Source organism: Drosophila rhopaloa, unplaced genomic scaffold (assembly GCF_018152115.1).
Source record: "Drosophila rhopaloa isolate 14029-0021.01 unplaced genomic scaffold, ASM1815211v1 contig_115, whole genome shotgun sequence".
Taxonomy (NCBI): domain Eukaryota; kingdom Metazoa; phylum Arthropoda; class Insecta; order Diptera; family Drosophilidae; genus Drosophila; species Drosophila rhopaloa.
Genome location: NW_025334990.1, coordinates 3792622 through 4080979, shown reverse-complemented (window position 1 = coordinate 4080979; position 288358 = coordinate 3792622). Strand labels below are relative to the sequence as shown.

Below are 288358 nucleotides of genomic sequence, written 5' to 3'. Positions count from 1 at the left end.
AAATAAATTTTTTTCTTTCTAAGCATTGACGAAATATTAATGTGGTAGCCTTTAAATGATTTCTTGTTGAAAAATAGGCATTGATTATGAAAATATATTTTTATTTATTGGAAGTATGATTTGTGTTATTATATTTTAAGACATTTTTTTTCGGTACAACCGCGGTGGTTCAAGGAAGGGCAGAGCGGCGAGTGCAGGGAAATAGCAAATAAATGTCAAATAACATAGCTCTAACCGCCTGAGTTGCCCCTCTCATATGGCTTGTGTGTTTGCTGTGTTGCTGGTAAATACTCGTAGGCAGGACAAAAGGCGCACCACGTTGCGTATACGTTACGTTGCCATGGCAGCCGAGCCGCGTTTGTTGCTGCCATTGTTGCTCTAGCTGAGCACTAGTCCTGATGCCGAGGCCGGGGCTGGTGGCAGTATTTTATTAACATTACATTGCTTTCAACTCGGCCTGACATAATAGAAAATTGAATTGCCACGGCGGGAGTGGGAGGACGAAGTTGGTAGAATGAAAGGGGGAGGACATTTGAACCCGGAGCCATCACAACTCAAAGGAACCCAAGGCTAACCACTGCCTTCAACCCCCGGCCGGTCTGCAAGTGATGCAATTAAGTGAACAGCTCTGAAGGATGCAAAACATAATTGAAGCCAGAGTGCCATGAGGTCCTGGCATGCGATAATGATGAGAGATGATGGGTCATCGGAATGTTGAGTAGCTACTGGAGGAGAAATCGAAATGGGAAAAAAGGAAGGGGACTTTTCATACTCTTCTCTATGCAGATGGTTAAGTTTTTATTGCATTTTGACTTAATAATCTGTACTTATTAGTGTACCTTCTTTAAATGTGGCACGCTTTTCTTATAGATTAAATAGACCAATCACTTTAAGCATTAATATTCTAGCCGACTTACTTAATTTAATGAAAGATAATATTTCAAGTTGAAAAATTATTAAACTTTTAATGTAGTCCTCATCAAAATGGAATCCACAAGAAGGGAAACCGTAGAATGTAAATTCGAAACAAGATTCTTGGAAAATATCCATCAGGGAGCTTGATTTCCTCTCGACCAGCCAGCTTTTCCCTAGCCCCCATTGCTTTTCCTGTTTTGTCTTGTGAACTTTATTTGCGCGCTGCTCCATTGGCTGCCAGGATACTTGGACCACATTGCCCTCGCCTGTGGCGCCCATCCCATCCCGCTCCCTGAACTTTTGCTTTCATTTGACGCTGGGGAACAATATTGTACCAAGTCGGGTGTCCTTTATTCATTCTTCTTGCGCTGCCAGATGCCGCGTCTCGAGAGCTCCTACAACATGCTTCATTTTATTATGCAACAGCCAACGAAAAAAATACGGAAAACTTGCTACTTTATAGGGCAATACATATACCCATGGCACGAGCATAGAAAAATAAAAACCGAAGCGGGAAAAAAACTTGACGCGACATTGTCGTAAATAAGAGGCAAAAACTTTGGCTTTGTTTTGCCAAGGAGCGGAGAAAGCGGCGGGAGAAAGTTGTGAATGAATATGATAAGTTTCCGCCACGACTGGTGTATTGGTCATGTGTGGACAGCCGTCATAAATTTCCAGTGCTAATCCAATGTGGGCCACACTTTATATAGGTGAAGTGAACTTTATGGATACTTGAACCAGCCCCCCGAACGTGGAGAAGTTTTATGGTTTGTGAAGCGTGAAATATGCAACAAATTGAGGGGAAAGAAAAGCCACAAGGAAAAGCCCAGCAGGAAAGGATAGTTCCTTTTCTTAAACTAAAGGCCCTAATTGTGCTGTTTCAACTAAGATCCAATGAAAAAGACATTAACCAATCAAGACTACTATATTCGTTTGACACCCAGTCATTTTGTTATATATTTCAATTATATTTGAAAGTCAAATTTGTTAATGATTTTGATTTGGTAAATAATCATCAACATCACATTAAACCAATTTATTGTTTTATTAAAAAACTGTACAAGAGGTTCTTTCAAAAAAGAGACTGAATTAAAGTTTTAAGAAATGTACTTTTTGGTAAAACATTTATTAAGTTGATCAGTCTGAAAAAGAAACTTTAGGAGGTGCAGGTTAAACCACTCGCTTGACCTCGAAGAAATGCTTTAAATAGTACACCTCCAAGATGGCCATAATGAGCAGCATCATGGGTCCAAATACAGACCACGCGGTGACCCGAAAGTGAACCATATCGCTGACATCCAGGTGACCGCGATAGCGGAAGTGCATGTATTCCTGCTCCATTTTTACGGATCCCAGTTTGGCGGACAATGCGTTGATCATGGCCTGAACCCTGGCCTGCTCCACGACATCGTCCCTTCGTTTGGAGGGATCCGAGTAGTATTCGAGGGTCCTGACAACATGAAACTGGAACATCAGGACCTTGGGAGTCAGCGTGGAGATTCTGTTGTCGAAGCACATGTTGTACTGGCCATCTTTCATAGCCGAGAAGGTGAAACTGCCCTTGGTGTCCTGCTCCGAGTGCAGCAATGGGTCGTCTCCTGGTCCCGAGATATCCACACCCACATCCTTGAAGCCACCCTCCATGACCTCAAAGGATATGGTGACCTTATCGCCGACACTGGCGTGATCGAAGAAGCACATAGTCTCGTGGGCATCGACTGTGATGATGGAGCCCCAAGCGGATTTCAAAAGCACCACAATTATCCCAATGACTAACAGCATTTTTGATATTTGATTTGATTTTGTTCGGGTTTCGTTGTGTTTATACTGGGACAGGAAAAGTAAAGAGCAGAAGTTATTCCCCCGGCCACTCCCATCGGAGATGAATAATTGAATGCCCAGCTAATTTAACCAGCTTCGCTTCATTATCGAACTGCCTTTGCACCACCGCCCCATTTTGCTCCCTCTGCAAACACCCTTCAAATCAAATTAAGATGATAAAAGCAAATTGCAAATTGTCAGTCGCCGGTGCCAAAGCCGCCCCCTTGGCAATGCATATTTGATGTTATCGATTCCTTGGCCCATCAATTGTCAAAATGTCATGCATTTTTAATGCCATCTGGGCCGGCGGACACACATTTGGATTTTCCGCAAATCATTCCTCGTGCTCTTCCATTCCCCCATCAAATTGCGATTTATAACTTTTTGGGCAATAAATTTTAATGCAAACTGCTGGAAATATTTCAATTGTTAGTTTCGCTTTAAAAACGATCCAATTTATCTAGTAATAATTATTTTCGGTTGTATTTTCAGAACTTTGTCTGTGTGCATAATGCTGAAGTGCACAAATCGTGTAATAATTTTATGAAAATTGTTTGCATCAGTAAAATCAAAACTTTTGTTAATATAATTCCGCTAATTGCTGCGTAATTTTCCTGCAAATATATTGCTCTAGTCGCTGTAATAACTGTTATTAAAAGTTATTTTTGAAGCGTTTGTTTAAATTTTTGCAGTTTCATGATGTGGCATTAAATTGCCTGGAAATTCATTCTATTTTCAGCTGTGTTTGGTCATGTGAAACCAAAAAAAAAATTAACCGCCGCTTCAGCAAGAGGCCAACAAATTGAATCAATTGCGATAAAAATGAACTTCCCCCATCAATTTGTTTATCGCCTGGAAACGCCATCCCTTCGACCGTCACCCAAAGTTCATGTCGCACCTTAAAACAATTTTACGAGTCGTCAATTTAACAGCAACGAAACTCCTTCAACTCCAAACGGACCCTCAACTATTCGCAAAATGTTCGCACATCCTCCAAAACTCTCCCCCTCTCTTTCCCGCTCCTTATTCCTATCTCTCTCTATAGAAACATTTTACAACTATTTGCTGTTTGCTCTACTTAAACAATTTTTTTCGCTCTGCTTCGCTTGTTCTTCAGTTGACTTTTTTTCCTTTTCTGAGTTCGTTTGTAGCCCGCACTTTGCATATCCTTTATGATATTCAATTTCAAATTCTAATGCTTTAAGCGATTAAGTACACGCTTTACGCCACTTAACTCCATGTCGCTCGTTCTAGACGGTGTCAGCTGCCCTGCCCTCCATCCCTCCATCCCTCCTCCCATCCAGATCCTATCCAGTTTCGTCCCTTCCCATCCGATTCGCGGTATTTGCCGACTTCAGTTACTTTAGGCGCCTTGAACACTTGATGCCCGCCTATCCTGCACTGAGAAAAAAGTCAAGTTTCTTACAGAGACTGAACCACAATAATTACAAATATTCGATATTAAGAGGTTTCTACCAACTTACGATGAATAAAAAGCAAGTAAATTTACTAACGCATTAAATACTATAGCTCTAATATGCCCAAAACTCATTGTCTGCCTCAAGTAAATTGACAAATGCTTAAAGCACTATAGTTCTATTATGCCCAAAACTCAGAAGAAAAGTCTTATTCGGATTTAAAATGCATACATGAAAGCTTTCATTTTGCTTTAATAAGTGAGATTCTAAAGTCACAAAACCAAAAAAAAACATTTCTCCTCTTTGTTTTTTTTTAAGATTTATAAAACACTATAAAATTAAACCTTCTTTGTGAAATTTAAACTCTATGTTAAAGAGCTCGAATTTCTTTACGATTCGTTTGAGAACAGACTCTGTAAAGATTTGTCGTTTAAAAAATTGACATAGGAAAGTAAAATTTATTTGTCAATTTATAAACAAGAAATGCAGCTATGACCGATAAATAGATTTATTTTGAATTCTTGTAGACATTTTCATCCATTTTTCTTCCCAGTGTGTTTCTGCTTCTCTCACAATTTTTTTTTCCCATCCCACCCGCCGTGTCGACATGACATCGACGCTCCTAAGTGCCAGTTCGAGTTGGCCTCGCCACTGAATTTCCCTTTCTTTTATTTTTTGTGAGCCGTGCTCAAGGACTTTTTGCTGGATGTTTCATGTGCGTGCAGCAGCTTAGGAGCAGATGTGCGTGTAGGTGTGGCTCTGGGTGGAGTTTTGACCCAATCCCCGCTAGGAATAGATGAGGGGACAGATTTCGCTACGGGTTTCCGTTTCCAACGATTGGGCCTGACTTAAAGCGGCTTAAATTACGTATACGCCCAGTCGGTCAGTCAGTCGACAGCCTGTGGATAATAGCCATTCCATTCCTTCTGTTCTCTCAGTGATGCTTTCTTTGTCATGCTCTGTCCCCTTATTTTGCATTTTCTGCAACTATTTTTTGTATACCTTGCCGGACTAGTTTTGGCATCTACTCAATTATTATGCCGCTTTGGGGGAAAAGTTGCCATAGACTCACGTGCCTCCGGCTTTGATCTCCTTGGCTATTTTTTTCTGTTGTTTCCCACCCCCTTTCCTTATTTTCCTTCATCAAATCGCTTTTGTGGCCGGGCCATTCGTGCGTGTTCTAATTTGTTTGCAACTCTACGTGTGTGTCTCTTGTTGATTGCCACTCATGACCGCTCCTTTCCCAGCCCCCTAAGTCGCATACCCGCCCTTGCCTGTAGTCCACTTTTAATGCCCTTTTAAAGGTGCAAATGATTTCATTTCTGTGCTTTACTTTTTTATATCTCTCCCACATTAGCCCAATTTTGTACATCGTTAAACGTGACGAAATTGCCTCAATTTGGGACATGCCATTCAGTAAATAAAGCAATTAAAAAGGAGTCAAAGCAAGCCAATAATAAAACAAGAAAGGAAAGCTAACTTCGGGCGGAGCCGAAGTTGATATACCCTTGCAGAATACTCTGTAAATTATATTCTCCAAAATTATTCATATAATGCATTCTTAATACTCATAAAAAATCCCAACTTCCTAACTTTACAAACACGAAAGTTATGGCATTTCCGATCAATCAGTTATATGGCAGCTATAGGATATAGTCGGCCGATCCTTATGAAATTTGGTAGGTCGGATTGATTGGCCAAATATAAAACCCATAGAAAATCCCAACTTCCTAATTTTACAAACACGAAAGTTATGGCATTTCCGATCAATCAGTTATATGGCAGCTATAGGATATAGTCGGCCGATCCTTATGAAATTTGGTGAGTCGGATTGATTGGCCAAATATAAAACCCATAGAAAATCTCAACTTCCTAACTTTACAAACACGAAAGTTATGGCATTTCCGATCAATCAGTTATATGGCAGCTATAGGATATAGTCGGCCGATTCCGGCCGTTCCGACTTATATACTGCGTGCAAAGGAAAGAAGGGTGTGTGCAAAGTTTGAACTCGATAGCTTTAAAACTGAGAGACTAGTTTGCGTAGAAACAGACAGACGGACAGACGGACAGACAGACGGACAGACGGACAGACGGACATGGCTATATCAACTCAGGAGGTGATCCTGATCAAGAATATATATACTTTATAGGGTCGGAGACGTCTCCTTCACTGCGTTGCACACTTTTGACCAAAATTATAATACCCTCTGCAAGGGTATAATGATAAGTACGAGAATTGCCACTTGTATATATTAAATTAAATGTTTAACTTATATAAATTATAGTTTGTTAACATAAACATCATTAACATGCTACAAAAACTAGAATAGTTAAAATAAAGGCAAAAATAAAAATTAAATTTTGTTGAAGTTTGTTAAAAGCTTTAATGGGAATCACTTGATTTTCATGTTTATCAAAGGAAGGTATTTTACAAATGATCCCAGCAAAAACACTTCAATGTAAATAGCTTTTCCAAAAGAATAAATTTACCACTTTAATTAATATTACTTATAGTTGGTGGGAAAATGCTCATACCAACAACTTTTGAAATTGGACAAATTATTCCTAAGAACTTGATTTATTTATTATTTCTCACTGCTACCTCTTAATCTAATAATGCTTTTAAAGATGCTGCTCTGTTGTAATGACAATGTTGCGACTAGATTAAAAAGGTATTGCTTGCACAATTTGTCTAAAAGATAATAGCAAGTATTCTATATTTTAATTTAATTGTGATGTTAGATCCGTCTCGAGTTTATTTGTATTATGCTTGTATGATAAATTAGTTTGGCATTAAATCATTTATCTTTATTCATTTTATTTTTTATTTATTTTGGTGACCCACTTCTTCTAAATATAATATGGGAAATACCATTTCCTGCCTTATTGTGAACGGATCAAATCTTTATTTGGCAAACAACTCAAAGAAATCGAGGCAAAAGGAAAACAGTTGAACAAGCAAACCAATCGAACTGATAAAAGGGGGCCGCATCCTTGCCATAAGCTGCACAGGAATCGTGCTAATCTCCACTTGAAAAACACTTGTCAGGGGGGAGGGGGGAATTTTCCTTTCCGAGGGAAATGGAAAAGCCATGAGAAATGAGCCGAAGGCAGCCTGTGAATGAGCTGTAAAAAGGCTCAAGTATTGACAATGCCTTTGGTCTTCCATGAGATATCTTCCGCCCACTTTGCTGGCCCCTCACCCAGTATGTGGGCATAATGGGCTAATGGGCGTGGCAAAAGTGGGACATGACAACAAATTGGCAAATTTCGTATTTTTTCAGCTCCTTTTCTTGATGTGTGTGTGTGTGTGCGTGAGTTTGTGAGGATTTATTTCAATTGAAAGTGCCGCCATGAGCTGTCAACATGAATCCCTTAGCCAGACTCTAGCAATAAGTCAGCTAACGAGCTTCAATGAGCCATGCCAAGTATTTCCGGTACACACGCACACACATACGGCGTAAGAGAGAGAGAGAGAGGGGGGTAGAGAGCGAATGAGATGGAAAGATCAAATAGCTTGGATGCTGCATTTTCGTGTCTCCAAAATTTTTGCTATGTGTTGGCATGAAATTTACATTAGAATTTCTTCTGCTTTCTGGCTACAATTTTCATGCACAAACAAGGATGGTGAAGAGGGAGAGGGATGGCTGCTCTAAGGACATTTTGCATAATTTTGTACAATTTTCTGAGCCGTAATTTCAACAATGTTTCGCAGTCAAATTAAATTGCCTGCCAAACGTTTCTGTTAATGTCTGCATTGCTATTTGCATTTGACATTTGTGAGTTAATTTAATGTTTGTTTTTACTGCATGAAACATATATTCATGTTTACCCCCTGTTCAAATTAACTTCCTTTGCTAATTAGCATTGGGTTTCTCCGGTTAAGCCCACTCAATTAGTGCAAGTTTTTGGGGCAAAGAAGTTTCTGATGCTTGTGGCTTTTTCAGGGAAGCCAAAACGCTTTACCCCCCGCTCCAATCATGCGAAAGCAAGATAGCACCGAAAGAAATTACATGGCATTAAGTCATTCTGATAATTTATATTAAAAAAGCCATACAAAATAGGTTTTACTTAAGTTTATTTAAGAAAAAGTATTTCAAGCTCTACACATAAAATATTAATACCATCAAATATATATTGTGAAGATTTTAGTTGATCCTTATAGTGTTGTTAAAAGTTTAGAACGCTAAATAGAGTGTTATATATTAAAAAGGTCATAAATAAAATAATAAAAACCTTTGAGTGATGATCGATAATATTTTGAGACATTAAAGTTTAAGCCAGAAATTTTTTCCGGTGCACCCACATTCTGGCGTCTAACCGTATCCTTGCGAAGCATTTGACATTTGCAATTTTGCGTCACGCTCGGCGGACAGGCAAAAAGGTTTCTGTGGCTTTTGTGGCTGTCACTTGGCGACCGATTCGATGGCATTTGGACACTGGACGTTGGCGTTGATATTGAACGGCTTTTGGCTTTGATTGAACTTAAATGAAGCTTGATGCGGTTAATGGGGGAGAAATGCCATGGTGAGTGTGCGTGTATCAATTATGTAAAGTGCGGAGACAAAGAAATAGTGGAATCAAAAGGAGATTGGTTCCGCCCCAGCATAATCCCCTATAAATCTTAAATTTCTTATCATTATACTTCATTTGAATTGCTCCACACGCGCTTAACTTGAGGCATCTCGTCGTTTGGTGTAGCAATTTTATGCCCTACAGTCGTCACATAAATCAAACGACAAACTCAATGATAATCACATTTGCAACGGCGCATTCAATTAACAAATGTCGCCTGGCAACAATAACAATAACCAGGCAAAATTTAATTAAATATTCCTTAAACAGCAAACAGCAGCAGCATGACGAGGAGTGAAGGGAGGATATGCAGATTGAATTAAGTTTTATTCTTCACGCCCTTTTTGGGGTGTCGAATGGGGGTGGGGTTTTGGAAATGTTTAGCACAATATTGCAAACGTGTGCGTAATTCGTACAAACAGACATACACACACACACACAACCAGGGAGCGCACACATACGCAGCCAGGCCGACACTTTTGTGGGAGCCACGAAAAATTTAATTTTCTCACATTACTTGTGCATACTTGGAAAAGCCGGAGGCGAAAAACCGAAACCAAAAACCGAACAGAGAGCACCGACAAACCGAAACGAGCACCTACCCCATAAACCCCATAAACCCCACCGCCCCCCATCACCCGCTCACCCACACTTGAACGTATGCGTGATATTGAAACAATGTGAAAATTGCGCATACGCACAGTTGTACCACTTCGCACGCAATGTTCCCTGGCTGGGCAAACCCTTAACCCCGGTAAGCAGCAGGACCCTTGGCGGACCCCAAAAAATACTTTATTTGATAAGCAAGTCATTTGCATACGGCAAGTTGACAACCCCTCTTTGCGGGGGAGATTCGGGAGAAAGGATGCCAAGCTGTCAGGAGGGCGTGAAATTAGAAACTTTGGATGAAATCAGCGTCGTGTCAAATATGTTACCCCCTTGCTGAGTCAAAATAAGGTAAATTCACTGGCTCCCAGCATGTACTCTTAAAAGTTTTCTCAGCTAACATTAATTTAGACAGGATTAGCTCCCGAAGTATTTTAAAAATATTAAAACACGGAAAAATTGCTTATATTTAATACAAAGTAATGGCTTTAAGTAATTAGAGAAAGATCTTAAAGATCCATCTAAATATCTTTAATATCTACTTTAGTTGTTTAATATCTAAACAAAAATGAATATGCACAAATAAAATAAAATTCCTATATATAAATATAATTTGAATTTATTGCTAAGTCCTTGACCTTAACCGTATTTTCAAAAAGCCCTATCATCAATTGAGAATTTATCTCTACGCAAGAAATTATTTATTGAGGATATTCTATAAAGCGTTTGCGTATTTATCAATATTTTATCGATTACGGCAACTTTGCCATACACACATCTAAAATGCCATTAATCTACTTCTTTCGAGAACGTACTGTATGGATGCAGCAAACGCATTTTTTACGAGCATTGTTCGATAAAACAAAGCTTCAATAAACTGATTTTCATCATGAAACAACCATCCTAGCTATTTCCTTTGCCAAAAAAACACATTCATATTTTTCCAAACAATTTCTCTAAAGATTCACTGTCAACACTGGGTCTAAAACCAACAAGGACGTACATCATCGGCCATTATATAGTTCCCAGTTAGCCAGGCCAAGCAGGCAGCTTAACCAGATAGCCTCCCCCACCACCTGAAATCCTCCACTGGCAGTCCAAAATTTTCGGTAGAGAGGCGACAATATTTTTGCACAATTTCCATTTTATTATTGCACATAACCCAAAATGCCATTTATTTTTACAAGTGCTTGTTGAAGTTTTCTCCATTTCTCTACACTTGCTGGCAGTTACAGCAAGTGGGAAAGAGAAACAAAGCGAGGGAGCGAGCGAGACGGGGGAAGGGCTGAAAGGGTAACAACAACAATTGCGATGCCAAACACAGAAATTTATGGTCATTTGGGGAATTTTACGCTTTTTCAGCTTTGGAGCGCCGCATTAAATGCTTACATGTTGATTTAACATCCTGAAGCATGCACAGTTCCCTGGCCCAGCTCCATGGATTTCTTGGGAAGGCCCCCTCTTTTTCCGCCCTTTTCCGCCTTTTTCGCTTTTCCGGGCAACTTAAAATGCTACTTTGCATGCACTCGTACTGGCCTCGTTCCTCCTTCTACAGCCTTAAACCTTCCGATTCCTTCTGTTTTGTTTTAGCGCGCTCAGACTTCGTTTTCGGCGCTGCAAATCTTTGTTTATTTGCAGCTAAAATGCAAGGATTTATTGTAATTTTATACACAAGCCAGGCCATGGCAAGCCCTCGGGCCGAGCTCAACAAATTGTTGGAAATTATGGCTCAAAAGCCAAGCGCTTTCATAAACATATGGTGGCTACGACCAGATTTGTTTAAAGTTTGCCCGTAAAGTACGGCAGCTTATTCGAAACGAAGAATGCGGAGACGGGTTAAAGTTTCCCTCGTTCACTTCATTTATAAATGCTTAACCTAAAGCGGTGGTGCAGGTTGCTTACTTTTTAATTAAAAACATAATTTGAGTTACATTTTAGGGTTTTTAATTTATTTTGTTAATATCGAAAGGTAAGCTTTAGTTACAAGGTTTCAATAGAAAGTTATCAGAAAAGCATTTTTATTTGTTTAATATTTGGCAAATAATGATTACCTTTTCAATTTTTTTCTAAAAAAATATATTAAAAAACTTTATTTCCCTCCACACTTGAACTAACCATCCATAAGTCTTTACTTAATTGTCCGTAGTCCGAACATAAAACCACTTTCGATATGGTTTCCATTAAGCATTTTCCACAAAAACACTCTCTGCCGAAGGCTTCACTAAGTCCTTTGTTCTGTTTTCCACTCCTGGCAATCCATCTTCATTGGAGGGCCACAAATCAGAGTTCTCCCAGAAATGGCTTACACTGTATGGCTAACACAGAGTTAGGGAAAACGAGAGGTATTGAATGGGGAGGGGGGATGGAGGGGCGGCGGAGATTTCAAGAGGAAATTGCGCTTTTACCACTCGCACTTTTACTTGGCTGCGTATTTGAATGTTGATTTTTTGAAAGGAATTGCTGCTCTCAAAAGAAATGCCAATGCAGCTGGCAAGTGTGAGAGTGAGTGGATGCACTGAAAAAAAATATTCGGGACTCTTTTATTTTTTAATTTGTAAATTGTTAAAATATTATAACTTTTTAAAAGCAAGGAAAGGATATTATTATTATAAAAATGGTAAACCATAATTATGGAAAATTAGATTACTAAAACACTATAATGATAATTAAAATATGCTGTTTATATATGAGGTGTCAAAAAAACTCCTTTAATTTTGACTTGTTACCAATCAGTAGGTTTTAAAAAAATTGTTTTTAACATCTAAGCAAGTTTATTCCTATACTTTCAGAAACTTTATAGATTTTGTTAAACTGACAGATTTTTGGTTGAATCTAAGAGTAAAAGTTAAGAAAACTGTCTGTGACGCATCAAAAAACTACTAATGTGTTTCTAAGAAACTGTATATTGTAGAATCAAGATATAAATTGGTGATAAAAAATACCACTTAAGTCATAACCTTTTTTTCAAATGGCTTAGTGTATTACTTTTAATATATACAAATACATTGACCTTTAGAGTATCCCTGTTTTCCGAGTGCACCCGCTGCAAAGGCAAAGTGAGCGTGCAATGAGAACCGCGTCTCTTCCATGTGTGTGAGCAAAAGTTTGTTGTGTGTTTAGTTGCGCGTACTGCAGCCATTTTTTGTGGTTAAAAAGCGAACACACCCCGGAGAGAGACAAATATAAATGGAAAACTGTATTGGGGGAGGAACGGGGAAAATGGGGTTATACAAAAGCAGGCGGGCCCATATGCATTTCGAGTGCCCGACGGCGGTCAAAGTAAAAAGCATCAGGATTTCGCTTTGCTTTTGTGTTTCGTTTTGAATACTCACATGGGTGTGTGCGAGTTTGTGATATGTCAAAGAAAAAGTTCGCCTCGATCCTTCGGGCGCTAGACTGTAATCTCTGTCCGCTGCTTGCCGTTTTCCATTTTCACGGCGCTCGCGTCCGTTTTGGTGGCTCCAAGCCATAATGTTGGCCTGCCCAAAAGTCACCGCCCCCGCCCACACACATATCCACATGAATATATAAATATTTGCATACATTACTCGTATATTTGTCCCAAAAGTGCGCTGTTTTTTTGGTTAACAAAAAATTAAAAGCGGGTTGGCGAGGCAATCTCGTATATTTTTGATGAGTCTCGCGGGGACGAGTAAGTCCATGCGATATGCAATATGCTTTGTGTTTTTCATCCCCACTATTAAGTTAGCGTTTTTTTAGCCATTTGTGGCTTTTAAATTGGGGAAATATTCTTCTTAGTTAAGAACATTTACGTTCTCTTAGTATTCCAATTTATCAAATGTCAAACTCCATTTTAATAAAACACAATATAACCTTACCTAAGTCCGCAATTATTTTAAAATTAACAAATAAGTAAGTAATTATTTGTAAAACTTAAAAAAAAAATTGTTTTAAAAATATATAATTGTAACAATTGTTTGGTGTGCAAGGAATTAAATGTATTAAAAATAGAAATCATTTTAATGGACATAAACATGTTGAATGTTTATAACATAAGTCTACAAGATAATTTACAAGCTTTTTTATAATGTTTTAAGAACCGAATAAAGCTGGACTCATCTTCACACAAGATTTCCATTAATAATCCACAAAATTTCCACCTGCTAAAATGGAGCTAAAAACTATCAAGATAATTTGCTAAATTTTGCGGCAGCCACAGGCACATGAAAAACCTAAAAACTCATGCACGAACGGAACGAACTTGCTGTATTTTGGCAGCACCTGGTTATGGGAAAACTTTAAGCAAATTATGACGTTTATTAAAAAGCTTTAAAGCGGCTGCCAAGCTGCAAGCTGGCGAAGGCACGTTTCAGCTGGAATTTTTGGCCACTGAAATGCAAAACTTTAATGGCACACGCATGCAAACAGACAAAAGTTTTTCGGGTAGAAGAACTTGAAGTAATTTGCACAGTAATTGGGTATTAACCTAGCCCAGGACGATGGCGAGGGGCAGGGGACAGGGGGCTGAATAAATGGATGTAGTTTAAGGCACGTTCTGCAGCTCGGTTCGTTTAAGTGCCGGGCACTCACATTGCTCATACGCCATGTGAGACGGTCTGCGGTCAGTTTGATGGATTTCCTCGCCCTCTGGGGCGTTTCACGTTTCGCAGTCAGTCCCTTATTCAAAACATGGTTATCCATTTTCAGTTCAGTTTCAATTCCACCGCTGGCGGCAGTTTTTGCACCATTCTGGGGCCTTTATTTGATATTAAATATTAACAAAATGGCCTCAATGTACAGCACAATGTGCAGCAGGGGCGCGCTGAAAAGGGGGAATCGGACAATGAATTGGGTAGTCCTCTAACGTGTTCCTTTTAATTTTGACTACCTACGCCCCTGTCTGCATGTATGTCTGTAAACTTTGCGCTTTATCCTTAAACACATACCCACGTTACTGCATGTGTTTCGTTTATAAATTTATATAGACTTTGGCTGCTGTTTGCTCGGCAAATTTTGCTATCCATTTTTCCCCGCACCTTTGGCCCTCTTCCAGCCCAGTTGGCGTTGTTTATTTGCTCAACTGACGCATTGCTGTTGTTGGCCGAGTTGGTGTTGCATTTGCAGCACGCGAGGTTGTGAATCTTCTGCCGGCTACTTTGCATGTGTGGAGGCAATTTCCAGGCACCTGTAAAAGGGTTTTCACGTATTTTCTGCCGCGAGTTGTTTAACTTGATTTCGCTTTTGAGCGAGTGATAAAAGCAGCAGGAACTACATCTATAAGTCTGTTTGCGCAAAACGGATAGTCATTGACTTTAAAAGCAATAGTTATTTTATAGTTATGAGCAATAGGAATGTATTAAGATTTTCTAAAAGCTTAAAAAAGGTCTTTTAGAGACTTCATAAAAAAAGAATTAAGACCTTAAGTTTTAAACATTAGAGGATTGGCTTGTTTTATAAACGTGTCAAAAAAAAACTCGCTTAACAAAAAGATTCAAGTTTCTTGGGTATAACTTATTAAAATTATACCTATTTGTAAACCTGGAGCTTACTATTTTCTACTATTTTTTAACCATTTTATTTTATTTTGAATAAACTAATTTTATGTGTTGATAAAGGAATACTAGTCTTACGGTATGTATTATTTAGTACATGCTCGTCGGCATTACCGAATGTTAAAAACAGCCTTTAATCCTATCCCGATTCTTACAATGGCATAACCCTTTACGATGATGACTTCATCTTCACCAAATCAAAGATGAACCGGTCCTTAATTATCGGATAATGGACACTTATACTATGCATTTCTATAAAACCGACCTCTAAGCTTTGATCTCCCAACATTTAAGGCATCGAAAACTTCAAGATTCCTATACTCCGTCGACTAAGCTAACATTGCTACCAAACGAGTCCTAACTCGCGCAGTATTAATTTTAATGATTAATAAAGCTTTCGGATATACATTCCGTTAAAAAGAGTCACTTCTAAAGCTCTAATAATAATTCTCGTTTATATAAAATAAAACGGATGGCATTATATAATTTTATGAACTCGTTGGCTCACTCTGTGCGGCTGTTATTGCACTGCTTTGGCTATGTTTTATGTATATTTCGAGTACACACATGGCAAGCCATTGTCCTATAATAACTCCGGCATTTTCAACCGCCCCCGAAACTCCACCCGCATTGTATATAGTCGGCTGTATTAAGCAGCTGTTGGCAGCTGTTGGCCCAGCACTGATAATCACATTTCGCGAAAGCTTTTTGTTTCGGCCCCAACTCTTCACTACCCCTCTCTTTCTGGCCCCGTACACATGGAAATTAAGTTAATGTTTGCTTATGAATAAGCAAATAAGCGTCTGCAGTTGACTGGCTTTGGGGACGGGGGGGAAATGGGGGAGCAGCCTGCCCGTGATGGACTCGCTGACGTTTACATTTTTGAAATGGCCAACACGTGTTCCTCCCTCTAGCCACTTTGCACAGTCCACCAACACACCAACACACCCACCCACTCCACAAAACACCCACTTCCACCCCTTTTGGGGTCCTTGAGGGCCCCGCTCATTTCAATTTGCTTGCATTTCAATGCAAAACTTTTTCCATTTTGGCCTCGGCTTTCATTTCTCCGAGCACTCGCTCACGTTTCATACGATTGTGTGCAAAATACTTTGTGTTTTGCTTTCTCCTTTCCCCCAGCGAGAGAGTGTGTGTGTGTGTATCTGTGTGCCGGCATAATCAGCATTCTCCATGCATTAATATTAATTAGTTAGTTATGCTGCGGCGCCTGGATCCGGATCAGTACCGGTTCTGTGGATGGTCAAACAATGTTGGATATACGAATATATGTATGTGCATATATGCTAATAAGGGTGGAACAATACCTGAGTATGAGGTGTATTCCTCCTGATTTTTTACAAATATTATGGAAGAATAATTTAAAGCTAAACTTAAAGCCAATATAATGCTTATCCTTAAAATCAAAATCAATATAACAGAATAATTACAGGCTCTTTATTTTAATCTGCTTATTAAATGCAGGGAGAACTTTTGAAAAAGAATCAATTGGTTTGAAAGCTAATGCACAAATTAAGGGTAAACAATCATATTTTACTATGTTGGCTAGTAATCTTAAAACATTAATGTTTATTCCGAGGTGTCGGTACTTACATTGAAGATATAAAAAGGTCATAAACTCCTCATACAGCAAATTCACGATCAATCAAATCCCTTTAAGGTAACGAGTACGAACAAAAATGTTAAACTTATTATTTGTGCAACTGTAAATTGGATTCACAGGATTCACTTTAAATAAATTCTGGTATTTTATGCACTGGCAAATTTGAACAAAGAAATTTATTCAACAATTTAACATGACTTATAAGTTTCAAAACTTAATTGCTAAGCCACTACTTATCGACCCTATATATCAGTGTGAATAAATAAGACTTTGCTGTTTAAGCTGGTGGCAACTAAAGGTTTCGCTTTAAAGACATCCCTCGATACACCTTCCAAACTGTTCAACTGCCTCAAACTCGCTCGCACAAACCAAGCTAATTTAGTGCCCATGTGCAAATCCTGTAGTCTAAAGATACCGAACTGCAGTCGGCAAAGTGCAGCAGGTCATTAGGCACCGGCCCCCCTTTCGGCCCGAAAAGTCTGGCAAGGCGAAACTTGGACCGGCCAGAAGACAAAACTTAAAGCAACCAAAGCCGCTTAGGCATGTCCACAGCTTCCGGTGCCTGGAAAAGTTCGGAGCTCGTTCCTTTTGCTCTAAAGTCCCGTTGATGCCCAGGATACAATGGCAAACAAATAGAAATGTGAATGTAAATTTTATGGCTTCGCAAATAAAATCATTTGCTGCGACAATTTTCACAAATGAGAGGAAGGGAAAGCATTTAAATAAATAACAAGAAAAAGTATAAATAATAATGGCAAAGTGGCAAGCAAACAGAATGGACCGGCGGACGGAAAGGACAGTCAGGGCAAACAGGATACACAAATAAATGGACAAACAAACCAAACCAACAAGGTGCCATGCCAAATGGTCTCCGGCTCACGCTGCGTATGAGTGATATGCCTTGTGGGCGCAAAGCTTTGGGCTTGGGCCTGGTTTTTGGGATCGGAATCGGAGCTGGGCATGCTTTTAATTTATGCCATTGTTGGCTGAATTGAATCCAGGCCAATCAAGTGCAATTTATATAGACATTTGCCAATGAAACGGCTTCACTGTTACAGTTTGCAGTTCTCAATTTATTATTTACACGCATATGGAATGGGAAATGTATGATGTTGGTAATCCGAGGGTCGCTTATGAACAGACGGATAAGTTTTTTCCCATAACAATAAGTAAGTCACTACACAGAGAAAATTGAGCTACATAACTTTTTAGGTGAAAACAGGGTAAAAACATTTTAATAAGTAAAATAACAAAATTTTAAAATAAATAGCTACAAACTATTGTATTTTCCACCTTGTTTTTGCACCTAAAACTTTTGCTAGTTTTCTCCGAGTTGATTTAAAAGCAAAAAATATTTGTGGTCAAGTTTTGGAATTTTGTAGTTCACAATTTTTATATGTGTATACCACAACTATTTGATCAACTCTCTCTGATAAACCACTTCATAAAGTGAAAATTTTCAACTTAATTCCATTATAAGAATGTTGCTTAATTGCTTTCTGTACACATGTCAATTTGCCATGTTATTAAGTGGAAACTGAAAAATTTCTTATCGAGGGAGCAGTGATAGCAACCACAGTTCTTCCTTTGCTCACACTTTTCTCATCTCTCTGCTGTGCTGTCCTTCTATTTGTCTGCCTTTAATGCATTCCGACATGAAGCTGCCAAACAAATATGCAAATTCCGGCAAACATCTGCAGTGCCTTTGAATGTTTTTGGAGCTGCTGCTATAGCTGCTGTCAATGAACATTCAATGGCATATTGTACCGACAGGCAGGCTAATGGCAACTTTGTCCGTTTTTGGTTCAGGATCTTTAAAAAGGAATTGATGCACTGTGATAAAAATTCTACAAAACATTTTACACAATGTTGCCATTTAATTAAATATTTAACTATAAAGTAATACCTCGAATATGAAACTATTTTTTGTAAAGCCTTAACATTTAAATATTGAATTATATTAAATTTTCAATATTTATTTTAATCTTGCCAAGATAAGGATTACCTTTTCAAAATAATTTCAATGCTTTAAAAATTCATTATTTTAAATTTATTTAGTATAAAGCTATGGGTCCACACATCGAAAGCATTTAGGATTTTGAACAATTCCTATACAGTCGTTTAAATACAGTTTACTTTTATTGTTTTGAAATTGTGTTTTAATGGCTTTAAAAATAATACATTAGGCCTTGACAAGACAAATTTGCTGAAAAGTATACTTTAGACTTTTTTTCTTGTGTACCAATCACATATGAGAAGCCAACAATCCAAGCACCACACAGCAGCTAGAGCAACAATATCTAATCAAGTTGCCAAGTTTGAATGGGCAGCGTGGCAGATACGCTTCCTCCCCAGTTTTTCGAGGGAAACTAGTTGTGTTTGCATTGACATTTGGTCGTCGGAGGCCATTGGCACGTTGCCTTTGCATTCGAATTAACAGATATTTTTGGCACCCTGGTGGAGTCTGTGTTTCCCCTCACCTGATTTTATCCAGCTCTCCTGTGTGCCCGACAAAAGGTGAGTCAGGTGATTTCTACTTTGCTGCTTTTGGCTCGAACTAATCTCGGCACATTGCAATTTGGCGAGGAATGCTCAATGCTGATTGCAATTGCCCAGGATTTGAGAGAAAAGAAAAACGGAAAAGATAACGCCTTAAACAAAAATTGATGAACATTTTTTTTGCCGAACATCGATTTCATAGCCACAAAAACAATATCCAATGTTCAAATAAAACAAGGCAAATCACTCTTCAAAAATTCCTATTTGGAAATAAACTACACAGAAAGCAAAGCACTGCAATAGATAGTTAAAAATAATTGGTAAAAGTATTATTCTTTATTATTATTTGGTTATATATGTAAATCCCAACGCACAAATAAAGCAAATAATCCTTAAATGCACAAATGCAAATCAATACCTAAACGACCAAAATCATTTCCTTTTCTTTACTTGTTAAATGAGATGTAAATGAGAAAGCCTCGCATTATAGTTAATTCTTTTCAGTGTAAGATCTATTTCACACGTAAAATAATACTCTAAAAAATCAGAGAAGAGCTCAGGGATAACATACAAATCGAGTACTAAAATCAAATTCAGACGACGAGGGTCTAGGACAAAGAAACGATTTCTACAAAATTTTAATTAACAAACCAATTAGTTTTGTGTTATTTGAAATAAAAAGATGGGATAAGAGAAAGGCAAAATCAACTCGTTGCCAAAGTTATAAAAACAAGACAGCAAAGGAAAACAATGGCAAACAAACAGCATTGACCCAAATCAACTTGAAAGGGAAGCATGTAAAAAGCAAATACGTAACGAAGGCGTAGATACCGATTCAGATACGGATACGTATATGGATAGAAGATGAGGGAACTCGAGAGAAGTTCAAGCTTAACCGCAGGCCACAAGCTTTGGATCCGTTTTCCACATTGCAGCAGTCTATACGGCAATTTAGATAAACTTGTTCTTGCCGTTTTTGTTGGCCATGTTTGTGTTGTTTTTGTTGTTGTTGTTATCCTGGCATTGACCAGGCCAAAAGCAGCAGCAGATGCTCACCGCAAAAAGGCAAAAGTCAAGCCCTGAATGCAGGTCCTTGCGAGTTCATAAAACGACAATCTACTCGCATGGCAAAATAAAAGAAAAAACTCGGCAAATTTGAGCAGTAATCGACAGAGGTTGAAAAGAAAGGGGGGTTGTAGCCAAAGGGATCGGGATTGCAGGTTAGACCACAGGACTTTGATTAGACCTTTGACCTGTGCTCGGTTTTTTTTCTTGCTTCTGGCAAAAATTGAAAGTGAAAAGGTTACTTCGCTGACTTTTCTCAAGTATGGGGGAGAAGTATTTTGGATTTAAAATAAAATCGATTTTGTGTAATTTGGAAGGTTATTGAATCAGATTTAAATTGGTTTCGCAAAAAATATACAACAAAAATCTCATTCAAAAGCACAATTCTAAATTTATGTAGACAGCTTATAAATAAAGATATATTTCTTATATATGTATATCTTATATATTTTAACATTTTCTCTATTAATAAATACTCAATGAAATCATATGGTTAATCAAAAAACATATTCTTTGTCTTTTTCAGGTAACTATATTTCTGGAAAATTAATCAAGCCCGATGAAATTATGTAAAGCTGGCGAAACTGCCTCATCACGAGCTAATGAGACTCCCAGCTCCTCGGACCGCCGTTCACATCATCAACGGCCTGAAATCACCGTCCTTTCCCTTATTTTCCCTTGCACCTCAAAAACCGCCGCAGATTGCACGTGAAATTCGCAAATTATGCAATTAACCCATTTCCAGCGAGATGGCCACATAAAAGGTAACTGCAAGGCAGTTCCAAGCCAAATGAAGTGTGCTCGTGTGTGTGGGCACGGATATTGCGCGCCTTTTTACTTTAAATAGCCGCAGGCAGGCAAATCTTTTTCATAAATTCTCACGGCAACTTTTTGGCCAAGGCCCAGGAAAAATCCACCGCAGAAACAATGGAGGCGAAGGCAGCCAGCCAAAGGAGAGGGAATCTCGGTTAAATTCAAACTGACGCTGCAATTAAGCATAATGTCCTTGCAGGGATAACGTTAAGTGGCGCGTGAAATTACATTAATCATTGAAGGGATATTTACATGCAACGACGAAGGAGCCAACCGCAAAGGCTGTTGCACTTGAAGGTCCTTCCCACCATCTCCTTTTCGTCCTTTTTTATCCTTTCTGTTTGAGCGGTGGGCGGTTTGGGTGGCTGTGAGTCCTGGTCAAACAGAAGCTTATTTTGTGGGCATTTCTCCGACCTTTTTTTCGTGTTTGTTTTTGGCAACCAGCGAAGGGAATGAGTTGGCAACGGAAAAAAGGTAATTTTTAAGGACTACAAAGGTCGGAGGTGGTGTGTAAAGCTGACCAAAACGAATGTGTTCGAAATGTTACTTAAACTAATGAAATTAAAACTTCTCAACCAGACGGGGATAAAGAATGAAAATATTGGCAATCGCTCGGTTAATTTTTTTTACTCTAAACATATTTACAAATTATCAACAAAGGTGAATTTAAAGAACTTAACAATCACAAATTTAACCCATGCCTCACTGTTAAAGAATAAATGTATTCCTCTGTATTAAAGTTTGTCTATATTAAAGTACGAAAACAGGCGCAATCCCATGTAGTTAACGAGAATCATCTGGTTCTGAATTTAAACAAAATTGAATTGTTTGCATTACATGCGGATATGGAGTTATTGATGTTTGCAATTTAGATTTCGTACATTCAGAAACACATTTCCACAGTTGAGATTCCATTTGTAAACATTTTTGCAATCATTCATTCTTCAATTTCACAAATTGGCCCTCAAAATGTAGGCAGAATATGGCTATCCCCATTCCCATTTTCCACAGACATGCTGCACACACTACTCTAGCGGCATAATCAAATTTTGCAGGCAGGCAACAATTTCATTTTTTGGGCCACGCCTTTTCACGGCCCTCCATTTCGTTCAGCTGTCCTTACTTCATATTTTTTGCGAGCCCTTTTCAGGCCACGAATTCGGGTAATAGAGAGTGGGCGGCACTCCGGCTCCCAAAACTCAGTTAGGAACGAAGCCCTTGAACTATGCAAATTTCTGAAATGAAACTGGGGAAAAAGGGGTGGCAACGGAACACAACGCATGATGCAAACTTTAATTGCCGCGAATTCTGCTGCGGGAATGGATTTTTTGGCGGCTGTAACTTGATAATTGATTGCTCAAAGTAAGCGAAGACACGAGGGGTGTGCACACCCCAAAGGGGGTTAACAAGAAGGGCTTTTGATCAAAGCAACTCGTTCTGCCCGTCAAGCAGAATTTCATTTTGCACTTCCCCCAAAGGAAAGGCAAACACATTTCAATTAGCGCTTCCCCTTCCTAATGAAAGTGCAGCCCCAAAACAAATGCGCAGGGGTTATTTCTATATCGCCATCAGATTTGCTGCCACTTGCAGTTTTTAAGCTGTGGAAATCTGCATTTTTTGGAATTACATGAAGGGATACAACTGACATGCCAAAATATAAAACAAAATGAAATAAAATAAAACCTACATGTATTCCAGACTATTTACCATTCTAAAGGGAGAAGATAAATCCATGTTAAATAAATATTAATGTTTATGCAACCAGAATTATTATTGATATCTCTGACAGTCAACACATGAAATAGTTTGATAAATAAACTTTGAATAAAAGGGGAACGAACATTTGGGATTAGTTAACAAAATAAACTTTGAATTGGAGTAAATATGGAGTATTTAAAGATTAAAAAAAGTTACCATTTGATGCGAAAATTTAAAGGATTCAAAAATGGAAGAAAAAAAATTTGTTTAAATGTATTAGAAAACTATTTAAATTCAATTAAAATAAAATATTATCAATTATTAATATCAATAAAACGGTTAAAAATGTATAGTAATTTAAAAATACATTTTTCCAAGATGGGATAAAATAACTGCTTTAATTTGATAATTGGCTTTCTAGTCAATACAATTTTAATTAATTTTCGTTAAAGTGTTTTTGCGGAAACCACATTTAGAAAGAGTTTAAACCCTATTTAATCATTTTGGAACTTTTTCTTGAAGCGAATTGAAATGCAAATGCGCCCACCACTGGCTGAAGTTCCACACATAAACAGAAGGGGCTTTTAAATGCAGTTTACCTCTCCTATTTTCCCCTTTTCACTGCTTTTGAGAGGCCTCTGGCAAAAATGTACTTGTGCCCATATGCGAACTTCATTTGTAGTTGCTGCTGACTTTGGCTTAGGAAAGAAAACATTTGCGGGTCTCCGCTTGATGATGACGTTGATGTCGTTGCTGTTGTTGTTGACAAAGCATAAAGTGCAGCGTGTTATAGGGAGGACCACCTGGTCCACACACATAAAACAGCATGGAAAAAGAGAGTTTTTATTATGTCACACAAGTGCTTCCTATGACACACAACTTCCTGGTTAAGATGCAGGACGAAATCACAAAAAAGAGTGCAGTAAAAGCAAAGGTGAAACAAGGACAGCTTCTTGTTTGTTGGTGAAAGTGCACTTAGGAAAAAATTCTACATCTTGGGAAAAGTTTTTATTCACATAAGCAACCATAAAACTTTAAAAATATTTTAAATTTAACTATTTAACATTGCCGTAAGTAAACACAAAAGTTTAGAAAGCGATGGAAGGGGTTCCAAAACCGGTTCATTTAACCTAAACACCACTGACCCATTATGGTATAGACACGCAACAGAGTTGAAAAGAACGAATCCATCTCCTCTATCACAAACAATGTTCTTTATTTATGCCATATCTTTTTTAGTTGAGCAGAGCTACTTGCTTACGGAACAGAATGTAAATAAACATGGCGAATGCAAATGGTAAATGCAAATGTCTGGAAAAATCGAATATGCTTTTATACTTAAATAAGATGATAAGGATCCGTACATAGAGGCTGCCTTCAAACCAGTTTAATCGGTGGCATCGGCCTTGGCCTCCGGGACGGGGATGCTGCCGCTGTTGGCGATGACCACATCCTTGATGGGAAGACCGGAGGCATAGGTGGGCAAGTTCTCGATCTGGCGCACCACATTCATGCCCGACAGGATCTTGCCGAAGAAGACTGGGCGTTCGCCTACCAAGCTGATCTCCTTGGTGTTGATGAAGAACTTACCATCGTTGTCCATGAACAGCCAGCCGGCGTCGTATTCCCTCAGCTTGGTGTTCTCATTTTCATCATCGTAGTCATCATCGTACACGTTGAGTGGGGGTCTTTCAGTGCCGTATCCACCACCCTTAATCATTAAGCCCTTTCTAATGAAGTGGAACATGCTGCCCTTGTAGCTGCATGGAAAACAAAAATATTTGATTGTCAGTAAGATGATTTAAGACTATGTAGATACCGGCATTTAACAAATTATTATTTTAATTTGTTGTTGAAATATCATAAATATATAAATAAGATAAATTTATTGCAAAGCGGTGTGATTTGAGCCCGGAATTTAGTAACCAGAGGCCATCAGATATGAACAATTTGTATATGTATATGTATGTATTTTTAAGCAAGGTTTTCTGATGTTTGGGGGATTACGATGAGTCTAGAGAGTGGACTTTGTTAACCCATTAGTCTTAACTATTCCCGAGATTCGCTCTGTCAGCGGATGATTGGTCGCTTTAACGCCATGTAATTCCTTCAATCTAAGAGCCCCGCTATAACCTATGTATGTATAAACGGTAAAGCTGTGCTGGTGTGCGAGTGCCGCTAATCGGCGGCAAACTTTTGGGAGCGTAGCGGTACAAGGTACCCTCCAACCCCCCGGTACTCACCCTTCGCCCGCGGGCTTCAGCGCCTGCTCCCGGAAGATCTTCACCGTTTTCGGAACGGTCTTGCCGAACAAGCCGATTTCGATGCGACCTGTGGGCTTGCCGTCAATGGTGATGTCAAAGAAAACCTATGCAAACAAAATTAATGTATTATTAACAATCATCTTACTTGATTTATTGCCAAGCGGGTGTGTGTGTGAGTGCGAGGGAGATGGTGTTTAAGTATACAAAATACTGGAAAGTACGAAAACAAAGGAGCACCTACCTTCTCAGTCACTTTGGGCCCTTTGCTGTCATCGGCAACGGCAATTCCGGCCACCAGGGCCACCACGCACACGGATAAAAACAACTTCATTGTTCCAGAAATTCCCGGCGATTGAATTAATTTCTGTTGTAGAACTGCCGAGCCAGAAAATGTGACCAGGTGGAGGCGTGGGTGCCACAAAAGCCTGCCTTTTTGATATTTCTGACTAATTCCGTTTTGGTCACACTTTCCTGGCGAAAAATCTGAAATTTAGCGATGGTTCAAACCAATTAATTTGTATAACAACAAACAGATAACTAAGTTAGTTAAGGTTAATAAGCTTTTGTAGTTATACAAATAATCTATTACCACTAACCATACAACATATAGACTGGTCATTTCATACAACGAAATAATTCTGTAGCCCCCCGGACACTTCGTGTGCGTTCGGGTTCTTGCGCTCTCATTCTTAATCTTTTGATGCTCGATGCACTCATTGCACGAGTTCAGTCGTTTAGTCGCAAAGACGCGCATTTTGAAGAAGGTTGCGCCTGCGCTTGAATTGGTCTTTATATGTATGCGTGTTCATGCATTCTCATACAGGGGTGCACGCATACATATAAAGACCAATTCAAGCGCAGGCGCAACCTTCTTCAAAATGCGCGTTTCTGCGACTGAACTCGTGCAATGAGTTGCTTAGAGCCCGGAGGATTGTCGCTACAGAATTTTTTTGTCCATTTTAATTGTATGAAATGACCAGTCTATATGTTGTATGGTTAGTTGTGGTATTTATTTTCGGAATGTTAATGAACAAGAAAGGAAAGCTAACTTCGGGCGGAGCCGAAGTTGAAATACCCTTGCAGAATATTCTGCAAATTATATTCTCCAGAATTATTCATGATGCATTCTTAGTACTCATAAAAAATCCCAACTTCCTAACTTTAATAACACCAAAGTTATGGCATTTCCAATCGTTCAGTTATATGACAACTATAGAATATAGTCGGCCGATCCTTATGAAATTTGATATGTCGTATTGATTGGGCAAAAATAAAACCCATAGAAAGTCCCAACTTCCTAACTTAACAAACACCAAAGTTATGGCATTCCCGATCAATCAGTTATATGGCAGCTATAAGATATAGTCGGCCAATCCTTATGAAATTTGGTAGGTCGGATTAATTGGCCAAATATAAAACCCATAGAAAATCCCAACTTTCTAACTTTACAAACACTAAAGTTATGGCATTTCCGATCAATCAGTTATATAGCAGCTATAGGATATAGTCGGCCGATCCTTATGAAATTTGGTACGTCGTATTGATTGGCCAAATATAAAACCCATAGAAAGTCCCAACTTCCTAACTTAACAAACAGCAGAGTTATGGCATTTCCGATTAATCAGTTATATGGCAGCTATAGGATATAGTCGGCCGATCCCGGCCGTTCCGACTTATATACTGCGTGCAAAGGAAAGAAGGGTGTGTGCAAAGTTTGAATTCGATATCTTTAAAACTGAGAGACTAGTTCGCGTAGAAACAGACAGACGGACAGACAGACGGACAGACGGACAGACGGACAGACGGACAGACGGACAGACGGACATGGCTATATCAACTCAGGAGGTGATCCTGATCAAGAATATATATACTTTATAGGGTCGGAGATGTCTCCTTCACTGCGTTGCACACTTTTGACCAAAATTATAATACCCTCTGCAAGGGTATAAAAAGAGTCTCGCAAGCTCTTGGTAAGTATTTACCATTAAGGGATTTATATTTATTGATAAATGATTTCAGAATGTGAATGTGGACCCACCTCTTCCTAATGACTTTGGAGTTCAGAAAATAAAATTATTCAATGGAATGGAGGCAGTGTAGAAAACTCAGAAAACGAGGACAATTTGTTCGAGTTGATCACTTTTAACCGTCAAATTCCTAAGAATGAGGAAGGAGATTCTGATACTTTCTTAAATGATGTCATCTTTTTAGATTCTGACTATGATATCTCAGAAATCGAGACTGATGATTCCGCTTATTTTTACATTTTTTTTATCAAATAGCAACAAATATTTAAAGACTTTCTTTGTCAGATTTACTCTAGATCTGATAAAAGAGTCTATTATGCACGATGCTGAATAACAAACAAATTGAATTCTTGGAGCAAAAGCAAATACTTTATATCGTGAGAAGGAATCGGGATTTAATCATATTGTTTTGAAAAAAAAAAGAAAACAATGAAAACCCATCACTAAAAGTTTAAAAAAAATCCATTATAAAAAGTATTTAACTCAAAAAACCAAACTGATAAATTAATGACAATGTATTAAAAGTTTAAAAAATTTATTGGTGAAGCTTATTTTAAACATGTCAATTCGGTAAAGAGGGGCTTAACAAGTATTTTTAGTAAAGAATCACTTATGAAAAAATTTGGGGATACTACAAATTTTCTTTCATTTTCGCTAATCAGAAATAAGATAACATAAAAGCTAGTTTCATCAGTTCGGTGCAAAATCGGTCATTTTTAAAGAATTTTTATGGGCGATACGGATAGTCTCAGCTCCGGCGCCGCCTCGACGAAAACACTTTTTACGGTGAACACGATAATTGTGACAGAATCATCTCAAATGAAAAAAATCAAATTGCATTAGTTAGAGGACAAGATTCCTCAGGTAACGCTGTCAATTTTTTATTTTTTTCGATTTTTTAAGGCACTAAAAACACCGATTTTCGCCCAAAACGTCGAGATATTTGTTGCTCCAAAAATACAAAATTAAAAAAAAAAAAACTCGACAGCGTTACCTGAGGAATTTAGTAGAGAAATACTGTGCAAAATCTCAAAACGATCCGTCCGCTAGATTTTGAAGGATCGTGTACACCGACTTTGAAATGGAAACTTTTCAGAAGAGCGTTTTAAAGTTTCAGCATCACCAGGAGAGTTTATATAGCCATGTCCGTCTGTCCGTCCGTCCGTCCGTCTAGATCGACTCTCCTGGTGATGCTGATCAAGAATATCTATACTTTAAAGGGTCGGAAATGTCTCCTCCACTGCGTTGCAAACTTTGACTGAAATTACAATACACTATGCAATACACTATATTAATCGGACAACGATATTATATAGCTACCATAGAAACGATGGCCAAATGCAGCGCAAAATCGACATAGCTTCATTGTTATACCCTTGCAGAGGGTATTATAATTTTGGTCAAAAGTGTGCAACGCAGTGAAGGAGACATCTCCGACCCTATAAAGTATATATATTCTTGATCAGGATCACCTCCTGAGTTGATATAGCCATGTCCGTCTGTCCGTCTGTCCGTCTGTCCGTCTGTCCGTCTGTCCGTCTGTCTGTCCGTCTGTCTGTTTCTACGCGAACTAGTCTCTCAGTTTTAAAGATATCGAATTCAAACTTTGCACACACCCTTCTTTCCTTTGCACGCAGTATATAAGTCGGAACGGCCGGGATCGGCCGACTATATCCTATAGCTGCCATATAACTGATTAATCGGAAATGCCATAACTCTGCTGTTTGTTAAGTTAGGAAGTTGGGACTTTCTATGGGTTTTATATTTGGCCAATCAATACGACGTACCAAATTTCATAAGGATCGGCCGACTATATCCTATAGCTGCTATATAACTGATTGATCGGAAATGCCATAACTTTAGTGTTTGTAAAGTTAGAAAGTTGGGATTTTCTATGGGTTTTATATTTGGCCAATTAATCCGACCTACCAAATTTCATAAGGATTGGCCGACTATATCTTATAGCTGCCATATAACTGATTGATCGGGAATGCCATAACTTTGGTGTTTGTTAAGTTAGGAAGTTGGGACTTTCTATGGGTTTTATTTTTGCCCAATCAATACGACATATCAAATTTCATAAGGATCGGCCGACTATATTCTATAGTTGTCATATAACTGAACGATTGGAAATGCCATAACTTTGGTGTTATTAAAGTTAGGAAGTTGGGATTTTTTATGAGTACTAAGAATGCATCATGAATAATTCTGGAGAATATAATTTGCAGAATATTCTGCAAGGGTATTTCAACTTCGGCTCCGCCCGAAGTTAGCTTTCCTTTCTTGTTTTTAGTAATGTAATAATATAAATCGAAATGTAGTCATTTTGTAATAACTGCAAGGGTATAAAAACTTCGGCTTGCCGAAGTTTACTTCCTTTCTTGTTTTGCAACTAAAAATAAAGAAACATTTGAAACTTTTAAATTAGGATCATCAGAAAAGTTAATTAAGGTATTATTTAATTGATTTAAATTGTACATTATTTATAACCAACCATTAAAACAGAGTGTAAAAAATATACCTTAACTTTTTTTTATTTTAACTACTTTTTAATTTTGATTTTAAAATTTTTAATTTTACTTATTATTTGTATTCCCTTCGGTTTTAGTAAACTTTAATGTATAATTGCAAGCCTGAGCAACGGCTTAGAAAAATAAAAGAGTCAATTATGAGACGTACGCCTTCTGGGCTGTAAAGTTTTTGGCTCCCTTTGCCTCTTAAGAACTTGTAGCTGATATGAATTTTGAGGCTGATTCCGGGGAAAAGTTGGAAGGAAACTTTAAATTTCTTGCCAGCGAGTTATCAATTGCCAGCACACGAGCTCTTGAGGCGAGCTCGAGTCGTTCCGCATGGCGTATACTTAATCCCGACTCGGGCGACTACAAGAAGCTTTTCCACACTCACTTAACCCATTCCCTAGCGTCACCCCCTCCCCCTCCCCCACCAATCAGCGACCACACGAAATTCGAAACATTCTCAACTGCTACTTACATAATTGCCAACGCTCCGAAATCCTTTCGTCCTTCTTCGACCTAAACTGTTGCCAAATTCCCGCCGAACTTCATCAAAATTCCAATTAGCGCTTACACTCAATTACAAGGCGCAAGGCAGCTGCCACGCCCACTCGGCAGGGCGGGCAAAAGCAAATACAAAATACAAATACACAACACAGAACCACAAAACACAGCGCGAGTACATTAAAAACTTTTCCACGAAAATTGCCAAAGATTTTCGGGGTGGAAAGAGTTTTGGCAAATAGAAATAGGAAATGGAAAGTTTTCGGAGTGGGGGAATCCAAAATGGGAAAGCTCCTTTGTTGCGCCTTGTTAAAATCGTTTGGCAACATTTTAAAGTCAAGCCAAATATAGCAAATGTCATTAAGTTGGGGAAGTAGAGCCGGGCAAATATTGACAGCGAGCGAAAGGATGTGGCAAAGGGCTTTTCGAGAGGAAAGCCAACGGAGCCGCAGGATATTGAAATTCATGTGTAATTATGAACACACACAAACCCACGCACTCCAACAAGGACTCTTCCCTATCCTTTTGTAATTGTTGAGCCTGCCGCACAATATTAAACAATTCTAGCAGCAAATGTGACTTACACACAACCCGCCCACCGAAGTCTGCGCACATATAGATTCATCAGCCAATGGGGAAATTAAGCGAAACGGCAACGGAGGCTGCTGCCTTCTGAAAGACATTCCCCACAACCTCTTCATGTGATTTCATCAACGTAATACGATAAATTTCATAATGAAACGATGTGTAATTGCCCCAGAGCAGTGGCCTGGTTATATGTGAATGTGCATCTTTAAGACAGGGGTTTCTGGCATTGGGGAGTGTTTCGGAAAGTTTAATTGGGTTTGGAGTTCCGTGGAAATAATAAATTTAAACAAAACATTTGAAAGACTCTAGGGATTTCCTTATATCCACATCAGTTTGGCCTTTTAGTAATTTACTGTAACATCTGTGCGTGAAACCGTCCAAAAGTCAGTTGGTTTTTCGAAACTAAGTTTAAAACCAAATGTTTCGCGACTTTTAAGAATTATTTAAATATCTGATACTGGATACTTGTAATTCAAAATACTTTTCCTATTTTAATGTCACGGTTTTGATTAGACAATAATAATTGTACTACAATAAATATTTTATTTAACTTATCTTATATTTGATTGTGTCGGCTTTAATAAATTCTTCAATCTTGCAGATTAAAAGGGTATAATGTATTCGTTGAAAAGTATGTAAATAGTAAGGGTTACGACAGTCTAGTATTTAGATATGTCCGTATGTGTGTGCATTTGTCTATATGAGAATTTTTTTCATATTCCACATTTTCTTGCTACGACAATATAACTGTCTAACAAAACAATAGGTAATTGATAGTCAATGCACTCGACTAAAGCGGTTCTTTTTGCTTTCTTTGTGACCATGATGCACTAAAATTAAGTAAAATTATGAACTTCTGCTAAAAAAAAGGTGATGTTTTTTGAAATAGTATATAAATGTTCATATCATATTCAAACAAGATCGCTCTTTAAAGATAAACTAGATAAATATACCTACGAACACGTTCATAATAAACTCTTAGAGCACTGTTTAATGTGTGGTCTTATTGTCAGTTTTTAAAATACCATTTACATCGTTGGTGTAGATGTTTGATTTTATTTATTTTTAATCGGTTTAATCATGATTTAAATAGCCATTTAGTAATGATTGATTGCTTAAGTTATTCGCATTGAAATCCTGCAAGTAAAAAATGATTTTAAAAAGTCCGACACATCTGTTCTCACCATTTAAAAATAATTCCAAGTTTGGTCTACGAATATGAAGATTTATTTTCATTTTATACATTTACTCTCCATTAAAATCAATTCAATTTCACTTCCTACCGTTTTTTGCCCGCCACTTTTTTCAATTCCTTGCACAAACTTGCAAATAATTCAAATAAACCGATGAAAAATATATGAAACACCTTAAGCACATTGAATACATTTGCATGCACGGAACGCAGAATGAATTTATAATATTTTTAACATTTTCCAGGTGAAAAAATGTCCGCCGGCTTTTTGTGAAACAAACTTCGGAAACCATATTTGGTTTTTTATTTTGCTTTTCGGCGTGTTACATTTTTTATGCCTACGCGTAAAATTTGTTTTCGTTTCATTTACAATAAAAATATTGTGTTGTCCCCATTTTGTTGGTGCCTCTGTAATTGTTTTATGTCCGCTTCACAAGGGCGGGGAGACAAATTCAAATGCAATACATTTTTATTAATTTCTTTGTGTGTTTTCGTGTGTGCGGTGAGTTTGTTTGCTCTGTGATTTTGAGCAATTTGTTAAAGCAAATATTGAAATAAATTTGTATCCGTGTCAGCTTTGTGCAGCGCGCACAATGTTTATTTGCTCTTGCGATTATGCAGCCTTTGATTTGATTTATTTATATGCACGAATAGCTTTGATTTATGGAAATTTCTGTCACTCGTATTTTGCCGTGACGTGGATTGTATGGCAAATAATTTTGTTAGTTTGTTATACTTTCAATTACCAAAAGTTTTCTCTTGTTTCAAAGGTAGCAGCAGCTAAAGAAAACCCAGCAATTCAATTGCAGAACATACAATGTGAATTATATACTTTTGTTTTGGACAACCCAAAGACTTAACAAAGATTTTAACGCTGCTTTTTGGCATGGGTTTGTACAGTATTTGTGGTTAAGAATCTAGTATCTCATATTAACCGGGTCGCTATGGTGGGCGATTTTCGAGAGTTGAAAAAGCTTTACAAAAACACTCACAACTTTGCCATACAGTAATTTCCTGTCAAACTTTCTGCATTGTAATTGAGTGTAAAAGCAAAACTTTGCCTACTGCGGGGAAAAGCGAAAAATGGAGGAAAACCATCTTGTCTTGGCTCTTGTATCTTAACTATGTTGCCAAAGCCAAAAGCCGCAATTGAGGAAGCTACTCAAAAAAAATAAACAAAAATAGAGGAAAAACTTCCATAAACTGTAGCCGACGCCAGAATGGTTTTCAAAAAGGGAAGGGGCACATGTATGCTGCGGCTTGAATTTATGAAGCTTTGTTTTCTTGTTTACTGGCAGCCAGGGAAAAAAATAAACCAAATTATGGTTAGAGTTTTAACTTGTTTATTACGCGTGGCTCCCTTCTCCCTTTGTTTCACCACCACATGAAAATAAGTTTTTTAATTTAATTTTCATGGAAATTCATGAATATTTCTTTCGCACGTATCAGAAATCTTTTATTAGTCTCAAAAGTTTTCTTTCGGCAACCAAGTCTGAGTTAAGCTCTTCAGTCAACACATCTGCGGAGAGTCTGTGGAAAATTTGCAATTAAAATGCAGGAAAAGAAGTGGAAACTCAAAGTTGAACGGGGGAGGTGAAACTGGCTGGGTTTGTTAAGCTCTTAATTTTCGGTTTGGTTTCTGGAATATGAATACGAAATATTTATCGTATTTAATTAATGACTTGCAATTCGTAAAATTTGATGAGATGTTTGATGGAATTATGAGATTAATTAGTAAATTGTACCTTGCTTTTCTAATATTCATCAGGATTATGTAAGTGGAAACTTTTAACATTTAAGAGCTGAAATTTTATTGAGCAGAATGTGCAAATAAACTAAATTTGTTCGTTATACAATAGTAAAATGATTCTAATTTGTATTCAGCAATTTAAGATCAAATTTCATGTATTCAATTTTTTACACATGAATCGGATCTGATTGCAGAGAGATTACTCAATTCCCAACAAAGCGGTGTGTTAAATCAGAAACTCAAACAGGTGCTTACACCTTGTACGGAGAAATGGAAAGAAAATCATAAGAAAAATGGGACTTTGTAAAGAGGGCTTTATACATTTTGGTTTGAATTTTTGAACAAAAACTAAATAAAATATTGCTTTAATAACAGTCATTAAAAAATTGAGCCAACGAGTTTATAAAGATATGGAAACCTTTAGCTGTTACTTTACATTTTTTTTTAATGTTCCTAAAAGTAAATTGTATAGTTTAGAAAAGAGGGTGTGATTTTGAATGTTTGCCCTTAAATCAAGACACACAAAATAACCTAAGCCGCCCGCAAGCTAAAGCAGAACTGTACCCAACTGAAACCATTATCCTTTTGGCAGGCAATTTAGCTCGCAGCACGATAGATGGCAAGCCAAATCAACATCAACATTGCTCATACGCCCCATTGTTCCGTCCGCAAATTAAACGCCTCGCACTAATCGGCTGCGGCTGCTTTAGCTGTCTGCTTTCGGAGAGCCGTATAAATATTAATAACCTTTCGCATGGTAAACCCTGGCCTCAGCCTCCCCGGAGAGCTTGTCAAACACATCAAAGATGGCAGACTGCTCCGCCGCCCGAAGGCTTTTTGGATTTCGAGGGGTAGTACGCCATACAATTGCTACAAATTGCATTCGCTTGGCTTTGCTTTGTCCGCGGAAAGTGGAATACATGTAGCGTGGGGCGCAATGGTGAGCAGTCTATGCCAAAACATCAGCCTAAACAACATTACAACATGCATCATCAACATAATCAGCAACAAGCGCGCCTACAACAACGAACGCAAGAGGATGAGCCGCTTGTTCGGGGGGCGGTGGGAAATTGGAGCTAAGCATCGCTACATGTCGTGTCATTCAACCGATATCACTCGATCTGCGGGGCGGTGGAGATGTGGGGCTACCTAGTTCGTGGATAAATTTAGACATGTGCGTGCCGTGCTCGACTTCATCATGTGCCTTAGTTCTTTTAGCTTCCTCTACTAAAACACTGACAGAAATGGCTATCAAACTAAAATAATTCGGCGTGCCACATCTCCAGAGATTTGAATCCCTAAAATTGTGACTTAAAGTAAGCTTCAATCCTAAGAATAAATATTAAAAGAGCACGATTGCATTTTTAAATTTTATTTAAACCTTTGGTAATTCATTTGGCAAGTCCAAAAAACACAAAATAAATATTAATAAAAATAACACATTTTAACATTGTCAGAAAAAAACAATTTTTTAGTTTTTCATTCCATCAGTGATTTTTCCCGGTGAATATTTCCCACTCCGCCACTTGACTGTTTTCTTTGTGTGTGTTTATCTGCGTATTAAATTGCAAGCTCGTGCCTTTCCTTGTATTTGTTCTTCGCATCCATTGTTGTTGTTCCTTGCTTTCTCCTCTCAACTTTCCACTTTCCATCTCCCTCCATTTCCCCACGTGGCTTCTCATGCTGCCTTTGTCATTTTCCTGCCGTTATTTTTATCTGCACGTGAGTCTTGCGAGTCCATTTCAGTTTACTTAGCCTCCGCTTTTGCCGTTGCTCCCATTTTTTTTTCGCTTGTGCCTTAAATTGTCTGCTATAAGTTTTATTATCTCAGCATGTCCTGATGTTCAGAATGGAAGGAAGATAGCACAAATACCCGTAAAAATAGTCTATCTATGCCCGGGCGATTGATGGGCAGGAATAAAGTAGATTTATAAATGATATCAACTTGAAAACAGCGTCCATGTGCGTGCGAATTAGGTGCATCCATCTTTATAAATCATTCTTATCGACGTCAATTAATCGGGAGTTAAACATTAGGATTAAAGCATATGAACAAACAAATAGCATTTGATTTATGTATGCTCATCAAGGTATTTAAGAAATATTAAATATGTTAAAATCCAGCTAAAATATAGTAATTTATAATTGTAATCCCACCAAATTATAATGTTTTCAATATATATATATAATATTCTTAAGGGTCCCTGAGTGAAGTATTAAGAGCCTTAAAGTACTGCATTGTACTGCAATAGTTTATTAAATTATTATTAAATTTATTTCTGACAGCATATTCAACATTGAATCAGTATATTTGCCTGAAGTTGTAATTTAAGTTAAACTTGACTGAGCAACACATGCAGGTGTGAATAAATCAAGGTTTTTGTTATTTATTTTGTAATTCCTTACCTGTTTAAAAATGTCCAACGCATTCACATCTATATTAAACAAAATATTTCATATAAATACTTAAGACTCTTATTGAATTCTGTGAAACCTTTTTCCGGCTGGAAATCCACTCCGTTTCAACAAGGAGACAACTCAATCTCGCCGCCTGGCAACATCTTCACCCAAGTGATCTGAGCCCAGTGTTTTGCTGCTTGAGTTCGTGTGTCAGGAATAGGGCCAACAACAGGATGTGGCCAGGACACCAACGCACACATGTACTCTAAAAGGAGCAAATGCCACGAACAGAGGGACAAGTGTGTGTGCGTGTGTGTCGCCTGTGACTGACTTGATTGTCTTTTGCCATTCGGACTTGAGGCCTAGAAATTTGTTGCTCCTCCAGTTGCTATTTTACTGGGGGAGTCGAGTCGAGTCGAGTCGAGTTCAGTCGAGCTGTTCATGCCATGCATGACAATTTTCCGGGGGTTTTCCAGGGGACTTCCAACACATACAGATATACACACAGACCCACTCGCTCACACGTAAATTTCATGCAATTTGTTATGTTTTATGTGAGGGGCTGTGATGTTACGCCTGGGAATCTCAAAATGACAGACTTCAATTTATACAATTTATTTTATTAAGTCAAACGTTTGTCTCTGCCTCTGTCCCACATTTATCTGTCTCTTTTACTCTTTCCCTCTTTGGTCGCTTGTATGTGCGTTTTATTAACAAATTGATGAAACAATTTCCGCAGCGTTTAATATACGGAGCCAATTTTTATCTCTCTTTTTGTGCTTTATCCATCAACTTTTTGGATTTCCGTTCTGAAAAGTCCACAAAAAAAATGAGTAGGCATGGCAAAATGGGTAGCCATTTTCATTGTGCAAGCGAATGGACTTTAACGTTAAAATCGTATATATTATATATTTCAAAATAAAAAAACATAAAGGCACAAATTCATCAATTGTCAAGTAATTTATTTAGACAATTGAAACAGTATTTAAAAAATTCTAGCAATATGTATCATCTCTTTTTAAAAGAATTAAAAATTAAATCATTTTGATAATCAAGAACCAATAAAAAACAAAGTTTTTCATATTAAAATATATTAATTTATGGCAAGGATGTATCTATGCAACAACCTACTTATTGTTGAACATATCGATTGTTTTCCGAATGAGCGAAATCCCCCGAAATAGTATACCCTCATCAAAGATAATTACAGAGCACACCAAATAGGCATCACATTTCGTCCCTTTATAGGCACGTTAAATTTTCACTTTTAGTGCATGCACATAAAAATCTACGAAATTGGCAAATTTCAATTGCTCCAGGACCAGGAGCAATATCAGGATGAGGGCCAAGAACGGCGAGAAGGACCAAGGACCAGGACTATGATGGCCACCTAAGCGCCCATATAAATCTCAATTTATGTTGGCTATTTAGAAATTTTGGGCACGCAGCAGCCATTCCGACTTAGGGCTCTTCGGATAGCCGGTCTGTGTGGCATTTCTATGCTTTAGGCCTCAAAATTATTGAATCTAATTAACTTAAATGAAATGAATGAAGAGCGGTAGGAGCCAGGACTCGTTTAATTTATGGATGTGTATATAAATTCATTTGAAGCTCTTTAATTGCTGCCAAATGGGAAAACGTTTTCATGCCTGACTAAGTTCGGTATATATATATGTGGCGGGGTTTTTGTGTATGTGTAAGCCATTTTGGGTTGAAGGTCAACAGATTGATTGGGGGGATTAGGCTACGACTTTGGCTCGAAGCAAGATGCGGTTTTTGCTCTCCGTTGCTGCTGCTTATTGAAAATTGTTCGTTACTTTCTGGAAAAGAGGGAACTTCGGAGGGGGGGGGGGTTTGTTGCCAAAGTTGCCTCAAATTGATGGGATAACAAAATTGTACTGATACCTTGTAATTAATCATGGCAAATGGGTCTGGCACGAACGAAAAGGGGGAGGAGAATGTTTTTAATATTTATAATGCGATTTAGGGCAGATTAGGGAATTGTGTACAGAAGGGAGTTTGCCATCGAAGGAGGATTCGCACCCTTTGCTTACAGATTTTTGTAGATAGCTGAGGAAAGCGGCTTACAGCATGTTTTAAAGGCTGTAAATATTTCAAGAGGAAAGTTTAAAAGACTTTTGTTAAAATCAATAGGGGAATTTGCACTTGATAAACTGTCTTAAGGCTTACAACATTATTATTTTACAATCTGCCCCTCATATTTAAAAGGTAAGGTTTATATGTCGACTTCATTTGCTTTGTTATCCCTGTCTTAAACATCAGAGACATTTTTTCTACCCTGAATTTCATTTCATTTGGAATTACTTCCTGCATTAGCAACCAATTCTGACGAACTTGTCAAGGGGAACTTCAAGTTCCGTCCGCACCTTTCACCCCTTATCCCAATCCCTTATCCCAACCTGAATTGTGAAGTTTCCTGCTTTTGACTCTTCTCCGAAAGATTGACGTTCGGGTTTTTCTGCTCTTGACATATTCGATACAATGAATGAATTCCTGAAAATTCGCCTCAGGTTGAATTTTTTGTGTGCTTATTCTGATGAGAGTTTACCCAACCTTTTCTTTATTTAAATCAGTGCTGAAAATGCCAACTGAACACTTTAGTTGCCCAGGAAGTTGAATAAATAGCCCCTGGCAGTCTGTTGGACTAGACCATGGCTATTTAACTAATGAAGGAAAACCTCAAGTCTCAATCTCAGATTTCTTTTGCAGTTGTCACCCACCAAAAAAACGTACAAAAATCATGAAATGTCAAAAAATTGTTTCCCCGCCCAAGGAAAAAAACACAAAATTCTGCGAAAATCAGCATAAAAAGTGTAAAAGGTCGCCGCACAAATATGGCCCTCGGGTCTGGCCAAATAAAATCTATATAAAAAAAACAGGAGAGAAACTTTTACGCATCGCAGCACAAAATGACCCCGGCAAGGAAGTCTTTGCGCAAAGGACACCCAAAAAAAAAAGAACGGAAGAAAAATGATGGAAAGAGGATCTGAAGAGCAAAGTAAGCCGATACACAGACTTTGCCTGTGAAAATATTTCAACTAAAAACTGCCTGAAAACTGAAATGCGAACGAGAAAACTTTTTAATGGATTTTCATGTTGATAAAATTATCACAAAACAGAGGAAAGCGTGATGGAAAAAAGTGAGCACTGACCAAGGCAACTTAAATACTCTTAAAAATGTATAACAAATTTTTATGGTAAAATTGCAGTGAAAAAATGTTTTAAAAAAATATTTATATGCTAAAAAGGTATTCAAACACAGATTGATTTCGAAGGCTGTGGGAGTATGACCAAATTTTATATGGCAATTATTCAATAAAAATATACAAAATGAATAAAAAAAGTTTAAGGGTCAATCAGAAGATTTCGCAATTATTTTGGATTTCATTATTATTCACCTTAGCGATATATTTTATAGCGATTTATCAAATGATTATAACTTTCATGCTATGACACATTTTCTCGAGCTCATAGAAAGTATTTTCCTCAATATTTTATTTTTGTTTTCGCTCGAATTCAAGTTTTGTTTTTGCTGTTTTCTGACAGATTTTCTCGGCTTAGAATGTGAATTTACCTCAAAGTGTTCCCTTTTTCCTCCTCCAAATTCCCTGCCCCATAAACCCATCATTGGGCATTCAATCAGCCTGTCAGCGAGTCAGTGAATCATTCACCGACTGGTGTAGGGAGCAACTTTACTCTCCATTTGGGTGTGAAATTTGAGTAGGCAATTTTAATAATTTAAGTAAATGATCCATCACCGTTACAGTTAATCTATCAACGACAGTCGGAGCATCCGCAGGGGATCTGAGGAGTGCTTTTTTTCCTTAGCTTTCCTTTTTAACAAATTGTCTTGTTCAAAAGTTTTTTCTTTTGCCCACAAAAGAATTCAAAAAAAAAGAAGAACATCGAGTGAGATAAAAAGTGACGGGAAAAATGTTGAGAAATGTTTTTGCTCTGATAAGAGAGAATTTGCTGGCTATTAGTATTTAAAGCGTCAGGTCATTTATATTCATTTCACTGCAAACATTTAATGGGAGGGGGAATGAGGCATTGAGACCAAGTGTTGATGGATAATCGTAATATCCCTGAAGTGGACAAGCCAACAAAAAGCACCAAAGAACAGATAAATGCCTTAAAGAAGAATGTATTTAACTTGCCTGGAAAGAAAACTCGTGTATGTGCAATAAAATAAAATGGGAATTATTAATTAAAAGAAATGTGTTTTGTGTGTGGCATAAAGTCGCTTCATAGATAGACTTTAAATATAACCCGACATTTGACTTACTTGATCTATGGAACGAAAGACAAGGAATTGAAATGAGTCTTTGCTTATCTTAATTAAGTCAATAATTCCAGGGAATTACAAATTATTTTACACGCTTTACTTAACTTATCTCTAGACATCAACAAATCCCTGCCAATTTTAGTTCATTGATAAATAGGTATATCAAACTTGAAAATCAGTAAGCTATGTTGAGATCTAAGGAAACTAAATACGTATTGTAAACTTCATCCTTTGAATGTGGAAGGTAAATTGGTTATTATTCAAATAGATTTCCATTTAACCCTTGACCTAACACTCGTCTTGAATCCGTATTAATTTAATACGTCAATAGATAGATTTCCCCAAACATTTCGTTCAATCAAACCTTGGCATTTATTTCGTTAAGAAGACCCACTTCAATTTTTGATGGCCAAACGTAAGTTTCCGAACCATTTTTGAGTGCTGTTGTTTGGCAGTTCCTTTTCCAATTTTATGCAAATTCCTTGTTGTTGCCGTATTTTACGAGTTTTGGGTTCTTCGTTGTCGTCAAGTGGTAAATCACTTATTTGAATAAGTCAATTTCATTTCATTCCTTTCGTCCCTTTTCCAGGGCCCCACATTAAACATCAATCTTTACGAGACGAGGGATGGGATGAATGGGAGCGGTCTCAGCTGAAAAATAGTGAAAGCCGCTTTAGGGACGAAAATTCTATTAAAATATTTATGCAAATGCAAAAAAGCGAAATCTACGAGGCAGCGACAACTGAAAAGCTCTCGATCTGTTCCCCGCACTTTCACCATTTTTCCGTCTCCTTTTCCACTGCCGCTGCGTAGCTGCGTGAAAAATGTTGAACAAACGATTTTCATAATCGATTTTCATGTCTGCCGCGTCACGGCCTCAATGGCGGTTGACAAGGACGATGGAAAGGAGGGGGGTGGAGAGGAGTGGCTGGGGCGGAACGCTTGTCAACCTTTATCAAAAAAGGGACATACAGGAGTCAAGGGGGCGGGGCTGCCCCAGCCCACACGAAAAGCCAATGGAAAGCGGAGACAAATGCGATGTGCGTCTGTTGACAATATATCAACATGTGGCCAAGGACAGGGACAATCAGGCAAGGAAGTGGCGGGAATATGCAAAGGACCAGCGACTCTCAGCATTTTCCCCAGCTTTTCCTTAAGCTGCACCAATAGCTGGCGGAGAGAAACAGAAAAGGAGATTGAGTCCACTAGTATTTCCTTCTTTGCAGGTCGCCCGAGCGCATCTAATCGATAAGCCAGAATCCGCCTGAAGGCTAAAAAGCGTTAGAGGGAGCTAAGAGGAAAAGCTAAACTCTAGTTTACACTTGGAGTAAAAGTCATAGAAAGAGGCTAATTTTTCCACATCAAGTTTTCATTAAAACGTTGAAACGTTTATTCTTGCCTTATTGAAGCACATGCCTCATATTTAATAAGATAAAAGTTCTAATATGAAATATTTTATCATGTATTAAAATAAGTATTTGTGTGTTCTATATTGGGCATTTAATACTTTTTTTCAAAAATAGTTTAATAAATTAAAACCGGTTCTTAAAATGCCATTGATTATTAATAAATTGAAATATTCCAATTATTTTAATAAAAGAAAATAGTCTTTTATTTTTTCTGTGTGTATTGACTACTAGATATTGTTTTCTAGTCGCTGTTGCCTTTCTCTCCCCAACTTCAACTTCTCAATGGGCTTGTAACCCATTGAGTGGGTGTATCGCATGTGACAATAGTTGTGTGAACTTTACAGGACGAAGATTAAGGACCAAAGAACGAGGGATCCAAGAACCAGGGGACCACGAGGGCAAGGGTGAAGTCAAGTGAGGGGCAGCAGGAACAGGGGCTGGATGGGGAGCAGAGACTGTGAGCCGACTTAAGGCTTAACAAGTGAGTGAGTGCCACCAGTTGGACTTTGCCGTCTGGCACTTGGCGAGTGTTTAAATCATGGCTCTCAGTCTGCTTTCTTCTTGAACTGCAACTGCTGACGGGGCCAAAGGCCTCGGCTGAGTGATGGTTTGTTTTTTCTTTGCCAGGACCGTAAAAACTTTAAAAGATCTTTCATCAACGTTTTCATCGGACATTTGGGAATGCGGTGCACGGCCATGAAACTGGAGTTATTTATGGGATGCTTTGAAACATAAGCCCCAGAAATTAAACGAGAAATTTATCAGGTTTTACTCTTCGGTAGAATAGTAAACATTTCAATTGAACAATCCGTTGCTTTTATTACTTATATTATAATTTTGATTAGGACACAAAATGTTTCCGTAACAAAGCAACTATATATAAATATATGTAAAAGACATATTTGCTAAAGCACACATTGAAATTAATTATAAATATTCTTGAATTTCACTCGCAAATAATTAATAAGAAAACGTTCAAAGTATTTCCATCTTTATATACCCTAAACTTTCCCTGTCCACCGCTAATTACCACAGTCTGAATTTAAAGCAAAAATTTTCCTGTTTATCCTGACAAGGGAGCGAGGCACAACAAGGAAAAACTGCGGCCACACAGTAGGAGGCATTTTCATAGAATGTGTATTGCATAATGAAACGCTGATAAATTAAACAGATTTGTTAGACGCCATCTCGCCTGTCGCCTTCGGCGATTTCCATCAGCCAGCCAGCCAGCCAGCCTTCATTTGGAGACCACCCACCAAAGTGTTGCCTCCCAGCCGACCCCTAATCCTTCTTGATTTCAGCTTAAGAAACCCACAGGACAGGATGGGGATCCTTGTTAAGCTCCGACCACATGCCGCGCGGGTGATGGCGATATTGGCTGGCGGTTTCAGTGGTTCCGGATGGGTGGTTCCGTGGGTTTGCCTGCAGCTAAGCTGATTGCGTTTCGTCAAAATTGTGATGTACGTTCGCGTGTATCGATTTGCACAAAGGCGACCCTTTGAAGCGATATCCTTGCCCTAACTCCTCCTGTGGTTTCCCCACCTTAAAGCCAAATGAAAGTGTATGATATTTCATTTAATTAAATCCCTTTTGATGTTGGTTGCGAGAGGCCGTGGCATGAAAAGCAAAGCTTTGCTCATATTAATTAAGTCTCCGATTCAATTAGTGGGACCTGTTAAGGATATGCGTGAAGTGGATATTCCTTCGGTTGACTGTAATTACTCTAAGCACTTAATGAAAGTGAGGCGGTTAAATGTTAAAGTAAATCGCATTTGCCAACACTTTTTGTGCCCTACTGTACCCAATACGTATTTCTTTATTCATCTCACATTTGTCATTCATAATTTAACTACGGAACGGCGGCAGAAAGTTAGGCAAATAATAAAAACAGCAAAACAATCAGAGAAATGCAAACTGAAGGAAAAATGGAGAAACAAAAAATGTTGGTCACGTAACCTCCTTGTTTGCCAACTCCCACGAAACCCAGCAAGTTCGCTTCTCTGATTAAAAAGTTGAGCACAAGAATATTTTTGCATTATAGGCGAAAAGATCCTCGGCAAGGAGTTGCACTCGCCTTTTGGGGTAATTTATAAAGCAGACCACACAAACACTCGACGCGAAAACTCGACTCTCGACACGAATCTCCCCATCCACCCCCCTCCCCCTCTCCTCACAATCTTTTCAGTTTTCAGTGCTCTCCTCTTTTCTCAGTGTTCTCCTTAAAATTTTACGCGCCTTGACTGCTAAAGTGGGCGCTGGGGCGGAGGGGGCGTGGCAGGACCTTCTCTCTTTTTTGGTCTTTGTCACAGTCAGGGACAACGACGTCTGCGTCTTTTGCATGTGGGGTAGTACCCCTGCCCCACAGAAGAAGGCTAGAATTGAAGACCGTGAGGGGATGGCATTGTTAACAGCCAGACTTGAATTACAAATTCAGCACAATGTCCTTTTGTCATTTATGCATTTCGCTGTATAAATTAAGCACAATGAATAGAAACGGCCGCAGGAGCTCTGAGCTTGTTTTTTTGTTCCACCAGATAAAAGTAGAGGTAAAAGCGGTGGCTGGAGATTAATAAGCCTCGACTTGTGGTTTAGCATGCCCACATGAAAGTAACTTAAGATCCGCTGGCGAGATTGGCAAAAAGCACAACACATGGTATCTAAGCTTAAATCGGTAGCACGACTTTAGGTTGCCATGAACCTAAAATAGGAGGCAAAAGTTTAAAAGGGTGCCCCATTGTTAGCTAATATGGGAGTTCATAAACTTGATTCATATCGAAAGATTACAGTTTGAATGTGGGTTACTCTGTTTTAAAAATGTTGTTTCCATTGTCTAAGCGAATGTAATTGCAGAAGGTTTGCAACATTTTTAGAATTTCCTAAATGGTCCCAAAAAAAATGTTCTTAAGTTAAGATTTCGTTTTGCAAAGATCTTAATTAAACAGCATCATTTATTTAAATTTCTGGAAAAATTATTTGCCACCAAATAAGTTCGAGTTTAAATAATTTAAGTTATGAGAATAAATGTTATACTTTCAAATGACCCTGAAACTAGATCGCCTTATAAAATCTTTGACAGTAAAGTTTAAGTAATGGAAGTGTGGGCGTATTTAATTTAAAATCATATCGCTTTAGAATTTTTATAAATAAATAGTTAAATAATGGATTACTATTATTTGGAGAATAGTAATTTAAAAAGGTTTGTCAAACAATTTTTACTTTCTTTACCCATTCTGCCAACAAAATTATTATAATATATAATATAATACCTTATAATTCCTTAACAAAATTATTATTATACTTTCTTCTTTTGTTTAAAAACCTTTTAGTAATGAATTGCAATTCTGTATTTTCCAGGTGGCAGTGGCAGCGGCGGAGGTGGTGGCGGCGGAGGAGGCGGCGGCGGCGGCGGTGGGAGTGGCAGCTCGTCGGACGTATCGAGGGACCACTGCAACAAGACGGTGGACATTTTCGAGGACATCAGCTCGCCGGAGGTCAGCAACCAGAACGTGGGCCGCCCGCTGACCTGCTGGTACCGCTTCAGGACGCTGAAGGGGGCGCCGCGCGACTTTGTGCTGCGCCTGCGGTTCAAGAAGTTCAAAGTGGGTCAGCTGCTCAATGCCACCCACTGCGAGGGCGGCTATTTGCAGGTGGGTGTGGCCAGTGGCCAGCTGTTGATTTATCTCCCTCCCCCCACTTCATGTTGAAGCTAATTTATATCGCCGAATAAGCGATGACATATGCGACACACACACGAATTGAGTTTTGCCTGCTCCCATTGTTGCAGATTGTTGATGGCAACGCCAAGACGGATGTCTCGAATCGCAGGGAGCCCGGAATGTTTTGCGGAGAGGCGGAACAGCCGCAGACATTCATCAGCGAGACCAGCTACGTGAAGGTCCTCTTCCACACGGACAACTTTACGGATCAGGTGAGGCTTCCCGGACACTTTCTTTCCTTTTAACTTGTCATCTCAGGCGGGATCTCGGTGGGACTTTTCATTTTTGTGCCCCAGCTAGGAGAGAATTCCAATTACTGCCGGAGCAACAAAGCCAGGCATCCTTGAAGTCCTGCCGTCTGTTGTCTTCTGTCGCCAGAGTCTTGCCACTTACACTAATAAACAAAAGTCCCCTTGTCCTGGTTCCTTGCATATTTCTAGGGCCCTAGATATATATCTGCACGGAGAAAAAACCCCTTCACATTTATTATACATATGTAATTAGGAAAAGAAAATAATACTTTCTGTTATAAAATATTTTTTTTGTAGAAATTTAGTGAGTTAGACTGGTTATCTAGAATAGGAAATAAAATATCTATAAAAGGAAACAAAAAATGGGTCAAGAAAAAAGAAATCTAGTGAGTTGATTACAAACCTTTCTTAAATTAACTACCTTGCTTTCTTGAAATGAAATGTAATTTTTGTTTTAAAAAGTTAAGGGGCTTACACAATATTTTGTAGAAGCTTAAATTGGTATATATAGAATAAATTCAGCTTGCTAGTTGCAATGTTTCAAGTACCTGCCATGATATCGCCCAGTGTGCGTATATAAATGTCTGTATATTTATATTTATCACATAATTTAAGGAAAATATTACAGCACAGCAGTCTTGGCAGCCTGTCTTCGCTCTTTTCACTCCTGCGTGCCCCAAACACCGCCCCCTTCCCCCCCCTGCCTGCCCGCTTTCCCCGGGGCAGCCCTATTTTGCTCCCTGTTGGCTTGGATGCTGCCATGTCCTGACCCATGTTGCTCTATCTGCTCGGCTGCATCTATGCAACTCACTTTCGCACTTAGCGAGAGTTATACACACAGATACTCCGGCTGGTGGGGCAGTGTGTGTGTGCTTTATTTTTTCTATTTTCCCCATATTTATTTTCCCCTTTTTTGTATTTTTGCATGCATTATTCAGGAGTGGGTCGAGCGTCTATGGCGTGGGTGGACTGCACCGTCGTCTGGCCTCCGTCTGTCGGCGTGTCCTGTCTCCTGCATCCTTTTTGGCTGGCTGGCGCCGTCAGTCTCCTTCTGATGATATATATACACACAGCAGATTATATATATAGACGCATATCTATGTGAATTTTCAGTTCACAACTTGAATTCTATTTAGCTTTGCCCCCGTTCGCTTTTCGTTGCTATTTTCCCTCTGATTTTTCTCACTAATTTTTGTTTTTCTTTCTTGTCAACTGCTTGGCTGCTGTGTTTTTGATGCGGTATTTGCATTTATAAAATGAAAGATAACTTCTTTATGTCACATAAAGAATTTCAATATTTATAATGAAGATTTTTTTGCGACAGCGGAAGGAAGACGCTTGAAAAATGCATGCCTTGCAAATGGTAACAGATGGATGGAAATTATCCCCAAAAGAAATAAGACAATAAAGCGTGTTGTAAAATGGGAATGTAGCAGAGAAGAAAATTGATGAACTTTATTTAAGGATAATAGATTTAAAGTATTTGAAGTAACTCTAATGTAGAGTACAACCCAGATTTTTCGTGTGATCTATTCTTTGGCCATATTTACCTTAAGATCGGTTCAGCTTTAAAAATATCTAGAGAGCAATCCAGATGGGATTTGCACATGCCAATCGCCAATCCATTTTCCAATATCCTCCGCACAATCATAATGATATAACCTTCAAAATCACGTCCTCTGTGTGTCCATAACTCTATTCAAGCCTTCCTGTTTCATTCAATCCCAAAGCCAAATAGTTATCCCCGATCCCTCTTTCCGCAGTGCGTAGTCAATGCAGGCGATTGGCTTTATGGCCCGGCTTACAACAAGTTGCAGGGATGTGCAAACACAAACAACCGACTAAAGCCATGAATGAGTGCTCCGAGCTCCGGAGCAGACAAGCTTGAGGGGGCGGCCGGGGGGAGGAGGTCCTCCGGCAGGACACCCTCCAGAGTGTGTCTTATGCACACCTTAATGGAGTCATAAATATTTATGAAAACTCTCCAAGCTCGCTGGAAGTTGCAAGTTGAAAGTTGGCGGATGCTGCGCTTTGTATTCTTTTTTCTTTTTTTTTTTTTTGGTTTTTGTTTTTCGCCAAGCAGACGGGAACTTTTTGCCACTTATTCGGCGCGAGTGCGTCGGATCGGCGGGTCAGGGGTCAGGGGGCTTCCCTTTCAGTAATAAATAAAAATAAGCGACAGCTCTGGCAATGTAATAACACGATTTAATGAGGGACAGCATCGCCCAGCGGCGGCAGAGGAAACGAAATAATTTCGCATTCGCATTAACATAAATTCCATGCGAAATAAATCAAAAATAATTTCACAAAAACGGGACGCCAAAGAGCAGGCGGCAACAAATCAGTTTGAAATTTTAATTTATTCGAGCGCAAATTTGTCAGGACATTAACGGTAGGACGACCGGGGACTTCAACTCCAATGTCATAATTATTATCGTCATCATCATACGAACCGGGGTCAACGGAGCCTCACTTTGCAAAAAATTATGTACGTTCCAAATCTACACAGAGAGAAGTTCAAATTTTATGAATAGCATTAGTTATTTATCAGTTCTTGTTTTTCATTTTTAATAATATTAGCGACAATAAGGAATAACGTTTAATTTTAAAAGCCGAAAAGTGGGTTTATAAAGCTAAAATCAATAAAGTTTATTTTTTCATGTTCCACTTTCGAAAATATTAAAAGCACTGTAATTTTGCACAGAGAGAGCTTAACATTATAAATTAGCATTTGTTTTTAATCATTACAAATTTGTAATACAATTGTATTGATATATAGATCTTAAAAATATTTAGAGGATGAATTTGAATATTTTAATAAACGTTTTCTCCTTCTTATGATAATTTTAAGAGTGTGATTTAATCTTAGACAACGTACAAAAATAACTTAACTATTAAATAGCTATAAAATGTATAGCTATTTACTGTATAGCTATTTAAATGTATAGCTATTTAATAGTTAAGCGAAACAAAAGATTAAAACTTTAAATTTTTTATTACCATATCGACAAGAATACTGTCCTAAATAATTATGTAAATGTTTATGTAGGATAATTCGAGTAAAAGTCTTAACCATTTCATATTAGACACTCTTCAATAACAACTCCGTTAATATTTTCTCTCCGTGTAAGCCCCAATATATCCGTATCTATAGATTCGAGCAGAGAGCTGCAGCTATGGGAGATATTTTTGGGGTGGCAGAGCGGATAGGTATCCACGTGAGCAGCATCTGGATAAATCGAAACGAGCCTGCGTCTGCCATTGTTCACATCGTTAAGTGGCGCTAACGTCATTGACGCCGGTAACGCATTTAATATTGACATGTGCATTACGTCCCTCCTGTGCTTCCACCCCCTTCCCCTGCCCCTTCCCCTCCCCAGGCCTCTACCCACCAAACCAATTCCGTTCCCCTGGCTCAATGCCCCGGAAATACACCCGATGGAAAATGGCCAACGAGGTTTATGTGGCCATCAAGGCCGGTGGAGCGATTTGGGAACGGGGTGAATTGATAACCATGACGTTGACTTTGCGGCAGGTGGAAATCGGGGGGCGAATAAGGAAAGCGCTTTTGCGGCTGTCTGTCGATAATTTCGACTTCGATATCCGTAATTGAAATGAATGTTTTTTTTGGCCATGGCGCAGCATGAATTCGATAAGCAGGCAAATCGAATCAAAGCTCACAAATTGGCAATAATCATTGCTTTTGTTAGGCCTATTCGATTGGTAAATAATGCAGAACAAATTGCATTTGACAGTTTGAAATGTTATTGAGTGAAATAAACACTAGTTGGAAATCGTGAAATTTTGACGTTGTTAATACATTGCTCATTTCATTTTGTCATCAATTTCAGTCCAAAATTGGTAATTAAGAAAAATAAATTTTAAGAATTGTTAGCAAAAGTCTTACACTATTATATAAATGTAGAAGATAATTAACAATAATAAAATGTAGTAGATAATAACAAGAATTTAAGTTAATTAATTAAAGTAAAGCCCTTCATAAAATAGCCACCTTGAATTATTTTAAAGCATTACTATATTGAAATGTATACTTTTCAGGCATCTTGGTTCGTTAGCCTTTTGTAACCCCTATATTTTTTTCCCGTTCTACCTTCATTTCTTTTTGCCATTTGCAGCTGGGCGTACGGATGCGGTCTGAGGTGAAGGGGGCGTGGCTGCTGCCTACGTCACTGCAGCACGTCATTAGCGCTGATGAGGCAACCGTTGCAAGGGAACAACAGGCAAACAGGATGGCAGAGGCTCAGGGAAAACTCACAGTCTTGTGTGGGCGTTTGTGGCTGGTAGGGCAAATGACATTGCACATTTCCATGTGGCAGGCCATGGAATGAAAGGCGGATGGAAAAGGGGGCGGGGCAGGGGCAGGGGCAGGGGCCAGAACGAAACACGCAATTGTCTGACGTCGAGCCGAGCAGGGGGGAAATTGACAAAATTCATCAGCAACAATGGCGGGCGGTACGAGGCAAAGGGGTTCACACTGCGTATACGTGATTTTCTGCCATTGTCCACTCATCCCGCACTTTTCTCTATCTACCCGTTGCAGACCTACTTCACATTCGATTCACGCGCCGAACAACAAACCGAAGTCTATCTGCGATATGGCCAACATCCGGAATTATATCCAAATCGTCGCGGCGAAGTTGTCCAAGGGTGAGTAAATGGCTTACCGAAAACGGGTAATCGAATGGGTTTCCAAAGAGGTTTTTTTTTTTGTTGCTTTTGGGGGCTTTTGGGATTTCGTTCTTTTATAACCCGAGCGTTAATTCAATTTTATTACAGAAATATTGAGCTAAGGGGGCATATTTTTGACGGGCCACTTCAGACGCGGTCCTTGTCTTCGATTCGCTGGCACATTTCATAATCATATACGAGTCAGAAAACAGCGGAGAAAATCCGGCAACAGAAGGTCGCATTAAATTGAATTACTTGTGCTTTCTGCACTGCGGCAAACATAAAATTCGCGAGAGGGGAAGCGAGGGGAATGTACGCCTGAAGGATGGCTGAAAAAGTCGGCAATTGAAACCGAAGAGAAGAATTCATTTCGTTGGGCACCTCCCACCAGAAACCCTGACAAAAATAAAACTTTGCAGACATTAAATTTTATTTGATTCTCTTTTTGGAGTTTGCGTTTTTTCTTTGGCTCTGTCAGTCTAACTTTTATCTTAATAAAATAAGTTGCAAGTTTTAAGCAAAGATTTGGCTGCAAGTAACGAAGCGGGGCGGAATATGCTAGATTTACTCGGATGATATTTGTGGATATGCATACAGATGGTTGGGAAAGAAAAAGTCTGCGAATATAAAGTTTCCAAGTAGGCTTTTTGCTCAAATAAATTGCAGCGGCAGATAATACTTGAGAAGTGAACGAAACTCAGCGAGCAATAAAATAGTTAAAACTGTTTTTGAATTATTTTATAATTATTTCTTTTCTAAAAGGTTATATGAGGTTACACATTTTCTTTACAGAATGTAGCTATATTCAAAAAAATAAAGTCTTTATTTAAATCTGTTAAATTGCTGATTGCACTCAAAAAATGAAACTTGAAAATAATTTAATGGAATGACAAGCAACCAACTCTTGAAAATTAACAAAATATTTATCGAGGGTTGAATGGTAGTTGTTAAAATCTTTTTAAATGCGTCTCAAAAATGTAAATTACCACTAGAGTTTATTGAATTGCCTTATTTTTGTAGGGCTCTTACTCGCATTTAAACCAATTCAATCGCCAATGTTTTTCTACTTTTAATGGCATCAGGAGCCAGCTCTTTAAGATCCTATCAAATACGACCACTGGGACCTCCCACTTTGGGTTTGGTGGAATTCCCGCTTCCTATCACCCACATGGCCAATATGATTTTTATGCTAATTTTGCGGTCACGCGCGCATCGACACCAAAGCCAAAACGCAAACGCAATTGAGGAACCAAACCAAACCAAAGCAAATTGCCAAAGACAAAGAGTCGAGGGATAGGGAAAAAAAGGACGGGATTGGGAGGAAAAAGGAATAAAAATGGTAATCATATTTATGCTAGCCTCGCCTTTGAATGATTTTCCGTTTGTTTTACTTAAACAAATTGAAAATTATACGCACCAAGCCCAGAAGGAATGAACATTTTACACAATCTTTTGTTGTAATTTAACAACAATTTTACAAGCTCGAAAAAAAACGCACACTTGAAGGAGAGAAATGGGAAGCGTGGAGTGGAGCGGGAATTTCCAAATCAGTGAACACAATTTTCTGGCTTCCTTGACGCAGTTAAAGGACTCTGGGCAGACGAACCCGAAAAGTTCTATGGATCATTTAGGATGCCTGCTGGGGTAAACATTTGTCGGGGTCTGAGTGTTATAACCAATTTGAAACAAATTAAATTAAATATTTCCATGCCTGTAATTCAATGATTTCATCAATATATATATCTTTCGCCATCAGATCCTATTGCGAACGGGAGTATCGGGATTGTCGCCTGCAGACCTGCTATGTTCAATCCCCGGCGTATCCTGGCCTTTATCCTCGGGCCCTGAATTGTCGCTATAAGTTGCACACCCGCCAGCCGTACATTAAATTGTATCTGCAGAATGAACAGTTTGCTGTGGATGGACAAAGGTAATTTGGTTACTAAATACACTCAATGTAACACATATAAGCGCCAATGCTAATTCAATAATCGTTTTTTATCGCTTATAATTATGATATGATTTTGTGTTTATGCTAATTTAGTTTAAAGCCTAAAATGTTACAATCAGTTTAGCATTAGATTGATTGAAATAGAATCATGAAAAAACAACCTGAATGACAAAGGTATAATTTAAATTGTGTCCAAGCTTTTTGCCTTTCCATCAAAACACGGCTATTACTGAAAATTATAAAGCAATCAGCTAAAGTTTAAAAAGTCTATTTTATTTATGCAAATTTATTTCACCTCAATTTATTCTCGCTGTTTTTTTGTGCAAGAAATTAGTGTTAAATGCAACACCCTGTAATTTGTCATTTTGGCACGGCGATTGCACAATCCACACAATTCAACGACATTTGGCCCAAAAACTTTGTTGTTGCCACCGGTCGTATTGTTGTAATGCATTTGGCATGCTGACAATGACAATTTGACAGAGCGTTCGTCGCAAAAATTGGCACCAATTTGCTGGAAAACGTTGGCGACATGTCCTCGGCTTCCATTCGCCGTATCTGTATGCGTCACTCTCTGAATCCGATTCAGAATCAGAACCTGCTCTGCGAAAATTGGCTAAAGGATTACGTTTTGAGTGAGGTTGCCCTCGATTGTGATGAAAAAGGGAGGAGAAAATGCTTGCAGTCATGGCTGTCTTGTATTATTAATGCCAAAATGATGAAATTGTATGGCAGGAGGAGCGATTTCAACTCGAGTGCATCTATCTCACGACTGCTTAAATTTTTAGATTCTTTGTTGGACTCTAGAGTGGTATTTGGTGAAAAGGAAAAAAAAGAATATTAGGAATATACCTTAAAGGCAAAAACAGTACTTATATCTAATAAAAGTGATGAATTTAATCAATACTACTATATATTGGCAAAATTGAACATCAAAAGTTACATCCAAGAATAACAAAATCACTTTAAAACCCTTATGATTGAAAACTCCCCAAAAAAATAAAAATAAAAACTTATCTCGAATTAATAATATTTTTTTAAATTGATTTCTTTAACTTCCTGTCGTTTCTGAAGGTTTAATTTTGTTTCAGGATTTATGCTTTCGTAAATTATAAAAATAGATTAACGTTTATCTTGTTTTTTTTTTAAATAAAACTCTTACCGGATGTTGAGAAATGGTTTGTCTTTAGTAGTTTTCCTACAGAACTGTTCTTTGAAAACTTATATACTGCAGAAACATCCAACTTCGAACGCAATGTAACGACTCGAGAATTCTCCTTTGGCCATTTAAGCAAACTCATTTGCAGGCCCACCTGCAAACCTTTTTGGCTTAAATCAGAACTTTAATATATAATGACCACCCAGGCCTTTTTCCAAGTGGGCATAAATACCCACTGCTGCCTTGCCGCGACAAATACAATTTACATTTGCTTAACCGAAATGACCTTTCACAAAATATTTGCTTTATCATGAGCTCGGGGTAATGAGGGAGGGTCAAAGCTCCTTACTCGACCTCGTCCCGATGGGGATTTTATGGTTGGGTGGGAAAAACCTTCAGCTTTTAACACTTTGCACATTCCCAGCACCAAATGGCCGGCAGAAGTGGTCGAGTATCTTTAAGCTTGTTTGATGTGCAAATTCTGGAGTCAGCACATTTCCCCTGGACCGTCGATTCCGAGTCTCCAGCCCAGCACGTGCACATCAGGCAACAGCAAGTCGGAATTAGATAAGCAACATTCAATTTATTTTTATAGATTCAATTTGAATATTTACCTTTTGAAAAGTCCAATGGCAGGGACACTAGAAGGCGAAGACGACAGCCGCATGTCAAAGTTGCCAACTTTGAGTTAGGTTCGCAACTGAGTAAAGAGAAGGGGGTGAAAAGTGGAGAAAACCCGGGGTACAATCCCCCTAAAGTGTGTATTAATTTGCAAGTCTAAGTTACTTTTGGGCTGCAGGAAGGGATTAGACAAACATACCTTTGCCAAGGACCTAATCATGGAGGCAAGTTTGCACTCCAAATACTTTTCCTTAAAAGAGTAAGTGTATTTTCTGCTGATGCATATTTTTTTTAAATGGTGTTTACTTGGGACTAAATAGACAAAAACCTAATTTCTTAAGAAACTTTATAAGCTAAGAAAATATATCACATTGTTTCATGTTTTTCATCAATTTTAGTATCAAATATAGATGATAATAAATATCTTACCCAGATCTAGAAGTTAAAAATATACAGTTTCAATATCCATTATCAAATATTGGAATTCAGCAGGCATACACCTCACTACATCTAAACAATCAACATAATCCGCCTAAGCCTGGTATAAACCTGCCATAAATCCAGTTCATAAAACACGACCTGTTCGGCAGTTCCATTTACAGATCCAAATTGGATGCCAAGTCAGCAGAAAGTTCCCTCTCGTGCTGCCGCTATTTTATAAATCACTTCAGTTTATTGCACAGCTCCTTTGGCTGTCAAAAAATACAACCCACAACAACATTCCTAATTTCTTTGCGCTATACCAAAAATATTTCTGCCATCACAGCAGAAAAATTCAGTCGGCAAAACTTCGACGGCCGGATGCCAAACAAATGCAAAAGTCATCGAGTAAAAAAGTTTTTTAATATGCCAAAATTATTACCAGTCAGTTGATGTTTTTTTCGCTCCGCCTTTCTTTCCTCTTTTTTGATATGTGTGCTGTGTTTGCGGAGGGGGAAAAAAAAAGTTTTACCACCCAGACTAAACAGTCATTTTCTCTGTCCCCTTCTTTGTAATCAACTTTCTGGCCAACAACGCATTTATTATCAATAAGTTGGATTAGCTCTTTGCAGACTCGAAGAAAAACTTGCTGACAAAGTGATTAAATTGACTGAAACGAACCGACTAGCTAATAGAAATCTATCTATCTGCTCCGTATAGATGGATATAGATACAGAAGTTGGTCAAAAGTTTGTTTCCCAACTTTCTAGCGAATGGTCAAAAAAAACAAAAAGGGAAAGGAATGCAGGGGAAAGCAGAAAGGCTCGATCTCGATGGAACTGTCAATTAAATTGCTATTTTTGTTTCACTTGCCAAATCACATTCAACTGCCTTTGGCTTTGACTCACTGGCTCGGTCTCTATTTGATTAAAGTTCAGCTGGTAATTGCCAAAGTTGGCTTTCAATTAGAAAGTTCACACACACACACACACATAGCGAGCCAGGTGAGAGGCATTTCATTTGCCTTTTGAACTGGCCACCAATCAGTCTGCTCCGCCAGAGGGAAGTAAAATTTTGAATCGAATGGGACGACCAGCGCCTCGATGGAATCCCACGGACATCCCCGTCATCGTGGCCATCATCAATGGCCGGGCACAAAGGTCACTTTGTCTGGGCCCGGTGCCCCAAACCCCGGAGTCGAGGTTATGGACCATTCGGCCAGACGGCCAGCAAAAAATTAAAAGCATCCTCGACTCGCCGTCTGACGCAAGAAATTAGAAAAGGCTTCAAAACAGACGCTTTAGATTTTCCGTTGCCTTTTTTCTACATTTTCTGTGTGAACTTTGTTTTTTTTTGCCCAGTTTCCTCGGGCTGGCAAAGTGCAAATGAATGTCAAGACCATGGGCGTCGGGGGCTCAAGTTTATTCAAGTCCATTTAAAAGGCATTTAGACAGAATGGGAAGTCAACTAATCCCTCTAAGTAAGCTACGAAATGCTTACCTTTTGTTTAAGTTTCAAGCAGAGTTTTGAAAAGGAAAAAAATAAAACGCACATTCAGTAGACAATTGAATAACAGATTGATGACACGTAAAATAATATTTGAATATTTAAATGATATATTTAATTAAAAAAAGTGCCGTGATTTATATATCTTTTTTAATTAATTAATATCAATCATTTTGAGACATTTATTCAGCAGATAATGTTATAAACATGTTTTTAAACTATAAAAATAAAACGTTTGGATATATTCGCCCATAAAAATCAGTTAACGCCACAGATTTTTTCACTGATATCCCCCTTTTTTTACCCCGCCCCTGTTTCACCAACATTTTTTCACGGATTTCCGCCAGGCACTAAAAGCATCAGCACTCAGTCAGTTATTCAATTGCCAGCCTTACTCTTTATTCCTGTTGGTTTTTGCCTTTTATTTTCTTCGTATTTGTGGAACGTGAGTTTTTTAATTGTTCAGTTTTTCACCATGTTTTTTTATTGAACCGTCGGCGACGGATAAATTAAATTTCCCCTTTCAACGCTTCCATAAATGTAACAAAGAAGGCAGTAATCAAAGTGACTGGCGCCATTAATGTTGTTCGCATTGCAGATGTGAGAACGTGATGACCTGCCCGATCAGGCCGATTGGATCTGGTAATGAGCACTGCCCCTTCGATTGGCTGGCGGTCTACGATGGCCGCGATGAGCACTCCCCGCTGATAGGGAAGTTCTGCGGCCTGGGCAAGTTTCCATTTAGCATTATTGGTGAGTACTGCAGTCCATAGACCATAGAGGCCCACCCAGTCCATCTTAACCATTTGCATATCCGCCAGGCACCTCGCAATACATGTATGTGGAGTTTGTGACGTCGCCGGCGGGTCCGCTGCTCAATACGGGCTTCCATTTCAACGTTGGCAACTGGCCAGGACATGTGGAGACGGCTGGGATCAAGCACGGCGTCTGCGACTGGCTACTGAGCTCCGACTCGCTGAAGGACAGTAGCGCCAGCGAGGGCATCTTCCTCAGCATCGCCCACTGGTATCCGCCGAATACGTCCTGCAGCTACCACATCAAAGGACATGTCGGCGAAATTGTGCGCCTTTATTTCCCCAGGTAGGCATTACGAATTCCATGCATTTCATTGACGTCGAATGTGTGCCGTACTAGCAGTGGCAGAAAATCCCTGTCTTCGCTGCGATGGGCTCTAATTCTGAAGTGAAACCAAGATCTATGAAAAAATTATGGTTTCGTTAAAAAAATTAGTAAAAAAAACTCAATATAACGTTTGTGGAAAGTGGCTTATAGCCAGTGTAAAAGTATATTTTTAATTCCAATTTGAAATCTATCTCTTTAATTTGATTTCACTTTTAGCAAAACAGGAAACTAAACATTTTGTTTTTATTCTTAAGACAGACTTAAGTCTTAAAAAAAAAGTTATAATTGTTGTTGTTAATCTATATTTTTAAATACAATTTAAGATCTAACTTCTTACCATGATCCTGATACTTTTATTATGGACTCACGCAAACACTTTTAGTAAAATAGAAAGATAAAATTGGTAAAAAAAAGTATAGGATGTAATCAATAATAATAATATAATATAAAATAATAATAGTATTTTTGAGTGAAATAGTATCGCTCATAAAATAATTATAATAAAAATCAAAAAGAATCATTTGAAATCGTGATTATTGCGTACTTGTAAAGATTATTCAAGATATTTTGCGTCCATTACAAATGCATGATTTTTATACCCTTGCAGAGGGTATTATAATTTTGGTCAAAAGTGTGCAACGCAGTGAAGGAGACATCTCCGACCCTATAAAGTATATATATTCTTGATCAGGATCACCTCCTGAGTTGATATAGCCATGTCCGTCTGTCCGTCTGTCTGTCCGTCTGTCTGTCCGTCTGTCTGTCCGTCTGTCTGTCCGTCTGTCTGTTTCTACGCAAACTAGTCTCTCAGTTTTAAAGCTATCGAACTGAAACTTTGCACACACCCTTATTTCCTTTGCACGCAGTATATAAGTCGGAACGGACGGGATCGGCCGACTATATCCTATAGCTGCCATATAACTGATTGATAGGAAATGCCATAACTTTGGTGTTTGTAAAGTTAGGAAGCTGGGACTTCCTATGGGTTTTATATTTGGCCAATCAATCCGACCTACCAAATTTCATAAGGATCGGCCGACTATATCCTATAGCTGCCATATAACTGAACGATTGGAAATGCCATAACTTTGGTGTTTTTAAAGTAAGAAAGTTGTGATTTTTTATGAGTATTAAGAATGCATCATATGAATAATTTTGGAGAATATAATTTACAGAGTATTCTGCAAGGGTATATCAACTTCGGCTTCGCCCGAAGTTAGCTTTCCTTTCTTGTTTAAAGTTTATTTTGATTTCAACTCTTGAAACTTACTCGTATACACGATTTCCCATAATCTATGTAATGTAATATGTTTCCGTAGCTTTCTTAACTAGCCTTTGTGCTGGTACCAAACAACATATTTGATTTATACATTTAAAACTTTCATTTTCTCGTAGACAGACATTTTTGATTCTAAGTGTCCAGATCGTGGTCACCACTGCAAAATAAAGTTTTAAATAAAGTTTTACTTTTAATCAAAAATCAAATAAGTTTCAAGTTCCTTTTTAAATTATCCTGTCTGCGAAAACATTCCCCACCTCGACTCAAGATCGGGGTCACCACTTGCCATTTTGCATTTGCAAGTTTTTCCATTAAAATTTCCATTTTTGAACCAGTTATCCCGACAAGGACTATCCAAGTTGATCCCTCTCCACAGTCCAAAATCCGATGGACGGCCTTTTCACTACAAGTGCAAAGTTTTGCGGCTATGTGGGCGGTTTGCACTTGCTCCTTTGGACTTCATCCCTTCTTTTCCTGGGACAATCCTCGGGCTTTCCTCATTGCGTTCTATGCTGTAAGCGTATTTTAATGAAATTTTCCGCAAAGATTTATGTGACATTTTAATTTAACGTGTCGAGTTGGAGTTGTTCTTTGTGTGCATACCCCTTACATAAATCCAAATATACATATATATTTTTACTTTGTCGCTGTTGTCGGCATTGTTTGTGTCTGGAATGCTGGAGAAGTGTCTGAACTTTTTGGCCAAGTGTCGCATTGATTGTGCATTTCATTTTGAGTATTTTCCGCAGCATTTCCCCCATGCGCTGTGAAATATTTTATTGTGCTGCGGTTTTTGGCTTTGCATGTCGCAACGAGTGGTAAAGACTATGGCGAAGTTTTCCAGCTCACCGACACTTTTAAAACCCATCAATGGTTGCGAGCAAAACAGGATAAAGTTGAAGGTTTTAAAACTGAATTTGTAAAATGGATGATGCAGACATAATTAAGGGACTTAAGTTCCTGGTAAATGATTTAATGTAATCTTTTAAAATGCTTTAAAAGCTACTTGAATTAGAATTTAGAATTTAGGGAAAATAAATTATGTTCTTTTTTAAGAATACTCCTTTAAAATATTTGCAAGAAAAAAAATTTTAATTAAAACTGTCTTCTTCTTTAAAAACTATTTAGAAGAAATGTTAAACACAGGGAGTTCCACGTTCGTCTGTTCTTTATTTTAAAGAAACATTCATTTAAAAGATGCTATATTGTCTAACATCCCATAAACTGATCTTCGTTTGCTTGTGAGGATTAACATTTAACTGTCTTTTTTATCGCAATGCCGTGTAATTCTCTTTTTCAAATCACATCCTGTTATGCCCTTTTCTTTCTGTAATCTCAAGTCTGCCATTTGCACAAGTTCGCTTCGAATAATCCAGCTGCAATTGCAATGATTCTGGAGCATCTCCTCCGCCTGAAGAACCCAAACAACCGCTTGATGTTGCAGCTCTGTAATTTATGCAGAAATTGTTACAGAACATTGCCAAGTTTTTGCTGGGAACGGCCAAAGAAAACTATGTGTACAGGGCAAACATCACAACAGCACATGGGGAAGATGAAAAGATCGGGCGTGAGGTGCGGAGAACGGGGGTTTAAAATATCAAGCAAGTTTTTGCCAAAAGATAAATATTTATGTCCACCTACAGAACCTACAGAACGAGCAGGACCCGGAGAAGTTCTAGTAAGCATCGCAAACCCATTGTTGGTGGATAACAGGGCAGAAGGAAAAGTGGGTGGGATGGGTGCTGGAAAAGTTGTGCGCACGTTTACACCGATTGCCATTAAGAGTTCAGAAGTGGGCAACATGATTGCGTGATTACAGTGCACAAAATGCAACCGAACAGGGTAAGCAATCGAAAGAGAGACGATAAGCTGGGCGAAAGAGATGGCCAGAGGTACGTGGGTTTTGTTTCTTTTTTTGGGGAAAAGTTCAAAGTACACGAAAAATGCAATGGGAAACTGCGTTCGGCACACGCCCACAACATTTTTCCTGCTTTTCTGGCCAAGTTTTAGTCCTTGTGGTTGTTGTTATTGCTATTGCCATTGTTGTTGTGGTTATTTTGGGTTGTTCCTGCGTTTGTTGTTTCTGCCAACTTCACTCAAGTTGCAGCCTGCAAAGCAACAAATACAGAGGCAAAACGAAAGCAGGACTATAAAGAACTATAAAGATCGAAGCTGAGAATACCCTTTCAGAAACCTTGAATCTATGATACCCATCATACTTGAATAATATGTTATATTAAATTATAATGCTTATGAAACGTGTTCCTTATAAAGCTAACTTAAAGATATCAGCTTGTCAATCTTATATAACCTAAATTTGGAAAATTATTATTTTTAGGGGTACTTTTAAAATGAAGGCATTGCATCTTAATTAATAAAAGAAAATATATCAAAATTAATTTATAAAAGGAAAATAGTGAATCGTCAATATATATTTTTCCGCATATTGCCCATTTCCTGATATTCTTTTACCCATTTCCTGATATCCTTTTGTTCTTAGACAGCCACTCCGCTGAAGTTCATCAATAATGTATATACTTTCGAACAAATTATAATATCCCCTGCCAGGGTACGCCCGAAAAGACAGCCCATTAGGTGGGTTTTTCTCGCAGTCTTCTGCGTAGCTGTCAGTTTACATTTACCTCGTACACCTTCCCATTTCGCCACCCCCTCCCCCTTCCCCACCGGAGTGGGCAGGAGCTGTTGTCCTGCTGCCTGTCGCAGGAGTCGAGTCGAGTCGAGTCCCGAGTCTAGACGCTGTCGACATTGTTTCCAACAAAGTTGCTCATTTAAGTAACATGTCATGGCTTTGCTTTCGGCTCCTCCGGCCCTCGTCGTTTTTTGTTTGCTCCCTCTTTGTCTACTACCTATCTACTACGATTTTTTCCAAGTGAGCTGACCAGATGTTGAACTACTCCTTGAGTATATTGCACTTAAGTTTTCCTCTTCAGAGGGGGGCGGTGGTGGATAAGCAATCCATTTGCTTGTGCAGAGCACACACTTTTCCCAATAATGTTGTGAATGGTCGAGGGGAGTTGCCCGTGTTTCACTAGTTTTACTAGCTACTAACAACTCATCAGCGTCTGCTTTAGTTGTGCCATTATCCGATAGATTGTGTTACTATTGTGTATTAATGTCCACTATCATTTGAGATTTCCTGCAACATTTCGTTGTACTTTTACGACTAAAAGAAGCAAGTTTTCAACCATTTTTATACCCGTTACTCGTAGAGTAAAAGGGTATATTGTATTCGTGCAAAAGTATGTAACAGCTAGAAGGAAGCGTTTCCGACCCTATAAAGTATATATATTCTTGATCAGGATCACTAGCCGAGTCGATCTAGCCATGTCCGTCTGTCCGTCTGTCTGTCCGTCTGTCTGTCTGTCTGTCTGTCTGTCTGTCTGTCTGTCTGTCTGTCTGTCTGTCTGTCCGTATGAACGCTGAGATCTCGGAAACTATAAAAGCTAGAAGATTGGCATTTTGCATGTAGATTTTAGAAGTTCCTACGCAGCGCAAGTTTGTTTCAAAATGGTGCCACGCCCCCTTTAACGCCCACAATCGCTTATATACGATTTTAAAAATTTAATAATTTCGGAAAAGTAAAAATGCAGTTTTATTGTGTTTATCAATACCTATCGAAATGTAGAAAACAATTTTCAAATCGGACCATTCGTTAAAAAGTTATGCGTGATCAAAGTTTCTATCTCCATCTCCCTCGCACTCCCTTTAGCTGAGTAACGGGTATCTGATAGTCGGGGCACCCGACTATAGCGTTCTCTCTTGTTTATCTTTAAGAAATATATCCGAGATATTTTTAGTAACCAGCTTTCTACTGAAAACATACAACGTCATTACCTATTTACTCCTTACTATTATTTCTCTGTATTCCACTTTTTTTGACTACTTTGCCCTTTTACTACCCACAAATGACTAATAAAATCGACTTCACTGCTATAGTTTTTTCCACCCATCGGGCAATCTCCCAAATATCCAGAATAAAATCAATTGCAGCTATCTAGTACCTTTTTTTATCCTACTACCATTTAGATGTTTCACAGGTCTATTGGCCCACAAAAAAAACTTAACAAAAATCCGCTTGAAATGCACAAGACATGTCGCATACTTGGGCTATTTATAAGCCTTATGGCCACATAAACTGACGCTCTGGGCTTATGGCCACGGCACCAATCGACTCCCATATGCACATAACCAGGCTAACCAGTTCACAACAATCCCCCGCGACCCCCGCTACCACCGCCACCCCCCGGATAAGCCACCCTCTGAGTCAGCATAACGGGAAACTCGGACTAGGAGCTCGGAATTCGAAGTTACACTATCAAAAAATAACACTTAATATTTTGGGATCATTGCAAGAAACATTTTAAGTAATATTATATTACTAACTAACTTATATTTATCAAATCGAATATTATTGTGCTTTTAAGTTTTCATGATTGTTTATAGATTAAATTTAAAGCAAAAACTTTTGCTTATTAGGACCTATTTATATTTAAGAATTTTTTTTCTAATTTCGTTTTAACGCTAATTTGTAATCACTAGACATTTATATACGGCCTCTGATACTTATTAATTTAGAAACGGACTTTAGATTTAGATGTGGAGCTTTATTAGATTTAACTTTTCACTGATGATGTGGCAAGTGTTTGTGTCCAGGTACGGGATCTGCGCACCGAAACCTTTTCGATCACTTTCTATTCTATTTAACAGTATGGGTTCAATTTTATAACTCAGTGTGATTTACGCCACGTTAAAATAAAAGATTTTCTCACAGTGTACAAACTGGAATTGGGCTAGGCTGCAAACGGATTACGAGGACATGCCGCAGGGTGTCGGGGCTTACTTTTCGACGACGCGTACGTGAATAACAGTATGGGCACGTCGAAAAGTGTGGAGAGGGGTATATAGTTGGGCAAAAAATAGTAACTCTGCTCCATTATGAATAGCGAGGGGCAGACTCACGGGCATAAAAAACAAGAGCGAAACCAAATGAAATTTGTGCCACACTGCTGCCTGCCAGCAACGTAGATTAGGGGGCGTGGCTGTCGCGCCCTTCACCCCCCCTCGCCCTCCTCGCCCCCCTCGCCCCCCTCGCCCCCTTCAAACTGCTGATGATGGTGATTTTTCTCGGCCCACCGCAACACCGCGCCCTTTTCCCTTTTTGGCCAACTTTGTGTGAGTTAATAAAATGTTGTATTATGTCATATTTTCGGATAGAGCCAAATGTAATTGCATAGAATGTATTCACCGCACTCTGAATGGCAGTTATATAAAGGGGATATGCATGAAAACCTGAACAGGAGTCGAGTTACATAACCATTTGCGGATTTTGTGGGCTAAGTAACTGAGAACGGTGAATGTCATTTTGTGATGTGTGCTCAAATTTTTTAACATGGAAAAATAAACATTTTCAAGGTTAAATTAGGGCTATTTTGTTGGTTTTATAATAACTGAAGACTTCAATATAGTAACTTTTTCATTTAAAACTTATTGTTTAGAATGGTCTTTACCTTTTTGTTGTCTTGATCATTTAATTTCCGTTGACCCCACTTGAATTTCGACCCAGAAGACTGTGCAGTCACATCAACTACCAACGTAATGCAGGAAAACTGCAGAAAATTGGCCTTCCACATCAACTCCTTTCAAATATCCTTGGCGCTCGCCCATCGTTTTCGCCAGCCTGCCACAAATAGTTTTGGAATGCAATTTGGTGGGGGCAAAATGCAACTCACATCGCGACCCCAAAAACCCGTAACGGGACTACGTGTGTGCGATAGAGAGGGAAAGGGCAGTGAGAAAGAGAGGGAGAGGGCTAGATTTACCTGTTGGCAGGTGGAATTTATATTAAATTGTGGGACGTAACGAAGAGGCCAGAATTGCGGACTGGCAAAGAGCCAGCAGCCGAGTGAGGTGTTTACCAGACGCGGCTTATGATTATGGTTGACACTGTAACGCAAAAAGGTATATAGAAAAACTGTGTCCCATTTTATTTGAAAACAAAGCGCAGGTTTCAATTGTTTTCATAATTTGATTTTAATGGGTAATATATATTTGCTTAAAATGCAGAACCTGTTTCTTTTAAATCAACCACTAATAAAAAATTTAGTTTACAATATAAAAACAAGAGAGAACGCTATAGTCGAGTGCCTCGACTATTAGATACCCGTTACTCAGCTAAACAACTTAATATAAATATGCAATTGCAACTGGGTACAATGTAAATACATACATATGTATATGCTTACATACATACACACATACGCCATTGTTTGACTCAGAACTCCAATTTGGCTAACTTGATTTGATTTGCTAGTTCTTGGGATATAGTTCGGTATTGACAAATGAAAACCATCGCAATTTCCTTTAATAGAAATCATTATCGAGAATTAACGTTGACTCTGTTGAGCACCTTGGCCAGCTGTTCCAAAGTCATCCGTCAGATGGCGCTATTGTATTGCGCCATCTACCCCAAGACATTGGTACCACGGGCCATGAAAGGCGGAAATGTAGGCGCTAGCCAGGCTTAAGCGTTTATTGAGTTTTTGGGCGTTAGAGTGGGCGTGCCAAACTTTTATTTGACCAATTGATAGGTATTGACGAAAGAAATACATATAAATTAAAACTTTCATAATAGCATCAAAACTGTAGCCACAGCGTGGCACCATTTTGAAACAAACTTGCGCTGCGTAGGAACTCCTAAAATCTACATGCAAAATGCCAATCTTCTAGCTTTTATAGTTTCCGAGATCTCAGCGTTCATACGGACAGACAGACAGACAGACAGACGGACAGAGGGACAGACGGCCATGGCTTGATCGACTCGGCTAGTGATCCTGAACAAGAATATATATACTTTATAGGGTCGGAAACGCTTCCTTCTACCTGTTACATACTTTTGCACGAATACAATATACCCTTTTACTCTACGAGTAACGGGTATAATAATATACTGAAGATCAAGATTTATATGTGTGTATAAATTTCCAACTACACATCAACAATAAGTGTTATACCTAATCCACAGTAATCGCAAGGCTTTTGAATTAATTATATAAGTTTCTTAAAGTATGCAGCAAAAATTCCGAAAGACCATCTATTTTTCACTGTATACTTTTAGACTTTTACTTTAAAAGTTATTTCGAAATTTGTAATTAGCTATAAATATAGTTTAATTAATAAAACATGATTTTTCATTTAATTTATTTCCAGTTTCCGCATCAATCGCATTGAATCTCCGATTTTAAAGTACGAAGGCGACTGCGGGGAATCCCTGACGATCTACGATTCAGATCACGCCGATCCCGCGCGGATCATCAAGACCTTCTGCGATACCTTCTCTCGACCAATGGAGAAAGTGGACTTTGTGAGCACCAGCCCCTCACTGTACGTTCAGTTTGACTCGAAGACAGGCAGTTATAGTGGCAGCTCACTGTACTACTGGGCGCACTACGATTTTTTCAACAACACCCGCTTCGGGGATCCAGTTCCAAATACCTTATGTGACGAGGTGATGTATGCTTGGAAACATCCGGGTGGTCGTCTTCGATCGCCCTTGAATTCCCTGATTTTCAAGCGAACCGGAGGCAGTGATGTCCGCTGCCAGTATAAATTTGTGACCGATCGAAGGTTGTATGCCAGGGCCATAATCGAGGTGAATTCGGTGTCCTTTAAGGAACTGCCCTACAACAGTAATGCCTGCACTCGCTGTCACGAGGAGCGAGTGGATAAGTTGGTGATCTGGGAGGAGCGGGACAAGTACCAGAACAACCTGGCCTGTTTCTGCGACAATATCCCGAGGGCGGTGAGGGTTATCTCGTCGGCGGACCAGATGAATCTGGAGATGATTGTGCAGGGCCAGCATGCCATTACCTCGTACTTCAAGAACCCGAATCCCCTGTTCGAGGCTACGTATGAGTTTGCCCACGGTCCGTTGTGTGGACCCATTACCCTGGGACCTTCGCCGGATGGCGAACTGGTATTCCCGTACAAGAAAGCTTTGGCCATGGTATCGGGACCCATGGCTCCGCCAGAGCATCATTACCGCCGGGAGAAGTGCATCTGGGAGCTGAAAGTGGCGGCCCAGCGGGATTTGTGGCTTAATCTGGAGAAAGCTCGCTTTGCGGATCGCAGCTGCGAAAGTGCCAAGATCGAGGTCTATTTAGCAGGACGACTGGAGCCCCGTTTCGTGGTCTGCCCGGAGAATATATCCCTAGCCAGGGACTTGCCCATACTGACCACAGCGGAACTGGGGGCCACGGGAGCCGATCAGGAACCTCTGCCGGTGCTCATCCAATATACGGGAGATGGCCAACCGGGACGAAACCTCTTCCGACTGGTCTGGACGGAACTCTTCCACCTGCCCCGCAATCCCGACGGCAGTCTGGCTGCCTCCCTCCTCCAGGATGGTGGCTGCGATTTCCGATGTCCTGGAAACACTGATGTCTGCATTCCAAAGCACTTGATCTGCAACGGAATAGCCAATTGTCCAAATGTGACGCACACTTCGACGTTGTCGCAACTTACGCGACATATCGAGTGGAATCTGGAGCAACTGGGACTACTCCATCATGCTGGGGAGTACCAGCAGTTGGTGCTGCACGACGAGTCACCCGAGATCTGCCTGAGACACGATCTCAGCGAGCTGCCATATGGGAAGTTGGCCTTGATTACCCTGGGACTGTGCCTCATGTTCGCCCTGCTATTCGCGATTCTAAGGCGGATGTGCAGGAGTTCCTCCAAGCAGCAGGGAAGGCATCACCTGCAGGAGGATTACTAAGAATCACTAAGGGACCATTCCAGAATGGTTTCTTTTTGCAACATTTTTTACTCCAAGGAGAGTTTTGTCTAACTCTTTTATATTTCATTTGAAACAATATTGATATATTCATTGTTATCCGTGTTCTGATTAAAACAATAACGTTATCCTCCTTAATGCATTTTAAGTATCAATTTGTTACTATTTTATTGTACTGATCTACTTATTGAAAATTAAGAATCCCAGCCCTATGTTATAAATCCTTATATTGGAGACAAAAATATGGCAATTTTCTTTTGAAATTTAGCATCAACACGGTTAGATTTTTAATTCGTATTAATTTATAACTCATTTTAAGTAGCCTCCAGAGGTTTTTAACTTTAAAGAACTTTAAAATACATGTGGGTGCACTGCCAAAAGCTTATGTTTGTCCCAACTTTCACTCTTTACTGCATTGAGAAATGAATAGGACCCCCAATAACTATGTAATTAGCTCTGCCCAGTCGAGTCTATAACTTTCGCTCTACGTGACATCTAATGAATATTAATTGAAAATAATTGTACGATAAAAACTATAAAGAAACCCTCAAACATATAAATGTTTAAAAAACACACTCACACAAAGGAAAGAAATTTAAACTGCCCTGAATAAATTAATTAAAACATTAAAAATTGTCACGTGATAATTGTTGAAATGAAAAAAAAACGGAATACTTTAAAAGGCATAAAGAAACTAGATTTTAATTAAGGTAGACAGGTAAAATGACAAAACCAAAATAAAGCCAAAATGAAAATAAAGATTTAATTCAAATTAATAGGAATAATAATAATAAACAATTGTTGGTGGTTTTTATTAGTTATTATATCGATAAAATACAATACGAATACATTGTACTATTGTTGGCAAATTGTCAACCAAAACCAAGCGTATATACATACATATATACATGCATATGTATATAATGTACGATATACAATATATAGGGTATATTTTTTGCACATAGATTTACCTAGACCATAATTGAATAATGAACTTCCCCCGTAAATTCCACAAATTGTGGCAGGAATTTTAAAATGAGGAAACCCAAAACGATAATCCCCTGAGAAATTGTAAATTGAAGCCAACAAATGGTTCTAGTTTTTAAGTCTATATAGAAATGGATGCATAAGATTTAGTGCGGCATTGTGGGCAAACAAAGTGGATCCACTATTACATACTCCCCTGCAAATATTGTTGACAGCAAACTCCTCACTTAAACTAAAAAGCTCCTTGAATTTCTGCACCTTAAAGGTACAGTTGACCCCTAACCACAATAAGTATGTAAAAACCCCAAAGAAAGGTATACACAGGAATGCCACAAAGATAAATGGAAGTTCATAGCCACAAAGAAATTAAAAACTTGAAAATTAGGACACATATTTTAGTGTACGTCAGAATTAAATGTATAAATAAAAGTACGGAAATAAATAAAATGAGAAAACGAATAACGGTTCATTGTGATTGATTGACGGTTGACTTAACGCCACTCGCGCAAGTTGGCAGCCCCAAAGAACGACGAAATGCAGCTCTGTGCGAAAGGCATTCACTCGCAGAAGAAAGAGAAAGGGGGGAAGAAAAGAAAGAGCAAATGTCATCCTCATCGCCGATTTAAATGTCAGCTGACCCAAACGCAAAAGTCCCGGACCTCTCAAATCCTGTCAAAATAATCGTGTCGAGCTGAGCAGAACATCTGGAATAGGGCAACGCGAGTGAAATTGTGTAAATCTCTAGACCCGAAAACCAGTCGAAAGTTCTTCACTGCCTTTCTTCTCGCCTCTTCGCGTGATTAGGACTCGCGATTTTTGACTTCTGCGAGCATGGAAAGATTTGGTGTGCCACGTGGCAAGCGCCCCCGGGTGCAAGTTTCAATGGACGACAAGGAGCGGGCCATCGCTCGTATTCGCAGTGGGGAGACCAAGGCCGGCATATCCCGTGAACTGGGTGTTCCGGAGTCCACGGTTCGCGGTTGGGTGAAACGAGCCGAACAGCGGATGGCCCGCGAGGCGGCTGGTCAGCAGAGTGAGTATCGGATGGGGGTCTCACAAACTATCTCCCCCTATATCATTACTCCCGAACAGGTTCCGCCAGCTATCCCTCTATCCTGACCATGGCCTTGGCCAAGCCGCAGCTTGCTATCACCACAAAGTCATCGGCTTCTTCTGTCAATTCGAAATCATCCTCTCCATCGCCTCCGCTGGAATTGAAGTGCCTGAAGCTGCCACAAAAGCGGAACTTCAATGGCCATCCGGTGGCACGCCCCCTGGATTCCCTCCAGCATCCAGCAGCTGCCAGCATTTCCATTCCCACGCCAGTGCCCCTTCCCATGCCTTTTCCGGTGCCCCCAATTGTTTCGACTGACAGCCAGCAGCAGATTAATGCATGGCTGCATATTTTTAATGCCGGACTCCTGAACTTCACACTGATTGCCACCGCTGCAGTGCATCAGGCTCGTGCCCGTGGCCTGGCGGATCGCCTGTCGCTGTGGCAAATCATCACCGACTTCGTGGACGACGCCGGACGCAATGTGGCCGTCAATGGGGGCCAGTACGTGGAACCAGTGCCTTTCGCACCCCTCCCGGTCACCACGCACTTGCATGGACGGACGAGTCCCACGCAACGAATGCCTATGCAGGTGCATCCGTACCGCGGGAACTTAAAGGCTCCCCCAATCCACATCACCGCGGAGGATGATGAAGAATGCTCCACGGACGCCGACATGGAAGACTGATCACACGGGGAAAATGATTCTATTTTTCTTTATCAACAAAGCCAATTAGACGTGGAATAAGGAAATACCTGATTGAAGAATCTTTAATATTGAATGAAGATTGGGTAATATTAAATGTAAAAGACAACCAAAAATGGACTTATACAGGAATTAAAATAAAGACAAATGTTTACAGAAAATAATTAATCCAACAATAGGATATTTTCATTTTAGTATTTCTACAATCATAATGATAGATGCTTATAAGTAAAGTTTTACGGGTATTAATTAACTAAAAGGGGGCCATCAAAAATAAAAGGTTATATATATGTGACAATATATATTCTAAACGAATAACTTCAATTTAAATTTACAAATGTTGACTGATATTGACTTCAAAGAAGCAGAAACGAACAATACAATTTGTTAATATAGTACTAGCTTATAGTTTAAACTTAAATCTTATATACGCGGTCTGCTAGACCTGTCTTTAGATCGCCAAATGTAATTATATTTAGTTGGAATAATTTTATATTAATAGTGTAACCTAATAGCTTAAAATATTTTTTTTCCTATTTGTTTTCTTTTTATGTATATTGAATTATTTTTTATATTTTACTATATAACTTTAAGTTATATACTCATACGATAAGTCACCGTCTGCCACAGTAGTTTTTTGCATGGAAATACTGTAACAAAAGTATAGATATCTCTTGATTGTAAAGCTAGGTAACATACATCCATCAGGAATTAATCGGACTAATGATTATATCCCCCAAGCGTTTTTTAACATTGCAAGTCCGTATTCATTATAGAAATGTACAACCCAAATAGTTACCTCAATGTCCCTACCGATATGCAAATAAAACGAAACGCCTGTCCCTGTCAATGGGATTATGTTGTTTAAAGCAAATAATTGCATTTTAATTAGCAGCGAAATAAGTGCGATAATTGGCGTCGAGCCGGAGTCCGGATTCGGAATTCTGGCCGGGATTCGGTAAGAGGGGTGGTGAGGGGGGGTGAAGCGATGTGGGTGCGCAACTGGGACTGGATGTGGCGGCGCAGTGAATGAATCAGATGCGGCTGGCTTTATTAACCATATTATTATTTCATTTCGATGCGTGTCATGCAAATTTCTGCAGCCGCGTTTGCCTTTGTTGGTGTCTGGTTCGCCTGCCTTTTGGCCGTGTCACGTAATTAAGCGGTTTTATTTGCGGCTTTGCCGCACATTAATTGGTCATGTTAAATGTAAAATATCATTTTCGCAAAAAACGAAACGTTTCCATAAATGAAATATATTTAATTTTTTTGCTACCCCCCATATTTCTTCCCATATTTCACCATTTATGAAATGATTTTGTAGTGGATTATAGATGAACTCGCCTGTGAACTGTTAGTTGTGTTTTGTCAGTTTGGCTGTCCGTTTGCGGGGCTTGTATATGTATATGCATTTGATGTTATGTCCTCTTTGTCCATTTATCCTTGAGCGTACCAATTAGCTTGTTGTGACAAAAGCAATTGGCATAGTTGTCCACGCATAGAATATGTATTCAGTTAGGCAGGCCATTTTTTCTTTTCAGCACTTGGCACTGATTGCACTTTATTAAATGGGTTGAAGCCACTACTTTGTAGCTCTGAATTATCGTACAAAAGAGCATGGTGGTAAGTACACATTAAAAAAACGACTAAAAGTAGATAAATGCATGGCTAATTAAATTCTAATTAAATGCTAAATGTATGCTCGTATTTCAAGAGTATACACTTTCAGGCCTAAACTTAATTTAAAATATCTCTGGGGTGGTATATATTTATTCGGTCAATATCTGGCGAAACAAAGAAAACTTTTTAACAAATATAACATGGTCAATAATGTCAGAGTTAGCAGATAAATATGAATTCCTGTATGTTTTACACATAAAGCAGCAGATTGCGTATTTATTTAAAAGTTAGTTAGTTGGTATAAAAGAATTTGATTTATTTTTATGAAAATTCTTAGCAAAACGAACATGTTGGGATGCCCCTATTTTCATTGTTTGAAAGCGTGTATTTTACAATTTTAAAGAGAATTTTGAAATTTAACCACCAGTTGTCCCTTTTATTTCATTCAACACAAGAAAGATGTCTTGTTTACTTAGTATTCAATAAAATACGAGTTCTAATTGCACCCCATTCACAGGGCTAGCATTTCCATTTCCATTTACCTTTCACCCAGCTCCTGGGACCGTATTAACTTGGCCAACATCTTGGCAGCACCAAACACCACCCACAAACACAACCGCAGCAAACAGGCCACACTAAGCCAGTGGAAATGGGCAGGAACAGGCCTCGCGATTATCCACACAGTTCATCGACGAGGGCGAGAGTGGCTTTAGCATAAACTTTTCCCATTTTCCTCCCTGGCCATAAAAAATATGGATAAGGGACAGCGGGACTTTCGCCTTGGCCTCGATGCTAGGCGGAGATTTGTGCGCCTGCCTTTTCCGGATTTCTTTTGCGATTTTCCCAATCATTTTCGGCATTTTAATGCATGGCAGGGCGGAAAAGCCTACAAGGCAAAAGCGAAGGCCGTGCCACTGGGCTCCTGGAAACGTGTATCAAAGTTGATTATCGTGGAATATTTTTCAGCATGGATTGAGCCAGAGATTTGTGCTTGTGGCCTGACCCGATTTGCGGCCCCAAAATCCTGAGCCAAGGGATTTGCGCCTAGATTGCCCTTCGTCTCGCACCTGCTGTTTGTGCTATAACTTTGATGATGAACTTGTTGAGGAAAACTTGGTGGTTCTCTTGCCAAAATGCAACTTTAATGGCCACGAAAACAATAAACGCTTAATGGAACACGGGCCAAAGATGCGGCGTTTGCAAGGTGCTAGGAATTGTGTGTTGAAACGGAACCGGAAACGGAAATCATATGGCACACGGCACTCTAACGCCCGCACACAGCTGCAGATGCCATAAAGGTGCTTGGCTTTTATGTCCAGCGTGGGAAAGAGTGGAAAAGCGTGGAAAAGCGGAGAACTTTCGCCCCTGCACGCCGGACCCAAAATAAACGCATTAGGTTGTCGGAATTGGAATTGCGGTTGCAGCTGCCGGCAGAAGTCGAATGCCCAACAAGTCATAAATCAAACACGTTTAATTAAACTTTACGCACACTCGTTCCCCTCAATCTCTTCGCGTTTCCCCCCAAGAAGCAGAAACTTTTTGACTCTGGACTAAGTAAAAATGCAATTAGAATTGCCAGACCATAGGACTCGACTGAAAAGCACCGATCTGTGGAAATGGCCACGCCCCCCTCACCGCCCCTCGACTTCTGGTCACGCGGCGGTACGTGCATAACGGTTACTTGCATCGGCGGAATTGTAAACTTGCCTCAAGTACCCTTAAAGTTGAAGTGCATTCGAAGGTGGTGCCATTACCGAAATGCATGCAATTGCAACCAGCTGGTTTTCGGTTTGTTTGGGGCTAAGAAAAATCACCAAAAAATTGGCAATTCAGTTTGGTATCATTATGGTATTGGTTTAGATTGAAGATTTTAAATAATAGTGTACTTCGTATTACCATTTGTACTAACTAAAATACATATTTATCTTGCTAGTCAAAATGTATTATGATTTACAAATAGAAAAGTGATTCGGATTTGGTGGAGACTTCAAGCTAAGAATGTCCATTACTTTTATTTATTATTTGGTGATCTCTTTATTGCCTTTTATATTGTTACTTTCATATATTATTCTTTCTCAGCTCATTTAAAATATTCTATGTTTTCTATTCGATGTTTTCTGGTTCCTTCAAACTTCTTACAACAAGAACTTCAAAAGTCATTGCCAAACACTAAATAAAATTCAAATATTATCCCTTTCCAATTATTCCCTTTCAACACAATCAAGGTTTTTATTTAATTTTTAGAAATCCGCTTATATAATGAGTGTTCCTTAGTTTTCTCCCGTTTTCTGCTTCCATTTCATTTGGTATTTCCCAAAAGAAAGCCACAACTTGTTAAAAGCCGCACAAATGCACTGGCAGAAACTGTGAATTATGTGGCAAAATGTTTTCTCGCCACCTTCGCCTTGCAGTTATCACTCGGCACTCAGACCGCACCACCCGGCATCCAAAACCACCCGAAACCACCCAATCACCCAACCACCCACCCAACCAACCAGCCACCCACCGCCTGTCATTGCGAAGGAAATCACGCAATAAACTAGCGGCGAAAACAAAACTTTAACTACTTTTTCCGCTGGCCGCAGAAACTCAGTGGGAAAACTTTTTTGAAACAATACAATTTATATTTATGCGCAGAGGCGACGGCGATGACAAAGAGGGTTTGGGGTGGAAAATGGTTTGTAAAATGGGGCGGGCGACTGACCCAGAAAATGGGCGGCAAAAGAAAAGGCTGCCCAGCATTTTGGCAAAGAGCAAGGAGCCAAGGCAGGAGAGTATATTTTAAGTGTTGAAAATAACTTGACCCACATTTGTGTGGTTCCCCGTTCTTGAATCCGCTCCCCCCCTCGTTTTTCCTGGTGTTGATAACTGTTTTTCCGGCCCCCAAATCCCCGGCAACCCTTCGAAAAACTTGTCCATGTCCATTGCGAGGGCTCAATGTTGAACGAAGCTTAGTCCGAAACTATTGCCAAAACTTTATAACAAATTAATTGCATTTTAAGGGCATGCAAAAACCAGGGATGCACGAAATATTCAAATTTTCACTCGGCTCACTGGACTGTGATGGAGTTTTCAAAATTCAAATGGGGGTCCCGTCTGCCCTTGACTAATTTTCGTTGTAAAAGGACTTAAATGACATCGGAAAAATCAAATTACAGTTGAAGTACAGTCGAAATAGCTCAAAATCAAAGGAAACACATACATATTTAATCGCTTTCAAAAAACCTTTAATAATAAGTAATAATAATAAGAATGTTTAGGTACAAATTTAAGTGTAGAAAAGCAAGTGTCTTGTTAATAAAATACAAATATTTATGAAGAAAATGTTTACTGGAAAATGAGAGCAAAGTTCTACTGTATGACTTTCCATGTTCAAAAATAATTTATCGAGCGAAAGTTGCAAGTAAAGTGCAATTATAGCGACCATATTTCGGGTCATTTTCATAATTTTCATTTCTTTTTATTGCTGTCAAAGGGTTAATTAAAGAGGCCCAAAGGAGGAGGAAAACTGGAGTGTTTGCAAAATAAACTTACCGAGCTTGCTAATTAGTTACCAAAAGAAATCTTGTTTGCTTTCGTTTTGTGGTTTCGGCCATGTCACAATCGCAATCCCAGCATAGTTTGCTATCGATACACAAAACCTTGGCCAATTAACCCCATCCCGACCCATTTTCCCGGGGGGCGGACTTTAACTAGTTCAGACCCAAGAACAATACAATCGGAGGATGAAGAAGTGGCAGAAGTAAAGGAAAATGATGAAGTAGGAGGCCATAATGACCCAAAATCCTTTCAGCCCAAATGAAAATTCCCCAGTCGTGCGTATAATTGGAATTAATACAAAAAGCAACTAAGGAATATCGAACTGCACGAGGGGGTTAAAGGCAAACTAAGGCGGCGAGAGTGGGTTAAGCGTTGGGATAGTTTGCACCCCGCAGGCCAGATTTAATGGCCAAATCCTGCTCGGGGGGGCTGATTAAATTTGATTTGTTAGCCGACAAAGAGGTTTCACTACATAGAGTCACTGCACGGAATGAAAAAGGCCTAACAATATTAAATTGTTTTCTGATATACAGTATAACTACCCACTATTTTTTTTTAGTTTATTACTAAAGCTTAAATAATAACTAATAATAAATATAATTATTTTTATTGAAATTTTAATTTTTTGTCAGAGATGTGAAGTATACATTTACAATGGCTTAACAAGTTATTAATAAATAATGGTAAAATATTGTTTTTTGTTATTCCACAGTTTTCACATGTCTTCATACCTAAGTCAGCACCAAAAATGTTTTGAACTAAACTAAATCTATAAAAATATTCAATTTACATTTAATTTTTTATTGGGTACATTTAATTATTCGTAAGTGTAAATATGTATATCCTTTTTAAAGTAAATTAATTGGGAATGCTTCCAAATTCATAATAAAGAAAGACCAATTATTTTTGTGATACATAACGGATGAAATATTCACACAAATACGGCATTGCTGACCAAAGCTACTCCCATTTTCTCCCAGTGCGCACGTGTGCTGTGACTTTGTGTATACTTGTATGGAGTTGATGGTCTTATTGAAATTATCTTGGTTGTATAATTTGTTCCTGCTTGAGGGCGGGTAAATATATTATGATTTTTGGCAACCCAAAAGCACCTAAGGATGCACATATGTATTTATGCATATACAAATGTATGTATGTATGTTTAATCAATGAGCCACCTTGGCTTCCATTATAATAATTTTCCATGAAGTCTCGGTCTGCTTACTCCATTCCCGCTTCCTGCACAACGCCTTTGGTGTCTTTGTTGTTGCTCCGCAGCGGTCGAAAACAAATTTGATTAATGGATTTTAATATTTAATAACTAATATGGTAAGCAACGAGCAATTAAACAAGCAAAAGTTAAACATTCCCGAGCTTAAAAGAAAAACTGGCCTACATATTAATCTCGATTGAATTGTATCACATTAGTTAGTAAGTGACGACTTTCTTTTAAATGCTCCAGATGTGAGTTATAAATCTTGTTTTGAGTTGTAAATATAATCGTTTAAATATTTTTTTTTGTTAACATATTTTTTTAAAATCAAAATATTAAATTAAATTATTGCGATTTATTTTTTTTGTAAATAAGTCCTGAAATAATTAAGGTAACGATTATAATATTGTAAATTTGTTTCGCTTTGTATTAATTAAATAAATATTATTATATTATATATACACTTTTTCATAGATTTTCAGCGTTGACAACCGTTCAACTTTTAAATCCGAATTCACTGCTATCGCCTTTAATGTCTGTCTTCACATTTATTCTTCAAATCAAATTGGACAAGCACCAAAACTTGAACCAGGACATAAAAAAAATAAACTAAGCTCGTTTGTCTATTAATAATGAAAAGTCCGCATACTTTATAAGCTACCGGATGACAACGCAGATAATCGGAGAAGATTTCCAGCTAAAATCAAATAAAAGTAATACGTAATATATAAAAATGGAAAAAAATAGTACCTCAAGTTGAAATCCTCTTTTGACAAGTTCCAGATGACTAAATTGCCGCAAGAGGATTCCCATTTTAAGGCCACTTCCTCGGGTCACATCATCTACTACATTCATTAGTAGAATTGCATTCCAGTAATGGGAAATTATAACCCATTGTCCCAGGATTTTCGTGTAATTAGAGGTTTCTATAGATGCACTGCCAAATTGCACACCATGGTAAACTAAATTTACATTTGTTACAAACATTTTTAGCAGTAGAAGGGCAATGGGAATGTCCAAAGTTCCAAAAACTCTACGGATCAGTCGCTGGTTCTCCGCATAAAGCTGGAAAAGATTTCGCAGGATTTTCAGAGACTTTCTCGCTTTATTTTCCGATAAAACCAAAGAGTTGCGCTCTTCGTGGTTAAGGAGCAAGCAGAGATCCTTGAGAGCAATATGCACACGCTCACTCTGCCAGTGAAGGATTACAAGGATAACACACAGACCCGCCATCATAATCACCACATATATAAACTGGGTGATATGCACCACAATCATTGCAGTATTGTTGAAACATTGATCTGTACCGATTTTCATTAAAATTAAAAGCGACACTATTAGTGTGAGATGTACTACAAAAAACATTTGTGCAAGTAGTCCTCGAATCCTCTTCCACAAGGTAATATACTTCGTAGTATGATCCTCAAGCTTTCTGCACTTCAAGCAGTGGCTTAATAAGTTTTCACTTAATCCGAGAAGCTTCTTTCTTTTGAACCACATCATTAGACCTCCCGAAATCATGGCCAGTATACGGGTGATATTGGTTAAATTGAAGGCCCATTGAAGCACCAGATTGCTGCTCATGTAGCTTTCACTGTACATGTACTCCGGAAATGTGCACGGCAGCAGGATCAGGAGCACTCCATGCAGGCAGGCCGTGTAAAGGAGGTAGCACTTTTGGGATCGTCCTTGAAGGAACTTTCCGTGTTTTAGAGGCGCCGGCACTAGGCCACAAACTAATCCGTATGCGTAAAAGGATTTCAGCAACATGACTGACAGCAACTGGTACCGGCAAAGGACGACTGTCAACTGTTTGGTAATCGATGGAAGCTCCGCTATCCAGCGGAAATCGGATAGCCTGCCAACTCATCGCTTTTCCGCTTAACTTTCTCCTAATTACTGTTTTTCCGAGTTCAGAACTTGGCCAGTTACCTAGTGACCTTAGGTCCAACATGTTGCATCCGAAACTGGGTCGCGTGATGAACTTGGTCTATTACAACTGCTTGTTCTTTGCCCTAATGGGAACTACTTTAAGGCTGCGCTCCTACGGGAAAATCATTCGCTTGGAGAAAGTTGCGTGGAGTTACCTGATTTACAGTGCATTTATTGGCGTCGGACTGTTCGTGAGCATTTACCTTATATTGCCTGAGGCTTTGGTAGACGGCTATATAAAATACAACATTGTACTGCAGTGGAACTTTTTTGCGATGGTTACTCTGCGAGTTTTGGGTGTCCTCAGCTGCTATGGAACCATGTGGCTAAAGCGGCACGAAATCATTCAGCTCTACAAGGATTCGCTGATTTATTGGAAGAGGTTCAGAAACATTATGAAGTCCACAGTGAATAGGAAAGAGCTCAAAGAGTTACAACTTTCGCTGGCCAGGATAATGTGGCGACAGGTAATGGTCCTCTATGTCGGATTTATGTTCTCCTCCGTGGTGCAGTTCCAATTGCTAAGTGTGATCAGCCAACACACTTTACTAGCTCTTAGTGCAAGACTCACGCACTTTCTGCAATTCATAGCGATTAAAATGGGTTTCTATGCCTTGCTCGTACTTCTGGATCATCAGTTCAAGGTAATCCATCTGGCTTTAAACGCTCTTCATGAGGACAAAAGCGGAAAGAATTGGAAAACCCTTCGCTCCATAGCTAATATGCACATGGAAACCATTCAGTTGGCCAGGAGAATTTTTAGCCTTTTTGATATTGCCAATGCCACCGTGTTTATTAACATGTTCATGACCACACTGAATATCTTCTATCATGCTGTTCAATTCAGCAATAAAACCATCAAATCAGATGGTTGGGGCCTTATATTTGGCAATGGGTTGATTGTTTGTAACATCTGTGGATCCATGATGCTGATAAATATGCTGGATGACGTGATTAGCTCCTGCAATAACACTGGTCAGCAGCTGAAGCAGTTTAGCGATCTTCCAAAAGTGAGCAAAAAGTTGCAAAGGGAGGTAAGTCCTTGAATTTAATCAGATTTGATCTAAATAATTAAAAATATTTCTCTGCAGTTGGATGCTTTTAGCGTGCAAATAAAAGGCAATTATTTGACCTACAAAATCTGCGGACTTGTGGAGCTAGACAAACCAGCTGGCCTTCGTTTTTTTGAGTCCGTTCTGAGTCACGTCATTATCCTTATGCAGTTTGATTTAAGGCGGCAACAACAGCCGAACAAAATCCAGGTGTAAATGGATAAGCTTTTATAGATATTTTTAGTATTTAATCATTTCAAGGGATTATATTACAAATAAACATTTCTGCATGGTGTAATATCACAATAAACTTTATATATTCATTTTTCACCGTCGGTTATTAAGCTTTTAGGACTTTTCCGATGCCCTTTATAGTGTATGGTATCTGAAAGCTTTCAGGACGTTTATAACAAGTAAAATTCGAGTTTGAACTTTTTTTGGTCATGCAGGTGATTTTCTAGCGGATAATTTTATAAACTCTCCAAAACAAAGCTTTTGCGTTGAACCATTTAAAAGCATTTTAACATGCTATGGGAAATTTGAGTTTTATAAAATACGATTTAGTCATGTAATACTTTAATAAATGTAAAAATTTTAACTTTAGCTATAAATTCTGGTTTAGTAAGTAAAGTACAAAAAAAAATAGACATTGTTTTGTAATATGAGAACATTCAATAAAAACTGACATAACTAAAGTAATTTCTCAGCCATAGATCTTATAGGCAATCTGACAGAGGACCAGCACATTGGTTATTGTAGATCTGGACATCTTATGAACAGATGAATTACTCAAGTCAAAAAATTTAACGATGTGAAGACGTCTTACTCGTTTGGGATTAGGCTGAAGTTTCCGGTTGAGATACAAGAGGGAAATCTCCAGCTAAAACAAAAATATGTACTTAATTAAAAAAATAAATTAAGAATACTTACCTGTCTGGACAGGATCATTTCATGGCTGTTTTTGTATTTGCTTTCCGAGGAATTGACGTCCCAAAGATTTCCTACACGTTCGAGAAGCTCCAACCATTTCGATCGACTAATCTCAAAAATGGAAAACTGCATTACAATCTCGGCGTGATGAGTAAGAAATAGAAAAGCATAAAATATTCCTTTCCATATAATGAAATTGTTGTCAAATTGCAGGTAAATCCACAATCGAAACAAGGTGGCTATGTTGAAAATATAAGTGGTGAGCAAATTAAAGAGTAGCTGCCATTGGAAGATTTTCACGATCTGCTTGAGAACCTCATCCAAATGGAGACAGCGTTTCCAAAGTTTTCGCCATACGGGCACAATTTGCCTTAAACCCATCTCTCGAGGTATACCGCTTCGTTTGGGCAGGGCATTCACATCCTGAATCATTTCCTGAACCTCCTGGGAAATGTTTACCAACAGCCAATTCCCTGCAACCTGCATTATGAAGACCGTCAAATCCACATAGATAACCAGTAGGACCATGATTAAAGCGTAAAGTATGGCAGCCAAGTGGTATGGAACCAAGCCTCTCCTGAAACTGGAGTCCACATCACATCGAACCACGGAGTCGCGGGACACGAGCTGCTGTGTGAGGAGCAAAAACCGGGAGCTGGTCAGCAAAACCTTCCACAGACATCTTTTCTTGCAATCGTTTCCAAGGGCAAAGCGAAATTTATGCAGCATTTCCATCAGATTATTTCCCAATTTCTGCAACCGACGCCTCTGTATCCAAACATTGCCGATTAGGAGCAGCATGGTCAGGAGCTTGGTCAGAGCCACCACATTGTAGACCACTCCGAACATGCCCACATTCGGGCACTTGTAAATATTGCCCGTTAACAGGGTCAGGGCAAACGGCAGGATCAAAAGGTAGACCACATTCAGGATGAGGCAGTAAGTCACAGTGGGCACATGGTTAAGGATGAATCGCTGGTTTCGGGAATCGTAGTGCAGGTTGCAAAGGCCTATCAAGCGACTCACTTCAAAATAAATCCGGAGGAGGGATATTTGAACCATGTCGATTGAGGATTAAACTAGAACTTACGCGAGCAAAATACATCAAATGCATACATTTGGGTAAACGGAAACCTAAGAAGTCTATAGGGATTTAAAGTGGTGGGAATTATGATAGGACATGCAATAGGACCTTCAGTTATTTAAGTAGTTACCCTTGACCAAGTTAAATCCATACAGCAAATGACGTCAATATAAGTTAAAAGATAATATAAAATCGTAAACGTTTTAAGAAATCTTAAATCTGCAAACAAATGTTGAAACATATGCAAAAATTTGTAAAAAAAGTATAATTTTCTTTTGGAAAAAAACTACAAAATATTTGATCACAATAAAAATAAACAATACATTTTTATTAAAGGGGACAAAAAAAATTGTTATTATTTTTCAAAATTTGTTCCGTTTTTACAATTTTATAGTAACAAAATAAGTATGCGGCACATTTATTTTTAGTAAATTCGAAAATAAAACTAATTTTATATTGTGGATAACAACCAAAGTACAAAATTAATAATTGTAATTTTTTTAAAGAGTATTTAGGGCTTTACTTCAAACGGGGAAATGTGCTACAACAAAAAACACAAATCAAAGGCGCCTTCTTTAGTACTTATCTAAATATTCATTTATTTCACTATCTTTCGTTTTGCAATTTCAATTTTTGTCTAGACGTTGGCTTATGTTTTGGTTTGTTCTTATCAAAATACCGCTGGTTGGTTGGGAGTCTATGCTTATCTTTATAGGTAGTCGGTAGTTCGTTAAAATGTAAGCTTATGCAATAACTACCGCAACGAAATGATGATGCTGAAGCTTATTGTACCGAATCGAATCGTTCTCCTATGCGTTAACTAGAAACTAATTATAAATTCAAGCATATTACATAAAATCACACAACAATCTCTGATGCATTTTTTGCACTCGCTCTGACTTCGTTGTAAATGGGTACACACTATATGGAATATACACGCAGATAAGTTTATAACTAGGTTATTGTGGGTCGATTTTTTCAACAACAAATTTAGTGTGGCGGAATGCAGAAAGTAATTCGGTAACGATGATTTAGATTTAATGAAATTTACGTGACAAATATTACAAATATGGAAAACTAATTAATATCTTTAATTGGATGGTCTTATGTAATTATTGAAAAGTATATTATTTGATTCTTATTTACGCTTATTCATATTTCAGTTTGTCCCAAGATAATTAACAAGAAAGGGGTAACCACTAATGATTAATTAAAATGACACAAAAATTCATTTTTCAAAGCAATCCAAAAACCACTTTTTTTCAACTGAAAAATTGTTTAACTTTTTTGTTAGAAAAAACCAACCCACTTTAATCTAGCTATATCTATGGATAATTGCTAGGATGATTAACATTCCGTGTTTCATTTAGCACAATTGACTTCTACAGCTACCAAATAACCCGTTGCATCTACGCCACAATATGGCTGTTTTTGTTAAGATCGGTGAGGAGCTCGGCGTCGAGATCCTCCGCCTCCAGAAGATCGTTGCAGGCATCGCCGTTTAGCGAATGTGGAATGCTTGTAGACAGGACCATCCCTCGACCACCGCCACTCCCCATGCCGATGGAAATATCATCAGGCGGGGAATTGCGACGCCTCTCACGTTCTCTGACGATGTGCGGCGCTTCGTTGAACTCATCCAACTCATCCATGCCTGCATAGTACGTAAAATTATAAATCATTGAAATTTCCCATTAGATCAACCATTCTCACCCGCATATTTGGTACCCGCTAAGAGCAGATATTGACCCGCTCGATGTGGCCACAACAGACCTGTCATCACACAGTAGGCCATGCAGTCAGCCGAGTTGGTGATGCCCTGCAGCAACTTGTAGCGCCACATGGGGCTGACCTGCAGCGCCACAATAGCCACGATGGGCAGGTAGATAAACCACACCAAACTGGAGGCGCCCAGGTGAAGCAGGAAGTCCAGTTTCTTAGTGGAGTGCTCGTACTTCATTGTGTTGCGCAGCTCGTACAAGAACCACATCATAAAGGAGGTGCTTTAAATTAAATAAAAGTGAATAAGCAGGATTTGGATTTGGGCTGATCTCTAAGGACCTACCGTAGTATCAAAACGATCCAGCCGGGCCAGGTCTGGTATTCGTCAATGTCGGAAACCACATCCACTTCCGTCTGTTAGCAAATAAATTAGAAATTTAAATTGGTATATAAATATTGATTTGAATTCTATTGAAACTCACCCGATCCCAGATATAGAGGAACACGTGAAACGCGCAGTATGGCACCCAGATGGACATAAGGATAATCCATCCTGTCCTGCTTATTTGTTGTCTGGTCACAGCCCATCCTTTTGCCAGCAACAGCAGGATCAGCATGAAGGTCGTGCGGCTTAAGATGTCCAAGACATCGCCCGCCGCCTGCAATCTCGGCTCGCCCACTCCATTGGCCGCATAATGAATCAGGTGAGCGGTGATCAGAGCCAAACTAACGAACTCGCTAAGCAGACTCAGGGTAAACAACTTGGTCACTGGATGCTTCTGCCTCCGCACCGCGTAAATTTGCATTGGCAGCAGCACTATATAGACGAGCAGGAATACCAGATACATCTCCAGCAGATTCTGCTGATCGTACGAGTACTCGTAGGTCAGTGGATGTGCGGCGGAGTTGTTTGGGTGCAAGTTAACCAGGTGGATGTCGTAATGCAGGGTGTTGAGTAGGTTGCTCTTAAGCTTACTCAGCTTGGGCAGGCTCTGGTGGGCGTGCCACTGGCAGGTGCTCTGATTTTGATAGCAGGCCACCAAGGAGAGGTACCAGAATCTGTCGGAGAAGTGTTTTAGATTAGTTATAGAAGGTTGAACATATATATACTAGAAATTTTTTTTGTTTACATTACAGTTTTTATTTTTAATAATCAAAACATACCAATTAATTATATTTATATACATATTTGAGTCTATAAAGCTAAATGTTTAGTACGATCGGTAAAATCTTAAACAACCTGTAATTGTAAATATTCAAAGTCATGAAAAGCACAGTGATTACATCCATTGTTTTGCTTGCAAGTACCTTTTAAAAAGCAAATATTCTGAACCTTTTGTTCAGTTAAGTCTCTGAAGATAGTGTGCTTTATAAATAAACAAAGATAACTTGAATATTGCGGATTCATTTATCTGGTTTCCTATGTCACTGTACATATCATTGACAAAACTAATTAACTTATTTACAAACACGAATTTCAGAAGATAGTGCTGTAGAGTAAGGCATTAAAATGATTCATTGTTGGAAATGATTTATCAAGCCCATTTCAGATTTCACTAATAAATATGTACCTATATATAAATTAAATTTGAACAAATTTATATATAAGTGAGTATTACAAAACTCTTCTAACCAAATTCCAAACGACTTTCTATTTAATTTCGGTGTGTGGGATTTCAGAAATACATTTACTTTGTGGGGTGGGAAATGTCCCCCTCAATGTATTGCAAAATTTTAATAAAATTAGCCTTTTAGATATACTTTACACTTTTGCAGTTTGTGTCTGTGAATAAGCATAACTATATTTAAATTGGGAGTTACAAAATGCGGGGATATATAAACGTCGCCTCAACTACGTTTGAGTTAAGTTTACTGACAAAAACGCGGTATATGTCTGGGCTCACCTTGGTTCCGCTTCCAGGTTGATTACATAGGTGAACTGTGATCCCGGGACAACGTTTTCGGGGGCATCCTCATCGCTGCAGAGCTGATTCTTCGGGCACGGGACGTGTCGCAGGAAATCCCGCTTGGCTCGAGGATTGCACGTGGAATCGTAGGCGATCCGTTTCAGGCGCGAGAACATCCCCGTGCAGGCGGCTTCCCGGCTCCAATGCGTCCGATTGCCGTAGAACTCGAGGAAGGTGCTCCTGTCCAGAACGACGAGGGTCAAAGGAACCGCATACTCGTCCGGCGACGTGAGATTGCCGTAGATATATCCATAGGCGTTCCGTCGCGTTGGATCCGCCTTGTTGAAGCCGAATTTGATCAGGAACTGGAAGAAGTCTTCCGTCTGGAATTGTCCACTGATGTGGGTGGCATTGCTCGAGGGCAGGAGAAGCGGGATTAGGGCCAGGATGAGTCCCAAAAGGAGCATCCTGCGATCGAAAGTCCCTCTGCTTCTTATCAGTTGTTGTTTGGGGGCGGTCACTGATACTTCAGCGTCGGGAATGCTCCGGTCCCTGGCCACCTGCTCATCCAGTTCGGATGCCTCGTTGGCATCACCCACTTGCCAAGGTGGCGCCCCTTTGTGCATCGCTCTGCAGGTTGGCAATGTCTATTTTTATTTTGTTTTTTGCGGAAATTTCCACAAATCCGCAGTTGTTGTTTTTGTTGCCGTTTCACTCCACCTTCAGTGTGACCGCGCTGAGGCAGCTCAAATATACCAAACGTACTTTCTAATTTAACGAAAATACCAAAATTATAGCCAAATTAGACCGTGTCTAAAGATAGCCAACAAGGTCGTTACTTTTCAAATTCAATTGTAGAAACAAAAGAATGTATTTACTAATTAATCCAACCAATTTAAATTATATTGCTTATTTTCCGTTTTTATGCAATATACTCGTTATTAGCCTTACATTTTAAACCACATAATAAGCTGAGATGTTGGCTTTACATTTAGGTAACCTTTGCAGTTCAATAAAAATAAACGAAACATAAAAAGTCCTAGGCCAGTCAATAATGGGCTTCTTTTAACTTTTTATTTTAGCTTGTTTGGAAACACTTGAAAAAAGACGTTTGGTGCAGAGAACTAAAGCAGTAACAAATTCCATAGCATGGACACCAACCGAATCAAAGGACTAAAAGCAGGGACTCTCACCGACAACTACTGTGATTTTTATCTATGAACGTCAAAAACATCTAAGATATCAAAAATATTTTTTTCATCTATAAATATTAAAAAAAAGAGCAACATTAAAAGTAAATTGTATTAAAAGTAGTATATCTGTAAATCCACGTATCATGCATAAATTTTAAATATTAAAATAGCTAATGTTATTTTAACATAGACTTTCTAAAGTTTTATCGGCATTTCAGATTTTTATTTGTATGTATTCAAATCCGAAATAATAATTGTATTATCTTTATTAATATTACAAATTCACTCACAGTTTTAAAAAAAGGAGTCAAATACTGGCGAGCCATCTTATGTTTAAAATGCTAAATAATGTATGGTAATAAATGTAAAACAAAAAAAATAAAATCAATAATGTTTTCGTAATGACTTATTACCTGTTAATAAAAAGAATTTTGTTACGAATTATTTGTTATCTGCTTTAAAAAAGTGGGTTCCTTTTATATTTTCCTTGGGTTTAGTTTTTAGGCAAAGAAAATTCGAATCCCTTATAAAAAACTTGTTTTAAAAACTTATTCTAAACAACTTTTTTATTAGGGACTAAATTATTCTCAAACGTAAATTAATTTAGTCTAAGAGTTCTTTTTTAAATTTGTATAAACATTTTAGCTAGGTAATTTATCAAAACCTTTGAGAAATCTAAAAAATAAAAGCCGGTTTAGAGGATTACCGAACAATGGAACTCTTTAGCCGTAACTTAAATGGGCTTATAAGCTCATTTCTTATATTTTAAGATCTCCCACTCACTAACCTTATTTGTGCCATTGGCAATTTTCAACAATAAATTTCAATAATTCCCAAATTTATGCGGCAAAAAGTGGTGCTACCCTTTTGCCCAAAACTTCAAAGTGCAAGGTTGGGGAATACGTATTACGTAGCTCCCACAGTCCACACCCTAAATTCAGTGCCCAGCCCTTTCGCTTCTTCATTTAAAATGCAGCCGGCGGTGGCGAGAAAATTCTCGTGTGGATTGTGGTTTCCACGCCCCCTTTTTCCATTTCCACCAGCTAAGGTGCAAAAAAAATTCATACACTTTGACAATTCCTTTGAGATTTGATTGCGGGAGGGAGACAGCTAGAAAGTGTGCGAAAGGGAGAGTGCGGTTTTGCATAGAAAATATGAAGCCATTGAAATGTAGATTTCGCCATTGTGATTTTCAGAGATGAATACTTTGATTCTTGGAGCAGATCAACCGAAGCTAACAGAAAGTAATAATTCCCCCCTTTTTCCAATGACCCAGTTTTTCGACCATTTCTCACTCATTTATTGATGACGCCGCAAAAACGAAAAGGGAATTGCAAAAGGACAGCATAAATTCATGACTTTCTTAACTATAGTTTTTGGCGTTTGTTGACAGTCACAGTTCACTCAGTTGTGCGAAAGTCAAGACAAATATCAGAAATGAGACTGCTAGGGGAGTACTATTTGTCTATTTAAGAATACAGTCAAACACTCCTAACTTTGACCAGGATTCACCAAAAAAAAGAATGTGGAAGTAATATTTAATTTCCTTTGCTTATTTACTGATTGCCCGTTTGTGTTCCTTTTACTTTAATTACTTTTTGTCTACTCTAAAAATTTATCTCTTATAAAATATATCAATTTACATACGTTTAGGAAAAAAAAATATGAAATTATTTTTATTTAGATTTGGACACCAATCTTCAGCAAATGGTATCTTATGTGTAGTCAATTTTACATACTTATTGAAGTTTGACTGTACATATCTCCAAACAAACAATGGCTGGAAAAAATAACTTGCCACTACAAATTATTTGACAAATATTAAGCACACATAACATGTGAACAAGACGGAAAGTTAATTTCAATGTCTGCCGACGACCCCAATAATAAAATCCGACAAGGTTGGCAAAAATACAAAAGGAGCGCAATTTGTCGTCCCTTTCTGACAGGCGTCCACCCTCTCTTTCCCACTCCCCCGTCTCTTTCTCTTCGATTGAAGCAAACAGTTCATTGAAATGCCAACGACGAAACATGGACAATGAAGGTTCAATGATGATGAGGTGGAAAAATTGGGGAGTCTGGGTATAATTTTCGCCAACTTTGCACAAAGTGTATTTTATTTTTGATTAGGCCGGCGCGACTGTTTATGTTTGGCCAATAAAAAGATGTTGCAGCAATTGGCGTGATAGGGCAGATACAAATACGAGAATATCTCCTCCAGATCGGTCAGATTAGCCATTCACAATTATGATTGATAGCTAAAGCTTGAAAACCATGTACTTGAGAAAAATAAAGGTTTACTACAATCAACAAACAAGAGAGTAGGTAGTCGTCGGTGTATTCGGGTTCTATTGACGTATATATTTGTTTTATTTTTAAAACAAAAATTATTTTTTGGCATTTTTCCCACTCAAAAATGTATATGTTATATCGTTTATAAATTTATTTGTAAATTTCTAATATAACTTTTAAAACGAAGACTGTATTCTTTTTTTGTCATTATTATTGGCAATTTTACTTTTATCTAGAAGGCATTGGCTTTGATTTTTCCCAAGTGAGTTGTCAATATTTTTAAACGACATTGAATGAGAAACTGTTTTCTCTGGGTCTGTTTTCTTTTCTTTAATCTATCGATTTTTGTGTTCATAACTCACGTGCTTCTTAGGTATGGATTTGCTCGACAATAAGCTGTACATGTGCACCCAGTGCTTTCAAAGATGCCTATGGACGGATCTTTCGGAGAAGGAACACCGGTGTTCTAATTGCCGTCTGCAGCCCAAGGAATGTGCCATTTGCGGTAAGAAGTTTGAGCCACGAAACAAGTCGCATAGCTACTGCAAACGCTGCGATTTCTACATTCAAAAGCACGCTGTCGTCAAGCCGCCTCCAATACAGAAAAGCCCCGAAGGACAACCTTATGGGGAGCAGACTAGGGAAGGATCCTCGATCACAGAACGGTGGAGGGAGATTAGGGCCGCCTCTGGGATTGACGACGATTTGAGCATGAGTGACTAAAGTAGAAAACTGCACAACGTTGTTAAATAAATGATCGACCTCGATTAAATATCTCAATATATATCTTGATAGAATTTTATTCGAAAATTATTCTTATGACTTATTTTTTTAATTGTATTTATATTCCGAACGAATAAAACAATAAATAAAGAATTATAACGAAAAAAAATTCAAATTTATTAACATTGTATTCGAAACTTCTCATAGAAAGATTTAAGAATAAACACGCTAAAAGTTTGGATCTCGAAATGAAGACTTAAATCGTTTTAAATAAAATATAGGAGGTGTCTCCTATTGCTATAAATCAAATAAACGTGTCACATTTTATTTGAATCTTCTTTTTGATTTCAGTGAAAGTATTAAATAAAACATCTAGTATTGACTATCAATTGAAAAACATGCGTCGCACAAATCGAGCTGTGAAGTAATAGATAATTTCCGTAAAGCTTAAGGCGCTGCAGCCCAAGAAAAAACCGACAAGGCCGCCGATGTAAACTGAAAATAAGAAAGGGAGGTGAAAAGTGAAAAGCGAGCGGTTCAAGTGAGTCTTAAAAGTTTGCCCCGCGAGAAAACTCACCCAAAACATCTGCGAAGGAGAAGAGGACGTCCCGCCGGAGTTGCATTTTGGGATAACCCCCTCCGCCAATGCCCCATTGCAGATTAGCGCCCAGGAACCAGACACGCGAGCGCTGGAAAAGCCGGAAAATAGAGAAATCGGGGAAAATATATACAGATAAGCAGATAACAAATACAAAAGCAAAATGGGAACAACATCATCATCATCAGTACTCTGGTAACAAGGCAAGTAAGCAAAAATTATTATTAAATGTAAAAACTTTCGCCGCACACAGCGCGAAAAAAGTTAAACAAAACTTTTGGTTTTGCCGCCCCTTTTCGTACACCTCATCCCTAAAATAATTGCATATTTCAAGGCGCCCAGTTCCTGCAACTTCTGCGCTTATTATTTTTTATAGCTCTGGACTACAATTTTGATGTTTGTTTAAGGCAAATGCCCCCGAATGTTCGCCGCTCCGCCTTGCTCCGTTTCTCCGGCGGATTTTCCCCAGTTTTCCGGGCATTTTTCCACTTGAAATGCGCGACGCAGCGGCGTCTGCAGTTGCCACTTAACGAGCACTAGATGATGGCGCTTCTGTTCTCCATAAACATTTTTACAGTTAAAGTTTACTTTATATTTTTTAATAGCGGATTTGCCATTTTTTTCATTTATTTTTATTATTATGTGCGATGTTGTACTTACGTGGGACTGCACAAAGAAGTTGGAATCATCACAGTTGGCCAAACAATTGCAATTGATTTTGTATTTGTCCGATTTTAAGGAGATTATCTCGCCTGTGTGGAAACGTTATTTTATATATTTAAAATAATTTATACATCTATTATGATTCACTTAAAAAATAAGAGGAAAATTTGTAGGAAAGAAACGTGCGATAAGTAATTATTTTTTACATAATTGGAATTTTCGACTTTGTTATAAAACAAAACGATTGCTATCGTCATGTCTGCCATTAGTTTAAAAACTTATAAAAATTACTTACTTATTTACTTACATAATCGATTATTTTAGAGACTATAAAGTTTAAGTCACTAAAAAATTAGAATAACCACAAACAAATTTTAAAAGGTAGCCCCAAAAAAATAGAGCTTGAACTTAATATTCTATTTTCATCACCTTTCATTCTTTTCTAATGAGCTAAAGCTGGTTCGTTCAAAATATTTATCCCGCTTATCAATGTCAACCTGTCCGATAATCTTCTCTTCCCCAGCAAATTACTTCCACCATTTCAATTACGCAACAGGTTCCCTATTCCAGCCTTGACTTTTGACCACCCCTGAAAAAATTAAATTATGGTCACGTTCTGGGAAATTTCTGCCCATTTTTTTCGACTGAAAAATTTAAATCGAATTTCCGGGGCAGGTTAAATATTTACATGTTCTCGGACGGGGGAAATTACTCACGTTTAATTTTGACCAGGCATCCGATGCCCTCCAGCCCGCAAACTGGCAGCCTTCGACCATTTCGCACTGAAAAACATAAAAGAAAGAGATGGATGGCGCCCATTGGAGCGAGACAGATAATCGTGCCAAAGTTGCCACTTAAACTACGAGTATTTAAACATTTTACGACCGAATTTGTGCCATTAAACTGGGCAGCTTTGATGCATCCCCGTCCGGCGCATAAAAGTTAACTTTAATAGGGGCCAATTAAGTGCAACTCTGTGTCCCGAAAATATGATTATACCCACAGAGGTTCCGGTAGAAATGCGGAACGCAGCCGCAGACCTGCAGAGCGAAGAACATTCGGCATTCGGACAGGCAGAGTCCAAAGCTGTAAATGGGCACCGTCAACATGTCCTCGGCCTCGTAGATGAAGCGACAGCTCCTTTGTTTGGCGCTGAAACTACCGGAAAAGTTCATAAAACATTAAAGAATACAACCAAAGTAAAAGGACTCATATAATAATGATGTGAGAAAGACTAATTTTCACGTTATTATTAAATGAGCTATTTTACTAGCTATAAACCAAGTTTTTACTTGGGAAATATGTAATAACATTAATGTGGGATATATTTTTAAGAGATTATTTAACACCGGAAAGTGTGTGTGTTTATTTTTTAAATTTTTATGGTAAAATATTTTAGCTTGTTTTTAAATTTGTAATATGTTTTCTGACAAATATTTGAAATATTATTTTAAGCAATAAAAATATTAATGATCTATAATATTATATGCCACATATGGAATATTAACATTTTTTTCATATGTATTTATTCTATTTTAGTAATAAATTGATCAATTTCATACAATATGCTAAATCGGACTTGAATTTAAAACAAAATTAGTTATACTGAATAACAAATATTTTCCACTTTCAATTTTATGTAAATTAATAATTTATTTTTTTGAATGAATTAAAGGATATAACTATTTTGTTGACTCACGCTCTTGCCTCCTCATTTGTGTAGATCTCCAGTGCCATGATTTCAACTGTGGTGTAGTCGCTCTCTGGAAAGGTATACCTCTGCTTCGATATGCTCGGAACATCCCCGGCCCCGTGGAAATAAACATCGTAGGCCGTCGAGAGGTTTATAATCTGCGCGTAGATCTCGCCATCCAACGGATGCACCGTGACCCGATCTCCGTGGTCCAAAAGGTTCCACTCGCCGGAGCGCCAGTAGCTGCCAAGAAGTCATAAAAATCATAAAATCAGAGCCACTTCCTGGCCAAAAATTACACACTTTAAGGTATTGTAGCGGGCCACCAGTGAGTTCACTGAATGGCAAATGCCAAACTCCGTTTGCGTCTCGTAGATGTACATTTTGACGGCGGTGCCGCTGCTGATATCCGGTTCGAAGGGCCATTTCAGCTCGTAGAGCAAGTCCAAGTACTGCACTCCCGGAATCCCATACGATTTGTTCAGCGGAAGCGTCTCCAAGTTGTCATAAGTGAGGCTGGCAAGTTTTACAATAAAATCGCGGAAATCCTCTTGATCCTCCTCGGACAAAAACTGGTCGGGATGGGAACTATGAGTTGGCATCAAAAGAAATAAATTTAAATTTTCAATATATTCTTCTAAAGTTCGTTAGAAGTAGTAAAGTTAAAAAAATTTATTTTAAATATTTTTAAGTTTTCAGGAAATGCTTTTATTGCCTCTGACATTTTTATTTTTTATTTATCTCTTTTTCTCATTTGAAGCGATTAAAATTGGAAGTAAATATGAATATGGAGTGCATTGAAAAATATTAATATATTGTGTCTTCTCTCGCTTGTGTTCAAAAAATGTATTAGCAAATTAGCTCTAAGCATTTAGCGACGACTGCACAGCTTAAAATTAAATTATAAAAAAGTTTGGAAAAATATACAAAAATGAAAAAAAATCAAAAATACTATGTAAAATAAAATGATCTGCAAAAAACTTATATGTGTAGTACTTACAGTATATACTCCTCCACTTTCAACTCGTCGATCCGCTTGTGAGGACACACTGTCAATGATGGAAAGCTCGTGTTCCAGACCAGCTTATTCCGATCCATGGATATGACCATCGGCGAGGTCTGAAAGCGATGCCAGGTCCGCTTGCTCAGCGAGATGATGCTGAATAAAGCCACGCAGATGAATGCAAACCAGAGCATGCTAAAAAAAGGATAGGAAAGCCGGAAAAATACTCAAAAATGCGGCAGAGTCAGAAATGATATATGGAATCGGGGGAATAATTCGCACTGCTGTTGAGTGTGCATTGTGGCGGAGGACATAAAAATCTATTGCGTGTAAATTTTTTTTCTGTAAGCATTATGCGAAATATTCGCGACGAAAGAATTATGGCCAACTCGAAGGAGGAGTCAATGAACGCATCAACGCTTTTGCAACCCTTTACTGGCTTTTCCTCAGTTTTGTTCCTTTTTGTTTGAACGGCCACAAACAAACTGGCAAAGACACAGACAGAAGTCGCCAAAAATCCTTTGCTGAATTCCCCATTTCAGGCGAATGTCGTCGACAATGACATTTTAATGCCAGCAATGGCTCATAAAGCTTTCAACGCTTGCACACAAGCAAACACTCTGCTACTTGGCTTTTAATTTTCCCAAACATTTTCCAACTCTTTATTATTTTTGTGCGAAGCTTTCCGCCCCGCACTTTGCTTTTCTGGAATTTTCTTCTCCGACAGCTGAGTGCTGTACTTTGTCTAACACCACAAAATTCCTTTTGGACATCGCATATGACAGACTCATTGTCATTTCCATTGCCATTTTCCATTCCCACACCCATTTCCACATTTCCCATCTCGTGTCAGTCTGGCCTGCAATTTATGTATTTGCTTTGTTTCATCAACTCGGCACTCATATGCATAAAATTTGTGCGTGAATGAGGCTCAGTGATGCATGTTTGATTCCACAAATTTCTCGTTTAAAAACTCAGCACCAAGGGGTTGTTGTTTGAATTTATTTTTGGGTATTGCTGAATTCTTTAATTCCCACATAGTTTCTATTTGAGTTATGCGATTGAAAAATGTGTGATATAGGATTAAAATTCTCAGAAAGCGGTAATCGAAATTCCGCAAGTTTTTGCTTGCTAGCTAAGAAGGTTTTAAAAGTATACAACTTTTGAAATAAAATCATTAAATTGAAATTAAATAACTTATTTAACATATTAAGAAAAATTAGTGCAAGAGAAAGACTTGAGTATTGATGATTATCAAAACAAAAATATGACAGCCAAGTGATAACTTTAGTGATTCCAACAAATAAAACATAAATTAAAAACAAATTTAAAAACAAATATAAAATGTATGTAAATGAGGATGATAAGTCTCCTCAAGTAAAGGTAAATCTCCATCCTTATTTAAATGTTAGTTGTTAAATTGTTAGAAAATTATCACATATTAATTTAAGCAATGGTTTTATGTATATTTGCTGTACAAAATCATTTTAAAAGTTTTGATGTTTTATTTTTGCAATATATATTTCAATGGGTTCAATGGTTGAATGGGTGTTTCCTCCAATTATGGAATATCGAATCGACCCAATAAAAGGGTTTAAATTGTGACGGAGTTCAGGGCACTCGAAAGCGCGATGCCCTGCTATAGATTTCAGATTCCCCCTTTAAAACACCGTCCTAATCCAGTGCGTCCTACGGCACTGCGTGTTTTGCATTTGCATTTGCAGTTTTCGGTTGTGGATTATGCAATCGTGCACCTGTCGCTGCCACCCAAAAAGAGGGGGTTGGAAAAGCCCTCATAGTTACCATATCAACGCTAGTGAAATTGAGGTTATCACATGTCAGCGACACAGACTCTTTCTCTCAGGTTTATGCATTTTCACTACCCTTTTTCCCCAGCTTGTTTTGTATGCGAGGTGGTTCTTTCATATATTTTTTTGTGGAATTGCTTTAGTTTTGAGGGGGGAGGTGGGAGGAAGAGCTTAAGTCGGGTTTTGGTTGGAGTTGTGCATAATCCAGAAATTTGTGCGTCACAAGCTGATTTTTCGCCATGGCAAAGCATATTTTCCCCTTCTATTTTTGGCTTGCCGGGCGAAATAAATCTGAATTGTGCCAAGTGGAATTGGTCAAAGAAATAAATTTTCCGAGAAAAATGTTCTACAAACGCCCAACAAATCATTTTCATGAAAGCATCGGGGGAAGTGTATTAATTAAAGCTAAGCTTTGCGTGACCTCCTTCCTTTCATCCCGAGCTCCCTTCTGCCCCACTCTGATCCTTTCCTGGGGCAACACCTGTCAGTTGGGCCTTAGTCGTGGTGGAAAACTAACAATAATTGTAATTGAGCTTCATGATTTTGGGGGGAAATTCATTGGCGGCACTTAGAGAAAATTTACTTCAAAATCGAATTTTTTTTTAAAAAAAAGGACATAAATTGCAATCACGAAATAAATTTATTTGGCAAAAAACGAAAGCGGATTTTGTTTTGCAGCTTTCAATAACGATTCTAATATTAATATTATGAAGCTAACAGTCACTTTTCTAAATCAATTTCTCATAAGTTTTAAGCTAATTTCTGATGCTTTAAAATACAAATAAACTTTAAATACTATACTAAACTATATTAATTGTCAAAATTTTATAATGAAAATATGAATTGCTTTGTATTAAAAAACCTTTTTTTTGTATTGTAAGTGTTAAAAAGTGTGTACTACCTAATAATATTACTTCATAAAAAAGATTTAAAGTCAAAAAGTTTTTTTTTTATAATACATTTTTTGTGAGATGTAAATGTGCTTTAGATTTATTTGATCCATAATCATTAGGCATTGCCGAGCACTTAATAAATTTATTTCACGCAATACAATTGTCTTATCAAGTTTTTATATAAAAGCCATCGAGACAGTTTTGAGTCTTTTTCTCAGTGTCTACTTGGCCCTGTCCTTGTCCTGGCTGTTATCCACTAATTAACCCTCAGCCGGCAGCCCTGACAGATTTCCCACCAACCGCCGCATCCGCATCCGCAACCCCTGCCCCATTCTCCCGGCCACTTTGGTGGAGTGTTGCCAATTTAAGCTTTGCCATGGCCAACACGGAACGAGAAAGGTAGCGAATGAGTCGGAGAATTCCCCTCTTCACCCCTCTCTGCGTGTGTGTAATCCTGTTTGTCATGTCATGTCAGTTTTAAGGATTTATTGCACCGCAAAAAAATACAAATTCCAGCAACAAAATATTACTTCAGCTCACAAGATCCACCTTCCTCCACCGACCACATAAAACGGAAGATATGTAGAAAAATGTATTTCGCTTGGAGAAGTTTTTCGATGGGAGGGAAGGGGAGGGGGGCTGGGGGGGTTTGGTTCAGCACGCACTTCCCCTTCGGGACTTTTCCGCTATGAATCCGAATCAGAATCTCTGCACGTGGCCGCGGTCGCAGGATAGTCCTTTTTTAACTACCCGACTTATAGTTTTGTATCGTTTTAGTTTTCACTTTATGGTTTCCAAGGGGCGAACTGTAGTAATCCTTTATAAAAGTTAAGCCAGCGATTTCTGGCCGTAATGAGGCTTAGCATTAATTTCCCTTGTAAATTAATTGGGCGGAAATGTTGACTGAGTTTTTGCAGCCGCTTAACCATATATTGGCCTAATAAGATCCAGGTTAAGAGGCCACAGAATTTCGGTTATTTAAAGAGGGATGAAAAGACATTTGGGGGTTTTATTTTTCTACACATATTTTAAATAACAAGAAAAAAATCTTGTGCTAACAAATATATGTTTAATTCCGAGTCTATTTTTTGATAAATTAATTTAAACGATCTATGATGGCAAGAACTCTTGAACATTGAATTAATATTCATCTTATAAAGAAATATTTGCATAAAAATTGCAAGACAATTAAATAGCTAATTTAAAGAGCCTTTTATTTTTTTTCAGTTTCTTTCCATGGGAGATTTTTTCCCACTCAAGTCTTGGCAATAACAAAAGTTGCCTTATGAATTGTTGATTGCCCTTGTTGTCCTTTGTTTTTGGACATTTCCCTCAATCCTGTGATTCCCTTCTCCTGCCCAATTCCATTACCGATTATCCAATTGTGCGCCCGTGTCCACGCCATTGAAAGTAGCATACAAATCACAACTCACCGTTCGACAAAATTCAGGCCGAGCTTGGCCAAATAAATGAAGCCGTGTATGGAGGAGCCCTGCAGGAACTCGATTATGAAAGCCTGCGCTTTGACCAGGCAGGCACTGTAGCTTTCCCTTGGATTTTCCCGATCCAGGACCTGCTTTTCCTGCCCTTCCCCAGGATCCATTGGCGGACGTTGCCATAGCGGTGGTCGTCGAAAGGAGCGAATGCTCCTGGCTGGTCCCTGCTGATTAATGGACACGTTCTCGTCATTAGCTTTCGCAACTGTTTTGCTGCCCGTGCTGCCATTTGGATTATGCTGATGTCCTTGCGCGGTTCCTGGAAAAATCAACAGTCCAGGTCCCGACCTCCGGAATCTATCCTGCGGCGGTTGCAGCGAAGCTGTCGACGAAGTCAGCACCGAGTCGCGGCCGGATGCGGATCCTTCGTTTTCATCCCAGCTGCTCCTTCTTGACGTCGACGTTGTAGTCCTTGCCGCCGCTGACGGCATGCTGTTACCAATTTTCGGTTGCATGTCCTTGGGCGTTGCTGCAAGACAGGATTTATTGGAGCATTTTTAGCAGGTGAATGGGTAAAATCAATGAGATGGTGAAAAAAAGGAATAAATGTGTATCTCAGATTATATATTTTATGAATTCTTATTTAAGAGTTTTTTAATTTTTTAAATTAAATCATTTTCTATGCCATTGTTGACAGGAGAAATTTTTAACACATTCTTGATGTTGGTGGATCCAATATACTAATTTAATTGAACATAAAATTGTATTTTTTTTTTAAAACTCTTTCACAATTAGAAGATTAAAAAAATTTAATTTATATTTAACCAATGTTGGCATTATATTGCTAATTTCATTCAATTACATAAAACAAAACAGGACTATCTAGTACAAACTTTTAAAAAATAAATTAAAGTGGTTATCATAAATATTTCGTAACTAAATTGTTTTAACACCTTTTTAAAACATTTAACTTGAAATAAAACATTTAATTAACTAATGCAATAATTCAAAAAACAGAGCAGAAGAATGTTAAATTTGTTCGCTAATATATTAATAAAGATGTCTACAATTTTAATGTATAATTGTTAAGATGTTTTTTAATTTTAAATTAAACAATTATAAGCCATTGTTCGTCTTCCATTAGTATAATCCTTTGGTATTCGAGTTGCACTTGTCCACATGTTACCACCGAAATCCCACTTCAGGGGCAACACTACAGTAATCGCCTGTCGATGGCACTTGCTGAACACTGCACTGCATCACGGTATTACACATAATATACATGTGGCACCAACTCGCCCGCACACTGATTGCAGGACAAACTTCATAATTTGTTCGGCCCACGTGCATTGTAACATGGTTAAGCTCTGATTTTTTATCACCGCTCCCATGTTCATTAAAATATAAATACGTAGCTTTAAATATGTTTTTGCGGTGCGGCAGCAGGTCGCAGGACATGGCCAACAAGGACAACAATAAATCATCATCGGAGGTTTTAATGCGCTGTAAATTATGCCTGATGGTGGACGCAGCTCCGCGCGAGTAAATGTAAATCCATTGGATGACACGAAATGCAATCAATGCGCGAGAGTGTAGCCAAGTTGAATGGGGATCGGCTATATCCCTCGGCTGCAGCGCCATCATCATTATCACGGAATTGTGGCTGGGCATTAACTTAGTTAAGGATTTTCATTCATGAGTGGCCGCCGCTGAAGAGATTGCGATTAAATGGTAATTGGATGGTCCAGATATTAAGCAGATTTTTGATCCGATCAGGACGGCTTTCGTTTCGATTATTTTTGAAGTGAGTGGGTAATATACTGGGAAATACTTAAAAGATAGAATTACTTTGTAATATTATTTAAGATGCTTACTGTTTTATGAGAGTAGTTTCTTAGAATACCCAAAAGTCAGGGAACCTTTTTGAGCTTCTTTCGATCATTGCAGCCTGTAATAGAGTTCCAGAATCGAACTGGCAACCAATAAGGTCCCCTGAGGTAATCAGCAAGATGAGCTGGAACATCAAAGGCTCCCCCAGAGTGTCCAACTGCGCCCTTAAAACTGGATTAAAATTTCATTTAAATTTGCATTTAAATGAGCGTCGAACACTCAAAGTAAATGACCCCATTCAGGCCCAGTCCGCTCGGCTCGCAACTGGAATCCACTCCACAATTCTGCCGGGGACAAAGGTCCAGACGCGAACTTGTGTTTTCCAGACCCAGACATGGGCGGTGTCCCCCTCTTTCTGTGCCAGCCCCCCTCCCCGTGCACATGGGCCACATTAAAAGGATTCTTTTTTTTCACTTTTCAACATTTCATTGCGAATGCGACGTTTCCCAGCAGTTGATTACCTTTGGCAGTTGATATCGGGGGGTTGGAGTGCCGGGGTTTTTATTTATATGCACTGCAGCTTAAGCAGCCAAGTCTGCCACTGCCACATTTAATGGATATTGTTTAAAAATGTAATATTTTGCAATTAAATAAAGGCGTTTGCTTGACCCTTCGCATCACCCGTGGCGACCTCGATTCGAGTCGATTGCCAAACATTGCACATGCCATTTTGTTTTTTTCTGGTTAAGGAATACATGTGCGTTGTATTTGCTGCCTTTTCCATGTTAATTAATATTGCAGAAACGCTTAAAGGACATTTTAATTGGCCTTTACTTTGAGGGCCAGCCGAATTGTTATTGAGAAAAAGTGAAAAAGAGAAAAGAGAGCATTGTGGGGAAAACAAGATCTGCAGGCTATTGAAATGGTTTTGACTTTCTCTGGATACGAAGGACATTGACAGGTAAAGAAAAATAAAGAGAAATATATTAAAAGAAGAATGAAGCGAACCATATAGTTCATTTTCAATAACAAGTCAAAGTAATAACAATAAAATTAAATTAGAGACGTTAAAATAAATCGATATTCTATTCATAAAGCGATAAGTAACCGCTCGTATTTCTCCTTAACTCTCAATTCCGGTCAATTTATTCAAAAACAAACCGATTCCTTTTAGCACGGTCCCAACACAAGTTAGCTGAACTAACATTTGCCTCGAAACTATTGCTGTTCACTCGTTGAAATAACAAATTTTCCAATTTATTTCTTGATTTATTTTCACGCCAATTTCTTGGCTTTCGAGTCCGCCCTCAGCAACATGGCTTGACATTTGTTTATTTATTTGGCTTCATGTTTTGTCTTGTGCCATTCCTCTTCATTGTTTTCCGCAGCTTCTTCGCATTGCCCCTTTTGCGTGAAATCACGAATGAATGAATGACTGCCCCGGCAAACGCAATGAATATTCATGGGCCATGCCACCAGACACAACACGAATAACAACAGGACCTCAACAGCAACAACAACAACATCAGCAGGAGCCTCGGCAAGGACAACAACTACAACATAAAGCTAACTCAGCTTGCATTTCCGCTGAATGCGGCAACAATTCGCAGAACCATTTTGCTGTCCACGAACAGCAGTTTCTCTTAATACCCTAACCAATCGACAGGAGTTTTAGGGGATATGAACTTGATTGGGAGTTTTTTATTCCAAGCATCTTTCAATTTATTTAAAATAGGCTGCATATTGGTAATATAACTTCCCTCTTCAAAATCACCACACAAATGAGAAACTTTTGTGGGATCAAAAATAATATATATTGGCTGCATTAAGTACAACAGAAAACATAGATAGCAATAAAATAATTATTTAAGCAAATAATTTTCTAGCCTATCAAAAAAATAATGTTTTGTATTTAAAAAAATTTGTGGTTCATCTTAGGAAACCTGAAACTCAAACTTTTTTTAAGCAGAACTCTCCTGATAGAGTTATTCTTTAGGCTACTGAATTTCTTATGTCCGCTGAACAGAATTATGATTTTGTAAGAACCTCAGTATTTCGTGAATATAAAAATACAAAATTATTTTAGCAAAGAAATGTCTAGCCTATCAAATAAATAATGTTTTGTTTTTAAATACGTTTGTGGTTCATCTTTTAGGAAACCTGAAACTCAAACTTTTTTTAAACAGAACTCTCCTGATAGAGATATTCTTTAGGCTACTGAATTTCTAAAGTCCACTAATCTTAATTATAATTTTTTAAGAACCTCAGCACTTCTTGAATATTCGTTCGGAATCGCTTAGAGTCTCTCCAGTTCGTTTGGATTTCGGTAATAATTTCTTACTCGTTTGTAGACGCTGCTGCTCGGCTGCAATGTGTTTGTGTGCTCGCAGATGTTTCTTGGCAAGATGCTGCAAATTGTTTGGGTTTAGTTGCTGCTCTGGCTGGAGCCCGTGTTATTGTTATTTGCGCTATTTGTGCAGCAGTGGCTCCGAGTGGCTCGGTGGTGCTCGGTTGGTGGTTGAGGGCTATTGGTTGGTGGTGTCATGAGCAGCCAACATTTTGCGGCCGCATGTGCAACAGTTTCTTGCCCCGCCCGCAGAAGTAGGCAATGCTTTTTGCACACGCGCCGAACAACAGGAAATTTAATTAAATGCACTTTCTCGCTGGCAATGCGAAAATGTTGCGGAAACTTTTCGGAAAAACCGCAGATTTACCTTTACCGCTGCTGCTCACGGTTCACTGTTCACTGTTCGCTGGTCACTGCTCCCAACTAACTGTTCACTGTTGGCCAACGAGGCGTTTTGGCTTAAATGCAATCAGTCGACCACCTGCACTTGACTTTTGTTAATAAGCCCTTAAGACAGAGAGAAAGACAATTATTAATTTCTAATTGTATCGTTTTAAATATCACATTTCAATACAATTAAAACAAAATTTAACAAATTGCTATAAAAATACAACCTGATTTAAAATTAAATTGAATACATCGGACCTTTATCAATAAAAGTATAATTATCTGGAAAGTTAAAGAGAAATCTGTTAAAAAATCCTTTAATTTATCTAGTTATTAGACATTGCATTGGTAAGTTTTTTGATTTATTAATATATGGATTTCTAAATAATTCAACATTGCTACGATGCCAATTTTGGAAAGCCAAAGTAAATTTTAAATACTAAATAACAATATATTTCTTTCAGTGCACTTCTCGTGAGAAACTTGGCAGCTGCTCGGCGATTTCGGAGTTGGTCACTCGTTCTCGCTTTGATTACCCTTTGGACAATTTGGCATTTGTGGCCCGAAACACGTAACTCCAGTTCCGATTTAGATTCGGTACTGCCGGCGATTGCTGATTGTGTTGTTACCGCTCAGATTGTATTGATTTCCCTCAAAAGCTAATTACTCGCCCCGAATGAAAAGGGGAAAAGTCGAAAAAGTCGCTTGTAGGTGGCAGTTTGTTGGGTAATTGTGGCCAGATAACATTTCAAGCTGAAAATAAAACTGATTTTTAGGGTGCAACGGTGGAGTATTCAAGCTGTTAATGGTTTTTATAATATTTTAATCTATCATTATCTTGCCTTTTAGTTTGTTTAGAGTTTTATAAGATTTAATTTTTAGTATAGTAATCTTAAAAATATTTAATTATATATTTTTATTTATTTTTGAAATTAGAGTATTAGAATAGATAAACAAATTTTTTGGCATCGATATTTAAAATGAGAAGAGATGTATATAATGGTGTTGCGTTACTATTATAATTCAGTCTTAATAAAAATAATATTCTGTAAAACTTACATTATATAAATAAATAAGCACTTTTAAAGTTTAAAATGCAATTTCTTTATCTCGTCAACTGAGAAAAAATACAAACTACAATGACTTCTTCTACCATTTAAAGGCACCAAAATAAAAACCATTTATATGTTATTTATGACACTCTCATGAATCACAGCACAAGTTCTTATTCTCCCAGCAATAATCCAATCAATTTGATAACGCTAAATTAATCATATCCCTGCAGTCGATGGAAGTTGCTCCCCCACACAAAATTTAGAGCCGAAAAGCACAGCCACCCACTTCATTCGGCGATGTTTGAACATTTGGGTTCGATAATGGGGCAAACACACAGAGCTAGACCATTAGGGTGATCCCGCCCCTTTTACATCCCCTGTTCTTTGATTTTGCATTCAAGTTGCCTTTCCATGGGATGAATCAGAGCTTCTCTGGGCACTGCAGCTGTATAAATTTTACATTTGTTTCCTTTCAATTTAACAATGTGTACTTTTGGTATTGTTTTGCTTTTTAGCGTGTAAAAAACTGGAGTGGTTCGGGTTTTCTCGGGTTAGCCATTTCACTTTTCGTTTGGTTTTTTCGCCTGATTTCGCAATATTTATGATTAGCAATTTATTATTCATCATTTTCGAATGTGCAAACAGATGAAGGGGGCGGTGAGGGGAGTGTAGCAATGATGGCCTGTAATAACTCTTGTGAAAAAATATTGGGAGGCAGCGTTTGCCCCGCCATTAACTTGCACTTAATTTGATTAACAAAAGCCGATGTTTACATGCGCCGAATGCGATGGAAATCTATAATAGCTGAACTCAGTAAGTATTTCAAGGATTTCGTGGGTAAGTATATATTCATGCAAGCTGTGCTTGGGCATTTCGTAGACGAGCTTAGTTTCCTTGATTTGTGTGCTTTTTTGGGGATTGAGAAAAAGTGGGTTGATTATTTAATGTTTTAAGGAAACATATGATTTTGTTCATATACTTAAAAATGTAATACAATTTTATTGGTATTATTTATTGCTTCAGGAATAAAATAATTAGTTTGTAGAACTTAGGAATTGCCGCACGTATTAACGGTCATTAATTTGTGTCTCAATAGAAGGGAGTATTTACTCTTAATCACATTTAAAATCAATGGATTAAATTTTCTGATATTTTTATTGTCTTGAAGCATTAAAACTGTGTACTTTGTACTAGCCAATTTTCATAAATAAATTTAAGAACTTTATCCTTGATATTTAATAGTTTAAGTAGGTGATACCATACTTAAACAGCCTTTCAGTTTCGATAAAAAATAAAACAATTTTCCTTTGGTTTCCTTTTATAACCATATAAAGAATACCTTCCTAACCAATTTTAATCAAAAGATCGCACATTTTCAGCCCCAAAAGAACCTGCGAACTACAAGATGCAAATGTCTCAGTAGTAAGGAAATGAGTAATACAAAAACAGAGTACCAGAATTTCCAAGAAGGAAAACTGAATGACGGGAGTGGGAGTGGAACAAATCGTAGCACATGTTGGCATTAGCTTCAAATTACGCACAAGTGCAGCAGCGGGACACCAGGATATCAGGACATTTAGACACCAGGACATCCAGGACACCCAGGAAAAGAAGTCCAGCCAGGGGCGGACTCTGGCAAACAGAGGCAACATTTTATTGATGTTAATTTAATGCAGAAGAAATAAAAAAGCCAACGGCGGCGGCGGCCATGCAACGGAAATAAGAAATGAAACGGAGGCAACAGCGAAATAAAAGATTTGCATATAAACAGTTACTCACACATACGAGTGCAGAGATATACACGCAAAAAATATTAGTTATTTAGGAAGGCATACAAAAATGTCTTCAAACATCATGTTTTTTCTTAACACCATTTTTTAGTTTCAAATATTTTTTACTTCTTTCCCGGCCAAGAAATATTTCAATAATTTCTTTACCATAAACAAAGAACATTTAGACGTGTTCAAATAAAATAAAAAAAAAAATAAATAAAAAAAATAAATAAATAAAATTAGTATAAAATACAAAAAATTTATATATGCAGAAATAATCAATATGAAATATGATGTTTCTATAATTCCCCTTAAAAAACATGTTTTTATCAAAAGTTTAATTATTAAAATCAATAATATAGTATATATAATAATTTTGAAAAGTTAGCGCACTATGATGGTAAACAAAACACGTTACACTGTTATTAGATTTTTGACTAGTTTAAAGGATTCGAGTATTTTTTTTCTCAGTGCCCACATATTTATATATAAGAATATTTGCATAACAGACGTAGACCGGATCGGAGCCCAAAAACTGTCATTGCCAAGGTTTTTACATCCGCTTGCCGCAATCATCGTCTGTAGCTGTTGTTGTACCAAAGGGGCGGACACTCGAGCGGTGAAAAGTGGGAAATACTGAGGGGCTGGAACAATTCAATAATATTTATAGCGTCGTCTCATTCTCGAAATGTCCGCGGCAACATATGCAAGTGGATATTGCTCTATTTTCAAGTGGGATTCCATTATAATATTGTTGTAAGTAGCGGAAAGAAAGGGCCTGCAATACTTATATGGAGAAAAGGGGATATTCGAATGTATGCAAATCGGAGGGCTCGGCCGCGTTGACACTTTGTGCCTCGAAATTTATTGGCATAAGCGAACAGACAGAGCCCGAATGTAAGGATACTTTCGCAGACACCTCCCACTCAGTCGCTTGATCCGAAATCGAAATCCACACATGGCCAAACATTTAAATGTAATTGCAAATATTTAAATTCAATGGGACTCGCTCCCAAATATTGGACCATTCAATTTATTACCGCCTTCGGCCGATTGGCAACGAAAAGGGAAATGGGCGATTGATGGGCTTTTATGAGAGTTGTTTGGAATCCATTAAATAGCTCCTAAAGGGCGCTAATTATTTAACCACATAAATCAGTGCTAATTTATTGGCATAGGGAGAAAAAATCCAATAATTCCGAGTTGGCAGAAATAAAAATATATAAAATTATAATTATGTTCAACTAACACGTATTTTGAAACAAGTACAAAAATATACATTTTAAATTAATTCATTTATATCAGGTCTTACGATGAATTTCACTCACATTTTTATTCAACTAAGACAGGAAGATTCGAATTGATTTCAGCGTATAAAGTATTTTCATATAAAGTGAATCCAAAAGAGAATAATATCAGCTTATAATCACAGCTTCTTATCGATTCAGGCTAAAGAAAGTCCGAGACCCTGTCTGGCCGGCAAACAAATAAAAATGGTCATGCAATATTAATATTTATGCACAAATATTGGGGCTATTTATGGCAATCGAGGGCAAGGCAAACGCTGCGTATACGCAATATTTATATTTATGTATTATGAATCAATGCGAAAAGGGCCAGCCAAGGCAGGGCAATAAGAACAGGAGAAAAATGAAACGAGTATAAAAGATGCGCACTAAAACAAAAGGATAACAATAACTTTTCGCAGCATGCGTGACGTGGTAAGCAGGGAAAAAAGTAAGGAAAAGCCAAGATTCTCGCTGGGAAAAGTAAATGTTTTGCAGCCTTTGCAGGGAAAAAGTCCATTGGGGCGGATTATGAGTGAGATTCGCTTGTCTCGCCCCCAAAAAAGTAAAGAACAGCACATAGAGCCAAGTCATAAAAATTGCATGGAAATGGGGGCAGGAAATTCGGCCGCCTCTTACACTTTCTCATATAAGTGGGGATTATCTGCCGAGGTCCCTAGTCCATAGTCCGTAGTCCTTGTCTTGTTTATTTGTTTGGCTTTTACGCCAAAAATTATACTATTACAATCAAGTTTACGATTGCAATTCGCTGCCTCCGTTGAGTGCCAATGAAAGCGATGATGGCCAAATACGAACATGATCATTGCCACTGCGTTTATTCCTGATGATGATGATGATTGGTTGGGAGAATACATAAATTCGACAGCGAATGATTGTCTTTGGGGATGAAGAGATCTGACCGTTTGAAACTCGCTATTTATGGGGGAAATTGAAAGAAAAAGGAACAGCAATGCTGTTTTTCACTACTGTCATGTCCTTTTCTAACTAAAGGGCTTACAACTCATGTCAAGATTTATCAAATTTACATTATTGCTTGTGCAGACTTTCACAAATTATTAATTACTTATAAAACAAATGCATATCAAATGCAAGAAGAGGACCATATATGACCCCATTTGAAAGGCTTATTTTCATTATTTTTTTGACGAGGTAAGAAAAATATTAGTTTGGTTACTGATAAGTTATTAAGTACTATTTTACTATTATAATTTATTAATATAAAAAAATAGCTTGCCACTATGTAATCTACAAAAGGATAGGCCTAGATCTTCTTCCTTCAAAGTTGAGGTGTTCGTTCCGCCTTTCTGCCGGATTCTAATGTTCAAGTTGACTTTGTGCATTCGCGCATTGCCTGCCACGCATTAACCCTTCGTCCTCCGCCCTCAGCCCTTAACCCTCTAAGGCCCCTCAGCCATCTGAGGGATGCGGCAACTACAGCCACCGCAACAACAACAACGACGGCATCGGCAACGACAGGATATGGCAAGTGGGCAACTTTGGAGGAGGCGAGTTTAAATTGCCAGAGCTAAAAGGGTTGCCAACAACAACGTAACGCCGGGAAAAACGTAACTTTTTTCTTGATTTTTCCCCCAACGGTTTTATTTTTTCTGAAAACATCGACAAGCGGCGCTTTTGACTGCCATTACCCACATTGCCACCCCCTGCAACTTGTTTTTTTGTGGCACAAAACTTTGCACTTTGACATGCAGCCACGTGTGCCATGATGCTGTGTGTGTGTTTGTGAGTGTGTGTGTGTGTGCTTGAATGCCTGAGTGTGGATCGCGACTGTGTGGGTGAAAGTGTGATTGTGGGCGTGCGAGGTAGTGAATTGAATGAGCTTTCAATGCTACCTGCCAATTGGCTGACAAACGTGTCTAATAGTTCCCAATTGTAATCAATGATTTCTGATTCAAGACAGAAATGCACAGCATTTAATAAAACCTTATGGAACTTCTTTTTGGGTGAAGCTATAACAATGCAATTCAGCAATCGACATTCTTATGTACTTTTGTTCGGGGATATGGTATAAGAGACAGAATAATGTACGAATTTACAATGAGTGCTGGTTTTTAAAAGGACTCACAGAACTAAAATTTAATCTTATTTCCAATAAGATAATATAATTTAATGATATTATTTAAATTTCTACCAGGGCTTAACTTGAGGTTCAATTGATCGATTAGCATTTACAGCTAATAAATTTCTTTTTTGCAAATTTTCGCAAAAATCATGATTTAGTTTTTAGTAGAAAATACAAAAAAATACTAAACATATATTTTCATGACAAGTACCTATTTTTTTTAGGATTTGTGCCCTTTTGGAAGTTTTTGATTTTAAATATGATTTGGCTTGATATCGAAAATAGAAATAAAAATAAAACTAAGTTTATATTAAAATCATTAAGTAATATGGAAGTGCAAAAGAATTCTTACTAAGCCCTGCAAAACATTTAAATTACATGCATTTATATTATAGCTTGCCTTTGTTTATCGCATTTAGTTGTTGACTCATTGTCTTAATTTTCTCTGCGGAGTAATCAGCACACAAAATACAGTCATTATAATCAACGACCACCCCTTGGTGCGAAATGCTCTTGATACAGTAAACACCCCCATATAACGAACCCCACGCGCACACGTGCGCTCACTTGAAAAAAATCTTTCTACTCGCATGAATATTTTAAAGCTCGCATCACATACAAATTATGATAATGATGACGGGTGGCGAGGGTGTATTTTTTGCATATGTGTTTGAGTGGTGGGGGAGGGGGAGGTGGAGGGGGTCAGAGTGGGTGTATGGAGCGCTAACGAGCACAGGTACACTCAGAAGCTCAGGGACAGGTCCCCAGATCCCCGCTCAAGGGCTACCCCTCTCCCTCTCTCAGATTCCATCCCATTTCCACTTTTCCATTTCCCATCCCCCCAGAAACGCTTTCGTTAATGCATTTCATTAATTTTTATACAATTCGAATGAGCATTGTATGGCCGAGGGTGTGTGCGTGGGTTTAATGAGCACTTTTGTGCGGAGGATTTTGAATTGAGAAGATCGTTAGAACTCACTTGATGTGGCAAACCCCAGAGGAGTGACGAATGCACTTCTGGCCTTGAGCTTCTTAACTTTCAATACTTAAGGTGAAGGTCTCACAATAAAGGAAATCGAAACTTATTTAACCAATTCTTAACATACAAATTTTTAACTTAAAAATGATTTCGATAGCCCATGTCAGTTAATTCAAGAATTACTCTTGTTCATGAATCATGTTACCACCGTACTTATTGAACAACTAATACAACAAACTCTATCATTTATATTCAGCGTTGATGTACAAAGGATTAGAAGTCTATCATCTGCTGCTATTTCTGATGTTCATGAACATCACCAACAAAATATTTATTAGTTAAAAATAGTGCATTGTCATATAAAAAGTTTACGGACAAAAATTGATGCAAGAAAGAAAAAAACAATTCTAAAAGCATCGATTAAAAATGAAAGAAAAAATTATAGAGCAATGAGTATTTCAGTCTTAAATAATACTTTTAATTCTGCAGTAAATAAATTGAATAGATAATGACTTTCTTGCTCATCAGCCACGTTTGGAGATGAAAGCTGAAGTTTAAGTAGGTTTTAAATTAATATTATATCGATAGCTCCACGTTTTTGACTCCTCTCGCTTATAATCTATAATATATTTGTATAATCTAATCTAGAAGTGATGGGTAGATGGCTTTAGTCCGTTTTGATTAACACCCACCATTTGTCTAGTATAAACGCTTCCTTCAATGCTAACCGGCATAGTTGTAATATCTTATCACAATTATTAGATCCTAATACTTCGAGAAATTAAAGCTGGTCCTTACATTGAGATTTCTTACGCTGATGATATCTAAAATATATAAATACAGGTTCCCTTTCGTCTTATTATTTGCTGTAGTAGGCTTTGAATCCATGTTCAATTTGTCAGCTGCTTTTCTCAAGCTTTTGTTAAATAATAAAGTTCAAACAATATTTGTAAGTGAGCTATAATGGCGGATGAAATAGCGACAGAAGATCCGACGACGCAAACCAACCTTGTCTATTGGATAACTGACTACATGACCACCACGATCGCCACCCCCACCACCACACAGGCGTATTCGGGGAACTTGGGTGTCGGGATCATCGTGCTGATCGTGTTCGCCGTGCTCCTGTGCTGCCTGGTCATCATCTGCCTGCCGCTCCTCTGTTTGTGTGGCTGCTGCGGACTGGCCTGCTCCGCTTGTATGTCCTGCGGCGATGGTTGTTGCGGCGAGGAGGGGGGAGGGCTGCTGCGGGGGCGGCGGGGAGGGAGATGACTGTTGCGAAGGCTGTGGAGACTGCAATTTCGACGACGATTAGTGGGTCAGAAAGTCCACTTCCATATGTACGTAGTGCCACGATCTCATATCTAAAACGCAATAAATTTCATGTGAATAACAAAGTTATTATTTTAGGGGATGGTGGGATGAAATAAATTGGTGGAACGAAATAAATGGTGCGACAAAATAGATGGTGGGGTGAAACCGACCGGTGGGGCAAAATCGACCGGTGGGGTGAAACCGACCGGTGGGGTGAAACCGACCGGTGTGGTAAAGCAGAACCCCGCTCTGTATTCCATATTTACCATAGCTAACAGCAAGTGTAAGCTTGTACTATAAGTTTTTCAAACATCGTTCTATTTTTTGGTTATCATACTTATAGTTACCGATGTTCGTAATATTTTTGCTCAAAAATTTAATTTCGAACATGCCAAAATTGATATCAGCAAGCTGCGACTATCCTTTTACAAATTTAGTACATTTTTAAAATATCTGCTAGTGACACAAAATCTTTTTTAACAACGGTCTGCTCAAAATTTCTGGGACTAGATTGCAGTAAGCTGTGACTCTTTGCTGTGATGTGATTTCTTTCTAAGCATTTCATTCTTTTTTAGAGGTGTCATTTTGAAATCAGAATCATCAATATTTGCCTTAAGTTGCCATGGACGACGTCACAGACATCACTGACGAAGACGTTTTTGAAATATTTTACAATGTAACAACTGTGGTCCACAGAACAACCACGCATGCACCGGAAACTCACATGGGCCTATGGGGGCTTTTGTTCATATTCCTCGTAATCATTCTCATCGTGGTTCTGTGTTGCACCTGCATGGCGTTGCTCGTCCTCTTTGGTTGTATAAAGTCCTTTATGTGTTTTCGCTGTCGAAATCGTGAAGAGTTTGTGGGAAGCGACCCTTGACCAAGGCTGAAGTTTCTCTGGACGATCATCAAAACCCTTGTGTCCTAATAAAATCTTTTCTGTACCCAAAATCTAAAAGTATGGAAGTTTTTTTATAACAAAATGAAAGGCGGTGGCTTTTCCTGCACAAAAAAAAAGAAGAAGCAACTTCTATTAAAATCTTTTGAATGAAGACGGTCAAATAGAATTAATTAATTGCAAACGCTTATTTCTTTCTGTTGCTTAACAATAACCACTATATTTATTTATGTGAGATAGAAAAATGAAAGCAAAATCAAAACCATTACAGTTGTTATGTTCTATTGTTATTTTTCTTCAAATTAGACAAGAACTAAATCTAACCTTAAGAATTTCCTTACAATTCAGATTAAAATTTCTATTCATTTTTTGAAATACAAATTAAATATCTTGTTTAAGGAAAGGTTAGGCAAACTTATTAAAATGGTAATGTTACTCTAATAATGTCTTTTTAAGAATTTTTTTTATATACAAAAATAACGTAAGCTCAACTTTAAAAAAACATATTTATTTTATATTTAGGACCTCTGTGATTTAATGATATATATTTGCAACGAACGTCAAAATTCATATTATTGAAAAACATGTTATTTATACTTATCTTGTCTCAGAAGAATGTTTTTTTAAATCCATTTAGTCAAATAAAATGGCACTACTGTTTAACTGTAAATTAAATTACGAGATACTGATTCGATTTCAAATCCTTGAACACTAGTTTGCCAAAAAAACATAAGCGACTCACTAAATTTTTGGGAAACTGGCATCTTTCTGTAAGGGATTTCAAGGAGCAACTGGGCTTTATTCCGAGAATCTGTGAGCAGAGTGCCAGTGTGACAAATGTAAACCGATTAGCCACAGCTGGGGCCGATTATCAGATGGGACAAAGAAAATACCCCAGGCCACAGAGAAAATGCCCCAGGCCAGGAATGCCTCTGTGGACTGAGTGCATAAATTCCGGGCATCTCCTGCAGCTGCAGGAAAGACACAAAACACTCGTCCAAGTCCAAGTCGTAAATGCACTCAGCACTTTGTCAGCTTTTAGACAGGAAATGCAGTTGCCATTTTTCTTTTATCCCTCTGCAAATCCCGCTCACCTCCCCGGAAAGTCGTTCTCCAACTGTCTACATTTTTCACTTGCCATCCATAAAAAGTATCAGTTTTAGTTTCAGTTTTAGTTCTCACATGGCTACAAGTCTCGTGTGTCTTTTGCCTGTCTGTTGGGTCTGTTGTTTTGCTGTCTCAATTTCGCCAACGCTTCCATATTCAGTTTCATAATTTTTATCCAAGTTTATCATCCTTTTTGCCAGGCATGACAAAGTTTTCATTGCCGTCGACACAGGGGCTGGAAAAAAGTTTCCTCCAGCTGTGAAGTGCATTAAACAATGCTCTCATACATGATCTGAGTGATGAGGAAGGGAACGTGTTGTGGAAAATTGCATTTATCAGAGGGAGGTAAGGAGTGGATATAAGTTAGCTGCGATGCGCTTATTTTTTTAAAGTCGGCTGTATATTTGAAATTTAAAAATTCCTTAGGATACAAATTTATTATCGAACACCAAACAAATCTTTATTTTTCTTAAGAAACAAACTATATTGTGAAATATTGGGTAGACATTGTTTTAGATATAATCAAATGTAATACAAAATCAGTATATATAAACATTTTATAAAAAAACAACGCTTTTTTAGGAATTTCACCGTATTACGAAATTTACAAAACAGTGTTATTTATTTGTTATGGAAGTTATAGTCGGTTCTTTGATGTATTGTAATAACACGCCTGGTTTTAAATAAAATAAATTTGATTAAAACCGTTATATAAATCACTTCTTTTGGTGAAGTTAAAAGAATAAATGCGATTTAAACAGTGAAATACATCCATTATTTTTTTATACATTTTTTTATTTAAATTAAACTCAAAGTCATGGTCGGTTATAATTAGCAACGAAAAGTTTTATGTTCACACCCACACGGCATATAAAGTTTACAACTCTTCTTATCACTTGGTGGCATATCTTACAGTCTTAAAGATCGTTGGCCTGGGCTCTAATCTCTGAACTCGCCCAACCATTTGACGAACTCCCTCAGCTTCTCCAATCTCCGGGGTCCGCCACGAGTTAGAATTCTCTTCCACCGGCGTTCCACCGCCAATCGATCCTCTCTGTCCACAGATTGCAGGTGTTTTCTGAGCTTTCTGTATATTAGTCTTTGGAGCTGGGTTGTTCTGGTCTGAACTGTTCGCTTCCATCGATCGAATCCATTGCGCTGCAGGCAAAGGGCAATCAACTGGGTCTCAATACTGGAAGCTCTGAGGGGATCCCCTGTAGTGTCGGAATCGAGATAATCCTCAACTACGCCGTAGAATGAATTGAGCTTCTCCTCAGTGTGATTTGCATTTACGGCTACAAAGGCATCGAAGCGATCTAAATAGCCCAGTAAAACGGAGTTCTGGGAATCCAAAACCAGGAGATCTTCTACGACATCGTCCACCAGTTCAATGGCCAGCGAAACAAGCTGATTGGTAATGGTTTGTAAAGCTTGATCTGATTGCAAGAACAATCGATGGCGACACTGATCCCCAGAGGAGTTTATTAATGAGGGAGCAAGCTGGAATTATTAAAAAAATATTTGTTAATCTTAAATCAATTCGAATGTTTAATGGCATAATTTAAGAGGGAGCTATTTTCTTTTTGAGTGAAATATAAAACTGTATTTTAAATTAAACATATACATTTTTTTTTACTTTATATTTTCAGATATTCATTATGTTTATTACTCATTTGTAGTAAAATGCTGCTAGTGTTTAAGTTAATTTAGAATATTGACCAATTCAAAAAATATGCTTTGTACCAACTTACCAATGCCAAGAGCAAAAAAACTAGGCAATTCTGATAGCTCATGGTGATCTTGCTCGCTCAAATGTCGCTCGTCTACTGAAAGCACTCTACTCAAGTTAAAGAACTCGGAAGCAGAGCAAATCGTAGATAGTCTTATCTCTCTGAAATTTCCATGTCAAGACGGCGCTTGTCCAAATGATACAGTTTATTAATATATTTTAAACGATGACACATGACGCCATCAAGTCAATGACGTTTTTGTGTGAAGAACCCGCAGATATGCGATAGGCAAAGGTTTATTGGATTTAAATTTATGAATGGACGCAACTAGGGGGCAGACAGTGGCTATCAGTACAGAACAGCGATTGTGATTCAGGAAAAGTGTGTGGAGAAGATTCGGACGTTAGCTCTCAAACTTTTAAAGAGTACAATAAAAACCATCAAAAGCTGTGAGAAATGTGTCTGAATCTAAACCGCTTAGCAACTGAAGATGGCTGGCAGATGCGGCAGAAAAAGCCAAAAGCTCGACGGCGAAACTATTCATTGCGTATACGCAGCATGGGCCGTAATAATAGTGAAATAAAAGTCCACTTAGTCAGCAGTCGGTCGGGAAAAGGAAGGGATATGCGGAGGTCATTCATTGTGCTGGGGTTAGACCCTCAGGACAATCGCCTCTATCTGTGTGTGCCGTTGTGATAAATGCCTGAACTGGGTCAGTGGCGTACGATGATGAAACTCGGCGGGAAAAAAGGGCAAATAAAATGCCGATTGCTCGTATCAGAGTTTCAAATGAAATCCCTTATCCCGGCCCCACTATAAATGCCTCGCATTCGGAGTTTTTGAGTGGCCAACAAATCCCCAATGCGCGCCACAGCGACGAACTGCAATTTCAACTTTGATAAGCGAAGTTTAGTGGCAAAAGAGCCAGCAAAAAATCATCATCCCCCGCCATATGACAATGTTATTAGCGTAGTTTTTGCGATTTGCAGGGATTTGACCAGTTTTTTATGCTTTTTTTTTTGTGCGGTTAGCGTTGCGATGGTAACTTTTGAGTGCGCATCCGAATCCTGATGGATGTGGAAGCGTTGAACCAGGCTAAAGCTTAATTGGGTATATATGCATTCCAGTGCAGATTTGTTAGGAATGGCAACTGGTAAAAAAAATAAAGGGAACATAATCAAACCCAAAGACTGCGAAACAATTACGTCCTTGGGGGCTGAGAAATCCCTGCCCTTTAATATGGCGAAACAATAACCGAGAAGTCTGCCTTCGGCAGAACACCCCTTCTGTTCGCCAAACGCCCTAACACAAGTGCCATAAATTGCCTCAACAACGCCTGCTGTTTCTCCTGCCTTTCCCCTTTATCGCCTCCCCCCCGCCACCACCCGTTGCATGCAAATTTCAATAACTTGTATTCGGTAACCCTTTCGAGCAACTGACACTGAATATCAAATATGAGTTGGAGCCAAAAATTATTTGCATACTTTCGGGGATGCTTTCCACCGCACCAAAAAACACGCAGAGCGAAACAAAAAAGGAGTGAAAAAATGAAAAAAGTATTTGGAGTGTATCCTGCTGGAGCTAAAAATACACTAACTGTTAACTTTTTAGTTATTTGAAATGAAGAATTTTTGTATTCCATATAACCATTAAAAAAGTGATGAAAAATTATTAGTTAAATTCCGATTCATCCAAATTTGTTATTTGTATAGTCTTTTTTGCTTAAACTTAAGTGGTGTTTTTATTTATTCTTATGATGGCAAACATATATAAAATACTTTTTTAATAGTTGGACTAGACGAATATACTTTTTAATAAATTAAAAGTATTAAAATGTACATTTTTGTACAAAAGAAATAATATAAGCCTTCAACTATTTAATTTGTACGACATAAAGTTTAATTTAAATGCGAATCTTCAGCTATCACATTTAATAATGTTTAAAGGCCCTTTCCTTCCTGATGTAAATTTTGTAGTAGTGGTTAAATAAGCAAAAGAATGTCATAATTACCAAAAGAATCGTAAGATTTTGCGGTTTTACAAATGATTGACCAGGGGCAATAAAGACACAGGTATTTTTTAGTCTTAACAATATTAATTACTTAAACAAAAAACTATAAAAATGTTGTTGCATTTTTGTCTTATATTATATAGTAAAAATTGTTGCATTGTAATGTACAAATGTATTATGACATAGCGATGTAAGTCCATTAGACTCCTTAATTTTGTTATGTAGTGTGTATCAAAAACTCACCGTAACTTCCATTATCCCTTTTATAGAGTATCCTAGCCAGAAAGCAAGAACCCACAGGAACTACAAGCAGACTCGCACATGTGGCGCGCTTTTGGTTTTAGCGGGGGGATGAAAAAACCCTAAACAGGAGCTAAAAAGGAATACGGAAATGCAAAAAAAGAGGAAGCGCTACATGCCTCTGAAAGGGGGTGTAAACAGCAAAAGCAAACTCTTTTCTTTTATTTTTTACTCCGAAACGAGTTATTTATTGCATTTGCAAATTTTACACAACATTTTGCAGTTACCTCAGTGCCGTAAAATCCTCTGCTCCTCCCATTTCACAACCCCCCACAAAAGGTGTAGCCGAAGTTTATCGCGGTAAAAATTGATTCAGTTTATACATATTTGCATGTGTACCGGGGTGGCAGACGACTCCTCCTCGGGCTTTGTGTAATACGAAGCTGCAAGTTCAATGAAGCCAAAAGGTGTTGGCCCCCCCATCCTTCAAGCAGTAAAATTGATGTGTAAATATTTTCATAAATTTGTATGCCAAAGTTTCAGGTGTCATGTTTGAAAATATACCTGAGAAAACCGAATTTTCCATAAAAAGAAGAAAAATGTTCCACAAGCTCCACCTCGCACTTTGTGAGTTCTGGAAATTTGATTTTTGCGGTGGCAATGATATTTTGATTTTTGCCATTTTCGTGTTGCTTGAAATATTGCAGCGATAATTTTTGATAGAGCTGTAAATTTTTTGTGAGCTTGGGGATGCAGATTATTAAATAGCAGATGTAATTTATTGAGTCGTATAAATAACTTTGAATTATTTGTGACACTTGAATAAGTGGAAACGGAACTGAAATGGTAAGTCAGCTGTTGGCAAAATATGTTGTTATATATCTTAAAGGAACAACAGCAAACTCGTAGATAGAAACGCATTTAAATATGGTTTTAATATTTAGTGCCTTGAAACTGCACTCCTTTCTTTGGATTCCTTTCCCTTTCGTTGCTTGGCAACTCTTACTTTCTGAACTCTTTCATGAACATTTTTCCCCAGAACCATAACTAATTCGCATGTCCTTCCGCTTGCCACTTATCTCTGCTGCTGTTATTTGGTGAAATATGGGGGATGTCATGCCAAATAAAGGGGACCAATAAAAAGTGTGGCCAAGATAAGCAAAGTGGCGCAGACAAAGCCCGCAAAACGAACCGGGGAAAAAAGGCAACAGAAACCAGGTTGGATAGCCGAACAAAAGCTGGCTATGATTTAAGTTTTTTTCTTTCTTTTCGCTGGCCAAATTGATCAAGATATATAGGTGTATTTTGCGGGTAACCTGGTTAAGTGCACAGTCCAGCTGTCAAGATAAGTTCCTTGTTTTAGGTTTCTGGCTACTCTTTAAGCCCCTTAATATGTATGTCCAACTTTTGTTTAACTTTATTCGGATTTCTTTGACTATAGCGGTTAGCATTTCGCCCTTTTCCTTCGTTTTTCCCTAAGATGAATGCGTTTGCTTATCTAGTGGTCACTTTTCCTCTGTCTCGGTTTCAATGTTGGAGGCTTCCGTTCCCGGACTTGTGGATCCCGGCTCTCGTTGCCTGTCAAACGGTGTTTTAGTGCCGGCTACAAGATACTCCTGTCCGCCCGATTATCTCCCACACTCGCCTCATTTTATCCCCGTGTTAAAAGCGATATGTCTGCACTGTGGGCTGTCCCTTGCCCTCAAGACGGGGATATCTATCGGCCTGACAGCATCTTAACTAATATAATGCCCAATTTTCTGTGGTTTATGGCTTACAACTGTCAATGCCTGGTCCGAACATCCATCTAAGCATTTCCCTGGGTTTGCTTGAGCTTTTTACGGGATTTTTCCATCCATTGTTAGGTCGTTATTTAAATTGATATAAATGATATGTCCTTGGGTTTTCTCCTTCTCTTTTTTTTAGACCTTTGTTTGGTCAGTACTTTGACAATCTGCGGGTCCGTAAGTGAATTTCAAATCGACATAAACGCTAAGTGACTTTGATTTATCATAGTGCAGGAGTTGTTTACTCACACGTTTGTGTCTCGACCATTATTTGAGCATTTCGCCTTGTCCAAAATGCAAACAAAGTGACCTGTGGACACAGCTGTTGGACCCGCATTCTCGAAATGCACGCAAACAATTAGCTGAAGTGGGGCTTCAGATTTTGGCCACACAGTCTTTTCAATCACATTAAAGCCATCGTCTCAGCTTTATTTTATTGGGCAGTTTGCGCATCTTTTAACAAATTGCAGGACATTAAGCTTTTATGTTCGCAACCACTTGGTCCTGTTTGAGTGTTTATCTGGCATCTTGGGCTGGATCTCTGGATCTCTCCTTAATGGCATTACTATAACGAAATTTCATTTGGCTCGGGCAATTAAAATGCCACTGAAATCGTTATTCAGATGGCTAGCTGCATTTAATGGAACACACTCATCCATCCTTCGATTTCCTGCACTTTATGACTTATGCGCAAGTTTTTCCGAAACATTTTCCGAGCTAATTAAACGAGCGCACAATGTTGCCGTTTCCTTCAGCGTTGCGAAGAATAATGTCGAAACATTAATTACTTGCCATTATTCACACGCCTACACCCATGAGGCTCTCGAGACGCAGACTCAGGTGTTTCCCCGATTCCCGGGGATTTTCAGCGGGTGGGTGTTGTGGGTGGTTGGGTGGATGGGTGGTCTGGCCAATGGGTGGTTATATTTCATGCCACAACAAATGCCCCACAATCATTCAAACGCAGACACGGGGGATTTGTCGCCGTCTAAGCCGCGCGTTGAGTTGAACAACTCAATGAGTGGCGGGGACCCAGTTTAAATGAAAGCGAGCTCCAGGCATGTTAATTATTTAGAAAGCATTCAGATTTATTTGCTTAATTCTTCTGTCTTTTTGTTGTTTGCGTTTTGTTGTTCCACATTTAATATTTGTGCTGCAAGTAAGTTTGTAATTGTGTACTTTATGTTCAAACTATACTGCGGCACAAGGAAAAGAATTAAATTTCTGTGCTGAGTTTAAATTTTACGGATAGCTACGCAGAAAATAAAATAACCCTAACATATATTATTCACAGTCGTATTTTGTATTTAGTTCAGCCACTCTTTCTCACTCTGATACAACAAAGGGAATAAGATAGTAGAATAAAAAATATAGTAATTTTGATTTAACGCAAGGATTGTCTCAAAATTAAATATATTTGAAATTAAATATCTTAAAAAGCGTTGAATGGATGTGCCATTCACAGTTCTTTAAAATCTGATCTGTAGTTAAATTGTTTACAAAAATATATAATATTGTTATGTAGTTTGGCAGTACACAACCAACCTTGTTGTTTTCCAAAAGATTTTGAGGAAGAATACTTTCTGAGTTGCAGCTTAAATTGTATCCCTTCAACAGGATTTAGCAGCCTAAGTGGAAACCAACAATTCAGCTCAATTGACTGGGCAGTAAATATTTTTCTTACTTCGGTTTACTGAGCTACATTTTTGCCCCACCCAACCTTTGTTATTATACCCTTGCAGAGGGTATTATAATTTTGGTCAAAAGTGTGCAACGCAGTGAAGGAGACATCTCCGACCCTATAAAGTATATATATTCTTGATCAGGATCACCTCCTGAGTTGATATAGCCATGTCCGTCTGTCCGTCTGTCCGTCTGTCCGTCTGTCCGTCTGTCCGTCTGTCCGTCTGTCCGTCTGTCCGTCTGTCTGTCCGTCTGTCTGTTTCTACGCGAACTAGTCTCTCAGTTTTAAAGATATCGAATTGAAACTTTGCACACACCCTTCTTTCCTTTGCACGCAGTATATAAGTCGGAACGGCCGGGATCGGCCGACTATATCCTATAGCTGCCATATAACTGATTGATCGGAAATGCCATAACTCTGCTGTTTGTTAAGTTAGGAAGTTGGGACTTTCTATGGGTTTTATATTTGGCCAATCAATCCGACGTACCAAATTTCATAAGGATCGGCCGACTATATCTTATAGCTGCCATATAACTGATTGATCGGAAATGCCATAACTTTGGTGTTTGTAAAGTTAGGAAGTTGGGATTTTCTATGGGTTTTATATTTGGCCAATTAATCCGACCTACCAAATTTCATAAGGATCGGCCGACTATATCTTATAGCTGCCATATAACTGATTGATCGGAAATGCCATAACTTTGGTGTTTGTTAAGTTAGGAAGTTGGGATTTTCTATGGGTTTTATTTTTGCCTAATCAATCCGACATATCAAATTTCATAAGGATCGGCCGACTATATTCTATAGCTGCCATATAACTGAACGATTGGAAATGATATAACTTTGGTGCTTTTAAAGTTAGGAAGTTGGGATTTTTTATGAGTATTAAGAATGCATTATGAATGATTTTGGAGAATATAATTTGCAGAATATTCTGCAAGGGTATTTCAACTTCGGCTCCGCCCGAAGTTAGCTTTCCTTTCTTGTTTTTTTTGCCATTGTCCTGCTGTAGGCGTTTTGGGTTACTTACTTATGTGGGCGTGGGTGTGTTTGTCGAGCACTTGTTTCGACACTAGATTTATGCCGTTTCTCCTGCAGTTTCGGTCTCAGTTCACTGGGGCCACTCCCTGTGCAAGGATATACAAGTATTTTATTTGTTTTACATGGATTTCTGCCCGGCTTTGTTTGCTGCCTGGCCGATTTGTCGTATTTCATGCCAGCTGCTGGGGAAAAAAAAGGAAAGGCGAAAGGACGAGTTCATCTAGGCAAATCCTTAATTTATTACAACCTGCACACAAATTTTCCGGCTGCCACTTTGTTTCCTTTATTTACCCTTGATTAGAGTTAAAAGTCGGTTTATAATTTCTTGTTTCTTTTTATTTTGCTTCATCATTTTCTTCAGTCTTCGTATAAGAAATAACATTTTGTTGTTGTTGTTGCTGTGGGTGTGTCTATCATTTAATTAAATATTCTTGCGTATATCATATTATTAGATTTAAACTTACGGTTGCATGGCTTCTATTTGCCTTTTCCCTTGCTCTCTTTGCCCCTTCTGTACACAAACTGGTTTTTATTTATACTCAGATTTTATTTTTTGCCTGTTTCTCTAAATGCATTTCGTGCATTGCTCGTCGGTTTTTTGATTTTGCTTATTTAGTATACACGCATATACTCGTACTTTTTAGTTAGAACATTTTTTTTTTACACTGGCTTTTTGTGTGCTCTGTGTTGATATTTTATGCAAATACCGGTTAGTTTTGTTCGCTATTTGCCATGCTGTTGTCGCATTTAATTAAATTATTATTCGCAAATCAAACTCAACCGAAAAATAACAACGAACGAGCTTTGATTCTGAGCTATTGCTTTTTGGAAATCATTTATGCTTAAATCAATAATTTATGCACTTGACTAATGTTTTTAAATGCATTCCATAAATTATTTACAGTAAACGTACGAACACTTTTCTGAGTGCTTCAATATTAAGGGATATTTACAAATTATATTTATTATTATTTCAACTTTGAGTTCTGGCTCACTAAGATACGTTAATATAGGTGTTATAATTTAATTTTTTAGTTTTCCGCTTAATGTTTTGTATATTGTCATTCGAGATGTTTGCTAAAGTTAGGAAACTTGAGAACACGTTTCAGCGGGTCTTGAATGGACTTGAAAAGGACCCCTTTGGCAGTTGGATTCATTCAGTTAGTTCTAGGCTGGACTGGACTGGACTATTTGGTCCCCATTAGGTTATTTGCCTGCCAAAGTCGTTGTCTTTTTCCCCATCTAACCCAATCGCTGAAGACATGCCCAGTAATTTCGTTAATCGAATTAAGAAAATCAAATAAACTCCTTTAGCTTGCACCCTCCCTCATCGTTATACCTAATATATATTCATATATATATATTTAAATTCACTTGTAAGTTGCTTACTTACTAAACGCTATCTAGAGTATTCGAATGCTAAATGCCATTTTAACTATGAGTGGGAGAGAAAAGTGAGTGAGATTTGAATGCAGCTTAGCTTAGTTTGGGGCCAGCAAAAAGGTTTCTTTGAAATCGTATTCTTCTCTTAGTTTAGCGGTTAGTATACATATCTAATATATCTGTTATCCGTAGGTCATTAAGAGTATTTGTATGTTTGCTTTACACGTAGACATATCCCTTGTTTCATTTGACGCTTGTTAAACTTTGTTGTTTTTACTCGAAAAAAAAATAATCCAACTTTGAACACAAAGAGAGTTTTTAGCAGATAATTTCGATGATTTGGGGTTTATGATTTAAGAGCTATTTAGTTAAATGAAATCTTTATTTTTTGGTATTCATTTGTTACTTAGCTTTTCAATAGTTTGCCAATCCCCCATCGAAATTTCCTGCTAAAGATCCCAAGATTTGTGCCTTCATCCTCCCTTAATTTCGCCTTAAGCCTAACCTCTCACTTTCCCTGTTTTTGGATGAGTAACCCCCTCGAATTATCCAACTCAGAACTGACCACTGGCCTTGGCGCTCTGTACACAGCCCCGATAGTTGTTGTTATTATTGTGGTGGTGGTGGTGGTTCATCGTGACCATTTCCATGTCCGCATTCAACTGGGATCCCCGCTCGCCCTTGCCACGCCCACGTCATACGTAGACCACGTGCGGCTTTCCCGACGAGGGGGAACGGGGGAGGGGCCGGCCGAGGGGGTGGAGTTGTGGTTCAAGGCCGCCGCCTGTTTCAGCTTGCTCATGGTGTGGGTGTCCGGATACTCGTAGTGATCGAACCGCTCATACAGATGCTCCGGCTCGTCATCCGCCTCCTTAACAGGCAGTTCCCATGGCTTCAAAGCCCGGTACTCATTGGCTATGCTCTGTGCCGCCAGATACCGCTCCAACTCCAGTTTGTCCAGTTGGGGCAAGGTCGTCTGCTGGTAGTCGTGGCCTCCATTTCCTCCATGGGACTGCAGTGGCATGGTGGCCTGATGGTAGTGGTGGTGGGCCTGCAGCGTCTGGGCATGATGCGGATAGTTGAGGGACATGCCCAGGCCGTTCACATGGTTGCCGCCGCCCAGGGTCATGCTCATGCCCATGCCCATGCCCAGGCCCATTCCTCCGGGATTGTGACCCTGCAGGATGCGGTCGTGCACATTGATGATGCTCTTGCTGGTCCTCAAAGGACCACGCTCGTGGAGCAGCTTCCTCCGCCGCTTGACAAACCTCAGGTAGTAGAGCACACTCACGCCGATCATGGCCACCAGGAGGCAGGTGATCACGGCACAAACCACGGTGACAATGTGGGCGGGGCAGGTGATCTCGCCCTCGCTCATCGCCAGCAACTGCCGCCTCGTGCGCACCTTGTCCCGCCAGATGTCGCAGCCGATCTGCTGGCGGTCCATCCGCAGGATGCCCGAGTTCCTGTTCGAGGACGAGGTGGCCAGCTCGTAGGCACTGGGTTCGGTGGTGTGCAGGGCATTGACTATGTGCTGCTCGGCAATGTAGGCGGCCAATGCCGACACTCCGTCATCGGTGGAGGCCACGGCGGTGGCCTCGTCCGCCTGCTCCTCCCGCTCATCCGCCTCCTTGGCCAAAGCGGCCACTGCTCCGCCGGCCGCGGGCTCCACTCCCGGATCCACGCCCTCGAAGTTCCCGGTCACCAGGCGCCAGAGCCACAGCAGCGAGCAGTTGCACTGCAGCGGATTGTCCCCCAGGTACAGCTTCTGCAACTGGTCCACTGGGAACTGGGCCGAGTACAGCGTCTGCAGGCTGTTGCTCTGCATGTAGACCTCCAGGATGTTGGGGTTCCCCTGGAACAGGCGCATCGGGATGTCGCTCAGCTGCGGGTTGTTGTTCAGGTGCAGCGTCTGCAGGTGCGTGTTGTCCACGAAGGCTCTGGAAAGAAGAGAAGGAAGGGTATTTCCATTAGTAAGGAGATTTTCATATGTTATTCAGGTGGAAAACCTAAGAAACTCACGAAAAAACTTCGTTGTAAAGGTTTTTTTTGTCCCAATATGGTCAATAAATTATCTGTAAAATATTTTATATTCTGTGCAGCGATGGAAGATGTTTTTTTTAAAGGTTGAATGGACAGAGATATAATTAGAGTTAATCAAATTCTTTCTAATTGAACCAATGCTTAAATATATAGCAGAATTAAATTTCCTAACTGAATAGGTTAAATTTTAATTTGAGTATTTTAGGAGAAAAGAAAAAACTGTTTGGAATTTTGCCAAAGTGACTGCTTTAATTAGCCGACTGACTATTCTTCTCCGCCATTTGCTCTGTGTTTTTTGATTATTTTTGCAGTCTCCAGTAGACTGTTCGTTTTAATTATGCACACTGCACGATGCATCAGCGTTCAACTTAAATGCCAGGCAATGAAATACATGAATAACATACATACGCTCAGCAGCTTTCCCAACATTTTCCAGCGCCCCACACACTCGCACACACATGACAACGTCAGCCTCGACTTAAGCGACATGGATTTATTTAGCCTGCGTCTATTTCAACTTAATAAAAGAGGAGGTGGATGAATGGGGGGGAATAAAAAAAGGGAAGGAATTACAGGAGCAGGGAGGTGGGGGCGCAGGACGAAGGACGAAGCAGCAAGCTGACAAGGCTCCATGTTATTCGAGCTCCGTGGAGCGTTGTCGTAAATCCCTGCCAAGTTAAGTCAACGCGCTAAGTCGCTGACTTGGAGCAAAGGATGCAGGGATGCAGGGCTGCAAGGATGCAGTGTGTGTGTGCTGAGTGGTGCAGTGCATTACCCGATACCTAAGACCCGAGCCCCAAGACCAGATCCTGCCAGACATTCTCAGATGTGGCTGCAGCTGAATGAAATAAGTGCAACGTGGCGTATGAGCAACATTGGGCAAGGAGCTGACTTGACTTACTCCGCTGACACAAAGCGAATTTGTCGCTTTTAAGCGTTCTGAAGCAGGCCACATTTCATTTCAATACTTGCAGCTTGCGACTTGCATTTCATGTTAAATGAACGCATTTATTGCACAAGCTGCAGTTCCAGCTCCCCAGGACTCAAGGAACCAAGGACCAAAGGACCCATTGATTTGATAAGTGGCCGCATTTTGTTAAATCCTTCGAGGCCATAAGCTTGCAGCGAATTCATTCGACTGCGACTGGTGATGAATTCGAATCGCAGTGGCAATGAGAACGAAAATTGTTTGCCAACCCTAAAGGATGAAATTCATTAGGTTGACTGATGACTTGAGGGATTGGCAGCAGAGCTTTGGAACTCTGTCCATCTGAGCGAGGATCTTGGATACCAAATTATTAATGATATTTATTTAAGCATAACAAGAAATTTATTTAATATTATTCAAAGAAAGTACATTTTTGCCTGAAAATTGATTGAATAACAATATTGATTTTAATAAAACAGCCTTGTATATTTTTTGAGAGATTATAAAAGAATAGCTGTGAATATAACGTACTATATTTTTTTAGATTATCTCAAAATTTAACAGACTTTATAATCATTAAAACACATTGCCCTAACCTACTTTAATCATTAAAATCTCTAGACACTTTCAGCCAGACGTAGTTATCAAGACCATACAATTTCCCACACACACGGTCCCCATTTACCTGTACTCCACTAGCATCTTTCCACCTTCTGAACATTCAATTTCATGGCAAGTTTAACATTTAACTTAACTACGATAAAAAACTTCGAAAAAACCTCAATTGCAGGCGGTGAACCTAAAAAAAATGGGTCTTTGCATTACCAAAACAAACTCTGTCTGCATACGACATAAGCCGAAATTTACCCAAAACAATTTAGCGGGTAGCGCACAAGCCGCACGAGCAAAAAATAAATTCAATTATTTGTGCAAATATTATGCAAATATCCGAGGAAGGCAAAACCAACACGAAAACGTGACATCTAAGGAACTTTTTGGGCGAGAGGCTCCACAGGTTGATGATTTACCTCATCGACCTGTTGTTGGCCTTAAAATGCAACTGCCTAAAAAACCAAGTGACAGGGCAAACAAAATGGCAGGAAAAGTGTGGTGGGAAAATGGGGGCGGGGTCCTTAGACCCACCTTTTTGCTGTTTGAATTTGGTTTTCGGTCTGTTCCCCGCGATTCAAACTTCATTTTGCATGTTTCATGTTTTCGACTGGGCAGAGAAACCCCCCTGATTTTGGGTTTACTTTTTTCCCGACTATTTTGTCTGCGTTTGCCAACGTCAAACGTGCGGAAACGGAAATGGCTGCCATGGGTGGAAAGCGTGTGTGTCTCTGGCTGCGTGTGTGAGGCATAAATGTTTGCCTTGTTCCGTTCCTTCTTTTTCCCTTTTATGCAAATTGTTTGTATGTGTGTGCGAATCTGAATTGGAATTGCTCGAAATCCGATTGAAATGTTTGCCGTCCATGTTCGCTGGGTTCAGTCACGACTGCCAGGACTTTACAGCGTCAGAGTTCAGTCACTTCGGCATTCGGCATTTGCCAACTCGATGGCAGGATGAATGTTCGGCTGTCTGGACAGTCAATCAGGCAGTCTGTCAAACAGTTTGTCAGTCGCTTTTTGATATAGTTTTGAATGGCAGTCAATCCTTTCGGTCGCCCAACTGCCGCAAATCGCCTGCTTCCACTCTCTCTATACATTTGATTGACGTTTTAACTACATCATATAAGCTGAGGATCTCCACTCCTGGGTTCATTGAGCTCTCTGACTTTGCCCCACCTTTCGAAATGTTTTTCCCCCAGAAACGATAATCAACCCACATGCACGCAATCTCAAAAGCTTGGAGACACATTATCAAATGATATGGCCGCGCAATTTGTTAATGACATTTTAAACGTTTTTAAATTACATATACGCCCCACAAGTTCCTTTAATTTCCAGCGCATAATGCTAGTCAAGTGGGCGTTGTAACAAGGAATGGCTGTAAAGAAAAATGCAGGACGGGTTCCCTTTCGCCCACTTAATTTTACATAATTGTAGTTTATTTACAAACAATAGTAAGGAACTATCTTGGTGGATGTAGAATAATGTTTGCAAACAAGTTCTTAGAAAATTAAAATTGTTCAATAAAGAATTTAATATGGAAGTTTGTCATTGAATAATATTTTTGTTCCTATAAGAAGAATATGTAAAATTAATATACCATATACCAGAATTCATTGTTTTTATTTATTTAATAACTATTGATAATATTCTTTTGTATCAGGATGTTTTTATTATATATTATTTATTGCGTCTTTAGTTTATTTAGTTTAAGTTTAAATTACATTCGTTTAGGTTTAGTTCACTAATCTCTGCTTGTCTTTTACTGATCTTCTTTTGTTGCGCTCTCATAACCAAGTGAAGTCACTGCTCGCAGGCAGCTTGCTTTCAACCCCCGTTTTCACAGAGAGGCGCTCTCTTGAGAGAGTAACATGCTCTCTCGAGAGAGCGTAACTCAAGGGATAGTGGTACCAGAGCATACTTATATTAACTGGCCTGCTACACTTTGGTAATGCATTAAATGTTTACATATCTGTAATAATATTAAAAAGCACTAAGCCTTAAATCATATTTCTTGCAAATGATGGCCATTTGTCAAGCTTTTTTCTCTTTATGAATTTGTTATCTAATTATGTCACAGCGCAAGTACAAACACATAGAAAATGTGTGGAGAGCTAATTAAGCTCGTACATCACATGACAACATTAATGGCACACATACTGGGCAATTTTCCTGACTGGTTTTTTATTGCTGGCGACATTTGCAATGTTTCCCATTGAACGACAAGAGGACGTCGAGTGAGTGCTTAGAGTGGCTATTAAAACGGACTTTTAATACGATTATCAACCGTAAAGTCAATGACTGCCACTTGCAGGATTTTCCTTTTTTCCCCTGCTCTGATTAAACAAAACGTTGCGAGGAAATATGTCAGCTTAATGAGCCAACAACAGAGGCAGAATCTTAATAAACAAGAGCAGTGTAAACATAAACAAAGGGTCGAGTCAAAATGTTAAGACCTTCGCTCAGTTTTCCGACTTTCATTTGCTGCTCACAAAAGTATGCAATGCATGTTTTTTCACAACTCGGTGTGCTAACAGAAAAGTGCAAACAACAGAAAGACGAAGAAAAGACGAAATGAAAGCAGGAAGAAATTACGGAAACAGGAAAACATAAACATGTTGCGACCCCAGCCATATTTCTCCATAAATTATGAGCTGGGAAATATTTCAAGGCGGCAGCAGTGGCAACTCAAGACCCGACTAGCTATTATGCGTATTTACCGGCAAAAGCAGGACGACCAAAGTCTAAGTCTGTCTATTTATGCATATGCATGTTCCACCCCCCCAACCCTCTTGCTGCACTTGAATTCGCCGAGAGTTGAATTTAAATAAAGCTAAACTTTGGCATAATGAGGCACCAGCATTCGCTACAGGTGAGACTGATGAAAGCTAAAAGGTGGTGCCAGAGTAACCAACTTAATTAGCAGTGTTTTTCAAGTGATTCTGTTTAAATGAATAACAAGACAAGTGGCAATTACCAAGAAATTGGACAGAATAAATTATGAGATGGGGCAAAGCAGCTAAGAAGAAGGTAATTGGTGCTGCTTGTATAAGTAACTAATTGATATTTTTGTTTATCTCACATTTTATCTGTTGCTGAAAATGTATTTTTATGCGAATAAATTGTATGAAATAATTTTATTTAAAGGCAAGTCATTTCAGTTTATTTTGTTACTGATACATGGGGAACATTTTGTTGATAAATCCATATATTTAAATCTAACATTCAAGCTAAGGCAATCAGGTTAATAGTTTATTGTCATTTGAAAATGTTTTGATCATTTCGTTATTCTACAAATTAAGAAGTATACTTTATCCCTTTATTGATGCGCCTTCGTTAAACAAAGTCAGTCTTCGGAGTGAGAAATAATGACTAAAGGGAAAGCCATAATGTTAGATTGTATGTCCTGCACCTTTTACCCTTCAATGAGTTTATTTCTAACCCATTATAGTCAGCACAGTCCATTACACTCGAATTTAATTCCCAATTGTCGCATTCAACTCCGGCATACATCCTCATCAAAATTCAGAGCGCAGTCAAGGCAGTTAGTCAGAGACCCAAAAATTGGGGAACAGCTACCCCAAAGTTGCCACAAAACAAATGTCACACATGCCCCCCCAAAACAAGCTCCGCATAAATTTTAAAACAATTAGTTTCAATTTTGAAATCCACAGCCAAATAAACCGGGCAACACCTACCGTCCTTTTTCCGGAATGACTTTCTGCTATTAAGTCATGTTCACTTTCGCATTCCCTTTGATATGGGCTACCTCTCGAAAATCCTGTAACTCCTGTTTCGAAGGGTTGTTTGATTTTCGCAGGGGTGAAAGTGGGTGAAAGTGGGTGGACAACGTGCTGCTGCCTAATGAATTTTGCAAGGACTCGCGCTGATTGTTTAGGTGTAAGGATTTCATAATGAGCAGCGATCCGAGGGAAAGGGAAAGGGAAAGCACACACGGTGTTTTGGGGAAATGTATCCTGTCGCCCCATAAACTCGACTATCAACGTGTCGCCATCGCAGTTTGTCCTCTTTCCCAGCCATCCTATCCACATTTCAGATTTCCATTAACGCATTTGCATAAATATTTACATACATATATGTCTTTCTCTGTCTTCGGGGGTTCCTGTGTCTATCTCGCTTGACTTTAAAATGTTTCGCTATTTCGTGAAAGGAAAATATGGAAAGGGCTTGTAAGCGTGGCAAGGTAACAATTTGTCTGGCAACCCCTTTAATATTTTGCATTCGTCCCTTTTGGCTAATGAATTTTACATCAACTTCCCCATCACTCTCTAAAAAAATGTCTGCATATTATTTTCAGTTTTAAAAAAATAACAAGCGAAAAGAATAAAAAGCAGAATAAAATAAGTAGAGGGGAAGGTTTGTTTAAAACCGGACGAATTTAAAATTATAAAAGAATTACAGCTTAGGCATGAAAAGACTGTATTTATGAGAGTTCTGAAAAATATATTTTATTTTGGAAATCTGTTCTAAATTGTGGTAAAGCTAACTTTTGTTCATTTTGTTTAATTAGAAATTATATGATAATGTTAACCTATTTTATTTATAAGAGACCAGAATTATTTTTAAAAGCTCGAAAGGTATTTCTCAAAGGTATTTAAATAATTTTCAAAGTATTCCGCTTAGGCATTTCAACTCCAATTCTAGAAAATTAACATAAGGGTGAAAAATCCAGCGAATTTGAGATCAGTCAGTCGGTCGGTTTGTCAGTCAGTCAAGGCAAACACGAATTTAGTTTGCAAATCACTCTACACACTATATATGTGCAGAGACATATACTCGTATGTAAATGTGTTTGGGCAGATTGAGCAACAATTTCAACAGTCTGCGAACAATGTGAAGGGAAAAGTTTACACAAGACTGAGACAGAGCCCAAACAAAAGCCAAACAAAAAGCAAAAGCAATTACAAAGGCCAACAGGAGGGAGGGGGTGGTGGTTAGAAGGTGGGCGGAAAATGGGCGGAAAATGGGGGTGCAGGGCGGAATAGCCTTAACCAAACTTGTGCCAAGAAAATCAAACGAAAATTCCAAATTAAACTCATTTAAATGGCATACGATGCCGTCTGCTTTCCCTTTCCTTCGTCCTGCGTCCTTCGTCCTTCGTCCCTCTCATCGCTTGTCATGTAAGTCATGTTAATGTCATTGTAAAGCGGCATGTCGCCCAGGGGGCGTGGCATGTGGCTGATGCTGCTGCGGAGCTATATCTGCCACATAGCTACCTCTTCTGCTGTCGGTGGTTGATTGACATCGCCAACTCAAAGGGCGGCAGTCTCGGCTCGTTCATCGATTTGATATGAAAATTGCCTGGAATTATTGAATTAGCATATGCTCGAGTTGAGCTCAAGCATTTGCCCCTGCCACGCCCCCGCCTCTTGCGTTGAGTGTGGTGGCATCTTATTACCAAAAGCGTATTAGGCATGATTGATTGCATTGAGCAATAATGATTTGTCTGCTGCTTAGTTCTGCATCTGAGGGAAATTCCCCTGATTTTGTGAGTAACGGAAGAATTTATTTACCAAAATACAGAACATTTTAAATTATTTGCAAAAAAGATTATAATTTTAGTCGGACTATATACAGCCATATTCATGGTCAAAAAGATAAGCATTAAAAGTTCAAAAATATGTTCTAAATGCGAATTTTACTCAATTAATTAAAATTTATATTAATTTTTAAGAAATTTATTTTGCTTAAAAAATAATAAAGACACAAAACTTGTGTAATTTTGGAAAGTTATATTGATCTACAGTAATAAAATCATTCTTCGTAAAATACTAGTTTTTGAAATTGTGAAGTTATTGGAAATTCATTTATTTGGAGGTTTTGGCTTCACAGACTTTTATTTAAGGGAATTGAGTGCTAGTTAGTCAGTGGCTTATAATAGCTTGAAGCGAAATGTATGAGGATTGTTCTCGACAGCTCTTATTGTTGCGTTCTGAACAGAAAGTAAAATACTGCGCAACTTCGTTCTACCGAAGTTTTATACCGAGAATGTCAATATTTAAATGCCTTAGGAATTGTGAGACTATTGGGAGTCCCTTTTTCAATTTCCTACACAATATGTAAATGGGAATATATCGTTTAATACACAATTATTTGTCCGTTTATATGTGCTTTTGGATTCCATTATTTTTCTCTGTGCAGTAATGAGAAAACCAGAAATATTTTTATTTGATTCCACAAGCACTCACAATTCACGTATTCAGCAGGGTCTCTAAAATAAAATATGGCTGTGATTAATATACTTAAGGATGTGCTAGGTTAATGTAACTAAATGTAGTTAATAGAAGTATTCTATGGAAAATGAATAACGAATTAATTAAAATAAGGATTAACACTTTTAACCTCTTGAATTATGATGGGGTATCCGGCTTAACAGATCTCTCGCTTAGAGATTAATAAAATATCGCGGTTGCTTATTTTGGATTACAGACCTTATTTAATTTTAAGAATGGCTCTAAATTGAGTTTTGAGAGCTAAATATGCGATGCCAATAAATATGTCTTTTATTTGTACATTATGTGAATTAAAAGAAATCATAATATTCATTGGAAATATTTAATTCGGGTTCAGGAAGGTCACCATTAAAATGAGTGCACACAGTGTTTCTGAGCTTATCGCGCTTATCAGAGACTTTTATTGGAGCGAGTTGAGCACTAGTCAGTCAGTCGCTTATAATCGCTTGAAGAGGAACGATGTGCGGATTGATCGCGATAGCTCTTATCGCGTTGGGGCTCTGCCAAAATGGACTTGCCCAGCTCCTGGACGAAAGTTGTGACGGCCCAGTGCCGGTCAACTTCAGAATTACCCAGGGGCAGCGCGCCTTACCGAGGACCACTAATTGGATGGCAGGCATATACAATGGGACTACGTTTTATTGCGGAGGAACACTAGTTCACAAAGGTGAGGGGCGGAAGAATTAAGCTGGGATCATATTATAATCTCTACCGCTTCTAGGGTACGTTCTCACAGCTGCGCACTGCGTAAAAGAAATGAAATTAGATGAACTGTAAGTACCACACTGGCATTGGCCAACCGAAACTCGGATTGATGTTTATTTAAACTATCTTAGAGTCGTTCACTTGGGTGAGTACGACAGGTCGTGCCCAGAAAGCAAGTGCCCACACGTCGAGCGTCATAATGCTTCCGAGATTATAGTGCACCCCAGCTATAACAAACTTAGTTTGTCAATCGATTTAGCTCTCATAAAACTGCAATTTGAAGTTGTTCTAAAATGTAAGTTATAACAGCCATTAATCAAAAAAGCATCGAAATGTTTGATTCCCATACTTTTTCTGTCTGCAGCCTACATACGCCCAATTTGCATAATCTTGGATGAGGAGATAACTTCAGAGAATGTGCACGAATTCTCTGCTTTTGGATGGGGTAAAACCGATCATGAATTAGATAGCAAAATTCTACACTTCCTCGATGTGCACCGAATAGCAGATGAGTTATGCTTTACTTCTGGTGTGAACAAGATCTGCGCTGCCGGAGATAAAGGCGGCGACACCTGTACAGGTGATTCCGGGGGTCCACTGGCGGCCAATTTCACATACAGGGGAAAGGATAGATATGTGCAGTTTGGAGTGGTGAGCTACGGCGATTCGGATTGCCATGGCTTTGGAGTGTACACTGACGTGAATGCCTTCAAATACTGGATAGCCAACACGGTGCTCGAATCCGAAACCAGACTTCTGACCGAACACTGCAGATCCGATTGGGGTAGTGGAATTCTGGTGCGCCTATGGGAAATGTCCCTTTTCGAGCACAATTTCATTGGCGCCCTAATCACAAGAAGTAGGTAGATTTTTAATCGGCTCGTGATAGTAAAGTAATATTTTATTTTTATTTTTTAGAATTTGTCGTGACTGTTGCGAGTGCATTTCCCGATAATATACACGATATGTAAGTGGTGCTTAATATGGTGATTTAATATCAAAATATGTTTTCGTTTATGTATGCTAATGATCAATTCTTAACCTTTCTATGCAGAAAAGTGGAAACCAGATATCTTGAGAGCTATGAAGTTGCTTGGTACCGCAAGCACCCACAATTCACGTATTCAGCAGAGTCAATAAAGAACAACATAGCTGTGATCAAACTATCTAAAGGCGTGCCAGATTCATGTAACTAAACTAACTACATTTTTATCCACATCCTCATAACGAAATGCCTTTGCTTCTAGTTCTTGTGCAACCTATCTGTATGGGAGTGAACACCGCTTCTCCAAAGACGTGGACTGCCCTGCTCTATAGTTACAATGATCAGGTGATGGGCTCTACAAGTGTAGCCTTGAACAGGATCGATAATGCAGCATGCTCCAGGAAGATTGGAATTCCTGTGGAGGCCAATCAACTCTGCGTGGACAAACCTGACGAATCGATCTATGCACCTTATGAAATGCCTGGGTCTGTAATTGCTTCTGTTGACACGGTCAACGACGTCCAGAAATATTTACTTGTTGGCCTAATAAGCCATGTCAAGGATGGTGCAATCGTCATTACAAAGATTCAAGACCACGAGAAATGGATAGCGGATAGGTTAAAATACTAATAAATGCTTATATTAATATTATAGCTGCCAAAACAATAAAAATTATATTATAGAACATTGAAATCTGCTTTATTTATTTCTTGGAAAAAACAGCGTGGCTTTTCAGATAGTATAATATGCTATTAACTTGAAGAAGTAATTAAACTTTTGCTCGCAGAACCTTATCAATGCTAAAGACAGACGTCTTTATATATTATGTATTGTTTTTACTTATGTGAGTGGATTTAAGAGTATATTTTATATTATCTCTCGGAAGGTTTGAGAACATCACTTCAGCGTTCTTATCTTCTTATTTCGTTTTATATATTTCCTCCATTTAAAAATGACTAACAATAAGGAGTTCGAACTGTATAAATTGGCGTTTTTAAAATATTCCAAAGTAAGTAAGTAATGGGGTCTTTAAAGTTAAATCGATAGAAGGAGAGAGTGAAAATTTAAACGTGAAGTATAACAATCACAAGAAAGATTAATTTTAGGATTATCCTGCTTAAGTGCAACAAATGTGTGGTAAATGACTTCCCTACTCCTTAGCTCCAAACTCCCAAAAGATCTTAAACTTTGAAACAGTTTGACAGCATCTTGCGCTGGTGTCTTGTTTATTGTTAGCTCGTCCTAAATCGAAAATAGTTTCGTTTTCATCTGACCCACTTTCACTTGTACTTGGTATCACTGAGTTGAGCTGTTGTTGGAAAATAGTTTTGGCCGAGAACTTACCTTGAATCGATGCGCTGCAAATAGTCGAGTCGGCTCAAATGCAATTCGCGCAAATGAAACAAGTTGAGAAAGGCGACGGCGGGCAGCTGGGAAAAGCGATTTCCCCCCAGGTTCAAATAGGTGAGGTTCGAAAGTTTCGAGAGCTGCTGGGTGGGCACCATCTGCAATAAAAAGCGGAAAATAGGTGTTTTATTTAGAGAGCATTCAAAACCAAAATGAAAAGTTTGGCCTCCTTGAATCCTATTTAATATTAATGCAAGCTACTCAACTTTAAAAACGGTTTGCGGTTTTTAGAGAGAGCTGTCCCTCAACCCGAAAAGTGAACACTAAACAGTAAAAGAGGAAATCAATAGAAAAGCGTTGCTTAAGCGACTGCAGCGGAAACGGAAACGCGCGTCATGTACTTCCCCTTTTGCCGTTTTTTTTTTGTGTGTTCCATCACTCGCTGCCCAGCAAATTCGTCTGTGTTTTTTCCTTTTTGGGGGGCAATAAAATCAATCTTGCAACGAATTTGTTACAACTACTGAGACAGCTTCGAGGAGAGTGTGGCATGCATAAAAGAAAAGGTTTCCTTTTTTCGGAAGGAGAGGGCCAAAAGCTTTTGGCTGTAATTTTGGCTGCCACTTGTGTTCACCTTCTTCCACACCCTTCGTTCGTCATTCGTCTCCCTATTCCCTTTCTCCGCTTTCTCCCTTTTTTCCCCTTTCTCCGCTTTCCCCGAATTTTCTCTCCCTTAGCGTGTCGGAAGCTACGTGCCAGGCGTCCGGACACGAATACACTCCGCGATAACGTAATGAACTTCTGGGTGGGGGGGAAAAACCCGAGGAAAGCGGCAAAAATAAAGAAAAATTGTGAAAACAGAGAGAGGGGAAGAGAGGGGGTAGAGCCAAGTGTGTGGCAAATGAATTCAAATGCTGGCCAAAAGCTCATAAGGCAGCGAAAATGGTTGAAAATTAAAAGGCATTACGCATACGCAATGTAGGCCATGCCGGGCAATTGTTTAACCAAATGGCAACACTTTTTAGCCTCCCATTATTTATACTGCAACCCCGCTAGCCTTTTTTATTTCTGTATGGGTGTTTTCATGTTGGCACTGCACTCAAAGGAAAACCGGCGACTGCTGGACTAATTAAAAGGCTTTTCCCACTCTCGTTCCCTTTTCCAGCCAATTCTGGACCCAGAGCAGCGTGAAAAAAGGCGTGAGTGGCGAGTGTAGGAAAAGAGAGAGTTGGGAAAGACCCAGAAAAGAAAGTGAAATTTTATTGACTTTGATTTTTCAATTTAATTTCCTATTTCCTCTTGCGAGTGGAAAAACGGAAGGGAAAAGTATTGAAAATAATAGCTAATTACGAAGAAATTTCAAAGGCAATAAGTAAATGTATGTATAAGCGAGTATTGCTTTTTTAACAAAATAATTCACCCTTTTCCACACCCATATTTTAAACATTCACATTTTACATTCCACACCTGCGAAAATTCTCAGACAGAAAAACATAAAATTTCCAGCAAAACAATTTTGCAGTTGTGCAACCGTTTGCAAAATTTATGCAACAAAATACAAACAAGACTTAATGAAATTATAAAAATAAATACATTCGGATATACGCTCTCAACAAAAATAAAAGCGAAATATGGTTTTATTGAAACTTTATGCGAATTTGATGTTGAATATTTTTGCAATTATTTTGTTTTATCTGAGAGTTGAGTGCAATGACGTTTATGTATATGTATACACTTAATGCAAAATCAAAACCCACAACAAAAAGTTTAAATAAACACATCCCACTTCATTCATCAGCAAATGTTGAATTATGAAAATGTAAAATGGTTCGGAAGTTATTTCAAGCTTTGTTATTTAATTTACTTGTATAGAAAGAATGGGAAAATGGAAATGTTTTTTTTGAAACATGCAAAATATGGAATTTTAACCTAATCAGTAAATTGTGCAAAATTTCCACTTTTACAATGGCCTTTTGTAACTTTTTTTGTTAAATTTTTAATTGAACAAAACACTTGTGAACCCAATGAAATGTATTTTTTATATTTACATAAACATAAACTCATGAAGGTATTGGCATGCCTATTTTAATTTTCTAAAACAATTATTTTCTATATTTAAAGCCTAACTTGAGCGGTAAATCGAATCACCTTTGACCAATTATCCGTCCCTGGTTTTAATATCGAGTAAACGAGATTGCCTTGCTAGTCAAAACAGGCAACTCAACGCACTTCATAAATCATATTTACCCTTTGCATTTTACATGCTTCATGAGTTGTTCCAGACTCCAGACATAATGCCCTGGCATTGCCCTCTATATTTTGCACAAAACTATGCAGATGCAGACAACAATTTCATGCACTAGCCGCATGCCAAAATGGGGCAGAATGTCTGACGGGATATATCCTCTGTGCATAATAAAACAACAATCTGTCCAATACGAAAAAGAATGCCATTTGAAAATACCGGAACAGGTTTGCAGCAGGAGGTTTTAGCCAGGGACATCCTGGGCTAACCAGGAATAGCGGATGGGGATGGGGATGGGATGCGAGTGGGTGGCAGACCGACCATATTTCAACTACAAAATGCCAAAAGGTATTTTAAGTAGTTTCGAACTGATTCCGAGCGCCATAAATTCCTCCGCACCGTCAGTTGCCGTTGACTACGCGCGGCTGCTGCTCTTACTGCAGCTGCACCTGCTTAGAAACTCCTTTTTAGCCATCAGACAGGACACACACGCACACGATATCCCCATCTAACGACCCAAAGTATATTCCAGCACCGGTCCCCAGCCACACGGACCAGAAGGAGGCGATCTGGAGACCACCACTCGGTTGCATTGCATCCATCAGTTTGCATAAACAGGTTCCTGCTGTTGCAACTACAGAGAACAAAAATTTAGTTGACGAAATCCAGCTCCGCAAATTAAACATAAAACATTTTGCTGGCTTATTTTATTCATTATAATATTTTGTAATCATGAATTCTTATTTGTATGCTATACTAATTTTAATAACACGTTCATATACCTTTTTTAAATTTAGGCATATGATCTTTTATTAACATCAGAATATAATAGCAATTTTCAAATGTTATTCGAGTGTTCTCAGACTTAGTCGCATGATAATTATAGACATTTCTTTTTATTTTTCTGGCAAAAAATTATCATAAAAACTAGATAATGTTACCAAAAGTTATCCTAATTTTTCTGTGTGTACAGGCTGTGCATGATTACATAAAAACGCATTTCTGGAGACTTCTTCCCCATTTCCATTATCTGAATGTGGGATACTAACCAGGACTTGCAATTTCACCCTTGAGCAGGGGATTTGCACAACTCAACTGAAAGTCCCTCTCCTCAGGCTGCCTGACAAAACAACCTACTTGCTTTAAAAATGTGAACTAGTAAGAAAATCAACTAGTTATACAACTAGTTAAGAGCAACGGCTAGTCTGGTTGACAGGAGAGAACATTGTCTACAAATGATTAACTAGTAATAATGCAATAGACTTAGACTTAGTAAAGGTGAACAAATTCTTGGAAAATCCAAATGCTATAAGTTTCCTCTCTTATCTAATATTAAAGTATAGGGGGTGAATATGTTGGAACAGTTTGTCACTGTGTTTGTCACTGCGGAATCGACCATTTCAATAAATAGGCTTGAAAAATAAAAGTTAATTGTCTCACCCTGGGCCAACCAGAATTTTTACATTGAAAGCAAAGACTGCATGATTGTGTGCGTCCCAAAAATTGTTTCGTTCAATTCAAAGACTAAGTTAAGGACTTGAGTTGACTTCAACTTAAGTTTTAAAGTGATTATTGTTATACTAAATAGAGGAATTTTAAACTTAATGTTAAAGTCTTTTAGCTTGTTATTTTTTTACTATTTGCCTTTATTTTTCTAAATCCGTTTGAACATTATGAAGAATTTACTGTACATATATAGGAATTCCTCTTTCTCAGTTTAATCCTCAACGTTTTATTAGTTTAAGCAGTTGAGTACGATACTACATATATTTTCAGCTCCTTTCTTCGATTTCACATCTTAGTTCCAGCTTTATCTTGACCTCGCTCAATTTAAGTTCTCGTTCTTGCACAATTGTCGGGTCATAAAGTTTTGAGCAGCTTTAAGCCGGCTCAGTTGCTGGGAAACGAGTTCAGCTGTGGGGAAAAGGGAGAAAGGCCGAATAGCAGGCAACATTTAACAAAACCCGTAGAAACGCTGGCCAAACGGCCGAGGGCCTAAGCAAAGAGTGTGCAACAACACCCACAACTGCGAAGGAGGCAGCAAAAATCAGGCAACACGGACATGTTTGCATGCATAAATAGCAGAAAGGACATGGCCGGCAGAAAGGACTCGAGTGCCGAGTGCGTGTATCCTTGCCTCACATGGGTGTGTGCGAACGGACAGCAACAACGAGTTATGGTTATTAATTTTGCGTATGCAAAATGTAGCTAAACTCCGGGAAGGACGAACTTAGAAGGGGTCGGTGTTGGTGTGGGAAATCCGCTTTGGCAAAGTGTTGCTCGCAGGATTTAGTCCTGGCAAAGTGTCTAAATTTATGAGACCAGCAATGCTAGTTCTGCGTATAAGGTTAGAAAATGTTTGTGCAAGTTCACACTTAGTTCTCGTTTAGGAAAGTGATTTTTCTGACTTTGCAACACAGCAATTATTCAATGAAGAATTTTTGGAACCTGTATTATTAGTTAAGGCAAGTGTTCTATTATAAAATGAATATTGATTATTCCATCAACTAATTTATGAAATATCTTTTGAGTTGACTGAAGGTAACTGGACAAATTTCAGACAACACAATTTGATTGTACTTTTAAATCAGAAAGATATTACGAATCGGTATAGGTTAAAAGATTGCAAAGTTCAGTTGTTCATTTTAATATTTTATAAATATTCTTATTTTTATGTTTAATGAAGATTTCTCTATCTTAGAAAGAAGCAACATTTTAAAACCATTATGATAACCAATTGGTAAAACTTAAACTTACCGTTAGGTTATTATCGGCCAGATCGAGATGTTTCAGCGAGATGAGTCCCTCAAAGGCGTTCAAGTCCAGTTCGCTCATGACATTGCCCTGCAAACTGAGGGCCAAAAGCTCCTTTAAGCCCTCGAAACTATCGTTCCGCACAAACTCGACGAGGTTCAAGGACATATCCAGGCTCTTGAGGGCATGCAGATGCCACAGATTGCTGGCCGGAACGTCCAGCAGCCGATTGTTCCGGAATACCAGAACCTCCAGGGTGCTCATGCCCCTGAAGGAGTTGTCCTCCAAGCTGACAATATTATTATTCGTGAGATCCAGTTCCACCAAAGAGGCCAGATCACTGAGGGCCGTGGGATGCACTGTCTCGATGCGATTGAAGCTGAGATCCAGCAGCAGCAGATTGGTCAGTCCCTTGAAGGCGTGTTTGTGCAGGGAGCTGACCAAATTCCTGCTCAGGTTCAAAGTTCTCAGCTCCGATTGGTACTCGAAGTTCTTCGAGCCCAGCGTTTCGATGATGTTCTGCGAGAGATCCAGGATCTCCAGCTTCGCGTAGAAAGGCAGCGAGAATGCCAGGTCACGTATCCGATTCACCGTGAGGTTGATGTACTTCGTCTCCGGGTTCAGTTGGATGGGCATGTCCTCCAGAGCGGCGTCCACGCACAACGCCCGACTGTTGGCCTCGCCACCCAGGCACTGGCACTTCGAGGGGCAGAAGGCTGAGGACTCCGGGGGCAGGATCACCAGGCTCAGGAGCAGGAGCAGCACTGGAATGGCTCCACTTAGCCATGGCCTGCTCCTTGTTGTGGTGGCATGTTTGTGGTCAGACATTTTGTGTTCACTCCTTGTGGGTGCTTCCTCTCGACTCGATAATTATTTGTTGTCCAGTTTGTGGTCCGAAAATGTTACCACCATTTGTTGCTGCACATCTTGGCAACTGAAGAGGCTCTGCAAAAATATCAATAACGGGAAACTGTTATTTATGTTTTAAACAGATTAAATCACAGCTTCCTAGTGCTGCAAGAATTTCGTTAAATAAATAATGACATATGGTTAAAACTCATCGGTTTGATTACGGAAATTAATTTTGTTATTTATGTCCATTAATTAAGTAAATGCATAATTAATATTGCAATGCATTATCAGTGTAGGGAAACAGTGGCATTGGCAGATCCTGGTGGTCAACAAAAACAAAAATCCAGTGCAATTTTATTTAAATTTCAATTAAAGGCATCTCTTCTGCAGCTAAATTTTCGAATAGCTTTACGTGGATAAATGAAACCACAAAAAGATTCCGCAATTCCCCATCCAATGTAATTTGAGAACTTGCAGTCCAAATTAGTGTATATTTTAATGAAGATACTTTGCAATTTGAAATGTGATATTTAAAAGTACTCAACGACTGCTCCATTCTTTTCACACCTTTTTTTTTGGGAGGTCCTCTATTCTTTGTTATTTTTTTCGTGGAATTCACGAAAAACTTTTGCGGCGAAGGAGTCTCTCTACGACACTGCAAGATTTATGTGCATAAGTTGGTAGCTAATATTTCATAAAAGTCGAGACGCAGACAGAGAACCGTATAGCTGCAGAAATTAAGTGGGAGAGAGTTAGGACTCTCGGCGTTAACTTTTTTTGTGCTGACAACTTTGCATTCGAAAGTTGCTGACTTACCAGACAGGACCACCAGGACGAGGGTGGGGAGGTGGAGGGGGAGGGGGGGCAGGTTAGGCCCAGTCGGCTGCATTTTATGGCTTATAAGTTTTGCATAATGCAGTCGGTCGGACCGTCTAATAGTTATGGCCATGATGAGCTCCCGCTTCAGGCATAAAAAAAAAATATGCATATTCATGAAAAGCCGATGGTATTGTAATCTAATATAGCGACCAAAAAGCTGGCTTAAAATCATCAAAAAACAGTCCATTTACAATTTAATTTAATGCTCCAACAGCTCCAAATTTAAGCAAGTTTTGAGGACATCAAATTATTTCGTATTAACTCAGCCCAAATTTTATGAAATAGAATGTAAAATTGTATGTGTGAAATATAATTAAAATTATAAAAATAAAAAAAAATAATATTTTATCCTTTTGATTCAGATAGTTTATGTGAATCATTATCTTTTGCAGTCATTTAAGAATATCAGATAATTTCTCATCGGATAAGAAAGCATACTTTTGGGAACCTGTAACATTATATTGAAGTTCCCCCCACACCAAACTAATCGCATAAACGACTTAAATTATATATTTGCCCAGCGGCAACACTCAATTAAGTAATTAACAAATTACACATGGAAAAGGGGCCAGTGAGCGATTCAATTCCACTTGTGAGTGTCTGTCTTTCCGACTCTGATTTGCATACAAAAGCACAGACAATGGGCCGAGAAGAAGCGCGTTATAGTGCCCCTCCTACTCTTCTTTTGGCCCCCCCTTAAACACACACATACACTGGGAACAATGGCCTTAACTAGCTGTAAAACAAATAATAAAGAGCAAAACGCAAACTTTTGAGGTTTCATAATGTCAACAAAAGTTAAAAGCTCACAGAGAGTTTCGTCCTCCTCCCAACCATTCATTCATTCATTCATTCATTCAGCTTGTGGTTCTGGTTCATATTTTACGCTTCAATAAAATTGGTGAAAAAAGCCCCAACCTCCACGGTGGAAAAAAGTGAAAATTGTGAAAAATTCACTCCCGTGTGAATTATTAAGTTTCACATGGCAGTTGCTCTTGTTGTTTTCTTCCTTTAGCAAAAAGTACGTTTGTGTGTGTGTGTGTGTGTGCGGTAGGGGGAGTGTGTTTGTGTTTGTTTGCAAAAAGCACACAAAGTTTTTAATAAACTTTCGCACGCCAAGCGAACTCAACTTTGAACCCCCTTTGACCCCTCTTGTGCCCAAAAAAAACTGTTTGAGGCATGGGCGGAGGCCTATAAGTGGAGGGGGGCTTCGAAAAGGGGGGTAGGCTCCACACACAAACAGGCATGATTTCATTGTGGCAAATATTTTGAAAGCAAACTTGATTGTTGGAAATGGTTTTGGGGCCTGTCAAAGGCCAACAAGTCGAAAGTTGCAGCCTGCACTTTGAATGCTCGCTTTTCCATCGAAGCTAAAGAGATCGAAGCGGGCTGCTTTTAATGGGTTAATTAAATGAAGGCTAACTAACCCTGTCGGAAGCCCAACGAAAAGTGCAAGCGATGTCAACGCATTTTTAAAGTAAGAACTTAAGGTAAAAATGAGAAAAATGGTTTTATGCTGTTCTTAAATATTTGTTTTCTCAATATAAAAAAAGTAAATTCACACTATATTGTACAAACTTGTGCAATCATTTTGCAGAGCTTTTTTCTTTGAAATACTATAGATTTTATATTCTTATTGTAATAGGTAAATCAAATAGGTAAATCATACTTTTATTTGCTCAATTTTTAAAGCGAGAATTTTAAGAAAAAATGTATTTAAAAAATTTTTTGGAAAATATATAATATTTTATTTATGTAACAGCTGAAAGTGTCTATAAGCTTCGCCTTTCCGAAGTTTTCTTCCATTCTTGTTAAATTTTCTTTAATACACATATTTGTATGAGTTTGTATGTTTGTATTTTTAAAATAAGAAACGGGAGGAAGCTTACAAAATATTTTTTATAATATCATTCTTCATACAATAAGGATTTTCTTTTCAAGGATTACAGCTTTAAGCCACCTATAAGCTGAAACTTGCCTCCATGCACCTTCTCATCTCATTTAGGCTTGTCGTCCTCCTGGATTTTTCTCCTACTTTCCATTTCCACCATATTCATTCAGTTTATGACTGCAGCTAAACCAGAAATCCAATCAACAAAGTTGTATGTGCGACCCAAGACAGTTTCCCACCTTCTGCTAAAATTCGCCTTCCTGTTCAGTTTTATAAGCTTCATTTAATTATATTGACATTGTTGGAGTCTGTTTTTTTTTTTTTTTGTTCAGGTGAGCAAGCTTGTTTCCTGGGAAAATTCTTAAGGTGTGACACCCGAATCGAGGGTGTCGTATCCTTATCCCACGTTCCTCATTTGAGCTTAAATGCCATAAAAATGGGAAAATAATGTCAAAGTGGGAGGAGGGAGCCACAAAAAAAAAGCGACAGAGCAGAGCAACAAATGCTGATAATAGAAATAGCGAGAGTTTCCCAAGAAAAGGAAAAACGAAGGACTCTGTGAGCCACGCATAAAGTTTGCACATAAATTTTCCAGGAAAAGAACCGCTGAGCATGCCATTGACTTTAAAGGCCACAAATGGCAATCGAGGGTCGCGGGTGTGTGGGGTGGATTTGAGGTGAGGTCAGGGTTCAGCAGCAGCCGCATTCAGAAGCAGAACAAGTAGGGAAATATCGCAGGGAAGCCGGGAAGCGAGTCGAGCAATCAAAGGTGAAAAACTTTTGTGAACTATGCGAGGAGCACACAAAGTCAATATTAATATTCACTTAGTCAGGGAAAAGGGCGGCGAGGGGAGCGGCACTCCGACTGACAATGGCCAGGGAAAAGGCAAATGCCAAGCAAATTGAAAATGCGACGAAAAACGTGAGATGCTGTCTTAGCACTCCTCGCACCCCCTTACACAGTGAAAAATATTGCTAGGCAAATATGAGGAGGTGACACAGAAATCTGACACCCTCGATTATGTTAGACAATTATTTGATTATTAGCTTTAGCAAGGCTTTTACAATTTTATGTTTAAAAAATTATATATAAATCTAAAATAAAAAAAGGCCTGTGTAAAAATACTTTCCAAAATAAAAAACAACATTTTTTTTAAGCATGGAAGTTGTACTTGAATCTACCATACTAAAACAAGAGAGAACGCTATAGTCGGGTGCCCCGACTATCAGATACCCGTTACTCAGGTAAAGGGAGTGCGAGGGAGATGGAGATAGAAACTATGATCACGCATAACTTTTTAACGAATGGTCCGATTTGAAAAATTTCTTCTACATTTCGATAGGTATTGATAAACACAATAAAACTGCATTTTTACTTTTCCGAAATATTTAAATTTTTAAAATCGTATATAAGCGATTGTGGGCGTTAAAGGGGGCGTGGCACCTTTTTGAAACAAACTTGCGCTGCGTAGGAACTCCTAGAATCTGCATGCAAAATGCCAATCTTGTAGCTTTTATAGTTTCCGAGATCTCAGCGTTCATACGGACAGACAGACGGACAGACAGACGGACAGACGGACAGACGGACAGACGGACATGGCTATATCGACTCGGCTAGTGACCCTGATCAAGAATATATATACTTTATAGGGTCGGAAACGCTTCGTTCTAGCTGTTACATACTTTTGCACGAATACAATATACCCTTTTACTCTACGAGTAACGGGTATAATAAACTGTTCTAGTCAAAGCTTTTTCACATTCAGCATCCAAATTAAAGAAAACAAATGTAACTATTTAGTTTTACATTTATTATACTGGATTAAGTAATCATTTATGGAGACGAAGCTTTTGATATGTTTAAAAAAAAATTTGTACTTTAAATATTTTCTGTTTTTGAAAAACTTAAATTCCAAATACTCTTGATCTTAAAGATATTTAAATATATATTTATCTTTATCGTTTTTAAAATGTTTCTTCGCGTGTAGCAACGTGCCCGAGTGCGTTTATTTTTATCAAGATTAGCATTTGCTCCTCTTCACGGGACTGGGTCTCTCCTGGTCGTTCCCCCGTTCCCTGGTTCCCTCGTCTTCACCAAAGACTTATTGGATAGGCAAACACTCTGCGAAGGCAAAACAAAGAAATGAATTCCCAGATTTTGCACGCACAAATTGTCTCCGGGGCCTGGGTGTTCATGAGTTTTGCCGGCATTCGCCATCAAAGATGAATTGCTGTTGTCGCCATAGTGCAGTGCTCAAATCATCCCCCCTCTTTGCACCACTTTTCCAACGCTTTCCACCGCTTTTCTGCCAGCATTTTCCCACTCCCAAAAAGATTTCACTGCACGCATAATTAATGCAATTGTTGGTCGCTTGGCAGGCAAATAAGAGTTTTGTTTTGTTTAGTTCTTTCGGCCAGCGGAGGGTAAACTGAGTGGTCTAAGTTTGTTCAATTAGTGGCTGCCAAAAACCCGACAGAAATGTATGCAAAAATGTGTCCTGAAAAAGTAGTGCTTTTCGACGTATATATATAATTTTTCTATAAAACTTCGGCTGAAGAGTTTTTTAGCAACTAAATTCCATAACAAATATAATACAAAATTATTTTTAACGTTAAAATTTAAAACAAAATAATCAATTCCATACAGGCTTTAGCGTTTTTTATCAAACAAAAGTTCATTAAGCCATGTCCTCAAAACAAAGACTTAAAGGATAAAAAGAAAGTGCATCAACTAAGACTTCAAATGCCGGTCTGGGAAAATGAAAAACTTTGCGCACATGTGCAACGGCTCTCCGCTGGCCAAGAATTTTAATTTAATTTAATTTTTTTTAACACTCTGCTTGATTTGCAACAAAAAGTGGGGAATGAAAATGGCTTAATAACCAAGAGACCCGGGGCAGCAGCCAAACAAGCAGCCCGAAACACACACACACACATAACATTTCCCATCCCGAGGAGAAAATCTCCCCCCGCTGTCCCCTATTTGCCCCTATTTTCCCCCTTTTCCACTGAATTTGCAGACGCCGTGGCAGACGCCAGACGAGACGCCATGCGGCAAAATAAAAACCAAAATACAACAAAACCGCCACCAAAAAAAACACTCGAGTGAGGTATTTAAAAATATATATATATATACTTTTATATATATCTGCCTCTGTGTATATATCATTTCGCAGAGTGCTTCGCCAAGTGGCCGGAGAAATAATGCGACAATTGCATTAAGTCTACAAACGTTGAATGCTGGCACAAAAAAAATATAAGAGGTTGGCAAATGAAATATTTTATCTTTATATGCAGCTTTTCTTTTTTTTTGGGCCGCTGCGGTGCACTAAATGTTTAAAATGGTTTAGAGATCCTTAACTCGTTTTTATTGTGCCGTGTTATGGCCAGGATAAAGTTGAGTTAGTGAAAAGTGGGGCAAGAAGCGGAAGTGCAGGAAAAGCAAGTTTATGCTTTAGAGTGTGTGACCATCCGCTTAAGCTTCAGATGATATAGCAGCAGTTGCAGCACTCAAGCTCTAAGATCTTTATGGATCCAGAAATAGTAGGGGAAATAAACCAAGGTCTAAGAAAAATCTAAGACAACGGGAAGTTACTTTTAATCTGCAACTTATGTGAAGTTGAATAAAACTTATTCAAACGTTATTTAAGTAGATTAAAACTTTAATAAAATAACAATAAATTTTTACTTTTAATTAAAATAAAATTTAATAAAGCATACATTTCATTAATGTTTGTTTAACTAGTACACTAAATGTAATGGTATTCCCTTTAAAGTTCAATACTGTTTAGCAATTATTAAGGTATTGCTAGGCATATTCGGCATAAAAAGAGAATTCTTTACCGATTCATACAGTCTTGTTTATTAAAATCAAATAAATACTCTTATAGGTAACTTTAAAGTGGGATCAATAATTGTAAATAATTTAATATAATTAATAAAGCATTCCCTTTCCCCTTACCTTTATATATATATATTTGAATAATTAACCTTTCGCTCCGTAACCACGTATTTCCCATACGCCGTATGGAACATTCCTACAATCGATATTTTTTGGACAGTCAGCTCCCGAAATATATGTGTATGTAGGAAGAGAGTACAACGCACTTTGCGTTTTGGCTGCTGCCCCGAGCTCCACAAAAAGAGCAGGAAATAAATGAGGCAGTTGGAATAAAAAAGGCGGCAAAAAAGGAACTTTAGGCCACTGGCACAATAATTTGGCACGCAAACCTTTTTTCTCCCCTCTAGGATGAGGGGGTAGAAGGGGAGGTGCCACGAACACATATATCCACATAAATAAAAAATGAAGTGAAATACATTTTGGGAGCCGGAGTGCCGAGTACCGAGTCCCGAGCCACTGGCGCACATTAAAAAATGGCCAAAGTCAAGTCGGAAAGGCACTACAGGGATATGGCACATACACATAGCAATAAAGGGTCAAAAAAGTGAATATATCTAGATTTGGGGTAGGTCCTTCGCTCTCTTAATGCGGTCATAGTTTGCTTTTGCGGATAAACATATAACAATTAGAGTCCCGTTTCGCACAGTTCCTTTGTTTTGTTGGATTGCCCACTTGGGGGCTGCTTTTCGTACAGGAAGGCATTAAAGGGTTAAGGGGGCCCCCATATGAGTTTATATGTTCCGTTAAATATTTGAGTAGTTCTTTTATTTAATTCACTTTAAGGGAGTCCCTATTTTTCGAGTCTCACACTCGCTTTTTCAAGAGAAGTGTCATGCAAATGAGCTCAAAATTTGGGTCAAAGTTCAGGGAGTGGGTGTGTCCTGGCCGAATATTTATGGCACCATATGTGGGCCGTGGTACTGAAGTTGGTCTCCAGATAATGTGTGGGTCAGGTCGGAAAAATAAAGCAGAAAATGGAAAATAACAAGTGGAAAATGTCGAGTTTAATGTAGCATAAAATTAAGTTTTAAATGGATAGATTTTGTTCTGAGAAGCTATGTCTTTCCCAACTTTTTACTTGCCCAACAGTTGTCATTAAGTTTTTGTCACAAATATTTAAATTCCGCATTTATCAAAAGGGTTAAGTGAGTTTACTTTCCCACTCCACTCATTGCCTACGCAAAATATGTTGTAAAAATTTCACAGTCAACAAACATAAATTAATTTAACAAATGAACAGAACTTAACAAACACCGAAATACGACAAAAAAGAATCCCAGGAATTTAACCTGAGCACATAAATTTTCTTCACCCCCCAAAATTTTCAGGCAAAGAAAACAAATGTTCATTAATATGCCAGACACATCTAGGGCAGCACAGCAGGGGAAAAAAGAAAATGAGGAAAATAAAGGGACATGGAATTTTCGAAAATTTATTAATTGGCAGCTAAATGAGAGGCAAGAATTAACATGCTCATAATTTTATTAGGCACAAAGAAAAGGGCTTGGGAAATCGAGTTCTACTGAGAAAATGTGGCAATATTTTGGGAATTGTAGAAAAAACAACTTTGATTCATTAAAAATTCACATAAAAACTAATTTAACATTTTGCAGATTCCCAAATGCCATTTAAATCGATAAATTACAAGAAGCAGCCCAAGAAAAAATTAAAACTGACATCGCTTAAAGCCAGCTGTTGGCGCACAATTTCGCTTAAGTGTTCCTCACTTTCCAAGGCAGTCGACAGCTGGCCACGCCCCCTCTCTGGCGCAGAGTGGGCGGAATTGTGGGTGGAAAGGGGGCGGAGTTGAAGGGAGTGAAAGATCTGAATTCATTGCCTTTTAATTGCAGCTGGCAGCGAGAATCGAGAGACTTTTCGAATGTCTGCTCATCGATTTGGGGGACTTTTCTTCCATTCCCGCTGTTACACATATAAATTCAATTGTTAATTGAATGGTGGCCAAGTTGAAAAATGGGGTTGACTCTGGCAACCTGTTGATTCAGCCATGGTGATTTATGATCAAGAACTGGAACTCCGAAACGGAAAAATCAAAGGAAAAGTTAATTTAAGCATGAAAGTCAGCAGTTAAAAAAATACTAGAGACCTCAGAGTTGTTAAATTTACTCTTTAAAAAATGCAAATCGATTTAAGCTCACCTTTCCGGCTCAACACAAAGACGAGTATTTTCATCACGGACTTTTCCCTTATATTCGGTAAAAATAAATCAAAAGCAAAATCAATGAAAATCAATGAACTGACTCCAGCAGGCCCAAAAAATGTTCGAGCAATTTATTTATAACAGAGGGCTGGAACCACAAAGAGGTTCCCTTGAAATGGACAGAAGGGAAAGTCGGGCTGGTAGGAACCCTACACGCACACATGTGTGGTGCCTATAATTGAATTATTTTTACGCATAAAATTTATTTATTCATGATGCTCGTATGCGATTCCCCTTGACTGGCAGAGAATGCCAAAGGAAGCACGTAAATGTAATTTAAATTTATTTAGTCAAAGCAACCATTATTACCAGGGCAACAGGCATGTTTTTTATGGAATAATATTTACCGAATGCGGAATATACTTTCCATTGAAAGGTTTTTCCACACAAATCGGCTTATTTCTGTTAACTTTTAAGTTGCTAGAAAACAGAGTTTGACAAAATATTTAGCGACTTGTTGCTCTTCGTGGTCCTTTTGACATTGAAGCACGCACTTTCTCCCGGTTATTTTTCTCTCCATATCCTGACTTTGACATGGATTTAATTAAATTTTTGTCAAAAGTTTTCCTAAAGAACTAGAAGGAGAGGAAAAGCGAGGTGGTGGCAACAAACTGTTGACTGGAGTTGTTCCCCAAAGCGTTTTAGCAGATCCACATTGTTGGTCTTGGACTTTTACTTTTGCTTTTACTTGGGTCCCTCAGCCATTTCCCTATTTACCTTTGCCACTCCACCCCCACATCCTCTTTCGCTTTTGCATTTTTTGCGGAAATGAAGAGAGCTTTTGGCAAATTTCAGAGCTCCGTTCTGGCATTTCCGTGTTGCATTAAAGTCTCTTCCCTCTTTGCCGAGTTTCTGGTCAGGAAATGTGATGGAAACTTCTTTAAACCTGCTCGCAGCCAATGGCAAAAACTTCAACAGGTGCGAGGGCCACAAAATTGGTTTTATACGGCATTTCCGCAGAGCAGGGGGATTGGTAATTGGAACTCACCTGGCTGCAGATGAAGTGTCCTCCAGTGGGAGTCTGTTTGCCTGGCTGCCTGATGGCAATTATAACATCGTTCTGAAAAGAAAACATGGCGAAATCTAGGTCAGGTAATGTGGAAAACTTGTATGTTGCATGAAATACTCAGACTTGTCTAAGGGAAAATGAAAAGAGTTGGCTAGCCCTCTTCTGCCAAGTTGTGCCTGATAGCCGATAACTTTATCGATTGCCCACTCAGCCGTGGCTTTCCCAACCCGCATCTCTGTGCCCGTTAAGTAACCAATTTTCCTGGCAACTTTCGGCCTGTCAGCAAAGTTTTCATCACTGTCAGCAGGGCTAACAACTTAACTTAAGTCAGATCGGACAAGAAGTTGCTGTTGCACATGCAACACGCTGTTGCACATTACCAACATGTGGGTGTAGGTGTGTCTGTGTGGAGTCTTAAAATGCACGCATGTATGATTTTTCAGGGCTGCAGAGCGTGAACTATTTCTCGAAAACTAAGGGGCTTACATAAACTGAAAAATAATTTAAAATTTAGCTTGTAAAGCTAATAAATAAATATTTAGGAAAAAAGGGCAATTTTCTTATCTTTACCTTGTATTAACAGTTTAAAAAACTTGCATCCCTCATAAAATATGCATACTTCTCCGGAAGTATGTAACCATTAAATTTTAAAGTATAATTTATAACATTTTTCCATCCCTGATTTCCTTCTATTGCACAAACTTTGCCGCTTTAGAAGAACAACCACAGCAAACAGGACACAATCAGGACACGAACTAATCGCCACATCAAAATGTCAGGTGGCATGTTATAGATTTCCTTGTGTTCCCATATACTTGCAGCACTTTTTGCACTAAGCAGCAACATGACGTACTACCTATGACCTCTTGTCAGGGGAAAAACTTGGTTTGCTGTGCTGTCAGTTGGGTTTCCGTTTTGTAAAATGTAGCAAAAACTGTTTGCCAATTCGATGGGGCAGCAGGGCCATGCAACATTAATGAGGAGCGTATTCTCGCTTTGCTGCCAAATCAAAGTTACGACGTCTTCGCTGGCGAGGGCGACGTTGCGTATACTTGATCTTGTTACACGCACAGCTAAATGTCAATTTATTTGCCACACTCCAAAACACTAAGCCGACAACCACAACCACATCACCTCCCTCTTTCCACAGCGAATCCACCCATCTCCTTCCCTGTCTGATGAGATGTAATCGATGAGCTCTGTGGCCCTTGACTGACTTACAGACTGACAGACGATGTCTGCTAAATTCTCTTGGCAATTTGATTAAAACTCATCGCCGGCAATCGAATTATGCCGGAGATTTATGCGCTTGAGCGAAACTTTTTAATGATTTTAATCATCATTTATTCTAATTACATAAATCCATGTAATAAGCGGCAATTGAAAATGTAACCACTTAGGAGCTGTTGGCATTGAGCAGGATGATGCTTAAGGGTTAACTTGCACAAGTCATTGAAGAAAAGTAGTTGGAAAAAATAATATAAAATGAAAACGATTTCGATTTCCTTGAGGTTTAATTATTAATTAGTAAGTAGCATTAACTAATTTTGAAATCAACATTCATTTTAAGAGCAAGAATAAGTATTAGAATTTAAACGAAACTCTCGGCAAAACTTCGATAAGCTAAGGAAATGTATATTGCTTTCAGAAGAATAAGACATAATAACTCAAGTCCCAGCAAGTGTTGATATGAAATGTCAATAAAGGCTTTTCATTAACCACAAAGCTATTTTTCATTTAACCGCGCTTTTTTTATCTTTTTCATGTTCTTTTTTCTATTTTACTTTACCTTTCATCTCTTTTAAAAAAAAGCCCTCTGCCATATAAAGCCCATTGTCTGCAGTTCAGGTGCATTTTACACCCCCTTTATGGGGGGCCATCTGAAAAGGGCAGCAAGAAATCCCCGTAAATTGAAAACGAAAGTTGAAATGCAAACACAAATGGAACGAGACATAAATGGGGAAAAAAGCCAGTAAGCGAGAAATATTATTTTTATGTAACCTTCTATTTTCCCAAGCAAACCGCAGACGATGGAGCTGCCCCTGCTCCATTTCCCGACTCTGTTTCCTTTCCTATTTTTCCTGCTGGTCACAGCTGACGGTGAGAGCCCAAAGTCAATAATGCCGATAGACGGCAAATAAAAATTCCCTTTTTTATTTTGGGGTTGGAGGACTAACAGCACGTTTTTCGATTTCATTGCTTTGTTGTTATTGTTTCGGGCCAGACAAAAGGCGTCTGGGGTTACGAAATGAATGCCAAAAGCAGCCACGCAGCAGAAATTTTGATCCAAGGGCCGCCAGCTATCCCTTGGACTATTAATAAAATACCAATGATGGCTAGGACCCCTGTTAAAATCCCTTTCACCATTTGCCAGTTGCCAATTCACTCCTTTTTGCCAGTCTTCACCCAGCTTTGCCAATTTCTCGCCTGCCTTTGACTTTGACTTTGGCATTGTGGCTTTGTTTCCATTTCAATGCCAGACACCGTATCCCAGTGGCTATAGTTACAGATCCATTTCGAGTGGGAGTTGTAAAGTTAGAGTCGGTGAAAGCGGAAACGGAAATCGCTGGACAACTAACAAGCAGCGCGAACAATTGTCAAATCTCTTTCCCCCTCAAAGTCAAAGTCAGCAGACATTATGGAGTGAAGCTCTTTGATTGTTTGATGTCTCGTCTGCATTGTCTTTTCTGGCCGTTCTTTTTCAGCGACCAATTGGCAATTACTTTAGACAAATAATTGCTTAAGCCAGAAATTGCTTGGGGAACGTGGCTCAACTCCCAAAGCCAGTTAACTTTGTGCCTCCTAGTTTGGACAAACTCCCACAATCCCAGAGTTATTAGCACAGGAAATAGCATAACATTTCCAGTTAACTATTAGACTTTGTAGGTAAAGTAATATTGAATTTAGCATTTGTTGTTTAAAACTAAATAGCAGATAGTCATCATTGTGGTTGAGTCTGATTTGTTTATTCGAATATAATATTTCTGGCTAAAGAATAAAAATCTGATTCTAAGTGGTTTCTTCTCATGACTACAAATCTTAATAGCTCTCTAATATCGACGACTAATTAAACTCCAGCTCCAAGAAATCACAAATATTTTCTTGGGTAATATGAGAAACTGTTTCGCACTCGCCAACGTATTTGGTTACCCCAGAAGGAGTGCAGAAGTGTTTGTTATGACGGAAGCCGCTCAACTTAATGCTAAGTTCAGTTTAATGTGGCAGCTAACTGGTTCGTGTTGGGGGTCTGGTTCAGAGACCGGGATCCCTCGGTCATATGAGACACTTGAGAAAGAATCCCCCGCTGCCGGTCTTTCAACATGTTGGGAAACTTAACACTCGGCGTGGGCGGAATGGGCTTTAAGGGAAGGGGCAACAACGGGGGACTCTAAGTACACAGAGCTCGTATTTTCAGCTTCATTTGTGGGTCATTTGCTGTGATTTCGCTTGGCCAAAGCTGATGCTAAGCGGATTTTAAATGCCTTTCAAGTGGCTGCCTGCGTTGTTTATTTTACATGAGTTATGAATGGCTAATTGCACCGATGAAAGCTGGGAAGTAGGATTGAGAGATGGGTCTTAAATTAAAGGAGATCCAATAAACAATGCCAGGATTACGAAGCCACAAATGCGTTATTAAATCAGTTATACAAAGAGGTTAATTGGCGTAAGTCTCTTGTTGAATGCATTTGTTTATAGTAAGTTATAAAATGGTTCAGTATGTCATATTTAACATTCAAAAACAAAGACACAACAGAATATAAAACCCAATTCCTTTCCAGACATTTTTAAGTGACAATAGCTAAAAGCTTTTCTGGCTACCATTACAGACACCATATATCTGCCAAGGAATATTCAATCTGTGGGCGGGGAGTTCTGGATGCTGACAGTTGATTGAACACTTTCTGAAATGACAAAAACGCCCCACGGGTGACATATCTCAAAACACTTTACTGCGTCTGCACCGGGCTCGCTTTTCCACCTTTTCTACGGTTTCCCCGTCCCCGGGGTTTTCCCTCAGGATGGTTAGGTGTTGCAACCTTGATTTACGAGTCAGTTTGGGGAGGTGGTTGGGAGTTGCGAGTTGGGAGCTGGGACTCGGAGGATGCCATTTGCATAGCGTCGGACCAACGGAACGGAGCCAGCGGCCAATCATTAAAACGTCGGCATGATGAGCTCTCCCTGTCTCCTGCTCCGACTGCCTGGATCCTGAGGCTTCCTCCGCGGTTTTAAATTACCATTTTAATGTTGCCCAGTGCCGTTGATTGATGTGGTATGATGCTGATGCGGATACTGTTTTCAGGGGCAGCAGTCAAAATGTAAATGCTTCCTCGTGAAGTGAAGCGTTTTTCCTCCTAACAAGCTTTTGGCATTTTGTCTACCGTTTTCGCTTTAAAGCCATAAAATAGGGAAAAGATTTTTTTTAATGCCGACCATAAAAGTGAGGATTCTGCAGACATAATTATATATTTTTCTTACTGATGGACAGGCTCACCTATTAACAGATACTTTGGGACACTTCATTGGACCCTGAGTTATGGGGTTCCCATACTCCCCCACTCTACACACACACTCGCCCACACAAAAGTCCCCATTCTCCATATGAATTTTCACCCGCTGATTGAGCACAAGTGCCGTGCTGACTGACAGACTGACACTTTGGGCTTTTAAATGCCTCAAAAACCACTTATTTTCGGAATGGCTTTTAAGCAGCTCCCGAAAGATGCACTTCCCCACCTCGAATTTTATTTTTGTTAATGAGCTGTTCGCAAGACAGAAGTTTCAGTCGGAGCAGATTTTGCAGGTTCTAAAATAATTTCATTTGCGTTTATTCTTTGGAGAGGTCATGGGGCAGCTTCGTAAAAGCAATTTACCGATAAGGCTTGGGGTATATGGGAATTGTTTTTGCTTTGTCTTTTAATAAATTACGTTGTTATGTACATTATTATATTCTTTAAATGAGTATCACTTAAAAAAAGTATATGCATTTATATGGGTTTTATATAAAATCTTTTTTTATTTAAAGGTCCCTTGAAATCCCTTGGCCCTCACATCACATGTGCCACCTTAAGACGGAATTTATTTTCCAGCCAGACATTTCACGCCCTCAGGCAGCCGACAAACAAGCATAAAACTTGTCTCCTCTCATTTCACTCAAAAAAAAGGAGAAAATGTAAGAAAATAAATTTAATGGCGCCAAATACTTGTAAGTACGCAGAAGGAGAGTTGACACCAAAAGTGAAGTCAGGCCAAATGCATTTCCTGCTGGAATAGAAGTCTCACACTTGTGCACTCAACTTCCGTTTCGATTTCATGTTTTGTTGACTGCGTAGGTGTGAAGTGAATTTGTTCCTTGTGGCAAAATTACCACCACTTCCTCCTCGAAAACCCCTTGCATGTACGGAAATCAGCCACACGTCACTCTTCACTTTCCCAAAAGGGCTGAGGGTGATGTGTTTTCATATTTTCATATTTCTCTTGGCGTTGACATGATTGCTTATAAATGCAATTTTATATATCATATCAATTCTGAGTAAGGAAAAAAAGAGGGTTGCTGAAAGGGGTGTCTCCACCAGCTGAGGTTATTGCTTTTGATGAATATTATTACAAACAGATTTTTATTCCGCCAAGTGATTGCACTTTTTGAATGCCATCCGTCGCCCAAGGCTGACAAGGATGCTTTTCTTGGTGCCAGTTAATGAAAAAGGCAAATTTGACTTAAACAAACATCATTACTTATTTTTCCCTATGAGTAATATGTTTATTTTCACATTAGCTTTATCTGCAAACCATCAAATATTTGTGGGTCATTCTGAGTATGTTGACAGATAATAAAAGCTAAAAAGATTGTGTTTTACGCTTAAAACATTGCTTATAATCTCTTTTAATGCTCTATAACCAACTGTATTACAACTGATATTATGATGGTCTTTGCATGCGATCGCTTTATAGATAGTGGGACACTCAAACACAAGCGTTCCACATTGTCTATTTAATGTTTATTACTCTTATTTGATGTATTTATTTCAATTCTTGTTATAAATATATTAATTAATTGTGGGCAGTTCCAAGTCTGCTGATTGCTCTCTTAGGCCGAACAGATAAGAACTTGAATCTGCTATATAAAAGCTGTCGCAATTTGCATCATATTTCACTGTGCTCTGTTTTATTGAGATGATTGGTCAAGACTACGATTAATACGAATAAAAAATCATCAAAATGACGTGGTTTTTACTATGGACTTTTATTTTTCAATATGTATTGATAATTAACGCCAAGGGGTAAGTTGAGCTTTAATCTTTAAGTTATTTTTCTGCCAAAAAAGTTGATCTGGATTGATGGTTACAATTTTGTATATTTTGCAGTAACTTTTTGGTTGTGGCACCCGACACCCTACAATCTTACATCGATTATGAAGTAGCCGTTACCCTGCATAGTGCCGATATGGACAGTGTAATTAAGGTCAGCCTGGACGGACCCTCGTTTACCAGGTCCCAGTCGATTTACATTCAGCCCATGTCCACCCGGAAACTATCCTTCAATATCCCGAAACTCACAGGTGGTGAATACCAACTCACAGCTGAGGGTCTTCAGGGCATCATTTTCAAGGAATCCAAGAAGCTTTTCATGTCCGAGGACAAGGCCTCGATCTTCATCCAGACAGACAAGGCCACCTATAAGCCGGGCGACCTCCTACAATTCAGAGTCCTCTTCCTGGACAGGCAAACCCGCCCCGCCAGGATCGACAAGCCCATCACGATTGAGATCCACGACGGGGATAAGAACCTCATCAAGCAGTGGAAGGAGGTCAAGCCGACCAAAGGTGTTTTCTCCGGAGAGCTCAATCTGTCCGAACACCCGGTTCTGGGAAACTGGACGATGGCCGTTCAGGTGCAGGACGAGGGCAGGGTGACCAAGGATATAAAGGTGGACAAGTACGTGCTGCCGAAGTTCGGAGTCAGGATCCACACTGCTGAACACGTGGTGGCCAGCAACGGACATATTAGGACGGCCATTTATGCCAAGTACTCCTTCGGCAAGCCGGTGAAGGGCAAGGCCACCATATCAATAGAGGGGGGCCGATCTGAGAAGACCGTCGACATTGATGGAAAGGTCAATGTGGAGCTACCCTTTGCTTCCACCGACAAGTCGCCACTGAAAGTGGTAGCCACCGTGACCGAGGAGCTCACGGACCTCAAGCAGAATGGCTCCGCCTATGTGACACTTCATCAGAACCGCTACAAACTGATCGCTATCCGTTGGCCAGAAAACTTTAGGGGCGGACAGAACATTACCTTCCCTGTTGCGGTCACAAATGTTGACGGTACGGCGGTCATGCACCCCACCAGCAACCTTACATTTAACTTTTCATGCTGTGGACATTCAAAAATCATTGAGAAGCCCTTAATATCTAGTGTAGCTAAAGCAGCAAAGGTGTTTCCCGATAGTAGGTGCGGCAAATGTGAGGTGTCCACCGCTTTTGAAGGAGCAGTCAACCTTACCCAAACTATATCAAAGCTCGAAAAGTCACTGAGGATCGAGCTTAATAACACGAAGTGAGTATATGAGTATAACAATATATGCTTATAACCGTGATATACCCTTCTATACAGGCACTATCTGAGGCAGAGAGTTGAGTTCCAAGTTATATCCTCTGAGGTCCTACCCTACTTCATGTTCACGGTTGTGGCTCGTGGAAAAATCGTCGTTAATAAGTACGTGCAAGTAGCTCGGGACGTCGGAAATAAGCATTTCAGCTTCCAACCCACTGTCGATATGATGCCCCAAGCCACGATTTGTGTGCACTACGTGGTGAACGGGGTCATGCACTCGGACGAGAAAACGATCGAATTTGAGAAGGACTTTGGAAACTCGGTTGGTGGACACGAACGGAATGTAGACCCAGCTCGATATAATTTATATTATATTCATTTCAGATTGAAATCAGAGTGCCGGAAAATGCAGATCCCGGCCAAAATGTGAGTCTGGAAGTGAGGACCGATCCCCATTCCTTCGTAGGACTCTTGGGAGTCGACCAGAAAGTCCTGTTTTTAAGGTCTGGAAATGACCTCAGCCAGGAACACGTAATTAACGATCTCAGAAAGTACGGGTCAACTGGCGTGGTGACCCTAACCAATGCAAATGTAAGCACCATTGAAGAGGGGGGCGAATGTATCTTTGAAAATGGTAAGCCACGATGAGTAGTTTTCTAGACAGCTTGAACAATTAAAAACGGTTTATATTTAGGATCATGCGGTGTTGAAAGTCGAACGAATTTTAAGTACACTAGTTCGCATAAAGGTAAGTCATATATCAGTTACCCAGACGGTTTAAATGATGCCAATTTTAAAATATACACAGGAAAGCAAACAGCTGCAGTGAAGTCTGTGCAGTCAACCAGTGCGGAAGTTTCACATCCGCCAATTCGTCAGGAGTTCCCAGAAACCTGGCTGTTTATGAACATAACTGAGTAAGTGTTTTGAGGTTTTCCAAAAGGGTTAATACATATATTTACAACCACCCGAAGCGTGTCCGAAAATGGATTTGAAATGGTGCATAAGGAGATTCCCGATACGATCACCTCCTGGGTAATCACTGGCTTTTCCCTGAACCCGATTTCGGGCTTCTCCATGACCAAGAGCCATTCCAAAATCCGTGTGTTCAAGCCATTCTTCGTATCCTCAAACCTGCCCTACTCCGTAAAGCGAGGCGAAGTTATAGCCATACCGTTGGTGGTGTTCAACTACATGGATAGTCCTGTGAGGGCGACGGTGACGATGGACAACTCTGACCAGGATTACGAGTTCTCCGAGGTCATCAATGCGAATGAGGCGAGGAGTCTGCAGGAGGGACAGAGGTCAAAAGCAATCTGGATACCAGCCAACACCGGCGCAAGCGTCTCGTTCATGATTCGCCCCAAGAAGATTGGAGTGACCATCCTGAAGATCATCGCCAAGTGTCCCATTGGCCAGGACATCATCCTCGAAAAGCTAAAGGTGGAGCCCGATGGCGTGACAAAGTACGTCAACAAAGCCATTTTAGTCAAAGCGAATCGGTTGCATCGTCGAAGTTTGGAGCCCTATGAGAACACGCTGAGTGTGGACGTAATACCCACGGACATTGTGCCCGACTCCGAATTCGTAGAGTTAGAAGTGGGAGGGGATTTAACAGCCCCCACAATCACAAACATTGATAATCTGGTGCGCTTGCCCCGCGGCTGCGGAGAGCAGAATATGGTAAACTTCGTGCCCAACATCCTGGTGCTGCGCTACCTGGAGGCTACCAAACGCCGGGAACCCGCTATCGAAAAGCAGGCCAAAAAGTTTTTGGCCTCTGGCTATCAGACGGAGCTGTACTTCAAGAAAAAAGACGGCTCATTCAGTGTCTTCACCAATGCTGCAAGCAGTACTTGGCTTACTGCCTATGTGATCCGCTCCTTCCACATGGCAGCCAAGTTCACCGACATAGATCCCTCTCTCTTGACAGCTGGTCTAGATTTCCTTGCCAGCAAACAAAAGGAAAACGGCGAGTTCCCGGTAAATGGCGCCCTATACAGTGACATCAAAAATCCCCTGGCCTTCACCTCCTACGTCCTGCTTACCTTCTTCGAGAACAAGGTGAGTCCTTTCTTTAGGTTGACGCGGATTTGTGACTGACTCCAAGTTTATCCTCCTTATTGTCCTTGCAGGAGCATATCCCAAGATACCAGCGTGTGATCGATAGGGCCGTGCAATTCGTGGCCTGCGAGGTGAACAGCTCCAATGATCAGTACTCCCTGGCCATCGCCGCCCTGGCTCTGGCCAAGGCCAAGAACTCCAAGGCCGGGTCGGTTCTGGCCAGGCTGGAGAGTATGGCCCGGCGCAAGGGTGACCGCAAGTGGTGGTCCAAGAAGCCCAATTCCGTTGGCAGCCACGACGTCGAGCTGACCTCCTATGTGCTGCTCGCCATGCTGGAGCACGGCATCACGGACTCGCCCATGACCATCGCCGACTGGCTGGTTGCCCAGCGGAACAGCAACGGGGGCTTCCGCTCCACCCATGACACGGTTATGGGCCTGCAGGCCCTGACCCAGTTCGCTATCGAGACGTCTTTGCCCGTCGGAGACATGGACATTCTCTTCGCCCTTTCCAAATTCGGAGCTAAATCCTCCCTTAAGGTCACCCCCGAAAAGGCGCTAACAGTGCAGTCCCACGTGCTTCCGAAGACCACCCGAGAGGTCCATGTCTCGGCCTCGGGCAGGGGTGTTTCCTTGGTGCAACTCTCGTACCGCCACAATGTGGTCACCAAGGAGGAGTCGCCCAGTTTCAAGATAAAGACTACGGTTAAGGACTCGCCCATTAATCGTCTCGAGCTCGAAATCTGCTCCGAATACACTCCCGTTGAGGCGAGCGACAAGGGAAAACCCTCTAACATGGCGGTCATGGAGGTCCAGTTGCCCTCCGGTTTCTTGGCCGATGCCGATGATCTGAAAAGGACCAAGTCCTCCCCCGATGTGAAGATCGTGGAGACTAAGAAGGGCGACACCATGGTGGTCGTCTACTTCGAAAGCCTGTCGCCTGGTGACCCCAAATGCGTAACCGTAACGGCATCCCTCGTCCACGCTGTCGCCTTGCAGAAGCCTTCCTACGTAGTCCTCTACGACTACTACGTCCTGGAGCGACGGGCCACCGAGTACTACGCGGTGAGATCGTCCCTATGCGAAATCTGCCAGGATGAAGAGTGCCGACGTGGTTGTTAAAAAATTTAAGGTGGAATCGGACTCCAAAGGAAACCCAACTCACTAAAAAATGAAATAAATATTATCATTTTTAAATATTTCGTCTTATTTAAAAAAGGGTGTTTCAATTAAACCTCTAGACATTAATAATACTTATTAAAAATGCGTTTTAAAAATATTTAAACATCTTATTTTCAATAACCAATGCATAGAAGACACAATTGCATTACTTGGGATTCCAGGGAACCAGACATTAAATCAGTTTTGTAAACCTGATTTTTTCTGATAAAAATTTTCAAGCTTCTTCTGCTAAGACAGAAAACTTTAACATTTGGCCAGCTTCAAATGCTAATGACCCACATAAGTCATTAACTTGGCCCCGATAAACGTTAAGTAAACGTTGGGAAAAAAAGTGCGAGAATTTCCAGTTCAAAGCAAGAAGAAAATTTCGAAGGCAAGAAAAGAGAAAAAGCAGGAGGGTGTAATGGTTAGCAGCATCGTAAACTTTTCACAGGACATCGTCATCATCATCATCAGTAGACACATGCCCCACACCAATCTAACTCACTGGATTTTAGCGGGTGGAACGCCTGTCGGTTGCTCATCAAATGCGTGCCGCCTGCAGGAAATTAAATAATTTTGTGTAATGAAAAAAGGCCAAAAGAAAAGCGCGCCGGCATTAATGTTAATGCATTTTTTTCTTTGCCACGGAGGGCCAAAAACAAAAGCAAACACTTAAAATGATTGTTGTGGGCGTGTGCGTGTGTGCCACGCCCTCCAGCCAAACGCACATAAAACAAAAAAATGATGGCATAAATTCTCAGTTTGTTGGCTGAATTTCATTGCAAATGTGCGCACATTTTCCAATTGAAATGCCAAACACGAAATGCGAAAATTTCACAGCTCCCATTTGTTGTTGTTACCTGATGTACGATATATGTATATATGTACATATAAAGGTGGCAACTGCAGAAGCTGCCCCTGTCCTCTATTTGATTTATGTGCCACCATTTTGGCACTTGCTAGTTATTATTGTTATTGCCAATAGGCAGAGACATCCGAATAAACAAAGGAAGCTCTTTTAATCGGGCTTGGACTCATAGAAATTGAAGGTATAATTATATCGTTGGAATTCAACAGAATTATTACATTTTACATTATATGCACATTTTGTAAGATTCTTTTATTATCTTGGATAGTTTTCATTTTAACGACATTTAAAAATAAATTAGATTTTAGTACCTCCTATTTTTACAAAGTATATAAATAATTGAATGCTTCTTAAATTTATTTCTACAATAAATATTACAAAATACCTAAATACGATTCCTTAGTCTTTAATATATCTCTCGATTTTTATTGGACTTATAGTCCCTGCCACCGTGGCCATTAGAAATTCGAGCTCAAATTAATTTTGACAGGCGACGCACCCAAACCATTTAACGCTTTTCCAGCATGCCACCCCCAGATCTCCATCCCAATTTTCCTGGATCCAACGAGAGGAGGAAAAACCAACAAGCGCTGACCATTTGAAGGGCAAAAACACGCAAAGAGAGTGGGAGTCGGACACACACCTAAATTATGGCCCCAAATGATTTGAAAATAGCAGCTGTAATTTGTTTGCCAACACACAGACACGCACTCAAACCCACACGCAGGTCGACGGGGTCCAACACCCCCTGAATTTTCCTCCTCTCGGAAAATCGCCCAACCTTTTCCAAAACCCCCCACCCACTGAAAAAGGAGCAACATATGCCAACATTTTTCCATGCACTCGGAGACCTTGGGGACTGCATTATGATGGCGGGTGGCTGAAGCGACAATTAGACAAAAGCTGGGAAACACGCAGACATTGCTTCAATTTCGTGTCATTGTCAGGCTTCCGAACGGGACAAAAACAAAAAATGAGGAAAAGCTGCAGCGGGTGTGGCTGCTTTTTATTATTATTTTGAAATTAAAATTCCCCACTCGAAAGGGAAGTCCTCATGGAGCACTGCACATGTGCATTTGGGGTTTTGGCATCTCATCCTCCGTTTTGGGACATTCCCCGCTTTTTATGAGCCAGCTTCGAGGGTGGCACCGTAAATATGCACGTACACACCATTTTTTAATTGATTAAATATGAAACAAGCAAAAAAGCACGACAAGGATGCAGATTGTCCTTGGAATGGGAATACAAGAGGAAAATTAAAAGCTGGTGCCATGAATATTAAAGCCAAAATGAATAGAATTAAAAAATAATATTTTAAAATCATACGGATAATTTCAGAGCTTCTAATTTTTGCTCAGCAAATGTTAATCCTCAAAGCAATCCGTAGCTCAAAAAATGTAAAACCATTAACTTCACATAAAATAAATAAAAAACTTTTCTTTATCCACATAAAATTCCAATTCTGGTAAAATTTACATGAACACTAAACAAATGTTCACATATAATAAACTGGAAATATTTAAATAAACGGCATGGAAACATTACAAATGTGTATTTCTAGCTGAAAATGGTGCAAATTTCGATGCAGTCAAAAATATTTACACACAACATCAAAGTTTGTTAAGCTGGAATTGCAACAGTGATTGAAGCGGGAACTAACTCCGCTGACTAACTGACTCACATCGCTCACTCAATCACCAACCCTTTTCGATTTTCCCATTTCTCCCTCAATTTCTCCATGACTTCCCGGTAGATTGACAAATTTGCACTTAGCCTTGGCTTTGGCTCTGCACTTGTTGAGAATCGTGAGCTGCATTTATCTGCTATTGAATTTCAACCGAAAAAAGGCCATACAAAATATCCGAATTTATAGCTCAGATTTGCTTTCCTCTTTTTTTCCTTCATGTGACTTGTGGGTAAAAAAGTTTGGGTCTCGCTAGCTTACACGAAAATGAATCGCATTAGTTAGGGTTGAGTGATTTGGAAATTGTGGTAAAGGCAAACGGCGCTAATTTCCTTCGCAACTTTATTTTCGTGGGTGAGCCTGTCTGCGGCTTCAAGTTTTGGCTTGACTCTGCACACTTTAATTGAACTTAATTAAGTTTTCCCTGTAAGCTGCAAACAGGAAGGTTGAACAAGAAAAAAGGTTTAAATTATTGTAGTAAGAACTTACAACTTTTCTTGCGTTTTTTAAATACATAATAAACACTATTTTCAAAATATAGCAGTCTTTCTTTTACATACTGATATTTCTTAGATTTCTTATTGCAGTCTTTCTTTTACATACTGATATTTCTTAGAAAAGTTTCAATATTTCATAAAAAAAATACAAATTATAATTACATAATTATGGTCAACATTGTGATAATTTCTAGTTTGAATTGGCTTACCTAACAACTTCTCCGTATGATTGGCCCCACATTAAAAATCAATAACTCTACTGGTTACTTCGAGCGATTAAATTTCAACCTTTCAACAAAGTCGGTAAGCCAGCAATTTTATCTACTTTTAAATGTACATAATTCGTTTTGAAAATAGCTAAATTAAAACCTACAAGTCAGGAAACTTCGTTGAAGAGACAGTAATAAACCATAAGGTTCGGCAACCAAATACCCCTTAAAATAAACTAAGAAATTCTGACAAAATCAAAGTATTCCGAACATCCAGGGTAAAGGGAAAATCTTTCACGTTTGGCCGTCGAATAGCTCTCGGAATTGACTGCCACAGTTCACATCATGAAATATTTAAGGCATCCAACTCCTTGAAACAGGAACTGGGAGCTCATCGCCCAATCGTGTGTAAAGTGACAACTTTATTCCCGGGCTTTTGGACCGAAAAAAGCTACGAAAATGTCAGCCAAGTCGGAAACTATTTTCGTGTTGTCCATTCGAATATTTAAAACGCTTGCGGCTTTTGGCCGCCCAAATAAAAAATAGAAAGACCCTCTAACCATAGATATTCCGGGTTTATTGGTTAGTTGTGCTGGTTTTATTGCCAACAGTGTGTCCTGTTTATTCAAACAAGCCCGAAGTTTTGGGCCCGGCTGCCTGGCTGCCCGGCTGCGGTTGCCATTAAATCCTTAAAAATACCTCAATATATATGTACGTTCGAAAACAAGGACCCACCTCCGGTCCTGCTGCCAATGCGCCTCATAAATTGTGTATAACATTCTGACCAGTTAATGGATTTAAATTTTCATGTGTGTTTGCCTTTGCTGAGGCGGCAAACTAACACACAAATTTTTCTATCAGTGGTTTCTGCGGTTTCCCTTCGCATTTTTGGCCCTAACAAGTTTCACTCAGTTTGTGTGTCTTTTGGTTTTTTGACCAAAATTTCTTGGCCTAGTTTTTGACGAAGGAAAAATGCCTTTTGTCTTGACACAAATGTAATAGAAATTTTCAGGCGAAAACCGCAGGAGAGGCATTTTACTATTAAATAGTGTTTAGTGCTTGAATATGTGGACTTAAAGTATTTATAGTGGTTAAGGGATCAGTAAGCATTCTTGGCATTTGACATTTGTATTTAGCTTGAGTGACAGAGTCACTAAAGTGCAGCTAGAATTAGCAACCCAAATGGTAGCTCAAAAAGGTCATCTCTCGATCTAAATGCCAGCAATCAAAAACTAATCAATATGACTGAATAAACTCAGTAGATCTGGCAGATACAATTTGAATAAATTCAGCCGCAAATCGATCGAAACGCAAGGTAAACCGAAAGCCCCTTCAAATTCAAAACCCCATAGTTCAAAACATTTTGTGGGTAAATGCAAATTTATTGCAAGTAGTTGAGGATGGAGAGGGTGCTGGGTGCAGAAAAAAAGAGAATTTGCGTATTCGAATCCGAGTCCGAATCGAACAGTGAATACAAAAAGTCTTTCTGCTGCATGTAGTAAAATATGCTAAAAGTAAATCCAAGTTGAATTAATGGACAGCAATCTTTGGATAAATCTTATGCATTTTCAAATGCACACAAGGGGGTGTGTGTGTGTGTGTGTGTGTGTGTGTGTGGGGCATTTGCATAACCGCAGAGCAAGCCAGTAAACCAGAAGGAACTCGACTCCGGCCACAATTTATGCAAATTCAATTGCAACAACTTTGGCAGTCGCCACTTTTCAGGTCCTCTTTTTTTATTTTTTCTTGGCCATACATATGACGATGGTCAGGCCAATCGATGGACTGTAATCCCGATCCCCGAAGATAGCTTTGTCCGCAATGATAGCCGGAATTTGTGGCAGGTTTTTTTTTGATTTTCACCCATTAAATTTAATGAATGAATACACATTTCTCGTATGATTTTTCTTTGGAAAAATGTAACGTCTGGCAGCTTACACTGATTACAGTTCAATGCCAGTTACCCAAGAGTTTAATCCACTTCCACTCACGCCTCAACATTCAATTGCCTTGAGTTTCGTGTGGTGAAGCGGGGAAATCACAGAATTCTCAACTCGCTGCAGACAACACAAATCAACACCTACACAAGTTGAATGAAAATCTCTGGAGGCGGAGGAGCAGAGGATCGGAGCGGTGGTATTATGTCTCCATATGCGAAGTCTGGGGATAATAATCACAACTAATGCGACAACTGCCTTAGTTACTTAACTTTGATGTTGCTGCTGCTTTTCCATGGACTTTACTTAGGCGTGTATACGCAATGCCACTGCTGGGGATAGGATTTTCGGAGGAATGTAGAACAAACTGAATTCGCCTTAAGCTAATGAATGAAAGTAACTTTGACTGAGAAAAATTTCCCAAGCGAAGAAGAGAGAATAGAAAATCTTATGAAAATAAGTAGCAAAGTTAAAGACAACAAGGAATGGTTGTTTTGCATCTTTACCATCTTTAAAAAGGTTTTATCTTTCTTAATAAAATAAAGTTTGGAAACAAAGAAGTGTGCAGTAAAACTGCAGTAACAAATAATAAAACTTTATATAAAATAAACTTACTTTTATGGCGATAAAATAAATACAAATTCATTTTCAAACGGCTTTAAATTAAAACCTAAAACAGTGCTAACTTATTGCTCTTAAAGTTCTTTCTCGGAAAATAAAGATATTTCAACTACAAGCAACAATTAGATAAAGCTTTAATATGGTTTCCATCTGCCGACTCCTTTCGCTTTTCACTTGCCAAACTTCCGCATTTTGCCTGAACGCATCTGCTTCACTTTCGTTGACATTTTGAAGGCGCCTTATCGAGGACAACTTCATTGCCGCTCCTCCAGTTTCAGCTGTTCCTCCAGTTTTGGCCCTACCTCATTCTGGGCCAAATAGTTGGCAAAGAACCCGACAGACAGCGTCTTCCTCCCTTGCAATCTTACACATGATTGGCTTCTTGTGGGAGTGGAAAAGCGGCGAGGACTTGAACTTCTTCCGCAACATGATTATTTCTTGTTTATTGTTATTTTACGCTACTTTGAGTCTCGCAACCAATCCGCTCTGTAAAGTGCAGACAAGCTCGGAGGAAATAGTTTTTAAACTTATTTCGCCCAACTCCGCTTTCAGCCGTCATCGGTTGACGTTTTGCCTTATCAGCGAGTCAACTTGGGTGGCGATTTAAAGTTGCTTTCTGTGTCGGGGCTTTTTCGGCTACTGTTTCTACCTTATCTTTCCACAGTCACAGACACGTTTAATTTTCACTCCGACATCATAAATCGATTAACCAACGTTGCTCTGGATCATTAACAGCGAGCAGGCCAAAGTTTCAGACATCGGAACGCGACCCATTAGACCCTTTTCAATGTCAGCCAGCCAAAGGCGCTAATTTGGCTACAACAGCTCTTAGCCAGTTAGACAAAGGGTAAGGCAACTGGAAGCGAAATTGTTTTACACTGGGAAAAGCGTTGATATTTGTTTGCACTAAAAATACCTTTTGATACGATTGACAGAACGTAACTTGTTTTGGATCTTAAGAGAACTTTTTAGTTAATAATTATCAGTTATTTTATGTAGACAAAATATTGAAGTGTAATTAAAAAGTAATACTCTGACAAACACAACTATATTTATTTGCAATACATATTTTATATTGCTTTTTAAAAACACTTTTCAAGTAATAATATTCAGTATTCTTCTATTTATAAAATCTTAAGTGTTTACTACTTGAACGTGAAAGAATTTTATCAATATTCACTTACATTTATTTTAAAAAGTAGAAAATATTTTCATTGTGTTTGAAATCGATTTATTTTTTACTAGAATAAAATATATATAATTTATAAAAGTGCCGAAATTTACCTATTAAATAGAGATCTTCTAATCAAAAAAATTAAAATATTTCTCTCTGTGCACCGACTGCAAGGGACAGCAGCAGGAGTAACAAACATTTTGACGCAGATGAAGGCACCGGATTCCCCGACTCCGCAAACATTTCACAGAAAGACATTGTCAGATAGCCAAAAGAGCAGCAGCTGTCATATCTGACATTTGGAGCTAATGCATTTGAATATCCACTCAGCCAGTCAGTTACTCCAGTCAGCCCCAAGTGATTTGGTAATAAATAGTTAAAGTTTCGCTTTTTGGCACAAAAGGCGTTGCTTTGTGGCTGATTTGGTTTCCAGTTTTCCGCCGCCGTTGATTTTGGGCTGGAAAAAGTCTCGCCTCAGGCGGTTGCCTGAATTTTCCCCGACTTGGTGGTGCAAACATTAATCTGTACATCATTAAGAGTAGTTTGGAAAAGGAGTTTGTCTAAGTTGGTCGACTCAAGACATTTGATAGAGGCGTGTGAAGAAACGTTTTTGTGTGGGTTTCTCTGACTTTGGTTAATCACTGCCTAATGGATTTTTTCTGAAGAGATATGTGAGCGACAGGACTAGTGAGATATAAGCGGATTTCAATCAATAATTCGAGCTTGTATGCTTCGTGGTGATCTTTAACTTTATACTCTTCCATATATTTTTATTTTCATTTGTTATAAATGATAGAATAGTTTATAAAACTAGAGCTAAAATAAAAGCCACAGTGATGGTTAGAATTACTTATTATATATAACTCTTCCATTTATACATAATAATATATTCAAGTAAAAGCTAATATTAGTTTTGTAATTATAAATTGATTTCTAACAGCATCCATATTTTAAAATCGCTTTTCTCGAACTCTAAATCAGTTACACATAAACTTTAGCCCCCATTAGTCGTTAAACAGCCACTCCAAACTGATTTCCTGAGTAGTAAATACATATACCAGTTATTTCTTCCTCATTCGCCACTCCACTTTTAATTCACTTCAAGCGTCTGCATCACTTATCTGATTTATGGTGAAGCCCAAACCAAATTGGATTGCTCACATCATAATATGTCACAACACACGAATGCCACTCCCACATCCACACTCGAATTGAGTGAGAAATGCCAACTCGTGACATAATTCATGCAAATCACATTAAAACCCATTCAAAACTCACTTGGGTATCACTGCATTCGTAATTTCGATATTTCAGGCAGATAGTTTCGAAAAACACATACCTGCAACGAGAGAAAGATAACAAGAAAATGAGTTATGGGCTGCATATTAGTCGTTGTATACAAAACTAAGGCTAATTATCATAATTTGCATACCATTAGGTGATAGTAGTGGTTGTGATAAAATATCAGTTTTTAATGATTTTGTGGGGGAAAATAAGGGGCGTATGAGTAATGCAGTTGAGTTGAAAAGCGGCGCAGCGTGAAAATTTCAACAGCCAAAAACAAAACCAAATTGAAACGCCACATGCTCCACTCATAGTAATAGATACTCTTATATATATATGTGGGTGGACCCCCAACCGCGAATTATTTGGACACATACGATACGATAAATTTTACCCACCGCATGTTACAATCTCATTTGCATCACAAAAGTTGGCCAAAAAATGGTGTTAGGGAGGCGGCGAAGGGGTCCAAAACACTCCTCGAAAAGGGCGTGTTAATTATCCACTAATGTTGTCTGCTTTTAAGTCCAATCTTTGACATGTTGTGTACTGCATAATGTATGTTTCATTTTGTTCCCTCCCGCCTGGCATAAAAAATTAATGATGTGAGCTGGAAACTGTGCCTAATTGATTTCTTTTCTGTGGGTTAATGGTGCCCTCAAGTTGCATAAGGCTATGTTTGGGCTGTGAAACCGAAAGTGAATCGGAACTTAATGTTGCTAGTAAAAAATATGTTTTTACTTTTAAATTGTAACAATATAAAAGCTTTAACATCATTTATTTTTCATTTATATTCACATAAAAGGTTAATTTTCTGCTGCAGGCAAATCCCTTGCTCGGCTTTTTAACTTTTTCCGCCAATTTGAGCGCCTTTTAAATCCAAGTTAAAGTCTCTTAACTGGTTGCCCTTACAAAATCCATTCAGGCCATTCTTAAAATGACTTTATCCGGAATCTTACGCTTCTCACACCCCAACAGACTTGGGTCAAGTTTATGAGTTGCTTTTAAATTTTACAACTTAAATAGAAGCATTTAGCCCTCGCAGTGACCAGCATGTGTCCATTGGCATCTTCGGTTTCTTTGGTTTCCTCGGATTCGGAGCTGCGAGCAGATAATGACCCCCAAGTTGCACGGCGGTGATATAATCAGAGACACACGCCGGGAAACAGTGACTGAAACAGCAAGGAATGCCTCGAAGCGAGTTAACTTTTTCTCATTACACGTTGATGGGTTTCGCTTGATGGCGATGGCCAGGAACTCGACTCCTTCCCTTCTGCAGTCGTAATCTACGCTTATTTTCATTGCCAATTTTAGTTGCGCCCCAAGCGAAACTCGCACATTTCCGTTGACTTTTGTCTTCGACCCTCATTGGGACGTCCTGCCCCTCTCTCCACCAATTTTTCCCACTGATGACACCAAATTCACACTTACTAAACGTATCCCCGGGACACAATGCCCCGCGCCCGTCCCCTTCTGCCTTTTAAGTGGTAGCTCTCTGATTACAAGGCCTCACCTTGCCACGCATCTCGTTAATCGCAATCTTGGAAAATTTTCCAGAACCGCAGGAGGAATTCAGTCAGCCAAGTCGCATCCCACACATCCTTGTTGGAACTATCTTAATCTCTGCTTAGTCACTTCTTGATGTTCTCGATTTGCCCCCTTACTTGCAGCTTATTAGCAATTTTCCAAACAATTAATTTTTATATAAAGCTAATTTTTAAATCGCCAGAGGAAACAAGGGGTCTAAAGTTTGAGGTGAGTAAAGTGGAAGGATACCCATTTAAGCCATGATAAATAATAAAGAACATTCATAAGCAAAAATAAAAGTAATTACGTTCTTTTTGTGAAATAATTTGGTTCCATTTTAAAGACCGAGCCAGATAATTGTTGATTGTATTCTAGATAATATGACTTTATGGGGTATTTCCATCAGATAACCACTGAAATGAGAATGCAATGCGAGTCGCGTCCGTTTGCATCCCTCATCATTTACCGATTACCGAATCGATAGCTATATAAATTCCCCTAAATAACCATTAAAGCCAAAGCAACTCATCGAAGTCATTGCCATGAACAGCTTTTGCACAAATGAGGGTTTCCCCGCCCCGATCGCAATTTCCGCAATGGCTTCCCCCATTTCCCGCAAAAGCACTACGGCCACATCGTTCACTCAGCTTGACCTCATGCATTGCATTCTGCAATTTTCGCTATGCCAAATGTGGCACTTTAAGTGGACAACAAGCAAACTACGAATTGTGGCGGCAACGAGCGATGTTGCAGCTAAACCAGCAATAGCAACAGCAACAGCAACACCAACTTGCAACTGAAACAATTGCAATTGGCAAAAGGTTCAACGCACAGCTGCATTGCGACCGAAAACGAAACAAAAGAAACACATTAGAAAGAGCCGGGAGCAAAGAGCCACAAACCGTCAGCGGGTTCATGGCCAATGGCAAATGGCAAAAAAGAATAAGTACAAAAAAAGCAGCCAACGAGGAAAAACAATTTTGCACGCCGAATGAACGAAAATTGCAGCTAGGCAGCGGCAATGCAGACAAGTAACGCAACCGAAGGAAACCGACTCGAAAAATCTATTATTGAAATCTATAAAGAACCAGCAGGGACCAGCAGCAGCAGAAATAGAAGGCGGATCAGCAGGAGCAGCCGTACACTGAGCGGAAAGTTTCCCCCTCATTCTTGCAATGTATAGGGGTATATTAGCTTGCAGTCTCAAAAATACAAATACTTTACATTTTTGTGTATTTTTCAACCAAATAGTTTTTTACTTCTCACTTAAGTGGGAGCCTCACTTAAATCATGAGCCAACACATGATTAATCATTTTTTTAATGGAGTTATTAAAGGAGTTATTATTTTAAAAATCAATTGATATTAAGTATATGGTATATTTTATCTGTATATAAAATTATAGTTATATAATTATATAATATCTTATATTAAAAGCATTACAAAATATTTATGTACCATTTTATGCAGACTGAATTAAAACTTCTTTAAAAGTGATATATTCATGGCGTTCCGATGTAAGGTTAAGTTTTTTATATAATTTATTTAATTTATTTAATTTAATTTATGAAAAATTCATTAATGTTTTTAAAAAGGTCATTAAATCCAATATAAATATATGCTTGATTTTAAATTGCAATTTTTTTGTCAGTGCACAAGGGAGTGGGGCCAGGAGCCATTGACCATTGACCATCGCTGCTAGATTCGGTCGAAGGAAGGTTTGTTTAAGAGTTTTATATACATTTTTAATATGGCCAACAGGGGGGACTACCCCCGCCCACTGCTTTCCCTCACCAGGCTAACTAACTTGGCCCATAAGGGGTCGAAACTGGCAGATTGCGGAGCGATAACAGCAACAACAGCAACTATTAAGTAGCAAATGCTGTTTTTTGGGGCGGAGGAGTGAGACTTCGAGGTGGCAGAGGTGAAGTTCTGGGCGTTGTCAGTTGACTGATGCATTGAGAACTGAAAGGAAACCGAGGAAGCACGCGCGTGGAAAATAGATTGAAATGCAAGTGGAGCGGGGTGGAAAGTGCAGGGAAAATCAGTGGAGTTGGGGTGCGATTTTTGTTGGTGGCCAGCAGCAAATCTTTCAACTTGAAAATCTGATAAAGGCGGCAAAAGTTCCATTGAAGCGGCATAAAAAGCAAATGTAGAAACACAAAGCGAAACACACACAAAGGAATGGAGTGGGGAAAAGCGGAAAAGCGGAAAAGTGCAGGGCACTGAAAAGAGACCAGAAACCCTCAAAAAGAACTCAAGACATCTTCAAGCCAATCCATCCGTAGTTGAAGTCTTTTGGCCAGAAGAAAGAGTAAACAAGACTCGAAGGAAAAGAGAGGGAAATTGATGATGTGGATGAATGAACAGTGAGCAAAGTGATTAAGATTACGTTAGAATGATAACACAGTCGAAAAGGTCAGAGCACTCCAATGTATATACAAAATAAAGTGAAGTAGTAAAGGCAAAAAGGGGAATATGCAAAGAAATTGCATTAAAAAATGAGTAAAAACCAGAGGACATGGCTCAGTGACTGGAGCAATCTTCGAAATGGAGATAAATTTAAATGCAAAAAGGGAAAACTCCCAAAGCTCAAAGAACTCCATTAATTTAATTTGCTCAACTTGGTTGTTTGTTTACAAGAATCCAGCACCTTGAAATTCATGGATAATAACCAAATGAGTTTAAAGCCAAGCCCCCATATCGTCTTACAAGACCCACACAATCCGCATTACCCGAAGACTTACCAAGAAAAGAAAAGCGAGGAAACCTTGGCCATCATCAATTCTGCATAAAAAGCCAAGTGAATGAATTGAATGACTGACTGACTGAGTGACACAACCGTCGGACTTTGGCTTGCCTTCTCCTCTTGCAGATTTTATGCACTTTTAGTTAACATAAACTCTGAGCTGATGTCCCTGCATTCAAACGAATACACACATATATATATGTATATATTTAACACTTGACTGCCCCAACTGACACCTAACAAGAGCCCTCCCCTCTGGCCACAGAGCCATTGTATCCGATACTGACAGGCAATCAACACAAATCGATCAAATCAACAGGCAGCAGAAGGAACGAAGTCGGGGCCAGAGTCTTTTGTGGCCACAGCCAATTTAGGAAGCGGGTTCAAGATCCCCGACGCCGGTTCTCTGAGTGACAAACAGACAGCCGGGGGGAGAAATCCACGACCGGGGGACACCAGTTGTCCGTGGACATTTTATACTGCCCTGCCAGAGCCCCAGAGGCCCAGATCAAATAAATCAGCGTAAATTGCATGTGAAATTAATGCAAAAGCGGCGATCGCCTCGGCCGCCCTATAAAGTGCATTTAATGAACGGAAAGTCGTATCGAGTGGCTTTTAAATCAAGTCTGCAATGGCCTCAAGCTGGAATCATTCAACGATGGTGTGCTCCCAAATTAATGGAAGTCCCGAAAAAACATTACCATATTAATTTGCATTTTTTTTTGAAATTGTGGAGAATATATTTCATTCCAAAAGGGTATTTTTAGTAATAATTTATGTTTTAATTGTGCAGTTCTTTTTCTTAATTAAACAATATATTTTATCATGAGATCAAGTTTAGTTTATGTCTAGATATAATGAAACGTGTTTTTCTTGACGAACCATGTCTAGTACAAAAAAGCTAATATTGTAAATTAAATATTTTACCCTTAAAATGTGCAACATTGAACAATTTTAACATTTAAATTTCGATCCTAATGGAATCGCTACCAAAGGGATTCCTTTGTCTGTGTCATCTCTTTCTCCTTTCTTTGCTGAGAAATTCCTCAATTTGCGCAGCCCGAAAATAATTATTTCATTTATCCCTCTTTTTTTGGAATTCGTATTTTATTTGCTCCGCTTTTCGTTGATTTTTTTCGCCCGTGGCGCTGATGAATGTTGCGTGCAACATGTTGCAGCAGGCTGTCTTGCCCTCCGCTCTTAATTTATTGTTTGCCTGGTAGCCAGCGAAAAATGTTAATAAACATGTTTATTATGCGTTCAGTGACAAAAAGGCCAGACAGACAAAAACAACAATAATAACGAAGCCGAGAACCAGCAGCAAAGATTCCTTTTTTTCGAAAAAATTCCCTTTTCCATAATTTAATATGAATTTTTTTGTGTGTGCAATGTCCTTTTTGGTTGGCAAAGAGATTCGCGAGTTTTAAACGCTTGTGCGTTTATTCCATCGGAATTTTGATGAAATTTATATGCGTACGTGCTCAAAATTAGCCAGACCAGATCAATCCTTTGCGGAACCCCCATTCACCTCTCTACGTGCGTTGCGAATGCGCCTGCTTAAATTAGACTTTAAATTGGCTAAAAATGCGGCGTAGCAAAAATGTGAATTGTGCCTGCACTGGAGATGAGCAAAGTAGATGGAGATGGGGAGCTGCAGATGACCATCTTTGGGTTACTACTCCTCTGCCTCCATATCTCCGGATCGATCGTTCAATGGCTCATTGACTTTTGGTATGCGCCAAAGTTTTTCTTTTGAGCCTCACGTATCTACGACGTCTGTTGGATTCCTGGCCACCGATTCGGTTTCGGTTTTGGTTTTGGTTTTGCTCTACCCTGGGTTTTGCCATGGGTTTGGGTTTGGGATTGGGTTTGGGTACGGGTCTTAGACTTTGGAGCCATTGCAGCTCCTTGGCGGCTGTCACGGCATTTAGCGCACAGTTGCCGGGGCTAGAAACTGATTTATGTGGTTATGCGCGGCTCGTTGGTCGCTTCTGTCTTCCCATAGAATACTCATAAAGTCGGCCTTCGATGCGTGAGCGCGGCTTTTGGTCGGCCGTTAACAAAATTTGTAAATACTTTTGGTCATTGCAGGATAATGAATCCAAGCGAACCAAAGGGGACAAAAATTGACTTGCGATTGACTTTATAATGGAGTTTGAATTGTTAGAGAGCCAACCGATAAGGCAGCTAAAATAATTGAAATTACTACGAGGTTTGTACAGAGAAAGCTTCAAAAAAGAATAGCTAATGAGTGTAAAATAGCTAATGAGAATAAAATTTGGTAAAGCTACATAATACTCCTTACCAAAATCTACTAATTCTGTCTGTATATTATTTACCCCTTGAAAAGCTTTATCGTTTTCTTAAAATTGTATTTATTTCTATTAAAAAAAGTAAAATTCATTGCCTCAATTTTAAATTTGCACTTAAACTTTCTTTTCTACATGATTTTTTTTATCAAATACTTACTTTACAGATAAACAAAAACATTTTCTCAGATATTTTTCAGTATTTGTATCCTGCATATAGTGGATATGTACGAGTTACTTTAAAATGTTCAAGCCATTTAACTTTTCATTACCCAAGTGAATTGACAGCCAGACTATCCCTGACCCTATCCCCTCAACATTTCCCTATGCGCACTCAAACACACACTGTCCTTGTCTCTTAGTTTTTAATTTATGACTGGAAATTTATTTAAATTAGGAACTCATTAGTTGTCGTTGTCGACGATGTCTGCGCAGGCTCTCCAGCATCGTCTACCTTTGTTTGTGGGGTTTGCAGAGGATTTTCCGCCCGGGGATCGGGGAAAAGTTAGGTGGCCGAGGGACAGGGACTCACACTTGGCTACTGTTTCGTGTTTATTTCTGTTTGCTGAGTGGCACGTCGGCCCCTGGACTTTATTACATTGTAAAGTTCTGTTCGTTCTGGCAAATTGAGTGAGCGGCTTGACTGCAATTGAGTCATGTCCTGGCATAAATTCCAACGGCTCGAGGAGCAGCCCATTTATAAGGATTTTGCAACTGTTTGTCTTCCTCTCGACGGACTTTAAAAGACCCAATCAAACATGTCATAAATAAAATTATGTAAGAAAAACCTAAACAAACACTTCACGGAGGCCGGGAAAACCCTTGACAAGCAAAATGGAAATGGAAAGTGAAAAATCCTCCGTGGGGGAATAGAATGTTGCATGATAAATTAGCAGGAGCACCGGGGTCGAAGTAAAAGTGCCCGAAATACTAATTTTCAATTCAAATGCAAACAAAATAATGGAAAACAAGTGAAAAAGGCACAAGAGGAGGCAAACAAAACCCAAAACAAAGCAGCAAAAAAAGGGGGAAAACCAAAAGTTTCACAAACCGCAAAATTGTGGCGGTTGGAAAAGAATTTCCCCGCAACCGAAGGAAACCAAAAAAAAACTGGAAGAATTTTTTTGTTTTTGGGTGGCTATGGCACCCTCCTCGTGTCAAGGATACCCATGTTGTTGCCGTTGTTGTGGTTAGCCTGTTTGACTTGAGTGTTTGCGATGGTCATAAAAAATTAAGCGCCATTTCAATTGTGTGCTCCCATTCTGCTCGTTGTACAACATCAAATTTAACATAAATATTTGTTGGCTTTGGCTTTAGTTTTCCCTTTTTTTGTTTGGGTGGTTGGTCAAAAAGTGTGTTGGGGCAAATGAAGCAATTTGTAGGCCACCTTTTGGGCTTCGGTAGGTGGTGGCTTGAAATAATGCTCCAAATGGATGCAGCGATAAGGGAAAGTTGTAAAGGTAAATAATCATTAGAGCTTGTCGCAGGATAGAGGGTTAAAATCAATGGAGTCGAAGTGAAGTTAAGTGAACTTAAAAAATAATTGAAAATTGGGTCCACCATTTGTCTAAATACATAAGTATAAGTATGCGTTATAGATCAAATACTCAAGGAATTCTAATATTTTCCTTTTTGTATTCTTATAATGATAATATTTAAAATCCTTAACAAATAGTTTATCTACCTTAAAAATCTAATATAACTTGTATTTGTTTACAGTCCCCTTTAAATCCCACTTTGCTGACTTTAATTAAACTTGATTAGTTGATTGCTGTTATGCGGCTTTCGAAGTCTCTCCACCATCGATTTCCTTTGACATCGACTATATCCCCCAAAAAAGGGGGCGTGTCTGTCGGTGTTGCCTATTTTGCATTTCAAATGCGCCGTCGCCTTGTCGTTTGTCTCGTCTACATCGTTGTCGCACTGCCGGGCTCCCGTGTTTGTGTCGTCAAATTGTGCGACATCTTTTCAAATTGTTTAGCTATTTTCGGTACCCGAGCTGTGGAGACATTTGTGCGGTTTTCCCAGTTGTCGCCCGAGACGCCGCCACAAATTGCGAAAGCGGCACGTGACCGACAAGGCAGCCTCCTTGAAGGAAAAACTCAGAGGAAGGCGGATGGAAACGGCATGGGGCTAAAAGGTATTGCCATGGAAATCTGTCTGCCTCACTCGGGATCTCTCCCTATATCTTAGCCTACTTATTAAGCCTCATTTATTATAATATATGGTAATAATAATTTTATTAGATAAATTACCTGCAGGCACAGCGCGTCGTCTTTTGTGGCATTTGCCAAATGTTCTTCATACGCTGTAACAGCTGCCGCGGTTTTATGGGGGAAGAGGTGGTCTATAAAACATATCCATATGGCTAAAGACGGAGTGTGTTTATCGTACAGCAGATAGAGAATATGGTAGGTATTTCGAATGGGAGGGAGTCGTGTTCACAAATTTATATTCAAGTGGTGATTATTATAATATGAACGAAAGCCATCTGGGGAGAATACGATGTCTGAAAACGTTGGCAAAGTCAAAGAACATTTAACCGGGAAACCAACCTCCCAAACGCTCTTTGAACTAATTGAAAGACCGCAAGCAGACTTCCCATTCATTTCACAGCAACTTGAACTCATTCTTTAGCTCAAATCATCTATCACCCAATTTGGAGTTGCAGCCCCTTCTCATTCCCCAGAGGCAGAAAATTAGGCAAACAATGGCCCCGAGAAGTCGAAATGGGAGTCAAAAAGAAGCGCACACCAAAATTGGTAAAGCGAGCACAGGGGCAAAACAAAAAAAAAAGTAGGAGCCAAAGTTAAATGCTAAAACACAATTATACGATGCCAGTCTAGGCCGGGTCACATTTGTGTGAGTATATGTGTAGGATTAACTTCAAAGGCCTTTCCTTTGACGGCTGGAAATGCGCTCAAGCAGGAAACTAAGCCAACAAGAAGTGGAAAAAGCCGAAAGGCAGCGCGGGAGTAGGAAAAGTACATACCAACCGGCTCACTAAAGTAAGCGAATTAAAGCAGCCAGGCAGAAGTAATATATATACACATGGAGGATCTGTGGGCCAGGACATACTTGCATAATGAGAACTAAAGCCGTGTCGAAGGTGGCAAAAGAAACTTGCCCTGCTGCCCAAACAATTTCTCCACTCAGACCATTTACCCTCCTTTTTTGCGATAATTCCGTGTAGATTAATTTTGGGTCAATGGCAATGGACAGCCTTAAAGGGAAATCAATAAATTATTATACTTTATTATAAGATAGAAAGCCCGCATTTATCTCTGAGAGCTCATAAATAAAAAGAAAGACAGCAGAATATTAGAAAAATGGTTGCCATGTTTTTCGCAGATTAAAGCTAAAATGCTTTAATTTATTAAATGTTAGCAAATACTTTGAGATTGATTTGACTTGCATTACAAAGGTACTACAAGATAAGTTATACTTTTTTTAACTGCGTGATCCTTATATTTTCTAAATATTTATTTCTAAGTTAAACAGTAAATTAATCTTACGATTATGATACAAATTTTAAGAACGGCTAAGCAAGTCATTCGTAATTATTTGAATAAATGAAATCTCAAAAACTAAACTATTTTGCCATTAATAAACAAATTATAAATTTAAATTTATAAATTCCCGCCACTGTGGTCTCTTTTTCTAAATGATAGGGGAAATGCTGCTTAAATCATTTTTAATCTGATAGAAACTAATCCTCTCATTAACTCTTGGCTCTTCTTCATTAAACCGTCTTTCAATCAGTGCAACCCACAGCAAAAATATAGGAAAAGTAAGGTAAAGTTGCTTTTGAATCCCAGATCCCAGGGAAAATCAGTGGAAGGAGGGACTCACAGAGAGACACCCACAGAGGACGATTTGCCAACGCTGATTAGGGGATTTGTTAATGCGCTTTTAATACACGGACCCCTTCTGTGCCCCGCCCCCTACGCCCCTCCGCCTACTGTGCAACATTATCGGCAAATCAGCAAAAACTACTGCTTAACCGCTTAACCCCTTGCTGGGCGGATGGGATAAACGAGCCCCGACGACAATACAATTAATTATAAAAATTCGCTACAATTTATTTGCGTTGTCGTTTTTATTTATGAACGAGGCCAGCAAAAGGAGTCGCCTTTATCCGCAGCACTTTAGCCTAATTATGTTCGATTGTTTCCATTGTTCACGCACCTTCCGCTCGCGATCGCAATCAGTGAGTCACTGGGGCCAGAAAGAGATGGGCCGAAGGGGAGCGAGTGAGACGGAGCGAAGCCATATAGACAGAGGGGGCTATACCATGCATACACCCGACTGGATCCCAGACGATCGAATTTGGCATTGTTGTGTGTCGTGCTCAACACACTGGGTACCATTGTTGTTTTGGGTGTGTTCCTGATTCGGTTTCTTGGTTTTTTAGTTTTCTGTTTTCTGTTTTTTTGGGTCCCCTTCGGTTTCTTTTGTCGCTCGTTGGCGTCGGCGTGTGTTTAAATTATATGCTTTTAAAAAACGTTTAAGGATTAATTGGATTATATCGTTTCTTTCCCCGATTGCCTACTCTCTCGATTCTGTTCTGTTACCCGCGTCTTTAATGCATTTTGAATGTAGTTTAGAAGGTTTTTGGGGTATTTGAAATGAGACTAATGGTGCATCGTGTTCCAACTTCGGGATCAAAGATAAGCGATTAAGATATCAATTAAGATCGAAAAGGTTTCGTTTTTCGGCTTCTACATGGTTTATAGGACTGATAGCAGGAAAATATTGTAGAGAAGGTTTATAAGATAATATTCTTAGCTGACTATTAAAATAATTATTGATTTTAAATTAATAAATGTTAGCATGAAATATAGTCTTAAGTCTAATAATTAGCTATAAATACCATTCCCTGTGTTGGTTCCTAATTTAATTTAGAAAAGTACGGCTTAGTTTTGCAAAACGAATGATTTTCTTATCGTGACTTTAATGTAAATAGCTAACAGATTGTATACTATATAGCTTCAAAACTTCTTTTTATGTTTCAATTTTAAGACTATTCTGAAATATTTCCCTGCCAACGTTTCCATCATAAAAACAAAAGCGCTTCGAAAATGTTATTTATGATGCCATTTGAACCACTATTGATACCGATCTCGGCCAGAGTTTATAAATCTTTGGGAAACCGCAGAGCCGAGAACTGTAAAAATCAATTACAAACCCAAACAGACACTTACCATAAATAATAAGCCACGGAAAAGCGAAAGAAAAGGCCAGCTCAGCCTTATATTTCCATGGATTTCCCCCATACAACTCTCCATCTTCTTCGATAGAAATCTTTACGAGGCAGCAACAAAACTATTTTGTGGTTCCCGGACACAATCAAACAAAGTAGCCCAGTGGACACAGCCGGAGGAATAGTGAAGGCCATAAAGAAGGGAGGAGTTTTCGACCAAGAGGAACCCGCACAATTTTGATTGCATTTTGATCGACGGCAAACAACAAAAACAGGGCTAACGATGCGTTTGTGTCTGGTTTTGTGGCTTTTGAAATCATAAGAAAAGAAAACGCTCAGCAAATCAAATCAAACCCAACCGAAACCATATCCAAAAGCAAAGCCGAATAGCGTAACCAAAGCTCAGCAAAGATGGAATTCATAAGACCGAAACCGAATCGAGGGGAAATCTGTAAGGGGGTATAGGCCTAATCAGATAAAACTGGCTTTGCATAAGCCAAAATAACACAATTTTACAGTGGGTGCACAAATAATATTGAAAGCTAAATTTGTGCTTCACAAAGACTGGTATTCTTTAGATCAACAAATTAGATTGGAATTTATAACTCTTTTAGAAAAAAATACTGCAAAGAAATAACAATTTTCACTAACTGAGTTCTGAACTCTGTTAAAAAGATATTGCATTTAAATGGAAGCATTTGCTTGGCATGTTTATTATTATATGTTTTTAAAGCTTACCACAAATTTTATTTCCAATTCAATATTTTCCCACTGTAAACTTTGTTCAAATCGATCCATTGAACAGCTTTACCATTTGGCAAGGCTTTATCTGTCTACCTGCTGGCCAAAATAAAAACCAAGACCCCGAACCCAGCCTAACCAAATGATTTGTGCGCATATTTCATCTGCGCCTCTCAATCTTTCCCTCTGCAGCAGCAAACTTTAATGCATTTCTATGGAAAAAGTCCAAGCCGAGACGGACAAACTAAGCCAGGCCAGCGATTCGTTTCATTTCATTTTGAATTTGCTACGCATCGCTTTTCCTCGGATTCGGACTCGGACTCTCTTCAATTTCTGATTTAAATTTGCATTTATATTAAGTTTGGGGTGAAAGGGGAAGGCGTGGTCATAGTTGGGCCCCAAATTGATTGATTCGATTATGGATATCGGGAACTAAATTCAGGTTTGCCTCTTAACTGTGAATCAAAATTGCGGGAAAAGTGTTGCCTTTGTGGGTAACCATGAGAATATTTATGAGGGAATTTAAATCGAAGATAAAATTAAGATAATTATAAAATCAAAAGATAAGAGAAGGAGTCCATAATATCATTTTAAACTTTATGAATTAACGATGTTTGTAAAATAAATTATCATGTGCTTAAGAAAACAATTATCATATTAAGACAAAATGTCGGCTCCGCCCGAAGTTGAAATACCCTTGCAGAATATTCTGCAAATTATATTCTCCAAAATTATTCATATGATGCATTCTTAATACTCATAAAAAATCCCACCTTCCTAACTTTTAAAACACCAAAGTTATGGCAATTTCAATCGTTCAGTTATATGGCAGCTACAGGATATAGTCGGCCGATCCATATGAAATTTGGTAGGTCGGATTAATTGGCCATAAATAAAACCCATAGGAAATCCCAACTTTCTAACTTTACAAACACCAAAGTTATTTCATTTCCGATCAATCAGTTATATGGCAGCTATAGGATATAGTCGGCCGATCCTTATGAAATTTAATATGTCGAATTGATTGGGCAAAAATAAAACCCATAGGAAATGCCAACTTTCTAACTTAACAAACACCAAAGTTATGGCATTTCCGATCAATCAGTTATATGGCAGCTATAAGATATAGTTGGCCGATCTTTATGAAATTTGGTAGGTCGGATTAATTGGCCAAATATAAAACCCATAGAAAATCCCAACTTCCAAACTTTACAAACACCAAAGTTATGACATTTCCGATCAATCAGTTATATAGCAGCTATAGGATATAGTCGGCCGATCCTTATGAAGTTTGGTACGTCGGATTGACTGGCCAAATATAAAACCCATAGAAAGTCCCAACTTCCTAACTTAACAAACAGCACAGTTATGGCATTTCCGATCAATCAGTTATATGGCAGCTATAGGATATAGTCGGCCGATCCCGGCCGTTCCGACTTATATACTGCGTGCAAAGGAAAGAAGGGTGTGTGCAAAGTTTGAATTCGACATCTTTAAAACTGAGAGACTAGTTCGCGTAGAAACAGACAGACGGACAGACAGACGGACAGACAGACGGACAGACGGACAGACGGACATGGCTATATCAACTCAGGAGGTGATCTTGATCAAGAATATATATACTTTATAGGGTCGAAAATGTCTCCTTCACTGCGTTGCACACTTTTGACCAAAATTATAATACCCTTTGCAAGGGTATAAATATATTTTTCAGTGCCCCAATCAAAGATTTAAGAACTGAAACTATCGCCGGATTATTTCCCCAGCGAAATCTCCAAGAGTTGGCTTATCAAAGATGAAGGCTCCGCTCAAATTTTAAAGACTTTTCGCTACGGCTCATCATCATTAATGCACAATATTTATTTCCATATAGCCGGCAAAAGGAGGAGTCATATGTGTATGATTTCTTTGATTATCATTTCGGGAAATCTCGCCGAGCTGCGGGAGTACGTGCCATAATTTTTCATGCCTCGTGAGCGCGATGATCCTCATCAGACGTCAGACGGCCTGAAATTGCCATTGTAATCGACACATCTCGAAAGGAGGGAAGTGAGTGAGTGAGCCGGCGGATGAGGGAATGGACTCCAGCTCAAAGTCAGAGACTCCGACGCAGAAGAGACTCATCCTCAATTGCTGCCCACGGGTGTACATCCGAGTGTGTATGATTCTGTGCGCCTTATCAAAGTTTAATAATCTGACATTTTGAGTTTAAATGAGTCGTCGGCTGGGAGAGTGCTCGCCTCTTCAATCGCCTGGCATTTAATATGCCGCTTAGTGCTGTTGATCTGACTGCGGTTTGACACATTTGTGGGCCGATTCAGTGACAGACAGATCGATGGAAAGGCGATTTATGGATTCGGTGTGGGGCTCATAAAGGAAATATAGCAGGAAACCATAACGTCTTGAACCTCACTTGAACTCTGACCGATTTACAGGACTCCCGGCCAGTAATCCGACTTCCTTTAGGCTTTCACTTACTTGCTCCTCACCCGCGGCATTTTTCCGTTGCTCGCAGCTGACAAGTCGCTCCCTCAACTTGGGAAAATATGCAAATGAATTCGTATTATTATACACCAGGGCCTACCTACCTACCTCAAAAAGCGAAGGAAAATAACTGAAAATAATCAAAACGAAACCTATAATTTGTTTTAACAAGTGAAACGCCCCGAGTTTCATAATTTACCCTCGGCACATATTGAAATGAATCGAGCGACAAGCGCCACACGAAAAGCGGGGAAGTCGTAAGTCTGGAAATGGAGGGTGAGTTGGGGAAATTTGCATTTATGTTTCGGATTTTTCGGTCTCGGCCTTTGAAGTGTTTCCGTTTAACCAGAAATCAGACAAAAGCAGCTTGCCCGCCACCACCATTCTCATCGGAGGAAAGAATCTGGCCAAGACTGACCCCAAAAGTCGGTCACAATCAGCAGGTCTAGACTGCAGGGTATCAAATATCACAAAAGCGTGTCCAAGTTGAATTGAAAACTAGGCGGTGGGCGTGGCTGCATGCGGGGGTGTGTCAACTGAGTGTAATTAGTGTTTCAATGCTAGAATTCTTTTCGGGGCGGAGTTGTTGAAGGTAAATAAAGGGTAGCATTCAATGAAAGGCAAAAGTACAAGTAAAAACCGTACAATCCGAATACATTTTTAATTCGAAAAGTGTAAGCCCCAATCTATTAAAAAATGTAAAGACATAATGCGACCTTTATAAGCTGGTATAAATTAACTAAAACTAGGACAACCGATTTTCTCGTTAACTCCCAATGCGAACATTTGTACTATCTCCAATAAAAAAGATGGAACCAAATTAAAGACAGCAACCTATTTCAAACGTTTAAAGAAGAACTATAAGGGTGAATAAAAAATTGTTTGACCATTGTTATAAACGACCAAAACCTTGTTTTGACCTGCCAACAAAACCTATAAAATCAAAAACTTACGTTTAACTGGCCATCCATTTGATAGAAAAATCACGAAAAAAAACCAATGCAATTCTAATGTTTTCACAACCATCGATCCCCTCCAAATACTTTACAACCGCCCCTGCCATCCAGGATAACATCCCATTCGTGTGCCAAGTTATCAAATGGCAACCATAAAACTTCAAAAGCTTCTCTCGGCTCAACGTGAATTGGGCCGGCCAAAACATGCAAATTTGTGCGATGTATCGAATAAAGGGCCCCAGTTGTTGGATGGTCTTCCATGACCCCCATCCACTCGATGTTTCCCCTGTTTTTCCATTGCCACATTTTTTAATTCTGTTGGGCGGAAAAGCGCTAGCACACGTCCGTGAGCGAGGACAATGGAAAGGCGAAACCGCACCTAAACACATTTGGCAATTAAGCCAAAGCCTGGCAGGGGAAATGGGAAATGGTAAATGGGAACAGGAACACTCAGGGGGCAAGCCAGAGGATGCCAGAGGATACAAGAGCAGAAACAGGAGCAGAAACCGAAACAGGAGCAGGATGCCAGGACATTGAACAGGCTGCCGTCTACTGGTTGGCAACCGCACGACAGGGCTCAGACACATGAGCTGGATCGTTTGATATATGGCAGAGCTAAATGCTGGGGAACTGAGACTGAAACCGAAGCTGCCACGACACTGAGAGAAACGGAAAGCATTTCAAATTTAAGGTGAGCCTTACCGTTAAAAATAAACCTATAAACAAAATGTTTCGATTTGTACTGTAAAATAAGTTATAAACTAAATAACTTTTAAGAAAGTCTGCATGTTAAAATTTAAGTTTTAAGATTATTAGTTATCATAGGTTTTAGACATAGTAAACTTTATAAACGTTTTATATTTAAAATACCTCAAGTAAAGATGCTTTTGAAAAACAAAAAAAAAAGTTCTTATGAATCTTATTATTATAAGACTTTAATTTCGAAAATAACGTACTTATCTAAAATTAGATTTTTAAGAAAACCATTCCAAACAGAGTTGATTGACTTTGTTGGAATCCTAAGCACTTTCACTTGAATTCAAAAAAACTTTTCTTTGAGTGTGCCAGCCGAACGCTGTTTAGAAAACTTGAAATGGGCGGAAGATAAAAATGTAGCGCTGAAAACGCAAAGGGGGACAACATCAGCACCACCCCCGACCTTCGCCCACCCACTAATAGCGCACCCCCCACCCCCCATTCATTCCTTGGCTCCTTTTTCGAACATGTTTAATGGCGTTATTTATGCGGGCCCTTCGCGCGGGAAGGGGAGGAAATTAGTGGGTGGGTATTGAGACCGTGTAATTTGTAGAAAACGAGAGGGAGAGTAAAGGGAATTATATGGCACTTGAACCTGAAAATTATTTACTCATGGATACACAGCAAAAAAAAAGGGAGGGGGACCAGAGCGATCCCAAAAAAAATGGCAACTATTTAATACGCGCCCTAGACATTTGTTGGGGTTTTGCTATCTCTATATTTCTAATTCCGACTCTGTTTTTTCTCCAAAGTGTGAGAAGTTCTTTCATTACATTGTCTGCCGAAGTTCAGATTGGGAAAAAGGAGGAGGAGCTGGGGGATTTTGGAGCATGTCCAGGACTCAAGTGGCGCCCTTGCGTGCCATTTAAATGAAGCTGTTTCGCTTGTTGCCGTTGTTGTGCTTTTCCCAGTTTTTCTTTATTTTCCGAGTGGGGAGGTCTAGCGTTCGTTTTTCTATTTTCGTTGTCTGTGCTGTCTGGTATTTAATTTAAAATTGTTTTTTATATCCGTCTGCATGCGCTGCAAAACTTTGCCGTTCATAGTTTCCATGGCAATTGGGCAGGGGTGTCCATTTTCTAGTCTTTTTTATACCCTTGCAGAGGGTATTATAATTTCAGTCAAAAGTTTGCAACGCAGTGAAGGAGACATTTCCGACCCTATAAAGTATATATATTCTTGATCAGGATCACCTCCTGAGTTGATATAGCCATGTCCGTCTGTCCGTCTGTCCGTCCGTCTGTCCGTCCGTCTGTCCGTCTGTCCGTCTGTCCGTCTGTCCGTCTGTCCGTCCGTTTCTACGCAAACTAGTCCCTCAGTTTTAAAGCTATCTGCTTGAAACTTTCCCAAAAGTTGTCTTTCTATTGCAGGTAGTATATAAGTCGGAACGAGCCGGATCGGGCCACTATATCATATAGCTGCCATATAACTGAACGATAGGAAATGCCATAACTTTGGTGTTTTTTAAGTTTGGAAGTTGGGATTTTCTATGGGTCTTATTTTTGGCTAATCAATCCGACCTACCAAATTTCATAAGGATCGGACGACTATATCCTATAGCCGCCATATAACTGATTGATCGGAAATGCAATAGCTTTGGTGTTTGTAAAGTTAGGAAATTGGGATTTTCTATGGGTTTTATTTTTGGCCAATCAATCCGACCTACCAAATTTCATAAGGATCGGCCGACTATATCTTATAGCTGCCATATAACTGAACGATTGGAAATGACATAACTTTGGTGTTTTTAAAGTTGGGAAGTTGGGACTTTTTATGAGTATTAAGAATGCATCATATGAATAATTTTGGAGAATATAATTTATAGAATATTCTGCAAGGGTATATCAACTTCGGCTCCGCCCGAAGTTAGCTTTCCTTTCTTGTTTTTGTTCATTTAAATTAAAATTTATATTTGTATGTATATTGTATGCATATTCATATGAGCATGTGCACGGTTAATTGATGTATCATGTTTTTTGAATATTCGGTTAACCAACAGGCGCTCATAAGCCTAAAAGAACAGTCAAAGAACCCAGCTCCATACTGAAAATTATCAACACAAAAAATATAGACATTCAATTAATAGGTTAACATACAATTTTAAATACTTTTCAATCTTTTGAATTTAGAGAGAGAGGTAAAATAAAGAGGGAAATTCAAAAAAAACTAAATTTAGCCTTAGGCTTCTCAATCTCTAACCAAAAGCGTAACGCCCTTTTAAAGGGTTTCACAAAGGTAAACTAAAAGCAAAAATAAACAAACTATAAAACAAAGGCAAATAGAAAAGGAAATATAAAAAAAATAAAATAGCAAAAGCAGGTGATGAACGAGCGGGTGAGCTACGTGATAAACGCGACAATTTCGTGCCATAAACAAATTAATCGACAATTGCACAAAAAACGAACATTCCGGGCGAGAGAGAGAGAAAAGGAAAGAAAGAAAGCATTAGGTAGAGATAGCAAACACACAACCGGGTGACAGACTAAAAGAACACATCAAAATGGCCATAATAAATGATTAAATAAGCGTAATTATCACCTTTCCACTGAAGGATCCTCCGAACTTCCCCGGAGCGTTGGCAACATTAAAACAAATTTTATTACTTTAATTACTTTATTTACATTTCGCCAAATGGCTGACACGAAACGCCAAAGCAACGGAAGTCAACATAAGGACACACAACAGTGCCGGGCGAAATAACAAAGGCGCCGGAAAAGGAAACAAAAATTACTCCATTTTTCGGGAGGCAAAATCGCTATGTGTGTGTGTTAATGTTAATGAGTGTGTGTGTCGCCGTTGCGATTTGCGGCTGATGAGCAGCGACATGCAAAGCCACTAAAATGGAGTGGGCACAGTGTAACGGTACATTAACGTAGTCATAATTTAATTAAGGCTCCACTGTACACGTAAACGAAGTAAGCGAGCTTTTGTTAGCCGCGACTAATGACTGTGGCCAAAAGCAATGGCAGAGCTAATATGCCCACAGAGGGTTTTTTGCGTGCCTTTGGTAAAAATATTAAGACAAATCTTAAAGATCATAAAACAAAATAAAAGAGAAATCTGTTTCTTCTCCGATGTACTATAGAATATATTACTACTTTAAACAAGAGAGAACGTTATAGTCGGGTGCCCCGACTATCAGATACCCGTTACTCAGGTAAAGGGAGTGCGAGGGAGATGGAGACAGAAACTTTGATCTCGCATAACTTTTTAACGAATGGTCCGATTTGAAAAATTTCTTCTACATTTCGATAGGTATTGATAAACACAATAAAACTGCATTTTTACTTTTCCGAAATATTTAAATTTTTAAAATCGTATATAAGCGATTGTGGGCGTTAAAGGGGGCGTGGCACCATTTTGAAACAAACTTGCGCTGCGTAGGAACTTCTAAAATCTACATGCAAAATGTCAATCTTCTAGCTTTTATAGTTTCCGAGATCTCAGCGTTCATACGGACAGACAGACAGACGGACAGACGGACATGGCTAGATCGACTCGGCTAGTGATCCTGATCAAGAATATATATACTTTATAGGGTCGGAAACGCTTCCTTCTAGCTGTTACATACTTTTGCACGAATACAATATACCCTTTTACTCTACGATTAACGGGTATAAAAATTAAAATCAATTTTTAAATTATTTCCTAAAGTCTATTTATGTATTCCAATTTTTATATTTTTAGTTCGCTTTTGTTTAAGATTTTAATAAGTTTAAGCGTGTGCAATTATTTTCAATAGATAATAATCACAAGCCACCTATAAAATAAAATCTCATTGATAAACATTTTTCCAAATAATACAGATTCATGGTTAATCTAAAGAAAATTATATTACTCCGCTCATTTTTGAGCTTAATATTTCGGAGTGAATTTTTCATATACTTTAATGGACCCCATTGCGTTTCAATTTTCGATAAATTTCAATTAAGGTAAGCTAATTAGTTTGTTTAAATATTTAAACTTATGGCAGCTCAATTTAGGTTCAGTTTTTGGCCGGAATATCAAAGGAAAAGCGGAAATGAGTTAAGCGAAAATCCCCAACAATTCCACAATCCTTTTTCCCCCACGGCCCACCGAAAATGAAACTCCTCTGGAATGAAAGGAAACAGATGGAGTCGGGGAAAAGAGAATGGGGCAACTGCAAATTAGTTCCACACGCATGTACTAAACGCGTTTTAAATGCGCTCCTAAAGACCATTAACCATTAACCAAGTCATCTCAATGCGATGTTGATGAGCCAAAAACAGGTGGCAACAGATTTCCTCCTCAGCCAAATTAGTTTTTGTTCGACGGCTTTTGGTCTTTGATGTTTAATTGATGATTGGAGTAATTAGGGAATAGAGAAAGACAAGATGAGATGAGCTGGGAACTATGCAAAACGGTTATATAATCGTTATTTGCCATTTGATTTGAATTTGATAGTCTGCAAATCACCCAAATCACGCCATTTTAATCACACACATATGAAAGCCAAATCAATTTTAATTATTTGATATAATGAGCAACAATTAAAATTTTTGATAATAATAACAATTAGCGGGAATTTTTCATTTAAAATTCCCCAAGCACTTTACGCTTTTGGTAAAACAATTTAAAATCAAATTAATTTAATCACGTTTTAATGACAGCAATTATCAGTATCATCCGACAATAACATTTTAGAAGCTTCAACTGATTGCAATTTACTGACAGATATATTGATTGCAGAAGAATTTCATTTCCTTTGACGCTATTAGCTCATTTAAAGAGTTCCATTTTTCCAGCTCAACATCGAAATAAAATATTTATTTAGAGATCATTGAAATCAGTGAAATTGCTGAAATTGTTTCATTTGAATTGCGGCGTTTTCCACCAGAATTTGACAAAGAATTTTAATACTTCATGATTATTTCTGTGCCCTCAATTTTTCGTCAAAAAGCCAATAATGAATAAAACCAATCTGTATTTATTTTTGGAATGTTTTTCGTATAAAATTGCGTATTTGCAATTAAAGTGTATGAAATGATTATCGAATTTCGAATTCGACAAAATCCCGCGACTGCAGTTCACTGATTGTTCCCTTTATCTGTGCATAATTTATGGAAATTCCGGACAATTTCCAGAGGCCGACTAAGCCAAGTCTTTTTGTTTATGGCGCTCATTTGGCATTGTTTAAATGCATAAATATTTTGGCCACATGCAACATTCAGGGCCCATCCCTTTTTTCCATGATTTTCCCGCTGTTTGGCAACAATTTTCAATTAACAATTATTCAGGCAGTGGCTGGCTTTTGGGGGGCAAAGTATGGGGGCCTCGAGACTGATTTTGACATCAGCCAAATTGAAATGTAATTGTTTTGGCCAGGTCCCCGATTGTCTGTCGAACTGGAGCCCTTGACCCCCGACCCCTGCTGCCCGATCCCTTTGGACGCCCCTGGCTTCATGCTGTTAATGATGCAGCCACAAAATGCCGTTTGCATATGTTACCACTCCCATGGGATCCGAGCCAAACGAATGCGGCTAGATGAGGAAAATAGGGAAAATGGGAAATAGGAAAATCGGGGGCGCCAACGCAGACATCAAAGGCGCATTTAAAATCCCAAACATATTTGAAAATTGCATGGCAATGAATTGGAAATTGAATAGCATTTCCATACACGGAATGCATCCGATATTGATTGCAGGGCAAATATGAATTTTTTCCCTTTTGTTTGTTTTGCGTTTTTGCGGCATTAGCAAATCATTGGAGCAGAGTTTTATATTTTTGTATTATTTAAACTTACGTATGTAGTACGGGGAATATGATTATTTAAAGTCCAAGAATGCTCACCTGAAATTAAAAATTTGTAAACTTTGTTAATAGGTGAACCAGAACTAATATCCAATTTATTATGAGTTATATTTTGTTTTTAGATCTTAAGATATAATTTTAACTATTTAAGCTTATTAAAAGTATAAATGTTAAGGTAAGTAATAGTATAATTATTCAGGCCTATCTTAAATAACCAAATTACCATTTTCGAAGCTCAAGTTTTTTTGGGTGCCCACTCCCTATTATTTTAAAATTATTCCTAGCTGACTTTCACACCTTTTGAAAGCATCCTAAGCAGCTGTAAACTTCATGCTTGACTTTCATTTATTTCAAAGACCGTCTCCATCCAGAACTGCCCACATGTGCTGTCATAAATCAACTCGATGTATATCGCCACATAAGTGACCACACTTGATTCAACAAAAAATAAACGCACACCCTTGTGACCTGTTTGGGTTTCCATTTGCCACATGTGCCATATGTTCGGGCCGCACCTCCCGAGGGTCAAAGGGCACCCTTAGCATGGGCAGACAAAAATGCATTTAATTATCGCACCTAATTTCAATTTAAGTCGAAACATACGAACGTAATTTGTAATAATTTTTCGGTGCTTTCTCCAGAACGAAAGTCAACGAAAAATGTTGCAAATAACTCATCGAGAAGGGGGAATGTCGGCTTAATGGTTCCAGGTGAGTGCACATTATTCATTACCCAAAACACACCCCCTAAAAATAGACGTGTATATCCATATGTGTGTGGGTTGTAATATCCCTTGTATGAGGGAAACCCCCAGACACTCTCTCCATCTCTTGCCCTTTTTAAGTATTATTAATTGTCTTACATGTTTGTACTGAGCCGCAGGATATGCATGTTTTGTGGAGAAAGTAACTCTATATCCCATTCCCCTTTCATCTTGGGATTTTGATAAGAATTTAATTTGAATTTTGGATGGTTTTGGGAAATATGCAAATGGCTTTACATGGAATTTATAATAAAAGCCGCACGACAAATCTAGAAAAGCTCTGCTCATTTCCGTGCCCCAGTCACCTCAATTTATTTTAATTTCTGCCACCTCTAGCTTCGAGTTGAGACTTTCCTTTATCCTATCTATGACACCGCCCAAAAATATGACAGAATATGCCCCGAGGGGCAGGAAAAACTTGAACTTTCCAATCGAAAGACAAAACGACAAAGTCGTGTCCAAAGTAGAAAATCCCCAGGGCAAACAAACGGAGCAAATGGCTTGGAATTGCAGAAAAAAGCCAAACTAAGCCAAAAACGCCAAGAAAAACAAGGCAACAGAAAACTGAAGGAAAGGTTCGTCTCGAAGCGAACTGAAGCCGAGAGCAATGTGACTGCGATTTACTGGTTCAATTAGCTTGCAAAGGATGATGGCTTGATGCTTCGAAATTTTTTTTTATTTCTGCTCCATAGCCTCAGGTCGGGGACATACTCGATTCTTTCAGTGTGAGGGACCATAATTTGCTAAATTTATGCATGCAACCAATGTCGGTCAAGATTACTGGAAATCTTCGCTGCGATTGCCGTCGATGCAGTCCATAAGTTAGCATTTTTATTTCACATCCAGGGGTTCTCTCAACGCCCGTTGAGAATGCTACCATAAATTTGGGCATCCAATGGTCACAATTAACTATCGCTGCCACGATCCGTGGCCCCCATCTGGTGTTGTGACATCTCCTAAGTGGACACAAGTTTGTGTGGCTACAATTTATGGGAACTTGTTTAAACCGGCTGAACCCAATATCATCGAGTCGGTGCGTTTTAGCCGATAGTATATGCCATGCGCTTTCCAATTACATGCTGACGCATTCTCATTTAGATTGCGAGGCCCTTTTTTGTCCGGCTAATGTCTTTATTATGAATATCAAAGGTGGCCCAGGCAAAGCAGGGGGTCTGAAAATGGGGCTATATTATAATTCAAAGAAAATCAGGTTCTAATCGTGGAATATCGAACCATTTGTAACTTTCAAAATTAGTTTTTTACTTTGAATAAATTACAATTTAAACTTAAATCATTGAGTCATAATTTTAGGTTTTTATGTTGTGATTCCCTCCCAAATCAGTTATTTATAACATCACAACATATGTTTTCCCGAGTATATTTAAGTGGTTTCCTTTACATCGCTTTAAAAACCACACACAAGTACTTACACCCATTTCCATAACAATTTAACCTCTTCATACACTCCAACTGGGTTTAAGCCACTCAAAAGGATCCGAGTTACATCAGATGACTAAATTAATCCCTGTGACACCTGGAACAACTGGCATGTCCATCTTCCGTCAGACCTAATTAGTTATGCAAAACAGTTGTTGGGCCTACTCCGTACGAGTGTCACCGGCTGCCTTCATGATTTGTCACACGCAATAAATTATGCAATTTCGGATGCCAAAAAACGAAGATAAAGATAAAGTCGTTGCGTGCCATTGCTCAATCATCATCATCCACAGCAGAGCAGCATCCTCAAGAAATGGAAATGGGAATGGGAATGGCAATGGTATGATGATGGGAACTTTTATGCTCACTTTTGCATGGTAAATGCCCACTGACATGTCTCTTTCACTCTGTTTCCATGTATAAATAAGTAAATACTTTAGTTGGCGCACAAAAGTTGACTTTTTATGTTGATTATAATGCTGATGAACCTGGAATTATCACATGTTGTTTGATGAACTGCAGACACGCACAATGCTATAGTATTTACACACATATATGTATTTATAAGGCAGTCGAGTTCGAGTCAACTGAAGTCAAGCACGGAGGCTGTCTCTATCTCTATTCGCCTTCTCTGTCGCCGAGTTGATAATCTGCCTGACACTTTGATGAAATGCTGCCGTCTCTTTATTTATGCTGGCATTGATAAATCGTCACAAGTGACGAACAACAGAAGTTCTGACCCCTCGAAAAAGCCGGCAGCCCCCACCGCTAGATGTCGCCACAGTGGAGCAGCCTTATCAACGTGGGCCTCTTTTGACTTTCCGCTGTTGTTCAACTTGCTCTACATACTCGGACATTGATTAATTTCATAGTTAATTTGTCGGCATTAATCAGTATTAACTTAAATGGACATCAACACGTCCCTGGCTTAGAAGTCACTGACTCCCGCCTTTCTTTACCCTCAATTGTTTTGTTCTTTTTTGTCATATTAATTAGATTTTACTTCTAGCTAAGATCAAGTTCTCTTCGTGGGATTATTGGGGACATGGGGCATGTGCAACTCAATTAATTGCTACAGATTTGTGTGGATAAGCGAGTGATTAGGCTGGACTAAGGTAGAGCAAGAGAGAGTATATTTTAAGCTTCTTATACTCAATTAGTTAGTTCCGTAAAAATTCTTGTTTTTGTGTGTTAAGAAAAATATTTGGTGAAAAAGAAAATAAATGCACTTGGAATCCCTTAAATCTTAAGTGGATAAACTCCGATTACTTTGATAATGATAAAAGTATTTAAAATTTTTGGCCAGAAGTGCGGACATTTCAAAGGTTTAGTAATATAAAACCTCGCATTAAGCCTAATTTAAAGTGTATAAATAATAAGCCTGTGTATTTGGTGTTAAGCCAAATAATTTACAAGTAGTTTAGGCACCGAATTTTGCGCCCAAAGTACAGTCGCTATAAAAGTAAAAAAATGCGCGACCACTCGGCAACCCTAAAGGCTCTGCTAACCAGAGTTGCTCCATTTCCCGTGTTTGCGTGCGTGTGTGCGTGACTCTTTGACGATGCAAAAAATGTTTGCCAAAGCCCAACTTACACACCCAAACACACACACAGTCTGAGGAACGTCGGCGGGGGCTTAAAGCACGTTTATGGGTTAAACAGAGCAGAGCAAACATTAGCGACGGCGGCAGAGTTTCGAACTTCCCCCGACCACCACCCACTTCCCGTCATTTTCCGCATTTCCCTGCTTTTCCCACCTTTCCTCACCTGAAACGGCGCTTGCACTTAGGCGTTTGGTAATAGCCACAAACACATGCGGCGAACTAATGCAACGCGGCGAATTCAAGTGCCGAACGTACATAGCGGTAAACATGCTAAGCGGTTTTTCTGCCTGCCTTTCAAAGAGTTTCTGGAAGGAAAAGCGTGGAAAAGCAAGAAAAGCCAACAACAAGCGGCAGAAGGGCAGCAAAGTCAACGGTAAAAGTGTTTGCCCAAAGCCCTGGCCAACAAAAAACGAAGCAAACGAAACGACGAAGTGGGAAAAGGCGAAGACAAGGCGTCCAGGATACAAATGCAAACACTTCAAATACACTGAAAAACTTAATAGATTATTTCCAATCATAAAAGAATAGAAATATTTCTAATAAAACAATTGAAAAGACTTCTTACACGATGATGCACTATATACCATTTAACATTATCAACTATGCTGGAGAGACATGTTCCAATTGTCATCTTAAAAATCTTTAAATATTCTTTGCTTGTAGTTTATAAGAAATTATTTATAAAGAGGATGATTAAGCCCGGGTTTTTTTAATTTGTAAATTTTATGATTTTAAATTATTTTTCATGTAGCATATTAATGCCTGAATTTCGGATTTGGGGGACCTGTGTGCCCAATTGCGGTTAACAAAACTGTCCCAGCCCACTGGCTGCTTAAGAGCTGGCCCAAAGGACTCCCTTCTTTAAGGGAGCTTCTTCTGGTGCCCATGTCGCCCTGTCCAATTGACGGCTACTTGACATTTGGCGCTGCTCCCTCGGCTTTTGTTTCCCTTTACTGTTCCTGCTGTTTGCACAGCCCACACTCAAAAGAAAGAGAGGGGTGGAGGCCTGAGGAAAGAGACGGGGAGACGGTTTCGACCAAATGGAGTAGAGTAAACACTTCCTTCGGAAAGTCTACACCCCACCCCTCTTCGTGCAGCCTGCAAAAATATTATTTTAGCGTGTGAAAAATGTAAAGTGCTATAATGTTTGGAAAATATATAACAGTTCCCCTAGTCGCACACACAGAGACATATAGTACACCGACTTGGACGTTCAACGACCGCACCCCGCCCACTTTTCCGCCCCCTTTTCCACCAACCGACATGTCGAGTTGACTTGACTTGTTAGCGAGTGAGTGGAAATGCGCTAAAGTGTGAGTGAAAATGTTATTCCTCATTTTGTTTGATTTAAGCTGATCAAGTGTTGCACTTGCTTTTATGGCCAGCATTTCTACATTTTCTTCTCTTTTGGTTTCTATTGTTTACACTCCTGTTGGCTAAGTGCAAACAACTAAAGAAGGAACCTTACTTTTAAGGGATCAGCAAGAGAAGAAAAGGAAATATATTTTGAGTAGTTCAAGAAAGGCTCAAAAGCAGAATTTTCTTTTCATTTCCAGCGTATTATAACAAAAAAATAATACAAAAAAAAATTAGATAATGTTTTTGTTGAAGTCTAGTCACCTGATTCCACAGTGCAAACATTTTATGTTCACCTACCAAATAATAAACCTCATTATTCATAGAAAAAAAATATTAGTTTCTATACCCACTGCTAACTAATTCCTCCTTCACTCCATTCCCCTGCAGCGTGTGAACTTTTTTAGGAGTCAGTGTGGGATTTTACGATCAATTTCCGTTGCAGAACAAGCCTATAAAAGAGAAACTGTTTGAAGTGGGGGTGGGGATCGGAAACAGGAGATTCGTGTATAAAGCGGCAGTCAGACGAAACCACTAAATATGGAACATTAAAAACCATAAATATTAAAACATAAAAATAGCCATAAAACGAGAACACCGAACAACTGCAGCAAGCACAAAGAACAGAATATTAAAATTACAATGAAAATCCGTTTAGAGGGGAAATTAATTTCAAACAAGCAGCGGGGAAAACAGCTGGAAATCAATATGAACTAAACAAAGCAGCTTCCAAAAACGAAGAATGAAATGCCACCCAACGTCACACACACACACACGCAAACACAATTAGTCGGAAAATTGGGGAAGGGGCGAAAAGGTGTTGGCGGGGGTAAAATCAATTTTCAGTGCTTTATCGAAAATGCATTTCCATTTACAAGGAGTTTTTCACTCCCCTGTCCGCGGCAGAGTATTAAAAAATCAATGAATAAATAAACAAAAACCAGCAACTATCTCCCTTCTTTTTTTTGTCGGGCAGAATCTTTTGTCTCTCGGCATATAGTGAAAAGTGGTGGGGGGATCCTCAGCCTCCGGAGTTGATTTATATTTGTTTCGAACCGCATTGTGTGAACGGCGACAGCTATAAAAGCTTTGGCGGGACACGTCTCGCCGTCCGTATTTTTGTCCGTACTCTTGTCCGTATCTCTCGTTGAACTCTAGACCTTTTGTCCGCTTCCATTTGGAAATCCGGAACTTATCTTTTTACAAAAAATATGCCTGTTCTTTAACTTGTCCTTTAAACAATTTATCTGCTGAAATGCACTCAATTTCAGCCTACCTTAAAGTTATAAAATAAAATTGGTTTTAAATTACTGTGTACTATTTATCCACATTTAGAGATTATTTAGAGTAATATTGGTCCTTTCCCTGCAACCGACTTTCCCTTGAAAACTTTCATAACCCAAGCGACAACTATTTGATTGCTTAATTAGCAAACATTTTTGGGGTCGCAATAAATGAGGACAATTGAAAATGTCAACAGTTGTCCCTTTCGGATTGTGCATAATTACAAACGCAGCAACAAATGTTAATGCTCGGGGTCATTTGAGTGGGTTTTCCAATAAACAGGAACAGATCGTGCATTTATGAGGGCAGTAGGAACCAGTCTCCCTATGTCTGTACATCATGTTTGCCACTCCATGAATGTGTTAATTAGTCGCAGCCCGCAAAAACTGCATCCATCGCACCCTGGCAAATGTCAAAAATCGAAATTATGAAATGACATTTTCCCTTCGCTCCAATGTTAATTAAGTTTGGGATTGTATACAGATGTATTTAATGTTTTCCATCGGATGAGTGGGGATGAGAACTGCAAGGGAAATTCTATATTTATTTCCAAATTTTTTCCTTAATAAATATTTAATTGATTCGGAGTTTTGACACATGATACATGATATTGGTTAAAGGCTTTGATTGATGGTTTGTTATGAAGGCTAGGGGGAAATTGTATTCTTAGTGGGAAAAAAATCAAAGTCAAAATTTTTGTTAAATTAAAACAAAATATTTCACCTTGTTTGAAGATTCTCAGAAAAAGTTAAGTAAATGCGTTTGTTTTTGAGTTGTAAAAATCAAAATCAGTAAAATGGATCTTTAGACAGATAACAAAAAATCATCTTTCCCAATTTGTTTTTTTTTCTATTTTTTTATTTCTGAGTTATAGAATTTTTAAAATATGGAGCAAGCCCCGAATATGATTAATCATATAAACAAACGGTTGCTGCTATTTTCAGCTTAAACTTTTCTCCCCCCTCACAAAAAAACCTCAAAAACTTCAAAAGGCCAAACAAACAAATAATTAATAACAAAAGTTAAGAAGGCAAAAATCAAAAAAGAACTTTGGCAGTCACGCCCATTTAAGTATAAACAATTTCGAAATTCTAGCCACCCACCACCCTCTTTTGCAAAGAGCACTTGTCGTTGAAAACATTTGTAAAAATTCCCATGGGATTGGAAAATTGAAGTAGCAGCGACTATATCCAAGATAAATAGAGGGAGATGGATGTAGATATAGAAGGAGAGTGGTCAGCAGGGGGCATCCCTCATCTTCGTACTCATACATGCATAAACAAATAAAAACCCATTAAGCAAAGCCAACAACAACTACCGCATTGATGTGTGCAGTGATTATCCGAAGAAAGAGAGGGGCATAGAGCACTAGAAAGAGATGGGAAGTGCAAGAAAGTAGCGGCAAGCAATTAACAACTACAGCTTCAAACAAAAGGAGTGAGGGAGAGAGGTACCAAGCTACTGCTGAGACACTGAGAAAAAATAAAGAATTTTTATCAAAATATAGAAATACATTTTATTTGTAAATTATCGAAAAGTTATTCCTTTTATCTGGTTAAAGATCTTATATGTATGTAAATACATATTGTTACAAAATTTTGACATTACTTTCTAAATATATTAAAGATAAATAGTATCAAAACCAAATTACTAGTGGTGACACAGAATTTCTTCCAACCAAATTTGGTTGAAATTTATATGTAAAACATATGTAAATTCTAACCGAATTTCTTTAAAAGATATTTCTGTCTCACCAAGTAAGCAATTTGTTGTTTCTACAAATACAAATAATTTTTCAGTGCATCCATGTGTGCGGGAATCCAAAATCAACAATATCATCCGCAGAGATAAGAGCAGCAGAGGAAAGAGATGACAACAGTGTGCGAGCGAGAGGTAAAATGTAGGGGAGAAGTGCACTAGATAAGCAAAAACTCAGTTGGAACCCAACAAAACGAAAAAGAAAGTCCAGCTGTGTTTACTATATGAAACAGAAGCCGCTCATCCAAAAATAGTAACCTCATCTTTCCCTTAATGCAAAGTGCAGAGATAGTATTTCTCGTGAAATATTTTCATATTTACTTGCACAACACAAGAAGTGTTCAGTATATAAATAATATGAAGTCCGACTTATTATTACTCTCTTTAAATAATCTTGGCCTAAATATCAATTTAATGTAGATCAAAGCACAGTAGTTTTCCTGTTCAATCTATAGATTATATTTTGAATTTTTAAGAGTAGTTAAACAATAAAAATTCTTCAAGAATTCCAATTGAACCTTTTCAGAATTATTATTTGCTACAATGTCTGAAAACAATTTAATTAAAAATAAATTAATACACTTCAAAGTAATCTAAAATAACAAAAAGTTGCGGGTGGTTTAGCAAGCAAAAATCCAGAAGAAACTGAGGGTCTGTGTCAAGGCGATATGCAAAAATAATCCCCATCAAAGAATTGAAATGAACAACAGGAATGGGCAAAAAATGCTCATATGTGGGCAGATATGCTCTTGTCAACTTGACGGATCAGGGATGAAGTCCAAAAGAAGAGTGGGTCTAGGTTTCGAGTGCTTGGGGCTACCCCAACCGCTTTTCCGCAGCGCCCTTTGCGGAATCCGTTACTAATCACACGACTTACATTTGTCGCCCGCTTCCGACGCCCCCGCATCCCTCGCCCCTTTTCCAATCCCCGGTTCAGGGTTGATGCATTCGCAGAATCTCAGCCTGTCACATGCTCGTAAAATCAACAAAATGCAGGCGACTGTTGTGACACTTGCCATGACAACAGGCCCGAACAGCAGCAACAACACTCCGAGTTGCAGTTAGCAAAATGTTTAATGAGTGACAGAGAGATAGGGAAACACTGTGAAAAAAACTCTGCAATAGGATAAACAAATGTCCACATTCTAAAGTTACTAAACATTCTAAACTTACTACGTAAGTTTTAGTAATAAAACAATTCTAGATTAAAAAAAAATATTAAAAACTTGTAAAGCCTTGTTATTATTATGTAATTTTTTGTATTCCAAAAAAACATTTTATAATATTCCCAAACAATATTAACATTTTATATGGATGTAACAGAAATACAGCTTATATTTATAAAATTGAATGAAAAATATTTTAATAATATCTGACATAAATACGTAATGGGTAGTTATTTTATTAATCTTATTTATATCATTTGTGCATTAAGACTCTTAATTTAAGATAAAAGGACAAAGCATAGAAATTTGCATCTGCGGTAGGTTTTGGCTTAAGAACTGACTGTGGAGAACGGTGGATGTTGGGGGTTTGATCCACCCCTAGAGGCAGAGAAGTGTGGGGCAGTTGGAAAGGGGGGTTGGCCCACCCACTCGAAAATGCGTCGCTAGCTTTTTGCATTCTATGTCAGCTGTCAAAGTCCAAAAACTGAAGTTGCCTTTGTGTTTTTTTCTACATGTATATGTATGCATGGACATGGCCGGAGGGGTGATGGCCAAAAGGGGGTGGGAGGTGACTGGATGATGCTGCCGTCGGGCAAAGTGTCCATTATGTTGATTTGAAAAATAAAAGCAACGGATGCGATAGCTCACACAAAGATGAAGGGCGGACTGACAAAGCGAAGGGGGGATGGTTTACTGGGCGGACTTTTCCGGGGGAGGGGACGTTTAGCAGTGGCTGGTACTTCAAATTTAGTTGATTGAATGACAGTTATGTGCTTTGCGATGCGTTTTGTTTAGCCGAGATTTGTCAAGAAAATGCGAAAACAAACTTTATAATTATGAAAACACTTTACCAATTCTTAACCTAAACAGTATGATGAATTTCAAAATGTATCTGCCTTCATGTACATTGTACACACATATGTGTGCCTTACTACTCAAAAATATATTACACCACACTCAAAAAAAAAAAAAAAAAAAATTTCACTCCACAAGAAACGAAACCTTCCTGTACCACCTATACAACCGCATCGAAATTCAAAGTTGCCGGATGAACCTCGGCAAATGATTATCATGAAGAAGATAACCAGTAAGGGAGGAGTTCAGAAAAGTCGCAATCTTAAGTTCGACGACGGTATGAATCTGGACCAGATCATTGCGAAACTGAAGCTGGTGGGGGATTTAGGATCCGTGATCCAGGTGTCTGCCCGGGATATCGAAACAGTGTGTATTAGCGCGCGGGAAGTGCTGCTCAGCCAGCCGAGTTTGCTGGAGTTGCGTGCACCGATCAATTTACTGGGTGATATACATGGACAGTACCATAATCTGCTGCGGTACTTTGAGGCCAATGGGTATCCGCCGGATTCGGAGTATCTGCTGCTGGGCGATTATGTGGACAGGGGCAAGCAGTCCATCGAAACATTGACCCTACTTCTGGCCCTCAAGGCGAGGTATCCATCGAAATTCTTCTTACTCCGTGGCAACCACGAGTGTTCCAGCTTGAATCACTTCTATGGATTCTACGACGAGTGCAAGAGGCGCTACACGGTTAAACTGTGGCGCACTTTCGTCGATTGCTACAATTGCATGCCCCTGGCGGCGATCATCGAGGACAATATCTTCTGCTGTCACGGCGGCCTGAGTCCGCATCTGTTTAGCATGCAGCAAATACGGAAGATACAGCGACCCATCGAGATCCCCGAGGCCGGATTGGTGTGCGATATCCTCTGGTCCGATCCAGACCTAAGGATAATGGGCTGGGGACCCAACGAACGCGGTGTGAGCCACACCTTCGGCTCCGATGTGGTCAGTGCCTTCCTCCACCGCTTCGGGTTCAACCTCATTTGCAGGGGTCACCAGGTCGTCGAGGATGGGTACGAGTTCTTTGCCAAGCGCCAGTTGGTCACCATTTTCTCCGCACCCAACTATTGCGGGGAATTCGATAATGCCGGGGCAATGTTGTGCATCGACGAGAATCTTCTCTGCACTTTTCGTGTTCAGAGGCCAAGGGTCACGGTGTTTTCAAAGTGAGCGGATGGTATTTACTTAGGAGGAAAGGCTTGTTATGTTTCCTCAATTTTAAAGTTGAGTTTTGTGAGAATGTATTGTAAAATTTATTAAATTTATTATACACTTCAAATGATATTTTAATATTTTTATTCAGATAATCGCACTGTCAAGTTCATTACTTAAAAATTACGATTTTAAAAAATGTTTTATCGTCTAGCTATTTTAAATATAAACAAGAAAACTTTATATTAAGCTGCAAAATAACATTTCACATTAACCACAAAGTACCGCATATTACCATTTTATAATTAACTGCTACAATTACAATACAATTAATCGAAAAATCCATTAAAAAGTATCCCATCTCATCAACAATTGTAGTCTAGAAAAAAACCACACTGATTTCTTCTTTTTGTGTAGTCATGTAAAAAGTAATATATATTAATTTGATAAATGATAATCATTAATTTCCATCTAGTAAAGTCATAAAGCCAATTAAATTATAGCAAAGTTGGCAAAGAATGTTGACAATTCCCCAGTCCCCTCACCTCCCTTTTCCCAGCGCCCAACTCAAATGTTAATGACTGTCCTCAACAAAAGTGAAAAGCAGCTAAAATAATTACTAAAATGCATTACAACACGCACATGCACGCAGAGGGAAATGCAAATTGGTGGGGAAAATAATAAAAAAAAAAGGAGAGAAATTAAATGACACTGCAATTTGCAAAGGGAATAAATTAATGGCAATCCATTTCCAAAAATTGGAATGATGCAAAGTGGCCATTAATGCAAATTTATAGAGTAATGAAAGGGAGAATGGGTCGAGACTTATGTGACACAAATATACAGGTTCGATCACCTTGAACTATATAAAGATAGTAATCAAGTTAATTCACTTAGAGTTATGTCTTTACTGGCAATTAAATTTTCGTAGCTTAAATTTCCCTTCCTGCTCAACTCAAATTGAATTTGCCAAGGACCAAAGTTTCACCAAATGTTGTATTTGCAACAAACATGACAACAAGGAGATTCACTTGCATATATCCATACGATGTTGTTGACTAATGACAACACAAGCATATCAGTGTCGCAACAGTCAAGGAAAACAAAAACAACCCAGCAAATACGCATATGTGTGGGGTTGAAAGGGGGTCCTTTTGGCAGCATTAACCCCACAATGGATGCAGCATGTCCGAGAAAAAGTGGAGATGCAGAGATATGAAAGGGAAGACAGGGACAGGCGTAAGCTGAAATATCCACAAAACTAATCTGAGCGAAAGAGCCAGGGCCAGACGAAAAGAGCGAGATGCAAGCAAGCTGCAAGGATTTACATATTAAGCCATTTTTAATTTACGACTTGCCAAAAAGCTGCCAGTCGAAGGAGTCGGAGCAGGACGAAAGACTTTCCCTTTTCCCCCGAAACTCACCCATATTCGCCCCGCCAACTGACTAAACAGCAGATAACAAAGAAGGGAGACTGCCAGGGAACACAGATGGATGATAAAGCAGCCAAAGGGATAACGACAGCCATGAGCGGAGCTTGTATCCTTACGCAAAAGCCACATAACGGCAATGGAAGCCACCCACCCACTCCCCCTTTTCACCACCCCCACAGCCTTGGACCCAAAGGTTTTCCTCTGGAAGAAGCAGCGAGTGAGCCACAATGACAGTAATAAAATAAAAGTAAATCCATGCTTCGCCTTTTTTCTCAGCTCCTTTCTCCTTTCTCCGCCAGCTGGCATCTGTCAAAGTTTGACATTGACGTACAAGTCTCGGAAGTAGAGAATCGAGAACTGAGAACTGAGAAATGAGACGCAGCTTGTTTAGAGATTTAGAGATGTTTTCCATGTCGGGAGTAGCCCATCGGAAAACTGGAAAAAAATGGGATGGGGAAAAAGGGAAAGTTAAGCCGAATATATGGCACTTTTTTAAAAGGTTTTAAAGGTGTTTCATGACGGATCTCATCTGTCAATAAAATGTCTATAAACAAATAAACTATGCTGTAACACAAAATTAAAGTAAGGCCTACAAAAACACCTTTTTATAAATATATAATTAAAAATTCTATAAAGAACACATATTTTGAAAACCATCTGACAATGAACTATAGGACTTCGTGTAAAAGAAAGCAGGATTTTAAGACATAACCACCCCCTGTATTATAGACTTATAATCTTCATTTCCTCAGGGTCTCTTTTGGAAGGAAAAATAAACCCAACAGGAAATGGCAATAATAAACGTTATAAGGGATATTTCCCTATGGGCTGTTCCATTTTTATAGAGCTCTCAGACAATCGCAGGGCACATCTTCAAGTCTTTTCCTTGCTTTTCAGCAACTTTTCCAGTTTACTGGTGTGACAACAGGTGCAGATGAAAGCCAATGTAAGGGGGAAAAGGGCAATGCATGGACCATAGAAGAGCCATCAATCACGTGGGTCTTCGAAAGCCAAAACCAACTCAACCATATGCCAAGAGGTAGTTACAGTAGACCCTCGAAAACTCATCCCTTCCGACCGCAAGTTTTCCCATTCCCCCATACCCCTTAATTCCCCCTTTTTTGTGGGGGGCGTCAAATGTGACGCTTGCAGAAAAAAAGGAAAGAAACTCCAGCCTCCTTCCTCGAAAATCCCCAAATAAAACCTTCTATAACAAGCGGAAGGAAATGTTGGGCTGCCTGATGCTGATGATGATGATGACAATGTTCCTGGCTTCGGTTCTTTAAAGTTTTCGGGGGATCCCAAAAAGAGGAAAACCAGTGAAAAGTCAATGTCTGTTGCGGTTTTGTCACTCAAAACACACAAAAACCGCTTTGTTTGCCGGGCGAAAGTGAAGTCTGTGGCAAAAGAAAAGGAAATCCCTCCCTATCCTGAATCACCTTCCTCTATTGTATCTCTGGGTGTGAAAAGATTTTCACTTGATTTGGCTTTGCTCAACGAACGATTTTTTTTTTTTTTTCTGTTGTTCGGTTGATTATAAACTTTTCTTACTTGAATCATTCTACTGGCTTGTTATCCCTTCGCAAGTTCACTCACCTGCAAAAAAGAAACAGAGATAAGGTTAGAAAGGCCGAGCAAAGAGTTATGTTTGCTAATTAAAAGATTACAAAGATCAAACCCTTTTCAAAGTTGCAAACTAGCCTGGCATTTAATTAACATAGAAAAAATCAACCGCAATCGACCCCGAAAAAGGGCGAAAACCGCCAACAAAATGAAAACACAAGTAACAACTCTATTAAAAATATGCCCAGTCGAATGATTTATAACATTTCTGGTTCAGTGAGACGGCACAAAATAAAACGTGGAAAATATAATGGTAGGACATGGCATTAGCTTGGTCACCTTCCTGTTCCTTTTTTAGGGTACAAATTTAAAATATATAAAAAAACATTTTTTGACAGGATAAGCGGGTGCCTTTGGCATACCGTGAAAAATGATGACTTTGGCAATTGGTTTTTGGGGGAAACGGACTGAATATTACAGGAAGACTGCTGCCAGATAATGATGAGCTGTCTAATATTGATAGAACATCTGAGGGGTTAATCAGAAAATAGTCAAAATTAGTTGTTTCAATTAATGTTATGGCTTTGAGGGATGGCTTAAAATAAGGCTTATATAAAATGTATTCTTCAAATATAAATTTAAATTAATAGTCTTCAGAAATAGGCCTAAGAAAAATAATTCAAAGTTCTCTGAACCAATAAGTTTACCACTTCAAAATAACTATCAATTAATTTTCCCGAAAACCTTAATTCAGTTATCAAAATAAAGAAAATTAAATTCAAGCCACTTTCACCGATGGCTTAAGAACAGCTGCCAGCTAACCACACCAAAAAAAGCATGATTAATCAGCAAAAAAAATGAGGAAAACCACAACAAAAAATGTAACGAGAGAAAGAACAAACAAAGTTGCAGTTATGGCTCAATAAGCCAACAAAGGCGAACCTCAGGCCTTGGCCTCCAGTCGATGATAAAGCATTTTCCCTCAATGCTTCCTTTACTTTCAACGAAAAGCCGCAGACAACAACAATGAAGTTGCATGATGAGCCAAGGAGAAAAATTACTAACCACAATGAAAATTGAAAAACATTTATTAGAAGAGCACACAGTGCACGAACAGAAATGTACTTAATTATTAAGAGGATTTTTACATAAGAAAACTTTGATTTTCGGATTAAGAAAATAGTTCTTTGTTGGAAAATGATTTGGTAATATTGATGGCTACGGCTTAAAAGCATTTATTAGAGCAGCACACAGTACACAAAAAGAAATGTAATTAATAATTAAAAGGATTTTTATTTAAGAAAACTTTGAATAGTTAAAAATGGTTTGTTAACAATGTTGTTGATGGTTTTTAAAGAGCCTGTATACAAATTTAAAACGAAATAATTCTATAAGATCATGACCATTCTAAGTATAATTGGTCAAATATTTTGACCTTAGCTTTTAAGAATTAACAATTTTAAATACCTTTTCTGATGTGAATATAATTTTAATAATTTAGAAAATAGAAAATATATTGTTAAATTATATTTTCAGTGTAGGCATGAGGTGCACTGGCACATGGTAATGAAAATGAGTAGTCTGGGCCACAAGTCTGTGGGTTAAGGCAGGCGAGGGTTAAGGGCTACTGTGTCGAGGGCCTTATTCATGGGGGTTAATAATCGAACGCGATTGCCAGGACAAGATAAACTCCCCGGGACAATTGTAAGCCTTATCATGACTCGCCAGAAAACATTCCCCTTCGCGCTCCCTCTTTTCCAACTTGCTCATGCGAATGCGGGCGCATCATCATGCAACTCTCCCCACCTCTTCTTTTCATCTGACTAATTTTTTTTTGCGCAAAATGATTGAAATAATCTATTGATTTAAAAAATATTCACAAAAACCCATCCATTTCGGTTTTTTCGTTCGAGCGAGGGCGTCAAATTAATAAATTATAGCAAGACAATCAATCATTGAATGCGCTTTTGTGTGGCTCGAATAAAGGGAAGATCACCCACGATGTGTTTGGCTTATAAAAGGCACAAGATTTATGTGCGAAAATATTGAAAAGATACAGGTTGAAAGAAGATAAAGATGGAAGACAGTTTATAATGATAATGGATTTCTATAGATGGAATTTAAGGAGGGGTGATTTGATAAATATTCTTTAAACGTTAAGAAATATATGCCGGAAAAGAAATAGTTGTTAATATAAATATTAGTCAAATATGAAAATGTCTAAAGCAGTTCAAAATATGGCTTTAAGCATTTAAAATTGGTTAATGTTCCATATTATTTAATAATCAATTATTTAAAATAAGGAGAAACGTATTAAAATGAAATTTTACTTGAACCAAATAATGGCAATGTTGAAGCAATCAAATTTCCACAAATCAATCGAATATATGCACTATTTCGAGCAAGTTTAGTTGGCCCCTAGAAAAATGAAAATAAAAAGTCGGAAATAACGAATGAAAAACCAACGGCAGCTGGTCAATTACAAAAGAATTACCCGCCGCAAGAGTTTTGCATTGGCATTTTCCCCGAGTTTTGTCAATTGCAATAAAAGTAATCAACATGCATCGGCTGGTCTGCGTTGCATTTCGCCTTTTGGCGCTGACTTTGGTCTTTTGCCTGGAGACTTTCAGTCGGAATGGAGTTGCAGTTAAATTTACGACCCGCATGGGCAACACGTTCAACAAAACCGAGAACTGCGACTGCAACTGCAACTGCATTTCGTTGCCATTAACATAATAATGCTGCGGCTGGCTCCCCAATTCCCAATTTCCCCGCAGCCCGTTTATTTGCATTGCACAATTTGAAGCCAAAGTAAATAATCAACTCGCACTAATCTGCAGCCAAACTGCATTTAGCAAAATGTTTTCCCCGCCGGCCGTCCAAATGTCCAATTGTCTGTCTGAGCCATTTGGTCAGTTCATTTTGCGGTCGAGGCGGCTGGAAAAGATATAAAGCGAAGAAAGACCGATGGAGAGAATGGCTTTTTTGTGTGGCTGACTTGGCTTTATCATAATTTAACGCAGTTTTCTATTTGGTTTCGGTTTCGAGTTCGGTTTTGCCATGGTTTTGGTTTTGGTTTTTGCTGGAGTTCAGTAGCAAAAACCCAAGATCCTGACACTCCACTTGGACGTGAGGCGGATGCAAATTGTGTAATCGTTGTGGGCAGATGGATGGGTTGAATGCCCAGTTTCTGATTACTCAGAAATTATACATCTGTGGGGGGAGTCCATAAAAAAGCAGTAAGCTGTGATGGAAGGTTTTCAGTTTCCCTTCACTCCAAAACGAGATAGTTTCGATGGACGTGGAATAGGTCATTCCGACGGTTACTGCAAAAGGATGTGTTGGAAATGGCTCTACAAAGGTGGTTCTTTGAATTCAGTATTTATAAGGAAAACGATAGCTTATAAATGGGGTAAATTATTAAGTAATAAAATAGCTAGTATAGGCTTTAAATCAAATTGTGAGTTAAAAGAAACTATAGTTAGGTTTAACTATCACATCGTTTAGATTTTATCATAGCTTATGTGTCTTCTTAGTTATTGCTTAGTTTGAATAAAATACTCTACGTGTGTATAAAGACATATATTAAATCTATTTAATTTACAAAAAAGGAAATAGTTTTGATAGACGTGGAATAGATTATTCCGACGGTTATTGCAAAAGGATGTGTTGGTGATGGCTATATAAATGTGCCTCTTTGAATTCAGTGGGTTAACTTATTAGGTAATAAAATAGCTGGTATAGTCTTTAAATCAAATTTTGATTTAAAAGAAATAATAGTTAGCTTGAACAACCACATTACTAAGATTTTATAATAGCTTAAGTGTCAATTTGATAATTGCTTAGTTGGAAAAGATATTAAATACTTTACGTGTGTTTAAAGACTTATATTAAATACATTTAAATAATATAAATATAGTAAACTAAATATATTGTTCGCATACCTAAACCAACGAGTAATGATGCTTATCTTTCCAACGATCTACTCATTTATCTCTTTGTTAATTCGATAATTTTCAACTTTTCTAGGTTCCATATCTAGCATAATTTTAATCTTCTTCATCTGAACAATAAACCTACCAAAAATACATGAAACTAAATACCAATATTGCCCAAAACTTTAATTGTCCCCACGCATATGGCCATAAAATAAAAAAACCTAATGCCACAAAATCTCTTGAAAATCTCGACCATAACTCAATCACTCAAAAAGATCTGTCCGAGTTCCGTGGAATATGTCACCAACCTTGCCGGCCCAGCACTTTATTATTTATCAGCTATTTGGGATCGGTAACCCAATACAATGCCCCATACTCCAACTCAATTATGCAAATTACCGAGGCTCTAAACAAATTTGTTTGCCTGTCGTCATCTTTTCTGTGGCCGTTGTTTAATGATTTCATATTGGTCAACTCCGGCCATAACTTTCAGTGTGTTTACATGTGTATATATAGATGGACCACATGTCATGCGATGCTTTATCTACCAGATATAAATTAGTCGGACGACAGGTGTAGGCATCTGCGAGATGGTTGGGCAACAGGGGAAAACTTCACAGCATTTCCCAGCACGAGTAGGATGGAGGAAATTTGTTTAGTTTTTAATGCCCACTGACACTGGGCAGACAGAATGACATCAAGACCCGATGAAGATGACGATACTCCGCCCCTCGGGCTGTTGCCTTGTGTTGCCTTGTGTTTTCCTGATAAGTCACGTCTCCCATGTCATCGCATATTTGTCACCGAGTTTGCCTAATTGGAGTGGGCAGATGTAAGCTATATCTGCGCCGATGTGGTGGGCATTAGTTTGGCCAATTAAATTCGACTCCGACTTATCTAAAACTATTTTCCGGGACCAGAAACACAAAGCAAACCGCACCGAACATGCCCATAATCAGTTCAAACAAATCAACTTTCGCGAAACGAGAGCCAAACGAAACCGCCGAAACCATCGAAACCGCCGTTTGAAACCACCAAAATGCAACCACTTGCCTAGCAAAATGTGCACCACAAATGCAACTGAAAAGCGGGCAAAATCGGGGAAAATCGGGCAAACTGAAGGGAAGGCAAGTGTGTAATGCGGCGGAATTATTCACATCACAAACGGATTTCGCATTCAAATAGTTTTCAGATTGGGTGCGGCCTGCTCTAATGGCCAATGGCTAAGCAGATAGTTGTGGGTGATAAAAAAAAGATATGGCGGATAATCGAATCTAAATTCGGTAATTTTATACAGCCAGAAATAAGGTGAAACAGGGATTCAATGGCACAAAAAGGGGTAATAATAATAATATAACTTAAAGTGATAAAAGGTCATACAACTGAAGTTACCATTCTAACATTTTTCTTCTTAATAAATTAATAAGTATCGAAATTAAATAACATGGATTAATACCACTTTCGCAATTATTAAGAAATGATTACAATTGCAATGCATATGTTAAGAACTAATTAAAATAATAAAAGAAATGGAGCTCATACAATAAATATTAATTAATAATACTATTAAGATTCCTTAAGCAATGAAATAAAAAAATTACTTGTTTTTGATGGAAGTTGCTGTATTAAATATTACTTTCTTTGATTGAAATAAAAATGTAGATAACCATATTTAGAATGTTTAACATTGTTAAATGTAAATAGTCTTTGCAAAGAATTTTTTTAGTCTTTCACGTTTTAAAATAAATTGGAAATGAAAATAAGTCTAAAATAATGTTACTGTTTAATTCAACACCCATAGAGTTTGGTAAGTCGTATTTAGAATATCTTTTTGTGGATGTTCCCCGTTGAAAATGCAGCTGTTTACCCACATTTTCCGGGAATAACTCCATGAGAGCCAACACCTCTGACACTTTCCCCAACCGCGCGACACTTTCGAGTTGCAAACGGAAGTGCAGCGGGCAAAGTACTTACTTAGCCCGACTTAGCTCGATTTACTAATGCAGTTCACATCTCATTCACACTTTCTTTCGGGGAGAGGTGGGTTAAGTTGTGTCAGCTGTGTGAGATCCACACTTACACAAACATTGCACAAGCCGAAGCTAAATATAGAGAAACATGAGATAGACGGGGGATCAGAGCGAGAGGGAAGACCGCTAATGCGTAACGTGTGACAGTTGCTGTCATCCGGGAGAAAGAGATGGAGCATAGCCAGGTAGGGGTCTTTTCCTGCCCCTCTTAACCCCTGTCTGTCACTGGAATGCGTAGGTGCACATGCACAGCACTTTCTGGACTAATCTTTAGGGGGAAATCTGTTTTCGTTTTGTTGAAAATATTAAAAAGCAATTTCAATTCCTTCGGCATTTTTTTTGGTGTTTTTTAATTAACTCAACCCCCTCTCCTTGATTTTCCTTACCACTTGAGTGTCCACTTGAGGTAAATTCTTTGCTCAGCTAGAGAGCACTTTTCCTTTTTTGTGCGTAAATATTTGTTAGGAATGAAACACACTTTCCAGGCAACATGACACACACATATGAAAAACACAAATGCCCACATTCACTAATTACTCTCCAAGCACTTGAACTAGATTTTCACCCCCACATATTTTTAAGAACAGTGCAATGTTCTTATTGTGACTTGAGTCTGTTGAGTGACAGCTTTGGGTTAAGGTGAGAAAAGGACCTTGCCTTAGTTGCATTTTGATGACAATATAAACAGTATGATGAAATAAAAGCAACGGCAGCATATTTGCATAATAATTTAATACAGTAATCTAAGAAACATTTGAAATAAAGTGCCGAGCTTGAGGGGAATTTTCGAGTATGCACTTGATTAAAAAATATACTGAAGTGAACATCAAATAGTTTTTAACTGATTAAACATATATAATTTGTTTCCCAAGATAGACAAATTAAATATTTCCCGTTCAAAACAAAATTCAACTTGTGATGTAACTTTATACTTCAGCCAAATAAGACTATATAATGGCTATTTTTGTAACCATTATCTTTGATCCTTACTTCACATAATTATATAAACTTTAATCACATTGAATCTAGCGAATGTTTTGTCTGCATCCATCATTATTCCACAAGCATCTTTTTGTTTAAACAAATGCCTTCGGGCCACTTCAAACTGTTTCAATAAGGTTCGATTCGAGATCCACTTTAAATAGACGCACGTACCGAAAAACAAACAAAGCCAGCAACTAGAAATTACTGTTAACAACTGCAGCAATAACAAGATGCGTCAATATTTGTACATGCGTTGCATTTTCACGCCGCATAATTAGACAGTCGGGAAAGGCTTCACAACTGCCGCCAACTTCAATTTAAATGCAATGCAGCCAGCGACTGCAACAGCAACATTCACATTAATTAGATGGCAACCACAGTTAACAAAAAGGCCCTTTGTGCATTTATGCTAATCAACACTCGAGGGTTGGGCCCTGTCGAATAGAACGATGGCATCCGAAAAACTGAAAAGTCAAACCTGCCTGGCATTCCAAAAACGCAGTTCTGACCCACTTCAAATTGACCATAAAGGTGAGGAAGTGAAGAGGCGAGGCAGGAAGACCACTGAAAAACTGTCACTCTATTGACACTTTCAAAGATTCTTCGGAATTTGCATTTTAAATTGGATAGTGTAATTAATCTTATTTGTTCGTGAGGTTTTTTATTCTCATTAATTGGGATATTTGTACATTATCGAACAAAAGTTTTAAGTAAAAAGTTGTAAGGATATTTTAATTAATTTATAAAAAGGTAAATCAAAGCAAAAGTTTGCCTTTTTAACCTGCTGAAATAAGTTTCAAAAATCATGAACAAACTAACTTTTTTACTATAGAAGTTCTTAAAAAAAGTACAGTTAAAAACTTGTAAGATAGAAGAAGCTTTTCAATTATTAAAAAGCGAAAAATATATTTTATGAAATACAAAAAAGGTAAATAATAACAAATACTTTGTAAGCACATTACTGAGTATAAAAAATCATAAAAAAACGAATTGGAAATGAAAATCCTTCGAAGAGTTTCACCATCTAATAGATAATGTAAGATGTAATTATGTTTCCTAATTATTTTCCAACCGCACTCCAAATCAGAAATCATGGTTTTCCTTTTGAACTAATTACTACTTCCGATAAGAATGACAACCCAATACGATTGAAGCACATTTATGTTGCACTTTAATTGCAATGCATTCAACACCCTTCAATTATAAATTTCTTCCACTCACTCACCTTTCTAGAGTTAAATAATTGCAATACAAATATTTCAACCTTCTTGAAATTATGTCGAGCAAATTTCTTCAGGCTCAATTAATCCTTTATTATGATTGCTTGACTTGCACTTTGCAACCGTCTTTGTAATTGTATTGATGTGGTAATTTTAATTGAAAATTCCGTAAATTTGCACGCTTGGCAGGGCGCAAAAAAGTGGGGATGAGTCCCCTGACTTCTGCTTCCTCTTCACTTATTGAATTCTAACGCACTTTGGTCACACTTTCCGGCAGCTTTTGGCTTTTAATATAATTGCGGAATTTATTTTGCGGGGGTGCGAAAGTCGCTGTCAACGGTTATCAATCAAGGCAATTGCACACACACAAAGGGCCAATAAAATCTTTAAGGCAGCAGCACGTTTCTATACGTCCTCTGTTTGAATTTAATTCGGATAGAATTGCTTTTCTTTTTGTTTGCACTTCTAATTGTGTTTTATGGCCCAAAACTTTTAACTACCGTTTTAAAGCCAGCACGCGCACTCCAATTGGCCACCGAATTTTACGTAAATTTGTATCTCAAGCAGCGCAGATACACTGTTATCCGGCGAATCACCCGCGTGGGAACCGCCTTCGTCGAACAAATTTGGGAAACTGAAGGCAGCGAACAATCGAACGAACCACTTCTCTTGCATTGCTGGAATTAACAGGGGCACCGTTAACATCAAGCGGTTGAGAGCGAGTTTTGTATGGAAAGCTAACTAGAATTCTCGGCTAACAGTGCAGTTCGTATGGAGTTGTCATGTAAAAGAAGTACAAAAATCGGTTAACAGCGGGTTAACATGTTTTTCTCTCCTGACGAACGAACGCTCTCTGGTTTGTCGTAAAATCGCATGGGATAAATGTGCTAGTTCAGAGAGAAAACTACAATGAATGCCGGTGCATGGGAATTTTTCCTTTATTTATTGCAACAATCTAATTGGAGAACACATATTTTCATCTTATGTATGGTTCATTTTAATATAAATAACATATTTTTGAAAAAATTAACATTTTATTAAGAAGATGCATTTATTTTCATTACATTTTTTGTCTTGGTTAATGGAGAAATTAAATATTTTAAATAAAAAGACAATTGTTTTGTGAATTTCTTGAAACATGTAATTGTGTTATGTCTTAAGCCCTTTCTAATTTTTAAGAAATTTTTTATTAGACATAAAAGTAAAAGAAAATATAATTTAAACATTGTTGTTAAACTAAAAACATTTAGTTTCCTGATTTAAATAATAACATTTTATATCCTCACACTTGCTATAAAAATCCCTTGTATGTGGTTTCGTTGTTTTTTATAGTAACTCTCTCGCTCTCTGGAAGTCTGGCTCTCTTTGTGTTCGTTTAGCCTCGTTGTTGTTGCCCTCGCCATCAACAGCTGTTTTTTGTTTATTTCAATAAATTCTCTCATTGTCTGATAAGCACGTGGATTTTTTTCCCGATCCAACAGAATTTATAAAGCGGCCACAGGTAGCGGTAAGATAACATAGAATGTTAAGAGCACTGATAACAGGACTGTCAACACAAACATTTTTTAAGATTTTCTGAAAGCCGGAAACAATAATAACTTAATTATAGTTGATAAACCTTTAGTTGCAGAAAGCTGTAAATATTGTTAAAAATAACAATGTTATTTATACCATTTATGCCACAATATATTATTCTTTTTACCCGCACAAATCTCATTAATTAAGTAGCATCCAATTAGCTAAATAAATTCAGACTCACACGGAACGTTGGCCAAACGAAATGGCTCGCGGAATCGCTGAAGTCATCCACACAATCAATTAAAAATTTAAAAACTCTCAAATTATGAAGAAGTGGCGCCTACACACTCGCTTAGAAAATATTAGATATTCTGGTAGCAGAATACACTTATATGGAAAGGGGGAAAGTATCCGACAACTCCCCATATTTGCTAAATCAGCAAATGTGTCACCCAAGAAGGGTGGGCAAAAAAAGTGCACGGGAATTCTGCTTGATGTAGAATGAAACGCATTAATTTGGCTCGTTATGATTATTGCCACGCCATGCCACGCCCCCTCCAGGACGCCCCTTGTTCGAAGCAGAAGGAGGACAAGTTACAGAGAAAAAAATTGGTTTCGTTTGGTCCTGATTTACCATTTATTAAATACTTATATTTATTTCTTCCAGTAAATAAATAAATTTATTTTTAATATGATTTTGGTAATTTTTCATTATCGAGTTTTAATAACTTTATTTTTATAGATTTAAATATCTACGCATTTATAATCTGATTATATCGAGTTTTTATTCTTTCGATACATTGAGTCCAAAATTTCCAACAATTATAAATACAGCCTAATGATTGGAATAAAACAATAACAAGAAAAAATAGCTGTAATATTGACATTATAGTATAAGATAAGTGTAAACTAAAATATATTTGCTATGAATGGTACTTAATAATAATATTTAGACTAACGAGAGGGTGTCTTTTTTTATATGCGGTCAATTACCAAAACAAGAATTCCTTAACTAAGATTTAAATTATTATTCAAACAAAGTTTTCTAGGTGTAGTTTTGGAGTAGACCATATGGAAATGCCCTGAGTAATATGTTTGTCTGACTCTGCACAGACCAAACTCTGACCCTCATTCAGTCCCCTCTTGCACCCCCCTCCGCCGGCCCCTGGCCACCCCTTTTTAGAGGGGGGAACCACCGCCAAAGGCGCACGTTAAGCGAATCGTGCACACGCCCCATGACGATGATTAATTACCTTTTTGGCTGCTCCGTTCGCCGTTGTCTTGAATGTATCTTTGTATCTTGTATCTTGTGCACATTTCACTTATGCACGCCTCACGCTTTTCGGGGTGGGGGGCTTGGAGTTCTCGGGAGGGGAAACTTCGCTTTTGGGGGTTCGTTTGTCGCTGATGAAGTTGTATTATTTATCGCAAAATGATTTTTCGCACTTTCCGCGTGTCTTCGCTTGTCTCCTACGTCTTCTTTGCTGAAAAAGGTGTGGAAAAAGAATGAAAAGGACAAGATGGAGAAGTTGTAACTATGGAAACGGATGCTATAACTTAAGTGGGGCTTAAAATATCACTTCAGGAAGTTGGCCACTTCGGACTATTTTTTATAATTAAATTTTCTTTTCTTATATACATTTTTTCTTTTCAATAATTCAAATTAAGTGACAAGTGCCTATTTATTCATTTATCCATGCAAAATTATTTTTGTCTCTTAATTATTTCTTAAGTATCATTAAAAAATCTCTGTTTTACCAATTTCACGTATCAACTTAAAATTCAATTGCAAAATTAAAATTGAAAAATAACAAAAATATTGAAAAGGTATATTTCTTGTACAAATAATTTCAATATATACGATATGTGGGATCAAAATCTACCACTTCTTATCCATAATGAACAACAACCTTTTAATATTTACGAACCGTACAAACCGCATATAAATTGGAAACCCAATGATCTATACAGATCTAATTTAGATCTGCTTTTAACAACCATAACTTCACGGAAGAATTTGGCCCGTAAATAATATACGACCTAGCCGTGGCAACTAGAGTAGGATGGGCCATAACTCTAGATTGCATTATCTTTCGTAGGATCTACAAATTTAAAAGACACATGTGTTGCTCCCTTTACTTTCAGCACTCCCGATGCCACTTTTGAACTGAAGTGAGAGACATATCAAGTTGCCCTATTCGAGGACTGCAAATCGATTGAGGAACCCTGGAGGAGTTTCTAGGCATGGGGGTTGAGTATTTCACAGAAATTCGAAACCGCGCAAAGTCAATGATCCAAAACAAACGAAAACAAAAGGGGCCACCACCATGATGGCAAAGAAAACAAATACAATAGGAAAAGGCAACAAAAAAGTACAAAATGCACAACAATTTGACATCTGTTTCAACAATTTCGTCGAGGATAAAAAGGAGTAAAAAAGTGAGGATGAAAAGGATGTCACGTAGATTGACTTGTACAGCAGACAAAAGGAGCCCGAAACTTCAACTCCAACTTGGGATCCACTCGAAAACTCCTTCTTCTTCAAAAAAAGCGAAATAAAATTCCCCTGAGTTCGTGTGACAAATGTCAAGGGTTAATGAGATCCCTTTTTCAGTACAGTTCGGAAATGGAGTTGTGTTAATTATCATCAACGGACGGGAGTTTAAACGCTTCATTAGACAAAACATTGCAGCCAAAAGAAAAAAAAACAGAAGGGAACTGAATAACTACAGATACGAGGGGTGAAAGCGATACCAAAAGGGGAAATGAGTTTAAACATATTTAGTGAAAAATTTGTGGACAACGAAAGTATCAAATTACCAAAACCGGGAGTTGCCTTCTAGTCTTAACGGGAATGGATTTTTTAGAGCACAAGCGATTGAGGGTCAGCGAAAAAGGGAGATTAATAGGCATTCAATTAGTCACTTTTTACATGGGTGAAAGATTGTAGATAAAAATGGGAGATAATATGTGTATATTGAAGATACATTTTGTTGTGAACTGATTTCGTTCCTAGAAATTTTATTTAATGTGATGTGATATGAAAGATAAAGTTTTTACATTTTATTTATGACTTTATAGTTTTTAAAACTATTTACTATTTTTCATGCCATTTCCAAAAGGAAGATCTTTTTACTTTTGAAGATCTTGTTTTAAGAAACCCAATATGTTATTTACGTTTTCTTCCCTTGGGCGATTCCCAGAAATCCTTTGCTTAATGAACTTTATTGTAAACTCTTTCAAAATATTTAATTATGGTATTTCTCAAGAAAAAGATCAAACCGACCAGCAAGATCATTAATACGCATTGTGTTTTGAAAAATGATGTATCTGCATGCCATTCAGTGCAAAGATGTATTTTAGCCGCTAATTGTCAAGTCGACAACACTTTGGCCCTTAATATGCAGTTTCAATAATTATGGAAATATTTCATTTATATTAATTAGCCAAAGCTAAAGGCAAAGAAAAAGAAGAGCAGACAAATAAGTTCAATGGGGCTCCAAGGTTCGCCTTTTGGCATGTGAAATGATTGATGGATTGGAACTCGATTGTCTCCACATGAGTCATTCAGAAAAGAGAAGCTTAGAGAGCGTATCACTTGCCGCAGTGACTCACTTCAGAAAACGGAACATAATCGAAATTGGAATCGGGATCGTAAAAATGCAATTGACAGAGGAAGGGGCGGAAAACAGCTGGAAAATACGGGGGTAGAAGGTCATGTTCCGACTTCTTCTTGTTTTATTGCTTGGAAAACAAAGGCCTAAAAGGAAAAACCGCTAGAGTAGCGCCCCATAAACTATAAAAATGTATAATCTATGACCACTTGACACGCATTAAACAAAAACAAAATAAAATTGCGGCGGCGGCATTCTAACATTTATTTTTTATGATCGCTTCCAATTTTATTTAAATATGTTCAGACAGTACAGATGAAAGATCTCTTTGGGCGGCAGAATTAAATCGATCGCCGGCTATCATTGTCCAGATAACGAGAACAATTCCCAACCCTTCACCGAAAAATGAAACCGAAACCAAAACTCATGTAGTTTTTTCATGAACTCATATACGGCTTCCGTCACACGACTAACTCAAATCATAAAAAAGTACAACAAAGAAAACTTTTTTCGTTCCGCCAAAAGTAACAGCAACAAAAAATAGGAAGCAATGAAAAAAGTAGAGGGAGTTACATTGTCAAAATCACGTGCGTGCCGGGATACTATTTTTTTCCAACTGGACTTGTAAATTTATTCGTCACATACAGCTGTCGTTCTTGTTATGCAGCTTTTCATGGGCTGCCCTATGTTTTTCACAAGGAAATTACAACTTTGTCATCAAATTTGGACTCGGAAAATAACAATTCGGGTAATAAAAGAACAATCAAATTGGCGGAAATATTCGCAAAAGTAAATGAGTAATAAAATGCATTAATATATTCAGTACTATAAAAACGTAAGCAGAACTGTAAGTAAAACTTAATAAATTGTAGTAAGTATAACGATGAATTGTAGAAAAGAAACTGGGTTTTTGGAAAAGTGGGCCCTAAATTTTATTTAAGAATTTTAAACTTAATATTTAATAATAAAATATACCATTTGAATCCTTCATTAAAAATTAGAGAATTTCATATATACTTGTATATTCCAAATATCTCTCAAGTGAAAATTATTTAAGAATGTTAAACTTAATAATTTATAATTAAATATACCATTTAAGTCCTTTATTAGATATAAGATAATTTTACATTCATGTTACAAATAGAGTATTTTTATTTTCAGAAGCATAAAATTATTTATCACCTTTATAATTTTTAACTTACACTCGGTGACACATAAATGATATAAATCTGCTGGTCGTCTGTATTTCGTACACCTCCATCAGAAATAATTAAAGGAGAATAAAACAACAGGTCACATTCAGCCATCAGTTCATACAAATAAAGTGCATCAGTCAGAATAATTTGGGGTGTGCGCAATAGTCATAGGCTCATGATTAAAGGATGTTTATTAAATATTCATATAAATGTCAATTTAAAGCTACTGCCTTGTTGCTGTCTCCCTCTGCCTGCTGTCACCTTCTCGCTCTTTCCCATTGATTGATTTTAGTCCAGTTGAGTGTCAATGCTGGCGGCTTTTTCGTTGTCTGGGCTTTGGTCGGCATTATTATTGATATTGCCCATGAATCCCCAATTGAAAGGCTTCCCTCACTTTGCTTTTTGAACTTTGCCGCCCTTAGGAACAACAAAAAAGGGTGAGTAAAAAACAGGAGGTTTTGGGGTATAAATAACAATAGATTTATTGCAAACAATGCATGAAACGCATTCAAATAGAATGAAATGGGCTTTGTTTGGTTTTGGGTTTTCCCCACTCTTTAACTAATGTTGAATTTGTATAACTTTAATTTAAATCTACCATTTATTATGGTAAAATATATACATTTTTCAACAAAAAATGGTTTATGACTTTATAACTAAATCAGAACAACAATTGGAAAATCATTAAAGTTTTTTATTTATATTATTATAAATAGACTTATTTATTTGCGCTTCAAAAATTAGTTTATAAAAGCCTAAAAAGAACACTAAAATATTTTTCAAGGGTTTTCTATTGGAACATGTCACACTTTTAAAACTATTTTTTATACCCTTGCAGAGGGTATTATAATTTTGGTCAGAAGTTTGTAACGCAGTGAAGGAGACGTTTCCGACCCCATAAAGTATATATATTCTTGATCAGGATCAATAGGGGAGTCGATATAGCCATGTCCGTCTGTCCGTCTGTCCGTCTGTCCGTCTGTCCGTCTGTCCGTCTGTTTCAATACCGTTTGTGAGCTCAGTTTAAAAGCTAGCGATCTGAAACTTTCACACGCGTCCTAAAACATGTGTACGCAGATCAAGTTTGAAAATCGCCCCGATCGGACGTCTATATCCTATAGCTCCCATAGGAACAATCGGATATATCTAGCAAAAATTGATGATATTTCGCGCAGTGTAAAAGCTATTGACATGAATTTTTCCAAATCGTATTTTTTTATGCATACCTTGATCAGGGTAAAAGCGCGTGGCAATCGGACGTCTATATCCTATAGCTCCCATAGGAAAAATAGGGTAAAATCGGTCCAAATTTTATGTTTTTCAGAATATTTCGCGCTGTGTAAAAGCTATTGCTATACATTTTTTCAAATCGTATTTTTTTATACATTCCTTCATCAAGGTGAAAGCGCGTGCTGATCGGACGTCTATATCCTATAGCTCCCATAGGAACAATCGGATATAACTTTCAAGAATGGAAAATATTTTGTGCAGTGTAAAAGCTATTAACATAAATCTTTCCAAATCTTATTTTTTTATGCATACCTTGATCAGGGTAAAAGCGCTTGGCGATCGGACGTCTATATCCTATAGCTCCCATAGGAACAATAGGGTGAAATCGGTTAAAATTTAATGATTTTTAGGATATTTCGCACAGTATATAAGCAATTGACATGAATCTTTCCAAATCGTATTTTTTATGCATACCTTGATTATGATAAAAGCACGTGACGATCGGACGTCTATATCCTACAGCTCCCATAGGAACAACAGGGTGAAATAGGTCCAAATTTGATGATTTTCTGAATTTTTCGCGTAGTGTGTAAGCTACTGACATAAATTTTTCCAAGTCTTATTTATTTACGCATATCTTGATTAGGGTAAAAGCGCTTGCCGATCGGACGTCTATTTCTTATAGCTTCCGTAGGAAAAATAGTTAAAGGCTGCGAAAGTATCCCTATTTTTCTATTTTTATATGACATTTTTGCAGTATAAAAGCAATTGACATTAAACGATGAAAATCTAGTTTATTTATGTATACCTTATTCCTTTAACTACTTTTTTACTTTTAGCAATTTCGGCAAAGTCTGCAAGGGTATTAAAACTTCGGCTTGCCGAAGTTAGCTTCCGTTCTCGTTTTTGTTTAAATCTTTAAAGAACCTATTTTAAAGGTGCAATTTTTGAGGCTCACCTCTATATCATTGCCGAAAACTAAAAATCAACTCTAGAAAGAGATTTTCTCAAAAGGAAAATTTCTCAACACTGTGGCCAAATAAACAACAGCTCTAGTCAGCTGGTCAATTGGAATTTCTCCTTCTGTTTTCATCGACCACGACAACCCTATGAAAATCTCAATCTGTCGGTTGTCTAAATATTTTCCGGCTTGCTCGTTTGTAAAAAAACTTGAATACGCTCTAAAAAAAAAAGGCATAGAAAATTGTTATACGCAAAGATAATGTCGAAAAACAGAACTAAACTGCGCGGCCTACAGAAAGTGAATGAATGTGTTGTGGGGAAAACAGCTCATGAGTCGGAAGAAAAAGCTGCAACAAGTCGGGGAAATGAGAGTGAGCAGCTGGAGTCAAATATGTCGCCGGAAAACCTGGAATTTCTGGAATTTCTGGACGACCTGGAAGTTCCAGTTCCGGAGGAAAACACAGCAAGTTCAGTGCGAGAGAAAAAGCCCCTGCCGCGGGCACCTAAAACTAATTCAACTTCTAATTCCAACACCAATCAAGAGGCTGTGGAAAATCATCGGAGGATCTACCGCCAACTGGGCATTCGCATCCCAGAATCGCCGCCGGAACACCCTTTAATGGGTTATCGCTTTGTTCTTAAGCTTTTCCTAGCCACTTCCAGTGACTCTGTGGATTTCCTCAATTGGTCTGCTAATGGTCGCGAACTGGAGTTGCATTATCAGGGCCTTCAGGAGCATTTGTCCAGCGGTCGCTCTATTTTCCACTGCCGGAATACCTTGCAATTCACGGATCTCCTGCTATCCCATGGATTCGAGCGTGTTTGGCCGCGGGAGGAGTCTGATCCTCCGGTTAATGAGGCATCCAGGATCCTGCTGATCTATCAGAACCCCAATTTTGCTGTAGGCCAGTTGGAGAAGTTGCAATCGCTGGTTGAGGAGAGCCAGAAGAATGGGGCGGAGGCGGATCCGGATCCGGAAAAGAAGACGGAGGTTCGACTCCCACCTCTGCACCTGCCCAATGCCGCTCACATTGCCAGAATGATCCGGCGCGGAGATCTCTGCTCCACTTCCTACACCTGTCGCTCTCCTCTGCAGGTGGCCCGATGTCAGTTTCAAACCCTGCTCGGCTATCAAGCGGACATGGGGGTCCTCAAGGAGCGCAATAGCCACGATCTCTTTAACAAACAGATTATGGCGCAATTGAATGTGAAACGGGGTCGCAGTGCCATCAATAATGCCCTGATGGACTTGGCTCCCAGTAAAGGTTCCTTGGCCAAATTCGTTAAGCCCCACGAATCGGTCATCAATATAGGAATCGGACAGGCGCCCGATTATGCCGGTTACTATGGCAAGGTGGAGCTATCAAAGGTCAACGAATTCTTCTCGGAATATCTGCCCCGTTATGGCAGTAAAATCACCGGCTACAAGGATATAGTAATGGATGCCACCAACAAGTCTATTGGCTTCCAACAGAATCTGCCCATTGGCATGGATTATTCGGATGATGAAGACGATCCCCTCGCACCGATTTCCTCGGGTCTGGAAATGGATTTCCTACCCTCCACCTCGGCAGCGGGAAAGTTGAAATCTTCTGGACGCAAGGCAGTGGAGGATTTGGACCTGGAGCAGGCCATGCAGGAGTTATGTGGCGGTTCGAATCCCAATCCGGAGGATGAGGTGCCACAAACCAGCAGTTCCAGCAGCAGCAGTAAGTTGAAAGCGAAACCGAAGCCTAAACCAAAGGCTAAGCCACCAAAAAGGTTGGCCAAATTCCTGGAGTCCAGCTCCAGTGAAAACGAGGACTCAGAGGTCCTTGAAGAAACCAAGTCCAAAAAACCAAAGAATATCAAATTGAAGGCAGAGGAAGAGAAAATCTCCTTTGTTGTGGAAATCGAAGTGCATTCCGATACGCAAGAGAACGAGGAAACAATCGTCAAAAAGGAGAAGGATCAGGAATACGAGGACGACGACGAAGATGAGGACGATTTGGAGGAGGAAGACGATGACGATTACGTTGACAAAAATGTCCAGTACCGGAACGCTCCAGAGCCACCAAAAAGACGACGCTATGATCTTCGCAAACCCAAACGAAAACCTCTTTAATGTCATTATAATAATTAGTTTAACTATGTGATAAGTCACTATCGCAACTAAATAAATTTTAAGATACATCTAATGGAAGATTGCAAGGCTGAAAGGAAAAATCGCTTGCTCATCTTTCCTCAAACCAATTAAACGTTAATTAATTATTTTTAAAAGTAAGTTTATTTGTAGAACATATGGTACTAAACATAAGGTAACAAAGAGTAAGTATGTATTTATTGCTAAGTCTAACGTATTTTTTAAAGGACTTAAGAAATATAAAATACCAAACGTCTTTTGTCTAAAAACTAATATATTTCAAATAATTTAAGAGTGTTTTTCTAGGCTTTTAAACAATAACAAACTCCTGTTTAAATACAAGAGACGTGTTAAAAATCAAAATGGCTTCAAAATCTCTTTAATTTTACCTTCAGACGTATTTTTTGGTGCCACAGGTCTCACATTTTCTTGACCATTAACCTCGGCCATATCTTTTGTTTATTCAACTCGAATCCCATTCTTTTGAGCATCTCCCATTCTGCATATCTAAACCTTCCATTATAATAACTTTTGTTGGTCTCGTTCGAAGGCAATAAGTCTGGACATATGGGCAATTAAATCGCTTATCGCCCTTTGATCTCTCACGCCCTCAGTGCCCCATTACCGAGGCCAATCAAAAGTGTAATATCATCTGGAAATATCTTACCAATTCGAACCGAAAGCCAGCACCCACACGAACTCACAGGCAAAAGCGAAAAAAAAAACAAGACGGAAAATAAAGGAAAAAACCAGACAGGGGCACAATCAGTCGGATGTTTACAAGTTTTATGAGCCACCAAATAACAAGATGAACAACAGGCAACCGAAAACGAAACCAGAACCTAAAGCGAAACTTAAACGATACTTGATTCCAATGGGGATTTGGGTTGGGAACTCGAACAGCATTTGCAAGAGGCGCAAAAATAAGAATTTTGTATATAACTCAGCGTGAGCCGAGACACGATTTTTATCGTCTTTAATTTGCTTTTTATTTGATATCATATTTCAGGACAGGCGGACGGCAGGGCGAAGCTCTTTGGGGCTCACTCCCAGAACTTTCAAGCGATGAAAACAAAAGCCGGTATCCTCTTATTTACCCCACTCCTCATCCTCCCTCTCCCCGCAAAAAAACACAAAACCCCCAAACAGATTTTTCGGTTGGCAAAGGAGGGAACCTTGAGTCGAGACGTCATAATGTCATAAAAATGTCACATACTTTTAATAACTTTATGACAGCTACAAAATCATAAACAAAATGCTCTGACAGCAGCACACGAAATGAGAGAAGCCGAGGGATTCTGCGGTTGAGATCTTTTGGGAGTCGTCATAATGAGATGTGTCATGTTTTGCCTTCTGAGAAATGTTTCTTGTCCTCCATTCCAGTGGCTTTTGCCATGATTGCCCATCGAGAAGCATGAACGGATGGGTAGGAGAATAAACTCGATGACCAGGCTGCCTCTGCCTCTGCCTCCAAGAGTCTCAATTATAAACATGACAGCCTGATTATTAAATTTGATGTTTAAACGATGATCTGAACAGGAGTGATATTTGATATGGGGGTGGATATAGTGTGTTTTGGGTGGCACATCCATAAATTAGTTCTTAAGTTCTAATAATATATATATAAATATATATATTAAATTTGAACTTGCAAACTTGACAAGGCAACATGATATTAAACCTTGAATTGATAAGTGGTAAGTTTATTTATATTTAGTTCATAAACACAGTTTTTTCCTCATTAACTATTTCGTGTTTTTATCGATCTCCTATAAAAACATTTCAATTATTTTGTTAGGTACACCTATAATTTGTAAATAATGTAATTAATATTATGGAATACACAAAAATTATTTAGTTTCATTATTTACAAATTTTATAATAATAATTTTTGTGTATTTCATAGCAAGAATATATAAAAATTCAATAATACTTATATATTTCAATTAAATTCATAGATCTTAAAGCGTGAAATAAAAGAAAATTGTTGCTCAATAAAATTCGAAAAATCAATAATCTATTATTATTACTTACTTATTACTTATATTTAATTACTTTTTACTTTTAATTGTAATTTTTGTCGTTTACTTCAAATTTCTGAAAACTTTAATTCAGATAATCCTACACAAAATATTTTAATGTTGTTGTTAAGATAAATACCTATTCTTGGGATATATAAAAATACATAAAGGGAACCCCAAATTCTTTGTATAATATATCCCTTTCCCAGTTTTACCTTACTTACCAACTTTTTTCTCTCACGCACCCATTTAATATAATCCATACTCACACGCAGCAACACACCTTTTGGCCAAAGGCCGCAATCTGAGCTTTAGTTTCAACACATAAATTCGCTTTGCGACAAAGCGCGCCAGTATTAAATTATGGAACCGGGAATGAAGTCGGGACTTTTGCTGCATTATAATGAAGACCATCGTGTGGGGAAGGGGCAGTGGAGTTTCGGGGGAGAGAAAGGCCCTCCGAATGCGGAGTTATTAAATGCCAAGTTATTTGTCGTTTAGCTGGAAATCCATGCAGGTCGGCAGTACTTTAACTTCTGAGACTCACAAACTTTTTTGAGACTGCTTTATGGGCTTGAGTAGGAAATCTTTACGAGTTTCTGGTGGTGAGACAAATTTATTGGCAAGACATTAATGTTTTCTTTACTGTTCGTATTTCTCTCTCCTCTCTGTTATTTTTCCCATTTTTTGTCTGACTTTAATATGGAGTCGTAAAGATTTTTAATGATGCAAAGCGATGGTAAAACTATTTACATATGTATCTTTATGCTTTATGGGGGCCAACACGAAAAGATCTTTCTCTCTCCTTAAGGTTTGGCAATTTGTCTTTTGGTGGGAAAATGCCGAAGGAAATGAGGTGTTGAGTGTGGGTTATGTGATTATAGGAAAGGGAAAGAGGATTCATAAATAGATGCCAATTTAAAAGTTTATACAAGTGGAAATTTTGAAAAAGCCATTTACAAATATTATCATCACTGATTGGCCATATCATCGATCAAAAGATTTAGTAATAAAATTTTGATTTCATTTCAGAATAAACTTTTTTTTATGACCTTAAACACATAATTTTATTCATATTCAAAACTTTTCTTCTGCGGGAGAAAGCCTTAACTCTCGATTACCAACAAATCGAAACTCAATTTACCAGTTTCTCCGGGTAAATAATTTGTTGTACATTTGCTAAAAACTTTGCGCTTATCTAAAGGCTTTTTCGGAATACAACTTTCCAAATAAGCTGTACACGGAATGTAAAACTAGCCACAAATGGCAGTGAAACTTGCTCCTGTGAGTTTGGCGTGTCCTTGGGCTTTCTTTCCATTTTTGCGAGCAGGTAGGGAGTTATTTCATGATTGCACAAATGCAAAATGCATAACAATCACAATTGCACAAAATATTTCGCCAGCAAATTGGGATTTATATGTATGAGATATGGCCTCGTTCCATCTGCTTGGCAAACTTTCCTCCAAGGAGGTAAGGCACTGAAGTAGCTTACCTTCAAGTGTTGTAACCCAGTTCCGAATGGCTTTTTTATTTGCCAATGGCTACAGTTACGGATGTGGTTATGGATATAGAGATGCTTCCCAGGGGGTGCACTTCGCAAAGCGAATTCCAAGTAGTTTATGCAACATTTGCTAAAATCTACCCAAAAAGTTAGCGCAAACTTTTGATCGATGTGCTGGATGGCTTGCAATTATGTGAACACTTGTACACTTTACAAAAATAACTTTAATGTGGGAATGGGAAGTTTAGTTTTTTTTATGTGAAGCTGGTAAATATAATTTTATTTATTTAATTCTATAATTCACAATGTATTAACAAATAAAAACGTAAGTTTTTTAAGTTATTATGTATGTGAATACGTAAGTATATTTTAAACTGGTTTGGAAATTTTCTTTATTTGTTGCTTTATTTTACGATTGCTGTTATTATAACTTTTATATTTTTCTGCTATAATATAATGTTTCTGTAATAAAATATTATGTTATTATGAAATGAAATTATTATGAAATTTTATTTAACGAAGTTGACTATAATATACTATCATCAGTAATCTTCCTCGAGATAGGGCACACAATAGCAGGCTCCTGGGGTATTAGATCCCAGCCAGCGATGGTATTGATTGACCCTGGTATAAACTCCCGGGGATCGGGGTCTGGCACATCCGGTGCCCCAGGAAACAATCCCCGCCAGCTGATATTGCCCCGGCTGCTCATCGAAGGTCGTCTGAAGTGGACCTCCACTGTCGCCCAAGCAGGCGTCCTTGCCACCCTCCGAAACATATCCAGCACACATCATATTATCCGTAATGTGACCTGGCTTATAGGAAGTCGAGTTCCGGCAATCCGATTGGGATAGTACCACCACTTCCACTTCCTAAATATTATAAATTTTATTTGTATCATTTTTAACTATCAACTACTCTCTCACCCTTAAAGTATCGCTGGAAAATCCTCCTTCTGTTTGAGATCCCCAACCAGTGACTATGGCCAATTCGTGATCAAAACTATAGGATAGTATGGGCAAACAAATGGGCCTTAGTCGTTGATTCTCCATATCAACCGGTTGATTTAGGCGTAGAACTGCAATATCGTTTTCAAAACTTCGGGGATTAAATAGTTCATGGACCTTTATCCTAGATACATTTCTCTGTATTACGATATCCTCATTTGTATGACTACGATTGTGTTCGAGAAACCGCAGGGAAATAAGTTCTGGTGGAACACCCTCCACACAATGAGCTGCTGTTATAACATATAGATCATTGATCAGTGATCCCGAGCAATAAAAGCGATCGTTAATCAGAATCACAGCCATCCAGGGATATTGATGAACTCGGGTCTCCTGACCACCAACGATTTTATATAGGGTGTTAATCAAGCCACAACGACATGTAACACAATTCCTTTCTGAGGGCAAATCGAATTCAGGAGGTCTTGAAGTCGTAGTTGTAGTTGAAGTTGAAGTTGTAGTTGAAGTTGTAGTTGTAGTTGCAGTTGTACTTGTACTTGTAGTTGTCCTCCTGGTTGTCGTTGAAGTTGTATCTGTTACTGGACTTGATTCCGTAGTTATTGGTGGTAAAAAAATCGAGCCCAGCCACTCAAAAACATTTCCATCTTTTGGACGAATTCTTATTTCGTTTTGACCACAGCACAGACCGCAAAGTAAACCGATCAAAAGCAACTGAAGCTTCATCTTTCTTGGACTCTTCACAACTAAACTGGATACTGTGATGGATGATCCATTTAAAGCAGAAAATCTGCTTGCTAATCACGTTTTATTCTATCACCTAACTGGCATCGTCTGGCTGGGCAACTTTTCATTTTGGCAACACATTTTCCAGGCTGTCGCACAAATGAATTCATGAAATGTTTGCCAGCAAAGTGTAAATGCCTCTCAGGTAAACTAACAATCAGGGTCTGAACTGACAGGAAAGGGGGCTATATTTGCCAGGGGTTTTTGGGACAGTCTACCACAAGGTTGCACTTTTCATTAATGCTTAATTAAAGAGCTTTAATGAGGTCGGGAATTATGTAACTTGATTTCTAGAGAAGATTAAATGGTGCAGGCGTTTGGAATAAAATACTGTTAGAGCTTACTTTTAATCTTGAGAGTTTTATTATATATTTTTCCTAAGTTAAATATCATAAATATATTTTAAAATAAATTATAATAAATATTTTAAGCTAAGAAAATTTATGAATATACAAAAATTCATAAGTTTTTCTCTTATGTATATCTCGCTGCTTCTCTTCTGATATATTTTTCTCCCTAATTTCCTTGATTAAAACAGCACTTCGTAATTGACAACTTTAATGAATTCCCTGAGTACTTGTCCAACTATTTATCCAACATTATGCAAATCAGCCGCCCAAATCAGCGTTCCAATCAAGACTTGACACTCCACACATTGTTGCCATGTCCCGCAAGTTTCCATTTTCCTAAGATTTTCCCGCCACTTGTCATTTGCGTCTGTGTAAGCTGGCACAATAATCTGTAATAGGCTTAGGCATGAAATATTGACGCTTAGTGACCGCTTAGTGGATGCCAAATGACTAAGAAACATCATCTCGTTGGAAAAACTCCAGCCCCAAACTCCAAGTGTAATTAGAAGAGCTCTGAAAATTAGTGAAAGCATTTTCATAACAATTTTCGTATGTGTGTGTTTGTGTATTTGTGGAAAACTAAGCCGCTTAGGGGACTGTGAGCAAAGCTTTTCGACTTTGACTAATTGAATTTTTGGGGTATATCCATTGAGGCGTAGCTTTAACCCCAGCACACGACTTCAATTCCGATGGCCACGCCCACATTGGGCAGTAGGCTTCATGCTTCAACGCCTAAATGGTAGCATTTCCCCCAGTTACATTTTATAGACTCCATTCGGCAGACCAGAGAACTTGATGAGCTCAATTGGAGATTTTAGGGGGGACATTTCAAGGGGCAGCACCTCAGTAAATTGTCCAATTATAAAACTGCGTAGGCCAGGTAGCCAGTTCAGAAACCAGAAGACTAGAAGACCAGAAGCCAACTCTACGGGGAAACTCGAGACTCATCCACATGTTTCTGTCACATTTGATAGTCGCTCCTCTCGCTTAATTGATATTTATGGAAATGGGATTCTGCCGGAAAGTGGAGCACATGTGGGGAGATTTACAAGCCACAACATTGAACTTCATTGCGGGGGGAGCTCATTAGAGAGTGGGAGACACTTGGCTGCATTCAAACTGGGAAAACAATGCTGGAAAGCCAGAAAAGTAATCCACTGACCCACAACTGCAGGCAGGAAAAAATAAGAAAAGCAGCTGGAGAGCAGCTCTTGACCAAGAAATATATGGCTTAATTGTGGTAAAGTAATAAACATGTCCAGAGTGGGTAAAAAGTTTTGGTTGCCAAGAAGTTTCGCCCGTTGTTTGTGGTCGCCAGCCGCAAAAGAAAACCAATTAAAATGGCACAGAAGCACAAGTCAGAAATTAGAGGAAAAGTAATAACTGACCTGAGTTTGAAGTACAAAAAAAAACAGAAAACAGATAAACCAACTGGAAACTTCTATAAACTATCGATGCAGACACTTCTGAAAAATCGTTGTACATTTTAATCAGAATTTGTAACTATTTCTTAGTATAACTTTAGACCGTTTTATACTTAAACTCAAAGTCATACATCTAGTCTTAAGTTGTTTACTCCAATTTTTGATCATGCTATGAGGAATTTTATAAGAGGGCTTAAAAAAAATTACATCGGCATAATCTTTAAAAAAATTGGATTGCAAATAAAAAGGATTTGGTTGCAAACTGAACTATTAAAAACCGAACTTAACCATACATATCTTTAAAATAAATATTTAAATAAATATAGAAAACTGTGTTGGCATAAATAATGGCAGTCAGTGGTTGCCAATCATGTAATAAAATAAATTCGATACAGCCTTTAATTGCTCAACACAAGTCTCCCTTTCACAAACGAAATATTTGATTGCAAAATATATTATTTAGTACAGGGAAGTTATGTTTATCTCAATGAGAACCGAATGTTTCGCATTGCGTAGGCTGATCGGCGTGAACATGATTTAATGGCAAAAACGGGGAAAATATTTATGCACACACACAATATCTTGACTTGTGGCAACTACTTAGTTGTCGAACATGAGCTCTTTGGCCGCTATCGTGACAGCATCGGGCTTTAAAATACAGCTTACAAAACAGCAGGCAAAGCAGCCAAAACATTCCAACAACATTCAAGCGGCTCCGACGACTTTTAATTAAAACCAACATTTTCACAGGCCGCCGAACAAGCTTATTAACAGTTACCCGACCCAAACTAAAAAATAAGAAAACAAAAAAAGAAGGAAAACAACGTCTGTCAATTGATAAACAAGTCAACTGTCACTTAGGCCCAACATTGATAGCGACTCAGCGAAGCGGCCAACGTTAATCAGGCAAAGTGTCCGGCTCCGACTTCGAATACGAATACAGATACGAATACAAATCCGAATCTGAATCCGAGTCCAAGGAGTGGAGTGAAGTGGAGTCCTGCCCCGAGGACCGGATCCATGCCCCCGACTCCTTTTGGAAACTCCACTTGTTGCTGGCGGCTGATGGCGATAAGCAGCGACACATGTCACAAGATTTTTCTGCCTTTCTGCCCCGTCTTTTTCGCTTTTCGTTTTTCCTTATATTTATTTTAATCAAAAGTGGAAATTAAACGCGGCTAATGAAGATTTTAATTGCGTGCAACGGCGAGGTTGCAGTTGCATGTGGGTTTCGTGGCTGTCTGGCCAGCATTACTCCCATATCTATAAATATGTGTACGTACATACATATAAATGGAGAGTGCATGCAACACATAAACTTGCAACTTAGGATTTACATGATCAGCGTTTGTTGCAACACGCAATCAATGTGCGAAAGAGAGGGCTCCTAATCAACTTCGGCTAAGCCGCTTATGACAGTTCGTAAAGCACAGTGGGCCAACAAGGAGATGGAAGCGGTAAAAAATCGGGATACAGGGGGAAAGTGATTGCGGATACTCAGTCAGTTTTAGTGCACTTAATCTGCCATTTGACATTCATGACTTATCGTTTTGACTGGTCGATTACCCCCTTAAATGTTAAATTTCATAGGGATTGCTTACATCTCAGCATTTTATAATTTAAATGTATTTTTTAAGTTTTTTATGATTTCAAAAAAAAATTTAATAAAAATAATGCTGTTAACAGCTGGTGTTCTTCTGGTTCAACATTTATTATTTCTTAGTATTTTCAATATAAGTCAAATACGCATTTCAAAAAAGTTTTTATTTATGGATTTTAATTTCTGTTGTTAAAAATTTTAAAGTTTTTTTTTCGAATTTTTGCATGATTTTAAAAGACAATTCTATCAAAACCCCTATATTCTACTGTTTTTAGAAGCATTTAATCATATAACAATTGTTTTCATAAGATATGCATTATTTGCGATATTCAAAACTAAAGTTTAATACTAGAACACATTTCAAAAATGTTTTGTAATTATTGTCTTATATATCAAGGCTTAAAATAACTGGAAAGCTTACCTAACTTTATCAACTATTTATATACTTTCACCGACAACAGTTACATTCCGTCCAATTAACCCTATACACCAAGTCCATTCTATTGATACACACGCTATCAACCAGTTAAAGAGCAATTGATTGCTCAGAAAACATACCCATCAAAATCCTTTGTCATGCACCCAATTTACATACACAGAGCAGGTTTCCCCAACTGCGCTGACCTCCCAGCAATTTCCGCCCCCAGCCAGAAAAAAGAAAGGAAAATGTGAAAAATGTCACGCTTCATTTGCTTTAACCGTTCAAACGGACACCTGGCCCAAAGGTAAACCCCCCCAAAGGAGAGAGAAAGAGAAGGCAGAGAGCAAATGAAAGAGCAATATAGTAGATACAAGTAGGGAAAAAGTCAACATGGCACACAAATTCCATGAGAGACGTGAAAACAAATCGAATTGGACAGATCGATTAGGCATACAAATGTGCAATTAGAAGTGGAAAGTTCACTTTGTCCACTCGAGATGGATATGTATGCTCCGATATATATATATAAACGGCGGATGTGTGTATGTGGGCTATATAGGTAGCTACCCTTTGCCCAATTAGGCGTTACAAATTGTTAGATAGATGACAGGAATAGAAACAGGAAGCGGAAACAAACAGCTAACGAGCCATGTAAAAGAGATGACAGCCAGGTTATCTACATCCCCTTTCACAACTGCCTCAATTAATTGAATTAAATTTTGTGAGTAATTTTTTTCGTAATTTACGCGCCATTCGGTTAACCAATGTCTGACGCTGGCCACAAATTTCAATAATTACCGACAGTTTTTAATTATCCCACAGAGCGAGAAATTCCGCAGGGTGAGGGCGGTTTCATTGCCCAAAATAGTTTAAACAGCATTTAATTATTATTTATGATTGTTTAGCGCATTTTTACTGAAATTGATTTATGCGGTTTTCTCGTGTCTGGTCAAGTTTATTAATTTGTTAAAGCCGGCAGCGATTTGACACAAAAGCCCATGCAACACCCACTTTTGGACACATATGTGGGCCCATGTCATGCCGCCTGCCCATTACAATTACATATTAATTAATAACAATTTTCTTTTCGGGACGGGCGTTGAACCATGTAAAGCTATTAATAACAAATATTCGAATTCATTTGGGCAAATTAAGGCAACTTATCTGGTGGAAATAGTTCAGTAAAAGGGGAATAAATAAAAGATCAAATTTATTTTAAGGCCTATTCTATAATTTCCTAATTTTTTATTGAGAATTTAATGAGAGTTCGTTGAAAGTTAAATCTGCAAGAGGAGTGAATTTAATTTTGTTTTTAATGCAGTATAATTAGTTGCTATGGGGATTTTGCAACTCACATTTAATCCTTAAAAAACCTGTTATTTTAATTATGGTGAACAATTAACAACAGAATAAAAGTTCTAAATATTTATTTTAAATGTTGTTTATTATTTTGTCAATATATTATAAAAATAAACTTTAAAGTGCTCCGTTATCCTATCAATGTGTACTCAATGCTGTTATGCTAATAAAATATAAAAAAAGCCAACTCATATCCGATGTGATTTAAATAAATACTCCTCTTAATTTGGGTTAATTTAACTGGCCAGCCCCAAATGCAAACATTTCCTGCTTTCGCCAGTGCTTTTCTCTTTTTCCCCCTATTTATACAGACCCCCCCTCGTCTTAACCCACTGACGACAGTGCAAACAACCAGACAGCAGAGCAAACCCAATGAGCAACGCCTGCGTGAAAAATGCAAATCAATTCAATTAAAAAAGAACAAGAGCAGCGAGCAACAAGCAATGCAGCAACAATAGCCAGGACGCATAGCCGCAAGGTACAACATACGATCGATACTATGCTCTCCTCCAGCTGAAGAAAACCCCCGACCATCGGGATAAAATGAAAAGAAAACGAAACAAAACACGCTCCATAAAGAACCCAGACAACAACAATAACAACAACAACAGCAGAAGAAACAGCAACTACAACACATGCCACAAAAGTGTTGCAGTTACAAGAATTTTAATCAAGCGTTTAACACTAAACGCGCCACAAGTCGCAGAAGGCAAAAGGCGAAGGCGACTTTTGCGGCTGCGCAGACGCATAAACAATTTTCAAATTGTTGTTGGTGCTGTTGTCGTTGCTGCTGCCGTTGTTGTTGTTGTTGTTGTGTCTGCCTTGCAGCCTTTATTGGCATTGTGTTGTTGCCGTGCCGCCGCCTGTTGTTGCTGTTGTGCATAAATTAACTTGCCGCTTGTCTAGGCCCGGCAGCAACATCAACTTCTCCTGGCACAGGAAAAAAATATCTTTTTAATTTTTGGGTACACGGTTCGGATGGAGTTTCACTTACAATATAGTAAACAAGAAGATAATAATTGAAATACCGTTCTAAACACCCAAATCCTGATCAAAACATATATATTAATCATATCAGGATTAAATTCACTTTAACAATATATTAATATAATTATATATTCGAAAGTCTGTCTGCAATGTTCAATAAACAAAGAATTTCGAAACATGTTTGGGATTTAAATAAACTATTACATCTAAGCAAATTTACTCGTAAAATAATATAAAATTTAAAATTGCTTAAAAAGGGGATTCGCAAGTGTAATTTATATTTATTTTTAAACTTAAATTTTGCAATGTTTAAATAGAATTCTCATACCCCCACCTAGTTCTACCCCCCATATGCTAGTCTTAGTTATAAATAAATTAATAAATAAATGTTAAATATTATTTTACGAAACTAATTTGTTATTTGTTGTAATTTGTTGTTTAAAAATGTATCAAGCGGTGACTCCAACTAGAAGTCTTTTTGTCCTTACTTACATTTTATGTAGATTTTTATGACATACAAAACAACATTTGTTTAACGATCGAGATTATTATTACGTAAGAACTATTATTTTTAAGATTCATAGTTATAATAATATCTGACTGTAGAGTTCACTCTACATTACAATTGGCTAAGCAAGCTAAAAAAAGGTCTGTTTTTTCTCTGTGTGACGGTTTTTAGTTTATCTTTGGCTTTTCTCCATCTTATCCCTCTCCTTTCGTTTTGGACAAATTTAAATTTGCATGACAGACGCACATTGATCATATTGGTGGGTTGGGGGGAGGGAACCACGAGGGGGTTAAACATGCCACAACGGGCTCCAACTGTGCCAAAAGGAGTCTTTCAATTTCATTCGATTCAATGCGGTTTCTTTTGCTTTTTCAATTAACCAAACATGCGGAGCACTCAAAATGTCATTTGGTTTTGTCAAATGTTCTGTGTGCGTCTGTCTGTCTCGTTTTTTCAAGTCTGGGGAACAGACAAAAATTTAGGCCAGCAGCATGCGTGAAACTCCCATAAAAAATCTTTCAATAAATCACAACAAATTAACATAAATCTTGTTCTGTCGTCGGCGCTTTTCAGCTAGGGGATTTCAGTGACTGGAGGGCGGGGCAGTTCAAGTGGAGCTCCTCCCATTTCCCCCCCTTCGGAAAGCTCTTGTCCTACTCCTGATGTTGATGATGATGTCGATCGTAAATCGTGAAAATTTTGACAAATGCCCAAAAGCTTCCACGCACTCAAATGGGCAATAAAAAATTAAAAAGTAAATATATTGAAGCGGTGCTGCCGTCGACGGGCCACAAAAGCTGAAGAAAAAAATCTTTATTGCATTTTTAACAGCAGCAAAAACACAACGCAGAGCAAAGTGTCGACTGTCCGCGAGATTTCATATCGAAAAAGGAATACTCTAAATGTAATAGAACATGTTTTAGATGGTAAAAAAATTAAATATTAAAATTAAATATTTTTAAACGGAATGCTACCGTATTTATAAAGTATTTATAAAGTTCTTAGTGTCCAAATAAGCAAAACATTTTGAACTCTCATTGTTTTGTAGTGGAAAAATATTTTGTAAATTATAGAAAACACTTCAAATAAGATTTATTTTATTTTCAATGTTGGTATCCCCTTATAAATAATATTATTTGAGTATAAATCATAAATACTTTAAAGGGCAAAGACATGAAAAATAATTATTTATTTATATTATATTTCAGATTGACTGTCCAGCAACATATTGAACAATATATTTTTGAAGTATCCATATTTGTAACCCATATTTGTGACTATCCCACAATTTAACTACGAGAACAGATAATGACCCATATATTTTTTAAGGTATCCAGATTTGTAACCCATAGAACAGATTTGACTACAAGAACAGATATTGAACCTTATATTATTGAAGTATCCATATTTCTAAATCATATTTGTAGTTATCCAACAATAAGCTACAGGAACAGATGTGGAACCATATATTTTTGAAGTATTCATGTTTGAAGTACTCCCCATTGAAAGGGTATTCGAGTCGTGAGTAACAGCATCTAAAATCTAACCAAAACAGATGCACAAATGCTCCGAGTCCCGCCGCGCACACACGTGCACTCCGCGTAGATGACACAAATGGCACACAAAATGTATCTTTTAAAACGCAAAATGAGCGCCATAAATGCAAAGCAGACAACAATGTGCTGGGGATCGGGGGAGGAAGATATAGAATGGGGCCCCTAAGGGACACACATGTCTGTCTGCAAAGTGTTAATGTGAATTTATGATGCATTACGCGCCATCGCCACTGGAGAGCCCCATACTCCAACTCGTTCTCCAACTCATATACCTAACTGTCGTCTCTCTGCAGTTTCGGCAAAGATAGATAGCTTCTTTTCATTTTTCTAGTGGCGTAATGAAAAACAGATTTGAGAAAGTTTTTACGATTCTTTTTTCGTTCGACGTCTTTGCTTTTTTCGGTAGTTTTTATGATGGAAATTTTTGAAAGGAAGTTTTATTATTGTAATAAACAGAAGAGTGCTGAAAGATCATAGTTTGATAGTTTGGCTATAATTAAAAACATAAAGTGCTTGAAAGGATGTGTGATGTATAAATTCTTTAAATGCTAATGGGTACTGCAAGGTTTTTGAGCACTTGGCCATTCTCTATTCCATTAAAATTACATTGCTACCCTGTTTTTCACATTTCTTAATTTCAAATTTCAAAGAATGCCTTCACAGCTGACACTTATTGAATTATCCCGCCTCTTGACTAATTGAAACCAGAATTGGTAAACCCCAAAATCTCGCGGTTTTTCCGCCTGCCCCTGAAAATAAACTCACACCTGAAGCCGATAACCAAGTTAATTAAAGACCCGGCAAATGCCTCTAATAAACTTTCAATTAAGACAAAAACCCAAAAATACACCACACTTCAGATCGGGGTTGGATATGTGCCCAAAAATAGGAGGCGTCTGTGCGTGCGTGTGTGCGGAACGCCCATTAAACTGCATTATTGAGGGGTGCGGCAGGTCGGTCACTTTTTGAAGTCTCGGCGAAGACAATTTGCTCCAGTTCACAATTGTGGGCGGGAAAATGGGAAAGGGATCGGAAAAGGGGGCGGACGGGCGTTGACAGCTGCGCCTGGTGGCCGCAAACTATACGAGAATCGTATAATTTATGCAGTTCCACAAGTTTAGACAGCCATTTCACTCGGAATCGAAAAAGCAGGAGGAGGACTCACACACACCAATGAGCATGACAAATTCTTGAGTTCGGGGCGCTGGCTCCTTTTGAAGTTCCCTTTCGCGAAACTCTACGAATCACCTTTCAAGATGGATCTGGGCTCCATAGCTCCATAGCTCCATAGCCTGGCTTCTTTACCCACTCCACGTTCCTCTTGTTGGCGGCAGCTCGTAAATAAAATCGTAAATTGCCATTTTGTTTTATTGTCGTCCAGCCCGGTCGACAGACAGTTTTTATTTTTATTGAGCTCGTTTTGTTGCTGTAGGAGGCTCCTCCGGACTTTCGGTGCCTGGCTGCCTTGTGGGATGCAAAAGTTATCGTGGTTGCCACGACATGTCGTTAATGAGCCATAAAGGTGTGCAGCAGGCTGCCCGGCAGGTATTGAAATCGAAAAAGCGGGGAGGCAATTCCCCAGACGGCCGAGATGAGGTGGGAAATGGAAATTGGGCACTGAAAGTGTTTCTCGATTTCCTTCTCTTGGGGATTTATGATCGCTGAAGTTCTTTATTTTGATCTGGCTATTCGGGCATGATTTATAGATAGAGGGTCAGGTAGTATAAACATTTCACTTCGTTTGTTCGGAAACATTTATTGTGAGTGGTTAATGTCGTTCAGAGAATTGGTAGCAAGATACTATGGTTGATCTACTATTTATAAGAGGTTAAAGGTACTTTAAGGTATTATTTCTAAAATATTTCCAGCTCTTATTTAAAACCTCTGCTAATTTCCAATCCTCTCCCAATAAAAACTGGTTTCCAAGGAATTCATCACCACACCCTCATCCATTTGTTGATGTGTTAATGCTAATTCGGTTTCTTCCAGTTGAGATCTATGATATATGAACTCCCAGCCTGATGCTTTATAGAGAATTACAAATTGCACGCACAGACAGCTCCACAAAGGGATCTGGAGGAGGGCAGTGCTTCACTTAATGATTAATGTAAGTCGCGTACCAGAGTCGGAGAGATGATGACGATGGCACTGTGACGGAGCTTTTCTTTCCTGGAACCCGGCACAATGGCCATTGGCAATGTCATTGCCAGACTGACTGACTGACTGAATGACTGACTGAATGACTGACTGACGGAGGGACTGACTGCCCGACTTACTGGCTGACTGACAGTAAATAATCTATCAATAATTGAGAAGGCCTCTTTGCCTGGCATTGGCATTGGCATCATCGCCAATCGAAGAGGGAGAAGCTCGTGCTATCAGATCCCCAAATGGAGCCCTTGGACCACACTTGGCGACGTTAAAGGATTCCGCTCCTTGCCTCCTCCGGTTATTCTCTTTATGGAGCCAATGTCGCGGATAGGATGCCCTCTAGGCATGCGCCTCTGGGCACCGATTTCCTGCCATATCTCCTGGACCCCTCCCCTCCCCACACTCCTCGGAACCCATTGCTTTCATGGCTGACTGAGTTTGCGCTCGATTCGATTATTTATGTCATTTGCTTTGACATTTATCATTCCACGATTTCACCATTTTTTTTTTGCCCCACTCCCTATCTGTCTATAAATACACTGTTAAAAAAAACATAAAACAAATTAAAAATAACACTTTAAGGCCAGTTTTTTTTTGCTAACCGAAAATAAAATGTGAAAACTTTTAATGTTAAGCCTACATTAAGAGGAAAAGGGTCTTAAATTAATTTTTAAAACTTAAAGTAAATACTTTTAGAAAAAATATAATCTTTTTCACTAAACAATTAAGAAAAGCTTAAACAATTTATATGACAATATTTAAATTGAAATTAAATATGTAAGTACAAAGTAGCACACAGAAAACATTAAGATATTCTTAAACACGATCTTTTAAGGGTTATAATACCATATATATAACAAGAGAGAACGCTATAGTCGGGTGCCCCGACTATCAGATACCCGTTACTCAGGTAAAGGGAGTGCGAGGGAGATGGAGATAGAAACTTTGATCACGCATAACTTTTTAACGAATGGTCCGATTTGAAAAATTTCTTCTACATTTCGATAGGTATTGATAAACACAATAAAACTGCATTTTTACTTTTCCGAAATATTTAAATTTTTATTGAATTGAAACAAGCTTGCGCTGCGTAGGAACTTCTAAAATCTACATGCAAAATGCCAATCTTCTAGCTTTTATAGTTTCCGAGATCTCAGCGTTCATACGGACAGACAGACAGACGGACAGACGGAGAGACGGACAGACGGACAGACGGACATGGCTATATCAACTCAGGAGGTGATCCTGATCAAGAATATATATACTTTATAGGGTCGGAAACGCTTCCTTCTAGCTGTTACATACTTTTGCACGAATACAATATACCCTTTTACTCTACGAGTAACGGGTATAAAAATATCAAATTGATACAAAGTTAAATATTTTTTTTTTAGTATTCTGACTATTCCGAACAAAGCATCAATTAAAGAGTGCGTTTTCAAACTATATTCTACAATAGAACCGTTTTCCCAGTGTTTTGTGATTTTTTCATCCTATTGTCAAGGCCAGCAGATGATGACGGCGCTGTCCGATGGCCACTCACTCCACCGCCGCTTTTGGCTATTTATGGGCGCGCTACTTAACATAAATTTTATTGCTTTTGCTGTTTGCTCATTTGGGGCTAGGCTGTAGGACCTCGGAGCTCGGAACTGGGCCTATCTGCGGCTTACTCACCGGGACAACGGCCACGATAAATGCTCTAATCGAAACCGAGCTCCTGCTGTCTATGAATTGATGAGGATTCATTTATTGTATGATTAGTTTTGCTTTTATGGAGTGTGTGCTCCTCTTCATTTCTTTATTTTTTTCTGCTCCTTTTTAATGGAACTCAGTCGCCAGTCGCATTAGTCGGCAATGTATGTATATAGAGCTTGCACACTTAAATGAAATTATTATTCATCGCTGCATTCCCTGTACCTTCATATACGTGTAGTTAATTGAAAATTATTCAACAGCCAGGCAAATTTCAGCCCCAGGCCATGAGCAGAAAACAGGTTAACTCGGTTAACTCGAATTCATGACTCAGGACGACCAGAAAATAGGGTCAGAGGTGCGGGAGGCATAGATGTCAATCACTCAGAATGCAGTTGGCAGCGATTTACCAGGAAATTATTGATGAAGGAGTCGTTTTTGTCGAGGATTGGGACTCATGATGATGCCTCAAAACAAAACTAATGACTTCGATCCCATCCCTTGAGCCTGCTGCCACTAAGCAATTTCCGAAAGTTGCCGAGTCAGTCGAGGAGAGGCAACAATTAAGTGGGTCCACGTCCACTGTCAAATGCAAATGTTACTGCCCATCAGGCGGTTGGATTTTGGATGGGGCTTCGGTTCGGGATTGGGTCTCGGTTTGGGTGTGGGCCATATGCGAAAACCTGCCGAGTCACAAATCGATGCGTAATTAATTGGCTTGAGCAAGTTTCGCATGCCGCATGCAATTAAAAATTCATATTCAAGTTCAATGTCTGGAAACTTAGACAACCGCTCTCTAAGTTGCTTTCAACAGAACGCCGCATGTGGTGAGGATAGCAAATCGAGGGAATCGAAGCAAGGAGTACGCGGCCTGAGAGGAGTCACGGCACAAAATTTTGCCCATTCAGCAGCAAACACTGAGAGAAATAGCACTATAGGATTGATACAAAATAAACACATACTGATATACAAATATCTATACAATCTTAACCCATTTAACGACATTATTTTCAACATGCAAATGAACAGCATAAAAGTAAAACTAAAGATACACAGAATTGCTTCTCACTATCGATTGAACCATCTATATTATTTGTTTAAATTTTAAAACAAACACTACCAACAAAATGAAGAACCAATAAAATTCCAAATCCCAGTAGAAAAATGGGATTTGGGAACCATCAATAGATTTGCAGCTCTAATAGTTAGTCTATCCTTCAGCAAATAAACAATTAATTATATTTTTTCGGGTCATTAATCGGAATTTTATCTTTCAAAGGCTGAGAAACATTTGTTTGTTTTAAATTATAACATTGTTAAATTAAGGTTAGCTCCTTTAAAAATTGTTGTATCAAATTTTAATTATGGCTTATGACTGAGAGTGATTTGGATACCACTATTTGGAACGATCAAAATGATGTTCTTAATTTTGCTTTAATTTCTTTACATGTACATGAATATGCGTCCTTTGGATCTGGGGGACTTGTTTTGACCATTGCCATCCGTGTGGCTGGCCTGCCTTACAAAGTTGCTGTGTGTGGGCTCCTCAAGGAGGAGGTTGTCGGTTGAAGGGGGTTAGGCATCTTGAAAATATATGGTCCGTTGATTACCGCTTGCTGTGATTTTTGATTATGCAGTTTCCGTTTCGTTTTTACTGGTTTTTCTTTCACCCATTCATTCTTTTCAGTTTTTTTCATTTTGCATATGTAATTTTGTGAGCAACGCATTTCAAGGACTGTTAAACGCAGAGTTCTTGCAGTGCATAATTAGTTCGATACGGACACTCGTAAAGTCGGGGTATAACCGTTTCATTATGATCGCAAAACCAGTCAAGGAATTCTTGAGAACCAACTTTACTTGATTTTAAAATATAATTACCAAATCAAACCAATAAGCACGAGCGATTAAGGTGTTAAGCCAAACCGTAACAACTTCATATATGTTCTACATGAGCTCAAGGCAAAGTTAATGAATTAATCTGCCTGAAGAAAACACAAAAAAATGTTTAAAGAACTCACGATTTAAAAAGCTATACAAGTTCAATCAATTCAAAGCCCATTCAGCATATGTCCGGAATAAATAAAGATTAACTCCATTACAAACCAATCTCTTTCTTCAATAATCCACCATGACTAAACAAAAAAACTTTTTTAAAAAACTGGAACCTTGTTAAGCGATTAACCCCAAATAATGAAGTCAATTAACCAAAGTAGACAACTCAATAGGCAGTCCAAAAGTTAAAGAAAAGAAATATCGAAATAAATAAATTACAAGAGGGAAACTCTTTTTGGAGAGCAACAGGTTCGGACAATTTCCAACGCCAAAGTTTGAAACTCCGGCAATGACATCATTTGGCATCAGTGTCAACTTCATTGTTTTCCCCCTTTTATTTTCTCCCTCTTAAGATGAAAACCCACCGTATCCACAATCCCAGCAGAGTCCCATCAATTATCTGCCACATAGAATGGTCGAAAAAGGTAGCCAAATAAAATGAGCATTCGTTTGATAGATTTTGATGTATTGCCTGCAATTTGTTAGGCCCGGCAGAATGCTTTCGGATACGGGAAATTACCGACACGCTGTGAGCGGATCATACAAATTAATTAAATACAGGGGAGATCGATTCAAAAAAACTTTAGGGAGTCCATGTCAAAGATCGAAACGAAACACGATTTGGTTATTTAGGCTCGAACTGCTGTTTGTCTTTCATTTTACACGGTTCGCCAGGCGTAAAATAAATATAAAAGAGCTAAGGTTGGTGTGTAATAAATAGTTAGGCTGGTGGACCGCATGTGGTTCGCCTTTAACCTTTTGTTACTTGTTTTTCTGTGGGTGGGTGTGTTTTTTGAGTTATTTGACCCACCGAACTACCTATTTGCATATAAAAGCTTTGGCAGTACTAATGGAAATGACTCTAAAGTTGAAATCGTTGGAAGCCCTATCAAAAGGGTGAGCTATACCAATATGTTACACTCACTTTTACAATTTTAATGTGAACTTAAGTTCCTAAATGCAGCTTGTTTACTTAGATATCATAGTCAGCAATAAGTTCAAAATTAAGATTGGCAAACAGTTTAATATTTTATTTGTCAGTAAGTATCAAAATATAATACAGTGCAATTGCTGAAAAGTGATAGACTTATCAGAATATAAACTTTTTTAAATAGTTCATTTTTGGAGACCAAAAATAATAGTATTTCTTCTTTTTTTGCAAGTATTTAAAAAATAAAAGTGACTATTTTGTATATAAATACACGAATTAAATTTAATATTATTTAACCTTTGTATTTGTATTATTCTGTCGTTTATAAATTATATTGAATTATGTTTATTTCGTAAAAACATATATACATAGTTCGCTATCTCTTCATTTGCTTGACAACCATGCCAAATCAAATTAGTTTTACACTGAACCCAACATAATCTGTATTTTCTTCATAGTTGCTAAGTTGACCCAATTTGATAAGCGAGAAAACAAAGATTTCCATTGTTTTGTTTTTTAAGCGGGCGTTTGTTCTATTTTTAGAACACACTTCTCTTTGAGTACAGGAAAGAGTTAATGGGTGAGTTATAAAAATAAGGGAAAAAATTCTAAACGTTTTCAAGGGGCGTCGGTGGTGTAATGGTCAGCATAGTTGCCTTCCAAGCAGTTGATCCGGGTTCGATTCCCGGCCGACGCACAATTAAATTTTTTTATTTTTGAAAGTATTATTTTTTTTATTTATTCAGCAGTAACAACCTTTTCTTTGTTGGTTATAATATTTTCCTCTCCAAAAAAACCAGAAGTATTTGTTTGCCAAGCACAATTTAATACAATACAGGTTGCAATTTTACTTTAATTATTGCTTATTTTTGCCTTTTAAAGGTAAATTTATAATTCAGTTTTAGCCCTTTGGGTCTATTTAGTCATTTACAGACTAAGTCAATTTATTGATTTCCACAGACAATTAAATATAACACCTGTTTGGAATTAAAGTCTTTCAATTAAGTTTATTACCTCTAAATGTATATTTCCTCTAAAACCAAACATTTGCATAATTTGCATTGAAAATTTAATTATGCTTACATAGCTTTAGACCTCAACATGTAAATATTTAAGCTCGTAATTCGCTTGGAGTTCGCATTTAAGATGAACGTCTTTGGCCAGGTCCAAGGTCAATGAACGTACGCCTGAGTGGGGGTATAAATATACTAGAACACGGAGTAATTAGTATGCCGTTTGCGTATGGCAAAGCGTTTTGTTTGCACTAAATTCTCAATAACAGATTTTCGGAGTACCAAACAGCCGGTGAAAAATAATCTCATATTTAAACGGGACAATAAAGAAACCAGAGTTAGTTTCCATTCACAAGGTTCTTAAGAAACTTAAAAAAAAATGTTTTGACTAGATCCTTATCCGATGTAAAATTAAATGTTCCATATTATACCTAACATATCATTTAGAATTTATCTGTTATTTTGATATTATGTAATCATGTTATTTTCATATTGTTTTATGCATTAGACAATATATTATCAATTGTATCGATTTATTTTTCACTTCTCATTTTATTAGCAATTTTAAATTAAAGTAATATAATTTTAAATCTTAACAAATATTATATTTAAATAAAATTTTATTCTGCGCTACTAATATTTTTGCTGGTGGCTCTGACTCCTTTTATCCTCTTCCTTGGCAACTCATTTGCTATTCATTTCGCTGCTGTCCTGTTCTTGACTTATGCGTATTACTGCAAATATCAATTAATGCAGAAAACGTGCGTGAAATATTCAATCCGATTTTTGCCCTGGACACGCACTGACCTTGGATTATAATCAAGCCCCATGTGGAGCTGTGAGGCAGATAAGAACTTGTAGACGGCTAACATAATTGATTTGCAGCCCGATTTATGTGTCTGCCGGCAGAGGGGAAAGGGTCAAAGACACGCACATAATCGGAAGTTTCGAGTTGCCCTCGCAAGGCCCTCAAATATTGTTCAAGTTGCTGGTTTGTCGACGATGTTGCTGCTGTGTCGTTGTGGTTGCTGCCGTTCTTGCAACATCGGAATATGCAATGCGTGCTTCAATGCATTCGAAAGCACTTCAGGTATCATTACGTAAATACTCAAAGCTGCCGCAATATCTTGTAACACCCTGGACTAGTAAATCTCGGTTAGTTGGCGCCAGAATAACAACATTTGCAATTTGTTTAGTCAACCAAATATGGGAACAGACCTAAACTCATGCTAATAATTTCAATAAAAATTGTATTAAAAGCTAAGGATATTACCTAAACTTATGCTCATAATCTTAATAAAAATGTTATGAAAAGATAAAGATGGTATCGAAAAGATTTACAATTTATAAGGTTCTATTTGGTAACCACTCTAAGATTTAAATCATTATTAACTGAGAAAATAAATATAATGTTTTTGAAGTCTGTGGTATTTGATAACTAACATTGTACTGTAACTCTTATTATTTTGTTACCATTTCATACATTTATAGTTTATTTTTCATAAATTAAATAATATAAATTAGCATCGGAGTATAAGAAAGAAAAATCTATTTTTTCATTGCGGCTGGCCCTTTTTCCCTGCCTCTAAAAACAATATTTGGTTTGGTTCTCTCAGCTGCGCTTTACGTTTTTGGCATTTCAATGGCTGCCACGCCCCCTTTTCATTTGGCTCCCAGCACGCTTTGTTTCGGTTTTGTTTATTTGGCATTCGCATATTTATAGCAGTTACTGTCTGTCTCTCCATATTATGATGACCGTTCAGCTGCCGTTGTTTTGCTTTTGCTGCCCAGTGTGGCTGATGTGCCTCCGAATTCTGTTTGTGTTTGCTCTGCGGCATCTTCACAGCTGAGTGATTGCGGCCCAATATTTGTCTTTGTCCACCGCTGCTGTGCCACCGGCAGCCAAGGGTTAAACGGGGTCAGAGGGCAATCGGTAGGTAGGTAGGTGCTGCGGGACCGTCAAAGAACGGTTTGAAAAACGAACCATTTGTAATTGTAATTTTTGCAACATATGCTCAAATGAATTCTCGAAACAAAGGGTTTCGAATAAAATAACAATTTATTTACTGTTAAAGAAAATGGGTTTTCACGGGAATAAAATATTTACATTTTGTAGTTAAAGAAATAAAGTTCAAATGTCTTACTAATTGGTTCGCTCTTTTCTATAAATTGGTCTAAGGTCTATTGATTATAAAAGTAATTGAAAACAAAAGTATCAATCTTAAGATCTTGATGGTTTTTTTCGCTTACCAGCAATTATCAGATCCCATCTTGTCCCGACCCCCCACACACACTCCCCTAGATGATTCCCCCAGATCAATCGCTGTCATCTCATTCTATTTCCACATCCATTTAGCATCTGCTTCAATCTGCCGCTCAATCGCCGGCCAGCTCTCTCCGCATTAATGTCTCTGTTAAATTGCCAGCTAAAAGCCAACGAGTCGTGGAGTTTAATTAAAAAAGAACCTAGGCTCCCGCCTTCCAACAAACATACACACACACACACACAGGCGCATATCAATTACGCAGGCGATTAAGCCAAACAAACTGCCAACTGATTGGAGATGCATGCCAATGCCAAAACCAAAGACCTGAAAGGAGCCCACAAAGATGAGGCTCTCAGCCGTGCACTGAAAAAAAAGAAATTAGTTTTATATGAAATTATGATTTATATGAAATTATCAATAGATTTAGCCATACATTTTTAATTGCTTACATTAAACAAACAAACAATTAAATAATTGTGGCTTAATCTGTTGATAATTGTAATATCATCGCATATTTTTAGAACATTTTAATGAATTTTATAACCCTTAGACATTTTTTAATGACATCCCTATATATTAATATAAGCTAAATTGTGTTTGATCAACACAAGAAATGAACTGACCATTAAATGTATGATTTTAAAAGCCATTAATATTTAATAATAGGTATTAATAATCGCTTAAGAAATAATCATTGTCTTTATTTAAAACCATTTAACACAAAATAAATGTACTTAAGACTAAATATATATTTTATACATTCTATGATATTTTGTTGGTTAAACTTTTAATTACTCTGTAAGAACGATGCACTTGAAACTAATAAATCATTGATCATCATAGAGTATTTCCTCACATTTTTCTGTGTACAAGGCGTCTGGTTTTGGTAGCACACATGTCGCGTTCGTCGATAGAAAAATGACCAGAACCCAAGCGACGGGGTCTAGACCGCGTTACGCACACGAATTGTCAACTGGTTAAAGGAAACTGGTTAAGAAAATTGCAGCCTTGATTGCATGTGACCGGCAGCAACACGCACATACATCCGATGGCTGGGAAGACGGGGTTTTAGGCCAAGTAGAGCCTCCAACGGGGCCTTAATTTGGCTTAAATGGCCGGCCAAATTGCATGGCTACCTCAACACTATGCAAATGCAAATGCATTTTCCTCTCTCTGTGTCTGCGTGTAATAATTTTCCAATTTCATGCAATTTAATTTCCGTTGTCAGCGGCAGACCAAGTATTCTTCGTTATTCAGGCTTGAAAATTCACAACGTCGCTAAATTGTCGCTATTTTTTCGGTCGGTCATGGTGCATGGTAATTGCATTTTGTTGTTAATATCTAATTCCATACTATTACCGTTATTTGTTGGACCCGTTGTATAAAGTCAAGGCACTAAGATATGGTTACAAAAAAATAATAAAAATGCTCAAACAGTTTTACATTTATATTTTTTGTTGCAGATAAATAGAACTATAGCAAAAATTTTATATTAGTTTTAAAGTATCAAACTGTTGTATACTTCGCTTAGGATTATTTGGAAGATTTCTATAATTAAATTAATGGAAATTTATGAAAACTTAACAGAAATATATATTTAAATGAGTAATACTTTTATTGTGGATGTGCTATTATTTTATCCAATTAAAAGTCTAGAATATTTCTAGCTTAAATAACCCTTGTAAAAAAAAAAAGAAAACACAAAACCTTCCAACAATGCCGAAAAACACGACCCAAGAAAATGTGGCCAACAAAGTAAAAAAAAGCTACCACTGAACCAAAGTACATCCCATTGAATTCTGCACATCCACATCCACATCCACGTCCACACTCACCCACCATAAAGTGGACATTTCATGGCTCCGCGGCGGCGGCAACAACTTCGTTCTCACCTTGATCCCAATCAACCTTTGGTGACATCGGCAACCTCCTTGCAACATACTCCTCCGATCCGAACATGGTATCCACATAGCGCTGAGTTGCTCGTCGCTTATTTTTATTCGGCCTGTTCCAGCGTTTTGGCCAACTAATTAGCGTGGCTAGAGCACGAGGCTGCGATCCTTTTGGCCCGACTCTGCAACAGCTGCAAAATGTATGCGAACCGAGCGACAAATTTGCAGAAAATTGCTCATGTGGTGCACATTCTAATTCTATTAGCCAAAGCACCGCAAGGCAATTATGAAGGCCAAGTGGATGTTGCTGGTTGGCCAGCTTCTCATAGCTTGATGCCTTTAATTTCCGCACGCACAGCTTGCAAATATTTTAGAGGCGAACGAGGGGGAAAACGGGGGGAACTGGACACTGGCCAGTGCGGTAAGCAACTGTCCGCCTTTGTAATTTACTACCCGAAAGACCCCTCTGGGGTCCCACAATTTACCCCCTCCGACTTTGGCTTACGCTCGTATAAATAAATGAAAAATAAAGATAGCCTTTGCAGCGTGGAGTAAACCACCAAATACCTATTACTCTTATTAACCATACAAAATATGTGACTTATTTTTAGACCCCTAAAAGTATGCCAACGGATTAACATATATTAATCAACCATATACAAACAGTATACAAAACTAATGCTTAACAATTTTAACCGCTAAACTACATACCTTTAATACACAATAAGTATTAAGTTGCAAAGCAAAAAATTTGCATGGTATATAAATTATTTTTTCGACTTGGCTACGACAAAAAATGGAATTTCACTTGCAATCAAAATGTGTGGCAAAATTAATATGAATATATATTTTGGGAAAATTTTAATTAAAATTGTTTATTAAGGCCAGCAACATTGAAAGTTTTATGCACATATTAACTCTCGCATGCAATAGCAAATATGCACATTTTAATTTTGCGGCTCAACTTTGACATCATTTTTTTTTAACTTATTTAATATGAATAGCATAATCAGTTTATAAAACTATTTACATATCCATCATCTCAATCACAAATTCACACAGACTCACATCACATTGTTTGACAATTAACTGAGAGTGGCTAGAATTTCCAGTAGGAATTGGAATGCTCTCTAAACGAATTTTTTATTTATGTTTAAAAAGTAATGCAAAGAAAGTAACATAAGATGAACATACGAGTATGGTTATAAGTACGCTTACAAGTAATAGTAAAGAAAAGATTGTCACCTTCACATTTAAAAAATAATTTAAAAGCAAAATCAAATTTGTCTAAAATAACTAGGCCATTTCTAACTTGAAGCCATTATAAAGATAGATTGAATAAATATACATATATAAAATATAAAATGATAGATAGAATGATAGATACTTAATGCATTATAAATTTAAGATGTAAAAAAAAAAGGCTGTTTACTATAAAAAAGCTTACAACCAAGACTAATAAACCCCTTGAAAGGGCATCAAGTTTACCATTAGTGGTTAACTTTGCGCACAAACTGTCTGTAAGTGACGAGCTCAAGTCGGAGGGCATAGGCCAAACATAGCCTTCGCTGATTATGGAGGAGAAGATGAGTCGCGGAAAGGAGGCAGGGGAAATAACTCGGTACTATCTGAAATGCAGATGATTATGATATTTGCCAACTGGCAGAAACTTTTTTAATAAGTTTGTCAAAAGCAAAGTCTGGCAGGCAGAGTCTTTTTTTGCACAGAAAACTCGTCGTTTTCCGCCTGTTCGTTTGACATTTGGAGCCGTTGAGCAAGTTTGTCCACAGGCGGTCTGTGTCGAACAGAAAACCCATTGACCTTTGACACCTACGCAACACCTACGTGGAGGTTGAAGAGGTTTCCACATAGTTTCCACACTCTCGGTGGTGCTGGGCAAACAAATTTAAGCAATTACTCTCAAAGCAAATAAGCAATCATCATAAATATCATTTTATTTATCTTACGGCAGCCCATAAATTTTAAAACTTCTTGCAATTTATAATGAAATAGTACGAAATGTCTGATATTAAAGTGGCATGAAGTGAGCTTAGATTACAAATCGAGATAACAGCTGTTTATAAATTGTTCTATTTTTAAGTTAAGAATTTATTTATTATTGCATAAGCTAAAATTCGACTAGCGCTCGAAATACTCTCTTTACTTTTCTCTTCCTTCTTTTATTCCCCATTCTCTTTTTCTTTCCATCTCTTAGTCTTAGTTAAGTTATTTTCCTCTCCTTTTCAAGCGGCGTCGGTGGTGTAATGGTCAGCATAGTTGCCTTCCAAGCAGTTGACCCGGGTTCGATTCCCGGCCGACGCAGTGATATTTTTTTTATATTTAAGTTTTTTTACGTTTTTATTTATTACTAAGTTTATAATCAACTGAACGTTTTATTTACGATTGCGTGTGAAATTCGTATCAGAATATTTTACTGTTTAAACTAATTTTGTTTTTCGTTTAGAAACTTTGAAACTATTTGAACATTTTCCACTCCCACGGCTTTTTCATAATTCCCCAATAAATTTATGGAAATTGCTCAAATCATTGACAATCGAAGAAGCTCAACTTTTTGGTCTTCATTTCCGCTGTGATTTGACGTTTTGCATTCTTAATGTGATTGAGCGGCCAAATCAAAAATTGGTCGCAACACAAATTATCCATTAGACGGGACATCAGCGCGGTCATAATGGGCAGTTGGCTATTATCAATTCAAGGCGATTAAACGTTTATCGATTGACACAACATGGCTGGTGGTCCCCCCGCGTTCTATAGCGTATATATATCCCCATTCTCAATCCCAATCGCGATCCCCAGCGCGCTGTCAATGCTGTCAACATAATTAACGGCAAATGTCTGCGTCCGACTGGCAGCCAAAGTCTCAGGGCCATGACAAGAAGTTATGCGACGGATTGTGGGGATGATGACGATTTCCACGATGATGGTTGCTGGCCCATCGCTCCCGTTATAATTTCCCCGCATAATTACACGAAATATGTAAATGAGTGAAGGCGTCGCCAGTACTTGACTTTGGCTTTGGCTTCCTTCGTGGGAGTTCTGCACAGTACAAAAAAGGTTGGATCATTAAGGAATATTTAACAGAAAATTAATGTACATATTTGGCAAACAATGTATAAAATAATATAGATTTAATGCCTTTTGAAAACTCTTTATATTCATATAATAAATATTATTATTTTGTGTTGTGCAGAACTTCAAATAAAGCTTTTTAAAGCTAGTCCTATAGGATATGAGAATATATGGATATGTATTTAAACACTATATCTTAGATTTAAGACCACGAAATTTACTATTTCTTAATATAATTATACATACAACCAAATATAAATACATACAACCTGTTATGTACATTTTTAATTTTTTGATCAAGCAGCATATTTTTTCTATGTGTGACTTTTGTTCTAAGGTTCCCTCGCCTGTATTGTTGATTATTAATATGAAAGGTGATTACGCGCAATTAATGCATCAATGCAATGTTGGTGAATATTGAATATATTGAATACTAATGATGCACACACACACTCCAGATAATTGCGGGCCATAAATTGCAAAGTCAGGGATGCGAGAGATGCCAAAAGGAGCAAGATTCAAGATTCAAGATTCAATGACTCGGGCTCGAGGGCAGCAAACTCCAACCACTCGTTCGCATAGTGGGGCCACTAGTCCCGTCTAGTCGATGTCATTGGCTGCAGACATTCTCCAGACAGACATCCCGCCCTGTGGCCATATCTCATTGTCATAACGGACAGTGCTGACAGTAAATAATCCATCAATAATTGCATCCTCCAGTTGGCCAAGTTGGCTGCCTCTCTGGTTCGAGTTTTTCCAGTTGGCCTGGCTGGAATGGCCCTCGGCGATTTCCACTCTCGGCCATGGCCAATGCTTTATGTCAATTGTGCTGACATTAATCATGGCAGTTTTGATTGCTCGATGTCGCGTTCTGCTTAAAATTGCCCACCCAAGGGTTTGACAACTAGAAAAATCTGCCACAAACTCTCTTTGGGTGTCCGCTGGAACTGGTTTCCTAGTTGGGGGATCTCATCTTGATTAAAAGTAGTTGTCTATTCGTTTTGACTTGATTAGAAACTGCGTGGAATGTTGCTTTTATTAATCCAGTTCAGTAACTGTCGGTGGAGGATTTGCAGTTCTATAACTTTTTTATGATTAAAGCTCAGGAAAAATACTCTTAGGTTACTTAGTGTAACACTTGTAAAAATATTTTTATTTTTAGTAAACACAAGTAATTCGCTAATTAACTTAACTTGCTTTCGTTCAATATGTTTCCAAAGTAATAAAAATAAATACAATTTAACAAATTTATACATCTTTTACATAATATATCTAATTTTCCATGTAAAACTGTGAAAAAATTGGAGTGATAATAAAATATACAATCGTTAAATATTATATATAAACAAGAAAGGAAAGCTAACTTCGGGCGGAGCCGAAGTTGATATACCCTTGCAGAATACTCTATAATTATATTCTCCAAAATTATTCCTATGATGCATTCTTAATACTCATAAAAAATCCAAACTTCCTAACTTTAAAAACACCAAAGTTATGGCATTTCCAATCGTTCAGTTATATGGCAGCTATAGGATATAGTCGGCCGATCCTTATGAAATTTGGTAGGTCGGATTGATTGGCCAAATATAAAACCCATAGAAAATCCCAACTTCCTAACTTTACAAAAACGAAAGTTATGGCATTTCCGATCAATCAGTTATATGGCAGCTATAGGATATAGTTGGCCGATCCCGGCCGTTCCGACTTATATACTGCGTGCAAAGGAAAGAAGGGTGTGTGCAAAGTTTCAATTCGATAGCTTTAAAACTGAGAGACTAGTTTGCGTAGAAACAGACAGACGGACAGACGGACAGACAGACAGACGGACATGGCTATATCAACTCAGGAGGTGATCCTGATCAAGAATATATATACTTTATAGGGTCGGAGATGCCTCCTTCACTGCGTTGCACACTTTTGACCAAAATTATAAAAAGTATTTTTTTAAGAACTAAGTATTTACAGTAATTGTGAATTTGGGAAAACTCCTAACTGTACACCTGTTGGCACATATAACTTAGCCCCAAGTTCTTCGACTGGATTGAGATATTCCCACAGAGACAGTCGCTGAAGTGGTTCGTTTATATTTGTTTATGTTAAATATTGGAGTGCATGTGGAAGCCACTAAAAGAGAAGAGTTGAGCGCCACTTCAAGCCATTTTCAGGTCAACTAATGGTGGCATTTCGGCGAAAGGCAAAGGTAACAGGTAAATGGCAAGAGGTAACAGGTAACAGAGGAGCAGAACATGCATCAGTGGCAACAACAACAGCAATAATGTGAAGAACTTTTTACTGGAAAAGTGGATTTTCTTTTGCGCCATTTTGCGGCATTTTACGTTTCTTTGGCTCGGTTTGCTGTTGCTTCTCTGCCACTGCCTCTCCTTTAGCCTTCCTCTTCTGCTCCTCGTGGCAGTTTGTTTGTTTGTTTGCCTTTGGCTTTGGCGAGTTATTTACGTTTTGCTTCACACAGCAACTTAACCCATGCCACCCCACCGCCAAACCGCTCGGCACAAAGTGGTGCTCGTGGCTGCGTCCAGGCGCAAAAGTGTTTGTAGCCGCCAGCAAGCTTATTTAGCCGCTCAAGAGCCTCTGCAGACGGTTGGTTCTTGTGGTGGTTCTTGGGGCGGTTCTCAGGGGGGTACGGCGGGGGAGGGGGCACGGCGGGGAATCTGGGTCAGGGTTCAGACTCAAAGATTGTACCTGACATAGAAATGTTGCGCCGGGGGTTAAGTAAAGGAAGCGAAGGAAGCGAAGGAAGTGAAAGGATGTGGCGCTGTCAATCTGCTAATTTTTGAAAGTAGTTTGCGGTTACTGAAACCAAATCAAAGGTGCACCAAAGAAATGAAATGGGTGAATAAAATTGGTTACCTAATGCCAAGCATAAGGCATCTGTTAAAGCCTAGTATCCAGATCGACAAAGGAGTATGCTAGCGTAAAAACTTTAATTTTTCCAGTGTGACCAAAAATTTCGAGAGTTCATCGGATTTAAGCATGCTACGGTCGTACTGTCAATCAGCTATGCCCTTTAAATTAGCAAATAATTATCAGAAAATTAAAACAAAACAACTGTTAAATTTAAATTGTATTGTTTTTTTAATTTCTTTGTACAGCGGCATACTTGTCTTGCCAAGGTATTTGATAATTTTTTTTTAAGGCTCTTTCCCGCAAATACGATATTTGAATCTTAACTGCTTGTCAACAAGCCCAGCTGACTGACAGTACGACCGTAGCACGCATAATTCTGATGAACTCTCGAAATGTTGGTCACACTGGAAAGATTAAAGTTTTTACGCTAGCGTACTTGTTTGTCGATCTGAGTACTAGGCTTTAGTTTCAAAGATATCGAATTGAAACTTTGTACACTCCCTTCGTTCCTTTGCACGCAGTATATATGTAAGTCGGAACGGCCGTGATCGGCCGACTATATCCTATAGCCACCATATAACTGATTCGAAAGTTAGAAAGTTGGGATTTTCTATGGGTTTTATTTTTGGCCAATCAATCCGACCTACCACATTTCATAAGGATCGGCCGACTATATCCTATAGCTGCCATATAACTGAACGATTGGAAATGCCATAACTTTGGTGTTTTTAAAGTTAGGAAGTTGGGATTTGTTATGGGTTTTATTTATGGCCAACCGATTCGACTTGCCAAGTTTCATAAGAATCAGCTGACTATATCCTATAACTGGTATACTACTGATCGATCGGAAATGCCATAGCTTTGGTGTTTCTTAAGTTAGAAAGATGGGACTGGCTATATCGTATAGCTGCATATACCTGAACGATCAGAAACGCGATAACCTTGGTGTGTCCTTCAGAGTTCTGGTTATCAGCCGCCGCAGATATCGATAACCAATACAACGGTGCGGTAATACACTCATACCAAAATTAACCCTAAAAATAAGAAATTCGCCATATTTTTGACTTTACAGGCATCGCACCTTAAATTTTAGGATAAATTTTTCTAAATTTAAGGGCGTTCCTTTCTAAAATCTAAGGCAAAGGGCGCTAAAAACAAGAAAAACTTTTCCAAAAAATAGAAAAATATTTCTTAAAAATACATCATTCATGATGTAATTTTTCATTCAGGATTTATGGACTTATGTATATTTATGTATGTGTATTACATATGTATATGACTTAAAGCACTTCGCTTTTCATTTGTAAAAGTCACAAAGTTTGTATTAGTATTGCACTAATGAATTGCCCATATCTATTTCAACTGTAATTCTGTGGGGAAGAGAGAGGAAATTTGTGTACACCTATGATATTTATTTCAGTTTTTACAAGTAAACTCCGATAAGTATCTTTATACCCTTGCAGAGGGTATTATAATTTTGGTCAAAAGTGTGCAACGCAGTGAAGGAGACATCTCCGACCCTATAAAGTATATATATTCTTGATCAGGATCGCCTCCTGAGTTGATATAGTCATGTCCGTCTGTCCGTCTGTCTCTTTCTACGCGAACTAGTCTCTCAGTTTTAAAGATATCGAATTGAAGCTTTGCACACACCCTTCTTTTCTTTGCACGCAGTATATAAGTCGGAACGGCCGGGATCGGCCGACTATATCCTATAGCTGCAATATAACTGATTGATCGGAAATGCCATAACTTTGGTGTTTGTTAAGTTAGGAAGTTGGGATTTCCTATGGGTTTTATATTTGGCCAATCAATCTGACCTACCAAATTTCATAAGGATCGGCCGACTATATCCTATAGCTGCCATATAACTGATTGATCGGAAATGCCATAACTTTGGTGTTTGTAAAGTTGGGAAGTTGGGATTTTCTATGGGTTTTATATTTGGTCAATCAATCTGACCTACCAAATTTCATAAGGATCGGCCGTCTATATCCTATAGCTGCCATATAACTGATTAATCGGAAATGCCATAACTTTGGTGTTTGTTAAGTTAGGAAGTTGGGATTTTGTATGAGTGTTAAGAATGCATCATATGATTAATTTTGGAGAATATAATTTACAGAATATTCTGCAAGGGTATTTCAACTTCGGCTCCGCCCGAAGTTAGCTTTCCTTTCTTGTTAGGGTTAATTTTGGTATGAATGTGGCCCAGTATGCAATGGTGTGGATGCCACCTTATCTCGAAAGCGCCCTTCATGCGAAATTCTTTTTGCCTTTCAGTTCCGCGAGAATCGTCGTTCGAATCAAAAGTGCGCCACGCCACAAAAAAGGCAACTGCGGACGGGAAAGCGAGATAAAGATTGTAAGCTCCAACACACGGAAACCGAAGCGATAATGGGCAGCCAGCAAAGCCAGCTCAGCGAGGTCATGGAGACGGTCACCAATCCAGCTGACGAAGTGCTGACCTCCACTGCCGTGCCCAAACCTTTAAAGTCCAGCCTGACCAATAGTAAGCTAGGGCCCGCCTGGGTCTACATCTTTAACCACGAGCGTTTTGATAACAATAACGAGTTCCGCATGGGCAGTGCCCAGGATGTGAATGCCCTGCGCGCCGCATTCGAGCAACTCAAGTGCAAGGTGGAGGTCATCACAGACGCCACTCTGGCCACCGTCAAGCAGACGGTCAAGATGCGTAAGTAGAGCCAAATTTGTTTATAGTTCCGTATTGAACTCCCCATCTCTTACAGTTGAAGCCAAGGACTTTGAGGATAGGAGCGCTCTGGTCCTGGTGGTGCTCAGTCATGGATCGCGCAACGATAGACTGGCGGCGAAGGATTACGACTACTCCCTGGACGACGACGTGCTCTTCCCAATCCTGCGCAACCGGACGCTCAAGGACAAGCCCAAGCTGCTTTTCGTGCAGGCCTGCAAGGGCGCCAACAATCTGGGTGGTTTCATGACAGATGCCGTCCAGCTCAACGGGTCCCCCAACGAGATTCTCAAGTGCTACAGCACCTACGAGGGATGTGTCTCCTATCGCACGGAGGACGGTACTCCATTTATTCAGACGCTGTGTGAGGTTCTCAATCGGAAGGGCAAGACTTCAGACATCGACACCATCATGACGGACGTGCGGCGCGTGGTGAAAGCGCTAATCAAGTGAGTTATCCAAATGTACAACGTTGGTTATCCAAATATACATAATTACATGTGATCAGTCATAGTATTTTTTAATACAACTTTTCCTCAATCTGAAACATGGACCAAAAAGTCAAGATGTTTAAGAATAAAACAACAATAATAATAATACTTTAATTGTTTCCGGGGGGCGCTGTCATCACTGACGATAACATTGATAATTCTATAGAATATATAATATATATAATCAATATAAATCAATATATATAATATATTAGAATCAACATCGATTTCTGATAAGTATACTTACGGTTATTTTTATACCCTTGCAGAGGGTATTATAATTTCAGTCAATAGTTTGCAACGCAGAGAAGGAGATATTTCCGACCCTATAAAGTATATAAGTTAAAAGGTTGATTATAATTTTATATTAAAAAAAATCATCTTTTCTTTATTGAGTTGGATTAAGAACTAACTTTAATTAAGCTAAACAATTATTCATTATGACTACGCGTTGTTCCATCGCTGCCACCGTCTCTGCCGCAGCTGCTGTTTCTGCTAACGTTCTTTATTATTATTGGTTGCTGCTATTCTTCGCTGTCGCTGTTGGCCAATTTTAATTGTCATTGGCCAATGCATTAAAGTTATAGTTTTTGTTGTATGCACTTGGCCAAGTTCGATCAACTTTGGAAATTGGCTATTCTGCATTCCCACGATCGCTGACCGAAAGGTGCAAGCTCAGCGCACGTGGCTTAGTTCGTGTGAACTTTATTTGGGGCATTTGTTGTGCAATCAATGCTTACTCTTACTTATGTCTGGGTCTTTATATAATTTTAGGTGTTAACTTATATATTCTTGATCAGCATCACAAGAAGAGTCGATCTAAGCATGTCCGTCTGTCCGTCTACGCAATCTATCCCCTCAGTTTTAAATCTATCTGCTTGAAACTTTCTTTCTATTGCACGTAGTATATAAGTCGAAACGAATCGGATCAGGCGACTATATCATATAGCTCCCAATGGAAAAATCGGAAAACAATTCAAACAATTATAAATTAATTGTTTTTAATTTTTTTTGTTGTCTTTTGAAATTTGGTAGTATTTAAATATTATGGGATTATGGTTTTAATTAAATTAAAATCGAATAACAAAATCATATAGCTGCCGCAGAAATCGACATAGCTTTATTGTTTTTAGTAATATAGGCATAGAAATCAAAATGTAGTCGATTTGTAATAACTGCAAGGGTATTTAAACTTTGGCTTGCCGAAGTTTGCTTCCTTTCTTGTTATAAATTTTATAATAATTACATGAAATAAAGAAATAAAAACATCTAAGCCATTTAGCAATTGCTAAAATGTAATAACTAATTTATAATTACTAAAAGTACACACAATATCATACATTTTTTTATATATTTTGCGAGCTTTGAAACTATTGCCGTTAGTTATAAATACATCCAACACACACTTCAATCCACAACTCCTGGTCGCATTTAGCCAAATCCCACAATTCCACAATTCGCAAATGCCAAATTGCAGTTCGAACAGCGAACAATATTCAGTGACAACCGAACTACAACACCAGCAATCAAATCAGCCAATCAACTGTCGATTACTTAAGCCATTTTCAATCAACACGGCCAAAACCCAAACTGGCTAGCACACACACACATATTTAGATGCAGATACCAACACAAATACAGATGCACAGCCACCAAATTACAAATCTCAAACGCACAATAAACGCAATTACAAGCGTGGGAGAGAGAGAGAGAAAGGGGGAGAGGGAGTGAATGGGACGGAGAGAAGGCGGACCGCAGGGCAAAATACGGGGGCGAAAAGGAAATCGAAAGGCCGGGCGCCAAGGATTTATGCAATTTCGGCCCAACAACTAACCATTTGCTGGGCTCCATCAATCAATCAGCAGTCAATACATATGGCCAACATGATTGAAGTCAATTGTGAGAAAAACAGCATTTTTGATAAGTGGACAGGGGGGAGGGTTAATGCCATTGGGAGCAATATAACCGTGGGCCCAAGTCCAATCAGCATTATCATAAAATCAGCAAAACGATGAAGAACTTATGCCAAAAAATTAATGAATAGCTTAAATTTTATGAAAAAAAAATTTAATACTTACTTGTTTTATAAAATCTTTAATAATACTGTTTACTAATTTATACTGTTTTACTTATTTGTTTTAAAAATATTTGTTTTAACTAAGACTAAGTAAAATAAATATATACATATAAATAAATAAATAAAAAAATAGATTTAATGATTCTTAAAAGACCCATATTTTTCATATATTTTTATCTTTTCTTTAACTATAAATAAATATTTAAAGATAAATAAATAAATATATGCTTGAAAAATAATAAATATCTTATTAAATGAGGAATAAAAATATTTAAAATATTTAAACTGTTACGTGTAACCTACCAAATTTTCACATTTGTTGATTCTTTTCCCACTTCCAAAAAGCATTGTGCTGAAATATTATTCCAGATTTTAGCCATTTAGTCGTGAGTGGGTGGCAGTTTTGACAGCCCTTACCAATTGGCAGTCGTTTTCTCCTCGTCTCACAGACGATTGAGATGGAAAAGTTTTGTTTTCATCAGATATTTACGCACACATTCCCATCACCACACATACGCAATCAAGCAAACAAACGAACACCCATAAATTTATATAGACAAAGTTCGATGCATAACAAATATTGTATCTTATGAGTTTGTCTGGCAGATATCTTGCTTGTTGACAATGCATGAATAGGATAAATACTTGCAAATTGTTTGTAGTAAATAAATCATAAACGTATCTGAGCTATTCAGGCCTGTAATGTATTTGCGGAGGTGTAAATTCCATGTTTTACTAATTTTATGGTTTGCTTTCGGTAAACATATTTTGTGGTCCTCGAATTTTATAAGTTGTGTATGGCTTTGATGAACTGAAATAAATTTAAATGTATGCAGTCTACAGAACATTTTACTACTTTTAAAATATTTTAAATTACAAAAGTAATTAAAACTTGTGTTTGGCGTTTTATAATGTCCATCTGGTGATAGTCTACACTTTTAGGCCTGTTTTTAAACGTTATCTCAAAAATAGGTTTGCAATTTAAAAGCTTAATTTAATGGTAAGTCGCTACGAAATTTACAAAAGTGCTATGATTAATGCCTATTCAGCAGAGTCGCCAGATTTCTAATCGTCCCCATTGTCGATGGTGGCCGCTTTCAGTCATGAATAAGTTCTACCCGGAGTATGTTTGCGCAAAGTGTTTGCCTTCGACTGCTGATCCTCCTCCTGCTACTGAAATCCGCCTGCACCGTCCAGGAAAAATCCCGCAGATACTTCTGGAGCACAAAGTGGCGAGAAGGAGCGTCGAAGGTGTTCGCCACCAAGAAGACACAGATACAGCCGCTGTTGATCAGTACGTGGAACTACACGGATGCCAATCTGCAGGCATGGAGTGTCCTGCAGCAGGGACCTCGAAGGACTCGGCAGGCGGTCATTCAAGGATGCATGGCCTGCCAGCACCCGCGATGTGGCCACCTTTTGGCCGGCGGATCTGCTCCAAACTCCGAAGGCGATCTCACCCTGGAGGCAGCCATCATGGATGGCGCCAGTTTGGGTTACGGCGCAGTGGCCGGAATGAAGGGCGTTCGAAATGCCATCCTTGTGGCAGATGCAGTTCTGCGGCACACCAAACATTCCCTGCTGGTGGGAAAGAGTGCAGCAAGATTTGCCCGTTCCATGGGCTACAAGGAGGATTACCCGGCGAGTGTGCGCACCGAGGAGGTCCTGAAGAAATGGCAATTGACAGGCTGCCAGCCGAACTTCTGGCGCGATGTTCACCCTCCTCCGCTGGACAACTGCGGTCCCTACTCCCCCCTGCCCCGGCATCTGCTCCAGCAGCCGCTGCACCAGGAATATCCCATCGTCCAGGGTCACCACGATCAGCTGGCCTTCCTGGCCCTGGATGCGGAGGGCAAGTTCCATGTGGCCAGCCACTCGAGTGGTGCGCGATTTCGAATTCCCGGTCGAGTGGGTGACGCGGCGGTGCCGGGTGCCGGGATCTATGCGGACAACGAGGTGGGTGGTGCGGTGGCCAGTGGGGATGGCGATGTCCTGATGCGCCACCTGCCCGCCTTCCTCGCCGTCGAAGCCCTGCGGGGGGGAGGAACGCCGGAGAAGGCCGCCGAGGGGGTGGTGCAGCGCCTGCTGAAACACAACACCGAGTTCAATGGGGGCGTGGTGGTGGTCAATCGAAGGGGCATCTACGCTGCCGCCTGTGCCGGAATGGATGAGTTCCATTTCGTGGTCAGCGGGGGAAAGGGATATCTCAGCATGGCGCGGGTGGAGAGGATCAAGTGCGTGGATCGGGATGAAGTCGTGGATGGGGGGCCCAAGGGATTATATCATGCAGCTCCCGAAAAACTGGTAATGCCAACGGCAAAGGGAAACATCATATAGATAGGTACAAGAGGTAGAGGGTCTTAAGGGTCTTAAAAGCGGGTTTTAAGTACGTCCATATTAAGAATGAAGTAATGGGGTAAGAAATATAAGAACAGTACAAAATGCTTATAAGTTCTTACAATAAGGACTTAACCAGCGAAGATGTATTGAAGTCACTTTGTGATAGCGGAAGATGGAATTACGTCCGTACCCTTGCTTAAATGTATTTCGTCTTTTTGAACGTGATCAGAAAAGTGAAAAAATATAACAAAAATTCAACAAAAGGAGGAAAGAAAGAAAAATCAGTTGGATAAAAAAAAATATTATATAAAATTTAGTATCTATAAGTTTAGCAAGTCCAGCCACACAACAAGAACTATAAAACAAGATTATTGTATTACCTTATTTTATTATTTTTTTATACTTAGCTATAATTTATCAACACCTGTTGACCCGCTTTAACTTTCTTGTTACATTTTTGTTTATTTTAATATTTTTATTTTGATCACTCTTATTTTGTTTTGTATCATTTCCTTTCTTTATTTACCAGGGCTAAAAACTTTTTACTCGCCACGACTAAGCTCCCAATTTTGGTGTAACGATTTCAGTTTTCCCGCTTTCCTACATTTTTATTTTCCTTCACGCATTTTTATCCCAAATTCATCTGTTTAGCATATTTCTTTGTTATGTTTGTATTATTTTCGTTTCCTTTTCCATTTCGGGGCTTTCCCGCCCTCTCTGTTGTCGGATTGTGTAACGTAATCCCCTCGTGTTGGTTGTAAGGGAAAATCTGTTGTAAATGTATGCAAATAAGTACAGATGTGCTTTAACTTGCGTGGCCAACAAAGTTTGACCTCCAGCATTAAAGTCAGCACGGCAAAATTGTTAGGTATAGTTGTAATTACTATGTAATGCATCAGTATTATTATGTTTAATTCGTTGATTTAATATAAACTAAGGAAGTCAATGTCAAATGACCATTAAAAGCACAAATGTCTTACTCGTCCTATCTTTTGAACACTCAGATTAAAAGTCAGTGTGTCATAAAATTGATTGCCATAACTCACAGCGATCGAAACCGATAAGTTCCATAGCCGGAGGGCAAATAAATTATTAAATGACCGACGATGGGCTATTGAAAAACTTTTCGTAGGCTTAAAAATTCACATACTTGATAAGAAATCACCAAAAAATATTAATAAATACTAATCAAAACTAATGCTAATAAATAATTGTTAATTACAAAAATATATTGATGCGCATGAATCACAGCAAAATAACCAAAAAAATTAGTTTACATTTTACTCATTTGTCAGGAGTAAGCCAGATAAGATTCTTAAATGGCCAAGCAAACAAAACGAACATGCCGTGATATAAGTCCAGCAATAATTACTAATCTATAGGGAAACATCTTGAAATTGCTTGGCACAACAAGTACTGCATTGTAATATCGTTATCATTCTGTTGACTGATTAATGTGAATTTTCTCAAGTGTCGCAAAACAATTGCGGTCTTTTTCGATTTTTTTCAAATTAGTTGCAGCTTAGTTTCAGTTCTAATCGGTCGCTCAAAGGTGTTGGATGTTTCGAAACATGTTGCAATCGGACTTGTTTTTTGTTTCGCTAGCTATATTGCTGGCATCTCACGAAATTTCGGGAGAAATTACTGCCGAAGTGCAGAATGCAGTTAATCTGCCCAAATGTTACAGCTGCGAAGGCATTAATTGCTTAAGGACAACCCGCCTGAATGCCACCGTTAGTTGTTCTGACAAATTGGATATCTGCGTTACCATTTATGAGGACTGTAAGTTTATGGCAAAACATTTTTGTAATAATAATATTAAAACAACGCCTTTTCAGTTGCTGTCAGTGAGCGGGGCTGTTTCTCTGAGATTTCTTTAGCTGGTCAAGCAAAATGCGCGGCCAAGGACGATCAATGTCAAAAGTGCAGTGGTCAGTTGTGCAATAACCAAGGACGTCGGGACTTCAAGTGCATTCAATGCATTGGATCTGACGTATGTAAAAACAAATTTTTAAGGATTAAACATTTTACACAGGTCTACTTGTGTTTTTAAAAAATTATTCCTACCATATATTTAGAAATCACAATATAAATAAAATTAGCTTAGAAAAATTATTGTAATTTTTCAAAAGGACATATACAAAAATTACCATTTTTTAAGCTATACTTAAATTTGTGATATTTTTCCCTTTCCCAGTCAGAATCCTGCAACAAGGGTGCCACCGCCTCCCTAACCGCCTCCCAATGTGGCCTTCCCACCTCCGCCAACTCCTATTGCTATGTCAAGGTCGTTGGCAATAAGAAAGATCAACTGCAAAGGGGTTGTGCTCTCTCTGTGAAGGAACAAAAATCCTGTCTTGAGGACTCGGAGTGCTCCCTCTGTCTGCCTGATAACTCCAGTGATGCAGTGGCCTGCAATAACTTCGATTTGGATTTGAGCGATAAGTCGGGAGCCGGTCAAGGTCAAAAGTTCATGAGCTTGGGCGTGGCTTTCTTCGCCCTGCTCTTGCTTAAATTTCTAAATTAATGTTTTAATAAATAAACACAAATACCTTCAGGTATTACCTACCCACCAAATGTTTTGATTTCTTTCTTATCGACTTTTTTGACTTTTCAAATTTGTTTCCATCAATTAACTAGCATGTGATTCTTGGAACAATACCACAGTTCAATCACAGGGGAATTCTTTCAGCGACAGTTTATTTTAGAGGGCACTTCAAATGCGTTTCAGTATATAGTGGTGATAGAAAAAATAAATACACTTAAGAAAATAAACTAAAATTAACTATTTTTTCACTAGTGGTGGTAGAAAAAATAAATACACTTAAGAAAATAAACTAAAATAAACTATTTTCTTATAAATAAACTAAAATAAACTATTTTCTTAAGTGTATTTATTTTTTCTACCACCACTATATACTGCAACGCTTAAATATGTCTTAAGGAAATTAACACTTTTATCTCACTCTTAATCCTCTGATATCTACGAGGAATTATAATATGTATTATTTGATGTTTGTATTAAACATATTTTTGGTACTACAAGGGTAAGAAAATTATTATTAGCGTAGATCAGGAATTGCAGCATTTAATTTTATTTTAATCACATGTATAACGACGATGTATAACAGGTATAATCGTACATCTGATTTTTAATTTGTATAACAATAAAATTTGTATTTATTATAAAATTTTACAGGCTTATAAAATCTGAATGGAGTTTGTTGAAGTGAAAACCGTAACGGAATGATCAAAAGTGGGCTATTCATTATTTTGCGCAATTTTCATTTGATAATTTTCACTATCTTAACTTCCTTCTAAACTTTGATCATCGAGGGGATGAGTAATTTATTTGTTAATCGTTGTACATATTCGACTGTCCTTTGCTGTCGGTTCTTCATAGAACACTCTCAAGTGTTTGGCCATTTCCACGGACAAACGCACACACAATCACCCGTACTGACAGAAACCGCTCTTGAGGACCCTTCAGTGGAGCATTTGAAGTGGTCAGTGGTATAAAAGCCGATCGCATTGGCCAATTGCCCGACAGTTGAAGACCCAAAATGAAGGCCCAAACAATTGCGAGTGTGCTGAGTGCGGTGGTGCTGGTGGTTCTGGTGGGTCAAGCGGTTGGGAACACGGTGACCACATGCCACAGTTGCGAAGGTGCTAATTGCCAAAGGGTTCAACTGAGTAAAACGCAGTCCTGTGTGGATTCCTTGGACTATTGTGTGACCATCTACGATGAAGGTAGGTTGGCTGGGTTAACTTATTCAATCAATGTCTAAATATTTAATGAAATATTCCAGCCAAGGTCCTGTTCAAAGGTTGCTCCCTGGAAATTCCATTTGAGTTGCGTTCGAAGTGCGATGATAATCGCTCTTGCTACAAGTGCAACACCAAGGAGTGCAATAATGTGGGATCGGCCAAATATGCCTGCATTCAGTGTGATTCCAGCAAGGTAAGTGTATCCACTGTTTCCTTAAAGCTTATCATATATAATAGTAAATTTGTAACCCCTCATTAGGACTCCAATTGCGCTTCGAATGCCGCTGTCTTGGAAGCATCCCGCTGCACTGCACCCACTGCTGCAAACTCGTATTGCTATGTGAAATCTTCAGGTGGATCCATTACCAGGGGCTGCTCCACCACCGAAACCGATCAGCAGAGCTGTTTGAACGACGCCAACTGCCTGTTGTGCTCATCTGGTGATATTAGGAACTGCAATGCCGCAAACATCGTTGAGGACAGTTCTAATGTTGGAAACCGCTTCATCCGTTTCCTGAAGTAACTTAAACAATGTATCTGATATCAAAATAAAATTATTAAAATAAAAAACATATGAATCTTATGTACTTATACTTATACTGAATACTTTATTCATGTAAAAAATGACCTACATATTGTCCAAAAAAATTTACTAATGAATTCAGTGACTCAATAGTATTAGGATCCTTATAATATAGGTAATATAGGTAATATTATAACGATTTTAATACTAGGATTTAAAGTAGTCCTTTAAAAATGGTATACACCCTATTTATATTTAGAAATTACACGATAACTTAAATCATGCAGATTCCATCGGTATATTGTTTTTTTTTCTTTTACAAGAAAAATTTTAAAAACCATTAGGAAAATGTTATATTACTTTTATGTAGTCTTATAACATTTTTAAAATTATAATTAGAAAGATATAGATATCAAGATGATATTACTAAAAAAGTGATATATAATATAAAAAGTTTTTTTTTATATTTTACATCGAAATCGATGCCTTATGTTAGACTTTGGGGAATTACTCAATTTTTTAATGACACCGATGTTGATTAATAACAAAAACCTTCAACAAGACTCATTCAAAATTATCTAGAAGACATTTGATCTATATTTTTGTCTAATCTAGGCAGATAACCGATTTATAGAAAAAAATTCCATTAACGTTGTTAACTTGTTTGTTTACTTGTGACTAAGGAACTACTTTATTAACTGCCCCACAAGAACTCCGGTACTTGAGTGCATTTGGGCTTAAGGAATCCCACAAAAACAACAGAATTGTTTATGCAATTTGTGAAGAGAGGAGGAAAATCACTTAACGTGTTTGCTTACATACTTCAGATAGGTTAACTATTAAGAAATATCTGAAATATACTCTTGAGCGAACAGAATTTATATAAAGCGATGGTTAACGACTGGAAGCCTTTCAATGCTAAATGTTCCTTCTGCAATGTCAAACTTAAATCTGTATCAATTACTGTTCGCCCTGCTGCTTTTGGGTAGCAGTTATGTGCTGGCATCGGAAAAATGCATTTATTGTCGGGGTATTAATTGCCAGAGAAGTAGTTATGTGGCGGAGGAACAATGCTCGGATCGAATGGATGCTTGCGTGAGTGTTTTTCACGAAGGAATTATTGAGGCTCAAGGATGTCTGGACAGTCTAGAGGATGATTGGAGAGAAAAGTGTCAGGATAAAAATAAAGGACGTGGAGTTGACTGTGAGATCTGTGTTTCCGAAAAGTGTAACACTGTGGCGTCCAAAAGAGCAAGCTGTCTTCAGTGTAATAATACAGAGGTAATTATTAAAAACAAAAATATTTTACCCTTTTAATATATTGTCTCTTTAAATAAATATTTTTTCTTTAAGGACGCACAGTGCATGGAAACTCCAGAACTTTTGAAGGCTGTACAATGTCCCATTGCAAGATCAGGCAGAAGTTTTTGCTATGCCAGTTTGGAAGGAGATAGTTTGGAAAGAGGATGTTCTTTGAGCCTTACAGATCAAGTCAATTGCCTGGCCAATCCGAACTGCCACTTGTGTGATCCTTTGGAACAACCCCACTGCAATGACCAAGCTGTTAAAGCAGATGATTCCTCAACCTCTGAATCTCCAACAGAATCAACAAGTTCATCAACGGAGTCAACACCAAGCTCAACAATAACAACTGATTCAACAACAGATTCAACAACACTTTCAACAACAAGTTCAACAACAAGTTCATCAACTAGTTCTTCAAGCAGTTCATCAACAAGCTCACCAGAAACCACAGAGTCTTCAACTACTGAAGAGATTCCAACCACAACAAACAAACCCAATTCGGCTTTCGGTCTGCACGTTTCATTCTTCCTGATTTTTGTCCAATTGGCCCTTTGTATTGCCAACTAACTTAAATGACTTTCATCTTTAATTCCCACGACCTTTCCAAAACACAATCTATGTACGTCTAAAATAAAACCAATTTTTATGATATTACCATAAACTGCTTGTCGCCATTAATTGCAATCTTCTGGATTTTATGGCTATAAAAAACTCAAGGCTGAGCATGTTATGTCAGCGATTAGAATCAGATAAGCTACAAGTAAAATCCACCACAATATAAATCCTATTTATATAATTTAAAAGTAATAATAAGGCAATCATAGAGCTAGATCTACTATGATTTCACAATTTACTATTGTTTTTATAGATAATACAGCAATGATTGGGAAATTATTTAAAAAAATCGATTCGAAATCAAGTTTGATTTCCTGATTTATTGATGCTGCCAAGGTAAAACGAGATTATTAACTAATTGGGTTATTCCATTTTTAAAGATTAGTAGGCATTTCAGCCAAAAAAAAGAACAAATTGTAGATTTAAATTGACAATTTTCATATTTTTTCATTTGTATTCCTTAAAACCATTGATTCATCTATGCTATTGGACGAACGAGGTTTCGCTATGAATCATTAAAAGAATTTATTTTTTTAGTACCAGTTATTTAAAATCGATTTCCTGACATTATTAATTAGCTTGCTCAACGTCCAGCCAGGAACAATAAAATTAAAGATTAAGTTCTTACGAAAAGTCATTTACTCCTATCTGGGGTTTTCCAAAAAAAACTATATGATTTACAATCGCGATACAATAAGGCGCCATCTATGTGACAAGTTTAACTATCGAATAACTGAATTGGGTATCGATTTTAGAAGCTTAAAGCCTTTTTTCCTTCACAGATAGTTGAGTGCAATAGAGTGCAGTGATAAGAAGAAACTACGAAAAACTGAATGTTATTGCCAATATTTAAGTTGAGCTAGAAAAGCGAATCGATGGCCTCCATTTGGCCGCTTTTTATGAAATCCTCTAATCAGCCAACATATATTTCGGCTGTCCATTGGCATGGAACCTTATTCGCCTGATTATGGTCGGCTTATCTGGATCGTTTTTGTTGCTTTTTATGTTAATTCCCCTCAATCGGTTATAAATAACGAAGCTTTATCGGCCATATAGCTATGGCAACAGCGCCTACAATATAATCGCTTTGGGCCCCTAATATAGAGCAATAATCAAACAGCCCCGATAGGACCCATCGATCGATCCGATAGCTCGAGCATGTCGCGACACCAGTAGAAAATCTATAAAAGGCTTCAATTCAGCCAGCTAAAACTTAGTTGCCCGAATCCATTTTTCTGGCTAATACGGAAATACGCGAGTCGTCGACCTGAAGTGGCCCTCAAACGATCATGAAATCAACGGCAGCGGGAGTAGCCTTGCTACTTCTTGTGCTAAATCACTCAAGTGGTAGGTGTTTGTTTAAGCCAAAGGATAAAGGACAATGCAAAGTGAAAGTGATCGTGATAATTCAAGTGCCAACTAAAACCGGATTAAAAAAAAACTTAACAAAGTTACAAAAATAAAACTATATAAAATAAAGCAAAAAATCTTACCAAACCAAAAAATTTAAGCAAAATTTTATATAAATTCAACAATACAAAATAATATTTTTTAAATCTTAAAGAAGGAAAAAACGCTTAAAATGTTTGTCTTGTTACGTAATTAAAATAAATGAAAAGTGGCCTTAGATCTCTGGATCTTTTAAAACAAAAACTATATGAACAATCTAGAAATGAAAACGAAATCGTAATTTACTTTGGAAAATCCAATGCACAATTAAGAACACAAAAATTAATAAAAAGAAGATTAACCTATCTAATCTATCGAAAATGTCTGCTCGTGTTATTCCCCATCGGACATTGAATTGGGAGTGCATGTCCGTCAATCGCGCCGACTTTATGACTCATCTTTATGGGCTATATTACACCTTTATCTATTATCAATAAAAAAAAACACTTCATGATGAGACATAAAGGTGTAACTAATTTTTTTTCTGAAAGGCTAGTCATCTGGTTTTTTCGAAGTACATATATAAATCATAATCATAGTGGTTTAACGTTTGATAATCTAATTGCGAAACACTTGCAATCGGAATTTTCGAGTGGTTCAGAAATCCAAATTTCTTGATTTATATGGATTATGTCAAGGGAAAGATTATAAGTTGACTTTGGACTTTGTAATATCGAGTTAATTCAGGGTTATCAAATGCTTAATTTTGAAGTAAATGAAATTTTGAAACAACAAATGTATTTATTTGCGCAATTAAATAAATTGTGTGTAGTGTATATATGGGCTGAATTGGTTATTGGTGCCTATAAAGATATATCCCTTTTCTCACGATTTTAAAATATGCCAAAAGTTTTCCAATAAAAGTCATATTTATATTAAATTGAATTAGAACCTCTAGAAAATATGTTACTACAAAATTTCCATTAAACTTTAATACGCATGGACTTTTAGGGAAAGTCCAACTTTCCCTTTTCCTCTTCATTGTAGAATATCAAGCTTCCCTATTGGCAATGAATTGGCCGTTTTATGGATCACCCCAAAACAATTAATAGTTTATTAGCTGATTAGGGGAACAAGATCGCGCCGATGTGGTAACGGCAGCCATCGGACTTCGCCGGTCATAAATAATGTGAAATTCGATTACCGGGTCATAAACACTATCATACGTAACAAGCCGCGTGTGCTGCCATTTGTTACGAATTTATTAGCCTATTTGGTCAGACCTGCTTAATTTCTGACATTAAGGTCTTAAGACAGAAAAACTTTTTTGTTTTTTTTTTTAGTATAGCATATAAATTTATTAAAACGTCGATCAACCAACCTAATGGCTATAAAACGTTGGGTATAATAAGAAACCCTAAGTTTTATTTGTTGATATTTTTGAAAGAAGGAAAGAATAGTATTCTGATACTTAGAAACAAAAATAGAAAAGAAACATAAACTTTAATGATAGATTTATAAAATAAGTTACATTATAAATTTAATTACTTTTGCAGATGCTTTCGTCCACAACTGGCATTCGGGCCCCATCAACTGCCACGAGTGTGCTAGCCTCGAGGAGTGTTCCTTGGGATCCGGAGCCCTCCGAAAATGTCTGAGTAACGATGGCCAAAGTTGTGTGGCCATTTTCGACAGCAATGGAGCTGTGATCCAAAGAGGATGCAGCGATAGTTTGGAATCAGTTTGCACGGCAAGTGGGGATAACTGCTACGAGTGCCGATCGCACGGCTGCAATTCGCTGAAAACCAATAAGGATTTCGTTGAGTGCGTAGTCTGTGATGCCCAGACCGATGATAATTGTGTGTTCGACATCGAACTTGTGACTGAGAAAAGAAAGTGCAACGAACGTTGTGTCACGGCGCTTTATGCCACCAATAGCGAAGTGGGTGCTCCCCTGGAATTGGTTCGCAGTTGCTTGGATGACTTGGACCTGGATGATCAGGAGGCCTGCATCGATGGATCGCTCGATAATTGTGTAGCCTGCAATTCCGCGGGTTGTAATACCGTGGACTTGGGTGTTCGGGGCAGCTGTAATTACTGCAAAGGAGATTGCAGTAGTCCGCAGTCCAAAACCTGCCGAGCTGTGCCATCGGGAGATAACCAAGAGAGCTGCTTTATCGAATTCGATAGTGCTGGAACAATCTACGAAATGGGCTGCCTGAGTCAATATAATGTTAGTGACGTCACCCTAATGGAAACCAACAAGCAATTGTGGTATTGCACTGGTGACAATTGCAATGTTGAATCTGCCCTGGCCAAACCCCAAACCTGCACATTGTGCAGTTCTCGTACGGAAGATGATTGTGCTGTGGCTCCCGGAAATGTCGATACGAGTACTGTGTGCGAAAGTCTTGTAAACTCCGACTGCTATTCGCGGATCCTGGATAATGGACACACGGACAGGGGTTGCCTGACCAGCTTGGAGGGCGAGGACTACCTGGAGTGCCTGAAGGATACCAACAGCACCAAGTGCTCCAGGTGCACTGGGGCTAAATGCAACCAGGAGGTGGGTTTATGTTTCTTAAGATATCTTGTAACCCCTTTCATTGTTTAATCTGCAAGGATTAGCCTGACTAGTGTCTAATGTATTTAAATATCCCACTTTTAGCTGCAACCCAGTGAGCGTTTGAGCTGCCAAATCTGCGATTCCAGCGAGGATGCATCCTGCGAGGGAACGCCCACTGCCCCTGCCCTCTGCCTGCTCCATACCGCCAACCAGCAATGTCTAACAACCATTGATCTCTCGGGTAATACCCAACGTGGATGCAGTGCCTCCTTGGAGTGTGATGCCAGTAACCCTAGGAAGTGTCAGCTCTGCTCTGGAGCGGATTGCAATACCGCAAATCTGAAGAGGGTGGAGGATGGCCAGCCGGGTTTGTGGGGTCAAGAGTTGCCCCTCAGCTGTCAGAGTTGTGCGGACGCCACCAGTTGTGCCGCCACCGACCTATCGAATATTACCTGCTCCAGCGAATCGGAATACTGTGTGACTGTATTCAGTGCAAACGGATCTGTGGCCGCCAAGGGATGCAGCCAGGTGGTGGAACAAGCCTGGGGCACATACTGTGATGCCAATGGCGAAAACTGTCACAACTGCAACTCGAATGGTTGCAACAAGGCCAGCTCCCTGGCTAGTTACAACGAATGCATCTACTGCGACTACGACAACGAAGATTGTGCCAGTAATCCCGAAAATGTGAAGTCCCGACGCCTTTGCAATGGTCAGTGCATGACTGCCTCCCGTAGGAGATCGAGCGAAAGTATCGTATACGACACCGTTCGAGGATGCTTGGATGATAAGGATCCTGAGGATCAGGCGACCTGCATTGCTGGCACCGACAACAATTGCATTGCTTGCTCTGGAGCCAATTGCAATGTTGACGATATTGATGAAACCACTTTGTCCTGCTACCAGTGCTCTGGTGAAGAGTGCAGTGATCCTGAGGCTAGTAAATGCAGTCAGTACAGCCCCGAGGATCGTTGCTATATTCTTTTCGACTACGAAGCGGATATCAAAGCCATGGGTTGCAAGTCCGATCTTGATGAAGAGTATGTGGACGATAACTTCCACTCTCTTCTGTTCTGCAACGAAAGCAACTGCAATTTCTTCGATAATCTGCCTACACCACAAGAATGCATCGCTTGCGATTCGTCTGAAGATCCCAACTGTGCTACGGATCCCTCAAAGATCACTCTCATAGGACATTGTGGAATCTTGCCCTATTCTAGCTGCCAGACACGTGTCAGAGGTGAGTTGAGATACCCTAAAACCTTTAGACTTAGCTTGAACTTCTTCCAGTTAAAGCTAGATCTCCCCAGTCTTATCAAGAACTAATGACTTAAATTCCTCCGTATCTTTCTAGATGGCATAACCCAGCGTAGTTGCCTTAGCAGTTTGCCCCGCGAACAGTTGGAGGAGTGTCTTGCCGGCACCGGAACCTGTACGGTATGTGAAGGCGATCGCTGCAACGTCGACATATATCCCGCAGATCGTCGTCGCTGTCAGCGGTGCAACTCCCTCACCGATCCCACCTGCGAATCCGCACCCGATGCTGCTGAGCCGTGTCCCTTCTATCTGGAAAGCGAAGGATGCAGTGTCAAGTTGGTGGATGGGGTAACCTATCGTGGCTGCCAGCGGGAGTTCACCTGCGACGATTCGGACAAACAGCACTGCCGTTTGTGCTCAGGCAAGGATAACTGCAATGTGGTCGATCTGTCTAACTCCTACATTGGATATCCGGGCAAGTTTTCCACTCCGCCGGTTAATTGCTACACCTGCAATGGCACTGAATGCCAGGGATCGAGTGGGACCTTGCGCAAGTGTACGGGAAATGATCAGCAAAACTGCGCCACTGTTTTCGATGCCTCTGGTTCGGTGATCCACCGAGGTTGTTCAGACACTCTCTACGCCGACGAGGAGCTCCTCCAATTCTGCGATGAGAACTCGGCCAACTGCAAGTTCTGCAAGTCCACGGGCTGCAATAACGCCACGGACTTGTCCTCCTATGTGGACTGTCTGTTCTGCGACGGAGGCGAGGAGGCCAATTGCGTCCGAAAGGTGGGAGATGTCACGCGGACTTTAACCTGCCAGGGAAGCTGCTTCACTGGTCTATATGCCCGCAACCGATCCGATGCCAATCCCGTTTACGATCTGGCTCGTGGTTGTCTGGATGATCTCGAGTACGACGATCGTGAGGCCTGCGCTGCCGGCACCCTGGAGAACTGTGTTTCCTGCTCAGGTGCCTCGTGCAACGAGGCTGATGTGCCGGTGAATCGCCTCAGCTGTAATGTCTGCCAGGACTCTGAATGCGAAACCATAACCAGTGAGGTATGTCTGGGTTATCGGTCCGACGAACAGTGCTACATACTTGTGGGCGATCAGAGCATCAAGGCCATGGGTTGTGCCACCGATCTGCAGGAGACCTACTTGTTCAGCAACCGCAGGGATTTGTATCTCTGCTCCGGTAACGATTGCAACACCAAGGATAAGCTGAATACGGTTGGCGTTAGCTGTAACACCTGTAATTCCACTTATGATGATGGCTGTGTAAGCGGTGTTGGATTAAATGCAGGTGTCTGCCAGCACTACATCAATCCTGAATGCTACAGCTATTTGAATGAGGGTAGGTGTTGATCAGACAATTCCAAATATCCTATATACTGAGCTCTGTTTTTTTATAATTTCCAGATGGTGTTTTGCTCCGTGGTTGCCTAATGGATACGGATGATGACCTCTTTGATGAATGCAATAGTTCTGGCAGCTCAAACTGCACTATTTGCAGCACGAATAACTGCAACACTCAGGTTTATCCCGCGGATTGGTTGTCTTGCCTCCGTTGTGATTCTTCCAGTGATGCGGATTGTGCCCTGAATCCTTCGAGCTACTCCAGCTATTGTCGCACCTATTCCGAGGACGATAGCTGTGTCACTTCTCTGACCAACGGACGCACACGTCGTGGCTGCCAATCGGAGCTGAAGTGTGATGCATCCCAGGCGGGCAGTTGCAGGGTTTGCTCCGGCGCAAACTGCAACGTTGTGGATCTGCAATCTAGCTATGTTGGTGAGCCAGGAAAGTGGCAGGACCTTCCATTGAGCTGTTACGATTGTGGGGATGCGGCAAGTTGTGCAACCGTTGGTACCGAAACCACCAAATGTGAGGGCAACAACAAGCAGACCTGCTCCACGGTCTTCAATTCCCAGGGTCAGGTGGTGGCCAGAGGATGCAGCGATGCTGTCCAGGCTGCCAATGCGGACTACTGCGATTCGAACAGTGAGAACTGCCTTCAGTGCAAGTCGGATGGTTGCAATAGCGCCGTGTCCTTGGACTCCTATGTGGATTGCTACTTCTGTGATGCCGAAGACGATGTGAACTGTGCGTGGGAAAAGCCGGAGACGACCAGAAAGTGCCAGGGTCAGTGCATGACGGGATTGTATCCTCGCAGCTCCTCCTGGGACTCAGCTCTTCTGCCCACTCGAGGTTGCCTGGACGATCTGAATGAAGCGGAGCGAACTTCTTGCGCCGCAGGAACCCATGCCAATTGCACTGCCTGCACAGGATCACTGTGCAATGGAGACGACGTCATCGCGAACCCACTTGAGTGTTATACTTGCAAGGATCCTCTCTGTGAGGACCTGACAACCGAGAAGTGTGTGGCCTACAGGGAAGATGACCAATGTTACTTGGCCTATGATAGTTCCGACGTGGTGGCCATGGGCTGTGCCAGTGACTTTGAAACTCAGGTTATCAAGGAGCTGGTGGCCCAGCAGCGATTGCTCCTTTGCTCAGGACAGAAATGCAACGAATACACGATCACCCCCGATCCCAATACTTGTCTGCAGTGCACATCCTTGGATGATCCACGTTGTGCCACCAATCCGAACCAGCTGCTCACCACCGACATATGCGCCAAGTTGCCGTACACGGAGTGTGTGACCCAGATTGATAGCAGGGGCAACACCATTCGCGGATGCCTGTCCAGTTTGGCTGGCGGAGAATTCTACGAGTGCCTGACTGGCGATGGAGAACTCTGCGATACTTGCACCGGAGACCGTTGCAACGGCCTGTCCGTATTCCCAGCGGATCGTAGGAAATGCTACCAGTGTGACTCATCCAGTGACCCCAATTGTGCCACCTCTCCAGCCAGTCTCACCAGCACAGTGTGCCCCATTTACTCGCAGGACGAGTCCTGTGTGACCACCTTGTCCGATGGCATCACGCACAGAGGCTGCAGTTCCTCGCTCACCTGCTCGGATCCCTCGGATCCAACCACCTGCCGCACTTGCAGTTCCGCAGATGGTTGCAACACCGTGAACCTGGAGAGGATCGACGAGGAAGGATTGCCTGGCAAATGGCAGACTGTGCCCATTAAGTGTCTGACTTGCTCGGGCACGGCTTGTGCCTCTGGTGGAGGCACCCTAACCGAATGCTCGGGATATGATAACTGCGTGACCGTATTCGATGCCACCGGAGCAGTTAGCCAAAGGGGTTGCTCGGAGCCGGTGTTTGAGAGCTCCACCTACTGCGACGAGAATCCCGCCTCCTGTCCCCGCTGCAATTCCAATGGCTGCAACACCGCCGACTCCACCGATTCCTATGTTGAGTGCATCGTTTGCGATTCCAGTGAGGACTCGCAGTGTGTCAGTAGTCCCACCCAGATCACAAAGACACGCAAGTGCAATGAGCGTTGCGTCTCGGCCTTCTTGCCGCTCTTCAACGAAACTGAGGATCCCAGCTATGCGCTGGTCCGCAATTGCTACGATGATCTGGAAAAGGAGGATCGTGACGCGTGCACAGCCGGCAGCAAGAGATTCTGTGCCACTTGTGAAGGTGCCAAGTGCAACTCCGAGGACTTGGTGGCCAGTCGGCATAGCTGTTTGGTCTGCCAGGGCGATGAATGCCAGAAGCCAGAGGCCAGCAGTTGCTCGAATTACAGGGAGAACGATGAGTGCTACATCCAATTCGATGAGGAGCGATCGGTGTCTTCGCTGGGTTGCCTGAGTGAACTGAGCCACGAGGATATCTACCTGTTGAGACGCTCCAAGAGACTGCTGACCTGCAGTGATAAGGATTGCAATACCATCGAATCCCTGCCGGAAACACAGAGTTGCACCTTGTGTAGCTCGCGTACCGAGGCCAATTGTGCAATTAGTCCTTCAAGTGTGACCAGCGCCACTAATTGTGCCCTGAGCGGCTTCCCCGAATGCTATTCCCGCGTCCTTTCCGATGGAAGCACCGAGAGAGGTTGCACCTCCAGCTTGGAGGACGATGAGTTCCTCTCGTGCTACAACGGCACCTCCACCTCGTGTAACTCCTGCCAGGGAAGTGGTTGCAACCAGCTGGTGTACCCCAGCAACCGTCGATCCTGCCACGTTTGCAACTCTGAGTCGGACCTTAACTGTGCCTCCAACCCCAGTAGCCTTACCGTGTGCTATCTGTACGAAGCAGATGACCAATGTGTGACCAATCTGAGGAACGGAGTGACCTACAGGAGCTGCTCCTCCTCGCTGACCTGCGAGGCGAATGCCAAGACCTGTGTCTACTGCGAGGGCGATGGCTGCAATCAGGTCGACTTGGCCGCGAAGTCCGATGATAACTATGGCAAGTGGCAGGACCTGCCCTTGGAGTGTCTCACCTGTGAGGGCACCAGTTGCCAGGAGGAGGATGTGCCCGCGGTCAAGTGCCAGAGCAACAACGAGCAGGACTGTCTGACCGTTTTCGGAGCGGATGGCTCGGTCACCAGACGTGGCTGCCAGGATGAGATCGAAGCGGATCCCACCATCGCCACGTACTGCGGCTCCAATGCCGGAAGCTGTCCCACCTGCAAGTCCAACAGCTGCAACAATGCCACCGATCTCAGCCAGTACACCACCTGTATTTACTGCGACTCCTACAAGGATTCCTCCTGCCTGTGGGATCCCACGAGCACCACTCACAGGACTCGTCAGTGCCAGGGACAATGTATGACTGCTCTGTACGGTAGCTCCGATTCCGGACTCGATCTCATCCGCACTTGCTTGGACGACAAGGAGCCGTCTGATCAGCTGGTCTGTGCCAGTGCCAGCGATTCCAGTTGCTCCGCCTGCAGCGGTGACTCCTGCAATGTCCAGAGTTTGCCCGAGGATCGCCTGAGTTGCTACACCTGCGAGGGCGACGATTGCGAGGATCCGCAGCCCAAGACCTGTGCCATCTACAAGCCCGAGGACAGTTGCTTCCTGTGGGTGGACGAGGACAACGACCTGAAGCAGCTCGGCTGCCTCAGCTCCTTCCGCAACCAGGACCTCGAGTCCATTATTAAGACGAAGCGCATTGCCGTCTGCAATGGCACCAACTGCAATGTTCCCCAGCTCCAATCTTCGGTGCAATGTGCCGTCTGCGATTCCCGCGAGGATCCCACTTGCGCCACCGATGCTCAATCCGTGGGCAGCATCTCTCTCTGCAACCAGTTGCCCCACACGGGATGCTACACCAAATTGGAGGATGGTAAGTCCAGGAAACTTATATTTCAATTTGTAAAATTAGTCGAAGGAAACATGCTGAATTTTGTCTTTAACAAACATGAAACTTGGTTAGACCAGCGATGGTATCCCATAGGTAGTCAGCACATAAATAACTATAAAATATGTTATACCATAATAATGTAATTAAATTTGACAATAAGAAAAAAATAGCCAAAAAATCATATTCAGATCGGAAAATAGAGAAAATAACATATTTCGTCACAATGCATGGAAAGAAACATAATTAGGACATTCATTTAAGGAAATCATCGCTTCGCTCCTTTATTATCTTACGGTTCCCTTCTAAAAAGCTAATGACAGCTTGTAAACTTGTTTAGCATAATATAAATATAAGAAAACCTGACTTGGTTTATTCATCGATTTCGTTTAAATTTTTCTTCTAACTAAACCCTGCAATCTCTTTTCCTTCAGATGGTTCCACCAACCGTGGTTGCCTGTATGACCTGGGCCAGTCTGAATTTGCCGCCTGTTTGCTAGGAAGCGATGACAATTGCACCGTGTGTTCCGTTGATGGTTGCAATCGAGAGGTAAACATAAAGATATAACTAATTTATCTTCTTGTTATAAATATAATCTTTTCCTTATATAAGATTTTCCCTGCGGATCGTCAACTGTGCTACTCCTGCACCTCCGCTGATGATGGCAGCTGTGAGTCGGATCCCTCATATAAGTTGGCCTGTCCGTGGGTCAGCGAAACCGAGACCTGCAAGACCCTACTCTCCGGAAATGTGACCACCCGTGGATGCAGCAGCTATGTGGAGTGCGATTCGAGCGATTTCCGCAATTGCCGCAGTTGCTCCGGCAGCGAGTGCAACGCCATCGATTTGGCCAACCGCGTGGACGATGGTCAGCATGGATTGTACCAGGATCTTCCACTGAAGTGTCACTCTTGCGTCGGCGAACATTGTCTGGTTTCCTTGGGACCTACTGTCACTTGCTCCGTGAATAAGGAACAGGACTGTAAGACCGTCTTCGCGGCGGATGGTGTGTCTGTGAGGAGGAGAGGTTGCTCGGATGACGTGGATGACTACGAAGATCGCTATTGCCGCCAGAATCCCGAATTGTGCTTCACCTGCAAGTCCAATGAGTGCAACGATGCCTGGTCCACTGAGGAGTTTGTGACCTGTACCTTCTGCAATTCGGCGAACAACGAGACCTGCATCACTGATCCCACGGAATCCGACTTGGCCAAGCGCAGCTGCAAGGGTCAGTGTATGGTGGCTTTGAATGGAGAGGATTTGATTCGATCCTGCCTGGACGACAAGGAGCTGTACGATCGCTCCGATTGCAGCAGCGATGAGAGCGGTATTAACTGTGCCTCCTGTTCCGGTGCAAACTGCAACACCTTCTCGTATCCCGCCGATCGACTGAGTTGCCACACCTGTGCGGATGCCACGTGCTCGAGCAGCAAGTCGCAGGCTTGTTTGGCCTACAGGTCGGATGACTACTGCTTCGCCAAGTACGCACTTGAAGGCGGAGTGGAACTGATGGGATGTGCCAGTAGCCAGAATAGCTCCAGCCTGGAGGGTTGGCAGGATGCCAATCAGTTGTACTCCTGCCAGGGAAGTGGGTGCAACGATCTCAGTCGACTGCCCAGCGATGGCGAGTGTCTGTCCTGTGATTCCAGCAAGTCCTTGGAGTGCGCTCAGGATCCCACGGGTGTGATTGCCACCATCACCTGTCATGCCCCCAATTCCGATTGCATAACTCGTTTGGAGGATGGCCATACGATCCGCGGTTGCAAGAGCGTGCTGAGCAACTCCGACAGTGAGAGCTGTGTGGCTAGTGGCACTTGTGCCGTGTGCTCCGGAGCCAAGTGCAACACCGAGATATTCCCCTCGAACCGACGTCGCTGCCACATCTGCAACTCCACCGCAGATCCCAATTGTGCCAAGCAGCCCAACAGCCTGGCCGTGTGTCCTGTCTACGCAGCGAATGACGGATGTGTGACCTCCTACAACAATGGACTCCTGCGACGTGGATGCGCCAGCGAATTGGAGTGCGAGATCGACAGCGAGGATCACTGCCAGAAGTGCTTCACGGATGGTTGCAACACGGCCGAACTCACGGGCTCGGCGGGCGGACTATCCGGCATCGGCCTGGGTCTCACCATCCTCCTCGCCTGGCTGATCAGCTCTATTAAGCACCTGTAGGTCTTCCAGTTCCATATCCCCCATCTAGTTAAGTAGATTTATATAGAGTACGCTTATGTAATTAGATTGCTGTGCTGAAGGCGATGGGCCGTTCCGACCAATCGCACGATCTACAAACGATTTGTAAATAAACCAAATGACAATTTCGAACAATTTTAAGGGTTATATCTTGGGGCTTTCACAATTTGATATTTGGTATTTGGATGCAGCACATATGGATGATCTTAGACATTCTTAGTTAGCATAAGACACAGGTGTACAAAACTATTTTTCATCAATGCAGAACGAACTTTTAATTTAACAAGAAAGGAAAGCTAACTTCGGGCGGAGCCGAAGTTGATATACCCTTGCAGAATACTCTATAATTATATTCTCCAAAATTATTCCTATGATGCATTCTTAATACTCATAAAAAATCCAAACTTTCTATCTTTAATAACACCAAAGTTATGGCATTTCCAATCGTTCAGTTATATGGCAGCTATATGATATAGTCGGCCGATCCTTATGAAATTTGGTAGGTCGGATTGATTGGCCAAATATAAAACCCATAGAAAATCCTAACTTTACAAAAACGAAAGTTATGGCATTTGCGATCAATCAGTTATATGACAGCTATAGGATATAGTCGGCCGATCCCGGCCATTCCGACTTATATACTGCGTGCAAAGGAAAGAAGGGTGTGTGCAAAGTTTCAATTCGATAGCTTTAAAACTGAGAGACTAGTTTGCGTAGAAACAGACAGACGGACAGACGGACAGACAGACGGACAGACGGACAGACGGACATGCTTATATCAACTCAGGAGGTGATCCTGATCAAGAATATATATACTTTATAGGGTCGGAGATGCCTTCTTCACTGCGTTGCACACTTTTGACCAAAATTATAATACCCTCTGCAAGGGTATAAAAACAATACAACTTTTCAAACAAAATTTATCAAGACAAGAAAGGAAAGCTAACTTCGGGCGGAGCCGAAGTTAATATACCCTTGCAGAATACTCTGTAAATTATATTCTCCAAAATTATTCATATGATGCATTCTTAATACTCATAAAAATCCCAACTTTCTAACTTTAAAAACACAAAAGTTATGGCATTTCCGATCAATCAGTTATATGGCAGCTATAGGATATAGTCGGCCGATCCTTATGAAATTTGGTAGGTCGGATTGATTGGCCAAATATAAAACCCATAGTAAATCCCAGCTTCCTAACTTTACAAACACCAAAGTAATGGCATTTCCGATTAATCAGTTATATGGCAGCTATAGGATATAGTCGGCCGATCCCGGCCGTTCCGACTTATATACTGCGTGCAAAGGAAAGAAGGGTGTGTGCAAAGTTTCAATTCGATAGCTTTAAAACTGAGAGACTAGTTTGCGTAGAAACAGACAGACGGACAGACGGACAGACGGACAGACAGACGGACAGACGGACAGACGGACAGACGGACAGACGGACATGGCTATATCAACTCAGGAGGTGATCCTGATCAAGAATATATATACTTTATATGGTCGGAGATGTCTCCTTCACTGCGTTGCACACTTTTGACCAAAATTATAATACCCTCTGCAAGGGTATAAAAATGAGAGATTAGTTTTAAAAAGCTGTGGTCTTTCTTTATGTTCCTTTTAATAATATGTACCTGATTTAATATAGTTTTAGTTTTAAATTTAACTACTCTTCTTGAAAAAATAATGACTATAATGACCCTTCGCTTTCTAAAAATACCGCTCCTGTCTTTATATATTCGCTGTGATTCCCTTATTTTTATAGATTTTAATAATATTTCAGCTCAATAAATAACATAACATTTGATTTGATAATACCATAAACAAATACATAAGCACTATTTTAGTTTATAAGTCAACTTTTTCTTTAAAATGTGTGTTTCTGCTAATCTCTTTCCCTGTCCACACCAGTTTTGTCTGTTTTGTAAGCCTTAACGCCTGTCTAGCTTCGAGCTCCTTCAGTTTCTACACCTTTTCTCCGCTGAGAGATGCCAGACAGATTTTTCCCCTTTTCCGACCCACTATTTCCACGTCAATTTTTCGCTCGAATAAAGTTGAAAAGTGAAATTGCCTCTCCCACCGAAAATACAAAAAACAATGGAAGGAGCTAAAGTTGCCAAGAAATGGCAAAACGCAGCCATTGGAAATAAAATGCAAATGCAGAAGGCGATGCGTTGTGTGTTGCTTTAGTGGAGTTTAAAGCAAATTGAAATTCGCTCGGCATAACAAAGAAACGCAGAACTTAATCCAGACTGGTGCTGAGAAATAGAGTTTTGTGGTCCGCAAATTGCCATCAAGATTAGGATCCAATGAAAAGACAACTTTTCTGTGGCGGAAAAAGTTGCCGCAAGTCCATTTGATTTGCTTTTAATTGCCGGCATTTTGGTCGGGCCAACGATAAACAATTGCGTTTAAGATTTATAGCGAGCAATTAAATATTTGACAACGATTTAATGGCAAATTACACAATAACCACAAGACATGTAGGCGGCCACTGAAGAGATTCGAAAGAGAGTGGCAACTGGAGGGAGTCATGAGTAATGTGAATTAAATGAACTTATTGATAGCTTAGTTGGTCATTGAAAAATCTTGTTATTTGTATTGTTATTTCTTAGGAGATTTAAAGACTTTTCGATTGCACTTTTCCAATTTATACAATGTTTAAACCATCTACTGTCAACTTTGTTATTAATCCTAATATTACTTTGTATGTGACATCAATTCTTTTATTGGTCTAAATATGGTTGCTTTATTATATCCTTTCAGACGGTAAAAAGGCAACGCATGAAGGAAACCTTTTAGACCCCATTAAGTATACATTCTTGATCAGCATTACCAAGAGATCCGATTTTGCCATATCCGTCTGCTCGTCGGTCAGTTACTTCGCAAACAAGTCCCTTACTTTTAAGGCTATTTGGATGAAACTTGGCAAAAATTTTTCATTTTGGTGGTAATATAAGTCGAAACGGGACGGATCCTATAGGAACAACCGGAAAAAAAGGAAAATAAAATTGTAACTTCGTAGTTTAGTTTGAATAAAGCTGATGACTGAACATGGAAATCTAAATATTTAATTTATTTTATTTTATTTATATTTATTTTTTTAAGAACTGCAAGGGTAAACTTTATCTTGTCGAAGTATGCTTCCATTCCTATTACAAATTTCACTGCTGACTTTAATTTTTAATGTTCGTGAAAACTATTAAAAGCCAGTTTTCTTTACATACTGACTAAAACTAAAAGTTCGTATATAAAATAGTATCCAATTTTCGATCCTATCGTGACTATCGCTGAATTATCCCAGCTTCCAGGGCCAAATGTCGGTGGTGAATTTATTGATTACACGTATTCATCGATCAATTTGTAAAGTCGACAACCTGTTGTTTTTGTTGCTATCGCCTTGCAGCTGTCACAACAAACTGCCCGTTAACCCAAACTGCAAGTTGACCAATTTATTTTGCCGCGTTTATCACGTCGCCTAACTCGGTTTTCCCCGCCATTCCCCCTTACAACCAACTTCGGTTTGCTGACAGCGACAGCCGCTTTTAAAATCTATTAGTTTGCCAACTGCCGGACAACAACAAAAGTACCAGCATCCAATGCACGAAGCCTGTTTTCAGCGCCAAAGCAAACAAAATTTAATAAACCGCTTGCCGGCTTCCAGGGCTTGTAACTTATGTGCCACAAAATAAATTATTTTCGGTTTTGTCATTTGATTAAAATGTTTGAGCGCCCGGCCAATGGAAAATTAATTGCAGCCCTGTTTCTTCGTGGGTGGGACGCGAATTGAAATGAAAAACCAATAATATGTTGATTCAAATATAATTAAAAACATAATAAATTTTTAATTTTGTGTTAAGGATTTCTGCTTTAAGAATTTCGTTTTCATTATATCATGGTATTTAGTTAAAAGTTAAATAAAACATAGATTATTGCCCAATATTTAGCAATATGTTATCTTTTATACAACACATATTTTAAATACCAATTTTGCACCAAAGTTAACTTAAAAATGTCTTACATAGAAACTCAATATGTACAACATTTTTTTTTTAATTTGCTTGCACTTTTGAACAGTAGTTTAAATAAAACTCACTCAACTGCTCTAAATGAAACTCACTACTTTACGAAATTATAAAACAATATTTATTTTTCCTTGAATATGAACTACTGAGTATTGAGCATTATCTTCCCCTTTTGATTTAAGGGAATTTAAGTAATTTCCGCTGCGCCTCGTTTCTGCCCCAACTGTCGCTTCAATTTACTCGAGGAGATTGCAACATATGTGACAGAAATGGAGGAGAAGATACATAAAAGTAGATGGTGCAACATTCGGGAATCCCACTCGTCATCTTCAGCGTTTCTGGATGTCTGAGGTGCGTACGTGTCTCTGGCGTTTTATTAGGTTTCGCTGGACTCGCATCGTGTCCGAAGGAAATTAAAATATTTCAAGCGGAAAATTCAATTTAATTTTAGCTGCATGTAAGGAAAATATTAAAGGATGAAGAATAAATTTAGTCCCAACTTTTAAAAAGAAATTACCTTGGTGATTTCTGAGAAAAATATTGGAAAGACAAGGAAAATTACAAAATAAATTACTTATATAACTATTAATATTAATACTTTTCAAATACAATTTAAAGAATAAAGCTAATAACAAAAAATTAAACTAAAACTAAAAACCCGTTTCGTCGCGTGTCTAATAATATTTAATATAATATTTTCAGCTTTTCTTAAACTAAATAACAAAGCTTTGATGCAAAAACGAATACATGAAATTTAAAACAAATCCAGACAATTGAATTCGTTCTGCCGCAAACACAAATAGAGATAGATATTCGCATGCGAGATTTTTTTTATGGAGTCCCGGCATTATTTAAATTGAATTTTTACAAAATTAAGTTGATTGTGTTGCAAAGAGAGAAAAAAAACACTGAAAATTTATATTCTATGTTGGCCTCCGGGCTTATGCGATATTTATTTATGGCCGCCAACTTGTTTGGTGTCCCTACGCCCTATTTCCTTCCCCTAACCCCGAAACCCTCTTATTTTCCACGGGA

General features: G+C 38.9%; 24 protein-coding genes and 2 non-coding genes across 27 annotated transcripts; 17 read left to right on the top strand and 9 right to left on the bottom strand.

The window, feature by feature from the left end:
- Window positions 1-2053: 2053 nt before the first annotated feature.
- Window positions 2054-2786, bottom strand: LOC108048531 (transmembrane emp24 domain-containing protein 2). Its single transcript, XM_017129270.1, has one exon. It carries the CDS (start codon window positions 2695-2697, stop codon window positions 2086-2088), a length of 612 nt encoding a protein of 203 aa, XP_016984759.1. The 5' UTR covers window positions 2698-2786; the 3' UTR covers window positions 2054-2085.
- Window positions 2787-23739: 20953 nt separating this feature from the next.
- Window positions 23740-25191, bottom strand: LOC108040358 (peptidyl-prolyl cis-trans isomerase 5-like). The gene is made up of 3 exons (XM_017117814.2): window positions 25053-25191; window positions 24791-24915; window positions 23740-24307 (listed from the first exon to the last, which is right to left on the bottom strand). The coding sequence occupies exons 1-3, from the start codon at window positions 25140-25142 to the stop codon at window positions 23935-23937; spliced, it is 588 nt and encodes a 195-aa protein (XP_016973303.1). The 5' UTR covers window positions 25143-25191; the 3' UTR covers window positions 23740-23934.
- Window positions 25192-44930: 19739 nt separating this feature from the next.
- On the top strand, window positions 44931-68496 carry LOC108040356. The gene is made up of 7 exons (XM_017117812.2): window positions 44931-45147; window positions 45285-45428; window positions 50029-50135; window positions 51913-52086; window positions 56412-56566; window positions 56635-56914; window positions 65463-68496. Exons 2-7 carry the CDS (start codon window positions 45336-45338, stop codon window positions 67027-67029), a joined length of 2376 nt encoding a protein of 791 aa, XP_016973301.2. The 5' UTR covers window positions 44931-45147; window positions 45285-45335; the 3' UTR covers window positions 67030-68496.
- A 140-nt stretch (window positions 68497-68636) lies between these two features.
- Window positions 68637-69857, top strand: LOC108040360. Its single transcript, XM_017117815.2, has 2 exons — window positions 68637-69067; window positions 69127-69857. Exons 1-2 carry the CDS (start codon window positions 68866-68868, stop codon window positions 69774-69776), a joined length of 852 nt encoding a protein of 283 aa, XP_016973304.2. The 5' UTR covers window positions 68637-68865; the 3' UTR covers window positions 69777-69857.
- A 6839-nt stretch (window positions 69858-76696) lies between these two features.
- Window positions 76697-77937, bottom strand: LOC108040363 (putative gustatory receptor 58a). Its single transcript, XM_017117819.2, has 2 exons — window positions 76918-77937; window positions 76697-76864 (listed from the first exon to the last, which is right to left on the bottom strand). The coding sequence occupies exons 1-2, from the start codon at window positions 77935-77937 to the stop codon at window positions 76697-76699; spliced, it is 1188 nt and encodes a 395-aa protein (XP_016973308.2).
- A 182-nt stretch (window positions 77938-78119) lies between these two features.
- LOC108040357 (putative gustatory receptor 58b) lies at window positions 78120-79367 on the top strand. Its single transcript, XM_017117813.2, has 2 exons — window positions 78120-79133; window positions 79191-79367. The coding sequence occupies exons 1-2, from the start codon at window positions 78120-78122 to the stop codon at window positions 79365-79367; spliced, it is 1191 nt and encodes a 396-aa protein (XP_016973302.2).
- Window positions 79368-79854: 487 nt separating this feature from the next.
- Window positions 79855-81143, bottom strand: LOC108040362 (putative gustatory receptor 58c). Its single transcript, XM_017117817.2, has 2 exons — window positions 80082-81143; window positions 79855-80031 (listed from the first exon to the last, which is right to left on the bottom strand). The coding sequence occupies exons 1-2, from the start codon at window positions 81141-81143 to the stop codon at window positions 79855-79857; spliced, it is 1239 nt and encodes a 412-aa protein (XP_016973306.1).
- A 596-nt stretch (window positions 81144-81739) lies between these two features.
- On the bottom strand, window positions 81740-85830 carry LOC108040364. Its single transcript, XM_017117820.2, has 5 exons — window positions 84792-85830; window positions 83370-83946; window positions 83231-83301; window positions 82879-83168; window positions 81740-82819 (listed from the first exon to the last, which is right to left on the bottom strand). The coding sequence occupies exons 1-5, from the start codon at window positions 85418-85420 to the stop codon at window positions 82575-82577; spliced, it is 1812 nt and encodes a 603-aa protein (XP_016973309.1). The 5' UTR covers window positions 85421-85830; the 3' UTR covers window positions 81740-82574.
- A 2718-nt stretch (window positions 85831-88548) lies between these two features.
- On the top strand, window positions 88549-89061 carry LOC108040361 (protein FAM76B). The gene is made up of 2 exons (XM_017117816.1): window positions 88549-88593; window positions 88653-89061. Exon 2 carries the CDS (start codon window positions 88655-88657, stop codon window positions 89000-89002), a length of 348 nt encoding a protein of 115 aa, XP_016973305.1. The 5' UTR covers window positions 88549-88593; window positions 88653-88654; the 3' UTR covers window positions 89003-89061.
- Window positions 89062-89387: 326 nt separating this feature from the next.
- On the bottom strand, window positions 89388-97611 carry LOC108048197 (sodium channel protein Nach). 2 transcript variants are annotated; one of them, XM_044461898.1, is made up of 9 exons: window positions 97094-97611; window positions 92957-93154; window positions 92260-92544; window positions 91963-92199; window positions 91267-91421; window positions 90980-91045; window positions 90261-90352; window positions 89580-89691; window positions 89388-89497 (listed from the first exon to the last, which is right to left on the bottom strand). In XM_044461898.1, the coding sequence occupies exons 1-9, from the start codon at window positions 97609-97611 to the stop codon at window positions 89388-89390; spliced, it is 1773 nt and encodes a 590-aa protein (XP_044317833.1). The 2 variants fall into 2 exon arrangements, with proteins under 2 accessions (XP_044317833.1, XP_044317832.1); XM_044461897.1 differs by having other exon boundaries at window positions 91237-91415.
- Window positions 97612-109816: 12205 nt separating this feature from the next.
- LOC108043446 lies at window positions 109817-111114 on the top strand. The gene is made up of 2 exons (XM_017122157.2): window positions 109817-110051; window positions 110785-111114. Exons 1-2 carry the CDS (start codon window positions 109817-109819, stop codon window positions 111048-111050), a joined length of 501 nt encoding a protein of 166 aa, XP_016977646.2. The 3' UTR covers window positions 111051-111114.
- Window positions 111115-112960: 1846 nt separating this feature from the next.
- On the bottom strand, window positions 112961-113994 carry LOC108043447. The gene is made up of 2 exons (XM_017122158.1): window positions 113927-113994; window positions 112961-113675 (listed from the first exon to the last, which is right to left on the bottom strand). The coding sequence occupies exons 1-2, from the start codon at window positions 113966-113968 to the stop codon at window positions 113115-113117; spliced, it is 603 nt and encodes a 200-aa protein (XP_016977647.1). The 5' UTR covers window positions 113969-113994; the 3' UTR covers window positions 112961-113114.
- A 7490-nt stretch (window positions 113995-121484) lies between these two features.
- LOC108053972 (leucine-rich repeat and immunoglobulin-like domain-containing nogo receptor-interacting protein 3) lies at window positions 121485-215373 on the bottom strand. The gene is given in 6 exon segments (XM_044456542.1): window positions 121485-122778; window positions 122781-123991; window positions 134920-135080; window positions 139922-140863; window positions 150648-150719; window positions 214763-215373. Coding segments are annotated over 4 exon segments (2229 nt in total). The 5' UTR covers window positions 140747-140863; window positions 150648-150719; window positions 214763-215373; the 3' UTR covers window positions 121485-122746.
- LOC108053964 lies at window positions 132335-134228 on the top strand. The gene is made up of 7 exons (XM_017136703.2): window positions 132335-132552; window positions 132607-132658; window positions 132722-132885; window positions 132955-133449; window positions 133509-133557; window positions 133645-133778; window positions 133838-134228. Exons 1-7 carry the CDS (start codon window positions 132345-132347, stop codon window positions 134203-134205), a joined length of 1470 nt encoding a protein of 489 aa, XP_016992192.2. The 5' UTR covers window positions 132335-132344; the 3' UTR covers window positions 134206-134228.
- LOC108043608 (alpha-2-macroglobulin-like protein 1) lies at window positions 156837-161562 on the top strand. Its single transcript, XM_017122389.2, has 8 exons — window positions 156837-156946; window positions 157031-158221; window positions 158279-158540; window positions 158603-158852; window positions 158913-158966; window positions 159027-159135; window positions 159193-160282; window positions 160354-161562. The coding sequence occupies exons 1-8, from the start codon at window positions 156885-156887 to the stop codon at window positions 161401-161403; spliced, it is 4068 nt and encodes a 1355-aa protein (XP_016977878.2). The 5' UTR covers window positions 156837-156884; the 3' UTR covers window positions 161404-161562.
- Window positions 202454-203716, top strand: LOC108040024 (serine/threonine-protein phosphatase alpha-2 isoform). Its single transcript, XM_017117252.2, has one exon. The coding sequence runs from the start codon at window positions 202480-202482 to the stop codon at window positions 203605-203607; it is 1128 nt and encodes a 375-aa protein (XP_016972741.2). The 5' UTR covers window positions 202454-202479; the 3' UTR covers window positions 203608-203716.
- Window positions 215374-223537: 8164 nt separating the features above from the next.
- LOC108039281 lies at window positions 223538-225382 on the top strand. The gene has a single exon (XM_017116213.2). The coding sequence runs from the start codon at window positions 223538-223540 to the stop codon at window positions 225380-225382; it is 1845 nt and encodes a 614-aa protein (XP_016971702.2).
- Window positions 225383-229464: 4082 nt separating this feature from the next.
- On the bottom strand, window positions 229465-230613 carry LOC108039284 (trypsin-1). The gene is made up of 2 exons (XM_017116228.2): window positions 229849-230613; window positions 229465-229794 (listed from the first exon to the last, which is right to left on the bottom strand). The coding sequence occupies exons 1-2, from the start codon at window positions 230611-230613 to the stop codon at window positions 229465-229467; spliced, it is 1095 nt and encodes a 364-aa protein (XP_016971717.2).
- A 15716-nt stretch (window positions 230614-246329) lies between these two features.
- Window positions 246330-246401, top strand: Trnag-ucc. Its single transcript has one exon. It is a non-coding gene; the product is annotated as a tRNA-Gly (tRNA).
- A 6725-nt stretch (window positions 246402-253126) lies between these two features.
- Trnag-ucc lies at window positions 253127-253198 on the top strand. Its single transcript has one exon. It is a non-coding gene; the product is annotated as a tRNA-Gly (tRNA).
- Window positions 253199-259114: 5916 nt separating this feature from the next.
- Window positions 259115-260051, top strand: LOC108037130 (caspase-1-like). The gene is made up of 2 exons (XM_017113632.2): window positions 259115-259526; window positions 259582-260051. The coding sequence occupies exons 1-2, from the start codon at window positions 259229-259231 to the stop codon at window positions 259995-259997; spliced, it is 714 nt and encodes a 237-aa protein (XP_016969121.2). The 5' UTR covers window positions 259115-259228; the 3' UTR covers window positions 259998-260051.
- Window positions 260052-262519: 2468 nt separating this feature from the next.
- Window positions 262520-264788, top strand: LOC108037131 (L-asparaginase-like protein GD25160). Its single transcript, XM_017113633.2, has one exon. It carries the CDS (start codon window positions 263238-263240, stop codon window positions 264447-264449), a length of 1212 nt encoding a protein of 403 aa, XP_016969122.1. The 5' UTR covers window positions 262520-263237; the 3' UTR covers window positions 264450-264788.
- Window positions 264789-265971: 1183 nt separating this feature from the next.
- On the top strand, window positions 265972-267029 carry LOC108037135. The gene is made up of 3 exons (XM_017113638.2): window positions 265972-266234; window positions 266291-266445; window positions 266650-267029. Exons 1-3 carry the CDS (start codon window positions 266012-266014, stop codon window positions 266977-266979), a joined length of 708 nt encoding a protein of 235 aa, XP_016969127.2. The 5' UTR covers window positions 265972-266011; the 3' UTR covers window positions 266980-267029.
- A 966-nt stretch (window positions 267030-267995) lies between these two features.
- Window positions 267996-268803, top strand: LOC108037133. Its single transcript, XM_017113635.2, has 3 exons — window positions 267996-268202; window positions 268262-268413; window positions 268480-268803. The coding sequence occupies exons 1-3, from the start codon at window positions 268016-268018 to the stop codon at window positions 268741-268743; spliced, it is 603 nt and encodes a 200-aa protein (XP_016969124.1). The 5' UTR covers window positions 267996-268015; the 3' UTR covers window positions 268744-268803.
- An 844-nt stretch (window positions 268804-269647) lies between these two features.
- LOC108037134 (putative protein TPRXL) lies at window positions 269648-270709 on the top strand. Its single transcript, XM_017113636.1, has 2 exons — window positions 269648-270024; window positions 270097-270709. Exons 1-2 carry the CDS (start codon window positions 269659-269661, stop codon window positions 270613-270615), a joined length of 885 nt encoding a protein of 294 aa, XP_016969125.1. The 5' UTR covers window positions 269648-269658; the 3' UTR covers window positions 270616-270709.
- A 1164-nt stretch (window positions 270710-271873) lies between these two features.
- Window positions 271874-283433, top strand: LOC108037136. The gene is made up of 7 exons (XM_017113639.2): window positions 271874-272010; window positions 273609-274618; window positions 274721-275858; window positions 275973-277232; window positions 277298-281089; window positions 281539-281654; window positions 281718-283433. The coding sequence occupies exons 1-7, from the start codon at window positions 271953-271955 to the stop codon at window positions 283278-283280; spliced, it is 8937 nt and encodes a 2978-aa protein (XP_016969128.2). The 5' UTR covers window positions 271874-271952; the 3' UTR covers window positions 283281-283433.
- Window positions 283434-288358: the final 4925 nt, after the last annotated feature.

Coding starts and splice junctions, on each gene's coding strand:
- LOC108048531 (XM_017129270.1), bottom strand. CDS start 2,697: ATGCTGTTAGTCATTGGGATAATTGTGGTGCTTTTGAAATCCGCTTGG.
- LOC108040358 (XM_017117814.2), bottom strand. CDS start 25,142: ATGAAGTTGTTTTTATCCGTGTGCGTGGTGGCCCTGGTGGCCGGAATT. Junction 24,916..25,052: donor GGCCCAAAGTGACTGAGAAG/GTAGGTGCTCCT, acceptor TTGTTTGCATAG/GTTTTCTTTGACATCACCAT. Junction 24,308..24,790: donor CTGAAGCCCGCGGGCGAAGG/GTGAGTACCGGG, acceptor TTTTCCATGCAG/CTACAAGGGCAGCATGTTCC.
- LOC108040356 (XM_017117812.2), top strand. CDS start 45,336: ATGTTTTGCGGAGAGGCGGAACAGCCGCAGACATTCATCAGCGAGACC. Junction 45,429..50,028: donor CGGACAACTTTACGGATCAG/GTGAGGCTTCCC, acceptor TACCCGTTGCAG/ACCTACTTCACATTCGATTC. Junction 56,567..56,634: donor GTTTCCATTTAGCATTATTG/GTGAGTACTGCA, acceptor CATATCCGCCAG/GCACCTCGCAATACATGTAT.
- LOC108040360 (XM_017117815.2), top strand. CDS start 68,866: ATGGAAAGATTTGGTGTGCCACGTGGCAAGCGCCCCCGGGTGCAAGTT. Junction 69,068..69,126: donor CGAGGCGGCTGGTCAGCAGA/GTGAGTATCGGA, acceptor ACTCCCGAACAG/GTTCCGCCAGCTATCCCTCT.
- LOC108040363 (XM_017117819.2), bottom strand. CDS start 77,937: ATGTTGCTGAAATCCTTTTACGCATACGGATTAGTTTGTGGCCTAGTG. Junction 76,865..76,917: donor AAAGAGGATTTCAACTTGAG/GTACTATTTTTT, acceptor ATTTGATTTTAG/CTGGAAATCTTCTCCGATTA.
- LOC108040357 (XM_017117813.2), top strand. CDS start 78,120: ATGTTGCATCCGAAACTGGGTCGCGTGATGAACTTGGTCTATTACAAC. Junction 79,134..79,190: donor GCAAAAAGTTGCAAAGGGAG/GTAAGTCCTTGA, acceptor ATTTCTCTGCAG/TTGGATGCTTTTAGCGTGCA.
- LOC108040362 (XM_017117817.2), bottom strand. CDS start 81,143: ATGGTTCAAATATCCCTCCTCCGGATTTATTTTGAAGTGAGTCGCTTG. Junction 80,032..80,081: donor AAATGATCCTGTCCAGACAG/GTAAGTATTCTT, acceptor TTTTTGTTTTAG/CTGGAGATTTCCCTCTTGTA.
- LOC108040364 (XM_017117820.2), bottom strand. CDS start 85,420: ATGCACAAAGGGGCGCCACCTTGGCAAGTGGGTGATGCCAACGAGGCA. Junction 83,947..84,791: donor AACCTGGAAGCGGAACCAAG/GTGAGCCCAGAC, acceptor CTTCTCCGACAG/ATTCTGGTACCTCTCCTTGG. Junction 82,820..82,878: donor AGCGGGTACCAAATATGCGG/GTGAGAATGGTT, acceptor CGTACTATGCAG/GCATGGATGAGTTGGATGAG.
- LOC108040361 (XM_017117816.1), top strand. CDS start 88,655: ATGGATTTGCTCGACAATAAGCTGTACATGTGCACCCAGTGCTTTCAA.
- LOC108048197 (XM_044461897.1), bottom strand. CDS start 97,611: ATGCAACCGAAAATTGGTAACAGCATGCCGTCAGCGGCGGCAAGGACT. Junction 92,200..92,259: donor GCCCGCTACAATACCTTAAA/GTGTGTAATTTT, acceptor ACTTCTTGGCAG/CTACTGGCGCTCCGGCGAGT. Junction 89,498..89,579: donor CTCCTTCGCAGATGTTTTGG/GTGAGTTTTCTC, acceptor TCTTATTTTCAG/TTTACATCGGCGGCCTTGTC.
- LOC108043446 (XM_017122157.2), top strand. CDS start 109,817: ATGGCGGATGAAATAGCGACAGAAGATCCGACGACGCAAACCAACCTT. Junction 110,052..110,784: donor CGGACTGGCCTGCTCCGCTT/GTATGTCCTGCG, acceptor ATTTGCCTTAAG/TTGCCATGGACGACGTCACA.
- LOC108043447 (XM_017122158.1), bottom strand. CDS start 113,968: ATGAGCTATCAGAATTGCCTAGTTTTTTTGCTCTTGGCATTG. Junction 113,676..113,926: donor TTTTTTTGCTCTTGGCATTG/GTAAGTTGGTAC, acceptor TAATAATTCCAG/CTTGCTCCCTCATTAATAAA.
- LOC108053964 (XM_017136703.2), top strand. CDS start 132,345: ATGTGCGGATTGATCGCGATAGCTCTTATCGCGTTGGGGCTCTGCCAA. Junction 132,553..132,606: donor AGGAACACTAGTTCACAAAG/GTGAGGGGCGGA, acceptor TACCGCTTCTAG/GGTACGTTCTCACAGCTGCG. Junction 132,886..132,954: donor ATTTGAAGTTGTTCTAAAAT/GTAAGTTATAAC, acceptor TTCTGTCTGCAG/CCTACATACGCCCAATTTGC.
- LOC108043608 (XM_017122389.2), top strand. CDS start 156,885: ATGACGTGGTTTTTACTATGGACTTTTATTTTTCAATATGTATTGATA. Junction 158,222..158,278: donor ATCGAGCTTAATAACACGAA/GTGAGTATATGA, acceptor CCTTCTATACAG/GCACTATCTGAGGCAGAGAG. Junction 158,541..158,602: donor AGAAGGACTTTGGAAACTCG/GTTGGTGGACAC, acceptor TATTCATTTCAG/ATTGAAATCAGAGTGCCGGA.
- LOC108040024 (XM_017117252.2), top strand. CDS start 202,480: ATGTACATTGTACACACATATGTGTGCCTTACTACTCAAAAATATATT.
- LOC108039281 (XM_017116213.2), top strand. CDS start 223,538: ATGTCGAAAAACAGAACTAAACTGCGCGGCCTACAGAAAGTGAATGAA.
- LOC108039284 (XM_017116228.2), bottom strand. CDS start 230,613: ATGAAGCTTCAGTTGCTTTTGATCGGTTTACTTTGCGGTCTGTGCTGT. Junction 229,795..229,848: donor TTTCCAGCGATACTTTAAGG/GTGAGAGAGTAG, acceptor TATAATATTTAG/GAAGTGGAAGTGGTGGTACT.
- LOC108037130 (XM_017113632.2), top strand. CDS start 259,229: ATGGGCAGCCAGCAAAGCCAGCTCAGCGAGGTCATGGAGACGGTCACC. Junction 259,527..259,581: donor CAAGCAGACGGTCAAGATGC/GTAAGTAGAGCC, acceptor CATCTCTTACAG/TTGAAGCCAAGGACTTTGAG.
- LOC108037131 (XM_017113633.2), top strand. CDS start 263,238: ATGTTTGCGCAAAGTGTTTGCCTTCGACTGCTGATCCTCCTCCTGCTA.
- LOC108037135 (XM_017113638.2), top strand. CDS start 266,012: ATGTTTCGAAACATGTTGCAATCGGACTTGTTTTTTGTTTCGCTAGCT. Junction 266,235..266,290: donor CGTTACCATTTATGAGGACT/GTAAGTTTATGG, acceptor ACGCCTTTTCAG/TTGCTGTCAGTGAGCGGGGC. Junction 266,446..266,649: donor TTCAATGCATTGGATCTGAC/GTATGTAAAAAC, acceptor TCCCTTTCCCAG/TCAGAATCCTGCAACAAGGG.
- LOC108037133 (XM_017113635.2), top strand. CDS start 268,016: ATGAAGGCCCAAACAATTGCGAGTGTGCTGAGTGCGGTGGTGCTGGTG. Junction 268,203..268,261: donor TGTGACCATCTACGATGAAG/GTAGGTTGGCTG, acceptor GAAATATTCCAG/CCAAGGTCCTGTTCAAAGGT. Junction 268,414..268,479: donor TTCAGTGTGATTCCAGCAAG/GTAAGTGTATCC, acceptor ACCCCTCATTAG/GACTCCAATTGCGCTTCGAA.
- LOC108037134 (XM_017113636.1), top strand. CDS start 269,659: ATGCTAAATGTTCCTTCTGCAATGTCAAACTTAAATCTGTATCAATTA. Junction 270,025..270,096: donor TTCAGTGTAATAATACAGAG/GTAATTATTAAA, acceptor TTTTTCTTTAAG/GACGCACAGTGCATGGAAAC.
- LOC108037136 (XM_017113639.2), top strand. CDS start 271,953: ATGAAATCAACGGCAGCGGGAGTAGCCTTGCTACTTCTTGTGCTAAAT. Junction 275,859..275,972: donor CTGCCAGACACGTGTCAGAG/GTGAGTTGAGAT, acceptor GTATCTTTCTAG/ATGGCATAACCCAGCGTAGT. Junction 281,655..281,717: donor TTGATGGTTGCAATCGAGAG/GTAAACATAAAG, acceptor TCCTTATATAAG/ATTTTCCCTGCGGATCGTCA.